Genomic DNA, 288,358 nt, shown 5'->3' on the forward strand with positions numbered 1-288,358 from the left:
TGTTCTGTTAGACAAGTAACTCTTTATCCACATTATAGCAGGGGGTGTAAAGCCATTACACAAGTTTTTCCAGCAGCAGACTTCGATTGATAATGTTAAAGCTGCACTGAAGTCTAACAAGATAGCCCCCACAATCATTTTATCATACATTTCTCTCAGCCAATCATCAGTTATTTGTGTAAGTGCTGTGCTTGTTGAGTGTCCTCCCCTATAAGCATGCTGAAATTCTGTTGTCAATTTGGTTACTGTGAAATAGCATCTGGTCAAATACAATTATTCCAGAAGTTTACTATGGGTTGGTAACAGGCTGATTGGTCGGCTATTTGGGCCGGTGTAACCGAAGTGAAATGGCTAGCTAGTTAGCAGTGGTGCGTGCTAATAGCGTTTCAATCGGTGACGTCACTCACTCTGAGAACTTGAAGCAGTTGTTCCCCTTGTCTGCAAGGGCTTTTGTGGAGCGAGGGGTAACGATGCTTCAATGGTGCTTGATGTCGATGTGTGCAGAGAGTCCCTGGTTCAAGCCCAGGTAGGGGCGAGGAGAGGGACGGAAGCTAAACTGTTACACCAGTAAAGGGGGCTTTACTATTCTTGGGTAGCGGAATGACTTTAGCTTCCCTCCAGGCCTGAGGGCACACACTCTCTAGTAAGCTTAAATTGAATATGTGGCAAATAGGAGTGGCATTATTGTCTGCTATTATCCTCAGTAATTTTCCATCCAGATTGTCAGACCCCAGTGGCTTGTCATTGTTGATAGACAACAATAATTTTTTCACCTTTTCCACACTGATTTTACAGAATTCAAAAGTGCACTTCTTGTCTTTCATAATTTGGTCCGATATACTTGGATGTGTAGTGTCAGCGTTTGTTGCTGGCATGTCATCCTTAAGTTTGCTTATCTTACCAATGAAAAGTCATTAAAGTAGTTTGCAATATCAGTGGGCTTTGTGATGAATGAGCCATCTCATTCAATTATTGAAGCCGAGTTGGCTTTTTCCCCAAAAATGTAATTTAAGGTGCCCCAAAGCTTTTTACTATCATTCTTTATGTCATTTAACTTTGTTTCATAGTGTAGTTTATTTTTATTAAGTTTAGTCACATGATTTCTTAATTTGCAGTACGTTTGCCAATTAGTTGGACTTAATTGCCTACCTTTTGCCCCATCCCTCTCAACCATACAATTTTTCAATTCCTCATCAATCCAAGGGGATTTAACAGTTTTTACAGTCATTTTCTTAATGGGTGTATGCTTATTAGTAACTGAAATATGTAGTTTCATAAATGCAAATATTCTTTACATCATCAACATATGAATCACTACAAAACTTATTGTATGACCTCATACACTATATTAAGCCCAGCCTTTGGATACTGCTTTAAAGCAAATATCTGCAGCGTTAGTAAAGATGTGATCAAGATGTGAACAGCAATCTTCAAGTCTTTCCACATATTCTCAATGGGATTCAAGTCCACTCACAGACTTTTACATTCTTGTTCTTAAGCCATTTCAGCGTCGCTTTGGCTGTATGCTTGGGGTCATTGTCCTGTTGGAGCGTAAATATTTATGGGTATTGTGTGTAGATGGGTGAGAAAAATACATTTTGAATTCAGGCTGTAGCACAACAAAATATGGAATAAGTCCAGGGGTATGCATGGTTAGTTTTAGCAGAATGTACACAAACCATGAGCAAAACCTTTTCAATAATAACATTACTGTCTCTTCTGACTGACCCAGCATGGGTGTGATGCTTCAACCGGTGGCCATGGCAACCCACAGAGGTCAGAGAGGTCAGCAGGCCAACACAGGAGCGGTAGCAGTGACTATGACAAGTACAGCGACTACAGCGAAGACAAGTATAACTATTATGACGAGGAGGAGATGTGGCAGGTGAAAGACTCTACTTCTCCCAGCCAAGGCCTGGGCAGGGTACACAAGGACCAGATGAAGAGAGGTGGCATGAAGGTCATGTAGAAACAACAACAGTGTATGTATGGACTGTATGGATTTCGTGTTGAAGGGTCTTGTCAAATGGTATTCAAGTTTGTCGAGGTTAACAGTCTAGTGGCTATAGTAGTGTAAAGTGTGTGTCCATTTTGGATTTTCATATCGCATATCACATATCATCAAATGTGTTTTTTATTTTATTTTATAAATGTTTTACAAAGATCTACGTATTACAGTAGATCCTATTGTTCTGACTTTTAATGGTTGTTGTGGTCAGTGGTGGGGGGGGGGCAAGATGATGAGGAGTGGGAGTTAGGGGGCGGGGCAACATGCTCAACAAGAAGCAGATGCAGCAGATGAAAGGCAACAAAAACTGGGGGCGTGGTCATGGGAGAGGAGGGGCCAAGCAGGCCAGGAAGGGGATGAAGCATGTAAGGAACAAATATGGCGTCCTAAAATGGCTTCATAAGCTTTTTTACAATTAATCTTTCCTTGATTTCTTGCATCCTTTCTCCTCACCTCCTAGAATGTCAGAGGGGAGGAACCTTGGATCTTCTCCAATGCAGTTTGAGAAAGTGATGAGGAGAGAAGATGAGAAGAATCTAGGAAGGATTAATTGAGATAGAACGCTAGAATGTACCTCGGTTTAGAGTTCAGACCAATCCATTTTGTCAGTTTGGTGACCTTTCCAATAGGAGAAATTAAGGGCCCTCCTGGTGGTTTTCAGAAGAAACGTCAGGGAAAAGATTCCCTTTGGTTGTCTTATCCAATAGGAGGGACAGAGGAAGGGTCCTGGGGGTTTTCAGGAGAAGCATCCCATCATGACCAATGAGTTCATCAACTAATACACATTGGAGCACAACAGGAGATACATCTGTAAATACTTCCTGGAGGGACGATGCATTAAGGTAAGACAAGTCAAGTCAGCACCTCTGCGATGAATGTAACAACAGAAATGTAAAAAAACAGAAATGTAGATTACACTACCTAAAGGTCTACAAGTAAAATGCATTATGATGCACTCATAATTCAATAAGCCTTGTCACAAGTATCTATGGACTGCTTATATTGTGTTAGTATCATGACAGTGCAGATTAAACCAATTCACTTTTAATGCTGTTATTTTGATTTGCTTTTAAAAACAGTCTTGTATTCTATCTCTCACACCTCATACTCACCCTCAAACTGTCTTTTCTGTTTCCTCAGGAGGACCCGTGTAAGTTCAAACTCGAGCTGGTTACACTAGACAAGAAGAAGGAGCTGTGTATGTGTAAATTATACCTCCAAGGATACTGCAGTAAAGGGTACAATTGCATCTACATGTACAATATCCTTCAACATGGATCACCAACAAATATTCTGGATTTGTCTATGGGTGGAATGAACCTGGGTTGGGGTCAATTCCATTTCATTAAGTTAATTCATGAAGTAAACATAAGCAATGGATTGGAATTCTACTTCCAATTTACTTCCTGAAATTACTGGATTGAAATGGACCCAAACCCTGGAATGAACACATTCCTCTTGAGGGTTTACACTTATCTGATCATGATGAAATGAGATTCATTTGTTGACTTCCCTCATGTCTTTAGTCATGATGACTCAAGGGGTCAGTAGATGGCCATCAGATATATGGACTAGGTTAAAGATGGAAACAAATGTCTTTATAAGCCACTGTGTAATATGTGTGTTATAGTATGTGAGATAAGTAGGTGATGTCCTTCATAGATATGCAATGTAGCATGTGTAATAATATTAGAATAAGAAAAACTTTGTCTACACAATGTGGAAATTTGTCTTTGGGTTCAGCACATAAAAACAGACAATTGTAATACACATACTCCTGCATACGTGTCCTTGTCCTTGACTTGTGGGTGTATGTGAATATCCCTGGACGTTCTTTCAAGTGTTATCAGGGAGACAACTGTACATTCTCCTACGATCCTTTGATAAGGTAAGAAAAAGTTGATCAGAAACTTCACAAACTGGAATAATCTCGGTCTAAACGTTCTGCATCTATATGTAGTGGATGTGCCTGGATAGAAACCGTGACATAACAGCAACATCAGTAGTCAGTAGTCTAAACAGTAGTTAACAAGTCACTAGGTCTCTACCCACAGCCACAAAGTGAAAGTATTTATTTTGCATCAGATTGTTTGGTTCATTATGGGCTGGTTTCACAGACGGGGCTGAGATTAAGCCAGGAGTAGGCCTTATTAGGACATTTAAGTAGCTTTTATAAACGTGGCTTAAATTTGGTTTAGTCGGAGACTATGGAGTCCTAGAGATTACTCCTAACCACAAGTACTCGTCTGGCTGGCCTCTTGTCTTCATTTAGATATTCCAAATAGTCCATGCTCCCTCACAAACAGCATTAAACAGAAATTAAACCTGCCTCTTTGAAGGATTCATTTCAGCTACAATTTAGTCTGATCCTCCCTCTTGCAATCGGCTTTGTTTAGAACAGGCTAAGTCTACGACTATTTTAAGATAACTCAAAGCGATTTGCACAGACTTAAGACAGTTCAAACAGGAATTTTAGTCTGGGACTAGGCTTAAGCCTTGTCTGTGAAACCAGCCCTTTGTGTCCTATGAATCGTCTTCAGATCATTAACGCGGAGGAAGAGATTGCCTATGAAGATGAGATGGCATTGGAGGACTTGAGGAAACAGGGGATTGCCCCGCTGCCTAAACCCCCTCCTGGGGTGGGGCCACTGCCCACACCGGACCCTGGTGGTCCTGGGTCTGGAGGTCCTAACCCTGGTCCTTGCCCTGGACCCTCCAGCCCACAGGAGGGGTGAAGCAGTGGGGTGAATTCTGGGGGTAAGAAGATCCCTCTCTGCTTGAGATTGTGGTTATGCCTACGGTGAACTTAGCTCACAAGATGGCTCAAAGGTAACTACTTTTACCTGACGGGCTTATGTATTCTTCAATATAATGGAAACGTTTCTGTTAGCTATAAATAACATAACGATTTATGATTCTATATAATATAGCACGTTATATTGTATATCATATTATACATACAGTGAAGGAAAAAAGTATTTGATCCCCTGCTGATTTTGTATGTTTGCCCACTGACAAAGAAATTATCAGTTTATAATTTTAATGGTAGGTTTATTTTAACAGTGAGAGACAGAATAACAACAAAAAAGTCCAGAAAAACACATGTCAAAAATGTTATAAATTTATTTGCATTTTAATGAGGGAAATAAGTATTTGACCTCTCTGCAAAACATTACTTAGTACTTGGTGGCAAAACCCTTGTTGGCAATCACAGAGGTCAGATGTTTCTTGTAGTTGGCCACCAGGTTTGCACACATCTCAGGAGGGATTTTGTCCCACTCCTCTTTGCAGATCTTCTCCAAGTCATTAAGGTTTTGAGGCTGATGTTTGGCAACTCGAACCTTCATCTCCCTCCACAGATTTTCTATGGGATTATGGTCTGGAGACTGGCTAGGCCACTACAGGACTTTAATGCGCTTCTTCTTGAGCCACTCCTTTGTTGTCTTGGCTGTGTGTTTTGGGTCATTGTCATGCTGGAATACCCACCCACGACCCATTTTCAATGCCCTGGCTTAGGGAAGGAGGTTCTCACCCAAGATTTAACGGTACATGGCCCCGTCCATTGTCCCTTTGATGCGGTGAAGTTGTCCTGTCCCCTTAGCAGAAAAAGACACCCAAAGCATAATGTTTCCACCTCCATGTTTGACGGTGGGGATGGTGTTCTTGGGGTCATAGGCAGCATTCCTCCTCCTCCAAACACGCCGAGTTGAGTTGATGCCAAAGAGCTCTATTTTGGTCTCATCTGACCACAACACTGATCACCCAGTTGTCCTCGGAATCATTCAGATGTTCATTGGCAAACTTCAGACGGGCATGTACAGTGGGGCAAAAAAGTATTTAGTCAGCCACCAATTGTGCAAGTTCTCCCACTTAAAAAGATGAGAGAGGCCTGTAATTTTCATCATAGGTACACTTCAACTATGACAGACAAAAAAAATCCAGAAAATCACATTGTAGGATTTTTTATGAATTTATTTGCAAATAATGGTGGAAAATAAGTATTTGGTCACCTACAAACAAGCAAGATTTCTGGCTCTCACAGACCTGTAACTTCTTCTTTAAGAGGCTCCTCTGTCCTCCACTCGTTACCTGTATTAATGGCACCCGTTTGAACTTGTTATCAGTATAAAATACACCTGTCCACAACCTCAAACTGTCACACTCCAAACTCCACTATTGCCAAGACCCAAAGAGCTGTCAAAGGACACCAGGAACAAAATTGTAGACCTGCACCAGGCTGGGAAGACTGAATCTGCAATAGGTAAGCAGCTTGGTTTGAAGAAATCAACTGTGGGAGCAATTATTAGGAAATGGAAGACATACAAGATCACTGATAATCTCTCTCGATCTGGGGCTCCGCGCAAGATCTCACCCCGTGGGGTCAAAATGATCACAAGAACAGTGAGCAAAAATCCCAGAACCACACGGGGGGACCTAGTGAATGACCTGCAGAGAGCTGGGACCAAAGTAACAAAGCCTACCATCAGTAACACACTACGCCGCCAGGGACTCAAATCCTGCTGTGCCAGACGTGTCCCCCTGCTGAAGCCAGTACGTGTCCAGGCCAGTCTGAAGTTTGCTAGAGAGCATTTGGATGATCCAGAAGAAGATTGGGAGAATGTCATATGGTCAGATGAAACCAAAATATAACTTTTTGGTAAAAACTCAACTCGTCGTGTTTGGAGGACAAAGAATGCTGAGTTGCATCCAAAGAACACCATACCTACTGTGAAGCATGAGGGTGGAAAAATCATGCTTTGGGGCTGTTTTTCTGCAAAGGGACCAGGACGTGTGTGAAAACCTTGTGAAGACTTGTGAAAACGTTTGACCTCTGTCATTGCCAACAAAGGGTATTTAACAAAGTATTGAGATAAACTTTTGTTATTGACCAAATACTTATTTTCCACCATAACCATAATACATTCATTAAAAATCCTACAATGTGATTTTCTGGATTTTTTTCTTGTCATTTTGTCTGTCATAGTTGAAGTGTACCTATGATGAATTACAGGCCTCTCTCATCTTTTTAAGTGGGAGAACTTGCACAATTGGTGGCTGACTAAATACTTTTTTGCCCCACTGTATATGTGTTTTCTTGAGCAGGGGGACCTCGCGGGCACTGCAGGATTTCAGTCCTTCATGGCATAGTGTGTTACCAATTGTTTTCTTGGTGACCATGGTCCCAGCTGCCTTGAGATCATTGACAAGATCCTCCCGTGTAGTTCTGGGCTGATTCCTCAACGTTCTCATGATCATTGCAACTCTACGAGGTGAGGTCTTGCATGGAGCCCCAGGCCGAGGGAGATTGACAGTTCTTTTGTGTTTCTTCCATTTGTGAATAATCGCACCAACTGTTGTCACTTTCTCACCAAGCTGCTTGGCGATGGTCTTGTAGCCCATTCCAGCCTTGTGAAGGTCTACAATCTTGTCCCTGACATCCTTGGAGAGCTCTTTGGTCTTGTCCATGGTGGAGAGTTTGGAATCTGATTGATTGCTTCTGTGGACGGGTGTCTTTTATACAGGTAACAAACTGAGATTAGGAGCACTCCCTTTAAGATTGTGCTCCTAATCTCAGGTCGTTACCTGTATAAAAGACACCTGGGAGCCAGAAATCTTTCTGATTGAGAGGGGGTCAAATACTTATTTCCCTCATTAAAATGCAAATCAATGTATAACATTTTTGACATTCGTTTTTCTGGATTGTTTTGTTGTTATTCTGTTATTCTGACTGATCAATTCTTTGTCAATGGGCAAACCTACAAAATCAGCAGGGGATCAAATACCTTTTTCTCTCACTGTATACTGTATTTTTGGCTACATTCTACATAATCCCATTTAAATGTATGTATTTTATTAAATCACCGGAATTAATAATGCATATTTTTTGCATTGCAGTGGGACCAACTTCAATTCCCAGTCCAGGGGACAGTTTCAAGGTGAGGAGTTCGGTGGAGGGGGTCCCAATGACAACATGCAGCAGAGTGGACCCAACGGCACACCCCCTGTCCTCCCTACGGGGTCTCCCCCTGGCTCCATGGGGGGTCTCTCTCCTCCCTATCCATTCTACACTGAGCCACCAATGCAGGAACAGCAGAGCCCCCCTGGACAGTAACACCAACCACCCTATGGGTTCCCATGCCACCACCTCCAGGTATCAACTAGCTTGTTCCCAATGCCATCACCTCCGGCCCCCTCTGGCTGAGTGAACTGTTCTGGTCCCTCCGGCCCCCTCTAGCTGAGTGAACTGTTCCGGGGTCTCCGGCCCCCTTTTAGCTGAGTGAACTGCTCTGGGGTCTCCGGCCCCCTCTAGCTGAGTGAACTGTTCTGGGGTCTCCGGACCCCTCTAGCTGAGTGAACTGCTCTGGTCCCTCCGGCCCCCTCTAGCTGAGTGAACTGTTCTGGTCCCTCTGGCCCCCTCTAGCTGAGTGAACTGTTCTGGGGTCTCCGGCCCCGTCTAGCTGAGTGTGAACTGTTCTTGGGCTCCTGCCCCCTCTAGCTGAGTGAACTGTTCTGGGGGTCTCTGGCCCCCTCTAGCTGAGTGAACCTTTCTGGTCCCTCCGGCCCCCTCTAGCTGAGTGAACTGTTCTGGTCCCTCCAGCCCCCTCTAGCTGAGTGAACTGTTCTGGGGTTTCCGGCCCCCTCTAGCTGAGTGAACTGCTCTGGGGTCTCCGGCCCCCTCTAGCTGGGTGAACGGTTCTGGGGACTCCGGCCCCCTCTAGCTGAGTGAACCGCTCTGGGGTCTCCGGCCCCCTCTGGCTGAGTGAACTGTTCCGGTCCCTCCGGCCACCTCTAGCTGAGTGAACTGTTCTGGTCCCTCCGGCCCACTCTAGCTGAGTGAACTGTTCTGGGGTCTCCGGCCCCCTCTAGCTGAGTGAACTGCTCTGGGGTCTCCGGCCCCCTCTAGCTGAGTGAACTGCTCTGGTTTCTCCGGCCCCCTCTGGCTGAGTGAACTGCTCTGGGGTCTCCGGCCCCCTCTAGCTGAGTGAACTGCTATGGGGTCTCCGGACCCCCTCTGACTGAGTGAACTGTTCCGGTCCCTCCGGGCCCCCTCTAGCTGAGTGAACTGTTCTGGGGTCTCCGGCCCCCTCTAGCTGAGTGAACTGCTCTGGGGTCTCCGGCCCCCTCTGGCTGAGTGAACTGCTCTGGTTGCTCCGGCCCCCTCTAGCTGAGTGAACTGTTCTGGTCCCTCCGGCCCCCTCTAGCTGAGTGAACTGCTCTGGGGTCTCCGGCCCCCTCTGGCTGAGTGAACTGCTCTGGTTGCTCCGGCCCCCTCTAGCTGAGTGAACTGTTCTGGTCCCTCCGGCCCCCTCTAGCAGTTCACTCAGCTGAGCTGAGTGAAGAGCCATGTGCTTGATGTGCTGATGTATCAGCTGACGTTTCCCACTTCTCATTTTGAACGTGTGAGAAAAGACTGCCAGCAGATCTTACCAAACACCACAAAAAAGCAATCCGCTGCAGCAATGTCAAACTGGGAGAACATTTCTTGATTAAAGAAAAAGAGAAAACCACAGTTTTAATTTCAAATTTATCAACAGATAAATATAAAAGCTTGAACATGAGCTTAAACATCAAACATATAGACAGTAGTTTATCTAATACAGCATCCTAATGTGTGATATAGGTGAAACGACATAGAAATACAAAACTAAACCATCACAGTTAAAACACATCCCAACATGTAAAGTGTTTACCTCTGCTAATATGATTAGATAACTAAATCAGGTGCAGAGGAGACGGTGAATGTGTACAGTATTTGCCATGCAAGTGAAAGGAAGGAGTGACATTAAAATATAAGGTGTATTTCTAACAAATCAACCAATCAAAGATCAATGTAGCATGATTGAGATAGACCTAAGCCATCATAGTGAGCACAGTAAAGTGTTTTAGCCTTTTAGTCGGGTAACAGAGCACTGCACAAACTGGCTTTCAAAAGCTATACTTAATTTCGGGCTCTATTCAATCTGCGAAAGTTCAGCCTTCCCGCATTACGGCCCGTTTATACTAGCAAGTAGCATCGCGCAGTGGAAAACCGGAAGCCATTAACTTTCAATGGAATGAAGTGGAATGGGCGGGAGGACCGCTGAGTGATGCGAGCATGGGCGAGGGAGCTGAAGTTTGGGAAAGACAAACTTATTCAAATCCTCTGCGAAATCGCAACACGAGTGACCAATCAAAGCTCCCCATTAGCTTCCACTCCTACTGGATTGGCTGACAATGGCTGTTGATACGTACCACTACATAGCTTGCTTGCAAGCTTGTTAGAACGCACTGGAGTGCGATGGTAGCGTGGCTAGGCAAGTGACGCTTGTGTAGTATAAATCCTCTGTTAGTTGAAACTGCATTCATGGTAAACACTGCATATATTGACTTAATCAGAAATGACCTTTACACTTCTATGGTGCAAACTGTAACGCTTCAGCGACACAGACTGAATGAGCCCTAGTTAGAGCGATGCTGAGACACTTATCTAATTTCATCACCATCACACAAAGGCCCCTCTGAACCTCCGAAGACCGTTTATATATATATGTGTGCCACTTATCTTGTTATACCCATCACATGCTTAATTTGGGATTGCACATTCATAAACTCTTCAACTCTTTCATAAGCGCACAACCTGTCAGTCTAAAAAGACAAACTACCTTCAGAAAGTATTCACACACCTTGACTTTCTGTTGTGTTACAAAGTCAGATTAAAATGGTTTGTCCTTTTTTGGTCAACGATATGCACACAACAATCTGTAATTCCAAAGTGGAAGAAACATTTTATAATTTATTTTTATGGAAATAAAACTAATATATCTTGATTAGAGAAGATAAGATAAGTATTCAACCATATGAGTCAATACATGTTAGAATCACCTTTGGCAGCGATTACAGCTGTGAGTCTTTTGGGGTAAATCTCAGAGTTTTGCACACCTGGGTTGTACAATATTTTCCCATTATTCTTTAAAAAATTCTTCAAGCTCAGTCAAGTTCGTTGTTGATCATTGCTAGACAGCCAAGTATTGCCATAGATGTTCAAGCTGATTTAAGTCATAACTAGGCCACTCAGGAACATTCAATGTTGTCTTGGTAAGCAACTCCAGTGTATATTTGGCCTTGTGTTTTAGGTTATTGTCTTGCTGTCTGTTGGAACGCAGACTGAACCAGGTTTTCCTCTAGTGTTTTGACTGTGCTTCCTGTATTCAGGAACAAAAAAATCATGTATTTCACGCATTTTTTGCAGTATTACTTGAATGCATTATTGCAAACAGGATATTTGTTTTTCTTCTGTACGAGCTTCCTTCTTTTCTCTATCATGCAGGTTAGTTAGTATTGTGGTGTGACTACAATGTTGTTGATCCATCCTCAGTTTCCTCCTATCACAGCCATTTAACTCTGTAACTGTTTTAAAGTCACCATTGTCCTCATAGTGAAATATTTAAGTGGTTTTCTTCCTCTCCTGCAACTGAGTTAGGAAGGATGCCTGCATCTTTGTAGTGACTGGGTGTATTGATACACCATCCAAAGTGTAATTAATAACTTCACCATGCTCAAAGGGATATTACATGTCTGCTTTTATTTTTACCCATCTACCAATTGGTGCCCTTCTTTGCAAGGCATTGGAAAACCTCCCTGGTCTTTGTGGTTGAATCGGAGTTTGAAATTCACTGCTCGACTGAGGGACCTTACAGGTAATTGTATGTGTGGGATACAGAGATGAGGTTGTCATTCAAAAATCATGTTCAACACTTATTACACACAGAGTGAGTCCATGCAACTTATTATGTGACTTGTTAGGCACATTTGTACTCCTGAACTTATTTAGGCTTGCCATAACAAAGGGGTATAATACTTATTGATGCAAGACACTTCAGCTTTCCATTTTTAATTCATTTGTAAAAATGTATTAAACTAAATTCCACTGTGACATTATGGGGTATTGTGTATCGATAAGTGACACAATCTAAATTTGATCTATTTTAAATTCAGGCAACACAATTTGGGAAAAGATCAAGGGGTGTGAATACTTTCTGAAGGCATTGTATCTCACAGCCAAACACATCTCATTTGTTCGTCAATTACATCATTCCATGTAAGGAACGTTTTGGATTAAATTGGGTTTACTCCTATTATCAGATAACACAGATAACACAGATTCACTGTCTGAGAAAGAAACATTGGGGTTTACAGGGCTATGGGTCTCTTACAACTGATTAATGGACCATTTCTCAAGGATACAATCCCAGATTGTAGCTCTCGTTATATACCAGTACCACTCATCCCTCAGCTGTATATCCCAGACAAATGAATCCCAGATTGTAGCTCTCGTTATATACCAGTACCACTCATCCCTCAGCTGTATATCCCAGACAAATGAATCCCAGATTGTAGCTCTCGTTATATACCAGTACCACTCATCCCTCAGCTGTATATCCCAGACAAATGAATCCCAGATTGTAGCTCTCGTTATATACCAGTACCACTCATCCCTCAGCTGTATATCCCAGACAAATGAATCCCAGATTGTAGCTCTCGTTATATACCAGTACCACTCATCCCTCAGCTGTATATCCCAGACAAATGAATCCCAGATTGTAGCTCTCGTTATATACCAGTACCACTCATCCCTCAGCTGTATATCCCAGACAAATGAATCCCAGATTGTAGCTCTCGTTATATACCAGTACCACTCATCCCTCAGCTGTATATCCCAGACAAATGAATCCCAGATTGTAACTTTAAATGGTAGTATTCTAGACTGTTCAGTCAGATCGGTTCTTATTCCTTACAGTACATTCCAACATGTTGACTTCAAAACAAGTTGTACCCATAAGTCTTATAGAGCTAGTAGTCTGTGCATGATGGAGTAGAGTGAAGCACATTCCCTACCTTGCTATTTATAGGGTACTAGTCAACACTGTTTCTCTGCCATGGGGAGGGGCCTTTAGTAATGGGTGTAGGTACAGTAGGTATGCAATGCCCTGTGCCTCTAGTAATGGAATTGGTGTAGTTAGGTAGGTGTAGTTTACTCCGATCTTGGAAATTCATCCTAGCCTGGATTCAAACTGAATTGTCCAGTTTCACTATTGTAAAATTGAAATGAAACAATAGTGAAATGGAACAATTTAGATCCAGGCTATATTCACCCGGCCACAAAGAGTAAACCATCTTATAAGGTTCAGTACTAGCCTGGTCCCAGATCTGTTTATATTGCTCTAGCCTGGTCCTAGATCTGTTTATATTGCTCTAGCCTGGTCCCAGATCTGTTTATATTGCTCTAGCCTGGTCCCAGATCTGTTTATATTGCTCTAGCCTGGTCCCAGATCTGTTTGTGCTGTAAAGCCAACTCCTATTTGGTCACTGTCATGTTTGGCTTTATAATCACTACATTGAGAATCCATAAAAAATGGTTTACTGACATTGAAAACCTTTTTGAACGAGGCTTGTGATTGATCATCTGCATATTTCAGCAATAGTTACTTGCCAAAACAGCTTTTGACACTTGATTCTCATAGAATATAGCCTATATTGCACTTTTTCTTTATACATTTCTAGTAGTTTCCACAGATTGTGTATTTTTACACACACCCCACCATTTTAAATGTCAACCAAACTGTTCTAACTAGCATCTAATGCATGGCCCTATACCATTACATTATATTACAATGTAACTACAATTTTGTTACTACAGTTATTGCTGTTTAGTTACATAGGCAATTTAAAGGTACAATGTTAGCTTTTCTACTCATCTCTGCCCCTAGTTCATATGATAGGATACATTTAAAACATTTTGTTGGAAAATACCATGATTTGTGAAATGTTCCAGACTATCATCGTATTCATGGTTCTTCTCAGCTTAATTGCGACAAGTAGAATGCGTTATTGAGCTAAAAATTATTGTTAGTATATCTGTTTAAGCTATCTATCCACTATCTCCACGGCCTAACTCAGAGTACATTCAATACTGTCAGTCTGAAAACACCACACTTTGTGAAATGTGGCAAACGAAGTGTAAATGATATTCTCTAGCTACAGTTGATGATGTCATGGTGTTGATGATGTCAAGGGGTTGCTGGGTGGTGGATGATGTGTGTTTCCTCTTTACTGTATAAAGCACTTTGAGGGCCTGGAAAAGCATAAACTTATACAGTGCATTCCGAAAGAATTCAGACGCCTAGTTTTGTTTGTTCCTCATCAAGCTACACACAATACCCTATAATGACAAAGCATTTTTGCAAATGTATTAACAATAAAACTGAAATATCACATTTACACAAGTATTCAGACCTTTTACACAGAACTTTGTTGAAGAACCTTCGGCAGTGATTACAGTCTCAAGTCTTCTTGGGTATGATGTTACAAGCTTGGCACACCTGTATTTGGAGAGTTTCTCCTGTTCTTCTCTGCAGATCCTCTCGAGCTCTGTCATGTTGAATGGGAAGTGTCGCTGCACAGCTTTTTCCTGATCTCTCCAGAGATGTTTGATCGGGTTCAAGTTCGGGCTCTGGCTGGGTCAATCAGGGACATTCAGAGACTTGACAGTCCCGAAGCCACTCCTCTGCTTTGTCTTGGCTGTGTGCTTAGGGTCGTTGTCCTGTTGGATGGAGAACCTTCGCCCCAGTCTGAGGTCTTGAGCGGTCTGGAGAAGGTTTTCATCAAGAATCTCTCTGTACTTTGCTCTGTTCATCTTTCCCTCAATCCTAACTAATATCCCAGTCCCTGCCGCTGAAAAACATCTGTACAGCATGATGCTGCCACCCCCATGCTTCACTGTAGGGACGGTGCCAGGTTTCGTCCAGACGTGACGCTTGGCATTCAGGCCAGAGTGTTCAATCTTGATTTCATCAGACCAGAGAATCTTGTTTCTCATGGTCAGAGTCTTTAGGTGCCTTTTGGCAAACTGTCATACCCCTTTTACTGAAGAGTGGCTTCCGTCTGGCCACTCTACCGTAAATGCCTGATTGGAGTGCTGCAGAGATGTTTGTCCTTCTGGAAGGTTCTCCCATCTCCACAAAGGAACTCTAGAGCTCTGTCAGAGTGACTATCGGGTACTTGGTCACCTCCCTGACCAAGGCCCTTCTCCCCCAATTGCTCAGTTTGGCCAGGTGGCCGGCTCTTGGAAGGGTCTTGGTGCTTCCAAACTTCTTCCATTTAAGAATGATGGAGGCCACTGTGTACCTGGGGACCTTCAATGCTGCAGAAATATTTTGGTACCCTTCCCCAGATCTGTGCCTCAACACAATCCTGTCTCGGAGCTCTACGGACAATTCCTTCGACCTCATGGCTTGGTTTTTGTTCTGATATGTTCTGTCAACTGTGGGACCTTATATAGACAGGTGTGGGCCTTCCCAAATCATGTCCAATCAATTTAATTTACCACAGCTGGACGCCAATAAAGTTGTAGAAACATCTAAAGGATGATCAATGGAAACAGGATGCACCTGAGCTCAATTTTGAGTCTCATAGCAAAGGGTCTGAATAATTATGTAAATAAGGTATTTCTGTTTTTTGTTTTTAATACATTTGAAAACATTTCTAAAAACTTGTTTTTGCTTTGTCATTATGGGGTATTGTGTGTAGATTGCTGAAGATTTTATTTAATCAATTTTGGAATAAGGCTGTAAATGCAACAAAACGTGGAAAAAGTCAAGAGGTCAGAATACTTTCCCAATGCACTGTATAATCAATGAAACATTTCATAGAGCTCTTTTGCTTGCTTATCAGCATTTCTTCATGACAGGGACAATTTCCATGTGTGACAAAAAATATATCTCTGTTTGTGGTGAATGGAAGGTCTACACACAGAAATATAATTTTGACTTGAATGGGAATGTCTGCTCCTGTAATTGTATTTCTGTGGGCCTTCATAGGACTTGCTTGGCTGGTTGCCCATATAGCTATCTATCGAAAGGAGAGGGAGATGTGTGAGATATTAAAGAGATATTTGTGAGCAGGAAACAGTACAGAATTAAAAAGACACAATCTTTCACACTCCAGAAAATCCACGTCTCACGATACTTGATAATATACAAATGGACTAATTTACTAAACATAACATGCTGTATCTTTGCCCTGGAAACTAAAGGAAAGACGCTGAAATATAGCATCAACTCGGACATCAGTGCTTTAAAAAAAAACATATAGATATTCTTACATTAGACTTCAAAAACTCGAACCAACCATTTCACAAAGCCCCAATTTAATACAATATGGCTATAATATGTATAAAAATAAATGTTCACTACTATTAAAACAGAGCCCTGAGGGTTTGTTGTCCCATTGCCACATCCTGTCCAAGGACGTCTATCTCCTTGGGTGTATTCAGTGACGTGAAACACTCAGAACATTGCAGATAGAAATAGAATGTTTAGAGCTAACGCATCATGTCCGTTCTGCACAATATATTTCTATCTGAATGTTCTGGAGCATTACAGCATCCTGAACAGGCCAGTTGTTTCTTTAACAGTTCAATTTTGTTTATTTCCGTTGGCAGGGAGTGTTGTATTAATTTGACATCAAACGAAAGAAAACAGACAAACAGGAATGTAATCCTTGGGTTTGTTCAATAAGAAACACTCATTTCCAATTTCCGTTGCACTGAATTAGGATCTTAATGAATCTGACCCGAGCGAGCGACACCAACCTCCACCTCAGATTTCTGCCTGTTAGTTCCCTCGATCCCCAGTCTCCCACGCACAAAAAAAAGTCTCCCTCCAAAAAATCCAGAGACCATTTATTTCTCTTCCAGATATGGAAGATTGAAGGGCCCTTATTCCTGATTGGCTGGCTGGGTCATTGGATCCTCCATTGACCCAATCCCCACACCCTGTGCTCTCATTGTCTTCTCTTTCCCTCAGTGGTTCTTTTCCACCCAATCCCAGCTCTCGTCAGCTCTGTCCTTCCTGTTTTTCTCGGCCTCGATGATCTCCCGGTAGCGCCGGCGGAAGAAACCCATCTGGGAGAGGGGAATGAGAAGAGGGGGAGAGAAGAGGATGAGAAGGAGAGGGGAATGAGAAGGAGAGGGGAATGAGAGGAGGATGAGAAGGAGAGGGGAATGAGAAGAGGAGGAGAGAAGAGGATGAGAAGGAGAGGGGAATGAGAAGAGGGGGAGAGAAGAGGATGAGAAGGAGAGGGGAATGAGAAGAGGAGGAGAGAAGAGGATGAGAAGGAGAGGGGAATGAGAAGAGGAGGAGAGAAGAGGATGAGAAGGAGAGGGGGAGAGAAGAAAAACACTTGCTGTTAGCTCCAGTTCAGTGGTTAATGAGGTGAACCTACGACCAGATGTTTGACCTGTTAAGATTTATAGTCTATAACCTCTGCTCATATGGGCCTCAATGGTCAACAGTTGCTTAAATCTCAGGTGCAATGGTTAGTGAGTGAGATGGACCTTTGACCCCTGTCAGCTGTTCTTAGGGTCAGTGGCTTCATATATATTTTTTAAATGTATTATATAGGACAGTGAGACTGAGGGTTTGCTAGCAGTGGGTCAGATTCGAACCCTCGCTTGGACTGGTGCATGTATTCCTGAGGCAGTAACTTAGACCACTAGATCATCCAGGAAACGCAGTCAGGTGTTCTAAGGGCCAATGGGAAGGAGCAGTGGTCAGTGAGATGGACCTACGGCTAGATGTTTGACCTGTTAAGATTTACTAGCCTCTATTATACTGGCCATCAGGCAGAAACCACCAGGTTAGAGCCAAGTGGAATGAAGGTTTCCCTGGCTGGAGAAGCTGCTCTGGGCTCTGCTTATGTGGAATGAAGGTTTCTCTGGCTGGAGAAGCTGCTCTGGGCTCTGCTTATGTGGAATGAAGGTTTCCCTGGCTGGAGAAGCTGTTGAGGCCCTTTGTTCCATTAGGAGCTCAAAGTGAGCTTCCAGGCTCTGCTCTTGTGGTGACACTAGTAGGGCTGTCTTTGTTGTCCGCCAAGTTTAAAATGTTGTTTTATGTAGTTTCTACTATTCTAAATGTTTTATTTGATGATGAAGTGATGGTTGTGTGGTATTGTCATGGTATTGTGGTATTGTCACGGTTGCGTGGTATTGTCACGGTTGCGTGGTATTGTCACGGTTGCGTGGTATTGTCATGGTTGCATGGTATTGTCATGATTACATGGTATTGTCATGGTTGCATGGCATTGTCATGGTATGCTGTCTAGTTGTTGTTGCTCAAAGCCCCTCAAGGATAAATCGCGTAAAATAATGTGTTTATTGAATGTAATTTAAAAAGGAATGGGAAGAATACACTGGCTACACATAGCCTCTGTTCTTACTATGTGCCTTAGTGGTCAACAGACTGAAGAATATAATTTGCCCTTTCCAGAAACATTCACCAGTTGAAAAGCAAAAGGATAAATGATACCACAAGGGGATCACCAACACCACCTGTGGTGTTTTGGAACGCCTTAAGCGATCCTGCTACTTATTTTTCTTCAAAAAACATTGACCAGTCTTGAACTGGATTCTGCACTCCATGACAATACACTGAGCGTACAAAACATTAGGAACAGCTGCTCTTTCCATGACAGACTGACCAGGTGAAAGCTATGATCCCTTATTGATGTCACTTGTTAAATCCACTTCAGTCAGTGTAGATGAAGGGGGGGAGACAGGTTAAATAAGGATTTTGAAGCCTTGAGACATGGATTGTGTATGTGTGCCATCCAGCGGGTGAATGGGCAAGGCAAAATATTGAAGTGCCTTTGAACCGGGTACGGTGGTAGGCACCTTTGAACCGGGTACGGTAGTAGGCACCTTTGAACCGGGTATGGTAGTAGGCAACCTTTGAACCGGGTACGGTAGTAGGCAACCTTTGAACCGGGTACGGTAGTAGGCAACCTTTGAACCGGGTACGGTAGTAGGCAACCTTTGAACCGGGTACGGTAGTAGGCAACCTTTGAACCGGGTACGGTAGTAGGCGCCTTTGAACCGGGTACGGTAGTAGGCAACCTTTGAACCGGGTACGGTAGTAGGCGCCTTTGAACCGGGTACGGTAGTAGGCAACCTTTGAACCGGGTATGGTAGTAGGCGCCTTTGAACCGGGTACGGTAGTAGGCAACCTTTGAACCGGGTATGGTAGTAGGCGCCTTTGAACCAGGTACGGTAGTAGGCGCCAGGCGCACCAGTGTGTCAATAACTGCAATGCAGCTGGGCTTTTCATGCTCAACAGTTTCCTGTGTGTATCAAGAATGGTCCACTACCCAAAGAACATCCAGTCAACTTGACACAACTGTGGGAAGCATTGTGCAAACATCCCTGTGGAATGCTTTTGACACCTTGTAGAGTCCTGGCCCCGACAAATTTTAGTTGTTCCGAACTCAATAGTAGGAAGGTGTTCCTACGGTTCTGTACACTCAGTGTATAGTTTGTATAAGGAAAATATAGAAATTCCGTAAACATCAGCTAGATAGACAGATGAATAGATAGACATCAACAGATCCATGGTGTGTATCTAAACAGTGTTTTCTTACAGTAGCGTCATCTCTAAGGGTCAGCTCAGCAAAAAGACAACAAAAGAGATGTCTCTCTCTCTTTCTGATTCAGACAGGTTGTGTCCCAAATGGCACACTATTCCCAACATTGTGCACTACTTGTGATTAGAGCCCTCAGAGTCCTGGTAAAAAGTAACACACTATATATGGAATAGGGTGCCATTTGAGACACAGCCTGTTTTTTTCCCCACAGGAATTTCATCAAAGAGGAAATAGTGGACATGTGCATCTCTTGTACGTGGGGTTTACTTTGGCAGAGTGCAAGGACTTGGAGAAGGGAGGGCTGGTGTTACAAACACACACAGTATATTCCAGGAGCAACATTTCAGGGTTTAGTCGTGCTATTCCCAGTGGGAGGAGCAAACGTCTGGTCTGTATAGAGAAGTAAAGGGGTCTGGTCTGTATAGAGAAGTAAAGGGGTCTGGTCTGTATAGAGAAGTAAAAGGGTCTGGTCTGTATAGAGAAGTAAAGGGGTCTGGTCTGTATAGAGAAGTAAAGGGGTCTGGTCTGTATAGAGAAGTAAAGGGGTCTGGTCTGTATAGAGAAGTAAAAGGGTCTGGTCTGTATAGAGAAGTAAAAGGGTCTGGTCTGTATAGAGAAGTAAAAGGGTCTGGTCTGTATAGAGAAGTAAAGGGGTCTGGTCTGTATAGAGAAGTAAAAGGGTCTGGTCTGTATAGAGAAGTAAAAGGGTCTGGTCTGTATAGAGAAGTAAAGGGGTCTGGTCTGTATAGAGAAGTAAAGGGGTCTGGTCTGTATAGAGAAGTAAAGGGGTCTGGTCTGTATAGAGAAGTAAAAGGGTCTGGTCTGTATAGAGAAGTAAAGGGGTCTGGTCTGTATAGAGAAGTAAAAGGGTCTGGTCTGTATAGAGAAGTAAAGGGGTCTGGTCTGTATAGAGAAGTAAAAGAAGTAAAAGGGTCTGGTCTGTATAGAGAGGTAAAGGGGTCTGGTCTGTATAGAGAAGTAAAAGGGTCTGGTCTGTATAGAGAAGTAAAGGGGTCTGGTCTGTATAGAGAAGTAAAAGGGTCTGGTCTGTATAGAGAAGTAAAGGGGTCTGGTCTGTATAGAGAGGTAAAGGGGTCTGGTCTGTATAGAGAGGTAAAGGGGTCTGGTCTGTATAGAGAAGTAAAAGGGTCTGGTCTGTATAGAGAAGTAAAAGGGTCTGGTCTGTATAGAGAAGTAAAGGGGTCTGGTCTGTATAGAGAAGTAAAAGGGTCTGGTCTGTATAGAGAAGTAAAGGGGTCTGGTCTGTATAGAGAGGTAAAGGGGTCTGGTCTGTATAGAGAGGTAAAGGGGTCTGGTCTGTATAGAGAAGTAAAAGGGTCTGGTCTGTATAGAGAAGTAAAGGGGTCTGGTCTGTATAGAGAGGTAAAGGGGTCTGGTCTGTATAGAGAAGTAAAGGGGTCTGGTCTGTATAGAGAAGTAAAGGGGTCTGGTCTGTATAGAGAAGTAAAAGGGTCTGGTCTGTATAGAGAAGTAAAGGGGTCTGGTCTGTATAGAGAAGTAAAGGGGTCTGGTCTGTATAGAGAAGTAAAGGGGTCTGGTCTGTATAGAGAAGTAAAGGGGTCTGGTCTGTATAGAGAAGTAAAAGGGTCTGGTCTGTATAGAGAAGTAAAAGGGTCTGGTCTGTATAGAGAAGTAAAAGGGTCTGGTCTGTATAGAGAAGTAAAAGGGTCTGGTCTGTATAGAGAAGTAAAAGGGTCTGGTCTAGACATCAATTGGGGGCCATTTCCCCTCCAATATCTTTCTTTCATGTGTGTGGTATGGTGTGTGTGGTATGGTGTGTGTGGTATGCATGGTCAGTGTACATTTTTGTGACGTACATGTTGTTCCTTGTGTGGTTGTTAAAGACTATCCAAGAGCACCTTCCCTATGACTGACTGACTGACTGACTGACTGACTGACTGACTGACTCTCTAATCCAAGAGAAGCAGAATGTCACAACTGGACCGTGTGAACCAATCCCTGGGACCTGGAAAATGTAGCACTGATAAATGCGTGATGGTTGAAGTGTGTCCATTGTGACTGCTGATGATAAATTAGTCATACTTTATTCACGAGTGCTGTGTTTCTTTAGAACTGTAGCACTGTCACAGACTAAACAATAGGTTCAGAGATGCTCAATATAAATTGCCCAATGTGACTAGTTGTTTACAAGTTAATGTGTTAGCTTGGGGCAAACACGTTCCTCTGACAATACGCCAAACGTCATTAGACGATCGTGGTGTCATTACACATTACCACAAAACTGTTCTGAGAATATGAAATATAGATATTCATGTCACTGAGGGAGAGAGGGTAATGTATAAGGTTTACATTATGTCAAGATATGTTATTGTTAGCCATCAGGGATCCTCTGGGAGGAGAAGAGACACAGTCTGGTACCAGTCACCATGACAGCTTTGAGTTGGGGAGGAGTGAGCACTTTAGGGTGAGAGGTCAGGTCAGATGAAGTGAGGAAGAACAGATATCACTAAGGTTCTGTCTAGCAACAGAGACCCATTGGTTGTTCAGATGTGTAGGAGGAGACTTAGCAGAGGAGAAGGGTTAAATATCAGCTGGTGTAAATATGTTTTTTTGTCAGGTCAGCTGTTCGACCCTCTGGTCTAACGAAGAGTTAGAGGGGAGGTGTTCTAGGTTATAGTCTAATGACCAGTTACAGTAGAGTGGAGGTGTTCTAGGTTATAGTCTAATGACCAGTTACAGTAGAGTGGAGGTGTTCTAGCTTATAGTGTAATGACCAGTTAGAGTAGAGGGGAGGTGTTCTAGGTTATAGTCTAATGACCAGTTACAGTAGAGGGGAGGTGTTCTAGGTTATAGTCAATGACCAGTTACAGTAGAGGGGAGGTGTTCTAGGTTATAGTCTAATGACCAGTGACAGTAGAGGGGAGGTGTTCTAGGTTATAGTCTAATGACCAGTTACAGTAGAGGGGAGGTGTTCTAGGTTATAGTTTAATGACCAGTTACAGTAGAGGGGAGGTGTTCTAGCTTATAGTCTAATGACCAGTTAGAGTAGAGGGGAGGTGTTCTAGGTTATAGTCTAATGACCAGTTACAGTAGAGGGGAGGTGTTCTAGGTTATAGTCAATGACCAGTTACAGTAGAGGGGAGGTGTTCTAGGTTATAGTCTAATGACCAGTGACAGTAGAGGGGAGGTGTTCTAGGTTATAGTCTAATGACCAGTTACAGTAGAGGGGAGGTGTTCTAGGTTATAGTCTAATGACCAGTCAGAGGGGAGGTGTTCTAGGTTATAGTCTAATGACCAGTTAGAGGGGAGGTGTTCTAGGTTATAGTCTAACCACCAGTTAGATGGGAGGTGTTCTAGGTTATAGTCTAATGACCAGTCAGAGGGGAGGTGTTCTAGGTTATAGTCTAACCACCAGTTAGAGGGGAGGTGTTCTAGGTTATAGTCTAATGACCAGTCAGAGGGGAGGTGTTCTAGGTTATAGTCTAATGACCAGTCAGAGAGGAGGTGTTCTTGGTTATAGTCTAATGACCAGTCAGAGGGGAGGTGTTCTAGGTTATAGTCTAATGACAATTTACAGTAGAGGGGAGATGTTCTTGGTTATAGTCTAATGACCAGTTACAGTAGAGGGGAGGTGTTCTAGGTTATAGTCTAATGACCAGTTACAGTAGAGGGGAGGTGTTCTAGGTTATAGTCTAATGACCAGTCAGAGGGGAGGTGTTCTAGGTTATAGTCTAACCACCAGTTAGATGGGAGGTGTTCTAGGTTATAGTCTAATGACCAGTCAGAGGGGAGGTGTTCTAGGTTATAGTCTAATGACCAGTCAGAGGGGAGGTGTTCTAGGTTATAGTCTAATGACCAGTCAGAGAGGAGGTGTTCTAGGTTATAGTCTAATGACCAGTCAGAGGGGAGGTGTTCTAGGTTATAGTCTAATGACCAGTCAGAGAGGAGGTGTTCTAGGTTATAGTCTAATGACCAGTCAGAGGGGAGGTGTTCTAGGTTATAGTCTAACCACCAGTTAGATGGGAGGTGTTCTAGGTTATAGTCTAATGACCAGTCAGAGGGGAGGTGTTCTAGGTTATAGTCTAATGACCAGTCAGAGGGGAGGTGTTCTAGGTTATAGTCTAATGACCAGTCAGAGAGGAGGTGTTCTTGGTTATAGTCTAATGACCAGTCAGAGGGGAGGTGTTCTAGGTTATAGTCTAATGACCAGTCAGAGGGGAGGTGATCTTGGTTATAGTCTAATGACCAGTCAGAGGGGAGGTGATCTTGGTTATAGTCTAATGACCAGTCAGAGGGGAGGTGTTCTTGGTTATAGTCTAATGACCAGTCAGAGGGGAGGTGATCTTGGTTATAGTCTAATGACCAGTCAGAGGGGAGGTGTTCTAGGTTATAGTCAATGACCAGTCAGAGGGGAGGTGTTCTTGGTTATAGTCTAATGACCAGTCAGAGGGGAGGTGATCTTGGTTATAGTCTAATGACCAGTCAGAGGGGAGGTGTTCTAGGTTATAGTCTAATGACAATTTACAGTAGAGGGGAGATGTTCTAGGTTATAGTCTAATGACCAGTTACAGTAGAGGGGAGGTGTTCTAGGTTATAGTCTAATGACCAGTTAGAGGGGAGGTGTTCTAGGTTATAGTTCTAATGACCAGTTACAGTAGAGGGGAGGTGTTCTAGGTTATAGTCTAATGACCAGTTAGAGGGGAGGTGTTCTAGGTTATAGTCTAATGACCAGTTACAGTAGAGGGGAGGTGTTCTAGGTTATAGTCTAATGACCAGTTACAGTAGAGGGGATGTGTTCTAGGTTATAGTCTAATGACCAGTTAGAGGGGAGGTGATCTAGGTTATAGTCTAATGACCAGTTAGGGGGAGGTGTTCTAGGTTATAGTCTAATGACCCGTTACAGTAGAGGGGAGATGTTCTAGGTTATAGTCTAACGACCAGTCAAAGGGGAGGTGTTCTAGGTTATAGTCTAACGACCGGTTAGAGGGGAGGTGTTCTAGGTTATAGTCTAATGACCCGTTACAGTAGAGGGGAGGTGTTCTTGGTTATAGTCTAATGACCCGTTACAGTAGAGGGGAGATGTTCTAGGTTATAGTCTAACGACCGGTTAGAGGGGAGGTGTTCTAGGTTATTGTCTAATGACCAGTTACAGTAGAGGGGATGTGTTCTAGGTTATAGTCTAATGACCAGTCAGAGGGGAGGTGTTCTAGGTTATAGTCTAATGACCAGTCAGAGGGGAGGTGTTCTTGGTTATAGTCTAATGACCAGTCAGAGAGGAGGTGTTCTTGGTTATAGTCTAATGACCAGTCAGAGGGGAGGTGTTCTTGGTTATAGTCTAATGACCAGTCAGAGGGGAGGTGTTCTTGGTTATAGTCTAATGACCAGTCAGAGGGGAGGTGATCTTGGTTATAGTCTAATGACCAGTCAGAGGGGAGGTGTTCTTGGTTATAGTCTAATGACCAGTCAGAGGGGAGGTGATCTTGGTTATAGTCAATGACCAGTCAGAGAGGAGGTGTTCTAGGTTATAGTCAATGACCAGTCAGAGGGGAGGTGTTCTAGGTTATAGTCAATGACCAGTCAGAGAGGAGGTGTTCTTGGTTATAGTCTAATGACCAGTCAGAGGGGAGGTGATCTTGGTTATAGTCAATGACCAGTCAGAGAGGAGGTGTTCTAGGTTATAGTCAATGACCAGTCAGAGGGGAGGTGTTCTAGGTTATAGTCAATGACCAGTCAGAGAGGAGGTGTTCTTGGTTATAGTCTAATGACCAGTCAGAGGGGAGGTGTTCTAGGTTATAGTCTAATGACCAGTCAGAGAGGAGGTGTTCTTGGTTATAGTCTAATGACCAGTCAGAGGGGAGGTGTTCTAGGTTAAAGTCAATGACCAGTCAGAGGGGAGGTGTTCTTGGTTATAGTCTAATGACCAGTCAGAGGGGAGGTGATCTTGGTTATAGTCTAATGACCAGTCAGAGGGGAGGTGTTCTTGGTTATAGTCTAATGACCAGTCAGAGGGGAGGTGATCTTGGTTATAGTCTAATGACCAGTCAGAGGGGAGGTGTTCTTGGTTATAGTCTAATGACCAGTTAGAGGGGAGGTGTTCTAGGTTATAGTCTAATGACCAGTTACAGTAGAGGGGAGATGTTCTAGGTTATAGTCTAATGACCAGTTACAGTAGAGGGGAGGTGTTCTAGGTTATAGTCTAATGACCAGTTACAGTAGAGGGGATGTGTTCTAGGTTATAGTCTACTGACCAGTTAGAGGGGAGGTGTTCTTGGTTATAGTCTAATGACCAGTTACAGTAGAGGGGAGGTGTTCTAGGTTATAGTCTAATGACCAGTTACAGTAGAGGGGATGTGTTCTAGGTTATAGTCTAATGACCAGTTAGAGGGGAGGTGATCTAGGTTATAGTCTAATGTCCAGTTAGGGGGAGGTGTTCTAGGTTATAGTCTAATGACCCGTTACAGTAGAGGGGAGATGTTCTAGGTTATAGTCTAACGACCAGTCAAAGGGGAGGTGTTCTAGGTTATAGTCTAACGACCGGTTAGACGGGAGGTGTTCTAGGTTATAGTCTAACGACCGGTTAGAGGAGAGGTGTTCTAGGCTAAGTGCTAAGCTAAGTGCTACCAACAATATGAGGAACAAAAACATGGACCTCCCAATAACAAGGAAATTACATGGTATAGTCCACACTATTTGCTGTGTGTGTGTGTGTGTGTGTGTGTGTGTGTGTGTGTGTGTGTGGTGTGTGTGTGAGACAGAGAGAGTGTGTGTGTGTGTGTGTGTGTGCGTGTTACCTTCCAGAGCAGCACAGCCAGCAGTAGGAAGATGAGTATTCCCACCAGCAGGCTGATGGCAATGATCCAACCAACAACATATCCTCTTGGCTCCTGGCTGTGGAGCGCCTCGAACACCAGCTGAAACACAATGGCACTACAGTCAAACGTAGCCTCAAACACAGAAACACCTAGAGACACACAGCCGAGAAACGGCACCTTGCCTCGTGGCTGTGGTGCACCTGGAACACCAGCTAAAAGAACAAGATTACAGTCAAACACAAATATTTATACCAACACATTTAACAGTCTATATTTCTGAGATATCAATCAAATGTATTTCTAAAGCCCCTTTTACATCAGCCGATGTCACAAAGTGCTATACAGAAACCCAGGTTCCATAGCTGCTGAAATGTATAGTTCTTTCATTGTACATGTGAACACATTTCAAAACACGAATTAAATCAATCCAACTATTGCAACATCATTCTAATCTTATATGGTCACAGATAATATTGACAGTGTAAATGAAATGGCCTACCTCCCTACTCTTCTCTTTGCCCACACTGTACATAGATTTTTATTTTCTATTGTGTTATTGACTGTACATTTGTTTATATGTAACTCTGTTGTTGTTTTTGTCGCACTGCTTTGCTTTATCTTGGCCAGGTCGCAGTTGTAAATGAGAACTTGATCTCAACTGGCCTACCTGGTTAAATAAAGGATAAATATTTTTTTTAAATAAAAGATAAGCTAAGTGCTGTAAGATAAGCTAAGTACTGTACTCTAAGATAAGCTAAGTACTGTAAGTACTATAAGTACTGTAATATAAGCTAAGTACTGTCAGATAAGCAAAGTACTGTCAGATAAGCAAAGTACTGTCAGATAAGCAAAGTACTGTCAGATAAGCAAAGTACTGTCAGATAAGCAAAGTACTGTAAGTAATTAAGATAAGCTAAGTACTGTAAGCTAAGCTAAGTAAGGGGTGGCAGGTAGCCTAGTGGTTAAAGCTTTAGACTAGTAACCGAAAGGTTGGTGGATCGAATCCCGAGCTGACATGGTAAAAATATGTGATTCTGCCCCTGAACAAGGCAGTTAACCCACTGTTCTTAGGCCATCATTGTAAATAAGAATTTGTTCTTAACTGACTTGCCTAGTTAAATAAAGGTAAAATAAAAATGTTTAGGTACTGTAAGTACTTTCAATTCTGATGCAGGTCTGTCTGGGTTTGTGACAGATCTGGGTTCAAATACTATTTGAAATATTAAAACATAAATACTTGATCTGTGCTTGATTGGCTCAATAGAAGAGTCCCAAAACTGCAAAGCCTGCCCATCTGACAGTTTAGGCAGGCTAGAGCAAACTCTCACAGTATTGAAGAAACAGCTCAAATATTATTATTTGTACTCAGGTCTGTGGGTCTGGGTTGTAGGTCAGGGTCTGGGCTGTGGGTCTGTGTTGTAGGTCAGGGTCTGGGCTGTGGATCTGGGTTGTAGGTCAGGGTCTGGGTTGTAGGTCAGGGTCTGGGCTGTGGGTCTGGGATGTAGGTCTGGGTTGTAGGTCAGGGTCTTGGCTGTGGGGCTGGGTTGTAGGTCAGGGTCTGGGCTGTGGGGCTGGGTTGTAGGTCAGGGTCTGGGCTGTGGGGCTGGGTTGTAGGTCAGGGTTGTAGGTCAGGGTCTTGGCTGTGGGTCTGGGTTGTAGGTCAGGGTCTGGGCTGTGGGGCTGGGTTGTAGGTCAGGGTCTGGGCTGTGGGGCTGGGTTGTAGGTCAGGGTCTGGGCTGTGGGTCTGGGTTGTGGGTCTGGGTTGTAGGTCAGGGTCTGGGCTGTGGGGCTGGGTTGTAGGTCAGGGTCTGGGCTGTGGGGCTGGGTTGTAGGTCAGGGTCTGGGCTGTGGGGCTGGGTTGTAGGTCAGGGTCTGGGCTGTGGGTCTGGGTTGTGGGTCTGGGTTGTAGGTCAGGGTCTGGGCTGTGGGTCTGGGTTGTAGGTCAGGGTCTAAGACATCAGGCACCCACAATAACACAGCATTCCAATATGGTGCATAGCAAAAAGGAATATGGAAGAATTACACCTCTTCAAACTGTAACATGTTTAGTTAAGAGTATGTGCGTGTGTGCATTGGAAGCATACAGTATGTTACATTCTGATCCGTTGTCTGACTGACTCCAGCTCAGTTTGTGCTGATGTTTACGGGTACTAAAACGTAAGGAACCATTTCAATGGAGTCAATGAGCTCATAACTCATAGAGTAGATCATTTTTATTCTCCTATCCTTTACCTCATTTACCGGGGCCTTTTTGCATGACACGGAGGATAAACTATATCTCATCAGCAGTTGATAAGTAGCAGGCTGGGAATTGAAAGAGACTCGTCACAAACCAAGGCTCACCGCACACCGAGGGACCACAACGTTTTCTCTAGGGACTTCAGAGCTGCTGAGGGACCAGGGCTACTGAATTCACTAAAATCTCTAATGGTTTGTGGTAGTGAACTGACCAGACGCTCAGGGGCGTGGGAGGTGTTGCTGTGGAAAATTAAAGTGGTTACTAAGTGCTGGGAGAGCAGTTGTGAATGGACACATTCACAGTATCGTCTGATTTAGCGGCTGAAGCTAGCCAAGCTCTTCTTGTGGCCTGGGGGTCGAGCAGCGAGCTGGGGGCCTAGAGGTCAGGAGACGCAGCAGTCGGTGGGGCCTAAGTCAGGAGATGGAGCTGCGAGCTAGGGTCTGGAGGTCATCACCGTAATCAGCTGAGAGCATCGAGGATAAGGGGATGCAGAGTGCTCATTACTTCATTCCACTGCTCCACAGGCACATCTAATCACTCCACACAGAGGCTTGCCCTGTGTGTGTGTGTGTGTGTGTGTGATACCCTGCTGTCTCTGAGGAGACCTTGTCCTTGAGGACCACAGCTGAGGACCCCCAAATACAACCCTGCCTCACCCCCATGACATCCAGGTTGATTTGGCATCCTGCCTCCAGCTGCTCCCCAGGCTTCAATTTCCACTAGATTCAGCTTCTAGATTCACCCCTCAGGGCTTGCCGAGGAACATCACAGCAATAAGCTGGCTGTTAGAATGTCTCACAGACATCATGATGTGTCTACTGCATGCCGAACCTGACCCAACACACTGATTGACTCATATATTCAGCGCTTTGCAGGAGTAAATCTATCAAGAGTGATATACTTACTGAAGTGTCTTCTGATAGCCCCTGCGGTACCTCTATGGCCCTCCCGTCCACTCTCACATTACCCCTAGTCACGAACTGGATCAGCGATGAGCTGTCCTGTAGGTAGGTATGTGTGTGTGTGAGAGAGAGAGAGAGAGAGAGGGGGGGGGGGATTCATACTTCCTTCAGATCCATACTGTAATAAACATTATTAGCCTAAGTAAAACATAAAAATATACTAACCATGTAACAACCAGGTAACAACGCAACCGTTCAAAAGTTTGGGGTCACTTAGAGATTTCCTTGTTTTCCATGAGAACATACATGCAATTAGTTGCAAAATGAATAGGAAATATAGTCAAGACGTTGACAAGGTTATAAATAATGTTTTTTAATCAAAATAATAATTGTGTCCTTCAAACTTTGCTATCGTCAAAGAATCCTCCATTTGCAACAATTACAGCCTTGCAGACCTTTGGCATTCTAGTTTTTAATTTGTTGAGGTAATCTGAAGAGATTTCACCCCATGCTTCCTGAAGCACCTCCCACAAGTTGGATTGGCTTGATGGGCACTTCTTACATACCATACAGTCAAGCTGCTCCCACAACAGCTCAATAGGGTGAGATCCGGTGACTGTGGTGGCCACTCCATTATAGACAGAATACCAGCTGACTGCTTCTTCCCTGAACAGGAAATTGGCTCCAATTTCCGTCCACAGGGTATGGTGTTGCAAAATGGAGTGATAGTCTTCCTTCTTCAAGATCCCTTTTACCCTGTACAAGTCTCCTACTTTACCACCAACAAAGCACCCCAGACCATCACATTGCCTCCACCATGATTGACAGATGGCGTCAAGCACTCCTCCAGCATCTTCATTTCTTCTGGGTCTCACAAATGTTCATCTTTGTGATCCGAACAACTCAAACTTAGATTTGTTTGTCCATAATATTTTTTTCCCCAATCTTCCTCTGTCCAGTCTCGGTGTCCTTTTGCCCATCTTAATCTTTTATTTTTATTGGCCAGTCTGAATATGGCTTTTTCTTTGCAACTCTTCCTAGAAGGCCAGCATCCAGGAGTCGCCTCTTCACTGTTGACAATGAGATTGGTGTTTTGCGGGTACTATTTAATGAAGCTGCCAGTTGAGGACTTGTGAGGTGTCGGTTTCTTAAACTAGACACTAATGTACTTGTCCTCTTGTTCAGTTGTGCTAACATAATTGCAAAAGGGTTTTATAATGATCAATTGGCCTTTTAAAATGATCAACTTGGATTAGCTAACACAACGTGCCATTGGAACACAGAAGTGCTGATAATGGGCAAACTTTTGAACGGTAGTGTATCTAACAACTATGTAATAACTAATATCCATGTACTTACCCTCTTCAGTATCTCTGTGTTTAGTAGAAGTTTCACATGTATACTGACAACTTCCTCTTTGGACTGGGAGCCCAGAGTACATGAGATGGTTAAACATGCTCTCCCTGGCCGGTCACAGTCCTGTGTGTGAGAGAGTGAGAGTGAGAGTGAGAGAGAGAGAGAAGAGAAAGGAGAGAGAAGAGAAAGGAGAGAGAGAGAGAGAGAGAGAGAAGAGAAAGAAGAGAGAGAGAAGGAAGAGAAAGAAGAGAGAGAGAGTAAAAGAGAGAGAGAGAGAAAGAGAGAGAGAGAGAAAAAAGAGAGGAGGAAAGACAGAGAGAGATGAACAGATGCTACACAACACACACATGATACATCACCAAGGGAAACACTTTCAGTGAACCTTAAAGTCCACTGATTGGGACAGTCCAGGTGTGTGTGTGTTCATGGGTGTGTGCGTGCATGTACACGCCTCTCTCTCTCTGTGCCTGTGCTGTGTGTGTTCATGGGTGTGTGAGTGTATAGACCCTCTCTCTCTCTGTGCCTGTGCTGTGTGTGTTCATGGGTGTGTGAGTGTATAGACCCTCTCTCTCTCTGTGCCTGTGCTGTGTGTGTTCATGGGTGTGTGAGTGTATAGACCCTCTCTCTCTCTGTGCCTGTGCTGTGTGTGTTCATGGGTGTGTGAGTGTATATACCCTCTCTCTCTCTGTGCCTGTGCTGTGTGTGTTCATGGGTGTGTGAGTGTATAGACCCTCTCTCTCTCTCTGTGCCTGTGCTGTGTGTGTTCATGGGTGTGTGAGTGTATATACCCTCTCTCTCTCTGTGCCTGTGCTGTGTGTGTTCATGGGTGTGTGAGTGTATAGACCCTCTCTCTCTCTGTGTTTATTCACCAGGACCCTGCGTCCAGACTTGGTGAAGAAGGCAAAGATGGTGTGGAAGATACTCTCTCTGTCCTGGGAGATGGAACAGGGCTGGGGGTTCCTATGAGGGGTGCAGTTCCCTTGCCCCTCCGCCACCTGGGGAGACAGAGGAAGATGAGAAAGGGCAGGGAGGATGGGAAGAGGTGGATGGGAGGAGGAGGATGGGAGTTGGAAAACTAAATATCTCAGGAATGTTCAACACATTCTACAGGTGAGTAGAGGACTCTCCTGAGAGAGACCAATAATTTTACTTTTAAGACCCACTCAGAATTTTTTACGTTTTACAATGAGTTTTTTTACTTGTTTTAAGCAGGGGCACAACTTTCACTCGGGACAACACGTCGCCCCTATATTCTGAAATTGCATTTTTGTCCCTCACAGTTTTATTATTGGAATGTGATACAAAACGAGGCAGACGCCTCCGAGCCATCGGGTAGGATGTTTAGAGTGTTTATATATACACAGTACCAGTCAAAAGTTTGAACACACCTACTCATTCAAGGGTTTTTCTTTATTTACTATTTTCTACATTGTAGAATAATAGTGAAGACACCAAAACTATGACATGACACATTTGAAATCATGTAGTAACCAAAAATGTGTTAAACAATACATATTTTATATATGACAACAACAAATATTTTATATTTGAGATTCATCATCTTTGTTGCTTCAATCCACAGCCTGAGAAAGTTAGGGCTGCGTTCCAAATTGTACACTATTCCCTATATTGGGCACTACTTTTGCCTGTGTGTGTGAGAGAGAGAGAGACCAAGAGAAAGAGAGCGAGAGAGAGTGTGTGAGAGAGAACGATAGTTGACCCTCATAACAACTGCACCCTGCTATTAGCTGATTTATGGAACATTAAAAAGATGATTTCTCACATCATTGTGTAACCCACCACTTGGTACCAGGTTGTTACCAATTACTGTTTAACTCCTTTATATCCATTGTTAACAGAATCCAAGTGAATACCATACAAATAGGGAACAGGCTGCCATTTGGGATACAGACTTTTTCTGTGTTAACACTGACTGTAGTCTCCCTGTCCAATAGGGTAAGGAGAGGTCATTTCACACTGAGGTTCTCTTTTTCTTCTTATAGTAGGTCAGAGTAACAGACAAGATAAACACAGAGACTGGTAAGTATAATCTGAAAGGAGCTAGGGGAAAAAAGTGTTACCTTTTAGTTGTTGTTTTACACCGTTATTAACACATGTTAGGATGACATTAACACATGTTAGGATGACATTAACACATGTTAGGATGACATTAACACATGTTAGTGACGACATTAACACATGTTAGGACGACATTAACACATGTTAGTGACGACATTAACACATGTTAGTGACGACATTAACACATGTTAGGATGACATTAACACATGTTAGGATGACATTAACACATGTTAGGATGACATTAACACATGTTAGGATGACATTAACACATGTTAGTGACGACATTAACACATGTTAGGATGACATTAACACATGTTAGTGACGACATTAACACATGTTAGGATGACATTAACACATGTTAGGATGTCATTAACACATGTTAGTGACGACATTAACACATGTTAGGATGACATTAACACATGTTAGGATGACATTAACACATGTTAGTGACGACATTAACACATGTTAGGATGACATTAACACATGTTAGTGACGACATTAACACATGTTAGGATGACATTAACACATGTTAGTGACGACATTAACACATGTTAGGATGACATTAACACATGTTAGTGACGACATTAACACATGTTAGGATGACATTAACACATGTTAGTGACGACATTAACACATGTTAGGATGACATTAACACATGTTAGGATGACATTAACACATGTTAGTGACGACATTAACACATGTTAGGATGACATTAACACATGTTAGTGACGACATTAACACATGTTAGGATGACATTAACACATGTTAGGATGACATTAACACATGTTAGTGACGACATTAACACATGTTAGGATGACATTAACACATGTTAGTGACGACATTAACACATGTTAGGATGACATTAACACATGTTAGGATGTCATTAACACATGTTAGTGACGACATTAACACATGTTAGGATGACATTAACACATGTTAGGATGACATTAACACATGTTAGGATGACATTAACACATGTTAGGATGACATTAACACATGTTAGTGACAACATTAACACATGTTAGGATGACATTAACACATGTTAGTGACGACATTAACACATGTTAGGATGACATTAACACATGTTAGTGACGACATTAACACATGTTAGGATGACATTAACACATGTTAGTGACGACATTAACACATGTTAGGATGACATTAACACATGTTAGTGACGACATTAACACATGTTAGGATGACATTAACACATGTTAGGATGACATTAACACATGTTAGTGACGACATTAACACATGTTAGGATGACATTAACACATGTTAGTGACGACATTAACACATGTTAGGATGACATTAACACATGTTAGGATGACATTAACACATGTTAGTGACGACATTAACACATGTTAGGATGACATTAACACATGTTAGGATGACATTAACACATGTTAGGATGACATTAACACATGTTAGTGACGACATTAACACATGTTAGGATGACATTAACACATGTTAGTGACGACATTAACACATGTTAGTGACGACATTAACACATGTTAGGATGTCATTAACACATTTAGTGACGACATTAACACATGTTAGGATGACATTAACACATGTTAGGATGACATTAACACATGTTAGGATGACATTAACACATGTTAGTGACGACATTAACACATGTTAGTGACGACATTAACACATGTTAGTGACGACATTAACACATGTTAGTGACGACATTAACTCATGTTAGGATGACATTAACACATGTTAGGATGACATTAATACATGTTAGGATGACATTAACACATGTTAGTGACGACATTAACACATGTTAGTGACGACATTAACACATGTTAGGATGACATTAATACATGTTAGGATGACATTAATACATGTTAGGATGACATTAACACATGTTAGGATGACATTAACACATGTTAGGATGACATTAACACACGTTAGGATGACATTAATACACGTTAGGATGACATTAATACATGTTAGGATTACATTAACACATATTAGGATGCATGTAAGATCATGACTGGAATTCAAGGAAATTGCAATATGGAAATATTTCCCCCACATTTTTTTAATGCCGGCTCATGTTTATCATGTGTGTTCATCTTGTCTGTTACTCTGACCTACTACAGAAGAAGAAAACCTCAGTGTGAAATGACCTCTCCTTACCATATTGGACAGGGAGACTACAGTCAGACAGTGTTAACACAGAAAAGTCTGTATCCCAAATGGCACCCTATTCCCTGTTTAGTGCACTCCTTTTGACCAGGGCCCCAGTTTCATATCTCAGTGACTTCAGATCTACGTTGGGGATGTTATAGAATAGTAGCAAGCTCCGCAGGTGCCCCATTCCCCCATTCCCTCAGTCGTTCCGTGTAAAGCTCTCTGATCCCTCCAAGTAATTCCAGATGTTGGGATGCAGGGTGGGATACGGTCCGACGTCCCTACAGTCTCTGCTCCAATCCTCCCATTCAAACAGTCAACACAATTCTAAGGTTGAGCTCCCCCTGATCTACCTATATGAAAGGAGCGGTGCAGGGGTTATGAAAACAAAGCACCCACTGGGGGTACCTAAATGAGCAACTGTTGTTGTGAAACTAAATGGTCGCCCAGCCAGTAGTAGCTGTATCAACACTTCTTTCCCATTTATCAAAAAAAAATCATCAAATAGTGCCTCGCACTGTTCTAACGGGTCCTGTGTTCCATGAGCAGAGACATAGATAAACAAGAAGGCCATTTTAACAGTATTAAAGTGTTTGCCAACGTGGATCCACAGCACTCAGCTATGAAGGAAAACAAGAGCGATATACTTCAGTTGGATAAAGGCAACAAAGAATGTGGATGTGTGTAGGTGGATAAACCCCTAAACAACGCCAGAGGTACTGACGTTTGGGCGAATGGGTGGATAGTGTGGATAGACTGCTGTGCTATCTTTGGTCTCCCCTCAGAGCCTGGTTCGTGTCTAGATATCTTCCTTCTAGGATGTTTTTCCTGTCTCTTTGAGGTCTAGGCCGGGTTAATGTAAAAGCACCTGATGATAACTGCTGATGTAAAAAGGATCTTATAAATTCATCTGATTGTTTGAATTTGATGTATAAACTGCTGTTGGAAGGTTCCCACCTGTGTGTCCATGATGTGGAACATGTCGGCCCCATTGCCAGCCAGTCGGTTTGGGATCCTGATGTCCACTATGGAGCCAGGTAACCTGCTGGGGCCGTTGTTGATCACCTGGAAGACGATGAAAGAGGTGGAGAGAAATATTAGGGAGAGAAAGATGGTGAAGGGTAGAGAGAAATAGAAGGTCAGGGGTAAGAGAGGTAGAGGATTGAGGTAAGAGAGGATGTGGGGGGGTGGAAAGAAAGAAAGGTGGATGAGAAACAGGGATAGAGAGAGAATAGAGTGAGAGAGTAGTGTGAGAGAGAGAAAGAGGGAGAGTAGTGAGAGAGAGTAGTGTGAGAGAGCGAAAGAGAGGGCAAGAGAGAGAGAGTAGTGAGAGAGAGCGATAGAGAGAGAGCGATAGAGAGATATGTTTACAAGGAGCCAAAATAATATGCTGCATGTTTTGACGAGGTAGATGAGGTAGAGCTACTGGTACAGCCATATCAATATAATTGACTTGAATGGGGATTCCCTGATGTACAGGTGTCACCAATACCTGAAAGGTGAAGTTTAAAGGCTGGAAGTTACACTCCATGTCCTCCAGCTGGATGAAGCGAGAGGCAACGATGGAGTTCCCATACAGAAAGGATGTTGGAGTCACTAAACTGTAGACGGATAGAAAGTGATATGGTATTGCGCAGCCCCAACAGATTCATGCCAAGATCATTATTTACGGATATCAAATCAAATGTACAGTGCCTTGCGAAAGTATTCAGCCCCCTTGAACTTTGCGACCTTTTGCCACATTTCAGGCTTCAAACATAAAGATATAAAACTGTATTTTTTTGTGAAGAATCAACAACAAGTGGGACACAATCATGAAGTGGAACGACATTTATTGGATATTTCAAACTTTTTTAACAAATCAAAAACTGAAAAATTGGGCGTGCAAAATTATTCAGCCCCTTTACTTTCAGTGCAGCAAACTCTCTCCAGAAGTTCAGTGAGGATCTCTGAATGATCCAATGTTGACCTAAATGACTAATGATGATAAATACAATCCACCTGTGTGTAATCAAGTCTCCGTATAAATGCACCTGCACTGTGATAGTCTCAGAGGTCCGTTAAAAGCGCAGAGAGCATCATGAAGAACAAGGAACACACCAGGCAGGTCCGAGATACTGTTGTGAAGAAGTTTAAAGCCGGATTTGGATACAAAAAGATTTCCCAAGCTTTAAACATCCCAAGGAGCACTGTGCAAGCGATAATATTGAAATGGAAGGAGTATCAGACCACTGCAAATCTACCAAGACCTGGCCGTCCCTCTAAACTTTCAGCTCATACAAGGAGAAGACTGATCAGAGATGCAGCCAAGAGGCCCATGATCACTCTGGATGAACTTCAGAGATCTACAGCTGAGGTGGGAGACTCTGTCCATAGGACAACAATCAGTCGTATATTGCACAAATCTGGCCTTTATGGAAGAGTGGCAAGAAGAAAGCCATTTCTTAAAGATATCCATAAAAAGTGTTGTTTAAAGTGGCAGCATCATGGTTTGGGCCTGCTTTTCTTCAGCAGGGACAGGGAAGATGGTTAAAATTGATGGGAAGATGGATGGAGCCAAATACAGGACCATTCTGGAAGAAAACCTGATGGAGTCTGCAAAAGACCTGAGACTGGGACGGAGATTTGTCTTCCAACAAGACAATGATTCAAAACATAAAGCAAAATCTACAATGGAATGGTTCAAAAATAAACATATCCAGGTGTTAGAATGGCCAAGTCAAAGTCCAGACCTGAATCCAATCGAGAATCTGTGGAAAGAACTGAAAACTGCTGTTCACAAATGCTCTCCATCCAACCTCACTGAGCTCGAGCTGTTTTGCAAGGAGGAATGGGAAAAAATGTCAGTCTCTCGATGTGCAAAACTGATAGCGACTTACAGCTGTAATCGCAGCAAAAGGTGGCGCTACAAAGTATTAACTTAAGGGGGCTGAATAATTTTGCACGCCCAATTTTTCCGTTTTTGATTTATCCAATAAATGTCGTTCCACTTCATGATTGTGTCCCACTTGTTGTTGATTCTTCACAAAAAAATACAGTTTTATATCTTTATGTTTGAAGCCTGAAATGTGGCAAAAGGTCGCAAAGTTCAAGGGGGCCGAATACTTTCGCAAGGCACTGTATAACATGTTTTTGTAGGTCTGTATGTTTTATAGATCAATTTACTGTTAGAGAGAGACTGATTAAAGACTGGTGTGTCCCCAGATGTTTTCTTCAAGTCCTGTGGTAGAGGAAAGCTGTCATGTTCTGTGAGAATAGTAGCCTGACGACTCACACTAATTTCTTCCACTGCTCTATCAATCGCTACATACTTTAGTCTAAGCCATCATTGAAGTTGTTTTTGGTGAGTAGGGGCACGAGGGGCATGGTACAAAACAAAGTCATCAGCGAATCGATTGTCTCTAACTAATCAATTAGAGTATCAAAGCCAATGACGAAGGAAAGATCTAGGATCTGATAAAACACCTCAGCTACAGCTCTACTCTGCTGTCTGATAATGCTGTCTGATGTCTGATAATGTAGCTCAGCTCTGTCTGGTGTCTTTCATCTTTCAAGAGGCTTAGAGAGACCAGGCGGGGGAGAGACCAGGCAGGGCGAGTCCAAGCAGGGCGAGACCAGGCAGGGCGAGTCCAAGCAGGGAGAGACCAGGCAAGGAGAGACCAAGCAGGGGGAGACCAAGCAGGGGGAGACCAAGCAGGGAGAGACCAGGCAGGGAGAGACCAGGCAGGGAGAGACCAGGCAGGGAGAGACCAGGCAGGGAGAGACCAGGCAGACTCATAAACTACCAGAGACACTGAGCGTTAGTTTTGACTTTCATCTTAATGCGACAGTTTGTATTAATCATGATACAGCTCAAATAAAAAGAGACTGTCTATTAGCTTGATTCTAGCCAACCATCTTAGCATCCTGTCCATGCTGATGGATAATGTATATTTGAATAATACATGTTGTTGTCTAGTGACTTCATCTGATAGCATACGTTCAGAGACTTTACCAATACATTATGGGGATTGGGTGTGTTTGGCCTAACTCTAGGAAATGGTTTACAGCATGTCTACAGTACGTGTGTATTACAGCATGTCTACAGTACGTGTGTATTACAGCATGTCTATAGTAAGTGTGTATTACAGCATGTCTACAGTAAGTGTGTATTACAGCATGTCTACAGTAAGTGTGTATTACAGCATGTCTACAGTATGTGTGTATTACAGCATGTCTACAGTACGTGTGTATTACAGCATGTCTACAGTACGTGTGTATTACAGCATGTCTACAGTACGTGTGTATTACAGCATGTCTACAGTACGTGTGTATTACAGCATGTCTACAGTACGTGTGTATTACAGCATGTCTACAGTACGTGTGTATTACAGCATGTCTACAGTACGTGTGTATTGCAGACAAAGTAAAGATGTTTTATCCTCTTACCCAGTGATAGCTGTGTCCACCTCATGGACCAGTGGGATAGACAGATCCAACTTGTTGTCCAACAGCCTATGCTCAGGGTTGGCACTACAATGAGAAAACAATAGGAGGCAATTAACAAATATTAACTATGCCAATTTACAGAAGAGTGATTTAAGTACGAAGCTTTGTCTTCTCTACAGCAAAATGAAAGTGAAAGTTCAATCTTAAATTCTTCTGTCTAAAGAAAAAGGTCTTCATAATTTTTCCACTGCTAACTTCCATACAAATCTGGCTGCTTGGAATTATTCCCCTCTCCCAATCATGTGACAGGAGACCCCTCCCAGCAGTCTAATGTGACGTCAGACCTCTCCCAGCAGTCTAATGTGACGGCAGGCCCCCCCCCAGCAGTCTAATGTGACGGCAGACCCCTCCCAGCAGTCTAATGTGACGGCAGACCCCTCCCAGCAGTCTAATGTGACGGCAGACCCCTCCCAGCAGTCTAATGTGACGGCAGACCCCTCTCAGCAGTCTAATGTGATGGCAGACCACTGCCAGCAGTCTGTGATAGCAGACCCCTCCCAGCAGTCTAATACCCCGACTACACCGCTCGTGTCACGTACGCGACATTTAGAAATCTATATTATTCAATTATTGCACCCACACTGCTCGTGCGCACCAACGAGCGTCTGATTTGCCCAGGGCTAAAATAGAAGTCAGTTCTATTTGTGACCCAGATCGCGCTGCAAGTCCTGCCTCTCCCATATCCTCATTGGTTTATAGAAGCAGGTACCCACGTGTCATCTCCTCATTGGTTATACCCATGTGGGTGATTGAACGACGAACTGTGTTGTCGGTCATCGTGGTAATGCTATGAAAGTTTAGACGCCAATCACCATATAAGTTCAAAGAAGAAAAGGCCTGGAAGGAGGAGAGATGACTAGAAACGATTCGGTTGACCGTTTTATGTGTGGATTAATTGTCGGAGTAGAGGACCTTGTGCATTTCAGGTAAAATAACAACTCAATGTTTATATCCAAGGACAAATTAGCTAGCAACAGCAAGCTAACTAAATAGGGCAAATTAGGTAGCAAGTGAAAGCTAGCTAGCTAAATTGCCATAAGTGTTTAATGCTTTTCGACCGGTCCCCAAATTAATGTAATTGATTCAGAGTTTGTTTTGATATTTTAACCTGCATGTCGTGATCACGTTTGGTGTCAGGGGACAAAATACATTTATGCACGATGGCACACGCGCAGCCGGTTTGGGTTCCGTGTAATGTGACGGCGGCCCCCTCCCAGTCGTGTGTGACGGCGGCCCCCTCCCAGTCGTGTGTGACGGCGGCCCCCTCCCAGTCGTGTGTGACGGCGGCCCCCTCCCAGTCGTGTGTGACGGCGGCCCCCTCCCAGTCGTGTGTGACGGCGGCCCCCTCCCAGTCTTGTGTGACGGCGGCCCCCTCCCAGTCTTATGTGACAACCGCCCCCTCCCAGTCTTGTGTGACAGAAGTTGTAGCCTACTGCCTGGCTGCCAAACTAACTGCTTTCTGCTCAGTGGCAAACATACAAGACATGCACTTCCAGTAGTTAGACAATGATGTCAGTTGTGTACATACAGTGTGTAGGTCCAAGGCAAATGCAATTACACACGATAATGTGAGCAAACAGAATCGACTTCCACCCGACTGAGTACCTGACATGATTAGAAAGGGTACCAATCAAACCTGTAATTGTGTCTGTGTGGAGGACTTTTAATCGGAGTACCTGACATGATTAGCAACGCGTACAAATTAAAGGTAGATATTTTACCAGTCTATGTAGTGTGTATACATCTTCTCATTACCAACAAATGGTCTGGGTTTAGGCTTACCTTGCACTAAAACATTCCCTTGTATTACATTGATAACGTCACAACGTACCTTTTTGCATGAACTAAAAACTGCAATGTCTCATTTTCCCCTGAAAGCCGACTTGTGTCGAAGATCACTGCAAGATGATACTGAGGAAAGACAAGGAAAGAGGAGGAGTGTTGGGGAAAGCTTTTTAGTTAAATAACATGATGTACATAAAGTAGCCGTCAAAATCATTTGTTTGCTTTTCAGGCTCTCCAGGGTATATTGGCAGTCAGTCAGTCAGGCAAGCAGGCAGTCAGTGCGTACTGTACTGTAGGCTACTCCATCCTGTTTTCCTATATACAGTCTATTCACATCATGGCCCATTAACTGCAGTCAATACCAGAAGGGTATAGTACACCATCCTGTTGCATTTGAGGTTATAACTAGATTCTACATGGTTGGTATGGAAAGACAGTTATGTCTGAACTACACACTGACTGTAAAACATTTATATGTAAATATTCTGTGATCATGTTTAAGACAGTTGCCTTAATCTGTGCTCTTGATAAAGTAAATGTTATGCATGGATAACGATGAAAACTAGACATTGAATGGTATGGTTGGTATTAGAAGACTTGAGTGTAAAACACATAGGAACACAAGATATTTCCATGACAGACTGACCAGGTGAATCCAGGTGAAACTATGACCCCTTATTAATGTCACCTGTTAAATCCACTTCAATCAGTGTAGATGAAGGGGAGGAGACAGGTTAAAGAAGGATTTTTAAGCCAATTGAGACATGGATTGTGTATAGCAGATCCTTTGTTCAGACCACCACCCAGGACAGTGGATCTAATTCCAGAAGCCGACAACATCGCCGCAGAAGAGGCAGACGGTGTGGCTTCCTGGTCAGGCTCCGTTGGCGTGCACACCGCCCACCGCTTCTGAGTATACTACTCGCCAATGTCCAGTCTCTTGACAACAAGGTAGACGAATTATAGCAAGGGTTGCTTTCCAGAGAGACATCAGAGACTGTAGAACTCTCTGTTTCACGGAAACATGGCTCTCTCGGGATACATTGTAGGATTCGGGTCAGCCATCGGGCTTCTTCATGTGTCGCGCCAACAGAGATAAACACCTCTCTGGGAAGAAGGGCGGGGGTGTATGCTTCATGAGTACCAACTCATGGTGTACTCACAACAACATACAGGAACTCAAGTCCTTCTGCTCACCCGACCTAAAATTATTTACAATCAAATGCCGGCCATATTATCTCCAAGATCATTTTTGTCAGTTATTTTCACAGCTGTGTGTATACCCCCTCAAGCAGACACCACGACGGCCCTCAAAGAACTTCACTGGACACTGGACTATGTAAACTGGAAATATATCCTGAGGCTGCATGTACTGTAGCTGGGAACAAAGCTACATAAATTCTATCAGCATATTGATTGCAGCACTAACACGGGCAATATTTATTTATTTAATTTGTATTTATTCTTTCTTTAACTAGGCACTTCAGTTAAGAACAAATTCTTATTTACAATGATGGCCTAGGAACAGCAGGTTAACTGCCTTGTACACTCAATCACTGCTACTCTAACTTCTGCGATGCATACACGGCCCTCCCTCGCCCTCCCTTTGGCAAATCCGACCACGACTCCATCTTGCTCCTACCGTCTTCTAGGCAGAAACTCAAACAGGATGTACCCGTGACTAGAACCATTCAACGCTGGTTTGACCAATCGGAATCTACACTTCAAGATTGTTTTGATCACATGGACTGGGAAACATTCCGAGCAGCCTCAGAGAATAACATCAATCTATACGCTGACTCCGTGAGTAAGTTTAAAATGAAGTGCATTGGAGATGTGACTATTAAAACCTACCCTAACCAGAAACTGTGGATGGATGGCGGAATTCGCGCAAAACTGAAAGTGCGAACCACCGCATTTAACCATGGAAAGAGGACTGGGAATATGGCCGAAAATAAACAGTGTAGTTTTTCCCTCTGCAAGGCAATCAAACAAGCTAAATGTCAGTATAGGGACAAAGTGGAGTCGCATTCCAACGGCTCAGACACGAGACATATGTGGCAGGGTCTACAGGAAATCAAGAACTATAAAAAGAAAACCAGCCACGATAAGGACACCGACATCTACTTCCAGACAAACTGAACACCTTCGTTGCCCGCTTTGAGGATAAAACAGTGCCACCACGGCGGGCTGCAAACAAGGACTGCACCCCCCCCCCTCTCTCCTTCTCCGTGGATGTGAGTTAGACATTTAAACTTGTTAACCCTTGCCAGGCTGCTAGCCCAGACGGCATCCCTAGCCGCATCCTCAGAGCATACGCATACCAGCTGGCTGGTGTGTTTACGGACATATTCAATCGCTCCCTATCCCAATCCGCTGTCCCCAAAGGCTTCAAGATGGCCACCATTGTTCCTGTACCCAAGAAGGTAAAGATAACTGAACTAAATGACTACCGCCCTGTAGCACTCACTTCTGTGATCATGAAGTGCTTTGAGAGACTAGTCAAGGATCATATCACCTCCACCGCCACCAGGTGGTGAAGGTAGGAAACAACATCTCCACTTCGCTGACCCTCAACGCTGGGGCCCCACAAGGGTGAGTTCTCAACCCCCTCCTGTACTCCCTGTTCACCCATGACTGCGTGGCCATGCACGCCTCCAACTCAATCATCAAGTTTGCAGAAGACACAACAGCAGTGGGCTTGATTACCATCAATGACGAGAGAGCCTACAGGGGGGAGGTGAGGACACTCGGAGTGTGGTGTCTGGAAAACAACCTATCACTCAACGTCAACAAAACAAAGGAGATGATCGTGGACTTCAGGAAACAGCAGAGCGAGCACCCCCCTATCCACATCGAAGGGACAGTAGTGGAGAAGATTGAACGTTTTAAGTACCTCGGTGTACACATTACGGACAAACTGAACCTCAGGAGGCTGAAGAAATTTGGCTTGTCACCTAAAACCCTGACAAATTTTTACAGATGCACAAACTACCTGCTCTCCAAGACACCTACAGCACTACACACCTACATGTCACAGGAAGGCCAAAAATATCATTAAGGACAACAACCATCTGAGTCACTGCCTGTTCACCCCGCCACCATCCAGAAGGCGAGTTCAGTACAGGTGCATCAAAGATGAGACCGAGAGACTGAAAAACAGATTCTATCTCAAGGCCATCAGACTGCTGAACAGCAATCACTAACTCAGAGAGGCTGCTGCCTACATAGAGACTCATATCACTGAACACTGTAATAAATGGATCACTAGTCACTTTAAACAATGCCACTTTAATAATGTTAACATATCTCACATTACTCATCTCATATGTATATACTGTACATTATACCATCTATTGCACCATGCCTATGCCGCTCATCCATATATTTACATGTACATACAGTATTCTCATTCACCCCTTTAGATCTGTGTGTATAAGGCAGTTGTTGGGGAATTGTTAGATTACTTGTTAGATATTACTGCACTGTCGGAACTAAAAGCACAAGCATTTCAATAAACTCGCATTAACATCTGCTAAGCATGTGATCAATAAAATGTGATTTGATGTGTGCCATTCAGAGGGTGAATAAGCAAGACAAAATATTTAAGTGCCTTTGAACGGGATATGGTAGTAGGTGCAACAAGCACTGGTTTGAGAGTGCCAAGAACTACAACGCTGCTGGGTTTTTCACACTCAAATGTTTCCTGTGTGTACCAAGAATGCTCCACCACCCAAAGGACATCCAGCCAACTTAACACAACTGTTGGAAATATTGGAGTCAACATGGGCCAGCATCCCTGTGGAGCGCTTTCGACACCTTGTAGAGTCCATGTCCCGAAGAGTTGAGGCTGTTCTGGGCAAAAGGGGGTGTGACTCAATGTAAAGAAGGTGTTCCTTATGTTTTGTCAACTCAGTGTTAATGTAGAAACAACAAAACATGTAATATATTTATAAGGATTCTGCCATGACCAGTAGGAGCCATACCGTAGTCAGATACTTAGAAACATTCTGCCATGACCGGTAGGAGCCATACCGTAGTCAGATATTTAGAAACATTCTGCCATGACCAGTAGGAGCCATACCGTAGTCAGATACTTAGAAACATTCTGCCATGACCGGTAGGAGCCATACCGTAGTCAGATATTTAGAAACATTCTGCCATGACCAGTAGGAGCCATACCGTAGTCAGATACTTAGAAACATTCTGCCATGACCGGTAGGAGCCATACCGTAGTCAGATATTTAGAAACATTCTGCCATGACCGGTAGGAGCCATACCGTAGTCAGATATTTAGAAACATTCTGCCATGACCGGTAGGAGCCATACCGTAGTCAGATATTTAGAAACATTCTGCCATGACCGTTAGGAGCCATACCGTAGTCAGATATTTAGAAACATTCTGCCATGACCAGTAGGAGCCATACCGTAGTCAGATACTTAGAAACATTCTGCCATGACCGTTAGGAGCCATACCTTAGTTAGATATTTAGAAACATTCTGCCATGACCGGTAGGAGCCGTACCGTAGTCAGATATTTAGAAACATTCTGCCATGACCGGTAGGAGCCGTACCGTAGTCAGATATTTAGAAACATTCTGCCATGACCGGTAGGAGCCGTACCGTAGTCAGATATTTAGAAACATTCTGCCATGACCGGTAGGAGCCATACCGTAGTCAGATATTTAGAAACATTCTGCCATGACCGTTAGGAGCCATACCTTAGTTAGATATTTAGAAACATTCTGCCATGACCGGTAGGAGCCATACCGTAGTCAGATATTTAGAAACATTCTGCCATGACCGGTAGGAGCCATACCGTAGTCAGATATTTAGAAACATTCTGCCATGACCGGTAGGAGCCATACCGTAGTCAGATATTTAGAAACATTCTGCCATGACCGGTAGGAGCCATACCGTAGTCAGATATTTAGAAACATTCTGCCATGACCGGTAGGAGCCATACCGTAGTCAGATATTTAGAAACATTCTGCCATGACCAGTAGGAGCCATACCGTAGTCAGATACTTAGAAACATTCTGCCATGACCGTTAGGAGCCATACCTTAGTTAGATATTTAGAAACATTCTGCCATGACCGTTAGGAGCCATACCTTAGTCAGATATTTAGAAACATTCTGCCATGACCGGTAGGAGCCGTACCTTAGTCAGATATTTAGACACATTCTGCCATGACCGGTAGGAGCCATACCGTAGTCAGATATTTAGAAACATTCTGCCATGACCAGTAGGAGCCATACCGTAGTCAGATACTTAGAAACATTCTGCCATGACCGGTAGGAGCCGTACCTTAGTCAGATATTTAGACACATTCTGCCATGACCGGTAGGAGCCATACCGTAGTCAGATATTTAGAAACATTCTGCCATGACCAGTAGGAGCCATACCGTAGTCAGATATTTAGAAACATTCTGCCATGACCAGTAGGAGCCATACCGTAGTCAGATATTTAGACACATTCTGCCATGACCGGTAGGAGCCATACCGTAGTCAGATATTTAGAAACATTCTGCCATGACCAGTAGGAGCCATACCGTAGTCAGATATTTAGAAACATTCTGCCATGACCAGTAGGAGCCATACCGTAGTCAGATACTTAGAAACATTCTGCCATGACCGGTAGGAGCCATACCGTAGTCAGATATTTAGAAACATTCTGCCATGACCAGTAGGAGCCATACCGTAGTCAGATATTTAGAAACATTCTGCCATGACCGGTAGGAGCCATACCGTAGTCAGATATTTAGAAACATTCTGCCATGACCGGTAGGAGCCATACCGTAGTCAGATATTTAGAAACATTCTGCCATGACCGGTAGGAGCCATACCGTAGTCAGATATTTAGAAACATTCTGCCATGACCGGTAGGAGCCATACCGTAGTCAGATATTTAGAAACATTCTGCCATGACCGGTAGGAGCCATACCGTAGTCAGATATTTAGAAACATTCTGCCATGACCGGTAGGAGCCATACCGTAGTCAGATATTTAGAAACATTCTGCCATGACCGGTAGGAGCCGTACCGTAGTCAGATATTTAGAAACATTCTGCCATGACCGGTAGGAGCCGTACCGTAGTCAGATATTTAGAAACATTCTGCCATGACCGGTAGGAGCCATACCGTAGTCAGATATTTAGAAACATTCTGCCATGACCGTTAGGAGCCATACCTTAGTTAGATATTTAGAAACATTCTGCCATGACCGGTAGGAGCCATACCGTAGTCAAATATTTAGAAACATTCTGCCATGACCGGTAGGAGCCATACCGTAGTCAGATATTTAGAAACATTCTGCCATGACCGGTAGGAGCCATACCGTAGTCAGATATTTAGAAACATTCTGCCATGACCGTTAGGAGCCATACCTTAGTCAGATATTTAGAAACATTCTGCCATGACCGGTAGGAGCCGTACCTTAGTCAGATATTTAGACACATTCTGCCATGACCGTTAGGAGCCGTACCTTAGTCTTTGCTCTCATGAAGGGAAACCCCACGCTGCATTGGAGGAAGTCTAAATCAACAAGACCACAGGAAATACCCTTCTCTTCCTTGAATAGAGAAACAAACATGGAGGAAGGGACGGGGGAGAGAGAGAGACAGAGGGACGGGGGAGAGAGAGAGAGAGAACCATGGTGGAAGCAGTGAGAGGGGATCCAAGAGAAATTTAACAATGAACATTGTTGATAGAGTATGGCATCACAATACAGTTGTATACAGTTTACTGACTAGAGATGAGTTAAGGAAAGTGTCATATTTACTTCATGATGACCCAGTTTAAATCTTGTTCACAACGCAGGTACTACTACTAATAATAATAATAATAGTAATAACACTACATGTATTCTATATAGCGCTTTTCATTACAAGTAGAATCTCAAAGACACAAAAAAACAAAAACAACAATTGAACAAAACCAATGTACAGTAGGGAGGGATGTGGCAGTTCTTGGGCGATGGTCTTTAGATGATGGAATAATATACAATGACTTCCATGAATCAGAAAGGAAAACACTACAGTACAAAAATATAAAAAAAGATCTCTCTGTAGGACAGGACAGTAATAGGGAGGACAACCTCTATGTCCAGTGAACACACTCTGTGTCCCAAATGGTGTGTGTAAACACTAACCCTGAGAGGAGGAAGAAACCAAACAGTTTGAGTTCACTAAGGGGCTGCTGTTTCTGTGTGTGTGTGTGTACAGGGCGGGACAATGTGTGTGTGTGTGCGGGGAGGGGTGATGTGTGTGTGTGTGTGTGTGGGGGGGGGGGGGATACGTGTGTGTGTGTGGAGACATTACATATACAGTTGAAGTTGGAAGCTTTCATACACTTAGGCTGTAGTCATTAAAACCCGTTTTTCAACCAGTCCACAAATGTCTTGATAACAAACTATAGTTTTGGCAAGTCGGTTAGGACATCGACTTTGTGCATGACACAAGTAATTTTTCCAACAATTGCTTACAGACAGATTATTTCACTTATAATTCACTGTATCACAATTCCAGTGGGTCAGAAGTTTACATACACTAAGTTGACTGTGCCTTTAAACAGCTTTAGAAGCTTCTGATAGGCTAATTGACATCATTTGATTCAATTGGAGATTCAAGGCCTACCTGCAATTCAAGGCCTACGTTCAAACTCAGTGCCTCTTCGCTTGGCATCATGGGAAAATCAGAATAAATCAGCCAAGACCTCAGAAAAAAAATTGTAGACCTCCACAAGTCTGGTTCATCCTTGGGAGCAATTTTGAAACGCCTGAAGGTACCACGTTCATCTGTACAAACAATAGTATTGTCATGACGTTGCCCTCTTTGGGTACAGCGAGCACTATCCCCCACTCTCTGCTCCTACAACCAGACTGCTGTGGTCAGAGAGAGGTCGTAAATTCCTGAGGAGAAAATCTCCTCATGGCCACACAGAGTTAATTTTCATAGAGAACAAAGGAATGTCTTCCACCTCACAGAACTTGAGGTCCGAACAACATGCATGTTCTGGAGAAAGTATAAAAGATCGGTGAGGAATCCAGCTACAAACTGGTCCGTTTGTTACATTTTAGTGAGGCTCTTGGGAGACGGTGCGGCCACATTACCATAACGCTGTTTATATAATAGCCTCAGATATGAGGTTTACATTGAATTGTTGTACAAGATGAATGAGTGAAGATGATACTGTTTGTAAAATTGTGTAATGTGATTTTGGACTGTTTAATGAAGGAACCTCCAATTCCCTTTTGAGTTTAACTAAATCAGAGGACCGCCCATGAGCCCAGTTAGGGTCGGACATCCTGGGACAGGCCCTTACTTTGTTTGTTTGTGTGTGCACTTCTGTGATTGTTTAGTTAGTTAATAAATACATGTTTTAAGACAATTGATGAATGGATGACTGATAGTGAAGACTGTGTTCGTGCAGATAACCAACAATTTACAACGTTTGGAATGAGACTAACGTGAGGTAAAATAAATCATTCATTAATCAGAAGACGATTGATCAGATATGGAAATATCTGAAATGTTATATTAGGAAATTATAACTTTGCAATCTGAATATTTTCCTTGGTGCCCCGACTTCCTAGTTAATTACATGATTAATCAGTTTGATCGTGTAATACTAATTACAGAGGATAAAAACTAAGTCTTCAATTTAATGATAGTAAAGCACGGAGGCCTACAAACCTGACAGTTACACCAGCTCTGTCAGGAGGAATGGGACAAAATTCACCCAACTTATTGTGGGAAGCTTGTGGAAGGCTACCCGAAACATTTGACCCAAGTTAAACAATTTAAAGGCAATGCTTCCAAATACTAATTGAATGTATGTAAACTTCTGACCCACTGGGAATATGATGAAAGAAATCATTCTCTACTATTATTCTGACATTTTCCATTCTTAAAATAACTTGGTGATCCTAACTGACCTAAGACAGGGAATTTTTACTAGGATTAATAGTCAGGAATTGTGAAAAATTGAGTTAATGTATTTGGTTAAGATGTATGTAAACTTCCGACTTCAACTGTATATATTGTGACATTTCACTGGTCATCCCCAAAGCCAACTCTTCCATTGGCCGCCTTTCCTTCCAGTTTTCTGCTGCCAATGACTGGAACGAATTGCAAAAATCACTGAAGCTGGAGACTCATATCTCCCTCTCTAACTTTAAGCATCAGCTGTCAGAGCAGCTTACCGATCACTGTGCCTGTACACAGCCCATCTGTAAATAGCCCACCCACCTACCTCATCCACGTATTATTACTTTTCCTCTTGCTCCTTTGCACCCCAGTATCTCTACTTGCACATCATCATCTGCACATCTATCACTCCAGTGTTAATGCTAAGTTATAATTATTTTGCCTCTACGGCCTATTTACTGCCTTACGTCCATACTCTTCTACATTTGCACTCACTGTACATAGATTTTTCTATTGTGTTATAGACTGTACGTTTGTTGCACTGCTTTGCTTCTTCTTGTCCAGGTCGCAGTTGTAAATTAGAACTTTTTCTCAACTGGACTTCCTGGTTGAATAAAGGTTAACTAAATAAATAAATAAATACACATTGTATGTCCGTGTCTGGGGGGGGGGGGGGGGCATGTGTGTGTGGGGGGGGGGGGGTGTGAGACGTGATGTGTGGGTGGGGGGTGAGACATGATGTGTGTGTAGGTGGGGGGGTGAGACATGATGTGTGTGTGGGTGGGGGGGTGAGACATGATGTGTGTGTGGGTGGGGGGGTGAGACATGATGTGTGTGTGGGTGGGGGGGTGAGACATGATGTGTGGGTGGGTGGGGGGTGAGACATGATGTGTGTGTGGGTGGGGGGTGAGACATGATGTGTGTGTGGGTGGGGGGTGAGACATGATGTGTGTGGGTGGGGGGGTGAGACATGATGTGTGTGGGTGGGTGAGACATGATGTGTGTGGGTGGGGGGTGAGACATGATGTGTGTGGGTGGGGGGGTGAGACATGATGTGTGTGTGGGTGGGGGGGTGAGACATGATGTGTGTGGGTGGGGGGGTGAGACATGGTGGGTGGGGGGTGAGACATGGTGGGTGGGGGGGTGAGACATGATGTGTGTGGGTGTGAGACATGATGTGTGTGGGTGTGAGACATGGTGGGTGGGGGGGTGAGACATGGTGTGTGTGGGTGGGGGGGTGAGACATGGTGTGTGTGTGCGGGGGGTGAGACATGATGTGTGTGCGGGGGGGTGAGACATGATGTGTGTGTGTGGGGGGTGAGACATGATGTGTGTGTGTGTGGGGTGTGAGACATGATGTGTGTGTGTGGGTGGTGAGACATGATGTGTGTGTGTGGGGGGTGAGACATGATGTGTGTGTGTGGGGGGTGAGACAGTGTGTGTGTGGGGGGTGAGACATAGTGTGCGGGTGGGGGGTGTGACATGATGTGTGTGGGTGGGGGGTGAGACATGATGTGTGTGGGTGGGGGGTGAGACATGATGTGTGTGGGTGGAGGGTGAGACATGATGTGTGTGTGTGGGGGATGAGACATGATGTGTGTGTGTGGGGGGTGAGACAGTGTGTGTGTGGGGGGTGAGACATAGTGTGCGGGTGGGGGGTGAGACATAGTGTGCGGGTGGGGGGTGAGACATGATGTGTGTGGGTGGGGGGTGAGACATGATGTGTGTGGGTGGAGGGTGAGACATGATGTGTGTGGTTGGGGGGTGAGACATGATGTGTGTGTGGGTTAGGGGTGAGACATGATGTGTGGGGGCGGGGACATGATGTGTGTGTGTGGGGGGGGGGGGGGGGTGAGACATGATGTGTGTGTGTGGGGGGGGGGTCGAGACATGATGTGTGTGTGTGGGGGGTGAGACATGATGTGTGTGTGTGGGGGGGGGGTGAGACATGATGTGTGTATGGGGGGGTGGAGACATGATGTGTGTATGGGGGGGTGGAGACATGATGTGTGTGTGGGGGGGATGGAGACATGATGTGTGTGGGGGGGGTGGAGACATGATGTGTGTGCGGGGGGGATGAGACATGATGTGTGTGCGGGGGGGTGGAGACATTATGTGTGTATGGGGGGGTGGAGACGTGTGTGTGTGTGGGGGGGTGAGACATGATGTGTGTGGGTGGGGGGTGAGACATGATGTGTGTGGGTGGGAGGTGAGACATGATGTGTGTGTGTGGGGGGTCAGACATGATGTGCGTGTGTGGGGGGTGAGACATGATGTGTGTGGGTGGGGCTGAGACATGATGTGTGTGTGTGGGGTGTGAGACATGATGTGTGTGTGGGGGGGTGAGACATGATGTGTGTGTGTGGGGGGTGAGACAGTGTGTGTGTGGGGGGTGAGACATAGTGTGTGGGTGGGGGGTGAGACATGATGTGTGTGGGTGGGGGGTGAGACATGATGTGTGTGGGTGGGGGGTGAGACATGATGTGTGTGGGTGGGGGGGTGAGACATGGTGGGTGGGGGGTGAGACATGATGTGTGTGGGTGTGAGACATGATGTGTGTGGGTGTGAGACATGGTGGGTGGGGGGGTGAGACATGGTGTGTGTGGGTGGGGGGGTGAGACATGATGTGTGTGGGTGGGGGGTGAGACATGATGTGTGTGGGGGGTGAGACAGTGTGTGTGGGGGAGTGGAGACGTGTGTGTGCGGGGGGGTGGAGACATTATGTGTGTATGGGGGGGTGGAGACGTGTGTGTGTGTGGGGGGGTGAGACATGATGTGTGTGGATGGGGGGTGAGACATGATGTGTGTGGATGGGGGGTGAGACATGATGTGTGTGGGTGGGGGGGTGAGACATGATGTGTGTGGGTGGGGGGTGAGACATGATGTGTGTGGGTGGGGGGTGAGACATGATGTGTGTGGGTGGGGGGTGAGACATGATGTGTGTGGGTGGAGGGTGAGACATGATGTGTGTGGGTGGGGGGTGAGACATGATGTGCGTGTGGGTGGGGGGTGAGACATAATGTGTGGGGGGGGGACATGATGTGTGTGTGGGGGGGGGGGGGGGGTGAGACATGATGTGTGTGTGTGGGGGGGGGGGGGTCGAGACATGATGTGTGTGTGTGGGGGGGGGGGGGGGGGGGTCGAGACATGATGTGTGTGTGTGGGGGTGAGACATGATGTGTGTGGGGGGGGGGGGGGTGAGACATGATGTGTGTGTGTGGGGGGGGGGGGGGGGGTCGAGACATGATGTGTGTATGGGGGGGTGGAGACATGATGTGTGTATGGGGGGGTGGAGACATGATATGTGTGTGGGGGGGGTGGAGACATGATGTGTGTGGGGGGGGTGGAGACACGATGTGTGTGCGGGGGGGTGAGACATGATGTGTGTGCGGGGGGGTGAGACATGATGTGTGTATGGGGGGGGTGAGACATGATGTCTGCACCATCTTACACAGCTCTCTGGTCTTGACCATTGTGGAGAGTGGGAGTCTGTTTGACTGAGTGTGTGGACAGGTGTCTTTTATACAGGCAAAGAGTTCAAACAGGTGCAGTTAATACAGGTAATGAGTGGAGAACAGGAGGGGTTCTTAAAGAAAAACGAACAGGTCTGTGAGAGCCTGAATTCTTACTGGTTGGTTGGTGATCAAATACTTATGTCATGCAATAAAATGCAAATTAATTGCTTAAAAATCATACAATGTGATTTTCTGGATTTTGCCACCAGAGCATTCAATCGGGAGTGACCTGGTTACAGTATTCAATCGGGAGTGACCTGGTTACAGTATTCAATAGGGAGTGACCTGGTTACAGTATTCAATAGGGAGTGACCTGGTTACAGTATTCATTAGGTAGTGACCTGGTTACAGTATTCAATAGGGAGTGACCTGGTTACGGGGGGGGGGGGGGGGGGGTGAGACGAGATGTGTGTATGGGGGGGTGGAGACATGATGTGTGTATGGGGGGGTGGAGACATGATGTGTGTATGGGGGGGTGGAGACATGATATGTGTGTGGGGGGGATGGAGACATGATGTGTGTGGGGGGGGTGGAGACATGATGTGTGTGCGGGGGGGATGAGACATGATGTGTGTGCGGGGGGGTGGAGACATTATGTGTGTATGGGGGGGTGGAGACGTGTGTGTGTGTGGGGGGGTGAGACATGATGTGTGTGGGTGGGGGGTGAGACATGATGTGTGTGGGTGGGAGGTGAGACATGATGTGTGTGTGTGGGGGGTCAGACATGATGTGTGTGTGTGGGGGGTGAGACATGATGTGTGTGTGTGGGGCTGAGACATAATGTGTGTGTGTGGGGTGTGAGACATGATGTGTGTGTGGGGGGGGTGAGACATGATGTGTGTGTGTGGGGGGTGAGACAGTGTGTGTGTGGGGGGTGAGACATAGTGTGTGGGTGGGGGGTGAGACATGATGTGTGTGGGTGGGGGGTGAGACATGATGTGTGTGGGTGGGGGGGTGAGACATGGTGGGTGGGGGGTGAGACATGATGTGTGTGGGTGTGAGACATGATGTGTGTGGGTGTGAGACATGGTGGGTGGGGGGGTGAGACATGGTGTGTGTGGGTGGGGGGGTGAGACATGATGTGTGTGGGTGGGGGGTGAGACATGATGTGTGTGGGGGGTGAGACAGTGTGTGTGGGGGAGTGGAGACGTGTGTGTGCGGGGGGGTGGAGACATTATGTGTGTATGGGGCGGTGGAGACGTGTGTGTGTGTGGGGGGGTGAGACATGATGTGTGTGGATGGGGGGTGAGACATGATGTGTGTGGATGGGGGGTGAGACATGATGTGTGTGGGTGGGGGGGTGAGACATGATGTGTGTGGGTGGGGGGTGAGACATGATGTGTGTGTGTGGGGGGTGAGACATGATGTGTGTGTGTGGGGCTGAGACATAATGTGTGTGTGTGGGGTGTGAGACATGATGTGTGTGTGGGAGGGGTGAGACATGATGTGTGTGTGTGGGGGGTGAGACAGTGTGTGTGTGGGGGGTGAGACATAGTGTGTGGGTGGGGGGTGAGACATGATGTGTGTGGGTGGGGGGTGAGACATGATGTGTGTGGGTGGGGGGGTGAGACATGGTGGGTGGGGGTTGAGACATGATGTGTGTGGGTGTGAGACATGATGTGTGTGGGTGTGAGACATGGTGGGTGGGGGGGTGAGACATGGTGTGTGTGGGTGGGGGGGTGAGACATGATGTGTGTGGGTGGGGGGTGAGACATGATGTGTGTGGGGGGTGAGACAGTGTGTGTGGGGGAGTGGAGACGTGTGTGTGCGGGGGGGTGGAGACATAGTGTGTGGGTGGGGGGTGAGACATGATGTGTGTGGGTGGGGGGTGAGACATGATGTGTGTGTGGGGTGTGAGACATGATGTGTGTGTGGGGGGGGTGAGACATGATGTGTGTGTGTGGGGGGTGAGACAGTGTGTGTGTGGGGGGTGAGACATAGTGTGTGGGTGGGGGGTGAGACATGATGTGTGTGGATGGGGGGTGAGACATGATGTGTGTGGATGGGGGGTGAGACATGATGTGTGTGGATGGGGGGTGAGACATGATGTCTGCACCATCTTACACAGCTCTCTGGTCTTGACCATTGTGGAGAGTGGGAGTCTGTTTGACTGAGTGTGTGGACAGGTGTCTTTTATACAGGCAAAGAGTTCAAACAGGTGCAGTTAATACAGGTAATGATTGGAGAACAGGAGGGGTTCTTAAAGAAAAACGAACAGGTCTGTGAGAGCCGGAATTCTTACTGGTTGGTTGGTGATCAAATACTTATGTCATGCAATAAAATGCAAATTAATTGCTTAAAAATCATACAATGTGATTTTCTGGATTTTGCCACCACAGCATTCAATCGGGAGTGACCTGGTTACAGTATTCAATAGGGAGTGACCTGGTTACAGTATTCAATAGGGAACTACAGTGATATCTAATGTCATGTGGATTTTACCTAGACTCGTAACTCCTGGATATGCTGCATATTTACCAGGGAGATTAAAGATACTATATGCTGCATATTACCTCTCCCTCTGCTCACATAATTATGAGGGAAAACAAATACATACAACTATCACTATTACAAATTCTCCTCCTCCTCGTCCTCCTCGTCTTGCCATAGCACCTACCAACCATTACCAGTCATTAGGATTTCCCTGCTCTGCTGACACATTGACGAGGAAACAGAAAATCACTCCACACACCTATCGTCCTGCCTCCCCTCCTCCTTCGACACCCTGCTCTCCTTACTCAGCAGTTCCACAGCTCCAGGTCCGGGTGGGGTGGGGGTTAGGGTGGGGCTGTGCCCTTAGTATGTACATATTCAGTGAGCATAGCCTTGCTATTGAGAGAGGCCACCATAGGCAGACCTGGCTCTCAAGAGAAGACAGGAAACTGAGCTGCACTTCCTATCAAATGTTTGACCACATTAGAGACATATTTTCTACAGATCACACAGAACCACAAAGAATTTGAAAACAAATCCAACATTGATAAATTCCTATATATGTTAGGCGAAATACCACAATGTGCAATCAGAGCAGCAAGATGTGTGGCCCGTTGCTATGACAAAAGGGCACCCAGAGGAGCACAAACAACACCGTAAATACAACCTATATTTATCTGTTTATTTCACTTGCTTTGGCAATGTAAACATATGTTTCCCATGCCAATAAGGCACTTTGAATTGATTTCAGAGGGGGGGGGGGGGGGGGTCAGCCTGATTCCCCATCACCCACCTGGCAGGGCCTTGAGAGAGCAGATCAGAGCAGAGCTTTCCTTTCTCTGTGGGGAGACTAGGGAATAGAGGACTAATGTCTGTTTGTTCATCGCTCTCTCTCAATCTTTCACTGGTGTTTTCCCCCCATGTCTTTCTCATTACTGTATCCCCAAACCACACATATCCCTGAGTCGCTTCTATTTTCAGTTTGCTGCAGCTAGCGACTGGAACGAGCTGCAACAAACACTCAAACTGGACAGTTTTATCTCTTCATTCAAAGATTCAATCATGGACACTCTTACTGACAGTTGTGGCTGCTTTGCGTGATATATTGTTGTCTCTAACTTCTGCCCTTTGTGCTGTTGTCTATGCCATGTTTTGTGCTGCTACCATGTTGTGTTGCTACCATGTTGTGTTGCTACCATGTTGTGTTGCTACCATGTTGTCATGTCTCTGTTAATGTAATGTTGTGGTGTCTCTCTTGTCGCGATGTGTCTTTTGTCCTATATTTTTATTTGATTTTAAATGTTTAATCCCAGGCCCCGTCCCCGCAGGAGGTCTTTTGCCTTTTGGTAGGCCGTCATTGTAAATAAGAATTTGTTCTCAACTGACTTGCCTAGTTAAATAAAGATTAAATAAATAAATGTTTAAAATTCATGCCAAAAACTCTAATTGGCTAAGGATTGAGTGTTTTTCTTCTGTGTCTTCAGTTCAGTTAAAAAACTTTCTGTATTTAGACTTTGATATGAGCTTGCCACAGCAGGACTTGGCAGAAATGGTTCTCTAAATCACAACATTGCTCTGGTTACATGTCCTCAAACTAGTACCACACCAGCCTGGTCCCACACAATGTTTATAGCCAGAACCTCTGCTATAGGCGTTTGTTTAATTCTTACTTGACCACAACAGCCTGTAGCAGAGGTTCTGACCATCACAAACCCCGGACCTGTCATGATGAACATAAGATTCCAAAACACAAACCCTGTGCTCCCACAAAAAAGTACAAATAAGGCCACCACCCACCTCCACCTCATAACCCAGGCTCCTGTGCGTCTGTGTGTGGCAGTGTGACAACAGACCTACATTCAAATACTATTTGAAAAAATGTATAATACTTCCGCTGGGCCTAATTGTGCTTGCCTGGTGCAATGGAACCAAGAGTATAGTCATAAAAGTGCCAACCCCACTCTGAGGAGTGAGATGAGCTTCTGAAACTAATTCACCTCCCTGGTTTTCAGATGGCTCTGGTTGCAAGAACAACAGAGAGATAACCAGACCACCACTCTTAAAATCGGGGGGAACGGGAGTTCACACTCACAGGCACACACAGAGTGAGAAAGAGCCTCAGAGGAGGAGCGGGAGCTGACCCTAACAGAACCTTAGCAGAGCAGAGAGAGGTCACATAAACACCTCTGAATTCTACCAGCAGGCAGAAGCAATTACAAAAGTCAATAGCTGTGTTTGAATACTCATACTAACCATACTATTTGTGATGTGAATTGAGTATATAGTATAATTATTGGTCATAGTATGTATGTCGTTAGTAACCCATAAGTTCCCGGTTGTCGTACTAAATTAGCCAAAATATGAAGTATACACTGTTTCCGTTATTTAGGGCAATTCTTCAGGAAATGGGCGTGGTTTCACATCATTTTCAGATTTGAAGAAAATGGCGGAAAATATGCACCCGAAGTACAACGAGAGCAGATACAAATTCATTGCTTTAACTAATTATGACAAACATGGAGAAAATGTTGAGCAATGTTTGAAATTATGTTGGCTGACAATTTATTAGCTACGCTGTCCTTACGAACCACATCGCATTTCATTACAGCAGTATGTACCGGTATGTTGTTAGCTAGCTACCTAACGTTAGTTGGCTACGTATACATCAAACTTGCCAGTATATTAACTATAGGCTATCTAACTACCCAATGTTAATTGACTTGATTATTTCCATCATTATTAGCTTAGCTAAATGGTATAGTTGTTTGGTGTTCTCAATGGACATTTGGGTGCTTTCGTAAATTCGCTCTGGCTATCTATTCCGATTTCAGAGGACTCTATTCTGCGCTCTGGTACACTCCGATGAATGAATTCACGAGCGCTCAACACCCGTTGAATATGGCCGGTGTCAGTAAACGTCGGCAAAAAAAACGTAATTAAATTGTTGCCAGCAGCACAGTTACAGTCACCAACTCTCTGGATAACATGAAAAGTGCTAACAGCTCTAGGGTGAGTAAAATTGTAAGAGTGGTCTCATTTGTGTCTGGAAGTAGCTAGCAAGCTAGCCAACGTTAGCTTGGGTGCTTGACTGCCGTTGTAAGGTCAGAACGCTCAAATCAACCCTACTCCTCGGCCCGAGCGTCCAGTGTGCGCTCCGATAGCGAAACGCTCTGAATTTACAAACGGACAATCTGAAAATGCTCTGAATTCACAAGTGCACTCTGGCACTTCAGAATGAATTTAACAACACACACAAAGTCGTAAAATGTCTACCTAGTAATTTGTTATGCTAACTAGCTAGCAAGAATTTGCATAGCAACAGTATCAACTTCCAGTAGACAGACGGAGAGCTAGTATGCTTAACTGAAAGGATATTGTTCATTTACAGTATTCTAAAATTAACAAAAAGTGTATAGTATGTAGTAAATACTCATTCATCTCTGCACCTTTTTTCAATTTTCTTCTAAAAATAACATACCCAAATCGAACTGCCTGTAGCTCAGGCAAGGATATGCATATTCTTGGCACCATTTGAAAGGAAACTTTGAAGTTTGTGGAAATGTGAAATTAATGTAGGAGAATATAACACAATAGATCTGGTAAAAGATAATACAAAAAAGAAAAAAAACCTTTATTTTGTATGTTTTTTGTACCATAATCTTTGATGAGAGAAAGGCCATCATTTATTATTTGAGCCCAGGTGCAATTTAGATATTGGCCACTAGATGCCACTAGACTAGTTTTAGACTGATCCAATGAATTTCTGTTCAAATTTTGGATCAAGATTGCACAGATTTGCCTAATTTGCTTATTAACAACTTTTCATGTTCAACATTTTGCACTCTCCTCAAACAATAGCATGGTATTCTTTCACTGTAATAGCTACTGTGAATTGGACGGTGCAGTTAGATTAACAATAATTTAAGCTTTCCGTCAATATCAGATATATCCGTGGAAATTTTCTTCCTACTTACAACTTCATGCTGATCGCATTAGCCTACGTTAGCTCAACCGTCCCATGGATGGGACACCGATCCCGAAGAAGTTTAAGAAGCTGCTAGGTTGAGAGACTTTTTGTTTAAGAAGCTGATAGTTAGAGAGATCAGCGGGACCAGGAAGTCACAGACAGGAAGGGAACATTATTAAAAGAGGACACAGGAGTTTCTCACAGCCAGACCTGCGTTCAAATATTATTTAAAATATTTAAAATACTTTGCCTTGAGTGCCAGGTGTTGTGGGGTTTGCACTTTATGGACTGTTCCATTGGCTCCATTGCAACAGGCAAGCTTAATCAAGTAAAGCTAATATACATTATATATTATAAAGTATTTGAGATCAGTTCAAAGGTATTTAAACCCAGGTCAGGAGGAGTCTCACACACAGCAACAGCCTTGGTCTGACGACTGTAGGAAACATAAACTGTGTTGGAATACCCATACTAGCATACTGTATTCTACACAATTAAACAGACTACCTCAACCTATTAGCTTCCCAGACAAAGAAAGAGTATGTTACAGGAGGTAAACCAATACTAAACCTGAAGTTAATAGTTCATTCAATTAGCCAGGTGAAACGAAAACCCTTAAAATATTATTTTTGCAATATTTTAGGTCAAATATTATTGTGCTTATTAGATTGAATTTATATTCAATGTCCATTCATCTCCCTCCCTCCTGCCCTCCCTCTTTCCTAAGCTTTGACTGACATGGCATCTCTCCCCGGTATGATTAGGTCTGTTCTGCTGGCCTTACAAAAACTGAGGCTGTGTCCCCATTCTCCACTCACCTTTCATTCACATGCACACTTCCCTTCCATACATGTGCACACTACCCTTTCATACAGTTTCACACTCCCCATCATGGAATTAAAAGTAATTGGATTGGTGTAGAGAAAGCATTGGCTAGAGAAACATGGCATCTTACTCAGGTCTGACTAGGTCTGTCTGCTGTTATCCTATGTAACAACAATTGTCAGAGAGCAGACAGACAGACAGCACACTAACTTAACCTCTAGCCTAGAGCCAACGCCCTCCCCCTCTTCTGGGAAACACATTTACAGTTACAGTTTCGGGGAAAAAGTCTGGGCTTAAATGTGGAGGTTCACAATCAGATATATGGTGGATATAAGGTGAATGCTGGAAAATACTGTCTCAAATACATTTCACGTCATAACGTATAAGCTGTGTTTGAATACTCACTAACCATACTATTACCGCACTAACCATACTATTTGTGATATAAATTGAGTATATAGTATGCTTATTGGTCATAGTATGGATATACAGTGGGGCAAAAAAGTATTTAGTCAGCCACCAATTGTGCAAGTTCTCCCACTTAAAAAGATGAGGCCTGTAAGTTTCATCATAGGTACACTTCAACTATGACAGACAAAATGAGAAAAAAAATCCAGAAAATCACATTGTAGGATTTTTTATGAATTTATTTGCAAATTATGGTGGAAAATAAGTATTTGGTCAATAACAAAAGTTTATCTCAATACTTTGTTATATACCCTTTGTTGGCAATGACAAAGGTCAAACGTTTTCTGTAAGTCTTCACAAGGTTTTCACACACTGTTGTTGGTATTTTGGCCCATTCCTCCATGCAGATCTCCTCTAGAGCAGTGATGTTTTGGGGCTGTTGCTGGGCAACACAGACTTTCAACTCCCTCCAAAGATTTTCTATGGGGTTGAGATCTGGAGACTGGCTAGGCCACTCCAGGACCTTGAAATGCTTCTTACGAAGCCACTCCTTCGTTGCCCGGGCGGTGTGTTTGGGATCATTGTCATGCTGAAAGACCCAGCCACGTTTCATCTTCAATGCCCTTGCTGATGGAAGGAGGTTTTCAATCAAAATCTCACGATACATGGCCCCATTCATTCTTTCCTTTACACGGATCAGTCCTGGTCCCTTTGCAGAAAAACAGCCCCAAAGCAGGTTTCCACCCCCATGCTTCACAGTAGGTATGGTGTTCTTTGGAGGACAAAGAATGCTGAGTTGCATCCAAACACGACAAGTTGAGTTTTTACCAAAAAGTTATATTTTGGTTTCATCTGACCATATGACATTCTCCCAATCTTCTTCTGGATCATCCAAATGCTCTCTAGCAAACTTCAGATGGGCCTGGACATGTACTGGCTTAAGCAAGGGAACGTTGTGATCATTTTGACCCCACGGGGTGAGATCTTGCGTGGAGCCCCAGATCGAGAGAGAGTATCAGTGGTCTTGTATGTTTTCCATTTCCTAATAATTGCTCCCACAGTTGATTTCTTCAAACCAAGCTGCTTCCCTATTGCAGATTCAGTCTTCCCAGCCTGGTGCAGGTCTACAATTTGGTTTCTGGTGTCCTTTGACAGCTCTTTGGTCTTGGCCATAGTGGAGTTTGGAGTGTGACTGTTTGAGGTTGTGGACAGGCGTCTTTTATACTGATAACAAGTTCAAACAGGTGCCATTAATACAGGTAACGAGTGGAGGACAGAGGAGCCTCTTAAAGAAGAAGTTACAGGTCTGTGAGAGCCAGAAATCTTGCTTGTTTGTAGGTGACCAAATACTTATTTTCCCCCATATTTTGCAAATAAATTAATTAAAAATCCTACAATGTGATTTTCTGGAAAAAAAATGCTCATGTTGTCTGTCATAGTTGAAGTGTAGCTATGATGAAAATTACAGGCCTCTCTCATCTTTTTAAGTGAGATAACTTGCACAATTGGTGGCTGACTAAATACGTTTTTTGCCCCACTGTAGTTAGCATGCCAAAAGTTTCTGGATGTTGTACTACATTTGCCAAAAGTACACAAGCAGTGGACATTAGTTCCGTGCTTTTAGGGCCCATAACGCAATTCTTCCAAAAATGGGCATGGCTTCACATCATTTTCAGATTTGGAGAAAATGGCAGACACAAATTCATTGCTTTAACTAATTATGACAAATGTGAAGAAAATGTTGAGCAATGTAATAAAGTAGTGACTTTTCAAATAAGTTACCTTACACGTTATATTGGCTGACAATTTGTTAGCCACACAATCCGTACGAACCACATAGCATATCATTACAGCAGTATGTACCAGTTTGTATGTTAGCTAGCTACCTAACATTAGTTGGCTACGAATATATCAAGCTTGCCAGTATAGAACCTATATGCTATCAAAACCAACGCTTATTGACTTGATCATTCCTGTCATTCTTAGTCATTCTTAGCTTCTTAGCATTGTCAGTAAACATGGGCAAAAAAACATAATTCAATTGTTGCCAGCAGCACAGTTACATTCAACAACGCTCTGGATAACCAGCTCTGCTAGGGTTGGTAAAATGGTCAGAGTGAGGTGTTCTCTCATTTGTGTCTGGAAGAAGCTAGCAAGTTAGACAACGTCATCTTGTGTGCTTGAATGTCGTTGTAAGGTCAGAATGCTTGAATCAACCCTAATCTCCTGCCAGAGTGTCCAGTTTGCGCTCTCAACGCTCCGAGAGCGAAACGCTGAGCACAGAGCGCAGTCTAAGAGCACTCCGGAACTCCAAATTGAATTTAAGAACACATCCAAAGTCGTATAATGTCTAGCTAGTAATTTGTTATGCTAACAAGCAGGCAAGAGGTTGCATAACAGCATCAACTTCCGGAAGACAGGCAAAGCACTAGGACGCTCAGCTGATAGGATACCGTTTTTTACAATATACTAATATCAACTAATAGTATGTAGTATATACTCATTAAGTATGTATTATATGTTATGTTTGTATGGGTGTTGTTGAAACATAGCCTCAGCGAATGGTGTTGTTGAAACATAGCCTCAGCGAATGGTGTTGTTGAAACATAGCCTCAGCGAATGGTGTTGTTGAAACATAGCCTCAGCGAATGGTGTTGTTGAAACATAGTCTCAGCGAATGGTGTTGTTGAAACATAGCCTCAGCAAATGGTGCTGTTGAAACATAGCCTCAGCAAATGGTGTTGTTGAAACATAGCCTCAGCAAATGGTGTTGTTGAAACATAGCCTCAGCAAATGGTGTTGTTGAAACATAGCCTCAGCAAATGGTGTTGTTGAAACATAGCCTCAGCAAATGGTGTTGTTGAAACATAGCCTCAGCAAATGGTGTTGTTGAAACATAGCCTCAGCAAATGGTGTTGTTGAAACATAGCCTCAGCGAATGGTGTTGTTGAAACATAGCCTCAGCAAATGGTGTTGAATGAGGAGTATTTTAGTTAGGTCTTGTGCTCTTGTTAGAGTTGTATAATTCTGGAAACTTAGCCAAAATTCTGAGATTTTAAAGAATTTTCAGTTGTGGGATACCCAGTTGTAGGGTTCCCTTTCTGGTTATTCCCTCCTGATTGCTGGAATCTTCCATTTCCTACAGTAACCATTGATCAACTGTTAATTCAACTTTCCCAAAATGTATTAATTTCAAAACATCACCGTAACAACCCCTAACCAAAGAAACACTAGACATGAGTCCTAAAATGTAAACAACCGACATTTCAACATGTGAACAAACATACACAACAATAGTCATGAAGAGACAGCAGAATGAAAAGACAGAACAACCAATCAATGTATGAAACCTTTCACACAACAGCCCCCACTTACAACAATAGAACAACAACCAACCTTCTGCCAGTAGTTGATATAGAAGACATCTCTGGAGAAGTTGAAGTAGATGTTGGTGTCGTAGGCATCGTCCCCTGCGTTGGAGATGGTCACGTTCAGAGAGACATTCCTCACTCCTCCTAGGGCCAGATGGGACCGCACGTGGAGCCTAGACGCAGGAATGGAATAATTACTTCTATTTGATAGGGACAGAATCAGTTAAAAGATTGTGAGACGTTCCGTACGTTCCTCACTCTTGCCAAGGCTAGAGGGAGGCGGATATGGAGCCTGGTAGAGAATAGTATGGTCATTCAGAAGAAGCTTTCTTTCTTTTCTAAAGGTATTACTCTCAGTTATAAGTCATTATGAGACCTACAATGGAGTTCTGAGAGATTTTCACTCCACACACAAGCAAAGGACACTAGTAATATATAACTAAGCTGTTATACTAGTAGTAATACCAGTGAACCACTGAATTACAACAGCTATTGGTTTCCAAAGGTCCACACTGCCAATGATTCATACAACAAGAGTAAAAGGACCTCCCTCACTAAATATGGAGAAAGCATGGATGGCGTCCAATGACAACAAGAGCCAATGAGCACACATCATAGTTCCACTGACCACACCCACACCTCAGTGTGTACAGCATGACCTCAGTCTCCTTTCATAGTGGAGTGGTGAGCAGAGGCCAGAAGAGAACGCGTGCTAGCACACACACACAATCTTGTACAACTAAACTTGTGGGGACACACAATTCAGTCCCATTAAAAAATACTATTTTTCCTAACCCTTATCCTAACCCGTAACCTAACTTTAACTCGAAAACCTAACCTTAACCCTAAATCTAACCCTAGCTCCTAACCCTAATTCTAACCATAACCCTAAACCCCCTAGAAATAGCATTTGACTTTGTGGGGACCAACAAAATATCCCCAGTTGATCACATTTTTGTTAATTTACTACTTGTGGCTGACTTCTGGTCCTGACAAGTATAGTTAAACACGTCCAAAACATACACTCAAATAGATATAAACCAAGTGAGTGGTCAAACAGAAGAACAGAGTGTGAGTGTGTTTTTTTACCCAGAAAGCAGTAGTTTCCCATGGAGTCTCAGGTCAGCAGCACAGTCATCAGACAGGCAGTTCCTCTCGAACCATGTCTAGAAGAGGAAACATGACAGAGAGTAATCGAAAAATAACAAAATTAAGAAAACACGGTGGCAACACCAGGTGGTAACCGAAACCACCTCATAACGATAATCTGAGGTTATTTCTTTAAGGTCATTTCTAGACATTCCTCTGCTAACACAGAGGAAGAAGATACTTTGCTTTCAGGTACCAGTGTTAGAGGGTCGATTCCTAAAACATTTCTAAAACATAAAGGACATTGATCGGAACTAAATATACTGTATGTTTCAGTCCCTGTTAGAAAATAATTTACTGTCAACTCTGATTGACTATCAGTAGAGAGTACTTCAGGGGGTAAATCAAACCAGGACTCAAACCTGGATCCAGCGACTGTCAACCACACACCTTAGCCGTTACACCAAAACTCTTAGCAGGATTGCAAGGTGTTGTCACTATAGTATGTTGTGTGAGAACATTTCAACCTACTTATAGGCGACACAACAGCTGTAGCCTGTGACCTCATTCAACCTAAATATAGGCAAAACAGCTGTAGCCTGTTACCTCATTCGACCTATATATACAGTTGAAGTCGGAAGTTTACATACATTTAAGTTGGAGTCATTGAAACTCGTTTTTCAACCACTCCACAAATTTCTTATTAACAAACAAAAGTCTTGGCAAGTAGGTTAGGACATCTACTTTGTGCATGACACAAGTAATTTTTCCAACAATTGCTTACAGACAGATAACATATCACAATTCCAGTTGGTCAGAAGTTTACATACACTAAGTTGACTGTGCCTTTAAACAGCTTGGAAAATTCCAGAAAATTATGTCATGGCTTTAGAAGCTTCTGATAGGCTAATGGACATCATTTGAGTCAATTGGAGATGTACCTGTGGATATATGTCAAGGCCTACCTTCAAACTCAGTGCCTCTTTGCTTGACATCATGGGAAAATCAAAAGAAATCAGGCAAGACCTCAGGGGGGGGGGGGGGGGGGTGCGCACATTTGGCCCAACATCGTCCGGGTTTGGCTGGTGTAGGCCATCATTGTAAATAAGAATTTGTTCTTAACTGACTTGCCTAGTTAAATGAAGGTTAAATAAAAAATGTAAAATACAATAAAACTTAGCTATAGGCACCACAATAGCTCCTGAACAGCTAATCAAAGAACTACCCAGGCCCCTCTTTACGCTGCTGCTACTCTTTGTTTATTATCTATGCATAGTCCCTTTAACTCTACCTGCATGTACATATTACTTCAATTACATCATCTAACCGGTGCCCCCACACACTGACTCTGTACCAGTACCCCCTGTATATAGCCTCACTTGTTATTTTACTGCTGCTGTTTAATTCTGTTACTTTTATTTTCAATTTTTTACTGATCTATTTTTTTAATTAACACTTATTTTTTTTATTAACTTCTTATAGCATTGTTGGTTAAGGGCTTGTAAGTAAGCATTTCACTGTAAGGTAACACCTGTTGTATTCGGCGCATGTGACAAATAACATTTGATTTCAACCTAGAAATAGGCAACAACAGCTGTAGCCTGTTACCTCATTCAACCTAGATATATGCAACACAACAGCTGTAGCCTGTTACCTCATTCAACCTATATATATGCAACACAACAGCTGTAGCCTGTTACCTCATTCAACCTAGATATATGCAACACAACAGCTGTAGCCTGTTACCTCATTCAACCTAGATATATGCAACACAACAGCTGTAGCCTGTTACCTCATTCAACCTATATATATGCAACACAACAGCTGTAGCCTGTTACCTCATTCAACCTAGATATATGCAACACAACAGCTGTAGCCTGTTACCTCATTCAACCTAGATATATGCAACACAACAGCTGTAGCCTGTTACCTCATTCAACCTAGATATATGCAACACAACAGCTGTAGCCTGTTACCTCATTCAACCTAGATATATGCAACACAACAGCTGTAGCCTGTTACCTCATTCAACCTAGATATATGCAACACAACAGCTGTAGCCTGTTACCTCATTCAACCTAGATATATGCAACACAACAGCTGTAGCCTGTTACCTCATTCAACCTATATATAGGCACCACAACAGCTGTATCCTGTTACCTCATTCAACCTAGATATATGCAACACAACAGCTGTAGCCTGTTACCTCATTCAACCTATATATAGGCACCACAACAGCTGTAGCCTGTTACCTCATTCAACCTAGATATATGCAACACAACAGCTGTAGCCTGTTACCTCATTCAACCTAGATATATGCAACACAACAGCTGTAGCCTGTTACCTCATTCAACCTAGATATATGCAACACAACAGCTGTAGCCTGTTACCTCATTCAACCTATATATAGGCACCACAACAGCTGTATCCTGTTACCTCATTCAACCTAGATATATGCAACACAACAGCTGTAGCCTGTTACCTCATTCAACCTAGATATATGCAACACAACAGCTGTAGCCTGTTACCTCATTCAACCTATATATAGGCACCACAACAGCTGTAGCCTGTTACCTCATTCAACCTATATATATGCAACACAACAGCTGTAGCCTGTTACCTCATTCAACCTATATATAGGCACCACAACAGCTGTATCCTGTTACCTCATTCAACCTATATATATGCAACACAACAGCTGTAGCCTGTTACCTCATTCAACCTAGATATATGCAACACAACAGCTGTAGCCTGTTACCTCATTCAACCTAGATATATGCAACACAACAGCTGTAGCCTGTTACCTCATTCAACCTAGATATATGCAACACAACAGCTGTAGCCTGTTACCTCATTCAACCTAGATATATGCAACACAACAGCTGTAGCCTGTTACCTCATTCAACCTAGATATATGCAACACAACAGCTGTAGCCTGTTACCTCATTCAACCTAGATATATGCAACACAACAGCTGTAGCCTGTTACCTCATTCAACCTAGATATATGCAACACAACAGCTGTAGCCTGTTACCTCATTCAACCTAGATATATGCAACACAACAGCTGTAGCCTGTTACCTCATTCAACCTATATATAGGCACCACAACAGCTGTATCCTGTTACCTCATTCAACCTAGATATATGCAACACAACAGCTGTAGCCTGTTACCTCATTCAACCTATATATAGGCACCACAACAGCTGTAGCCTGTTACCTCATTCAACCTAGATATATGCAACACAACAGCTGTAGCCTGTTACCTCATTCAACCTAGATATATGCAACACAACAGCTGTAGCCTGTTACCTCATTCAACCTATATATAGGCACCACAACAGCTGTAGCCTGTTACCTCATTCAACCTATATATATGCAACACAACAGCTGTAGCCTGTTACCTCATTCTTTGCTGCCATCTTGTCTCCTTTCCTCCAGCGCAGTACAGGTGTAAGAGCAGGCAGGTCTTTGTCCAGGTGACCGTTCACCACATGCTTCCCCAGGGTGTAGGCCACCTCAAAGGTGATGGCTGTGAATACGTCTTTCACGTCCTTCTGTAGAGACACAAAGAGAAACCAAATGGCAGTTCAAGCACAATGTCATTTCGGAACCCAGAACCAAATCTTGAATGCTCAGATTGTTATGAGAAAGAGCCAGTGTTTAAGACCACCTAAAGCGAGACCGATTCAATACCAAGTATACACCTCACTATATAACAAAATATGTGTACAATACCATTCAAAAGTTTGTGGTCACTTAGAAATGTTCTTGTTTTTGTAAGAAAAGCACATTTTCTGTCCATTAAAAATAACATCAAATTGATCAGAAATACATTGTTAATGTTGTAAATGACTATTGTAGCTGGAAACGGCAGATTTTTTATGGAATATCTACATAGGCATACAGAGGCCCATTAACAGCAACCATCACTCCTGCGTTCCAACGGCACGTTGTGTTAGCTAATCCAAGTTCATCATTTTAAAAGGCTAACTGATCATTAGAAAACCCTTTTGCAATTATGTTAGCACAGTTGAAAACTGCTGTTCTGATTAAAGAAGCAATAAAACTGGCCTTCTTTAGACTAGTTGAGTATCTGGAGCATCAGCGTTTTTGGGTTCGATTACAGGCTCAAAATGGCTAGAAACAAAGAACGTTCTTCTGAAACTCGTCAGTCTATTCTTGTTCTGAGAAATGAAGGCTATTCCATGCGAGAAATTGCCAAGAAACTGAAGATCTCGTACAACGCTGTAATACCTTCTTAGAACAGGGCAAACTGGCTCTAACCAGAATAGAAAGAGGAGTGGGTGCACAACTGAGCAAGAGGACAAGTCCATTAGAGTGTCTAGTTTAAGAAACAGACACTTCACAAGTCCTCAACTGGCAGCTTCAAGAAAAGGTTAAGACGGGCAAAAGAACACAGCCACTGGACAGAGGAACTCTGCCTAGAAGGCCAGTATCCCAGAGTTGCGTCTTCACTGTTGACGTTGAGACTGGTATTTTGCAGGTACTATTTAATGAAGCTGCCAGTTGAGGACTTGTATTCACAATTTATTTTATTTTGAATTTAATACATATGGTGTGAAATTGACACCATAGATTTGGGATGAATTGGACCGCAGAGTGAAGGAAAAGCAGCCAACAAGTGCTCAGCATATGTGGGAACTCCTTCAAAAAGGAAAAGCATTCCAGATGAAGCTGGTTAAGAGAATGCCAAGAGTGTGCAAATCTGTCATCAAGGCAAAGGGTGGCTACTATGAAGAATCTCTAATATAGAATATATATACAAATATATATTTGTTTAAAACTTTTTTGGTTTGTTATTTAATAGTTTTGATGTCTTCACTATTATTATACAATGTAGAAAATAGTACAAATAAAGAAAAACCCTGGAATGATCAGGTGTGTCCAAACTTTTGACTGGCACTGAATATATCCGAAGAATGAAATAAAACACAAAGCTGTTTGACATAGAAACACCAGATTTATCTGTAAAAAAAAACGTTATTAAATATGAATAACATTCCACCCATGAGGCCAAAGAGGGCAATTTTGTTCCTTGACTGCAGGAAAGGGTTGTTTTAAATGATCATTATCTGGTGAGTGGAACTGTGTTTTTGTGATAATAATGCATTCTTTTTTTATTTTTGCTCAATCTGATTGGGTGGGCAGGACCTGGCTCCCCAGTTGGTGGGCCTGTGTCCACCAGGCAAACTCATCCCTACACCCCTAACGCAAACAGCACATGACTGAATTGCACATCACAAATAGCCTACTAACCAAGACTTCAAACTAAGTTTTTTCAATACCTGGTTTGCACACCCATTGTTGCCTAGTTAGCATTTACTGGTAGATATCATAAATAGAAACATCTTTCCTACCTAACGGCTACCGATGTCATTCTGTGAGCTGATCCATGCCAAAACCAGTTGAGAGCTGCATACTCTTCCTGCCTGCAGACGATATTCTGCCAAAACTAGGCTGTGTGTGCTGCGCGCATAATCATATATTGCACATGTTTTGTGATTGTGTAGTCCACTTTGTGCATAACTTCACTATTGTACTACATAAATGGTATATCTCTACTACACTACTTTGCATCAGTGGGGATTAAGAAGTGACAGTTGCTGTCCTTTGAGCAGCACAAACCTGTCACACACTAAAGTCCCCGGTCCAAATGGTTCGCCACTGCGCACACATTTCTACAATAGATATAAATACTGTTAAGATATTAATGTTTTGAGAAAAGAGTATATATTTGGCCTGGCTAAGCAGTGTTATGTGCTCGTTGAATGAAAGCTGATAATTCTGAGTTTTTTACTCCGCTGTTCTCGGGAAGAAATTACAAGTCCTTCCTGTCCGAGTCAAGACCGAGTACAAATGTATCAGACACGAGACCGAGACACTCAAAATGCTGAGTACTACAACCCTGGAAAGAACCCTGATGTTGACATCAGATAAAGTCCTCTCTAGGTGCTATCAATCTGAACTTGACTGGTAATAAAATGCCCTTCAGAAGTGGATATGGGCTTCAGAAGACCATGCCAACCCCATCTTTACTGCCTCCGATATTTTCTCCACTCATTGTCCTTTCAGCTAAACGCAGCTCGGTTTGGATTGGCTCAGTAGGGTGAAGAGGGTAAATGTAATACATGTACTAAACAACTGGCATTGCATTGGCATGTACTGTACTCTATCCTTTCCACTGTGAGACCATATGACCTGAGAGAACCATAGAGAAAGTGTTTCTTTTGGCACGGGACTTGGAAACAACGAAAAGCAAAAAAACATAAGCTCTGAATATGATCAAACCCCACGTCCTCATTACAGAATACTGTTGGAAAAAGGACATGGGAAAATCACGTCTTTCTCTCTTTTCGTTTATTCTTTCCTGTCCATTAAACTTCACTCACTCAACCTTTAAAGAGCTAGAGACTCTGATGGTGAGGGGTTTGGCTCCATGTTACTGTCTGGTACCACTGACCGACCGGAGTGTCTCTCTTTGCCCGTACTAGTGTCTGCCAGCTTGGAACCAAACCCCTCATGAGGGCTTCACGGTCTTTCGAACCAAACCCCTCATGAGGGCTTCATGGTATTTTCTTCTCCGGTGGTCTCTTTCTCTCGCTCTCTCTTTCCCAGTGGTTGTGCTCTCTCTCCCTCTCTCTTTCCCAGTGGTTGTGCTCTCTCTCCCTCTCTCTTTCCCAGTGGTTGTGCTCTCTCTCCCTCTCTCTTTCCCAGTGGTTGTGCTCTCTCTCCCTCTCTCTTTCCCAGTGGTTGTGCTCTCTCTCCCTCTCTCTTTCCCAGTGGTTGTGCTCTCTCTCCCTCTCTCTTTCCCAGTGGTTGTGCTCTCTCTCCCTCTCTCTTTCCCAGTGGTTGTGCTCTCTCTCCCTCTCTCTTTCCCAGTGGTTGTGCTCTCTCTCTCCCTCTCTCTTTCCCAGTGGTTGTGCTCTCTCTCTCCCTCTCTCTTTCCCAGTGGTTGTGCTCTCTCTCCCTCTCTATTTCCCAGTGGTTGTGCTCTCTCTCCCTCTCCCTTTCCCAGTGGTTGTGCTCTCTCTCCCTCTCTCTTTCCCAGTGGTTGTGCTCTCTCTCCCTCTCTCTTTCCCAGTGGTTGTGCTCTCTCTCCCTCTCTCTTTCCCAGTGGTTGTGCTCTCTCTCCCTCTCTCTTTCTCAGTGGTTGTGCTCTCTCTCTCCCTCTCTCTTTCCCAGTGGTTGTGCTCTCTCTCTCCCTCTCTCTTTCCCAGTGGTTGTGCTCTCTCTCCCTCTCTATTTCCCAGTGGTTGTGCTCTCTCTCCCTCTCCCTTTCCCAGTGGTTGTGCTCTCTCTCCCTCTCTCTTTCCCAGTGGTTGTGCTCTCTCTCCCTCTCTCTTTCCCAGTGGTTGTGCTCTCTCTCTCCCTCTCTCTTTCCCAGTGGTTGTGCTCTCTCTCCCTCTCTCTTTCCCAGTGGTTGTGCTCTCTCTCCCTCTCCCTTTCCCAGTGGTTGTGCTCGCTCTCCCTCTCTCTTTCCCAGTGGTTGTGCTCTCTCTCCCTCTATTTTTTTTTTATTGTTTCGTTTTCCACCATCCATCAATCCACCCATCTCCTTCCTCTTTCAGGCCATATAGAAGACCTGAAGTTCTGTCTGGTTGGATTAACACATCAGCCCACACACACTTAAACACTCACACATTTAAACAATCACACACTGACATCCTCTGTGAAGGAGCAGCTGTCTGCTACCTAGCAAAGTGAGAGAGTTATGGCAGGAAAGAGGAAAAGTGTGGATGTGGGCAGGACATGAATCATCAGAAACAGGCCCGGTTACAGGGCTGATTCCCCCATTGGGAGGGAGAAAATACTGCAGGCCGCCCCTATGATCATCAAGACCCAAATTAGAAACTTGACTAAAAGTTTTATTGAATTATCCTCTTAGTACTATAGCTTACTTTGTCAAGTTTTTGGTAACGCACATGTAAAAATACCAATATATGGAATCTTCTAAATGCTTTATCTGCTTTACTGTTGGTCACTGAATAAGTTATGAAGTCATTGTACTATATGATTGAAGTAGTTTTTTGTGAAATGTCACATTAAGCACAACACAAATATAACTGAATATAATTTGATGGGTTTGGTTCCCAACCTTCCCATTTACAAAACAGTAACAAGGCTCAGTACCATGGACGGACTATAGAAATATAATCTCATGTTAGCCGTGTTCAGCATGCCCAACGAGTGCACTGTCCAGGGGCTTTTCCTGCTCTAGTCATTCTATTTCCATGGGATGAGCACTGCTGACTGTTGACCACTGACCTACCATCCATCATTGAACTATCTCAGAGACAGAGGCTATGACATCGTGGGAGATGGAGACAGAGGCTGTGATATCGTGGGAGATGGAGACAGAGGCTGTGATATTGTGGGAGATGGAGACAGAGGCTGTAATATTGTGGGAGATGGAGACAGAGGCTGTGTTATTGTGGGAGATAGAGACAGAGGCTGTGATATTGTGGGAGATGGAGACAGAGGCTGTAATATTGTGGGAGATGGAGACAGAGGCTGTGTTAGTGTGGGAGATGGAGACAGAGGCTGTGATATTGTGGGAGATGGAGACAGAGGCTGTAATATTGTGGTAGATGGAGACAGAGGCTGTGATATTGTGGGAGATGGAGACAGAGGCTGTGATATCGTGGGAGATGGAGACAGAGGCTGTGTTATTGTGGGAGATGGAGACAGAGGCTGTGATATCGTGGGAGATGGAGACAGAGGCTGTGATATTGTGGGAGATGGACAGTCTGTGTCTCAAATGACACCCTATTCCTTATAGTGCACTACTTTTTTACCAGAGCCCTATTGAACCCTATTGAGCCCTAGCCAACAGTAGTGCACTATAAAGGGAATAGGGTGACATTTGGGACACAGGCACTGCCTGGTCCCAGGGAAGGAACAGAACAATGCGTGGCTGGACTCTGAGAATGAGTGAAACTTTCATTATATCGTGCTTCTACATCTGCAATGCTTGCTGTTTGGGGTTTTAGGCTGGGTTTCTGTACAGCACTTTGAGATATCAGCTGATGTACGAAGGGCTATATAAATACATTTGATTTGATTTGATCCCCCTTTATGTAAGGAAACAGTGGAGGTCATTGGTAAGCCCTGCTTGGCCCAAGTTTTTATTAGGCAGTTATTAATGTTCCCTATACCACCTGCCTCCCAAGCCCCAGTCTCACCCACAGCCCTAGTTCTAGGCTCCTACCTCACCCCGACCACCCCAGCCTCCTACCACCACACTTCATCCCAGGCTCCTCCTCCTAGGGTAGTCCACTTCTTCAGCCCCAGCCCACCCCCACATCTCTCCCCAGCTCCTGCCCACCACCACACCCCTCCCAGGCTCCTACCACAGCCCGAGCCCACCCCCCACACCTCTCCCAGGCTCCTACCACAGCCCCAGCCCACCCCACACACCCCTCCTAGGCTCCTACCGCAGCCCCAGCCCACCCCACACACCCCTCCCAGGCTCCTACCGCAGTCCCAGCCCACCCCACACACCCCTCCCAGGCTCCTACCGCAGCCCCAGCCCACCCCACACACCCATCCCAGGCTCCTACCGCAGCCCCAGCCCACCCCACACACCCCTCCCAGGCTCCTACCCCATCACAGCGCTGCTGTTAACTACTGTATTTATAGAACACAGGAGTTCCTGAGCTCCAACTGAGACAGAGGCTGACTGGGTGTTAATGGCCTGGTGCTTTTAATTATCTGAATGGAATGGACCCACACAACAACTGGTCCTTACATGCAGTTACCTGGCACGCACGCATGCATGCACGAGCACACGCAACAACTGCACAACACACACACGAGTAACAAACACCGGTCACAGCGTCACACTCACAAATGAGAGACAACATGGCAGCAGATGACTCTCTACACTCAAAAGCTGTCATTCTATGAACCAACGCTCGCCTCAGGGACGCTTTGTTTCATTCAAATGTACCTTTTCAAATAGGATGGAACACAAGCACGCCTAAGATGGGGTGGGAGAGGATGACTGCTGTTTCATGGACTCTTAATCAACCATGCCATTTGGATTGTTTTTTCACATTTTTTGTAACTTATTTTGTACATAATGTTGCTGCTACTGTCTCTTATGACTGAATAGAGATTCTGGAAATCAGAACAGTGATTATTCACCTTGAACTAGACAAATAATTTATCTTTAATGAGTCGGACGAGAGAGATGTACTCCAGACACCCGAACAGGCTCTCATCCCCGTCATTCAAAGGAGAAAGAGACGGAAACGATATTGTGTAAAAAGAGATTGGTGTGCCTTGGATCTGCCGACGAGTGGCTAATCTGCCCTTGGCATCCGTACAACTGGCCAACATACAATCACTTGAAAATAAATTGGACAAGCTAAAAGCACGTATATCCTATCAACGGGACATGAAAACTGTAATGTCTTATGTTTCACAGAGTAGTGGCTGTACGACGACATGAATAACATACAGCTGGTAGGTTATACATTGCATCGGCAGGATAGAACAGCAGCCTCTGGTAAGACATGGGGCGGCGGTCAATGCATATTTGTAAACAATAGCTGGTGCACGATATCTAAGGAATCCTCAAGGTTTTGCGCGCCTGAGGTAGAGTATCTCATGATAACCTGTAGACCACACTATCTACCTAGAGAGTTTTCATCTGTATTTTTCGTAGCTGTCCACAGACCAATGATGGCACTAAGACCTCACTCAGTGAGCTGTATACCTCCATAAGCAAACAGGAAAACACTAATCCATAGGTGGTGTTCTTTAATGTAGGCAAATTCAAATCTGTTTTCCCTCATTTCTACCAGCATGTTAAATGTGCAACCAGAGGAGAAAAAAACTCTCGACCACCTTTACTCCAAACACAGAGACGCGTACAAAGCTGTCCCTCGCCCTCCATTTGGCAAGTATGACCATAATTATATCCTCCTGATTCCTGCTTATCAGCAAAAATGAAAGTAGGAGGCACCAGTGACTCAGTCAATAAACAAGTGGTCAGACGAAGCAGATGCTAAGCTACAGGACTGTTTAACTAGCACAGACTGGAATATGTTCCGGTATTCTTCTGATGCCATTGAGGAGTACACCACATCAGTCACTGGCTTCATCAATAAGTGCATCGATGACGTCGTCCCTACAGTAACTGTACGTACATACCCCAACCAGAAGCCATGGATTACAGGCAACATACACACTGAGCTAAAGGGTAGAGCTGCCGCTTTCAAGGCGCGGACTATAACCCGGAAGCTTATAAGAAATCCCGCTATGCCCTCCGACAAACCATCAAACAGGCAAAGCGTCAATACAGGACGAAGATAGGATCATACTGCTCCGACGCTCGTTAGATGTGGCAGGGCTTGCAAACTATTACAGAATACAAAGGGAAGCACAGCCGCGAGCTGCCCAGTGACACAAGCCTACCAGACGAGCTAAATTACTTCTATGCTCGCTTCGAGGCAAGTAACAATGAAACATGCATGAGAGCACCAGCGGTTCCGGACAAATGTGTGATCACCTTCTCCGCAGCCGATGTGAGTAAGACCTTTAAACAGGTCAACATTCACAAGGCCACAGGGCCAGACGGATTACCAGGACGTGTACTCTAAGCATGTGCTGACCAACTGGCAAGTGTCTAAACTGACATTTTCAACCTCACCCTGTCTGAGTCTGTAATACCTACATGTTTCAAGCAGACCACTGCAGTCCCTGTGCCCAAGAACACTAAGGTAACTTTCCTAAAAAACTACCGACCAGGAGTACTCACATCTGTAGGTATAAAGTGCTTTGAAAGGCTGGTCATGGCTCACATCAACACCATTATCCCAGAAACCATAGACCCAATCTAATTTGCATACTGCCCCAACGGATCCACAGATGACACAATCTCTATTGCACTCCACACTGCCCATTCACACCTGAAAAAAAGGAACACCTATGTGAGAATCATATTCATTGACTACAACTCAGTGTTCAACACCATAGTGCCCTCAAAGCTCATCACTAAGCTAAGGACCCTGGAACTAAGCACCTCCCTCTGCAACTGGATCCTGGACTTCCTGACGGGCTGCCCCCAGGTTGGAAGTGTAGGTAACAACATATCCGCCACGCTGATCCTTAACACGGGGCACCTCAGGGGTGCGTGCTCAGTCCCCTCCTGTACTCCCTTTTCACTCATGAATGCACGGCCTGGCATGACTCCAACACCATCATTAAGTTTGCCGATGACACAACAGTGATGGGCCTGATCACCGAAAACAATGAGACAGCCTATAGGGAGATCAGAGACCTGGCCGTGTGGTGCCAGGACAACAACTTCTCCCTCAACGTGATCACGACTAAGGAGATGATTGTGGACTACAGGAAAAGGAGGACCGAGCACGCCCCCATTCTCATCGTCAGGGCTGTAGTGGAGCAGGTTGAGAGCTTCAAGTTCCTTGGTGTCCACATCACCAATAAACTAACATGGGCCAAGCACACCAACACAGTCGTGAAGAGGGCACAACAAAACCTATTCCACCTCAGGAGACTGAAAAGGCAACTGCTCGGCTTCCGACCACAAGGCACTACAGAGGGTAGTGCATATGGCCCAGTACATCACTGGGGCCAAGGGAGAGTGACAGCCCGAGAGAGAGAGTGTGAGAGAGCGGGAGAGAGAGAGCAAGAGAGATAGCGTGAGAGAGAGGGCGATATTGAGCGTAAGAGAGAGAACTGGGAGAGAGAGAGGGAGAGAAAGAAAGAGCGGCAGTTAGAGAGACCACCGGAAAATAAGGGATAATAGTGTGGCAGTGGTGGAGGATGAGGAGGAGATGTTACTCTTCTCACAATGGCTCTACTTCTAACCTACAAGTGAAGCAGGTTTTTATCATGACATCTCAATACTTTTACATTAATTGTTACCATTCAACATCAGCCACAGAACATTTCTTTGTTGGAATGTGAGTATTTTTATCTTGAGCTCCAGCCTTGGCATAGATCCTCAGTCTACACTTCTACTTCAGTAGACTGAGGAGAGGATAGTCTACTCTGGTGTTGGGAGAAGAAACGCACCCCAGGTTTACGCACCAACTTGAACCCCGTAATAAATCAAGGACAGGTTCTAATTCCTGATGCATGGCTCTTGTTTTCACCAAACACATCACACCGACTGATGGACAGAGGATTTTACACTGGATAGATGCCATACCAAAACAAACAAACACAAACACACACGTTGAAATGTTGTGCCAATCCTTTTTATGTTAGAATCAGATACAATGAGCCTCTGAAAAATTTATATGTCTACTAAAAGACCAGTACGGTATATCCAGCGCTGATCTTTATAGCCGTTAGGATTTAATGTACCTACATGACATTTATCTTTATAACTGTTAGGATTTAATGTACCACATGACATTTATCTTTATAACTGTTAGGATTTAATGTACCACATGACATTTATCTTTAAAGACATTAGGATTTAATGTACCACATGACATTTATCTTTATAACTGTTAGGATTTAATGTACCACGTGGCATTTATCTTTATAACTGTTAGGATTTAATGTACCTACATGACATTTATCTTTATAGACGTTAGGATTTAATGTACCACATGACATTTATCTTCATAGACGTTAGGATTTAATGTACCACATGACATTTATCTTTATAGACGTTAGGATTTAATGTACCACATGACATTTATCTGCATAGACGTTAGGATTTAATGTACCACATGACATTTATCTTTATAACTGTTAGGATTTAATGTACCACATGACATTTATCTTTATAACTGTTAGGATTTAATGTACCACATGACATTTATCTTTATAACTGTTAGGATTTAATGTACCACATTACATTTATCTTTATAACTGTTAGGATTTAATATACCACATGACATTCATCTTTATAACTGTTAGGATTTAATGTACCACATGACATTTATCTTTGTAACTGTTAGGATTTAATGTACCACATGACATTTATCTTTATAACTGTTAGGATTTAATGTACCACATGACATTTATCTTCATAGACGTTAGGATTTAATGTACCTACATGATATTTATCTTTATAGCTGTTAGGATTTAATGTACCTACATGACATTTATCTTTATAACTGTTAGGATTTAATGTACCTACATGACATTTATCTTCATAGACGTTAGGATTTAATGTACCACATGACATTTATCTTTATAGCTGTTGGGTTTTAATGTACACATGACATTTATCTTCATAGACGTTAGGATTTAATGTACCGCATGACATTTATCTTTATAGCCGTTAGGATTTAATGTACCACATGACATTTATCTTTATAGCTGTTGGGTTTTAATGTACCACATGACATGTATCTTCATATACGTTAGGATTTAATGTACCACATGACATTTATCTTTATAACTGTTAGGATTTAATGTACCACATGACATGTATCTTTATAACTGTTAGGATTTAATGTACCACCTGACATTTATCTTTATAGACGTTGGGTTTTAATGATACCCTATTGCCTACAAATGTCACAAACACATTTGAACTCTTAATCTATGAGTATGGAGTATGTTCGCTTTCATGTCATCATTATCATCTAAAAGATAACCTGTCATGTACAGTAACATGTACAGTAATATTAGCCATGATGTACGTAGAGTAATTAGCCATTACTGTCATGTAGGTACATTAAAACCTAACAGCTATAAAGATAAATGTCAAACAATACTCCCAGATGGGAACAACTGCTCCAATCAGCCCCGGGGTGTATTTATCAAGCGTTTTAGAGTAGGAGTGCTGATCTTGGATCAGGTCCCTGCTGTCCATGTGAACATATTCATTGTTATCTAAAAAGGTAAATACATGTTTAGATGCAGGTTCTGAAGTTCACATGCTTACATACATCACCTTTATGCTTATGGGCATAAGAGAATAGGATCGGGAATGGTTTAATTGCTTTCTGAAACAATGGCCGTGTGTGTGTTACAGTAAACCTTAATGAGCTCGGTCACATCATGTAGAAGGTATTCAGGATCCGAGACAGTTAAAGCCCAGCTGGGATTCATAAAGGCACACACACACACATACACACATACACATACACACAGGTTTTCTGCTTCAAACACACTAAAACCATCACTACTACTTCTACATTCTGTCAACAAATGAAGAGCTTGTGGATTTCCATGCTAATGTAGATGTCTAACTACAAGGTTGTAATGGGAGTGAAAACATTCAACAAACAATGAACTTTCAGAACAAACCAACTATAAAGAAATGCCTGAACACAGCTGTACATCTTCACCCATACACACACGGGCACACAAACACAAACACACGGGCACACACACACACACCACGCACACCGCACAGTCACAGCCACACCACACAGTCACATCACGCACACACACCACGCATGTTTTAAGTCACTACATAAAACGTCTGATTGCACTTTGGGAAGTGAAGTCAGACTATTTCCTCTAATGTACCTATGGTGCTGGAAGGAACGGCTGCAGTTTTACGGGCTCGTAACCAACTGGGCTATTTTGTGTGTTTTTCACATTGTTTGTAACGTATTTGTACATAATGTTGCTGCTACTGTCTCTTATGACTGAAAAGAGCTTCTGGATATCAGAACAGTGATTACTCACCTCCAACTGGACAGAGGTTTTCTTTAAAGAGTCCGACCAGGCCCAAATCCTTGTCATTTGCGAGATCGGGGTACCTTGTGAGAATTCGTTGGCGAGTGGGTAACCATACCATCCATTTTATTGGCCAACATGCCTTCACTGGAGAAAAAACTGGATGATCTCCGTTCATGATTAACCTACAAACTGGACATGGTGGTGGGGTTGTGTGTCTATTTGTCAATAACAGCTGGTCAGCAATGTCTAATATTACTCGCCTGAGGTAGAGTGCCTCGTGATAAGCTGTAGACTACACTATCTACCAAGAGAGTTCTCATCTATATTTTTATAGCCATCTATTTACCATGACAAACCGATGCTGGCACTAAGACCGCACTCAAAGAGCTGTATAAGGCCATAAGCAAACAAGAAAATGCTCATCCAGAAGTGGCACTCCTAGTGGCCGGGGACTTTAATGCAGGCAAACTTAAATCGGTTTTACCTCATTTATACCAGCATGTCACATGTGCAACCACAGGAAAAATAACTCTAGACCAACTTTACTCCACACACAGAGACAGATACAAAGCTCTCCCTCCATTTGGCAAATCTGACCATAATTCTATGCTCCTGATTCCTGCTTACAAGCAAAAACTAAAGCAGGAAGTACCAGTAACTCGCTCAATACGGAAGTGGTCAGAAGACGAGGATGCTACACTACAGGACTGTTTAACTAGCACAGACTGGAATATGCTCCAGGATTCATCCAATGGAATTGAAAGGGTATACCACCTCAGTCACCGGCTTCATCAATAAGTCACATTTTATTTGTCACATGCCGAATACAACAGGTTCACCTTACAGTGAAATGCTTCCAAGACAAGCCCTTAACCAACAATGCTTTAAGAAGTTTAGAAAAAAAGTGATAAGTAAAAAATAGATAAGTAGAAAATAGAAAATAAAAGTAACAAATAATTAAACAGCAGCAGTAAAATAACAAGCGAGGCTATATACAGGGGGTACTGGTACGTGTAGTAATATGTACATGTAGGTAGAGTTAAAGTGACTATGCATAGATTATAAACAGAGAGCAGCAGCAGCGTAAATGAGGGTCTGTGTAGAACTACGATTAGGGGTAGAAGCTATTAAGAAGCCTTTTGGACCTAGACTTGGCACTCTGGCACCGCTTGCCGTGCGGTAGCAGAGAGAACAGTCTATGACTAGGGTGGCTGGAGTCTTTGACAATTATTAGGGCCTTCCTCTGACACCGCCTGGTATAGAGGTCCTGGATGGCAGGGAGCTTGGCCCAAGTGATGTCCCGTCGATGAGAATGGGGGTGTGCTCAGTCCTCCTTTTCCTGTAGTCCACAATCATCTCCTTTGTCTTGATCACGTTGAGGGAGAGGTTGTCTTGGGACCACATGGCCAGGTCTCTGATCTCCCTATAGGCGGTCTCATCATTGTCGGTGATCAGGCCTACCACTGTTGTGTCATTGGCAAACTTGATGATGGTGTTGGAGTCGTGCCTGGCCATGCAGTCATGAGTGAAAAGGGAGTATAGGAGGGGACTGAGCATGCACCACTAAGCACACACCTCCCTGTGTTAATAATCAAGCAAAGGGTGTCTTGTTCCCTACCCTTACCACCTGGGGGGCGGCCCGTCAGGAAGTCCGGGATCCAGTTGCAGAGGGAGGTGTTTAGTCCCAGGGTCCTTAGCTTAGTGATGAGCTTTGAGGGCACTATGGTGTTGAATGCTGAGCTGAAGTCCATTAACAACATTCTCACATAGGTGTTCCTTCTGTCCAGGCGGGAAAGGGCAGTGTGGAGTGTGATTGAGATTCCATCATCTGTGGATCTGTTGGAGCGGTATGCAAATTGGAGTGGGTCTAAGTCTTCTGGGATAATGGTGTTGATGTGAGCAAATACCAGCCTTTCAAAGCACTTCATGGCTACAGATGTAGTCATTTAGGCAGGTTACCTTCTGCTTGAAACATGTAGGTATTACAGACTCAGTCAGGAAGAGGTTGAAAATGTCAGTTTAGACACTTGCCAGTTGGTCAGTGTATGCTCGCAGTACATGTCCTGGTAATCTGTCTGACCCCGCGGCCTTGTGAATGTTGACCTGTTTAAAGGTCTTGCTCACATCGGCTACAGAGAGCGTGATCACACAGTCGTAACAGCTTAACTTAAAGGAAGACTCCCTGATATCTGTTTCTCTCCATCACTGACCATAGCTGTAGCAGTCTGAGGCTGGAACTAGGAAGGACATCCTACGCCTCTGCAATTATTTTCTGAGTATACTGCTCAGTATGTGAAGTTAATACACATATATAACCCAGTTACTAGGGTTTAGGTCAAACTTGTCCAGGAGGTTTTGGTGTTTATGTTGACCAACGCATTTTAACATTATAAAGCATTATACATGTAGGCTTTAAAAAATAAGTGTAACCTAATTCTATATCAAATGGTAGCTATTGACGTTCTTTGTTGCAGTTTTAAATGTACAACTAGAGAGTTTGAAGACTTCCTGAAGGTTGAAGACTTCCTGTCTTTGAGAGATCAACTTCCTGTGTCATCTTGACAATGACTATTCGAAACTTAAAAAGAAAGCTTTTGATTTCCACTTCTCTGCATCTGATTGGACAAATACATTAGTTTTACAGACCAAAGCACTTTGTAAAAAAAACAAAATATGATTTCAAATTACAGCATATACTGTAACAAATGTGTAATTATCTCCTGCACGTTTTCTAAACCTGGTTGGGTGGCTGCAGATCACCACATTATCCATACATATGGCAAACAAAGAACTTCTGATACCATATCAAAGGGAGTACCAGATAGCAGTGGATAGGGAAAAGCAGATATGTTGGGTATTGTTTTAACATGTATCCAGCCTGGCTCAGCCCTGTCTGACTGAGCTCTCGCCCATTCTGGTGACTGACTGAAGAGCGCTCCAGATGCTTCCTGTAGCCTGCAGTTGATTTGGTCAAAAGCCTGTTAAGGACACTTTTACTGGGACATTCATTGTTATTCTTGAATCCATTATTTTGGAACATTTGAACAACAGTCACTTAGCACTGTGTTTTGTTCGCAGATAGATATAAATCTTTCAAAATGACTGTATAATGGGGCCAGCGCAGTGGCTGTAGTGCATTCCAGACCTGAGTTATTTGTGGGTTTGCTTTAGCTTGCCTAGAGTGCCAGGTGGGAATATTTTGCAATTTTGGGACATTTCTTCCATTCCATTGAAACAATCAAACACAGATAAATATTTAAAATCTCTTAAAATACTATTTGAACCCAGGTCTGCTGTGCCGTACATTAAATAGATCTCTGATGTGTGCATGTTTTCTATTTCCCATAGGCCAGACTCCGTCTACATACAGGAAACACAGTATTGTGATAGCAGGAGTATGCGCTTCTGGCAACAACCAGGGTGAGTTGCCAGGATCGGAGCCAGGGTGAGAAGCCATGGTGAGGAGCCAAGGTGAGGAGCCAGGCTAAGTAGTCAAGGTAGATAAGAAGTAGAGCTGGGGTCTGAGCCAGGGTGAGTAGCCAGGGTAGATAAGAAGTAGAGCTGGGGTCTGAGCCAGGGTAAGTAGTCAAGGTAGATAAGAAGTAGAGCTGGGATCTGAACCAGGGTAGATAAGAAGTAGAGCTGGGGTCTGAACCAGGGTGAGTAGCCAGGGTAGATAAGAAGTAGAGCTGGGGTCTGAGCCAGGGTAAGTAGTCAAGGTAGATAAGAAGTAGAGCTGGGATCTGAACCAGGGTAGATAAGAAGTAGAGCTGTGGTCTGAACCAGGGTAGATAAGAAGTAGAGCTGTGGTCTGAACCAGGGTAGATAAGAAGTAGAGCTGGGGTCTGAACCAGGGTGAGTAGCCAGGGTAGATAAGAAGTAGAGCTGGGGTCTGAACCAGGGTGAGTAGCCAGGGTAGATAAGAAGTAGAGCTGGGATCTGAACCAGGGTAGATAAGAAGTAGAGCTGTGGTCTGAACCAGGGTAGATAAGAAGTAGAGCTGGGGTCTGAACCAGGGTGAGTAGCCAGGGTAGATAAGAAGTAGAGCTGGGGTCTGAACCAGGGTGAGTAGTCAGGGTAGATAAGAAGTAGAGCTGGGGTCTGAACCAGGGTAAGTAGTCAGGGTAGATAAGAAGTAGAGCTGGGATCTGAACCAGGGTAGATAAGAAGTAGAGCTGTGGTCTGAACCAGGGTAGATAAGAAGTAGAGCTGGGGTCTGAACCAGGGTGAGTAGCCAGGGTAGATAAGAAGTAGAGCTGGGGTCTGAACCAGGGTGAGTAGCCAGGGTAGATAAGAAGTAGAGCTGGGATCTGAACCAGGGTAGATAAGAAGTAGAGCTGTGGTCTGAACCAGGGTAGATAAGAAGTAGAGCTGGGGTCTGAACCAGGGTGAGTAGCCAGGGTAGATAAGAAGTAGAGCTGGGGTCTGAACCAGGGTGAGTAGTCAGGGTAGATAAGAAGTAGAGCTGGGGTCTGAACCAGGGTAAGTAGTCAGGGTAGATAAGAAGTAGAGCTGGGGTCGGAGCCAGGGTGATAGCTAGGGGAGATAAGAAGTAGAGCCAGGGTGTGGAGACAGGGTAGATAAAAGTAGAGCTGGGGTGTGGAGCCAAGGTAAGTAGCCAGGGTAGATAAGTAGAGCCAAGGTCAGATCCAGGGTGATAGCCAGGGTAGATAAGAAGTAGAGCCAGGGTCGGAGCCAGGGAAGATAAGCAGAGCCAAGCTCAGAGCCAGGGTGATAGCCAGGGTAGATAAGAAGTAGAGCCAGGGTCGGAGCCAGGATTCTATATCTACAGCCATTGATGGATAAACCTTCTAACTTTAGTGTTCTATTGTCCCAAAAGACTACAAACCCAACTATGTAAAATAATTCGTTTGTGCATACCATTTCTATGATCTAGATTAGAACACAACACAGTTCTGTACATGATCCCTGTTCAGTTTAAGATTTCATCTACTTCCCCAGATCAGATTAAAAAAATGTATGTCTCTGCGTGCAGCTTGAAGGAAGTTACTAACTAGAGATAGCGCAATTGCTAACTAGTGTAGGCGCAACAACTGAAAGTGTATGGTACATGCTAGCATGCTAGAAGATATACTATATATAGAGAACTATGTGGACACCCCTTCAAATTAGTGGATTCTGCAATTTTAGCCACACCCGTTGCTGACAGGTGTATCAATTCCAGCACACAGCCATGCAATCTCCATAAAAACATTGGTAGTAGAATGGCCTTACTGAAAAGCTTAGTGACTTTCAAAGTGGCACTGTCATAGGATACCACCTTTCCAACAAGTCAGTCAAATTTCTGGCCTTCTAGAGCTGCCCCAGTCAACTGTACATGTTGTTATTGTGAAGTGGAAACATCTTGGAGCAACAACGGCTCAGTCGTGAAGTGGTAGACTACACAAACTCGGAACGGGACCACTGAGTGCTGAAGCGTGTAAAAATGGTCTGTCCTCAATTGCAACACTCACTACCGAGTTCTAAAGTGTCTCTGGAAGCAACGTCAGCACAATAACTGTTCGTCGGGAGCTTCATGAAATGGGTTTCCTTGGCCGAGCAGCCGCACACAAGCCTAAGATCACCATGCGCAATGCCAAGCGTCGGCTGGAGTGGTGTAAAGCTCGACACCATTGGAAACGTGTTCTCTGGAGTGATGAATCACGCTTTAACATCTGGCAGTCAGATGATGAATCTGGGTTTGGCGGACGCCAGGATAACGCTACCTGTCCCAATGCATAGTGCCAAAGCTTGGTGGTGGAGGAATAATGGTCAGGGGCTGTTTGTTTCATGGTTCGAGGCCCCTTAGTTCCAGTGAAGGGAAATTTTAACGCTACAGCATACAATTAAATTCTAGATGATTCTGTGTGTCCAACAGTTTGGGGAAGGCCCTTTCCTGCTTCAGCATGACAATTCCCAGTGCGCAAAGTGAGGTCCATACAGAAATAGTTTTCCGAGATCGGTGTGAAAGAGCTTGACTGGCCTGCACAGAGCCCTGACCTCAACCCCATTGAAAACCTTTGGGATGAATTGGAACACCAAGTGTGAACCAGGCCTAATCGCCCAACATCAGTGCCCAACCTCACTAATGCTCTCGTGGCTGAATGGAAGCAAGTCCCTGCAGCAATGTTCCAAAATCTAGTGGAAAGCCTTCCCAGAAGAGTGGAGGCTGTTATAGCAGCAAAGGGGGGGACCAACTCTGTATTAATGCCCATGGTTTTGGAATAAGATGTTCGACGAGCAGGCGTCCACATACTTTTGTTCATGTAGTGTACCACAGACTTAGTCTTGCGAAACTACCTCTAACTTCATTCCTACTGGACACACAGACATGAAAATGGTATCCACAAGTTACTCTGACTCGGGGGAAGTAGACAAAGGGTCTCATTGCCAAATTCCTAAACTATCCCTTTAATGTATTATTTGATGTGTCACCTTACAAAATAAATCAGACTGTGACTGAGATTAGAATGTCCCAGTCAATGCTGTCAAACCCACATGAGAAGTCCTTAACATTAGTATGCTAAAATCTAGTGCTGTAATATTGCCTAATCAGCTCAATACTTGCAGACAGTGCATTTTTATCAAAGGCTTTATTCCAAGAACAGGATTCATTCCATGTTTCCAGTGTATTTATTACAGTATCCTACGCTCCTCTGCTCTGACTACGTCCCACAGGGGACCCGGTTTCTTATAGAAACCCTGGTCAAACGTAATGCACTATATAGGGAATAGGGTGCCCTATGAGAGACAGCCTCTATGGGTTGTAATAGTTTTCCATCCTATGCTTTATAAATAGACTGGTGTTGCCTTGTTTTAACAGAAACCAGCTGGATGCTATTTTCTTCCTCCTGCCCTGTCCATTCACTGTATCAGCTTTCTCTCTGTGTGTGTGTGTGTGTGTGTGTGTGTGTGTGTGTGTGTGTGTGTGTGTGTGTGTGTGTGTGTGTGTGTTATATTCCCTTTCTTGGCCCGCGGTAAATGAAATCAGTGGAATGGCATCGAGGGAATTGAAAATGTCTTACTGCTGCAGAACTGAATAAGGAGGCCAACAAAGCATGCAGTGTGGTAGTGGTGGTACCGTGTGGATCTGGCTCTGTCTAGGAACGTGCCAGTGGCATGGCTGATGTTCTCAGCCTCATAGTGTGTGGTAGGCAGGGGTGTCTCTGGCAGTAGGTCTCTCAGTGTATTAATATTGCTCAGGTACAGAAGTGGAGGGAGCACTTCATTTGTCCATGGATACAGTATAGTGGAGTGGTGTAATGTGATGACGTAGTAGCTAAACTAAACTGTGTTCCACTCATTAAGACTTTACATGACGTCCCATTCTGGAATCTACCAGGCTCTTTAGTGAACGTCATGTAGCTCCTCCATGGAAAGCTTTATTAGGCAGACCACACTACTTCTCAAACCGTCTCTGTGATCACAACATGTGGTGGGTTTACAGCATCGGCAATCCATCCTCATATGCATATTTATGCTTCAACAAGCCCATCTCACAGCCCTGTGGTGGTATGAATACAGGGCCACTGACATTTGCGGTCATTAAAGAGTGGTATAGCTAGCTAGCGTAGTAGGCTATTAGGTCCATTACAGTCTTTATTTTATTTATTTTCACCTTTATTTTACCAGGTAGGCCAATTGAGAACAAGTTCTCATTTACAACTGTAACCTGGCCAAGATAAAGCAAAGCAGTGCGACAAAGACACTCATTAAGACACAAAGCTCAATCCCAGCCCCCTAACAGTTGTCTAGGAACTCCTCTTGGTGCCCCACATTCCTGGCCTAATGTTCACTCTCTCTGCCCTATATGTCCCCAGTATATCCCATAATAACTTTGCCTTGGCTGGCAATATTAAATATCTTCTAGCAGTGTCCAGGCTCTACTTTATTTATAAGCCCATCAATCTATTATGATGGTTGGACCTTGGCGCTTCTTCTGGTGGAAACTTGGGCATCTGTCTGTCAACACTAAAATAAAGTGAAGACGCCATAGTGACGCAGAAAGGCGACCTCCAGCCTGACAACTGGTGGAGATGGGGGTAGAATAGTTTAAGAATGTATTCCAATCACGCTGCGCCTTGGTCTCCTCGTTATGACGAACGTGACAATAACAACCAGGTTCAGTATAATATCCAGGTTCAGTATAATATCCAGGTTCAGTATAATATCCAGGTTCAGTATAATATCCAAGTTCAGTATAATATCCAGGTTCAGTATAATATCCAGGTTCAGTATAATGTCCAGGTTCAGTATAATATCCAGGTTCAGTATAATATCCAGGTTCAGTATAATATCCAGGTTCAGTATAATATCCAGGTTCAGTATAATGTCCAGGTTCAGTATAATATCCAGGTTCAGTATAATATCCAGGTTCAGTATAATATCCAGGTTCAGTATAATATCCAGATGCAAAAAGTAGATGAACACTGATCTAAACCTGCAAGCTATTTCATGATACATGTTCAAGGTTAACTGATATACAGTAAGCTGAGAGATGATGTGCCAATTGCACGAAAATTAATGTGAGAATGTGACACTTGAAAATTAAGGGTGGAGAAAATTCAGCTCTTGAAATCAGTCACTTACTCACACGCAAACACCACTCCTGCTCCTTTCAACCACCCAAATCATTCACACACACACACACACACACACAACTCCTGGTCCTTTCAAACATCCATATCATTCACCATTAGAATATCCCCGTTGTCCGTCTCTAGAATGTGAGGTATGATTGTAGTAAGAAGTGTGTCATTTATTTTAGCTCAAATAACCAAACAAAGTTCCTCTGGAACTCTGGCATGCCTTTGCACAGCCGTTCCCCCGCCACCCAAAACATCAATATGAAACACATTATATGATTTCACTATCAATGAACTGGCGTTCCATAATGTCTTGTGATTTACTGAGTGAGTGATCATTCCTGGTGTTTTTCTCTGATATACGTAGGGTTGTGTAATCTTTGTTAGTCCATGTGTTCACTGTGTGTAAGGATTTCAAGTCTAAGTCCATTACATGTTAGATGAAAATGTTGACTAAAGATGAATTGATCAAGTGTTTAATCAAAATCAGATCCATCTGTGTAAACTAATCTGTTTCTCTCTCTGATAAGCAGTTTTTCCACATACAAATCTGCTATCTTCATTTGATCACTGTTGTTGCATATCATTTTCTGTGAAAAATGGATCAACGCCTCCAAAAATGTTCTTCCATTATAATCCACATAATAATTTATACACCTAACGTATAGAACTATACACACCCAACGTATAGAACTGTATACAACTAATGTATAGAACTATACACACCTAACGTATAGAACTATACACACCTAACGTATAGAATTATACACACCTAATGTATAGAACTATACACACCTAACGTATAGAATTATACACACCTAATGTATAGAACTATACACACCTAACGTATAGAATTATACACACCTAATGTATAGAACTATACACACCTAATGTATAGAACTATACACACCTAACGTATAGAACTATACACACCTAACGTATAGAATTGTATACAACTAATGTATAGAACTATACACACCTAATGTATATAACTAATGTAGAGAACTGTAGAGAACTGTATAGAACTAATGTAGAGAACTGTATAGAACTAATGTAGAGAACTGTATACAACTAATGTAGAGAACTGTATACAACTAATGTAGAGAACTGTATACAACTAATGTAGAGAACTGTATACAACTAATGTAGAGAACTGTATACAACTAATGTATATAACTAATGTAGAGAACTGTATACAACTAATGTAGAGAACTGTATACAACTAATGTAGATAACTGTATACAACTAATGTAGAGAACTGTATACAACTAATGTAGAGAACTAATGTAGAGAACTGTATACAACTAATGTAGAGAACTGTATACAACTAATGTAGAGAACTGTATACAACTAATGTAGAGAACTGTATACAACTAATGTAGAGAACTGTATACAACTAATGTAGAGAACTGTATACAACTAATGTAGAGAACTGTATACAACTAATGTAGAGAACTGTACAGAAGTAATGTAGAGAACTGTATACAACTAATGTAGAGAACTGTATAGAACTAATGTAGAGAACTGTATAGAACTAATGTAGAGAACTGTATAGAACTAATGTAGAGAACTGTATAGAACTAATGTAGAGAACTGTATACAACTAATGTAGAGAACTGTATACAACTAATGTAGAGAACTGTATACAACTAATGTAGAGAACTGTACAGAAGTAATGTAGAGAACTGTGTGTGAAAAAGGTGCTAAGAAAATCTAATAAATGTAATTACCTAAAAAAGAAAGATAAACACCAGAGGTTATATTATTATAATATTGGAAGTTATTTTGAATACTAGTTCCTTGACTAGAAAGAATGTGTCACGATCGTCTGAATGAATGGACCAAGGCGCAGCGTACTTAGAGTTCCACATGTTTCATAAATATGAAACTCACCAAAAACAATACAGAAGAAAACAAAACGTGACGTTCTGGGCTGCTCACAGGCAGCTACACAAAAACAAGATCCCACAAACAACAGGTGGGAAAAGGCTGCCTAAATATGATCCCCAATCAGAGACAACGATAGACAGCTGCCTCTGATTGGGAACCATACCAGGCCAACAAAGAAATTGAAAACATAGATTGCCCACCCTAGTCACACCCTGACTTAACCAAATAGAGAATTAAAAGGATCTCTAAGATCAGGGGGTGACAGAATGCTATTACCAACAGGTTTGAAAGTGTCATTTTGGCCCCACACTTTGAACCCTATTTAACTCCACAAAGCAGACCAAGTGTTCCTCTGATCTCTGGTTAATCAAACTATTTTACATTGCCAATGCTTTTTAACAAATTCCCTCATAAGAGCAAATTCAATGATATTCTATGCTCTTCTATTCTATTCTACTACACAGATAAATTCTATGGTGACGTGGTTCTGGCCTGATCCCACCTAGTACATTACAGTACACCGAGACAGAGAGATGCCAGTTAGTTACGTATGTGGCACGTACCAGATCGCTAATCTACAGTACACTACTGCACACCCAGAAACAGAGGCTAAGTCCCAAATGGCACCCTATTCCCTTTATAGTGCATTTACGCCCCATAGGACTCTGGTCAAAAGTAGTGCACTATAAAGGGAATAGGGTGCCATTTGGGATGCCAACAATAGAGATATTGCTGTATAGAAGATGTTGAACACGTTTACATTGGGAATTAACATTACAATACTTCACATTGCTGATCTACTGTGTGTATACCTACAATTGTCACAGTTGAAGCTAACAGTTTATGCTGCTGTCTGGTCACAGTTTTCAATAAGGAGAAACAACCATAAGTGTCTAATTATCAATTAATACTGTATATAGACATCTAGGAGTTCCACAAACTCCACTGGAACGACTGGATGTTTAAGGCTCCATAATGGTGTTATGATGTGTTGTTCAAAGTCTCTCACATTATGTAGTGAGGTATACTCAGCCCAGGGCAGGGTAGCAGACCTGGGTTCTAACACTATGGGCTGTATGGCAGGGTAGCAGACCTGGGTTCTAACACTATGGGCTGTATGGCAGGGTAGCAGACCTGGGTTCTAACACTATGGGCTGTATGGCAGGGTAGCAGACCTGGGTTCTAACACTATGGGTCAGAGAGAGTGCGAGAAGCATAGAATGGTATTGAGTTCAGTCAGGCTCAGCCTCCCAGGGAGAAATTAGCCTGGGGTCCACTGTAGAGAATGGCAGTGAAATGCACATTCTCCGTGTGGGGTGGGACCTCTGGTCCCCATTAGCAGGAGGTGAGACATACATGGACGCCCTCAGGCCTCAGGACATACTGTAGGTCCACTCTAAGGCTGCCTCTGAATCAGCAGGTTACGATACAGTAACTTACTATTTATGTGACTGTCTACAGTTCCTACTCCAGACAAGAAGCTTGTCTGCACATTATTAAGATGCATGAAAATTGCAGTAATTAAAACCTAGTTTCAGTCAGAGCTCTAGGCTATCTGACGATAGTGACAACGGTCTACTACGGTGACCGAAGGCTTGGAAATTAAATAACAGAAATGTGCATGGCTCAACCAGTGAGTGTGCGGAGGGTTCAGTTTCCAGTTTAAGACACATATCTTCCTGCACCTTAGCTACTTATCTATGTGGTCTGTGAAGCTACTCTACCACCTACTGTTTCTATCCATTTGGAGATGATAGCAGAAAGTTAACAGTGTTGTTTTAACTATTATGATTGCCTGTATGTCACATTTGACCCAGCAAGGTGCAGGATAAAACCACTCAACCAGACAACTGTTGAACTTTCACACGCATGCACACACACCTATAGCCAATATACACTGCTCAAAAAAATAAAGGGAACACTAAAATAACACATCCTAGATCTGAATGAATGAAATATTCTTATTAAATACTTTTTTCTTTACATAGTTGAATGTGCTGACAACAAAATCACACAACAATTATCAATGGAAATCAAATTTATCAACCCATGGAGGTCTGGATTTGGAGTCACACTCAAAATTAAAGTGGAAAACCACACTACAGGCTGATCCAACTTTGATGTAATGTCCTTAAAACAAGTCAAAATGAGGCTCAGTAGTGTGTGTGGCCTCTACGTGCCTGTATGACCTCCCTACAACGCCTGGGCATGCTCCTGATGAGGTGGCGGATGGTCTCCTGAGGGATCTCATCCCAGACCTGGACTAAAGCATTCGCCAACTCCTGGACAGTCTGTGGTGCAACGTGGCGTTGGTGGATGGAGCGAGACATGATGTCCCAGATGTGCTCAATTGGATTCAGGTCTGGGGAACGGGCGGGCCAGTCCATAGCATCAATGCCTTCTTCTTGCAGGAACTGCTGACACACTCCAGCCACATGAGGTCTAGCATTGTCTTGCATTAGGAGGAACCAAGGGCCAACCGCACCAGCATATGGTCTCACAAGGGGTCTGAGGATCTCATCTCGGTACCTAATGGCAGTCAGGCTACCTCTGGCGAGCTGTGCGGCCCCCCAAAGAAATGCCACCCTACACCATGACTGACCCACCGCCAAACCGGTCATGCTGGAGGATGTTGCAGGCAGCAGAACGTTCTCCACAGCGTCTCCAGACTCACGTCTGTCACGTGCTCAGTGTGAACCTGCTTTCATCTGTGAAGAGCACAGGGCTCCAGTGGCGAATTTGCCAATCTTGGTGTTCTCTGGCAAATGCCAAACGTCCTGCGCGGTGTTGGGCTGTAAGCACAACCCCCACCTGTGGACGTCGGGCCCTCATACCACCCTCATGGAGTCTGTTTCTGACCGTTTGAGCTGGCACATGAACATTTGTGGCCTGCTGGAGGTCATTTTGCAGGGCTCTGGCAGTGCTCCTCCTGCTCCTCCTTGCACAAAGGCGGAGGTAGCGGTCCTGCTGCTGGGTTGTTGCCCTCCTGCGGCCTCCTCCACGTCTCCTGATGTACTGGCCTGTCTCCTGGTAGCGCCTCCATGCTCTGGACACTACGCTGACAGACACAGCAAACCTTCTTGCCACAGCTCGCATTGATGTGCCATCCTGGATGAGCTGCACTACCTGAGCCACTTGTGTGGGTTGTAGACTCCGTCTCATGCTACCACTAGAGTGAAAGCACCGCCAGCATTCAAAAGTGACCAAAACATCAGCCAGGAAGCATAGGAACTGAGAAGTGGTCTGTGGTCACCACCTGCAGAACCACTCCTTTATTGGGGGTGTCTTGCTAATTGCCTATAATTTCCAACTGTTGTCTATTCCATTTGCACAACAGCATGTGAAATTTATTGTCAATCAGTGTTGCTTCCTAAGTGGACAGTTTGATTTCACAGAAGTGTGATTGACTTGGAGTTACATTGTGTTGTTTAAGTGTTCCCTTTATTTTTTTGAGCAGTGTATATTATAGCCAATGTTCCCTCTAAGCTGCGCACTGCTCCCTTCGGACTGCCATGCAGAAGAAATATCAGTCCTCACAGAGAAGCACGAGACTGAACTTCACTCAACTTTCTAGAGTTTTCCCCTTGAGTTAACACTATCAATGTTTCCCTCCACTGTGGGAATTGTGCTCGAATCAAAACAATATTAGCCACCTTCAAGGTATCATACTGAAAAAAAAACTGTGCAAGAGATTTTCTTGTGGAGTGCATCGGAGTAGGATTTTATTGCATTGACAGCCATGACTCAGCCCCATACTCTTAACCAATCAGAGCTGCAGTAGGCCAATATGCAAATAGACCATTCCCATATATGGATCTGTGCCATTCACTTTGAACTGGACTGTTTACAGTATGAGGGGTCACGAATAGATCTGCTTGAGATCAAAGCGAGAGCTGCATGTAGCCACCTGTGCAAATTTGTTCATGTTCTTTGCAAATTAGTTATTAGCACAGTTATAGCTCATTTCTAGACAACAATGGGGGAGTGGTTGCTTCCTACAAGAGCACTTCTAGCCATCTTTGAAAAGCGAGTCAGGTAAAGAGCTTTTTTATGTTTTAAAGAGGCAGTGTTGTATTTTGAAACAGTCTTCAATAAGCTAAGTAGCCAACAGGCAGAGGGTAGCATAATTTGACTGATTAATTGTATTTTGTGGTTTCTTGCATCAAACAACACATTTTCAGTCACCTCCTTGTCTGAAGGTGAAGTGGATAAACAGGTTCATGTCAAGACCTGCATGTTTTTTTCTAAAGTCTCATGGAATGTAGGCCTACATTGAACACCACACATTGCTGCTACTGTAGGCTGAATGATAGAATGTCATGGAATGCATTCCTCTCCATTGTTATTGACTGTAGGCCACTCTGGTAGGACTACATTATGATCAAACATCCACAGTAGAATACTTGGCCCCTGTTATAACTGGAACTTAAAGTGGGTTCAGCCTCAGTTTGTGTTGAAAGTTGCACAGCAGACCTGAAATTTGCTCAGTGCTGAAAAAAAAAATGAGGGAACAATGATTATAGCCAACATGATTCACCTTTGTTTTGTTTGCCTTGCCTACAATTTCAACATTGTTTTGAGCCTGTCAAAACTATTAAGACTGAACGGAAGTTGCCACCAGAGATGCTATGGAGATTGAACGTCGCTTCAGAACATCAAAACAAACAGAAAGAAAACAGCTTGACAATCACTGCTTGAATAACCCAGTTGCCATGAGAAAGAGTTCAGTGGAGGACATGGACACAATAGCTCCAACTAAACCAGCTAACTGGGACAAATAGGGCAACATCAGGGCACATGACATCTTAACGACATCATATCTAGTTGTAAACATGTTTTATGGATGAGAAGTCGTCATACAGTATACTATCACCTTAGCCTGGTGGCACACAACACAGTCTGGTGTGTGAGACTACAACCCACTGGTCTCTGTTGGTCAACCAGAAGATGTCTTCTTGACGTTAAACAAACTTCCTTATACAACCAGTATACAACCTGACCGTGACTTTACGACAAAAAAACTGATAATCATTGCAACCAGCTTTGACCGCTGGGGACACTCTGCTCTGAGGAAAAGGGACCTATCTTATGTGATCTCTATAGGAATTGAACCCACAACCTTGGCATTGCCAACCACAGACCCACATTTGTATTTATTTGTTTTATTTCACCTTTATTTAACCAGATAGGCCAGTTGAGAACAAGTTCTCATTTACAACTGCGACCTGGCCAAGATAAAGCAAAGCAGTGCAACAAACTTAAATGACTTCTAGGGACTCACCTTAACATATGCAGTGTACTGTTGGCAATCCTCTCTGTTGATGTCCAGACTGAGCTCGTTGCTCATTAAGCTGATCTGGGCTCCGTTCTGAATAAAGTACACTCTGGAAGACTGGCTCCTCTGCCTCTTATCCACATCAGCTGTCAGGTTATACAACAACTCTGGGGAGAGAGGAGAGAGACCAGCTGTCAGGTTATACAACAACTCTGGGGAGAGAGGAGAGAGACCACAACTTTCGTGACTCGTCTACTTGGTTGGAAAATGTTTGTATGCTTTTGTAAGCGGGGCGCTGTCCTCAGATAATTGCATGGTATGCTTTCGCCGTAAAGCCTTTTAGGAATCTGACAAAGCGGCTGGATTAACAAGAAGTTTTTCTTTTAACCAATGTATAACACTTGTATTTTCATGAATGCTTATTATTACTATTTCTGTATTTTGAATTTGGCGCACTGCAATTTCACCGGATGTTGTCGAGGTGGGTCGTTAGCGGCACGCCTGCGCCAAAGAGGTTTTAAGGAGTTTGCTAGAGGATTTTTTTGACAATTAATTTTTTAAAATTGTTTATCTACTTCAAACAACACAAAAACCAAACATTATCCAAGATGATCAACATACATGGAGTACACAAAACATTATCCAAGATGATCAACATACACGGAGTACACAAAACATTATCCAAGATGATCAACATACACGGAGTACACAAAACATTATCCAAGATGATCAACATACACAGAGTACACAAAACATTATCCAAGATGATCAACAAACACGGAGTACACAAAACATTATCCAAGATGATCAACAAACACGGAGTATACAAAACATTATCCAAGATGATAAACATACACGGAGTACACAAAACATTATCCAAGATGATCAACATACACAGAGTACACAAAACATTATCCAAGATGATCAACATACACGGAGTACACAAAACATTATCCAATATGATCAACATACACTCAGTATACAAAACATTGTGAACATTATGCTTCAGACACCTTGTAGAGTCCATGCCCCGATTAATTAAGGCAGTTCTGAGAGCAAAGGGGGGTGCAACTCAATATTAGGAAGGTGTTGCTAATGTCTGGTATACTCAGTACATGTCCTCCAAATGCTTTCAAACATCTCTGTTTATAATATACCATATCTAAAGGGACATAGTTCTGTTTCTTCTTCCGTTTGGTATGGAAGGGGAATATAGGCTTTTTAATTGATAGCTATAAATTTTTTTGCAGCAATTAGACTTAGATTACAAAACTTTCTCTGCTACTGATCAACAATATTTTCATTTCCGAACAGACATAATTTTTTTGAAATCCGTGGAATGAATCATCGTCACGCACGAGCAAACACACACACGCGTGCGCGCACACACATACACAGTCTGCAGTAAGTGCCTCAGAGTGGTGAAATGCTGTAAAACAGTTGGAGGGACAGCAGCATACACCCCAGTCACAACCAAAAGGGTACTGTGTGTGTGTGTGTGTGTGTGTGTGTGTGTGTGTGTGTGTGTGTGTGTGTGTGTGTGTGTGTGTGTGTGTGTGTGTGTGTGTGTGTGTGTGTGTGTGTGTGTGTGTGTGTGTGTGACATTGATTCATTCCACGTGTGCACGCTTATGTGTGTACGGGAGCACCTTCCATGAGCTCACCCTGCCAGGCGGAAAGGAGGGGCATTGAGTGTTCATTACCGGCCCAGGCGACGTTACCAAACTATACCAGCAGGCTACTTCCCTGTCCTGGGGGGGATCAAGCATGACCAAACCCACAGACACAACCAGGACCACAAACACAACACACCTAAACCAAATATTTTTTATAACTACCCCAAGATAAACCACAGCCTGTAATTTCCAATGGGAGCAAATGATTCATAATGGGCAGAAAAAATCAAAGAGGTGGGCAGAGCCAAGCAGGAGCTAGCGAGATCCTATAGGCACATTTTAGCATGTATTTGCATATTTCCGCTACGGAACGCCTACTCTGAAGTGTGCGTGTGCAATAACTCAATTTGCTATTGCACTCTTTCTAAACAAGGCATTTTTTTTACTTTGCAAAGGGGAAAGTCTACAAAACTTAGTCTACTCTGTTGTAAGAGATTGTAGTTTTGGGAACAAAAAACTGTACGGAGATCAATTGTTTCATCGATGACAAAATTAGCCGAATGCCGGACAAAATCCATCTCTCTCCATTTTCTCCCACCAGGCTTCCTCTCATCACCATATTTGGTAGTGAGTGGAAATGCCAAACGGATGCCTCAGATTTATATATTGAAAAAAATGTAAACACAACATGCTACAAATTTCAAAGATTTTACTGAGTTACAGTTCATATTAGGAAATCAGTCAATTGGAATGAATGAATTAGCCCCTAATCTATGGCTGGGAATACAAATATGCATCTGTTGGTCACAAATACACTATATATACAAAAGTATGTGGACACCCCTTCAAATTGTCTATTTCAGCCACATTGTGTAAAATCGAGCACACAGATATAAAATCTCCATAGACACACATTGACAGTAGAATGGCCTTACTGAAAAGCTCAGTGACTTTCAACGTGGCATCATAATAGGATGCCACCAATCCAACTAGTCAGAGCTGCCCCGGTCAACTGTAAGTGCTGTTATTGTGAAGTGGAAACATCTAGGAGAAACAACGGCTCAGCCGCGAAAGTGGTAGGCCACACAAGCTCACAGAACAAGACTGCAGAGTGGTGAAACATGTAAAAATTGCCTGTCCTCTGTTGCAATACTCACTACCAAATTCCAAACTGACCCTGGAAGCCACGTCAGCACAATAACTGTTTGTCGGGAGATTCATGAAATGGGTTTCCATGGCCAACAAGCCTAAGATCACCATGCGCAATGCCAAGCATCGGCTGGAGTGGTGTAAAGCTCCCACCATTGGACTCTGGAGCAGTGGAAACGCATTCTCTGGAGTGATGAATCATGCTTGACCATCTGGCAGTCTGACGGACTCATCTGGGTTTGGCGGATGCCAGGAGAACGCTACCTGCCCCAATGCATAGTGCCAAATGTAAAGTTTGGTGGAGGAGAAATAGTGGACTGGGGCTGTTTTTCATGGTTCGGACTAGGCCCCTTAGTTCCAGTGAAAATAAATCTTAACGCTACATCATACAATGGCGTTGAATTTGAACGCTGACTGCGAGCCAGGCCTAATCGCCGAACCTCACTAATGCCCTTGTGGCTGAATGGAAGCAAGTCTCTGCAGCAATATTCCAACATCTAGTGGAAAGTCTTCCCAGAAGAGTGGAGGCTGTTACAGCAGCAAAAGGGGGACCAACTCCATTTTAATGCCCATGATTTTGGATTGAGATGTTCGACGAGCAGGTGTCCACATACTTTTGGTCATGTAGTGCACCTTAAAAACAAAAAGGTAGGGGCGTGGATCAGAAAACCAGCCAGTATCTGGTATGACCAACATTTGCCTCATCCAGCGCGACACATCTCCTTCGCACCGAGTTGATCAGGCTGTTGATTGTGGCCTGTGGAATGTTGTCCCACTCCTCTTCAATGTGAAGTTGCTGGATATTGGTGGGAACTGGAACACGGTGTAGCACTCGTTGATCCAGAGCATCCCAAACATGGTCAATGGGTGACTGGTGAGAATGCAGAGCATCCCAAACATGGTCAATGGGTGACTGGTGAGAATGCAGAGCATCCCAGACACGGTCAATGGGTGAAAGGTGAGAATGCAGAGCATCCCAAACATGGTCAATGGGTGACTGGTGAGAATGCAGAGCATCCCAAACATGGTCAATGGGTGACTGGTGAGAATCCAGGCCCTGGAAGAACTGGGACATTTTCAGCTTCCAATAATTGTGTACAGATCCTTGTAACATAGGGGCCGTGCATTATCATGCTGAAACATGAGGTGATGGCGGCGGATGGATGGCACGACAATGGGCTTCAATCTCATCTCAATACATCTGTGAATTAAAATTGCCATCGATAAAATGTGATTGTGTTCGTTGTCCGTAGCTTATTCCTGCCCATACCATAACCCCACCACCATATGGCACTCTGTTCACAATGTTGACATCAGCAAACTTCTCGCCCACATACACATGGTCTGAGTAAATTTTCTAGCAACAGCTATGGTGGACATTCCTGCAGTCAGCATGCCAATTGCACACTCCTTCAAAACTTCAGACATCTGTGGCATTGTGTTGTGTGACGAAACTGCACATTTTAGAGTGGCCTTTTATTGTCCCTAACACAAGGTTCACCTGTGTAATGATCATGCTGTTTAATTCAGCTTTTTGATATGCCAAACCTTCAGGTTGAGAGAAATAAGCTTTTTTGTGTGTATGGAACATTTCTGAGATGTTTTATTTCTGCTCATGAAACATGGGACCAACACTTTACAAGGTTGTGTTTATATTTTTGCTCAATGTACATCCAGTAAAACTGGCTCATTGTTCTATCTGTGCCTGAACAGTCAACCAGGACCACGCCATAACAGTCAACCAGGACCACGCCATAACAGTCAACCAGGACCACACCATAACAGTCAACCAGGACCACGCCATAACAGTCAACCAGGACCACGCCATAACAGTCAACCAGGACCACGCCATAACAGTCAACCAGGACCACGCCATAACAGTCAACCAGGACCACACCATAACAGTCAACCAGGACCACACCATAACAGTCAACCAGGACCACACCATAACAGTCAACCAGGACCACACCATAACAGTCAACCAGGACCACACCATAACAGTCAACCAGGACCACACCTTAACAGTCAACCAGGACCACGCCATAACAGTTAACCAGGACCACGCCATAACAGTTAACCAGGACCACACCATAACAGTTAACCAGGACCACACCATAACAGTTAACCAGGACCACGCTAAAACAGTCAACCAGGACCACTCCATAACAGTCAACCAGGACCACACCATAACAGTTAACCAGGACCACACCATAACAGTCAACCAGGACCACACCATAACAGTCAACCAGGACCACACCATAACAGTTAACCAGGACCACACCATAACAGTCAACCAGGACCACGCCATAACAGTCAACCAGGACCACACCATAACAGTCAACCAGGACCACACCATAACAGTCAACCAGGACCACACCATAACAGTCAACCAGGACCACACCATAACAGTCAACCAGGACCTCACCATAACAGTCAACCAGGACCACACCATAACAGTCAACCAGGACCACGCCATAACAGTCAACCAGGACCACACCATAACAGTCAACCAGAACCACACCATAACAGTCAACCAGGACCTCACCATAACAGTCAACCAGGACCACACCATAACAGTCAACCAGGACCACGCCATAACAGTTAACCAGGACCACACCATAACAGTCAACCAGGAACACGCTAGAACAGTCAACCAGGAACGCGCTAGAACAGTCAACCAGGATCACGCCAGAACACAGATGTGTGTAGTTGTATTAGTACTCACCTATCTGTCCTGGCAGGTGTTTTCCTCTGAAGAGCAGGCAGACTCTTGCTTTGAAACAGTTGAGGTGTTGTGGTCCCTCGTGACACTGAGGCACAGAGATGTTGATGGAGACAGGCAGGTAGATAGACACGTCCACAGTGATCACCGGCCGGGACCTAAACACCAAACATAACATGGTGTCAATGGACCTACAACCAATACAATATAACAGTGTCAATGGACCTACAACCAATACAATATAACATAGTGTCAATGGACCTACAACCAATACAATACAACATAGTGTCAATGGACCTACAACCAATACAACATGGTGTCAATGGACCTACAACCAATACAATACAACATAGTGTCAATGGACCTACAACCAATACAACATGGTGTCAATGGACCTACAACCAACACAATACAACATAGTGTCAATGGACCTACAACCAATACAATACAACATAGTGTCAATGGACCTACAACCAATACAACATGGTGTCAATGGACCTACAACCAACACAATACAACATAGTGTCAATGGACCTACAACCAATACAATACAACATAGTGTCAATGGACCTACAACCAATACAATATAACATAGTGTCAATGGACCTACAACCAACACAATATAACATAGTGTCAATGGACCTACAACCAACACAATATAACATAGTGTCAATGGACCTACAACCAATACAATACAACATAGTGTCAATGGACCTACAACCAATATAACATGGTGTCAATGGACCTACAACCAACACAATATAACATAGTGTCAATGGACCTACAACCAATACAATACAACATAGTGTCAATGGACCTACAACCAATACAACATGGTGTCAATGGACCTACAACCAACACAATACAACATAGTGTCAATGGACCTACAACCAATACAATACAACATAGTGTCAATGGACCTACAACCAATATAACATGGTGTCAATGGACCTACAACCAATGTAACATAGTGTCAATGGACCTACAACCAATATAACATAGTGTCAATGGACCTACAACCAACACAATATAACATAGTGTCAATGGACCTACAACCAATACAATATAACATGGTGTCAATGGACCTACAACCAACACAATATAACATGGTGTCAATGGACCTACAACCAATACAACATGGTGTCAATGGACCTACAACCAATACAATACAACATAGTGTCAATGGACCTACAACCAACACAATATAACATAGTGTCAATGGACCTACAACCAACACAATACAACATAGTGTCAATGGACCTACAACCAATACAATATAACATAGTGTCAATGGACCTACAACCAACACAATATAACATAGTGTCAATGGACCTACAACCAACACAATATAACATAGTGTCAATGGACCTACAACCAACACAATATAACATAGTGTCAATGGACCTACAACCAATACAATATAACATGGTGTCAATGGACCTACAACCAACACAATATAACATGGTGTCAATGGACCTACAACCAATACAACATGGTGTCAATGGACCTACAACCAATACAATATAACATAGTGTCAATGGACCTACAACCAACACAATACAACATGGTGTCAATGGACCTACAACCAATACAACATGGTGTCAATGGACCTACAACCAACACAATACAACATAGTGTCAATGGACCTACAACCAATACAATACAACATAGTGTCAATGGACCTACAACCAACACAATATAACATGGTGTCAATGGACCTACAACCAATACAACATGGTGTCAATGGACCTACAACCAACACAATACAACATAGTGTCAATGGACCTACAATCAATACAATATAACATAGTGTCAATGGACCTACAACCAACACAATACAACATGGTGTCAATGGACCTACAACCAACACAATACAACATGGTGTCAATGGACCTACAACCAACACAATATAACATGGTGTCAATGGACCTACAACCAATACAACATGGTGTCAATGGACCTACAACCAACACAATACAACATAGTGTCAATGGACCTACAATCAATACAATATAACATAGTGTCAATGGACCTACAACCAACACAATACAACATGGTGTCAATGGACCTACAACCAACACAATATAACATAGTGTCAATGGACCTACAACCAACACAATATAACATAGTGTCAATGGACCTACAACCAACACAATATAACATAGTGTCAATGGACCTACAACCAACACAATACAACATGGTGTCAATGGACCTACAACCAATACAATACAACATAGTGTCAATGGACCTACAACCAATACAACATGGTGTCAATGGACCTACAACCAATACAACATGGTGTCAATGGACCTACAACCAATACAACATGGTGTCAATGGACCTACAACCAATACAACATGGTGTCAATGGACCTACAACCAATACAACATGGTGTCAATGGACCTACAACCAACACAATATAACATGGTGTCAATGGACCTACAATGTTCCACTGTATGTGTTTAAACTACTATGTTCCACTGTATGTGTTTATACTACTGTATGTGTTTATACTACTATGTTCCACTGTATGTGTTTATACTACTATGTTCCATTGTATGTGTTTAAACTACTATGTTCCACTGTATGTGTTTATACTACTATGTTCCACTGTATGTGTTTATACTACTATGTTCCACTGTATGTGTTTATACTACTGTATGTGTTTATACTACTATGTTCCACTGTATGTGTTTATACTACTATGTTCCACTGTATGTGTTTAAACTACTATGTAGTCCAGTAAAACTGGACCTACAACCAATACAATACAACATGGTGTCAATGGACCTACAACCAATACAATACAACATGGTGTCAATGGACCTACAACCAATACAATATAACATAGTGTCAATGGACCTACAACCAATACAACATAGTGTCAATGGACCTACAACCAACACAATATAACATAGTGTCAATGGACCTACAACCAACACAATACAACATAGTGTCAATGGACCTACAACCAATACAATACAACATAGTGTCAATGGACCTACAACCAACACAATATAACATAGTGTCAATGGACCTACAACCAATACAATATAACATAGTGTCAATGGACCTACAACCAATACAATATAACATAGTGTCAATGGACCTACAACCAATACAATATAACATAGTGTCAATGGACCTACAACCAACACAATATAACATAGTGTCAATGGACCTACAACCAACACAATACAACATGGTGTCAATGGACCTACAACCAATACAACATGGTGTCAATGGACCTACAACCAACACAATATAACATAGTGTCAATGGACCTACAACCAACACAATATAACATAGTGTCAATGGACCTACAACCAACACAATACAACATGGTGTCAATGGACCTACAACCAATACAACATGGTGTCAATGGACCTACAACCAATACAACATGGTGTCAATGGACCTACAACCAACACAATACAACATAGTGTCAATGGACCTACAACCAATACAATACAACATGGTGTCAATGGACCTACAACCAATACAACATGGTGTCAATGGACCTACAACCAACACAATATAACATAGTGTCAATGGACCTACAACCAACACAATATAACATAGTGTCAATGGACCTACAACCAACACAATACAACATGGTGTCAATGGACCTACAACCAATACAACATGGTGTCAATGGACCTACAACCAATACAACATGGTGTCAATGGACCTACAACCAACACAATACAACATAGTGTCAATGGACCTACAACCAATACAATACAACATAGTGTCAATGGACCTACAACCAACACAATATAACATAGTGTCAATGGACCTACAACCAATACAATATAACATAGTGTCAATGGACCTACAACCAATACAATATAACATAGTGTCAATGGACCTACAACCAACACAATATAACATAGTGTCAATGGACCTACAACCAACACAATATAACATAGTGTCAATGGACCTACAACCAACACAATACAACATGGTGTCAATGGACCTACAACCAATACAACATGGTGTCAATGGACCTACAACCAACACAATATAACATAGTGTCAATGGACCTACAACCAACACAATATAACATAGTGTCAATGGACCTACAACCAACACAATACAACATGGTGTCAATGGACCTACAACCAATACAACATGGTGTCAATGGACCTACAACCAATACAACATGGTGTCAATGGACCTACAACCAACACAATACAACATAGTGTCAATGGACCTACAACCAATACAATACAACATGGTGTCAATGGACCTACAACCAATACAACATGGTGTCAATGGACCTACAACCAACACAATACAACATAGTGTCAATGGACCTACAACCAACACAATACAACATGGTGTCAATGGACCTACAACCAACACAATAAAACATGGTGTCAATGGACCTACAACCAACACAATACAACATGGTGTCAATGGACCTACAACCAATACAACATGGTGTCAATGGACCTACAACCAATACAACATGGTGTCAATGGACCTACAACCAACACAATACAACATAGTGTCAATGGACCTACAACCAACACAATATAACATAGTGTCAATGGACCTACAACCAACACAATACAACATGGTGTCAATGGACCTACAACCAACACAATATAACATAGTGTCAATGGACCTACAACCAACACAATATAACATAGTGTCAATGGACCTACAACCAATACAATACAACATGGTGTCAATGGACCTACAACCAACACAATACAACATGGTGTCAATGGACCTACAACCAACACAATACAACATGGTGTCAATGGACCTACAACCAACACAATATAACATGGTGTCAATGGACCTACAACCAATACAACATGGTGTCAATGGACCTACAACCAATACAATACAACATGGTGTCAATGGACCTACAACCAACACAATACAACATGGTGTCAATGGACCTACAACCAACACAATATAACATGGTGTCAATGGACCTACAATCAATACAATATAACATAGTGTCAATGGACCTACAACCAATACAACATGGTGTCAATGGACCTACAACCAATACAATACAACATAGTGTCAATGGACCTACAACCAACACAATACAACATGGTGTCAATGGACCTACAACCAACACAATACAACATAGTGTCAATGGACCTACAACCAACACAATACAACATGGTGTCAATGGACCTACAACCAACACAATATAACATGGTGTCAATGGACCTACAACCAATACAACATGGTGTCAATGGACCTACAACCAACACAATACAACATAGTGTCAATGGACCTACAACCAACACAATATAACATGGTGTCAATGGACCTACAACCAATACAACATGGTGTCAATGGACCTACAACCAACACAATACAACATAGTGTCAATGGACCTACAACCAATACAATACAACATAGTGTCAATGGACCTACAACCAATACAACATGGTGTCAATGGACCTACAACCAACACAATACAACATAGTGTCAATGGACCTACAACCAACACAATACAACATAGTGTCAATGGACCTACAACCAACACAATATAACATAGTGTCAATGGACCTACAACCAACACAATACAACATGGTGTCAATGGACCTACAACCAACACAATACAACATGGTGTCAATGGACCTACAACCAATTCAATATAACATAGTGTCAATGGACCTACAACCAACACAATACAACATGGTGTCAATGGACCTACAACCAACACAATATAACATGGTGTCAATGGACCTACAACCAATACAACATGGTGTCAATGGACCTACAACCAACACAATACAACATAGTGTCAATGGACCTACAACCAATACAATACAACATAGTGTCAATGGACCTACAACCAACACAATATAACATAGTGTCAATGGACCTACAACCAACACAATATAACATGGTGTCAATGGACCTACAACCAACACAATACAACATGGTGTCAATGGACCTACAACCAACACAATACAACATGGTGTCAATGGACCTACAACCAACACAATATAACATGGTGTCAATGGACCTACAACCAATACAGCATGGTGTCAATGGACCTACAACCAACACAATACAACATAGTGTCAATGGACCTACAACCAATACAATATAACATGGTGTCAATGGACCTACAATCAATACAATACAACATAGTGTCAATGGACCTACAACCAATACAATATAACATAGTGTCAATGGACCTACAACCAACACAATACAACATAGTGTCAATGGACCTACAACCAATACAATATAACATAGTGTCAATGGACCTACAACCAACACAATACAACATGGTGTCAATGGACCTACAACCAACACAATACAACATGGTGTCAATGGACCTACAACCAACACAATACAACATAGTGTCAATGGACCTACAACCAATACAACATGGTGTCAATGGACCTACAACCAACACAATATAACATGGTGTCAATGGACCTACAATGTTCCACTGTATGTGTTTAAACTACTATGTTCCACTGTATGTGTTTATACTACTATGTTCCACTGTATGTGTTTATACTACTATGTTCCACTGTATGTGTTTAAACTACTATGTTCCACGGTATGTGTTTATACTACTGTATGTGTTTATACTACTATGTTCCACTGTATGTGTTTATACTACTATGTTCCATTGTATGTGTTTAAACTACTATGTTCCACTGTATGTGTTTATACTACTATGTTCCACTGTATGTGTTTATACTACTGTATGTGTTTATACTACTATGTTCCACTGTATGTGTTTATACTACTATGTTCCACTGTATGTGTTTAAACTACTATGTTCCACTGTATGTGTTTATACTACTGTATGTGTTTATACTACTATGTTCCACTGTATGTGTTTATACTACTATGTTCCACTGTATGTGTTTATACTACTATGTTCCACTGTATGTGTTTAAACTACTATGTTCCACTGTATGTGTTTATACTACTGTATGTGTTTATACTACTATGTTCCACTGTATGTGTTTATACTACTATGTTCCAATGTATGTGTTTATACTACTGTGTTCCACTGTTTCGTTCCAGTTCTCTGCTGCCTGTGACTGGAACGAATTGCAAAAATCGCTGAAGTTGGAGACTTTTATCTCCCTCACCAACTTCAAACATCTGCTATCTGAGCAGCTAACCGATCGCTGCAGCTGTACATAGTCTATCGGTAAATAGCCCACCCAATTTTACCTACCTCTTCCCCATACTGTTTATATTTATTTACTTTTCTGCTCTTTTGCACACCAATATCTCTACCTGTACATGACCATCTGATCATTTATCACTCCAGTGTTAATCTGCAAAATTGTAATTATTCGCCTACCTCCTCATGCCTTTTGCACACAATGTATATAGACTACTGTGTTATTGACTTGTTAATTGTTTACTCCATGTGTAACTTGTCTGTTCACACTGCTATGCTTTATCTTGGCCAGGTCGCAGTTGCAAATTAGAACTTGTTCTCAACTAGCCTACCTGGTTAAATATAGGTGAAATAAAAAAATAACAAATAAAAAATGTGTTTATATTACTATGTTCCAATATCTACACTAGCATAGTCCCAATTACAATTGAGCAACGTATTGGGCCTGCATTCAAAGTGGTATGCTGGTATGGACATTGGAACAAAGCCTGACTTACAACCACTTACCTCAATAACACCACGCTATCAGCCATAAAAGCACCAATGGTAATATCTGCAATGAAAGAACAAAAAAATTGACCAATTGACTCAAATTATGTCAATTAGCCTGTCAGAAGCTTCTAAAGCCATGACATCATTTTCCGGAATTTTACAAGCTGTTTAAAGGCACAGTCAACTTAGTGTATGTAAACTTCTGACCCACTGGAACTGTGATACAGTGAATTATAAGTGAAATAATCTGTATAAAAAATTGTTGGAAAAATGACTTGTTTCATGCACAAAGTAGATGTCCTAACCAACTTGCCAAGTATAGTTTGTTAACAAGAAATTTGTGGTGGTTGAAAAATGAGTTTTAATGATTCCAACTTAAATGTATGTAAACTTCCGACTTCAACTGTATATAATAACGACATGAAGTTGAGACGTAGGTCCTGGGTGTTTTATTAGCCCTACACCTAGTGTTGTTGGCTATGTTGAGATGTAGGTCCTAGGTGTTTCATTAGCCCTACACCTAGTGTTGGCTATGTTGAGACGTAGGTCCTAGGTGTTTCATTAGCCCTACACCTAGTGTTAGCTATGTTGAGATGTAGGCCTGAGGTGTTTCATTAGCCCTACACCTAGTGTTGGCTATGTTGAGATGTAGGTCCTAGGTGTTTCATTAGCCCTACACCTAGTGTTGGCTATGTTGAGATGTAGGTCCTAGGTGTTTCATTAGCCCTACACCTAGTGTTGGCTATGTTGAGATGTAGGTCCTAGGTGTTTCATTAGCCCTACACCTAGTGTTGGCTATGTTGAGATGTAGGTCCTGGGTGTTTCATTAGCCCTACACCTAGTGTTGGCTATGTTGAGATGTAGGCCCGAGGTGTTTCATTAGCCCTACACCTAGTGTTGGCTATGTTGAGACGTAGGTCCTAGGTGTTTCATTAGCCCTACACCTAGTGTTGGCTATGTTGAGATGTAGGTCCTAGGTGTTTCATTAGCCCTACACCTAGTGTTGGCTATGTTGCATCATGTCTGTATTGTACTGTATAGTATGACCCTACCTGGATATCCATTGCTGTCCATGTCCACATTGCCAGAGATTGATTGGCCGAACATCTGGAGGGCGGGGTTAATGCTCTGTCCAGACACTCTCTGCAATGAATGATATAAAACGTGAGATAGAACATATACATACATGCAAGCACACACACTGACCTGATGACCAAACACTGCGAACACATTACTGTAGCAGTAGGGATCAGAGTCATACCGTCTAAGCACCAGTCTGCTACCACTACTATAACAGACCACTGTCTGCTACCACTACTATAACAGACCACTGTCTGCTACCACTACTATAACAGACCACTGTCTGCTACCACTACTATAACAGACCACTGTCTGCTACCACTACTATAACAGACCACTGTCTGCTACCACTACTATAACAGACCACTGTCTGCTACCACTACTATAACAGACCACTGTCTACTACCACTACTATAACAGACTGAATAAGGCTAGGGTTGGAGAAGACTATTACATTTCACCTGACACTGTATCTCTGTATCTTTCAGTAGATAAAGCTGATGTACTGCTGATGGACCCTACTCCCTATGTAGTGCACTACTTTGACCTGGGACATATTGGCTAAGTAATGCCATTTGGGACTCACACTGTATAATGTTTAATGGGGCTAATATCCATTGTGGGGATCCTTTGTTCGGCATTTCCTTTGTTCTGCACTCCTGTGTTTGTGTGAGTGTGTCTTGACATTAGATGAGTACTTTGTACCGGACTACAGGTTAATGAAAACACACTCCTGTGTGCGTACGTGCGTGGGTGTGTGTGTAAAATCTCCTCCCAGGATAACATTACCACCCGGGTCATTATAACACATTGGTCAGAGGTTGCTTCCCAAATGGAACCCTATTCCCTATTCAGTGCACATAGGGCTCTGTTGAAGAGTAGTGCACTATAGGGAATAGGGTGTAATTTTGGATACTGCTGCTGTGTCAACATAGATGTAGCTGTGATCTTATCTTTATTGCTAACACAATACGGTGTGTTTGTGCGCGCTCACTAAACTAGAAATGAAAAACAGATGATGATGCACCCAAGGTGTTGATTACTTGTTGTGTCTAACCATTGAAAGTGTCTTTACCATAGAATATTTGGTGACGATTCCTGTGGCATCACCATGGTAAATGTAAACCGCTCCACCGTAGTCATCTTCTTTGGGTGCTCCTATGGCCACATCTAGAGAGAAGGAGAGAGAGAGAGCGGCAGAGAGAGAGAGAGCGGCAGAGAGAGAGAGAGCGGCAGAGAGAGAGAAAGCGGCAGAGAGAGAGAGGCAGAGAGAGAGAGAGAGGCAGAGAGAGAGAGAGGCAGAGAGAGAGAGAGAGAGAGGCAGAGAGAGAGAGAGAGATGCAGCGAGAGAGAGAGAGAAAGAGAGAGAGAGGCAGAGAGAGAGAGGCAGAGAGAGAGGCAGAGAGAGAGAGAGCGAGAGGCAGAGAGAGAGGCAGAGAGAGAGAGGCAGAGAGAGAGAGAGAGAGGCAGAGAGAGAGCGATGCAGCGAGAGAGAGAGAGAGATATGCAGCGAGAGAGAGAGAGAGAGATGCAGCGAGAGAGAGAGAGAGAGAGGCAGAGAGAGAGAGAGAGAGAGGCAGAGAGAGAGGCAGAGAAAGAGAGAGAGAGAGAGGGAGGCAGAGAGAGAGAGAGAGAGAGGGAGGCAGAGAGAGAGAGGCAGGGAGAGAGAGAGAGGCAGGGAGAGAGAGAGGCAGAGAGAGAGAGAGAGGCAGAGAGAGAGAGCACATTAAATGTTTTGTCCTAGCACTACACAGCTGATTCAAATAATCAAAGCTTGATGATGAGTTGGTTATTTGAATCAGCTGTGTAGTGCTAGGGTAAAAACCAAAACATGCACCCAGGGGGGGCCCCAAGACTGAGTTTGGGAAACCCTGTCTTAAAAGACAAGTGTTGTCAGTGCCCATAAACCCCAATATGATACCTCTGTGAGAGTGGAAACAGAACCATAAAGCTGAAGGCAAAATTATCATACTTCGACTGCATCCCACACGTCACCCATAGATAGGGCTCTGGTCAAAAGTTGTGCACTATGCAAGGAATAGGGTGCCATTTGGGACGAAGACTACGTCCCCTTATCCTCCCTGGCAACAAAACCTGGAAATTGCCTTTTAAAAACAAAAACAGTTTTTCAGTGATATTGTTATAGCATGCCTCAGCGAAAAGTGAATGTTTTAAAACTGAATCATATCATGGATAAGGAAGTCTTCAAGGTTTATAATGTGATTTAGCAACATACATGTAGTCTACTAAGTACCTCATCATATTTATTTCACATGGTCAAATATTTTTTTTAAAAGCTGAAAGAAATTCTGAAAGAAATTTAAACATACTGAATGTAATTGTTGGGTATAAAGTTATTGTATGGCTTATCTTTAACTTTTGTAGTGAATTCGTCTTATCTAAAAAGCTGTAATCATATCGAGTGGAAATTGGCTACAGATTTTGATGCGGACATTCAAAAATCAGCATAAAAACAATATGCACATTTTCCCATCAGAGTTGTTTCCATCAAATTGACATAGTGCACTTAAAATAACTTTTGCGGTTAAATTCCCATGTACCAAATAAAAAAGCACAAGTTAATTAAACAGGTTTCCATCGCATTTCAAACTCTACTGATGGTTTTGTCTCAAAAAAGGATGTGTTATATAGCGAATGTGCCCACTCTGGTATTGGCACGTGTGCTCTAGCCAGCAGCTCGGGTATAGTCTACCTGAAGAGATTATTATGAACTAAAAAAGCAAGATTATGTCAAACGGCAGCTAAGCATCGATCATCATGTCACCAGAATAAGACCCTCAATATTTATTGGAAAAGAGCATCAAGATCGTCACCTTGCACTTTCACCACCCTGTGAAGTTCATCAGAACATATTTCATCTGTAGCCTAATAAACTGTATGCTTTCCTGAGTTGAAGTGGGAGGAACACACAACATGTGTGTTGCAACTCCAAGTTTCATTTGATATGACGATTATTATATCAATATTTGCGCATAAAAGTGTTCACACCGCCATTTCTCGCATAATTAATTTTAGAGACACAAAAAGATCCCACCTTGTCTAGTGTATTTTGTTTTGTCAACATTTGGAAAGTTCACTGACCGATTTGCTGTTTCCATCTGGCCTATCGTGCAATTTTTTATCCAACATGTACTTTACTTGGGTAAAAAGTTAGGTACACACCAGGATACAGAGTACATTTTTCAACTCCAGCCCTCAAACAACACTGCTAGTCGGTACGTCAGTGTTCTAACAGTAGATTCCTCATCAGATAAAGGGAGACTGTGTTACTGCTCTCCAGTCTATCACTAGATTCCTCATCAGATAAAGGGAGACAGTGTTACTGCCCTCCAGTCTATCACTAGATTCCTCATCAGATAAAGGGAGACAGTGTTACTGCCCTCCAGTCTATCACTAGATTCCTCATCAGATAAAGGGAGACTGTGTTACTGCCCTCCAGTCTATCACTAGATTCCTCATCAGATAAAGGGAGACAGTGTTACTGCCCTCCAGTCTATCACTAGATTCCTCATCAGATAAAGGGAGACAGTGTTACTGCTCTCCAGTCTATCCAGTATAACAGTAGATTCCTCATCACATAAAGGGAGACAGTGTTACTTCCCTCCAGTCTATCACTAGATTCCTCATCAGATAAAGGGAGACAGTGTGACTGCTCTCCAGTCTATCACTAGATTCCTCATCAGATAAAGGTAGACAGTGTTACTGCTCTCCAGTCTATCCAGTATAACAGTAGATTCCTCATCAGATAAAGGGAGACAGTGTTACTGCTCTCCAGTCTAACAGTAGATTCCTCATCAGATAATGAGAGACAGTGTTACTGCCCTCCAGTCTATCACTAGATTCCTCATCAGATAAAGGGAGACTGTGTTACTGCCCTCCAGTCTATCACTAGATTCCTCATCAGATAATGAGAGACAGTGTTACTGCCCTCCAGTCTATCACTAGATTCCTCATCAGATAAAGGGAGACTGTGTTACTGCTCTGCAGTCTATCAGACGATTCCTCATCAGATAATGAGAGACAGTGTTACTGCTCTCCAGTCTAACAGTAGATTCCTCATCAGATAATGGTGTTAATGTTCTCCAGGCTATCCAGTCCTGGCCTTAATTCAATCACAAACATTTAGACTATTCCAGTATGAAACACACACCAAGAAAAATCTCTAGACTATTCCAGTGAGTGCCAGGAAAATAGGCTGGGTGTGTGTACGTTATATCTGGGGTTGTGTACGCTATATCTGGGGGTGTGTATGCTATATCTGGGGGTGTGTACGTTATATCTGGGGGTGTGTATGTTATATCTGTGGGTGTGTACGTTATATCTGGGGGTGTGTACGTTATATCTGGGGGTGTGTACGCTATATCTGGGGGGGTGTACGCTATATCTGGGTGTGTGTACGCTATATCTGGGGGGTGTACGTTATATCTGGGGGTGTGTACGCTATATCTGGGAATGTGTGTGTGTGTGTGTGTGCTATATCTGGGGGTGTGTGCTATATCTGGGTGTGTGTGTGCTATATCTTGGTCTGTGTGTGTGCTATATCTGGGTGTGTGTGCTATATCTGGGTGTGTGTGCTATATCTGTGTGTGTGTGTGTACTATATCTGGGTGTGTGTGTGTGTGCTATATCTGTGTGTGTGTGTGTGTGTGTGCTATATCTGTGTGTGTGTGTGCTATATCCGTGTGTGTGTGTGCTATTTCTGTGGGTGTGTGTGCTATATCTGGGTGTGTGTGTGCTATATCTGGGGGTGTGTGTGCTATATCTGGGTGTGTGTGTGCTATATCTGGGTGTGTGTGTGTGTGTGTGCTATATCTGAGTGTGTGTGCTATATCTGAGTGTGTGTGCTATATCTGGGTGTGTGCTATATCTTGGTCTGTGTGTGTGCTATATCTGGGTGTGTGTGTTATATCTGGGTGTATGTGCTATATCTGGGTGTGTGTGTGTGCTATATCTGTGTGTTTGTGTGTGTGCTATATCTGTGTGTGTGTGTGTTCTATATCTGTGTGTGTGTGTGTGAGCGCTATATCTGTGTGTGTGTGTGTGTGCTATATCTGTGTGTGCGTGTGTGTGTGCTATATCTGTGTGTGTGTGCTATATCTGGGTGTGTGTGTGTGCTATATCTGGGTGTGTGTGCTATATCTGGGTGTGTGTGTGTGTGTGCTATATCTGTGTGTGTGTGCTATATCTGTGTGTGTGTGTGTGTGTGTGCTATATCTGTGTGTGTGTGTGTGCTATATCTGGGTGTGTGTGTGCTATATCTGGATGTGTGTGTGCTATATCTGGATGTGTGTGTGCTATATATGGTTGTGTGTGTGCTATATCTGGATGTGTGTGTGCTATATCTGGATGTGTGTGTGCTATATCTGTGTGTGTGTGTGCTATATCTGGATGTGTGTGTGCTATATCTGGATGTGTGTGTGCTATATATGGATGTGTGTGTGCTATATATGGGTGTGTGTGTGCTATATATGGGTGTGTGTGTGTGCTATATATGGGTGTGTGTGTGCTATTACTGGGTGTGTGTGTGCTATAACTGGGTGTGTGTACATACACATGCGTTAAAGGGGGGTTGTGCTTCCCTCTCCATAAGATATTCCAAACAGAACGTCTCTGAGAGAAAAGCTTTTGGACTTTTCTAGCATAATATTGTGGAACAAAAACTGTATGACTAGCTATATCACATTCCAGAAACATTGTCGACTAGACCACTTCTCATGAAAATAATTTAATATTCATGAGTGTGTCATCGAGAAGTTTGGTATTTGTGCAACAATGGTGGGGGTTGGAGGAGTGGACACATTTTCATAAGCATACATTCTATACTTGACAACACAGTGAGTTAGTTGAGAGACACTTACCTTGGTACCCATCGTCATCAATGTCTCCGATTGCAGTGATGCACTCTCCAAAGTGTGCACTGTAGGCATTATCACCATTTAAGAGTCCTACTTCCTCCATCACACCCTGCAATTAGAGTCAGACAGGGGTACGGTTAGGACGTTACACTGGGGAACGGTTATTACGTGAATCAACCCATAACTAAAGGGGAATGGTTATGACATGACACAACCCTTTACTTTAAAGGGCAATGGTTATTATAATATTTATTTATTCATTTAACTAGGCAAGTCAGTTAAGAACAAATTCTTATTTACAATGATGGCCTACACCGGTGAAACCCGGACGATGCTGGGCCAATTGTGCGCCGCCCTATGGGACTCCCAATCATGGACGGTTGTGATACAGCCTGGATTCGAACCAGGGTATCAGTAGTGACGCCTCTAGCGCTGAGATGCAGTGCCTTAGACTACTGCACCACTCGGGAGCCTAACTGAAATACATCCATATTTTTCACTAAAAACTCAAATTACCAAACTCACCGTAAGAACCTCAAAGACTAGCTAGTTACAATATCCTAATGATAACTCACCGTAAGTACCTCAAAGACTAGCTAGTTACAATATCCTAATGATAACTCACCGTAAGTACCTCAAAGACTAGCTAGTTACAATATCCTAATGATAACTCACCGTAAGTACCTCAAAGACTAGCTAGTTACAATATCCTAATGATAACTCACCGTAAGTACCTCAAAGACTAGGTAGTTACAATATCCTAATGATAACTCACCGTAAGAACCTCAAAGACTAGCTAGTTACAACATCCTAATGATAACTCACCGTAAGAACCTCCAAGACTAGCTAGTTACAACATCCTAATGATAACTCACCGTAAGAACCTCCAAGACTAGCTAGTTACAACATCCTAATGATACCTCACCGTAAGAACCTCCAAGACTAGCTAGTTACAACATCCTAATGATAACTCACCGTAAGAACCTCCAAGACTAGCTAGTTACAACATCCTAATGATAACTCACCGTAAGAACCTCCAAGACTAGCTAGTTACAACGTCCTAATGATAACTCACCGTAAGAACCTCCAAGACTAGCTAGTTACAACATCCTAATGATAACTCACCGTAAGAACCTCCAAGACTAGCTAGTTACAACATCCTAATGATAACTCACCGTAAGAACCTCCAAGACTAGCTAGTTACAACATCCTAATGATAACTCACCGTAAGAACCTCCAAGACTAGTTAGTTACAACATCCTAATGATAACTCACCGTAAGAACCTCCAAGACTAGTTAGTTACAACATCCTAATGATAACTCACCGTAAGAACCTCCAAGACTAGCTAGTTACAACATCCCAATGTTAACTCTCCGTAAGAACCTCCAAGACTAGCTAGTTACAACATCCTAATGATAACTCACCGTAAGAACCTCCAAGACTAGCTAGTTACAACATCCTAATGATAACTCACCGTAAGAACCTCCAAGACTAGCTAGTTACACCATCCTAATGATAACTCACCGTAAGAACCTCCAAGACTAGCTAGTTACAACATCCTAATGATAACTCACCGTAAGAACCTCCAAGACTAGCTAGTTACAACATCCTAATGATAACTCACCGTAAGAACCTCCAAGACTAGCTAGTTACAACATCCTAATGATAACTCACCGTAAGAACCTCCAAGACTAGCTAGTTACAACATCCTAATGATAACTCATCGTAAGAACCTCCAAGACTAGCTAGTTACAACATCCTAATGATAACTCACCATAAGAACCTCCAAGACTAGCTAGTTACAACATCCTAATGATAACTCACCGTAAGAACCTCCAAGACTAGTTAGTTACAACATCCTAATGATAACTCACCGTAAGAACCTCCAAGACTAGTTAGTTACAACATCCTAATGATAACTCACCGTAAGAACCTCCAAGACTAGCTAGTTACAACATCCCAATGATAACTCTCCGTAAGAACCTCCAAGACTAGCTAGTTACAACATCCTAATGATAACTCACCGTAAGAACCTCCAAGACTAGCTAGTTACAACATCCTAATGATAACTCACCGTAAGAACCTCCAAGACTAGCTAGTTACAACATCCTAATGATACCTCACAAATAGAACAGGACCAAACACAGACAAAGTTAAGCAATCCCCACTTTTAAAGCAAATATTTGTCTTTAAGTTCGTAGCATTTGGTTAACCAGCTGGTCTGACATGGACAGATGAACAATCTATGGAGGTCATATAAACTCTTGCTGCACGCTATAGGCAGCCATGTTTACATACGGAGGGCTCGACACAGGTTGACTGGAGGACTAGAATATACTGTTCATTGCACTTTCTCAAATTTTTCAGAAATCACATTTACAGAATTCCTAGCTGTAAGATTCCCTCCCTGGTCATTCCCTTCTGAATATCCTACAACTTCTGAACAACATGGGCCATTTCAGAAAGTTCATAATATTTTCGAACCCTATTCCCGTTCAAGCCAGATCTCAATCTTCCCACTCACATTGCCTTTGCTGAGGTAGACAGAGACCTGTCCCTCGTCCCGTAGCGTGCTGTGCATGGGCGCTCCAACCAGCAGGTCCGACAGGCCGTCCCTGTTCAGGTCAACTCCACATAATGAGGAGCCAAAGTAAGAGCCCATCTGGAAAATAAACAAGCACAGCCACACAGACAGACAGCATTGGGTCAGACATCACATCAGTGAAAATACATGACTTTGTGTTAATCTTTTATATAATGTATAAAGCTATAGACAAACCCAGCACTGGTTAGTGGTTTCTTAGACAAACCCAGCACTGGTTAGTGGTTTCTTAGACAAACCCAGCACTGGTTAGTGGTTTCTTAGACAAACCCAGCACTGGTTAGTGGTTTCTTAGACAAACCCAGCACTGGTCAGATCACATAGTCAAGGACCGCTTTTCAACTAAAAATTAGTAATGGTGTTGATCTAGTATAATGTTGTATCTGTCATGTGAATTACGTGTGTATTTATTAGCCACAACTGAAGTTCCCACTGGGAAAAATATTCTCCTCTCCTCTCCTCTCCTCTCCTCTCCTCTCTTCTCCTCTCTTCTCTTCTCCTCTCCTCTCCTCTCCTATATTCATTGCCTAGGAGGTCTGCTTTTCTGCATGCCATCAAGATATACATGCACTTTAGTTTCATCATCCTCTCCCTCCACAATCTGACTAGATTTATTTTCCCTTTCATATCTTGACCAACATTAACAGAATATTTACAAAATGTATCTTTATCTACCAAGATATACTTGTTATTTACGCTTAAAACCATGTGAATTGCCCTCCCTAGCTGTGTGGTTCCTGGCCAGACGAGGGCTGTGTCCCAAATGGCATGTCTTTCCCTATATAGTGTACTACTTTTGACCAAAGCCCATGGGCTGTTGTTTGGAATGCAGCCCACAGCCTCCTTCCCTCCCATTAGCTAACCACTGCTGCTCTCTAAACATTACATAGACAGCATAAACAGTGTGGTTCTCCTGAGAAAACAAAGAACTAGCAGCCTGTCATGTTTCAGCGACACCGGCTGAACTAGCAGCCTGCCATGCTTCATCTACACCTGCTATGAACTAGCATCCTGCCATGCTTAATCTACACCTGCTATGAACTAGCAGCCGACCATGCTTCTTCTACAACAGCTTTGAACTAGCAGCCTGCCATGCTATGAACTAGCAGCCTACCATGCTTCTTCTACAACAGCTTTGAACTAGCAGCCTGCCATGCTTCATCTACACCAGCTGTGAACTAGCAGCCTGCCATGCTTCAGCTACACCTGCTATGAACTAGCAACCTGCCATGCTTCATCTACACCTGCTATGAACTAGCAGCCTGCCATGCCTCATCTACACCAGCTATGAACTAGCAGCCTGCCATGCTTCATTTACACCAGCTATGAACTAGCAGCCTGCCATGCTTCATCTACACCAGCTATGAACTAGCAACCTGCCATGCTTCATCTACACCAGTTATGAACTAGCAGCCTGCCATGCTTCATCTACACCAGCTATGTGTACTCTACAACACATGGGGCCTGGTTTCCCAGACCCAGATTAACATTAGAGACTCTCCATTGAGCATGCTTTTTAGAACAAGACAAGGCATGTGTCCATTATAACTCAGGTGTAGCACTATGTTATTTCTGATAACAAAGAATGCTAACAGATGCTTGAAGTGAACGGTAGTTCTTTGTTGCTCAGTTGGTAAAGCATGGTGCTTGTAATGCCAAGGTAGTGGGTTAGATTCCCGGGACCACCCATCTGTAAAATTTATGATGCATGACTAAGTCACTTTGGGTAAAAGTGTCTGCTAAATGGCATATATTAAGAGTGATTACTACCGACACACTGGTAAATAAACAAAAATATGTCACTTATGTAGTAATGGTTAAAAAGCATAGTAGCTAACTGTGAACCTTCAGACACATACCATTGTCCCCGAGGCTTGAAAGATCTTCACCAAAGACACTCCATTGATTCTGAAAATGTAAACCTGGAGGGAAAGGAGTCAACAGCTTTAAAATACTGGTACGTTTCAGGTACACAGTACAAGTATGTACGTTAGAGGTACACATTACAGGTATGTACATTACAGGTACTCATTACAGGTATGTATGTTACAGGTACACAGGACAGGTATGTACATTACAGGTACTCTGTACAGGTATGTATGTTACAGGTACACAGGACAGGTATGTACCACACCAATGCAATAACACAACAAAGGTATAACATTCCAGTACATACTTTCCCCCCTCCACTGTGTTGTGGAGCTCCTGCAGCCACATCTATGATGTTAGGAGAGGAGAAGTGTCCAGTAGTCACGGCATAGCCTGTAAAGTGTTGGTCAAACCGACAGTTAAAGTCGGTCAAACAGACAGACAGAGTTGGTCAAATGTGATAATTCACTGTTGTTCTTTGGTAGTATATGCCATGTTACTGTAAAGCCTTACATGTCAAACGGTTGATGTAAAAAAAAAAGCTGTATATGAATGTGATTGATTGAGTAAACTAATCAAAGACAGGATACATACCTAGATAACTGTATCTGTGTGAGTCAATGTCTTCTTTGTTGGGGTTGTAGAAGGTGTTGGAGGTCAGGTTGTAGACCTTAACTGTTCCTGTCCAGTAGTATGATCCTGGAGCTCCCATCACCACCAGCTCCTGATATGACCACAAACACACCATATTGACTCCCTGTCTCTCACAAAGTCGACCCAACGAAGTCACAATACATCAGAAAGAGAGACAGAGAGTAGACTGTTCAGCAATTAACTTAAGTGAAAATACTGGATCACACTTTAATGGATTGGCAAGACTTCATATTTGTATTTGTATTTATTATGGATCCTCTTCCTGGGGTCCAGCAAAATTATGTCAGTTTATACCATTTTAAAACATTACAATAAATTCACATATTTCACAACACACCGTGTGGCCTCAGGCCCCTACTCCACCACTACCACATATCTACAGTACTAAATCCATGTGTATGTATAGCGTGTGTGTGTGTGTGTGTGTGTGTGTGTGTGTGTGTGTGTGTGTGTGTGTGTGTGTGTGTGTGTGTGTGTGTGTGTGTGTGTGTGTGTGTGTGTGTGTGTGTGCCAATGTTTGTGTTGCTTCACAGACCCCGCTGGTCCATAACGTGTTTTTTTGTATCTGTTTTTTAAATCTAATTTTACTGCTTGCGTCAGTTACTTGATGTGGAATAGAGTTCCATGTAATCATGGCTCTATGTAGTACTGTGTGCCTCCCATAGTCAGTTCTGAACTTGGGGACTGTGAAGAGACCTCGGAGCTGTGTTCCAGTAGTTTAGACAGACAGCTCGGTGCATTCAACATTTCAATACCTATTACAAATAAAAGTAGTAGTTTCAGCCAGGAGAGATTGACATGCATATTATTAATATTAGCTCTCTGTGCACATCCAAGGGCCAGCCGTGCTACTCTGTTCTGAACCAATTTGCAATAAGTCCTTTTTTGTGGCCCTTGACCACACAACTGAACAGTTGTCAAGGTATGACAAAACTAGGGACTGTAGGACCTGCCTTGTTGATAGTGTTGTTAAGAAGGCAGAGCAGCGCTTTATTATGGACAGACTTCTCCCCATCTTAGCTACTACTGCATCAATATATTTTGACCATGACAGTTTACAATCTAGTGTTACTCCAAGCAGTTTAGTCATCTCAACTTGTTCAATTTACACATTATTTATTACAAGATATAGTTGAGGTTTAGGTTTTAGTGAGTGTTTTGTTCCAAATACATTGTTTTTAGTTTTAGAAATACTGCAGCTCTTTGTTGAGTGTTGACTCATTTCAGTCACTGTAGTGTTGAGTCATTCACATACATAGAAACTCTGGCTTTACTCAAATGTCGTTAGTAAAAAAAAATAAAAGCCTGGGGAATTCCTGATTCTAACTGGATTATATTTGATAGACTTCCATTAAAGAACACCCTCTGTGTTCTGTTAGACAAGTAACTCTTTATCGACATTACAGGCGTAAAGCCATAACACATCCATTTTTCCAGCAGCAGACTATGATCGATAATGTCAAAAGCTGCACTGAAGTCAAACAAGACAGCCCCCAAAATCATTTTATCAGCATTTTGTGTAAGTGCTGTGCTTGTTGAATGTCCTTCTCTAAAAGCATGCTGAAATTCTGTTGCACTTGTCAAATACACTTTTTTCCAGACGTTTACTAAGGGTTGGTAACAGACTGATTGGTCAGCTATTTGAGCCAATAAAGGGGGCTTTACTATTCTTGGGTAGCGGAATGACTTTAGCTTTCCTCCAGGCCTGAGGGAACACACTCTCTTGTAGGCTTAAATTGAAGATGTGGCAAATAGGAGTGTTTAGTTTTAGTTTAGTTTATTAATTCAACCATTTTAAAAAACAAGCACACATAAAACTTGAAAAAAACATACATGCACATTAATAAAATCATTGAGGATAACACACAATAAAGTCTGGGACTTATTTCCATTGTGGCAATATTGTCTGCTATTATCCTCAGTAATTTTCCATCTAGATTGTCAGACCCTGGTGGCTTGTCATTGTTGATAGATAACAATAATGTTTTTCACCTCTTCCACACTGACTTTACAGAATTCAAAAGTAATTATTGTCTTTCATATTTGGTCCGATATACTTGGATGTCGTGTCAGTGTTTGTACATGGCATGTCATCCCTAAGTTTGCTTATCTTGCAAATGACAAAGTCATTGAAGTAGCTTGCAATATCAGTGGGCTTTGTGATGAATGAGCCATCTGATTCAATAAATGAAGGAGCCTAGTTGCCTTTTTTCCCCCAAAATGTATATTTAAGGTGCCCCAAAGCTTTTTACTATCATTCTTTATATAATTTATCTTTGTTTCATAGTGTAGTTTCTTTTTCTTTAGTTTAGTCACATGATTTATACATTTGCAGTACGTTTGCCAATCAGTTGGGCTGCCAGACTTGATTGCCATACCTTTTGGCTCATCCCTCTCAACCATACCATTTTTTAATTCCTCATCAATCCAAGGGGATTGAACAGTTTTGACAGTAATTTTCTTAATGGGTTCGTGCTTATTGGTAACAGGAATAAGTGGTTTCATAAATGCATCAAGTGCAGCGTCTGGTTGCTCCTCATTTAAATCACTCCAACAAAGTACAGACTCAGTACAAAGAGCATGGATGTATCACAAATGGCCCCCTATTCCCTATATAGTGCACCAATTTTGACCAGAGAGCTATGGGCCCTGGTCAGTAGCGACTATATATGGAATATGGAGTCATTTGGGATGCAGCCCATGTGGTCAAGTGTTAAACCATGTGAGCCTAACCACACTCCAGGTTAGGAGATGTTAACAAGCTACTGTAACTTAGTAACTCACTGCAAGCATGTGAGCCTAACCACACTCCAGGTTAGGAGATGTTAACAAGCTACTGTAACTTAGTAACTCACTGCAAGCATGTGAGCCTAACCACACTCCAGGTTAGGAGATGTTAACAAGCTACTGTAACTTAGTAACTCACTGCAAGCATGTGAGCCTAACCACACTCCAGGTTAGGAGATGTTAACAAGCTACTGTAACTTAGTAACTCACTGCAAGCATGTGAGCCTAACCACACTCCAGGTTAGGAGATGTTAACAAGCTACTGTAACTTAGTAACTCACTGCGAGCATGTGAGCCTAACCACACTCCAGGTTAGGAGATGTTAACAAGCTAGTGTAACTTAGTAACTCACTGCAACCATGTGAGCCTAACCACACTCCAGGTTAGGAGATGTTAACAAGCTAGTGTAACTTAGTAACTCACTGCAACCATGTGAGCCTAACCACACTCCAGGTTAGGAGATGTTAACAAGCTACTGTAACTTAGTAACTCACTGCAACCATGTGAGCCTAACCACACTCCAGGTTAGGAGATGTTAACAAGCTAGTGTAACTTAGTAACTCACTGCAAGCATGTGAGCCTAACCACACTCCAGGTTAGGAGATGTTAACAAGCTACTGTAACTTAGTAACTCACTGCAAGCATGTGAGCCTAACCACACTCCAGGTTAGAAGATGTTAACAAGCTACTGTAACTTAGTAACTCACTGCAACCATGTGAGCCTAACCACACTCCAGGTTAGAAGATGTTAACAAGCTACTGTAACTTAGTAACTCACTGCAAGCATGTGAGCCTAACCACACTCCAGGTTAGGAGATGTTAACAAGCTACTGTAACTTAGTAACTCACTGCAAGCATGTGAGCCTAACCACACTCCAGGTTAGGAGATGTTAACAAGCTACTGTAACTTAGTAACTCACTGCAAGCATGTGAGCCTAACCACACTCCAGGTTAGGAGATGTTAACAAGCTACTGTAACTTAGTAACTCACTGCAAGCATGTGAGCCTAACCACACTCCAGGTTAGGAGATGTTAACAAGCTACTGTAACTTAGTAACTCACTGCAACCATGTGAGCCTAACCACACTCCAGGTTAGGAGATGTTAACAAGCTACTGTAACTTAGTAACTCACTGCAAGCATGTGAGCCTAACCACACTCCAGGTTAGGAGATGTTAACAAGCTACTGTAACTTAGTAACTCACTGCAAGCATGTGAGCCTAACCACACTCCAGGTTAGGAGATGTTAACAAGCTACTGTAACTTAGTAACTCACTGCAACCATGTGAGCCTAACCACACTCCAGGTTAGGAGATGTTAACAAGCTAGTGTAACTTAGTAACTCACTGCAAGCATGTGAGCCTAACCACACTCCAGGTTAGGAGATGTTAACAAGCTACTGTAACTTAGTAACTCACTGCAAGCATGTGAGCCTAACCACACTCCAGGTTAGGAGATGTTAACAAGCTACTGTAACTTAGTAACTCACTGCAAGCATGTGAGCCTAACCACACTCCAGGTTAGGAGATGTTAACAAGCTAGTGTAACTTAGTAACTCACTGCAAGCATGTGAGCCTAACCACACTCCAGGTTAGGAGATGTTAACAAGCTACTGTAACTTAGTAACTCACTGCAACCATGTGAGCCTAACCACACTCCAGGTTAGGAGATGTTAACAAGCTACTGTAACTTAGTAACTCACTGCAACCATGTGAGCCTAACCACACTCCAGGTTAGGAGATGTTAACAAGCTACTGTAACTTAGTAACTCACTGCAACCATGTGAGCCTAACCACACTCCAGGTTAGGAGATGTTAACAAGCTACTGTAACTTAGTAACTCACTGCAAGCATGTGAGCCTAACCACACTCCAGGTTAGGAGATGTTAACAAGCTACTGTAACTTAGTAACTCACTGCAAGCATGTGAGCCTAACCACACTCCAGGTTAGGAGATGTTAACAAGCTACTGTAACTTAGTAACTCACTGCAACCATGTGAGCCTAACCACACTCCAGGTTAGGAGATGTTAACAAGCTAGTGTAACTTAGTAACTCACTGCAAGCATGTGAGCCTAACCACACTCCAGGTTAGGAGATGTTAACAAGCTAGTGTAACTTAGTAACTCACTGCAAGCATGTGAGCCTAACCACACTCCAGGTTAGGAGATGTTAACAAGCTAGTGTAACTTAGTAACTCACTGCAAGCATGTGAGCCTAACCACACTCCAGGTTAGGAGATGTTAACAAGCTAGTGTAACTTAGTAACTCACTGCAAGCATGTGAGCCTAACCACACTCCAGGTTAGGAGATGTTAACAAGCTACTGTAACTTAGTAACTCACTGCAAGCATGTGAGCCTAACCACACTCCAGGTTAGGAGATGTTAACAAGCTCGTGTAACTTAGTAACTCACTGCAACCATGTGAGCCTAACCACACTCCAGGTTAGGAGATGTTAACAAGCTAGTGTAACTTAGTAACTCACTGCAACCATGTGAGCCTAACCACACTCCAGGTTAGGAGATGTTAACAAGCTACTGTAACTTAGTAACTCACTGCAAGCATGTGAGCCTAACCACACTCCAGGTCAGGAGATGTTAACAAGCTAGTGTAACTTAGTAACTCACTGCAAGCATGTGAGCCTAACCACACTCCAGGTTAGGAGATGTTAACAAGCTAGTGTAACTTAGTAACTCACTGCAACCATGTGAGCCTAACCACACTCCAGGTTAGGAGATGTTAACAAGCTCGTGTAACTTAGTAACTCACTGAAAGCATGTGAGCCTAACCACACTCCAGGTTAGGAGATGTTAACAAGCTAGTGTAACTTAGTAACTCACTGCAAGCATGTGAGCCTAACCACACTCCAGGTTAGGAGATGTTAACAAGCTACTGTAACTTAGTAACTCACTGCAAGCATGTGAGCCTAACCACACTCCAGGTTAGGAGATGTTAACAAGCTACTGTAACTTAGTAACTCACTGCAAGCATGTGAGCCTAACCACACTCCAGGTCAGGAGATGTTAACAAGCTAGTGTAACTTAGTAACTCACTGCAAGCATGTGAGCCTAACCACACTCCAGGTTAGGAGATGTTAACAAGCTATTGTAACTTAGTAACTCACTGCAACCATGTGAGCCTAACCACACTCCAGGTTAGGAGATGTTAACAAGCTAGTGTAACTTAGTAACTCACTGCAACCATGTGAGCCTAACCACACTCCAGGTTAGGAGATGTTAACAAGCTACTGTAACTTAGTAACTCACTGCAACCATGTGAGCCTAACCACACTCCAGGTTAGGAGATGTTAACAAGCTAGTGTAACTTAGTAACTCACTGCAAGCATGTGAGCCTAACCACACTCCAGGTTAGGAGATGTTAACAAGCTACTGTAACTTAGTAACTCACTGCAAGCATGTGAGCCTAACCACACTCCAGGTTAGGAGATGTTAACAAGCTTGTGTAACTTAGTAACTCACTGCAACCATGTGAGCCTAACCACACTCCAGGTTAGGAGATGTTAACAAGCTAGTGTAACTTAGTAACTCACTGCAACCATGTGAGCCTAACCACACTCCAGGTTAGGAGATGTTAACAAGCTACTGTAACTTAGTAACTCACTGCAAGCATGTGAGCCTAACCACACTCCAGGTTAGGAGATGTTAACAAGCTAGTGTAACTTAGTAACTCACTGCAAGCATGTGAGTCTAACCACACTCCAGGTTAGGAGATGTTAACAAGCTAGTGTAACTTAGTAACTCACTGCAACCATGTGAGCCTAACCACACTCCAGGTTAGGAGATGTTAACAAGCTCGTGTAACTTAGTAACTCACTGCAAGCATGTGAGCCTAACCACACTCCAGGTTAGGAGATGTTAACAAGCTACTGTAACTTAGTAACTCACTGCAAGCATGTGAGCCTAACCACACTCCAGGTTAGAAGATGTTAACAAGCTACTGTAACTTAGTAACTCACTGCAAGCATGTGAGCCTAACCACACTCCAGGTTAGGAGATGTTAACAAGCTACTGTAACTTAGTAACTCACTGCAACCATGTGAGCCTAACCACACTCCAGGTTAGGAGATGTTAACAAGCTACTGTAACTTAGTAACTCACTGCAAGCATGTGAGCCTAACCACACTCCAGGTTAGGAGATGTTAACAAGCTAGTGTAACTTAGTAACTCACTGCAAGCATGTGAGCCTAACCACACTCCAGGTTAGGAGATGTTAACAAGCTAGTGTAACTTAGTAACTCACTGCAACCATGTGAGCCTAACCACACTCCAGGTCTGGTGTGTGTGCGTCTGTTGTGTGTGTTGTGTCCGATGTGCGTCTGGTGTGCGTCTGGTGTAAGTCTGGTGTGTGTGTGGTGTGTGTCTGTGGTGTGCGGGTGTGTGTGTGTGTGTGTGTGTGTTGTGTGTGTATGTGTGTGTGTGTGTGTGTGTGTGTGTGTGTGTGTGTGTGTGTGTGTCTGGTGTGCGTGTCTGGTGTGCATCTGGTGTGTCCGTTTTGTGTCCGGTGTGCGTCTGGTGTGTGTCTGGTGTGTGTGTGTGTGTGTGTATGTGTGTGTGTGTGTGTGTGTGTGTGTGTGTGTGTCTGTCTGGTGTGTGTGTGTGTCTGGTGTGTGTGTGTGTGTGGTATGCATCTGGTGTGTGTGTGTGTGTCTGGTGTGTGATGTTTGTCTGGTGTGTGTGCGTCTGGTGTGTGTGGTGTGCGTGTGTGTGTGCGCGCGTCTGTCTGGTGTGTGTGTGTCTGGTGTGTGTGTGTGTGTGTGGTGTGCATCTGGTGTGTGTTGGGTGTGCGTCTAGTGTGCGTGTGTGTGTGTGTGTGTGCGCGTCTGTCTGGTGTGTGTGTCTGATGTGTGGAGTGTGCCTGGTGTGTGTGTGTGCATCTGGTGTGTGTGTGTGTGTGTGTGTGTGTGTGTGTGTGTGTGTGTGTGTGTGTGTGTGTGTGTGTGTGTGTGTGTGTGTGTGTGTGTGTGTGTGTGTGTGTGCGTCTGGTGTGTGTGGAATGCGTCTGGTGTGTGTCTGGTAGGTGCCTGGTGTGTGTCTGGTATGCGTCTGGTGTAGGTGTGTCTGGTGTGTGATGTTTGTCTGGTGTGTGTGCGTGTCTGGTGTGTGTGTGTGTGTGTGTGTGTGTGTGCATCTGGTGTGCGTGTGTGTGTCTGTCTGGTGTGTGTGTCTGGTGTGTGGAGTGTGCATCTGGTGTGTGTGTGTGTGCATCTGGTGTGTGTGTGTGTGCGTCTGGTGTGTGTCTGGTGTGTGTGGTATGCGTCTGGTGTGTGTCTGGTATGCGTCTAGTGTGTGTCTGTTGTGTGTTTGTGTCTGGTGTGTGTGGTATGCATCTGGTGTGTGTCTGGTATGCGTCTGGTGTGTGTCTGTTGTGTGTGTGGTGTGTGTTTGTGTCTGGTGTGTGTGTGTGCGTCTGGTGTGTGTGTGTCTGGTGTGTGTGTGTGGTGTGTCCGGTGTGCGTCTGTTGTGTGATGTGCGTCTGGTGTGTGTGTGGTGTGCGTCTTGTGTTGTGTGTCTGGTGTGTGTGTGGTGTGCGTCTGGTGTGGTGTGTGTCTGGTGTGTGTGTGTGTGTATGTGTGCGCACATCTGTCTAGTGTGTGTGTGGGTGTGCGCGTGTGCGGTGTGTGTGTGTCTGGTGTGTGTGTGTGCACGTGCATCTGTCTGGTGTGTGTGTGAATGGTGTGTGGTGTGTGTCTGGTGTGTGTGTGTGTCTGGTGTGCATCTGGTGGGTGTTTGTGTCTGTTGTGTGTTTGCGTCTGATGTGTGTCTGGTGTACGCCTGGCGTGTGTGTGTCCGGTGTGCGTCTGGTGTGTGTCTGTTGTGTGTCTGTTGTGTGGTGTGCGTCTGGCGTGCGGTGTGTGTCTGGTGTATGTGTGTGCGCGCGTCTGTCTGTTGTGTGTGTGTGTGTGGGTGGGTGTGTTTGTGGGTGCGCATCTGGTGTGTGTGTGTCTGGTATCCGGCTTTAAACTTCTTCACAACAGTATCTCGGACCCGCCTGGTGTGTTCCTTGTTCTTCATGATGCTCTCTGCGCTTTTAACGGACCTCTGAGACTATCACAGTGCAGGTGCATTTATACGGAGACTTGATTACACACAGGTGGATTGTATTTATCATCGTTAGTCATTTAGGTCAACATTGGATCATTCAGAGATCCTCACTGAACTTCTGGAGAGAGTTTGCTGAACTGAAAGTAAAGGGGCTGAATAATTTTGCACTCCCAATTTTTCAGTTTTTGATTTGTTAAAAAAGTTTGAAATATCCAAGAAATGTCGTTCCACTTCATGATTGTGTCCCACTTGTTGTTGATTCTTCACAAAAAAATACAGTTTTATATCTTTATGTTTGAAGCCTGAAATGTGGCAAAATGTCGCAAAGTTCAAGGGGGCCGAATACTTTCGCAAGGCACTGTACATATTCTTTATCCCCTTACACTGTGTATAAGACAGTAGTTTTGGAATTGTTAGTTAGATTACTTGTTGGTTATTACTGCATTGTCGGAACTAGAAGCACAAGCATTTCGCTACACTCGCATTAACATCTGCTAACCATGTGTATGTGACAAATACAATTTGATTTGATTTGATTTGATGTGATGTGTTTTCTCTACCATTAAAAGGTATCCCAGACTGAAAGAGCAGCCTGAGATAACAGCAACACAAACAGAGCAGTACCACATGTATTAGAGGAAGAGAAGAGATGAACATGGAGAATGCACTGCCACTGACCTCAGTAAAAACGCCTGCTATCCCCGCTTGGCACGAGCCGTGCTCTTCCCCATACTTCTGCTTATAGTCTGCAAAGAAAAAACAAACCACAAATGACTTTGCTGTGTACCTGAGCCAGCATTTATACTCCACTTCTCCCTGCATTCCATATGGAGCTAGTCAAAGTCTTCAGCGCAGGCCAAGTCAAAATCTGGAAACTGGGGGAAGAAAGTTGGTTACGTCCCACATGGCACCTTATTCCGTGTATAGTGCACTACTTTTGACCAGGGCCGTATGGGATCGCCATGGGCCATGATCAAAAGTAGTGCACTATATAGGGGATAGGGTTCCAATTGGAATGCATTAAAACTGCAGAGTCTGCCTCTACGGGGTGGGGGGGCACTCTGGCTCTACGGGGGAGGGGAGCACTCTGCCTCTACGGGGGAGGGGAGCACTCTGCCTCTACGGGGGAGGGGAGGAGAACTCTGCCTCTTGGGGTGGGGAGGAGAACTCTGCCTCTTGGGGTGGGGAGGTGAACTCTGCCTCTTGAGGTGGAGAGGAGAACTCTGCCTCTTGGGGTGGGGGGGGGGTCTCTGCCTCTTGCGGGGGGAGAACTCTGCCTCTTGGGGGGGAGGAGAACTCTGCCTCTTGAGGGGGAGGAGAACTCTGCCTCTTGGGGGGGGGGAGAACTCTGCCTCTTGGTGGGGAGGAGAACTCTGCCTCTTGGGGGGAGGAGAACTCTGCCTCTTGGGGGGAGGAGAACTCTGCCTCTTGGGGGGAGGAGAACTCTGCCTCTTGGGGGGGAAGAGAACTCTGCCTCTTGGGGGGAGGAGAACTCTGCCTCTTGGGGGGAGGAGAACTCTGTCTCTTGGGGGGGAGGAGAACTCTGTCTCTTGGGGGGAGGAGAACTCTGCCTCTTGGGGGGGAGGAGAACTCTGCCTCTTGGGGGGGAGGAGAACTCTGCCTCTTGGGGGGAGGAGAACTCTGTCTCTTGGGGGGAGGAGAACTCTGTCTCTTGGGGGGAGGAGAGCACTCTGCCTCTATGGGGTGGGGAGGGGAGCACTCTGCCTCTATGGGGTGGGGAGGGGAGCACTCTGCCTCTATGGGGTGGGGAGGGGAGCACTCTGCCTCTATGGGGTGGGGAGGGGAGCACTCGGCCTCTTGGGGGGAGGAGAACTCTGCCTCTTGGGGGGAGGAGAACTCTGCCTCTATGGGGTGGGGAGGGGAGCACTCTGCCTCTATGGGGTGGGGAGGGGAGCACTCTGCCTCTATGGGGTGGGGAGGGGAGCACTCAGCCTCTATGGGGGAGTGGAGCATTCTACCGCTATGGGGAGGGGAGCACTCTGCCTCCACGGGGGTGGGGGGGAACTCTGCCTCCACGGGGGGGGGGGGGGGGGGGGGGGGGGGACTCTGCCTCCACGGGGGGGAGCACTCTTCCTCCATGGGGTGGAGCACTCTGCCTCCACAGGTGGGGAGGAGAACTCTGCCTCTTGGGGGGAGGAGAACTCTGCCTCTTGGGGGGAGGAGAACTCTGCCTCTATGGGATGGGGAGGAGAACTCTGCCTCTTGGGGGGGAGGAGAACTCTGCCTCTTGGGGGGGAGGAGAACTCTGCCTCTTGGGGGGAGGAGAACTCTGCCTCTTGGGGGGGAGGAGAACTCTGCCTCTTGGGGGGGAGGAGAACTCTGCCTCTTGGGGGGGAGGAGAACTCTGCTTCTTGGGGGGGGAGGGGAGAACTCTGCCTCTTGGGGGGGAGGAGAACTCTGCCTCTTGGGGGGAGGAGAACTCTGCCTCTTGGGGGGGAGGAGAACTCTGCCTCTTGGGGTGGGGAGGAGAACTCTGCCTCTTGGTGGGGGGGAACTCTGCCTCTTGTGGGGGTGAGGAGTACTCTGCTTTTGGGTGGGGGAGGGAATTCTGCCTTTTGGGGGGGGGGGGGGATCTGCCTCTTGGGGGGGGGAGAACTCTGCCTCTTGGGGGGGGGGGGGGGGGGGGGGGGGAGAACTCTGACCCTATGGGGGCGGGGGCACTCTGACCCTATGGGGGCGGGGGCACTCTGACCCTATGGGGGCGGGGGAACTCTGACCCTATGCGGGCGGGGGCACTCTGACCCTATGCGGGCGGGGGCACTCTGACCCTATGCGGGCGGGGGCACTCTGGTATTGGCACGTGTGCTCTAGCCAACAGCTCGGGTATAGTCTACCTGATGAGATTATTATGGACAGAAAAAGCAAGATTATGTCAAACGGCAGCTAAGCATCGATCATCATGTCACCAGAATAAGACCCTCAATATTTATTGGAAAAGAGAATCAAGATCGTCACCTTGCACTTTCACCACCCTGTGAAGTTCATCAGAACATATTTCATCTGTAGCCTAATAAACTGTATGCTTTCCTGAGTTGTAGTGGCATGACCTTACAATTTCATTCACTTGACTTCAAGTTTACTTCAATATTATGTTTATTATATCAATATTTGCACATTAAAGCGCCCAATGTTTCTTGCATAATTAATTTTACAGATACAAAAAGATCCCACCTTGTCTAGCTTATTTTGTTTGACGACATTTGGAAAGTTCACAGAAAAATGTTCTGTTTCCATTAGTCCTGTCGTCATGACAATTTTTATCCGACATGTACTTTACTCGTATAAAAAGTTTGGATGGAAACCTGGTTAGTGTGTGGAATATTTTATCCTTTAGCAGCATAGCGAAGTGTGTTTGTGTCCTTGGAATCTCCAGGTGTTGGGTCCTGCAAGACTGAGCTCATATTTCTCTCTTGAGTTGGTTTGAGAGAGAACATTTCAAGGCTCTTACGGTGCCTGATAGCCGTGTGTGTGTGTGTGTGTGTGTGTGTGTGTGTGTGTGTGTGTGTGCGCGCGTGCAAGTCTATAACTCATTGTGAGACCCGGGAGAGAACGTGTGTCATGATAAAATCCCTGCACTGTCTAACCCGGGGCCGAGGGTATACACAGCATGTACACAGACGGATTAGGATGTACACACACAGCTTAAACACACAAGGCCTCTCCCCCTCATCCTCCTTATAAACTCAGTAAACTTCAGTCTGTATCTCTGTCTATATGTTGTGTACATTGTGAGCTGAAGGAAGAATTCCATTGAAAGTTACTGTGCAGTAACCATGACATTAATGTCTGTTTGTATGAAGCCATTCATGCACAATGCCTTCAGAAAGTATTCACACGCCTTGACTTTTTTGTGTTACAAAGTGGGATTGAAATGGATATAATTATATTTTTTTGTCAATGACCTACACAAAATAATCTGTAATGTCAAAGCGGAAGAAAATATTCTAACATTTGTAAAAATTAAAAATAAAAAATTGAAAAAGAAATACGAAAAATAAAAAACTAATATATATTGATCATATAAGTATTCAACCAACTGAGCCAATACATGTTAGAATCACCTTTGGCAGCAATTGCAGCTGTGAGTCTTTCTGCGTAAGTCTCTAAGAGCTTTACACACCTGGACAATATTATTTGCACTTTATCCTTTTAAAAATTCTTCAAGCTCTGTCAAGGTGGTTGTTGATCATTGCTAGACAGCCATTTTCAAGTCTTGACATAGATTTTCATGTATATTTAAGTAAAAACTGTAACTAGGCCCCTCATGAACATTCAACATCATCTTGGTTAGCAACTCCAGTGCATATTTGGCCTTGTGATTTAGGTTATCGTCCTCCTGAAAGGTAAATTTGTCTCCAGTGTCTGTTGGAAAGCAGACTGAATCAGATTTTCCTCTAGGATTTCGCATGTGCTTAGCTCTATTCTGTTTATTTTTATCATAAACTCTAGTCCTTGCAAATGACAAGCATACCAATAACATGATGCAGCCATCAAAATATGTAGAGTGGTACTCAGTAGCGTGTTGTATTGGGTTTGCAACAAACATAGGTAGATTTCTTTGCCACATTTTTTTTTTCAGTTTTAGATTCATGCCTTATTGTAAACCAGGTGCACGTTTTGGAATATTTTTGTTCTGTACAAGCATATTCAATGTCTGCTTTTTTCATGTATCCCCGTCCACCAATAGGTGGCCTAATTTATTTTGTATTTTTTTATTGAATATTAAAAATATAATCTAACTGCAGTGAAGACACTCAACATTACATTCAGCAATCTATCAGACTCCCATCGAGAGTGACCCACAGGAGCAACCAGGGTCAAGCGCCCGCCCAAGGACACGTTGACAGATCTCACACCAAGTGAAATCGGAGACCGAACCAGCGATGTATCGGCCAAAGCTCCCAACTACAAGGCCCCCAACCATCCAAGATCCCCCCCAACAGTTCCCCGAGAGCTGCCCCTCCACCATTCGAGACGAATGTAATGATCTAAGTTTGATGTAAGTTTGTCATTCAAAGTAACTTAAAAAAAAAAAAAATTGAAGTTTACATACACTAAGTTGACTGTACCTTTAAACAGCTTGGAAAATTTCAGAAAATGAAGCTAGAAGCTTCTGATAGGCTAATTGCCATCATTTGAGTCAATTGGAGGTGTACCTGTAGATGTATTTCAAGGCCTACCTTCAAACTCAGTGCCTCTTTGCTTGCTGACATCATGGGAAAATCAAAAGATCAGCCAAGACCTCAGAAAAACAAATGTAGACCTCCAAAAGTCTGGTTCATCCTCGGGAACAATTTACAAAGGCCTGAAGGTACCACGTTCATTTGTACAAACAATAGTACGCAAGTATAAACACCATGGGACCACACAGCCGTCATACCGCTCAGGAAGGAGATGCGTTCTGTCTCCTGGAGATGAACATACTTTGGTGCGAAAAGTGCAAATCAATCCCAGAACAGCAGCAAACAACCTTGTGAAGATGCTGGAAGAAAAAGGTACAAAAGTATCTATATCCACAGTAAAACAAGTCCTATATCCACTGCTCCAAAACCGTCATAAAAAAGCCAGACTACGATTTGCAACTGCACATGGGGACAAAGATCATACTTTTTGGAGAAATGTCCTCTGGTCTGATGAAACAAAAATAGAACTGTTTGGCCATAATGACCATCGTTATGTTTGGAAGAAAAAGGGGGAGGCTTGCAAGCCGAAGAACACCATCCCAACCGTGAAGCACGGGGGTGGCAGCATCATGTTGTGGGGGTGCTTTGCTTCTTCACAAAATAGATGGCATCATGAGGGAGGAAAATTATGTGGACATATTGAAGTAACATCTCAAGACATCAGTCAGGAAGTTACAGCTTGATCGCAAATGGGTCTTCCAAATGGACAATGACCCCAAGCATACTTCCAAAGTTGTGGCAAAATGTCTTAAGGACAATAAAGTCAAGTTATTGGAGTGGCCATCACAAAGCCCTGATCTCAACCCTATAGAACCTTTGTGGGCAGAACTGAAAAAGTGTGTGTGAGCAAGGAGGCCTACAAACCTGACTCAGTTACACCAGCTGTCAGGAGGAATGGGTCAAAATTCAACCAATTTATTGTGGGAAGCTTGTGGATGGCTACCCAAAACATTAGACCCAAGTTAAACAATTTAAAGGCAATGCTACCAAATACGAATTGAGTGTATGTAAACTTCTGACCCACTGGGAATGTGATAAATAAATAAATAAATAAATCATTCTCTCTCCTATTATTCTGACATTTAACATTCTACAAATAAAGTGGTGATCCTAACTGACCTAAGATAGGGCATTTTTACTAGGATTAAATGTCAGGAATTGTGAAAAACTTAGTATAAATGTATTTGGCTAAGGTGTATGTAAACCCCCGACTTCAACTGTCTGTCTCTCAACTATGCTGTGATGTTTAACATATAGTTTGAATCTATCTAATGAATAGAATCCACAGATTGCGAGTTTAAGATAAATACTTTTACTAAGAAGTTAGTATATTAGTAATTGACTGACCAGGTCTCTCCAGATCTCCCAACAATGCTATTTCTAAGGTCAATTTTAGATCAATGTTATGCATTTTCAGCCATTCCTGAACCTGAGACCAGAAGCAGGCTACCTGAAGGCAATACCAAAAGAAATGGTCTATTGATTCTGTATCCTTACAACAAAATCTGCAGAGCTTCGATGATTTTATGCCCCAAATATTCAACATTTTGTTGGTGGAAAGAATTCCGTAAAATAAATTTAGCTGAAAAGCACGAAGTCTTGAATCTTGCGTCGTTTTATATATCAACTCATACACCCTGTGCCATGGAATCGGAACATCAAAAATCTCTTCCCAGGAGCCCTTCTTTGCGAGGCGTTGGAAAACCTCCCTGGTCTTTATGGTTGAATTGATTTTGAAATTAACTCCTCGACTGAGGTACCGTACAGATAATTGTATCTATGTGTGGGGTACAATTGAACTCATTTTAAATTCAAGCTGTAACACAACAAACTGTAGAAAAAGTTCAAAGGGTGTAAATACTTCCTGAAGACACTGTGTATAGTTTACTAATCCTGAAGTGTAAAGCTGTGTTTCTCAACCTTGGGTACTAGTTCCCGCCAGAGTAAGTGGCCTATAAAGGGGGTACTCATGAGAAAATAGACCTATTGATCAGTCGTTCATGAGGGGGTACTTCAGGCAGAGCAAAATGTAATTAGGGGTACAGTAACCAAAAAAGATTGAGAACCATTGAGGACATTACCGTACCTTCACATCAGGGGATGAGGGCTGGGGTCCTACCCTGTAGAGGTGGTTTGTGTGTGTGTGTGTGTGTGTGTGTGTGTGTGTGTGTGTGTGTGTACGACTGTACCTTCGTAGCAGGGGATGAGGGCTTGGGTCCGGCCCTGTAGCGTAGGAGGGATGATGGAACAGTAACCATGGGGAAGGATGAGCTCAGAGTCATAGAAGACATTCTTCCAACGGTGGGCACAGGCCTGCATCAGACACAAGAGAGGCACAGGCCTGCATCAGACACAAGAGAGGCACAGGCCTGCATCAGACACAAGAGAGGCACAGGCCTGCATCAGACACAAGAGAGGCACAGGCCTGCATCAGACACAAGAGAGGCACAGGCCTGCATCAGACACAAGAGAGGCACAGGCCTGCATCAGACACAAGAGAGGCACAGGCCTGCATCAGACACAAGAGAGGCACAGGCCTGCATCAGACACAAGAGAGGCACAGGCCTGCAGCAGACACAAGAGAGGCACAGGCCTGCATCAGACACAAGAGAGGCACAGGCCTGCATCAGACACAAGAGAGGCACAGGCCTGCATCAGACACAAGAGAGGCACAGGCCTGCACAGACACAAGAGAGGCACAGGCCTGCATCAGACACAAGAGAGGCACAGTCAGAACACAAAGACAGACGTGACGTCTCACTCAGGTGTGACTGGATCTGCTGGCCTACTCTGAGATAACAGAGAGCAGAAAGGTGGACAGGCGGCAGGACAGACAGACAAGATGACAGATGTACGCAGCACGCACGCACACACACGCACACACACGTACACCCACTCATCATACCCCCACACACTTTAACCAAGCTGCTAAATTAACGCACACACACACACACACACACACATACACCCACTCCATCATACCCCCACACACCTTAACCAAGCTGCTAAATTAACTGTTCTAAGAGAAGAGAAGGCATTAAGCCACAGCCAACTGTGACCATAACGGCCCTGGTCTCATTAGTCTGTGGTGTGACTATCCGGACATCAGATTAAGAAAAACCCCTGCTTCATAATAACATCCTGAGTTCCTAACAGTTCTCATAACATGTTCATCATAACATCCTGGGTTCCTTCCTAGTATTCGTGTGCATCCACAGGCAGGGTTATTTCTTTACACATGTCAATTTCAGCACAGTTCCAGCAACTGCAGTGGATGCACAACCAGGCCAGCTCAGTTCAGCTTGGTTCGGCTCAGGTCAGTAGTGTGAAATGTTCCTGAACTGAGTTCTAACAGTTCTCTAGTTTAATAACGGAGTTCTAACAGTCCTCTAGTGTAATAACTGAGTTATAACAGTCCTCTAGTGTAATAACGGAGCTATAACAGTCCTCTAGTGTAATAACGGAGTTATAACAGTCCTCTAGTGTAATAACGGAGTTCTAACAGTCCTCTAGTGTAATAACGGAGTTATAACAGTCCTCTAGTGTAATAACGGAGCTATAACAGTTCTCTAGTTTAATAACGGAGTTCTAACAGTCCTCTAGTGTAATAACTGAGTTATAACAGTCCTCTAGTGTAATAACGGAGCTATAACAGTCCTCTAGTGTAATAACGGAGTTATAACAGTCCTCTAGTGTAATAACGGAGTTCTAACAGTCCTCTAGTGTAATAACGGAGTTATAACAGTCCTCTAGTGTAATAACTGAGGCCGAAACACCCACTGATTCGAAGGCACACTACTGAGGATGTGTCCCAAAATTGACATCTTAACCCAGTCTAAGAAATAAACCTCCCATTCCACTCTGTCAACATCACGGCAAATCTCATGTGAGTGCATTCCATCTATTGGCACAATGGACAGTTTTTAACATCTCGTCCCGTGTTTTATGATTCTAGTGTAATAATGGAGTTATAACAGTCCTCTAGTGTAATAACTGAGTTCTAACAGTCCTCTGGTTTAATAACGGAGTTCTAACAGTCCTCTAGTGTACTAACTGAGTTCTAACAGTCCTCTACTGTAATAACTGAGTTCTAACAGTCCTCTAGTGTAATAACGGAGTTCTAACAGTCCTCTAGTGTAATAACGGAGTTCTAACAGTCCTCTAGTGTAATAACGGAGTTCTAACAGTCCTCTAGTGTACTAACTGAGTTCTAACAGTCCTCTACTGTAATAACTGAGTTCTAACAGTCCTATAGTGTACTAACTGAGTTCTAACAGTCCTCTACTGTAATAACGGAGTTCTAACAGTCCTCTACTGTAATAACAGAGTTCTAACAGTCCTCTACTGTATTAACAGAGTTCTAACAGTCCTCTACTGTAATAACTGAGTCTTAACAGTCCTCTACTGCAATGCTCCTCTGGGCTATGAACACAAAGAGGTCATGACTCTCCAGAGTGCAGCAGCCCAGTGTGGAACCAACTCACAGAGGTAAATAGACAAGCACTGTAAATCACAATCAAGAGAATCCCCAAAATAAGAGAACTCAACTGACATTCAAAACTTTATAGTGCATTTTTTAAACAACTCCATTTTTGGGATACAAAGGTAAACAGCACACAGTAAAATCCCCCGGTCCAAGAAAGTTGTTTTCTTCATTCATATTTTAGGCTCCCGAGTGGTGCAGCGGTCTAAGGCACTGCATCTCACTACAGACACCCTGGTTTGATTCCAGGCTGTATCACAACCGTGATTGGGAGTCCCATAGGGCGGTGCACAATTGGCCCAGCGTTGTCTGGGTTTGGCCGGTGTAGGCCGTCATAGTAAATAAGAATTTCTGACTTGCCTAGTTAAATAAAGGTTAAATAAATAAATAGTCCATTGACAATATTCCTCAAAGAATCATTTAGCCTCCTGTGTTTTGGATAAACATTCCAAAACTAAGTGTGTGTTGTAAGGAAATAGGAAACTATGGCAGTGGTCTCCAAGCTTCTTTGCACAAATAATGCCACAGAAATGTGGTCAGACTTCAGACTCTGTGCCAAATGGCACCCTATTCCCAGACAGTTACGTTCTTGACGCTTTTCCCCACCCTCCCACCTCACATTTCTTTCTTACTCATATACTGTTGAAAAAGTCCAGTCCAGTCTGTTACACAGCCATTTGAAGCAGGTTGTGGACACAGAGAGGGACTTCAGATGACTGTCTGGCAGAAGGATGGCTGTGTTGAGAAAGATTGATGTGTTTTAGAGCTGAGCAGTCGGACCTACAGTACAGCGCTAGCAGAGCAGCCTGGCCTGCAGCGCTAGCAGAGCAGCCTGGCCTACAGCGCTAGCAGAGCAGCCTGGCCTACAGCGCTAACAGAGCAGCCTGGCCTACAGCGCTAGCAGAGCAGCCTGGCCTACAGCGCTAGCAGAGCATCCTGGCCTACAGCGCTAACAGAGCAGCCTGGCCTATAACGCTAGCAGAGCAGCCTGGCCTATAACGCTAGCAGAGCAGCCTGGCCTACAGCGCTAGCAGAGCAGCCTGGCCTACAGCGCTAGCAGAGCAGCCTGGCCTACAGCGCTAGCAGAGCAGCCTGGCCTATAACGCTAGCAGAGCAGCCTGGCCTACAGCGCTAGCAGAGCAGCCTGGCCTACAGCGCTAGCAGAGCAGCCTGGCCTACAGCGCTAGCAGAGCAGCCTGGCCTATAACGCTAGCAGAGCAGCCTGGCCTACAGCGCTAGCAGAGCAGCCTGGCTTACAACGCTAGCAGAGCAGCCTGGCCTACAATGCTAGCAGAGCAGCCTGGCCTACAACGCTAGCAGAGCAGCCTGGCCTACAACGCTAGCAGAGCAGCCTGGCCTACAACGCTAACAGAGCAGCCTGGCCTACAGCGCTAGCAGAGCAGCCTGGCCTACAGCGCTAACAGAGCAGCCTGGCCTACAGCTCTAACAGAGCAACCTGGCCTACAGCTCTAACAGAGCAACCTGGCCTACAGCTCTAACAGAGCAGCCTGGCCTACAGCGCTAACAGAGCAGCCTGGCCTACAGCTCTAACAGAGCAACCTGGCCTACAGCTCTAACAGAGCAACCTGGCCTACAGCTCTAACAGAGCAGCCTGGCCTACAGTGCTAACAGAGCAGCCTGGCCTACAGCTCTAGCAGTACTATTGATGTTCCAACAAGCTACTAAACCATATTCAGTACTAGAACACAAGCAGTATGCCTACTCACTACAAAGTACCAGTATATTATACAAGTACTAAACTTTAGTTTGCCCATAATGTTAAGGTTTTATTTTTTTACCAGGATCAGAGACCAAATTATGGAGCTGTTCCATTGTCACACATGCTGCTGTCCTGTCTGAGAGCTGATTGGTTTAGGTATTCCGTTAAAGACAGCTTATTGGTTAAACTTTAGGCCTCTTTCAGCAACACACAGATGAAATAACTGTAGTTCAGGGGCTATAAGCATCTCAGAGTAGGCAGATTCCACGTGCCAATGTAATCTTATTCATTGTGATCGAAAATACAAAACAGATCCTAGATCAGCACTTGATTGTTTGTTACATACAGTACAGAGCCACATCTGCCAAGCAGCCGGTCCTTGCAGAGAAACTTGAGTCACTGAGTCCATTCAGATGAGATAAAAACAAACGTCAGCAGGGATCTACAGGGGCCCCATGCATGGACACATGGCTCCGGAACATCACTATCTTTCTGTTATCACCAAACCTGATGGACAGTTTAAAACAACTACTGGGACAAACTGCCACTTGATTTGCTATAAAATCTAAATGTTTTTGTATCACTTTATTTGATGAGTCCGTTTACAGATGGTCTACTACTATCAACAACATATAAAGTGCAACTCTGTTGATAAGCAACAACTTGATCGTGGTAGGGTCAAGGTAAGAGTTAGAGGCCAGGTTAATAGTTGAACATCTATAAACCACCTGTAAGGGAAAACAGCATGTTAAATACTTAGAGGTTCTTTCAAGGTGATTGATGCATAATAACCATTGGAAGTGGTATGAACATTATGCCAATATACTCCCTCAGATAATGGAAGTAATAAAATGGGGAATGACCATGGCAAAAACAGGCTTCAGGGCAATGCAATGTCCCCCAGGGCCAGAGAGGCTTCATGGCCATGGAATGTCCACCCGGGCCAGAGACAGGCTTGAAGGCACTGTAACGTACCCCAGGGCCAGGCTTCATGGCCATGGAATGTCCACCCGGGCCAGAGACAGGCTTGAAGGCACTGTAATGTACCCCAGGGCCAGGCTTCAGGGACATGGAATGTCCCCCAGGGCCAGAAGCAGGCTTCATGGAACTGTAATGTCCCCCAGGGCCAGAGACAGGATTCAAGGCCATGGAATGTCCCCCAGAGGCAGGGTTCAGGGCCATGGGATGTCCCCAGAGGCAGGCTTCAGGGCCATGGGATGTCCCCCAGAGGCAGGCTTCAGGGCCATGGAATGTCCCCCAGAGGCAGGCTTCAGGGCCATGGAATGTCCCCCAGGGCCAGAGGCAGGCATCAGGGCCATGGAATGTCCCCCAGGCAGGCATCAGGGCCATGGAATGTCCCCCTTGGCCAGAGGCAGGCATCAGGGCCATGGAATGTCCCCCAGGCAGGCATCAGGGCCATGGAATGTCCCCAGGGCCAGAGGCAGGCATCAGGGCCATGGAAGGTCCAACAGGGCCAGAGGCAGGCATCAGGGCCATGGAATGTCCAACAGGGCCAGAGGCAGGCATCAGGGCCATGGAATGTCCCCCAGGCAGGCATCAGGGCCATGGAATGTCCAACAGGGCCAGAGGCAGGCATCAGGGCCATGGAATGTCCAACAGGGCCAGAGGCAAGCTTCAGGGCCATGGAATGTCCAACAGGGCCAGGGGCAGGCATTAGGGCCAAAGAGAGAAAAAACACTTCAAAAAGTAAGGTTAGAAGACCACCACCGTGGAGGGGCCAGGGACTGAAGCCTAAACATACCCAGCCAGCTGCCCTCTGATTTTTTACAATTGTTTTATTATTGCACCTTTATTTAACCAGGTAGGCCAGTTGAGATCAAGTTCTCATTTACAACTGCAACCTGGCCAAGATAAAGCAAAGCAGTGCGACACAAACAACAACACAGAGTTACACATGGAATAAACAAACATACAGTCAATAACACAATAGAAAAAGTCTATATACAGTGTGTGCAAATGAGGTAAGATTAGGGAGGTAAGGCAATAAATAGGCCGTACTGGCAAAGTAATTACAATTGAGCAATTAAACACTAGTGATAGATGTGCAGAAGATGAATGTGCACATTCAATGAAGTAGAGATACTGAGGTCCAAAGGAGCAAAAAAAATAACAATATGGGGATGAGGTAGGTGGATGGGCTATTTACAGGTGCAGTGATATGCGAGTAGGTCTGACAGCTGGTGCTTAAAGCTAGTGAGGGAGATATGAGTCTCCAGCTTCAGTGATTTTTGCAATTCATTCCAGACATTGGTAGCAGAGAACTGGAAGGCGGCCAAAGGAGGAGTTGGCTTTGGGGGTGACCAGTGAAATATACCTGCTGGAGCGCATGTTATGGGTGGGTGCTGCTATGGTGACCAGTGAGCTGAGATAAGGCGGGGCTTCACCTAGTAAAGACTTATAGATGACCTGGAGCCAGTGTGTTTGGCGACGAATATGAAACGAGGACCAGCCAACGAGAGCATACAGGTCGCAGTGGTGGGTGGTATATGGGGCTTTGATGACAAAATGGATTGCACTGTGATGCACTGCATCCAATTTGCTGAGTAGAGTGTTGGAGGATATTTTGTAAATGACATCGCCGATGTCAAGGATCGGTAGGATAGTCAGATTTACGAGGGTATGTTTGGCAGCATGAGTGAAGGATGCTTTGTTGGGAAATAGGAAACCGATTCTAGATTTAATTTTGGATTGGAGATGCTAATTGTGAGTCTGGAAGGAGAGTTTACAGTCTAACCAGACACCTAGGCATTTGTAGTTGTCCACATATTCTAAGTCAGAACCGTCCAGAGTAGTGATGCTGGACTGGCGGGCAGGTGTGGCAGCGATCGGTTGAAGAGCATGCATTTAGTTTTACTAGCATTTAAGAGCAGATGGAGGCCACGGAAGGAGAGTTGTATGGCATTGAAGCTCGTCTTGAGGTTAGTTAACACAATGTCCAAAGAAGGGCCAGAAGTATACAGAATGCTGCTGTCTGAGTAGAGGTGGATCAGAGAATCACCAGCAGCAAGAGCGACATCACTGATGTATACAGAGAAAAGAGTCGGCCCGAGAATTGAACCCTGTGGCCCCCCTATAGAGACTGCCAGAGGTCCGGACAACAGGCCCTCCGATTTGACACACTGAACTCTGTCTGAGAAGTAGTTGATGAACCAGGCGAGACAGTCATTTGAGAAACCAAGGCTGTTGAGTCTACCGATAAGAATGTGGTGATTGACAGAGTAGAAAGCCTTGGCCAGGTCGATGAATACGGCTACACAGTATTGTCTTTTATCGATGGCGGTTATGATATCGTTTAGAACCTTGAGCGTGGCCGAGGTGCACCCATGACCAGCTCGGAAACCAGATTGCACAGCGGAGAAGGTACGATGGGATTCAAAATGGTCGGTGATCTGTTTGTTAACTAAGGCAGGGTAGGATAGATACATTGGGGCAAAAAAGTATTTAGTCAGCCACCAATTGTGCAAGTTCTCCCACTTAAAAAGATGAGAGAGGCCTGTAATTTTCATCATAGGTACACTTCAACTATGACAGACAAAATGAGAAACAAAAATCCAGAAAATCACATTGTAGGATTTTTAATTAATTTATTTGCAAATTATGGTGGAAAGTAAATATTTGGTCACCTACAAACAAGCAAGATTTCTGGCTCTCACAGACCTGTAACTTCTTCTTTAAGAGTCTTAAGCTATTGAGACGCCTCTTGGACCTAGACTTGGCGCTCCGGTACCGCTTGCCATGCGGTAGCAGAGAGAACAGTCTATGACTAGGGTGGCTGAAGTCATTGACGATCTTTAGGGCCTTCCTCTGACACTGCCTGGTATAGAAGTCCTGGATGGCAGGAAGCTTTGCCCCAGTGATGTACTGGGCCGTACACACTACCTCGTAGTGCCTTGCGGTCGGAGGCCGAGCAGTTGCCATACCAGGCAGTGATGCAACCAGTCAAGATGCTCTCGATGGTGCAGCTGTAGAACCTTTTGAGGATCTGAGGACCCCTGCCAAATCTTTTCAGTCTCGTGCCCTCCTCACGACTGTGTTGGTGTGTTTGGACCATGATAGTTTGTTGGTGATGTGGACACCAAGGAACTTGAAGCTCTCAACCTGCTCCACTACAGCCCCGTCGATGGGAATGGGGGCGTGGTCGGTCCTCCTTTTCCTGTAATCCACAATCATCTCTTTTGTCTTGATCATGTTGAGGGAGAGGTTGTTGTCCTGGCACCACACGGCCAGGTCTCTGATCTCCTCTCGGTGAAACACCTACCTACTGTTGTGTCATCAGCAAACTTAATGATGGTGTTGGAGTCGTGCTTGGCCATGCAGTCATGAGTGAACAGGGAGTACAGGAGGGGACTGAGCACTCACCCCTGAGGGGCCCCTGTGTTCAAATCAAATCAAATGTATTTATATAGCCCTTCGTACATCAGCTGATATTTTAAAGTGCTATACAGAAACCCAGCCTAAAATCCCAAACAGCAAGCAATGCAGGTGGTGAAGCACGGTGGCTAGGAAAAACTCCCTAGAAAGGCCAGAACCTAGGAAGAAACCTAGAGCGGAACCAGGCTATGAGGGGTGGCCAGTCCTCTTCTGGCTGTGCCGGGTGGAGATTATAACAGAACATGGCCAAGATGTTCAAATGTTCATAAATGACCAGCATGGTCAAATAATAGGTCTGGGACGGGTAGCACGTCCGGTGAACAGGTCAGTATTCCATAGCCGCAGGCTGTGTTGAGGATCAGCATGACGTATGTGTTGTTACCTACCCATACCACCTGAGAGCGGCCCTTCAGGAAGTCCAGGATCCAGTTGCAGAGGGGCATGTTTAGTTCCAAGGTCCTTAGCTTAATGATGAGCTTTGAGGGCACTATGGTGTTGAGCTGAGCTGCAGTCAATGATTAGCATTTTCACAAAGGTGTTCCTTTTGTCCAGGTAGGACAGGGCAGTGTGGAGTGGAGTGCAATAGAGATTGCATCATCTGTGGATCTGTTGGTGCGGTATGCAAATTGGAGTGAAATTGGCTACAGACGTGAGTGCTACGGGTCCAATGTAAGGGAATGTGCAAGTATAGACTTCTGGACACACAGATGAAACGGATGATTCAAACAGATGTACAGGGCTGTACTGTGACCTTTGAACTCACCAGTATTTTGCCATTGGGTTTGTCCTGCCGGGCGAGGCTGACCCCCATCCACTCATCATCCCTGTCTCCCTGGCATGTCTTCCCACAAGACTCCCGGGGCTTATTCCCTGCAGGAGCGGGACAGAAGTGTTAACAATGACTGTTATATGGCGTTACAAAGAGGATGACTTTCCCATTCTCCAGGAGCCAACAGATGGAAGGGTTACCTAGAGACAGTCTCTAATACAGTTCTAAATACTAGTTGAAGTTGATCTTTGATCTTTTGTAGATGTAGCGGAAGTGGTTTGGTGAACTTTGTTCCCATGATCAGTGATCTTGCTTGAGATCTGAGGACTGTTAGCTGCCCTTAGATAATGCCTTGGCTTTAGCTCATCCATTGAACAAAGACTTAAGGCATAGGGACAACCTAGGTTCAACCCTGGTTTAAGTGAGGTTTACTGTTGAACAGTCTGACAATTTCAGGCCATGGACTGAATACCCGACAGCCTTTTATCAGTGTTGACAAGCCCATGTAGTGTGTGTGTGTCAAATTAAAATAAAATGTTATTTGTCACATGCGACGAATACAACAGGTGTAGGTAGACCTTAGTGAAATGCTTACTTTACAAGCCCTTAACCAACAATGCAGTTTTAAGAAAATAGAGTTAAGAAAATATTAACTAAACAAACTAAAGTAAACAAAAATAGAACAAAAAAGTAACACAATAAAATAACAATACTGAGGCCATATACGACAAAACCTTTTCCCCCTCAGGAGATTTAGCATGGGTCCTCGGATCCTCAAAAGGTTCTACAGGTGCATCACTGCCTGGTATGGCAACTGCAAGGCACTACAGAGGGTAGTGTGAATGGCCCAGTACACCACTGGGCCCAAGCTTCCTGCCATCCAAGACCTCTATACCAGGTGGTGTCAGAGGAAGGCCCTAAAGATTGTCAGACTCCAGCCACCCTAGTCATCGACTGTTCTCCCTGCTACCGCACGGCAAGCAGTACCGCAGGGCCAAGTCTAGATCCAAGAGGCTTTTAAACAGCTTCTACTCCCAAGCCATGACATCTGAACATCTAATCAAATGTCTACCCAGACTATTTGCATTGCCCCTCCCCTCTTTTACACCACTGCTACTCTGTTGTTATCATCTATGCATAGTCACTTTAATAACTCTACCTTCATGTATATATTACCTCAACTAACCGGTGCCCCCACACATCGACTCTGTACCAGAACCCTGTATATCACATATGTCAGAGTCAAGGCCCGCGGGCCACATCCGGCCCGCAAGAAGGTTTTTTACGGCCCCTGGGATGATCTTGATTTATTATTAGAACCGGCCCGCAGCAAGCCGGCAGCCCGCAGATCTTTTACACGCACCAATACTACATTTCCCACAATGCAAAGGTGACGCACCGAGCAGTAGGCTGCTTCATTTCAATATTTATTGGCACAGCAGTCGTCAGCATCACAGTAAAATTAACTTTCAGATACCCATCAAAAATGGCAAAACGGAAGGTGGATACTGAGAACCGGGGGTTTCAAACAAGGTGGGAGTCGGAGTATATGTTCACGAAGGTAGCTGGAAAACCTGTGTGTCTTCTGTGTGGAGAAAGTGTGGCGGTACTGAAAGAGTATAATCTGAGACGACATTATGAAACGAAACACGCGGACAAAAACAAGAATATGGACATGGAACAAAGGCTACAAAAGGCAGAGGAATTAAAACGAGGCCTCAAATCTCGACAGGCTCTGTTCAAAAAAGCCAAATCACAAGGCCAGGCTGCTGTCAAGGCCAGTTTTATTTTGGCAGAAGAGATCGCTAAATCAGCCCGGCCATTTACGGAGGGGGATTTCATCAAAAACTGCATGATTAAAGTTTGTGACGAAGTTTGCCCAGAAAAAAGGCAACTCTTTTTAAATGTGAGTCTGAGCAGAAACACCATTGCCGAGAGAGTAGACCAGTTGTCCATCAATCTAAAAGAGCAGCTTGTGAAAAAGGGAAAAGATTTTATTGCATATTCCTTGGCTGTGGATGAGAGCACCGACATTTCTGACATTGCCCAGTTGTCAATTTTCATCCGCGGAGTGGACTCCAACCTAAGCGTGACAGAGGAGTTTTTGGCTTTACGTCCTATGCATGGCACAACTACGGGGCATGATTTGTATGAAGAGGTGTCAAGATGTGTAAATGAGATGGAGCTGCCTTGGGAAAAACTCGTGGGTTTGACAACCGACGGAGCACCTGCGATGTGTGGACACAGGAGCGGACTGGTGGCGAAGATACGGGAAAAGATGCAAGAGGAAAACGCGACAGGTGAGCTGACAGCTTATCATTGTATCATACACCAGGAAGCGTTGTGCGGTAAAGCCTTGAAAATGGAGCATGTAATGAGCATCATCACGCGCACAGTTAACTTTATCAGAGCCAAAGGTTTGAATCACCGCCAGTTCAAGGCATTTCTGACGGAGTTAGAAACGGAGCATGGTGATTTGCCTTATCACACAGAGGTGCGATGGCTAAGCCAGGGAAAGGTGCTTCAAAGATGTTTCGAGCTTCGTGAGGAGATTTGTCTGTTCTTGGACAGCAAAGGGAAAGACACAACACAACTCCGAGACGAAATGTTTCTGTGTGAAATGGCTTTTCTGTGTGACATTACGAGTCATCTGAATGCAATAAACTTGCAGCTGCAGGGTCGGGATCGTGTCATCTCTGATATGTACAGTACAGTGAAGGCATTTAAAACCAAACTGACTCTGTGGGAGACGCAGATGCGGAAAGAAAATTTGAGCCACTTTCCCAGCTGCCAGACCATGAAAGAGAAGCTCTCTACCAGTGCGTTCCCGAGCACACAGTTGGCTGATAAAATAGGTATGCTTGCCGCTGACTTTCGACGCCGATTTGCTGACTTTGAAGCACAAAAAAGCAGGTTGGAACTGCTCGGTAACCCATTTGCTGTTGACGTGGAAAGCTCACCACCAAACCTCCAAATGGAGTTGATTGACCTCCAATGCAATGATGCACTGAGGGCAAAATATGCGGCAGTGGGTGCTGCGGAGTTCGCCCGTTTCCTCCCCGGCACAATGCCCCAGCTGCGCATCCAGGCTGCTCAAACGTTGTCTATGTTTGGCAGCACATACCTGTGTGAACAACTGTTTTCTTTGATGAACCTGAACAAAACATCACACAGAAGTCGACTTACTGCTGAACACCTCCACTCAATTCTGAGGATTTCTTCAGCTCAGAGCCTTACCCCGAACATTGATGAACTTGTGGAAAAGATGGGACACCACCAAGTATCACCCTCAACCTCAAACAAGTGAACATTACTGTGCAATCACATATTTAGAGTTTTTACTCAGTTCAAGTTTAAAAGTTAAAATTTAATATTTGTTTTCACTGCATGTTACTTCTCCTTAAACAAAGTGTTGTTTTTGATTAATAGATTTTTGCACTTTATTTTTTTGTATTTCAATCCAATTATATTTTAAAAATATTTCAGTTGAGTGGATGATAGAAAATTGCTATTATTGTTTTTTCTTTGAAGTAAATTTAGCCCACTTTTGCTAAAATAGAAAATATAGTCTACTGATGGTGCCTTGAATACCGGTTTCTTTCATTTAATGTTCATGTTATGGGGATATTTATATAAAGGAAATTTGTCTTTTGTGTCTGTTGAAAATTAAAGATTACTGACAGAGCCATAAGAAAATATTGCTTTATTTATCTGATCATATTGTAATATATTTGTTAGGTTTTCAGTAGGTTCAATTAGGTTCACTAGACTATATGCGTCATTTAAAAAATTTTCAATGAACATTCGAACAGTCCGGCCCTCGTCTTGTAGCTGATTTTTTTATTTGGCCCTCCGTCCATTTGACTTTGACACCCCTGCTGTATATAGTCTCGCTGTTGTTATTTTTACTGCTGCTCTTTAACTACTTGTTACTTTTATTTCTTATTCGTATTTGTTTTTTTTAACTGCATTGCTGGTTAAGCTTGTAAGTAAGCATTTCACTGTAAGGTTTACACCTGTTGTATTCAGGGGCATGTGACTAATACAATTCGATTTTGATTTGAAATAGCACCCATAGTGCATTACTTTTAACCAGTATGTAGGGAATAGGGTGCCATTCGAGACAGAGCAGTTAGGTCATCCCATCCTGTTTAATCATTACAGAGTGTGTAGCAGGCCTCTAGGCCAAAGGAACTCCCCAATTATTTCACTTTTGCTAACAGATAAAAGTGGCTTAGAAAATGAAACATCCCTTTAAAGGTGAGGAGCTATAATTTGACTGGTTTCTAGGCCTCTAATTGCATTGGATGTCACCTTTAAGCAATTCTTAAATCTTAATGAAGATCAAAAAGACCCAAGGAATGTCTGAGAAAGGAGTAAGACTGTCTCCATCCCAAATGGCAAAGTCAACTACATTTGTCCAAGGCCCATAAGGACATAGGGGGCCATTTGCAACGCAGCCTAAGACATAAAAACACGAGTTGCCAAGAATGCACTAACCTGGCAAATAAAGTGGATTAGGATCTGTTGGGTGAATTCAAAGGCATCACAAAAGGAATTGTGCAATCAAGGCGCTGCTTTACAGAGTCTGAATCTAACGAATAAATGTAGAAAAAAGCAGTGGGGATCTCTCTCTCTCTCATCATGGGTACCAACAACCCTTAAACGGTTCAGTTCCTCTGCCTCCCGTCTCAGATGACAGGCTGTGTCTCTAATGGCACCCTTAGCCCTATAGTGCACTACTTTTGACAAGGCACCATAAGGCTCTGTTGAAAAGTAGTGCACTAGGGCTATATAGGAAAGAGGTTGCCATTAGAGACGCGCACACGTTTACTAGAGCAATTAGTGTAAATAAATATAGTTATAACTGAGGCTACTTCCAGAGTTCATCGCTAATATTTTCTCTGAGACAACCTGGGGCTGAACTCCCTCTGTCTGGCGTGATTCATAGTAGCCCTCTCTCCCTCTTGGTGTGTGTGTGCATGTGTATGAGAGAGAGGGAGAGACACAGAGAGACAGAGACCAGAGAGACTAGAGAGACAGAGGGGGAGACACAGATAGACTAGAGAGACAGAGGGGGAGACACAGAGAGACAGAGAGGGAGACACAGAGAGACCAGAGACAGAGAGGGGGAGAGACAGAGAGACCAGAGAGACACAGAGAGACTAGAGAGACAGAGGGGGAGACACAGAGAGACCAGAGAGACAGAGGGGGAGACACAGAACGACCAGAGAGACAGAGGGGGAGACACAGAGGGTGAGACACAGAGAGACCAGAGAGATAGAGGGGGAGACACAGAGTGGTAGACACAGAGAGACCAGAGAGACAGAGGGGGGGACACAGAGAGACAGAGGGGGAGACACAGAGGGGGAGACACAGAGGGACCAGAGAGACAGAGGGGGAGACACAGAGAGACAGAGGGGGAGACACAGAGGGGGAGACAAAGAGAGATCAGAGAGACAGAGGGGGAGACACAGAGACAGAGGGGGAGACACAGAGGGGGAGACACAGAGAGACCAGAGAGACAGAGGGGGAGACATAGAGAGACCAGAGAGACAGAGGGGGAGACACAGAGAGACCAGATAGATAGAGGGGGAGACACAGAGTGGGAGACACAGAGAGACCAGAGAGACAGAGGGGGAGACACATAGAGACCAGAGAGACAGAGGGGGAGACACAGAGAGACCAGCGAGACAGAGGGGGAGACACAGAGAGACTAGAGAGACAGAGGGGGAGACACAGAGAGACCAGAGAGACAGAGGGGGAGACACAGAGAGACCAGAGGGACAGAGGGGGAGACACAGAGAGACCAGAGAGACAGAGGGGGAGAGACAGAGAGACTAGAGAGACAGAGGGGGAGACACAGAGAGACCAGAGAGACAGAGGGGGAGACACAGAACGACCAGAGAGACAGAGGGGGAGACACAGAGGGTGAGACACAGAGAGACCAGAGAGACAGAGGGGGAGACACAGAGAGACCAGAGAGATAGAGGGGGAGACACAGAGGGGGAGACACAGAGGGACCAGAGAGGCAGAGGGGGAGACACAGAGAGACAGAGGGGGAGACACAGAGGGGGAGACACAGAGAAACCAGAGAGACAGAGGGGGAGACACAGAGAGACCAGAGAGATAGAGGGGGAGACACAGTGGGAGACACAGAGAGACCAGAGAGACAGAGGGGGGGACACAGAGAGACAGAGGGGGAGACACAGAGGGGGAGACACAGAGGGACCAGAGAGACAGAAGGGGAGACACATAGAGACAGAGGGGGAGACACAGAGAGACCAGAGAGACAGAGGGGGAGACACAGAGAGACCAGAGAGACAGAGGGGGAGAAACAGAGAGACCAGAGAGACAGAGGGGGAGATACAGAGAGACCAGAGAGACCGAGGGGGAGACATAGAGAGACCAGAGAGACAGAGGGGGAGACACAGAGAGACCAGAGAGACAGAGGGGGAGACACAGAGGGGGAGACAAAGAGAGATCAGAGAGACCGAGGGGGAGAAACAGAGAGACCAGAGAGACAGAGGGGGAGATAAAGAGAGACCAGAGAGACCGAGTGGGAGACACAGAGAGACCAGAGAGACAGAGGGGGAGACACAGAGAGACCAGAGAGACAGAGGGGGAGAAACAGAGAGACCAGAGAGACAGAGGGGGAGATACAGAGAGACCAGAGAGACCGAGGGGGAGACATAGAGAGACCAGAGAGACAGAGGGGGAGACACAGAGAGACCAGAGAGACAGAGGGGGAGACACAGAGGGGGAGACAAAGAGAGATCAGAGAGACAGAGGGGGAGACACAGAGACAGAGGGGGAGACACAGAGGGGGAGACACAGAGAGACCAGAGAGACAGAGGGGGAGACATAGAGAGACCAGAGAGACAGAGGGGGAGACACAGAGAGACCAGATAGATAGAGGGGGAGACACAGAGTGGGAGACACAGAGAGACCAGAGAGACAGAGGGGGAGACACAGAGAGACCAGAGAGACAGAGGGGGAGACACAGAGGGGGAGACACAGAGAGACCAGAGAGACAGAGGGGGAGACACAGAGACAGAGGGGGAGACACAGAGGGGGAGACACAGAGAGACCAGAGAGACAGAGGGGGAGACACAGAGGGGGAGACATAGAGAGACCAGAGAGACAGAGGGGGAGACACAGAGGGGGAGACACAGAGAGACCAGAGAGACCGAGGGGGAGAAACAGAGAGACCAGAGAGACAGAGGGGGAGATAAAGAGAGACCAGAGAGACCGAGTGGGAGACACAGAGAGACCAGAGAGATAGAGGGGGAGACACAGAGAGACCAGAGAGACAGAGGGGGAGACACAGAGAGACCAGAGAGACAGAGGGGGAGACACAGAGACAGAGGGGGAGACACAGAGGGGGAGACACAGAGAGACCAGAGAGACAGAGGGGGAGACACAGAGGGGGAGACATAGAGAGACCAGAGAGACAGAGGGGGAGACACAGAGGGGGAGACACAGAGAGACCAGAGAGACCGAGGGGGAGAAACAGAGAGACCAGAGAGACAGAGGGGGAGATAAAGAGAGACCAGAGAGACCGAGTGGGAGACACAGAGAGACTAGAGAGATAGAGGGGGAGACACAGAGAGACCAGAGAGACAGAGGGGGAGACACAGAGAGACCAGAGAGACAGAGGGGGAGACACAGAGAGACCAGAGAGACAGAGGGGGAGACACAGAGAGACCAGAGAGACAGATGGGGAGACACAGAGAGACCAGAGAGACAGATGGGGAGACACAGAGAGACCAGAGAGACAGAGGGGGAGACACAGAACGACCAGAGAGACAGAGGGGGAGACACAAAGGGTGAGACACAGAGAGACCAGAGAGACAGAGGGGGAGACACAGAGAGACCAGAGAGATAGAGGGGGAGACACAGAGTGGTAGACACAGAGAGACCAGAGAGACAGAGGGGGGGACACAGAGGGGGAGACACAGAGGGACCAGAGAGACAGAGGGGGAGACACAGAGAGACAGAGGGGGAGACACAGAGGGGGAGACACAGAGAGACCAGAGAGACAGAGGGGGAGACACAGAGAGACCAGAGAGATAGAGGGGGAGACACAGTGGGAGACACAGAGAGACCAGAGAGACAGAGGGGGGGACACAGAGAGACAGAGGGGGAGACACAGAGGGGGAGACACAGAGGGACCAGAGAGACAGAGGGGGAGACACAGAGAGACAGAGGGGGAGACACAGAGGGGGAGACACAGAGAGACCAGAGAGACAGAGGGGGAGAAACAGAGAGACCAGAGAGACAGAGGGGGAGATACAGAGAGACCAGAGAGACCGAGGGGGAGACATAGAGAGACCAGAGAGACAGAGGGGGAGACACAGAGAGACCAGAGAGACAGAGGGGGAGACACAGAGGGGGAGACACAGAGAGATCAGAGAGACAGAGGGGGAGACACAGAGACAGAGGGGGAGACACAGAGGGGGAGACACAGAGAGACCAGAGAGACAGAGGGGGAGACATAGAGAGACCAGAGAGACAGAGGGGGAGACACAGAGAGACCAGATAGATAGAGGGGGAGACACAGAGTGGGAGACACAGAGAGACCAGAGAGACAGAGGGGGAGACACAGAGGGGGAGACACAGAGAGACCAGAGAGACAGAGGGGGAGACACAGAGACAGAGGGGGAGACACAGAGGGGGAGACACAGAGAGACCAGAGAGACAGAGGGGGAGACACAGAGGGGGAGGGGGAGACACAGAGGGGGAGACACAGAGAGACCAGAGAGACAGAGGGGGAGACACAGAGAGACCAGAGAGACAGAGGGGGAGACACAGAGGGGGAGACACAGAGAGACCAGAGAGACAGAGGGGGAGACACAGAGACAGAGGGGGAGACACAGAGGGGGAGACACAGAGAGACCAGAGAGACAGAGGGGGAGACACAGAGGGGGAGACATAGAGAGACCAGAGAGACAGAGGGGGAGACACAGAGGGGGAGACACAGAGAGACCAGAGAGACCGAGGGGGAGAAACAGAGAGACCAGAGAGACAGAGGGGGAGATAAAGAGAGACCAGAGAGACCGAGGGGGAGACACAGAAAGACCAGAGAGATAAAGGGGGAGACACAGAGAGACCAGAGAGACAGAGGGGGAGACACAGAGAGACCAGAGAGACAGAGGGGGAGACACAGAGAGACCAGAGAGACAGAGGGGGAGACACAGAGAGACCAGAGAGACAGAGGGGGAGACATAGAGGGGGAGACACAGAGAGACCAGAGGGGGAGAGGGGGGGACACAGAGAGACAGAGGGGGAGACACAGAGGGGGAGACACTGCAACAAGGCCCCAAGTTTGTCCTGACACTTTGTTTTAATAACGTATAAGACATACGTTATTAAACAAAGTGTCAGGACAAACTTGGGTGACAGTGAGGAGTAAGTAGGGTTTCTATTAAACCAACATAAACCTTCTCTCTCGACCACAAGAAAAGGAACTGCAGGAAATGTCTTTGGCTCAAACTTTCTGGCACCTCGACAATATTATGTTAAATGGGGCATGAAGTACGTGAAACAGCTTTTTCCTGCAATCTATAGCCAAAATCACTATGCATAAAATTCTATGTAAAAAAGCATGGAAGATTGTTAAACAAGCAACACTAACTTGCTTGGTAGCTAGTTATAAGGTTGGGAGATAGATTCCCTATCTAGCTGGCAAGCTTAAAACTACTTCATAATATTGCTGGTCCAGTCAGTGTTCCCCCTTCACAAAATACAGCAGACAGATGTTTTTATAAATAATTATGATCAAATTTGGGTTTAGAAATTAAGTTTAGTAATTAATTGAAAAATCTGAAATCTGAAAAATTATAAAACAAGACAAATCTGAGGGGGCACATGCCTTTGTGTCCTACTGGCATGATGCCTGGTCCTAGGGTTAGTATAATGTGTGGTTGTTCAGTGGTTCTCCATAAGGCTCTGGTCCTAGGGTGAGTATAATGTGTGGTTGTTCAGTGGTTCTCCGTAAGGCTCTGGTCCTAGGGTGAGTATAATGTGTGGTTGTTCAGTGGTTCTCCGTAAGGCTCTGGTCCTAGGGTGAGTATAATGTGTGGTTGTTCAGTGGTTCTCCGTAAGGCTCTGGTCCTAGGGTGAGTATAATGTGTGGTTGTTCAGTGGTTCTCCGTAAGGCTCTGGTCCTAGGGTGAGTATAATGTGTGGTTGTTCAGTGGTTCTCCGTAAGGCTCTGGTCCTAGGGTGAGTATAATGTGTGGTTGTTCAGTGGTTCTCCGTAAGGCTCTGGTCCCTGGTGACTGTGTGTTTCATGGTTGAGTACGGACCTCGGCCCAGGTTCATCTCCGTGCAGCGTCTCTCTGGGTTGCTGTGGACACGGCACTTGAACACGGCTCCCGGGGTGTGAAGTGAGCTGCTGTAGGAAGAGTTGGCCTTGGGGGCCCCTACCAGAACCCTGTAGACAGAAAGAAACATAGTGTAAACTTTACACATCCGGTCACAGCAGTCAGTCACATAATTAAGAAGAAGAAGAGTTGGCCTTGGGCCCCTACCAACACCCCGTAGACAGAGACAACGGGCCCCTACCAACACCCCGTAGACAGAGACAACGGGCCCCTACCAACACCCCATAGACAGAGACAACGGGCGCCCACCAGCACCCCGTAGACAGAGACAACGGGCCCCTACCAGCACCCCGTAGACAGAGACAAGGGCCCCTACCAGCACCCCGTAGACAGAGACAACGGGCCCCTACCAGCACCCCGTAGACAGAGACAATGGGCCCCTACCAGCACCTCGTAGACAGAGACAAGTGGAAGGGACACAGTTATTATTAAAGAACACCACAGTGTCAAACAGTCATGATGTCACACAGTGAAGAAGGAAAAGCATTTCGCTACACCCGCAATAACATCTGCTAAATATGTGTATGTGACCAATAACATCTGTTAAATACGTGTCTGTGACCAATAACATCTGTTAAATATGTGTATGTGACCAATAACATCTGTTAAATATGTGTCTGTGACCAATAACATCTGTTAAATATGTGCATGTGACCAATAACATCTGTTAAATATGTGTCTGTGACCAATAACATCTGTTAAATATGTGCATGTGACCAATAACATCTGCTAAATATGTGCATGTGACCAATAACATCTGTTAAATATGTGTCTGTGACCAATAACATCTGCTAAATATGTGCATGTGACCAATAACATCTGTTAAATATGTGTCTGTGACCAATAACATCTGTTAAATATGTGTCTGTGACCAATAACATCTGTTAAATATGTGCATGTGACCAATAACATCTGCTAAATATGTGCATGTGACCAATAACATCTGTTAAATATGTGCATGTGACCAATAACATCTGTTAAATATGTGCATGTGACCAATAACATCTGTTAAATATGTGCATGTGACCAATAACATCTGTTAAATATGTGCATGTGACCAATAACATCTGTTAAATATGTGCATGTGACCAATAACATCTGTTAAATATGTGTCTGTGACCAATAACATCTGTTAAATATGTGCATGTGACCAATAACATCTGCTAAATATGTGCATGTGACCAATAACATCTGTTAAATATGTGTCTGTGACCAATAACATCTGTTAAATATGTGTCTGTGACCAATAACATCTGTTAAATATGTGCATGTGACCAATAACATCTGTTAAATACGTGTCTGTGACCAATAACATCTGTTAAATATGTGCATGTGACCAATAACATCTGTTAAATATGTGTCTGTGACCAATAACATCTGTTAAATATGTGTCTGTGACCAATAACATCTGCTAAATATGTGCATGTGACCAATAACATCTGCTAAATATGTGTATGTGACCAATAACATCTGCTTTGATGAGAAGAGCAAGTGAAAACCACCTTGAAGGATGGGAGTCACCCGGCATCAAGGACAAGTGTCAACAACACACATCCTGTCTCAATGAAGTGGCATAATGGCATCTCATAATCGTCTTCATCAGGCCCACTGTAGCACAGAGTAATTCCCACATGTTCAATACAAGTATCATAGCCTATATTCAGGCTGGAACCGGGGTAAAACACAATTCACAATTCCACCCCTGGATGGACACTCAGTGTACAAAACATTAGGAACACCTCTTTCCATTCAATAGACTGACCAGGTGAATCCAGGTGAAAACTATGATCCCTTATTAATATCACCTGTTAAATCCACTTCAACTCAATATTAGGAAGGTGTTCCTAATGTTTGGTACACTCAGTGCATAAGGCATCAGCAGACGGGACTCATGACAATGAAGACAATGGTGGGTGTTGTGACATCTATGGGACATGATCACTTAACCTTAGGCTGGAATCTGGGACAGGTCAGCTAGGCTGCTACATGCTGGAACCTGGGACAGGTCAGCTAGGCTGCTACATGTTGGAATCTGGGACAGGTCAACTAGGCTGCTACATGTTGGAATCTGGGACAGGTCAGCTAGGCTGCTGCATGCTGGAATCTGGGACAGGTCAGCTAGGCTGCTACATGTTGGAATCTGGGACAGGTCAACTAGGCTGCTACATGCTGGAATCTGGGACAGGTCAGCTAGGCTGCTGCATGCTGGAATCTGGGACAGGTCAGCTAGGCTGCTACATGCTGGAACCTGGGACAGGTCAGCTAGGCTGCTACATGTTGGAATCTGTGACAGGTCAACTAGGCTGCTACATGCTGGAATCTGGGACAGGTCAGCTAGGCTGCTGCATGCTGGAATCTGGGACAAGTCAACTAGGCTGCTGCATGCTGGAATCTGGAACAGGTCAACTAGGCTGCTACATGCTGGAATCTGGGACAGGTCAGCTAGGCTGCTGCATGCTGGAATCTGGGACAAGTCAACTAGGCTGCTGCATGCTGGAATCTGGGACAGGTCAACTAGGCTGCTGCATGCTGGAATCTGGGACAGGTCAACTATGCTGCTGCATGCTGGAATCTGGGACAGGTCAACTAGGCTGCTGCATGCTGGAATCTGGGACAGGTCAACTAGGCTGCTACATGCTGGAATCTGGGACAGGTCAACTAGGCTGCTGCATGCTGGAATCTGGGACAGGTCAGCTAGGCTGCTACATGCTGGAATCTGGGACAGGTCAGCTAGGCTGCTACATGCTGGAATCGAGGACAGGTCAGCTAGGCTTCTACATGCTGGAATATGGGACAGGTCAGCTAGGCTGCTACATGCTGGAATATGGGACAGGTCAGCTAGGCTGCTACATGCTGGAATTTGGGACAGGTCAGCTAGGCTGCTACAGAACAACGGTCCAAAAGAAACCAAACAACACTGCACATCAATCGAACTGTTGACATAATTAAGACAATATTGTCGCCGTCATATAAATCAACTGTTTTTCTAAAGAAGAGAAAGGCTTTTACGCACAGTCAAATGAGACAGTCTATTGATTTCGAATATTTTACTTATTTACTTTGTGATTTTGTAGGCGACAGCTCACATCATTTGGCTATTCTTCAACATATGCAAGCAGGTTACACAGCGTGCCCAAAAGTGAATAGCCGAAATACACTCCATAAGAATTGCGCAACAACCAAACCCTGCCATTAATGGTCAAGCAAGGGAGGATACATAAGTGCATAAACAGTCGGGACTGTAATTGCTATAAGATAAGTAATGGCCTTGATAGGCCTCTCGATAGCTTGAGACTCACCAGCGCGTATTGTCGTGATAGTGCTCCAGAACAGAGTATCCAAAGAAACTCGAGTCAGGTCCACGGAACACAACAGCATGTTTTAAGTCAATGTTGTAGGAGTGAACTACAGAAACAGACAAATACACGCAGAGAACATCCAAAAGGCTCCTCTTCTGATTCAGAACATGACCCATCCTTTGGCGCATCCTTGAGAGGAACAACACTATGGGAGAAGTATATAAAACAAAACAAAGCCCTTCAAGGTTTCAGTGCTACAGAAAAAGTTACAAAAACCAACAGTTCTGAGTACTTTCTGAAGTCTAGCACTATGAACACGGAAAAAACGACAGGGGTAGTGGATCGAGAATAAAAAATAACGGTCCGTTGAAAAGTGACGATCTCGTCAGCTGCTCTGCAGACTGTGAATCTGAAGAACTGGTGTCTGTCTCCAGCACGGAGTTGCTTGCGGTGGTGATAAGTGCGGTCATGGCAGAAGGCGAATTTATCAATGGGTTCGCGGCTCAAGCGTCACATTTCACCAAATAACCCGCCTCGCGCTTCCAACTTTTACGAACGACGATGCCCTCTGTCGTTTGGTATGGGGAGCGAGTCAAGGGCCAAAGACGAATGGCCTGTTGATGGCCAATCCAATTTGTTATTGGCTGCTGACGTTTGATATGTGTCTTCATTACTTGTTCAACGCTTCCTTGTAAATTGAAATCTGCAATAAAATACTAATGCTTGGTTCAGTTTCCCTGGCCATTCCCTGCTAAAACGTTAGCATTTGGGAAACCATGGTTTGCTGTCACACCTTGTCCATAAAATGCTTATCGGGTAAGGAAACCAATATGTATTGTAACGACCCTGGGTTTATACGCGCGGATATCGACTCTGCCGCTCGAGCATGCTTTTGCGGCACAGTCGATAGCGCGCTCGACTTCGGGCTAGAAGGTCGAGGGTTCGAGACCTGCTCCCTGCCTGTTTCATTACATTGGTGTCAGAAGTGATCGGACCTTGCATCCACGAAAGTGCGTGTGCTTGTCTGGTGAGCGCATTCCAATAAGACGTGGAGTCGCTAGCTAGCGCGAGGATGCGCTCTTTGAAAGGAGGGAGTAGTGTAACGACCCTGGCTTTATAAACGAGGATATCGACTCTGCTGCTGGAGCATGCTTTTGCTGCACAGTTGATAGCGCGCTGGAGTTCGGGCTAGAAGGTCGAGGGTTCGAGATCTGCTCCCTGCTGTTTCATTACAGTATTTTGAACTTTGGGTAAATCTATCCCTTTAACAAGGACCTAATTCCTTGAGTTAAATGAAATGTAACAGTCAACATAGATTACTGCTATTGTGCTATTCTGCCAAAGTAATTACTGAGTAAAAAGGCTCTTATTAAATCTTACCCATTTCTAATACAGATGTTACTCATTTCCAAACCTGAAAATGTGTTATGAAACAGATTTCCCTCATTTCCTCTGTCAGTTTGCAAAACAGTTCTATTAATACTTATATGCTTCCTGAAGTGAAATGTCCTGTTTTGATTAGAGCTGGTGTTATTCTGTTCCCTCCGTACAGTTAGAAAACACCCAGGTGATCACTTCATCATCCTCAGAAGCTTTCATCTTGTCATACAGATCAAAAAGGTGGAAACACCTCTTTCTGAAACACCCCAATAGGTGACCACCCAGGACAAATTTACAAAATGTCCTACCGAAATACAGCATCTCTTACTGAAATATATCTGGTCATACAAAATTATGAAAGTCATACTTGAATATAGCACATGTACATACTGTAAACAGCATACATATGGTATATTCACTGAGTGGAAAAAACATTAAGAACACCTTCCTAATCATATGGAGTCCACCCCCTTTTGCCCTCAGAAAAGCCTCAATTCGTCAGGGCATGGACTCAACAAGGTGTCGAAAGCGTTCCACATGCTAGTCCATGTTGACTCCAATGCTTCCCAGTTGTGTCAAGTTGGCTGGATGTCCTTTGGGAGGATCATTCTTGATACACATGGGAAAATGTTGAGCGTTAAAAACCCAGCAGCATTGCAGTTCTTGACACAAAGCGGTGAGCCTGGCTCCTACTACCATACCCCATTCAAAGGCAGTTAAGTATTTTATCTTGCCCATTCACCCTCTAAATGGGAACACATACACAATCCATGTCTCAATTGTCTCAAGGTGTAAAAAATATTTCTTAACCGGTCTCCTCCCCTTCATCGTCTCTATGGCAGTCTCTATGGAGATCTGAGGGGGTGCCACAGGGTTCAATTCTTGGGCCGACTCTTCTCTGTATACATCAATGATGTCGCTCTTGCTGCTGGTGAGTCTCTGATCCACATCTACACAGATGACACCATTCTGTATACTTCTGGCCCTTCTTTGGACACGGTGTTAACAACCCTCCAGACAAGTTTCAATGTCATACAACTCTCATTCCGTGTCCCCCAACTGCTCTTAAATGCAAGTAAAAAATAAATGCATGTAACAGTCAACCGATCACTGCCTGCACCTGCCATTCCTCCTTTGGCCGGGTCTCCTTCCAGTTCTCTGCTGCCAATGACTGGAACGAACTACAAAAAATCTTTGAAACTGGAAACACATCTCCCTCACTAGTTTTAAGCACCAGCTGTCAGAGCAGCTCACACATTACTGCACCTGTACATAGCCCATCTATAATTTAGCCCAAACAACTACCTCTTCCCCTACTGTTTTTATTTATTTTGCTCCTTTGCACCCCATTATTTCTACTTTGCACATTCTTCCACTGCAAATCTACCATTCCAGTGCTTTACTTGCTATATTGTATTTACTTTGCCACCATGGCCTTTTTTTGCCTTTACCTCCCTTATCTCACCTCATTTGCTCACATTGTATATATACTTATTTTTCTACTGTATTATTGACTGTACGTTTGTTTTACTCCATGTGTAACTCTGTGTTGTTGTTTGTGTCGAACTGCTTTGCTTTATCTTGGCAAGGTCGCAATATTTTGTAAATGAAAACTTGTTCTCAACTTGCCTACCTGGTTAAATAAAGGGGCAATAAAACATGTCAAAAAATAAATCTACACTGACTGAAGTGGATTTAACAAGTGACATCAATAAGGGATCATAGCTTTCACCTGGACTCACCTGGTCAGTCTGTCATGGAAAGAGCAGGTGATCCTAATGTTATATACATTCAGTTTACACCATTTACAATATTCACATTTCAACAAAGTGAATAATGAGCAGAGGAAGACAGAACATCTGAGTAAATAAAATTGTATTAGCTCGTCTCAAAATGTATTAGCATTGTGCCCTATAGTACAGATTCACTTTGTGTATTTACACTTTACATTATGCTGATTTTATTTTGTCTTCACAAAATATAAAGTAGAAAAGCTGTGGGAAACTAACAAGCCAGGGTGTCTAAGTGGTACAGTTCAGGGACAGGAAGAGACAGTTCAGGGACAGGAAGGTACAGTCAAAGGGTCATCTCATCCATATAAATAGAAAGTAGATTCATATTTAGAATCCCTAGAAATAGTCTACATATTCTATTTCTACGATTCCATCACACAGTCATAAGGAGGAAGTGACCCACAGTAGAAATACAACCAAAACTCTACTGATACAAACAACCTAAAACCATAGATCAACTGAAAAAAAACACAACCAAAGAATCAACTCGAAATCACAATCAACCCAATGATCAACAAAAACTTATTGCACAAGCCATCCGTAAAATAGATATATAATTAACCCAGGAAAAAAAAGAAATAGAAATAGAAAAAGATTTGATTTGAAATATTTTATAATTCATTATTTAAAATTCGTAATTTCATTGTGTGAAATTAGATTGGAAGAAATAGCAACTAGGATGATCCTTACATGGTCTATTTTCTACTTCCCTCGTACCATATCCACACACACACACACACACACACACACACACACACACACACACACACACACACACACACACACACACACACACACACACACACACACACACACACACACACACACACACACACACACACACACACGAGAAGCAAAAGAAAGGACAGAAAAGTAGAAGGGCTAGATCTGGTCCACAGTGATGCAGCAGTCTGCAGTCCTTCAGCAGCAGTTAAGTCCATCTCCATCCTTAAAGTACCAGCACCATCCTGATACCTGACCCTCATCGTAGCCAGGGCTGAAACAACAGGGAGAAGAAAGATACAGGATTACATTAACTGCACAAACAGTAATATAAACTCAGTAAAAAAAGAAAACGGTCCTCTTTCAGGACCCTGTCTTTTAAAGATATGTAAAAATCCAAATAACTTCACAGATCTTCATTGTAAAGGGTTTAAACACTGTTTCCCATGCTTGTTCAATAAACCATAAACAATTAATGAACATATACCTGTGGAACGGTCATTAAGACACTAACAGCTTACAGACGGTAGGCAATTAAGGTCACAGTTATGAAAACTTAGGACACTAAAGAGGCCTTTCTACTGACTCTGAAAAACACCAAAAGAAAGCTGCCCAGGGTCCCTGCTCATCTGCGTGAACGTGCCTTAGGCATGCTGCAAGGAGGCATGAGGACTGCAGATGTGGTTTTGTCTCACCAGGGGTGATGGTTGGATTTGCGTTTATCGTCGAAGGAATGAGCGTTACAGAGGCCTGTACTCTGGAGCGGGACCGATTTGGAGGTGGAGGGTCCGTCATGGTCTGGGGCGGTGTGTCACAGCATCATCGGACTGAGCTTATTGTTATTGCAGGCAATCTCAACGCTGTGCGTTACAGGGAAGGCATCCTCGTCCCTCATGTGTTACCCTTCCTGCAGGCTCATCCTGACATGACCCTCCAGCATGACAATGCCACCAGCAATACTGCTCATTCTGTGTGTGACTTCCTGCAAGACAGGAATGTCAGTGTTCTGCCTTGTCCAGCGAAGAGCCTGGATCTCAATCCCATTGAGTACATCTGTGACCTGTTGGATTGGAGGGTGAAGGCTAGGGCCATTCTCCCCCATAAATGTCCAGGAACTTGCAGGTGCCTTGGTGGAAGAGTGGGGTAACATCTCACAGCAATAACTGGCAAATCTGGTGCAGTCCATGGGGAGGAGATGCACTGCAGTACTTAATGCAGCTAGTGGCCACACCAGATACTGACTGTTACTTTTGATTTTGACCCCCATTTGTTCAGGGACACATTATTCAATTTCTGTTAGTCACATGTCTGTGGAACTTCTTCAGTTTATGTATCTTATGTTCATAAACATATGTACACATTAAGGTTGCTGAAAATAAACTCAGTTGACAGTGAGAGGACGTTTCATTTTTTGATGAGTTTACTACTTTGACTGGTAAGTTGCTTAAAGAACAGAAGAACAAATATCAACCCCCATCTGACCTAAAACACCGTTTTGACTGCACTAAAGCCAGATCTAATATATTGTATGCTTGTACACAGTGCTTACCAATATACCTCAATACTGTAACAGACAAGAGATAAGACATGTCTTCCCCCTCCACGTTCCCATTGCTGTAACTGATACTGTAGTCAGAACAAAGTGCTCTACATGGTTATTGTTGTTTAAGATGCTGATGATCTGGAAGAGATGATCAATATACACTGCATTCGGAAAGTATTCAGACCCCTTCCCTTTTCCACATTTTGTTAAATTACAGCGTTATTCTAAAAGTGATGAAATACATTTTTTCCTCATCAATCTACAAACACTACCCCATAATGACAAAAGCAAAACCAAAAAAACAGATACCTTATGTAAGTATTCAGACCCTTTACTATGAGACTCGAAATTGAGCTCAGGTGCATCCTGTTTCCATTGATCATCCTTGAGATGTTTCTACAACTTGATTGGAATCCACCTGTGGTAAATTCAATTGATTGGACATGATTTGGAAAGACACACACCTGTCTATATAAGGTCCCACAGTTGACAGTGCATGTCAGGGCAAAAACCAAGCCATGAGGCCGAAGGAATTGTCCGTAGAGCTCAACGACAGGACTGTGTCGAGTAACAGATCTGGGGAAAGGTACCAAAACATTTCTGCAGCATTGAAGGTCCTCAAGAACACAGCAGCATTCATCCTTCTTAAATGGAAGAAGTTAGTAACCAACAAGTCTCTTCCTAGAGCTGGATGCCCGACCAAACTGAGCAATCGGGGGAGAAGGGCCTTGGTCAGGGAGGTGACCAAGAACCCAATGGACACTCTGACAGAGCTCCAAAGTTCCTCTGTGGAGATGGGAGAACATTCCAGAAGGACAACCACCTCTGCAGCACTCCACCAATCAGGACATTCTGGTAGTGGCCAGACAGAAGCCACTCCTTAGTAAAAGGCACATGACAGCCTGTTGGAGTTTGCCAAAAAGCACCTAAAGACTCTCAGACCATAAGAAACAAGATTCTCTGGTCTGATGAAAGCAAGATTGAACTCTATGGCCTGAATGACAAGCGTCTGGAGGAAACCTGGCACCATCCCTATGGTGAAGCATGGTGATGGCAGCATCATGCTGTGGGGATAATTTTCAGTGGCAGGGACTGGGAGACTAGTCAGGATCGAGGGAAAGATGAACGGAGCATTGTACAGAGAGATCCTTCATGAAAACCTGCTCCAGAGTGCTCAGGACTAAATTCAAAGAGTTCAATCTTGCTTTTCAATGTAAATACATTTAAACTGGGTCAAAGGTTCACCTACTAACAGGACAACAACCTTAAGCACACAGCCAAGACAAGGAGTGGTTTTGGGACAAGTCTGAGTGTCCCAGCTAGAGCCCAGACTTGAACCCAATCTAACATTTCTGGAGAGACCTGAAAATAGCTGTGCAGCAACACTCCCCATCCAACCTGACAGAGCTTGAGAGGATCTGCAGAGAAAAAAGTAAGAAAATCCTCACATACAGGTGTGCCAAGCTTGTAGCGTAATACCCAAGAAGACTCTACGCCGTAATCGCTGACAAAGGTGCTTCAACAAAGTACTGAGTAAAGGGTCTGAAAACTTATGCAAATTTGATATCAGTTTATTTTTATAAAATGTAAAAAATTCTACAAACTGTTTTTGCTTTGTCATTATGGGGTATTGTGTGTAAATTGATGAGGAACGAAAACAATTTAAATACATTTTATAATAAGGCTGAAACATAACAAAATGTGGAAAAAGTTAAGGGGTCTGAATACTTTCCGAATGCACTATAGGCCAAGGTAAAGTCTGTAAGCAATTGCTGACAAAGCACGGACTGTGTGTGAGACTGTGTGTGGTTACATATGGCTCATCGTTAGTAGCTTTACAACAAGGAAGAACAGTTGCTTACAATTGCTTTTGTATCCTCCTTCTCCAGAACCTGCTGAGCTTGGTCTGGTGGGAACTTGAGCATGGAGGTTATGACTTTAGCCATCGTCTGTGGGAGGGAAGAGAAAACACAGAAATTACTTAGCCATATGACAAAGAAAAGTAGGATACATTCAAATAGGCTGTTTTTTTTAAACCTTTTTTTCATTTGAAAAAACCTTAAACTTCAACTTCAAGGTGGGGCTGTGGATGTTAATGATATATGTTGGGAAACTGATGACAGTTTCACAACTGCATTTTTGGAGGCAGTGCTCTCAATGGCATGGTGTTACGTTCACCAGTTTGTGTTGTTGTGGGTTTGTACGCATATTTCAAGAAGTGGCTTCCTGGATTCCTAAAGCACCCGATTGATCGGCCCCATCACTGATTGGAGCTCTGACCCCTCCCTCTCGTCAGGGGATACAGCTGTCTCTTCAATTACAAACTCCTTCTCCAGCTTGATAAAAGCCAGTGTTCCTTTGTCAGAAGAGAGCTTCTTTTTATGTCCTGTGTTGGTCAGTGAAAGTTTTGTTGATATTATTATTTTGTAGCCGCTCCTTCAGAGGTATGTGTATGACAATAGGACGTTCATTTTTCACTTATTCTGTTTCATTGGTTCCCATGGTGGAAGGACCTTGGGAATGTTTAAGCAAGAGGCCTGCGGGCATACATAACCCGTAGTATTTAATCTGTCTATGCACACTAGGTAAGACCTGGGCGGACCAACCCTGTATTTTGGTTAGCGCGCCAGGCGGTGCAAAAGGTATAGGTAATTAGTGGGAAGGCAGGTAAGGTAGGAGAGGGGATTCCTTAACTAACTTTCTTTGATTTGGTTCCGTCCAGCCCCTTTTCCCCACATTACCGTGTTAAGGAATAATAAATTCCCTGTAAACTGTATTTGTCGTCCATCCCCGCACCTACGATCACACAACTTTTTCACTCCACGGGGAGTTGGGGGGTTGCGTTCCCTCCTCCGAGAGGCGTATGTAACATATGGGTATCCCGCCACATGGTTCCAATGTTTTTCAGTGTCAATTCTTGGCATCCGGGTTTGGATCATGGCAGTGAACCTAGTACTAAATATCCTGGTTTGTCCAGCCATTCTCCCAGCCCAGATCCAACCTTGATGCTCAGTGAACCACTGTCTAGCCATTCACGAACGTCAGATCCCCGACTGCAACCCACGACAATCCAACATTGACACTCAGTTAACCCTTAACCAGCCATTCACCCAGCACAGATTGTCCACAACACCCCATACTGAACCAACTTGGGAGTCTAACTCTGTGACCCTCTTCACGATCATATCCAAAATGGAAGTTCAGTGAACCCAAGTCCAGCCATTCACCACCTCAGATCCCTCACTGCAGCCCATAAGACTCTGGGAACCCCTGCCCTCAACACCACCATCAGCTAGCTACCCAATCAAATAAGCCTGCTCACAGAGCAATTAACCCATTATCTTCATCCTAATCAACTCCAGGTCTATATGCTAGAGTTAGCAGCATGCGTTAGCTATCCCATAAATACTGGGCCTAATCATAAACAGTGCTGCTGTTTGAGGAAAGCAGGGCAACAACCACCGAAAGATCTCTTTGTGTGCTAGAGGAGCTAAACAAGGCCAGCAAGTCTTTAAAATGGCAGCGTGCATCACGTGAATAGTATATGTCTCGGGCCAGGCCTCCTTCAGGACATCCTTCCATTCACAGGGTGGCCATAATGCTATGGCTATGACATACAGCTTACTGAGGACCTAGAGGGTAACCCTACTAGCTTTATGTGAGTGTCTGATACACCGCTGACTTTAGGACCGGGTCAACTAGCACTGTTAATTCCCATGCAGAATCATTCATTAGGCCCTGTGCTAAACGAAAACAGAAACACACAATTACTTTTGTATAGGTCTAACTGGGTGATTGCTCTGTGGGAACGGTGACATTTATTGGCCTCTCTCCATCCAGCCTCCTTTCCCTCCATCCCGCCTCCTTCTCATCCCTCCTTTCCCTCCATTTTCTATCGCCTCCTTCTCATCCCACCTTTCCCTCCATTTTCTACCACCTCTTTCTCTTCTCACCTTTTCATTGAGGGTAAGCAACTAGATACATGGCAACGTATCCTGAGCTGAAAAAAAGGGAAGTGTGATACCGGTTGTTATATTTCAAGAAACTGGGATTATGAGCTCATATGACCCATTTCAGGAAACTAGGCATGTGTTGCGGATCACTACATTCAAATAGCTCGTGTGAAGTAAACTTTTTTTTTAATTATCAAAATGCATTTTGGAACATGTGAACTTTGATGTGCCTTAATATCAAACTTGTATGCCATCTAAATATGAATAAAATTGTTACAATTATGAGCCTAGTTGGTTTAGCCACAGAAAAAGACAACTACCTTCCCGCTAGCCATGATTGGCTGAGATAATGAGTGGGCTGGACATGCCGAGAGAGGAGTTGGTTTTGGTCTGCCATGTAGCACGCTTCTGGCTATTTAAGCTGGTCAGTATGAGTAGGTAATCCTGTCTAACGTGGCTTTTTATTTTTATATATGTTGCTTAGTAGAACTGCATAACTGTTGCTCTCCACTTTCTGGAGGACCAAGTTTTGAATTCAGTGGAATTAGAGTACGATAGCTAAGGAGGTGGAGAAAACACCTGTCTCCGGGTTACATCTTCAAACTAAGATCAACCATGGCATCCGTGACAGGGAGAAACATCCAACAATGATGTATATGGGTAAGACAGCTAGCTACATTTTCAGATATTACACGTTTCTAAATTTGACAGTCGTTTTCAATTCAAGTTAAAGTGTAATGTTAGCTAGCTAATGTTAGCTGGGTGGCTCGCTAGCTTATAGGTTACATGCATTATCTTATTTGTATCTCAGAGCCATTTGCTTGGCTAGTTATAGCCTAATGTTAGCTAGCTAACATTGAACCTTGTTGGTTAGCTACCTGCAGAATCATGCACGGTAGTAACATAATGAGTTGGGATTATGGTTAATTATTTACCTAGCTAGCTAGCTAGCTACATGTTTCAACAAAAGACTCCATTAAGCAAATAACCATTTTGGGTGCATTCGTAAATTAAACTTGATTTCAGAGCGCAGAATAACTGATGAATTTATGAATGCTCAACACCTGTTGAATATGGCCGGTGTCAATAAACATCTGCAAAAAAGGGATTTCAAATTGCTGTCAACAGCACAGTTAGTCACCAATGCTCTGGATAACACGAAAACAGCCTAACCAGCTCTGCTAGGGTGAGTAAAATGGTCAGAGTGGGGTGTGTAACAAGCTAGCCAATTACTTCCCCATTGTTCATCAACTGTAGTGTATGATATCATTTTGTAGCTCTGTCTCTGCTTTTATCCAATGTAAAGAACATAATAAAAATGTTGCTACATAAGACTGAATCAAGGCGGTGGGTCACATACGTGCATTGTCAATGTTCCCTTATCAGAAAAGGTTACTTTAATCCCCTAAAGTCGATTGACACGCCAGTGCATGAAATCTAATTGGCATAATAATAAAAAATCAGTCAGTTTCAGCAAGAGATGTTTTTTTTTGCATTTGGATGCATCTCAATCCACCCCATCTGCTGATGTAACACTTCTGCATCTGTGGTGAAAGGTGAAGGAGCGGTGTTTGTCAGACCATGAGACATCCCAAAATCAATATTCTCAAACGACTGTAGCGCCCGAACAGTTTGACCTACTAACTATTATGACCACTTTATGGAAAGGGGAGACTCCATCCTGGATGGTGCAACAGTCAAAAGCACTGCACCGGAGTGCTGAGGCGCCACTACAATGTGACCGTCTGTTTGTAGCGTCCGAACCATTTGGGCTACAAATGTGACCCCACTGTGGAAAGGGGAGATTAAGACCCCCACCAATGTCACAGGACTCATCTGAAAGAAACCAGGACCAGTTTTAAAAAATGAATGGAAGTAGTTTTGTGCATATCCAAAAAAGGGTTTAATATGTGTAAAAAAAATATTTACTGAGCTTTCTTATATCGCATAGATATAGGACAAACACTTCAAAACCTTGTTTCTTAGCAGTTATTTTTTGACCGTCTTTTTTCACATTTATGAATGTGTTTCTCTGAGCTAATGTGTTTCTCTAATCTATATTTTAACAAATCATTGTTATAAATGTTTTTGAAACTCTAAGGGGTTCTAAAAATCAAAATGAAATTGCTAAATGATCCATAGAATAATCTTAAAACAATTCAATGTCAGCTTAGGACCCCCCCCACATCACCCTAATGGCTTAGACTTTTAAGAATGAATGCTAAAGGTGCATATTGATTAAATGACCTTGGTTTCCCGCCCCATCATGTACTCAAACAGGACCTTCCTCAGGTACTCAAACTCTGTGAGTTCTGAGAAGGACTCAGCACTGTAATGGCCAGGATCTGGAACACACAAAACAAAGGACAGGTTAATGTAGGATAACATAACACATCAGCTAATAGACACTGACATTTGACAATGTGACTAATTCACATCTATGATGGAGAAGTATTGAATGTTAATTTCTCAACTTCAAGAGCTCATTAATAACCTTTTCTATTCATACACACACACACACACACACACACAATTATAAATATATACACACACACAATCTTATGTGTGTATATATAAATAAATAAAATAAATAGCGTGTGTATCTATGTAATGATGTGTGTGTCTATATAATGGTGTGTGTGTGTGTGTCTCATGGTGTGTCTGTTGAAGTTGAAGTCGGAAGTTTACATACACCAAATACATTTAAACTCAGTTTTTCACAATTCCTGACATTTAATCAGAGTAAAAATCTTAGGTCAGTTAGGATCACCACTTTATTTTATGAATGTAAAAATGTAGAATAATAGTAGAGAATGATTTATTTCAGATTGTGTTTCTTTCATCACATTCCCAGTGGGTCAGAAGTTTACATACACTCAATTAGTATTTGGTAGCGTTGCCTTTAAATTGGGTCAAACATAGCCTTCCACAAGCTGCCCACAATAAGTTGGTTGAATTTTGGCCCATTCCTCCTGACAGAGCTGGTGTAACTAGGTCAGGTTTGTAGGCCTCCTTGCTCGCACACGCTTTTTCAGTTCTGCCCACCAATTTTCTATGGGATTGAGGTCAGGGCTTTCAAATCTTCTTACATCAGCTGATATCTCAAAGTTCTGTACAGAAACCCAGCCTAAAACCCCAAACAGCAAACCATGCAGGTGTAGAAGCACGGTGGCTAGGAAAAACTCCCTAGAAAGGCCAAACCCTAGGAAGAAACCTAGAGAGGAACCAGGCTATGAGGGGTGGCCAGTCCTCTTCTGGCTGTGCCGGGTGGAGATTATAATGTGATGGCCACTCCAATACCTTGACTTTGTTGTCCTTAAGCTATTTTGCCACAACTTTGGAAGTATGCTTGGGGTCACTGTCCATTTGAAAGACCCATTTGCGACCAAGCATTAACTGATGTCTTGAGATGTTGCTTTCATATATCCACATAATTTTCCTTCCTCATGAGGCCATCTATTTTGTGAAGTGCACCCGTCCCTCCTGCAGCAAAGCACCTCCACAACATGATGCTGCCACCTCAGTGCTTCCCAGTTGGGATGGTCTTCTTCTGCTTGCAAGCCTCCCCCTTTTCCTCCAAACATAATAATGGTCATTAAGGCCAAACAGTTCTATTTTTGTTTCATCAGACCAGAGGATATTTCTCCAAAAAGTACGATCTTTGTCCCCATGTGCAGTTGCAAACCGTAGTCTGGATCTTTTATGGCAGTTTTGGAGCAGTGGCTTCTTCCTTGCTGAGCGGCCTTTCAGGTTATGTCCATATAGGACTTGTTTTACTGTGGACTTTTGTACCGGTTTCCTCCAGCATCTTCACAAGGTCCTTTGTTGTTGTTCTGGGATTGATTTGTACTTTTCGCACAAAAGTATGTTCAACTCTAGGAGACAGAACGCATCTCCTTCCTGAGCGGTATGATGGCTGCGTGGTCCCATGGTGTTTATACTTGTGTACTATTGTTTGTACAGATGAACGTGGTACGTTCAGGAGTTTGTAAATTGCTCCCAAGGATGAACCAGACTTGTGGTCTACAATTTCTTTTCCCGAGGTCTTGGCTGATTTCTTTTGATTTTCCCATGATGTCAAGCAAAGAGGCACTGAGTTTGAAGGTAGGTCTTGAAATACATCCCCAGGTACACCTCCAATTGACTCAAATTATGTCAATTAGCCTATCAGAAGCTTTTAAAGTCATGACATAATTTTCTGCAACAACGTCGCTGGACCAGACTGGACTGGCAAATCCCATTGAGCACGTCTGGGACCTGTTGGATCGGAGGGTGAGGGCGAGAGCCATTCCACCCAGAAATGTCCAGGAACTTGCAGGTGCCTTGGTGGAAGAGTGGGGTAACATCTCACAGCAAGAACTGGCAAATCTGGTGCAGTCCATTAGGAGGAGATGCACTGCAGTACTTAATGCAGCTGGTGGCCACACCAGACACTGACTGTTGCTTTTGATTATTATTACATTTCTGTTAGTCACATGTCTGTGGAACTTGTTCAGTTTATGTCGGTTGTTGAATCTTGTTACATTCATACAAATATTTACACATGTTAAGTTTGCTGAAAATAAACGCAGTTGACAGTGAGAGGATGTTTCTTTTTTTTGCGTAGTTTACTTTGTATCCCTCATTTACTCAAGTGTTTCCTTTATGTTGGCAGTTACATGTAGTTCTCAGTTCTAAACGTGTATTCCATTATTCATCGGCTCTATGTAAACGCCACTTCTAAATTTGGCACGGAGTCATCTAATGTTCCACCCTGATTCTGTCGGCCATACTGTTTAGCTGACATGACATTATGTTTCAATTAGCAACAGTTCTGAACATAGAAACCCTGACAGCAGTGAACAGGGGTAGGTTCAAACCACCAAAACTAGAAAGAATGGCGCATGGCCCTACATGAGCACTTGTACACTACAATTCCAACCAGGCCTGTTCAGATGCATTGCTCCATCATCCCTGTACCTAGGGAGACAGAGTTATGTCTCAATTACCACGGTGTGAAATCCCAACCGGTCACACTTCAAAATAGCAATCATGTTAGTTCTTCTCCATCCTCTTCAAGGGAAACACTGTCAGGTTTGACGTGGGTGAAGGATTAACTCCACATAGTCTATACCTTATTGCTTTTCTATTTCATTTAGGTCTGCTATTTTCTGACTTGTGAGTCTAATTCTTAGTAGTTTGTTTCTTGTTGTGATTCTATGCGACTTGTTCTTATTTTGTATGTAACTTGGAGCTGTGGAAAGAAGTTCCTCTGATTTGTTTTGATGATTACATTTCTTGTCCTTCCAAAGTCCATTCCATGGAGATGTTTAGGCCAGTGAAGGGGTTGCAACTTAAAAACACCCTCCCATTTCTCTGGAATAGCCATTTACATTTTAGTCATTTAACAGATGCTCTTATCCAGAGCGACTGACATTAGTGCATTCATCAGATACACGATGACACTGTAGGCCCCTGGCTGTGCCAGCAGAGAAGAGCAGCTTGATGTTGAAAGGAAAAGGGTTAGGAAAGCTGGGAAGATGAAGGGGTGATGAAGAGAAAGAGAAGAGGTAGAGGCCAAACTAGTCTTTGATCATCAGGCGTGGAGAAATGGCCTGGCTAATAAATGCTTTCAGCTTTATGTCCTCCTGACCTCCAGGCCCCGGACCCCAGGAAGAGTAGCCCAGATGAACCCACAGTAGAGTAACACTCACACTGGGGCATGAGGACCCACACTACACAACACAGCAGAAAGCACCTCTACCTGGAACCACTACTCATTGGCCTCTTGACCAGGAGCCATTACAGTGGTTTAAACACCATCTGTGCTGGCTTGGAAATGTTTTCACATTGTCCTTTCCAACCACTATGTTGGAGCACAGCTCAGCTCAGCAGTGTTATTAGAGGTCCACAGTGGTCAAGACAGCAGAAGCCACATTGAGATGGTGTTAATATATACTGAGGCTGTCAACAGTGGTGTGAGTCAGATCACTGGGCCAGCAGGCTTCTCTTCAGCTGGAGTAGACAAGCTATGGAGTACAGCTGGGTGATATGGACCAAAGTCCATGTCACAATCAATTAACAGAATTATCACCATAACGATCAATTGAATGATACGTTGATAACAATGTGCATCAGTTACTTTTTATTGTGCTGCTGCTAATGTTGTAGCTATCAATTGTCCCGTTAGCAATAGTCCATATTAGCAGACTTAAATTTTAAACTTCACATTCCTCTAGTAAAGGCAATTTATTGTTATTATCAGTAAAATGTCCTCGATATATGGTCAGTTTGGTCGGTATCGATCATTTTCAGTTTATCGTTCCAGCTCTAATATGAAGTAATGGGGTATGCATAAGGGGGAAAGGTTAGGATGTGACCTGGCTGAGAGGGTTGTTCAGACACCCAGAGGGTTGTTCAGACACCAAGAGGGTTGTTCAGACACCAAGAGGGTTGTTCAGACACCTAGGCAAAAAACAGCGGACTACTAAAGTCTTGGGTTGGAGAGAGTGTTAGAAATTGAGTGGTGTAACTTCAGGCCAGGGGGGCAGTGAGCTGTGCTGCATTAGAGGTTTTCACATTGGAAACAAGACTGCAGCCTGCAAAAGTCATTATGTCCTGGGATGAATTTTCACCCCTACCTCCTCACCCCCCTTTCCCATCCGACAGACGATTCTCTTTATTACGCCAGCAGGGAAAGTCCATAAGAGGTTAGAATTTAGTTTGACAGTCCTCCCCCTCTACCCTGTCCTCCATGCAGAGAAGATATAATTTATAATAGGGTTGAGGTTGATATGATTGAGACACTACTGTGGGGGCTTCATCTTAGTGATGTTAAACTAACAGCAGCAATGTCCTATCACACTAAATGGCTGACTGAATATCCTTACTCATTTTCCATGAGGTCCTTTTGAGCTAAGAAGATGATTGAAAAGTTTATATTTTTCAGAAAACATCTTACAGGGGAAGGTAACATTACTTTTTGAATGTATGTTTATATTTAAAGTAGTATAGATGTTTAATATAGATGAATATAGAGGTTTACATTACCTTTGAACGTGGTACCCAGATGAGTCACCACTGAGTTTTTGTGGAATAATTTCATCTTGTCCTCCAGTGAGTGGATCTAGGAGAGAGAGAGTGCAGTAGAAAAACATATGACTCCCAATGAATGGATCAAGGAGCGAGAGAGAGAGAACACCACTACTACTGAACCAACCTGATAACACCACTACTACTGAACCAAGCTGTACTAGACTAACCTGATAACACCACCACTACTACTGAACCAACCTGATAACACCACTACCACTGAACCAAGCTGTACTAGACTAACCTGATAACACCACCATTACTGAACCAAGCTGTACTGGACTAACCTGATAACACCACCACTACTACTGAACCAACCTGATAACACCACTACTACTGAACCAAGCTGTACTAGACTAACCTGATAACACCACCACTACTGAACCGAGCTGTACTGGACTAACCTGATAACAACACCACCACTACTGAACCAAGCTGTACTGGACTAACCTGATAACAACACCACCACTATTGAACCAAGCTGTACTGGACTAACCTGATAACACCACCATTACTGAACCAAGCTGTACTGGACTAACCTGATAACACCACCACTACTGAACCAAGCTGTACTGGACTAACCTGATAACACCACCATTACTGAACCAAGCTGTACTGGACTAACCTGATAACACCACCACTACTGAACCAAGCTGTACTGGACTAACCTAATAACACCACCACTATTGAACCAAGCCGTACTGGACTAACCTGATAACACCACCACTACTGAACCAACCTGATAACAACACCACCACTACTGAACCAAGCTGTACTGGACTAACCTGATAACAACACCACCATTACTGAACCAAGCCGTACTGGACTAACCTGATAACACCACCACTACTACTGAACCAACCTGATAACAACACCACCACTACTGAACCAAGCTGTACTGGACTAACCTGATAACAACACCACCACTACTGAACCAAGCTGTACTGGACTAACCTGATAACACCACCACCACTACTGAACCAAGCTGTACTGGACTAACCTGATAACACCACCATTACTGAACCAAGCTGTACTGGACTAATCTGATAACACCACCACTACTGAACCAAGCTGATAACACCACCACTACTGAACCAACCTGTACTGCACTAATCTGATAACACCACCACTACTGAACCAACCTGATAACACAACCACTACTACTGAACCAAGCTGATAACACCACCACTACTGAACCAAGCTGCACTGGACTAACCTGATAAGTAGGTTAGACTACTGCAATGCTCTACTTTCCGGCTACCCGGATAAAGCACTAAATAAACTTCAGTTAGTGCTAAATACGGCTGCTAGAATCCTGACTAGAACCAAAAAATTTGATCATATTACTCCAGTGCTAGCCTCTCTACACTGGCTTCCTGTCAAAGCAAGGGCTGATTTCAAGGTTTTACTGCTAACCTACAAAGCATTACATGGGCTTGCTCCTACCTATCTCTCTGATTTGGTCCTGCCGTACATACCTACACGTACGCTACGGTCACAAGACGCAGGCCTCCTAATTGTCCCTAGAATTTCTAAGCAAACAGCTGGAGGCAGGGCTTTCTCCTATAGAGCTCCATTTTTATGGAACGGTCTGCCTACCCATGTCAGAGACGCAAACTCGGTCTCAACCTTCAAGTCTCTACTGAAGACTCATCTCTTCAGTGGGTCATATGATTGAGTGTAGTCTGGCCCAGGAGTGGGAAGGTGAACGGAAAGGCTCTGGAGCAACGAACCGCCCTTGCTGTCTCTGCCTGGCCGGTTCCCCTCTTTCCACTGGGATTCTCTGCCTCTAACCCTATTACAGGGGCTGAGTCACTGGCTTACTGGGGCTCTCTCATGCCGTCCCTGGAGGGGGTGCGTCACCTGAGTGGGTTGATTCACTGATGTGGTCATCCTGTCTGGGTTGGCGCCCCCCCCTTGGGTTGCGCCGTGGCGGAGGTCTTTGTGGGCTATACTCAGCCTTGTCTCAGGATGGTAAGTTGGTGGTTGAAGATATACCTCTAGTGGTGTGGGGGCTGTGCTTTGGCAAAGTGGGTGGGGTTATATCCTTCCTGTTTGGCCCTGTCCGGGGGTGTCCTCGGATGGGGCCACAGTGTCTCCTGACCCATCCTGTCTCAGCCTCCAGTATTTATGCTGCAGTAGTTTATGTGTCGGGGGGCTAGGGTCAGTTTGTTATATCTGGAGTACTTCTCCTGTCCTATTCGGTGTCCTGTGCGAATCTAAGTGTGCGTTCTCTAATTCTCTCCTTCTCTCTTTCTTTCTCTCTCTCGGAGGACCTGAGCCCTAGGACCATGCCCCAGGACTACCTGACATGATGACTCCTTGCTGTCCCCAGTCCACCTGGCCGTGCTGCTGCTCCAGTTTCAACTGTTCTGCCTTATTCGACCATGCTGGTCATTTATGAACATTTGAACATCTTGGCCATGTTCTGTTATAATCTCCACCCGGCACAGCCAGAAGAGGACTGGCCACCCCACATAGCCTGGTTCCTCTAGGTTTCTTCCTAGGTTTTGGCCTTTCTAGGGAGTTTTTCCTAGCGACCGTGCTTCTACACCTGCATTGCTTGCTGTTTGGGGTTTTAGGCTGGGTTTCTGTACAGCACTTTGAGATATCAGCTGATGTACGAAGGGCTATATAAATACATTTGATTTGATTTGATAACACCACCACTACTGAACCAAGCTGATAACACCACCACTACTGAACCAAGCTGTACTGGACTTACCTGATAACACCACCATTACTGAACCAAGCTGTACTGGACTAACCTGATAACACCACCACAATTGCTGGAACCACAATGGAAAGGTCAATGTGAAAAGAACACGTCCAAGCCAGCAGAGTATGGTTCGGCTTGGTACCGTACTGTGATCACCCCTTAACACTCACCCTGTCGACAAAGTGCTGTTCCTTCAGCCTGGCTTCACTCAGCAGGGTGGTCTTCTCAGCTAGCTGGGCCTGCAGCTCCTCCACATCCATCTGAAACAACACAATCATCAATAACAGACATGAGTAACAAATCATTGCAGACATTTAGGTCTGGTTTTAGACCTTCCTCCTAAACGAATGGGGAAATGGTTTTTGAATCGTTTCAGAGCTCCCTTGAAAAGATATTCCAATCTCAAATGGGTTTCACCCGGACAATGTATCAATAAAGTACATGTGACTTGACTAGGAGAATTGTGTGAGTAAATCATGGATATATAGTGCAATACTTATTGGAAACAGACGCACGCACACACACACAGGCTCACACACACACAGGCGCACACACACACACACACACAGACGGGCGCACAGACACACACACACACACACGGGCGCACACACACGGGCGCACACACACACACACACAGGCGCACACGGGCGCACACACACACACACACACGGGCGCACACACACACACACACGGGCGCACACACACACAGACGGGCGCACACACACACAGACGGGCGCACACACACACAGACGGGCGCACACACACACAGACGGGCGCACACACACACAGACGGGCGCACACACACACAGACGGGCGCACACACACACAGACGGGCGCACACACACACAGACGGGCGCACACACACACAGACGGGCGTACACACACACAGGCGCACACGCACACACAGACAGGCGCACACGCACACACAGACAGGCGCACATGCACACACAGACAGGCGCACATGCACACACAGACAGGCGCACACGCACACACAGACACCGACACAGGCGCAAAGACAGACGCACACCCACACCCACAGACAGCCACACACAGACACCCCCACACAGAGACAGACAGAGACACACACAGTAGAAGATTGGTGAAACAAACTGTTCATCTCTGTTAGAACTGGAACTTATAAAGGACCTGAGAGTAGGCCTATGTCGACTGGCTTAACTTTCCACACTGAATCGGTAATCTTTCCTCCGTCAGACACATGGGTGTTTCAAATAAAGGTCCACAGAGAGGTTGGGTCAACACAGTTGCAGTTGGTGTGGAGGTGTGTCTGTCTGTCAGTGTGTGTGTCCTTTGTGAGGGGGGCGAGCAGGAAACTGTATTACTGTATTGCTTCAACAGAAACCCATTGTAAATGTCAGCTATCCAATCCAAGCCGACTAAAAAACACTGTATTGAAACACAGGGTCCAGTCTATATAGAGAAAATGGTGCCATGTGGGACTCGTACCATTAGTTTCTAGCATCTGCGCAGTCGGTGTGCGTGTCCCAAATACCATCCTATTCCCTTTATAGTGCACTACTTTTGGCCAGAGATCTATGGGTTCTGGTCCAAAGTAGTGCACTAAATAGGGAATAGGGAGTCATTTGGGACACACAGTCGGTGGGAAAATACCACAGATATGGCATCCTCTTGACATCCTGTCTGCGGGGGTAAATTAAATACAGTCTGTGTAAACCGGTTAACCTGTAGTGATGGGGGTGGCGATATCCTCAAAGTTAAAATAGGCAGGCCAATAACCAGAAGGTTGCCGGTTTGAATCTGGCAGGAATGAGCCAAGCAACCAGTGGGCGGTGGTAGTTAACCCTCAAACTGCTCTGCGGCTAATGCTACTGTATTTTGCTAGCTGTGCTGCTAGCTTCACCCTGTAAACATGGATGAACTGAGATACTGTACCTCTCCACTGGCGCTGTGGGTCCTTGCCTGCAGGTCCTCCAGCCTTTTCTGTACCTGACACACTCTGTTCCCCATCTCCTCCTCTCGACTCTTGACGGGAAGAAAAAGGAAAATCACAGCTAGTCATTTCCTACAGTGTTTCATCTCTTACAAAATACTCAAAACGGCATTAGTTTCCAAAAACATCCCCTTTCTCTTCTTTTTGTCAATATTTTTTTTATAAAGTTCTTTGTCTGCACATTTTATTTGTTGTTTATTTTGTCACAAATAATTCAGCTAAAAGCCTGTCAGTGTGGATCAGTATAGTCTGATATCACAGTATTGTCAGTCCGTGTTACTCTACTTCAGGCCTCCCTACTTTAATTATGTCTGGTGATGAGTGGGAGAAGGCAGCTTTTACTTTAGTTTACTTAGCTGAGCAAAGCCCATCCTCAACAACCTATTTTTCCTGATGAAATCTAAGTGGAAAAAAACTACTATTACAAATGACTTTTAGTTGACGGAAATGTGAAGAGCTGAGAATTCCACGTGACTAATGGACATTTGATTTGCCATGGAGCTCCTTTTCATCTGTTTTGTCCAATCAGAAGCACGCAGAATATTTCAAGCAATCCTCTCACTGGCAGAATGGACATCTTTCAGTGGTGCGGTCTGACTGAGCTGATCTGCCCGGCTCTCCCACACAGCTCCCAGGCGGTCTCTTCAGTCACTCGTCAATCTTTTGAACTGATGTGAAGCCAGGACATTGGACTTGTAGCTAACCTCAACTAGAAACAATGTTTCTGCTCTCTTCATTTCATTTAGGGTATTTTTGCCTTGATTACATCAGAAGCTCTACTTCCCCATGTGTGCAGTTATTCATTCATCTGTGTTGCCACTACCATGCCGTGGTCTGCAAATGAAAGACAAATGCTATTTGTTGAACATTAGGACTACAGTAAAATATTTTTGTAAAGCTCAAACTCTCTGCTTTTTAAGGAAACCACTTATTTACCCCCCTTGACAGTTAAGATGGGGAGAAAATCAGAGCTGTAAATTGTTTAACCTGTAGCCAAGTCTTTATGGTTAATTATGGCTGGCATTGGTAACAATATCAATGTTGCCAGCTTTACGAGGGCATAGCTGGACAAGGCCATGTGAATGACTTAAAACTAGGCTAAAATTGTCCAGTTTTAGTCGACTGATAATAACTAAAACTAACAAAGGATGACAAAATGTGACGAAGACTAAAAAGTATTTAAGGCTAAATCTAAAATAGCTGCCAAAATGAAGACTGCTAGAGACTGACAGGAGGGAGGTGGTTCCATGTCAGTAATAGTTTCATGAGGATGGGTGGAGTACATGTACTTTTCCTTTAAAGTTCAAAGCTGAAAAATATGTCAGGAACTGATAGGAGTTTCCATATGATAGTGCGGACTAGTGTTTTCACGATACTTGTATCACAATACTCTGAGAATCATGGCATGGAAATAAAACAGGAAGCGAACAGATTATTCTGAGGAAAACCGTACTAATGTTGGGCCAGTAACTCCTACTTGTAATCTACTTCCTAAAAGCAAACCAGTTAGTCTGTGTATAATGATTAATGTCAATAGTCTAATCTAACCATATACGTTAAATTGCAACGGTCTACGTAGCTACACAGTAATAGCTGTAGTAATAAAGTTCAAGTTACATAGGAACTACAATATAATTACATTGTGTTATTGATTCGTACTGTACCTGGAGGACCTGCTCATATCGTTGGACCGTTCTGTTTAAGTCATCATCTTTCTGGGCGATCACCTTCTGGAGCTGATTGGTCTCCTCCCGATGGCTGTCCATAAGCTCCACCTCCACGCTCTGGGCCTTCCCTGGTTGGTGGAGAAGAGAGGAGGAGTGAGGAAAGAGGAGGAGTATGAGGAGGAGTGCTGATATAGGATCAGCTTGGCCTTTTAGATCAGATGAAATTGTATTAGTTACATGTGCCGAATACAACAGGTTTGATAATTTGATCTAACCTTACAGTGAAACGCTTACTTACAAGCCCCTAAAAGTCAGTGCAGTTAAAAAAAAATACAGATAAGAATAAGCGATAAAAGTAACAAGTAATTATAGAGAAGCAGTAAAAAAACAAAACAATATATATACAGTTGGGAGAACAAGTATTTGATAACCTGCAAAATCGGCAGTGTTTCCTACTTACAAAGCATGTAAAGGTCTGTCATTTTTATCATAGGTACACTTCAACTGTGAGAGACAGAATCTAAAACAAAAATCCAGAAAATCACATTGTATGATTTTTGAGTAATTAATTAGCATTTTATTGCATGACATAAGTATTTGATCACCTACCAACCAGTAAGAATTCCGGCTCTCACAGACCTGTTAGTTTTTCTTTAGGAAGCCCTCCTGCTCTCCACTCATTACCTGTATTAACTGCACCTGTTTGAACTCTTTACCTGTATAAAAGACACCTGTCCACACACTAAATCAAGACTCCAACCTCTCCACAATGGCCAAGAACAGAGAGCTGTGTAAGGACATCACGGATAAAATTGTAGACCTGCACAAGGCTGGGATGGGCTACAGGACAATAGGCAAGCAGCTTGGTGAGAAGGCAACAACTGTTGGCGCAATTATTAGAAAATGGAAGAAGTTCAAGATGACGGTCAATCACCCTCAGTCTGGGGCTCCATGCAAGATCTCACCTCATGGGGCATCAAGGTGAGGGATCAGCCCAAAACTACACGGCAGGACCTGGTCAATGACCTGAAGAGAGCTGGGACCACAGTCTCAAAGAAAACCATTAGTAACACACTACGCCGTCGTGGATTAAAATCCTGCAGTGCACGCAAGGTCCCCCTGCTCATGCCAGCGCATGTCCAGGCCCGTCTAAAGTTTGCCAATGGCCATCTGGATGATCCAGAGGAGGAATGGGAGAAGGTCATGTGGTCTGATGAGACAAAAATAGAGCTTTTTGGTCTAAACTCCACTCGCCGTGTTTGGAGGAGGAAGAAGGATGAGTACAACCAAGAACACCATCCCAACCGTGAAGCATGGAGGTGGAAACATAGTTCTTTGGGGATGCTTTTCTGCAAAGGGGACAGGACATCTGCACCGTATTGAGGGGAGGATGGATGGGGCCAGGTATCGCGAGATCTTGGCCAACAACCTCCTTCCCTCAGTAAGAGCATTGAAGATGGGTCGTGGCTGGGTCTTCCAGCATGACAACAACCCGAAACACACAGCCAGGGTAACTAAGGAGTGGCTCCGTAAGAAGCATCTCAAGGTCCTGGAGTGGCCTAGCCAGTCTCCAGACCTGAACCCAATAGAAAATCTTTGGATGGAGCTGAAAGTCCGTTTTGCCCAGCGACAGCCCCGAAACCTGAAGGATCTGAAGGAGTGGGCCAAAATCACTGCTGCAGTGTGTGCAAACCTGGTCAAGAACTACAGGAAACGTATGATCTCTGTAATTGCAAACAAAGGTTTCTGTACCAAATATTAAGTTCTGCTTTACTGATGTATCAAATACTTATGTCATGCAATAAAATGCAAATTAATTACTTAAAAATCATAATTGGATTTTTGTTTTAGATTCTGTCTCTCATAGTTGAAGTGTACCTCTACATGCTTTGTAAGTAGGGAAACTTGCAAAATCGGCAGTGTATCAAATACTTGTTCTCCCCACTGTATATATACACAGGGGGGTGCCGGTACAGAGTCAATGTGCGGGGGAACCGGTTAGTTAAGGTTGTATGTACATGTAGGTAGAGTTAATTAAAGTGACTATGCATAGATGACAACAGAGAGTGGCAGTGGGCAATGCAAAGTCTGGGTAGCCATTTGATTAGATGTTCAGTAGTCTTATGGCTTGGGGGATAGAATAAGCTGTTTAGAAGCCTCTTGGACCGAGACTTGGCATTCCAGTACCGCTTGCCGTGTGGTAGCAGGGAGAACAGTCGATGACTAGGGTGGCTGGAGTGTGACAATCTTTAGGGCCTTCCTCTGACACCGCCTGGTATAGAAGTCCTGGATGACAGGAAGCTTGGCCCCAGTGAAGTACTGGGCCGTACGCACTACCCTCTGTAGTACCTTGCGGTCGGAGGCCGAGCAGTTGCCAGACCAGGCAGTGATGCAACAAGTCAGGATGCTCTCGATGGTGCAGCTGTAAAACCTTTTGAGGATCTGAGGACCCATGCCAAATCCTTTCAGTCTCCTGAGGGGGAATAGGTTTTGTCGTGCCCTCTTCACGACAGTCTTGGTGTGCTTGGACCAAGACAGTCGTGTAGACCATGTTAGTTTGTTGGACACAAAGGAACTTGAAGCTCTCAACCTGCTCCACTGCAGCCCCGTCAATGAGAAGGTGCTCAATCCTCTCGGTCCTCTTTTTCCTGTAGTCCACAATCATCTCCTTTGTCTTGATCACGTTGAGGGAGAGGTTGTTGTCCTGGAACCACACGGCCAGGTCTCTGACCTCATCCCAGTCTCATTGTTATCGATGATCAGGCCTACCGCTGTTGTGTCAACAGCAAATTTAATGATGGTGTGGTAGTCGTGCCTGGCCGTGCAGTCGTGGGTGAACAGGGAGCACAGGAGGGGGCTGAGCATGCACCCCTGAGTGGCCCCTGTGTTGAGGATCAGCGTGGCGGATGTGTTGTTACCTACCCATACCACCTGGGGGCAGCCCGTCAGGAGGTCCAGTTGCAGACGGAGGTGTTTCGTCCCAGGATCCTTAGCTTATTGATGAGCTTTGAGGGCACTATGATGTTGAATGCTGAGCTGTAGTAAATGAGTAGCATTCTCACGTAGGTGTTCCTTTTGTCCAGGTGGGAAAGGGCAGTGTGGAGTGCAATAGAGACTGCATCATCTGTGGATCTGTTGGGGCGGAATGCAAATTGGCATGGGTTTCGGGTTTCTAGGAGTCATTTAGGCAGGTTACCTTAGTGTTCTTGGGCACAGGCACTATGGTGGTCTGCTTAAATCATGTTGGTATTACAGACACGGACAGGGAGAAGTTGAAAATGTCAGTGAAGACACTTGCTAGTTGGTTAGCGCATGCTCGCAGTACACGTCCTGGTAATCCTTCTGGCCCTGCGGCCTTGTGAATTACTCACATCGGCTGTGGAGAGCGTGATCACGCAGTCTTCCGGTACAGCTGGTGTTCTCATGCCCGCTTAAGTGTTATTTGCCTCGAAGTGAGCGCAGAAGTAGTTTAGCTCGTCCGGTAGGCTCATGTCACTGGGTAGCTCTCGGCTGTGCTTCCCTTTGTCGTCTAATGGTTTGCAGGCCATGCCATATCCGATGACCGTCAGAGCCGGTGTTGTACGATTCAATCTTAGTCCTGTATTGATGCTAGCCTGTTTGATGGTTTGTCGGAGGGCATAGCAGATTTCTTATAAGCTTCCGGGTTAGAGTCCTGCTCCTTGAAAGCGGCAGCTCTAGCCTTTAGCTTAGTGTGGATACTGCCTGTTATCCATGGCTCCTGGTTGGGGTATGTACGTACTGTCTGAGTGGGGACGACGTCATCGGTGCAGTTTTTGATGAAGCCAATGACAGATGAGGTGTACTCCTTAATGCCACTGGAGGAATCCCGGAACATATTCCAGCCTGTGCCTGGAAAATAGTCCTGTAGCTTAGCATCTGCTACATCTGACCACATTTTTTGATCATACTGAAAAGGATGAAATGGACAAGAGGGACCTGATGCGCAATCAGATTTAACACTCCTACTCTGATGCGGTTTTTGAATATGGGCCCAGAATCTAAGCACGAAGTAGACCTTGAAATTCACATATTCCAAACCAGTCACTCACTTCCGCTATTGGAATGCAGTGTGAATGACTGGACTACAGTGAAAACATATGGTGATTCATTCAGAAAGATAATGTTTCTTAACCTCTATTTCCCCCCTACCGTTCTGTCTGAAAAGTCACTCATCTTTCTAATTAATTTAATCTAGAAAAAAAATATTCAAATGAATCCTACAAGGACACCAACACCAATTACACTTTCATGTATGTGGATTTGACTAAATTCCACACATTCATGACAAATGATAAAACAATTAAGAATTTGTATTGGTGAAGTTTGAGAGTACTGTTAGACTATAAACTAACAACTTAAAACCATTTGTTACACAAAACAAATGTACTTTTGAAACAATGATTTAATATTGTATATTCATTTCTAAGTGTTTTGGGCAGTGACAGTCAATGGTAATAGTAACATAAGTAGCTAGAAGCATAAACCCCCAAAAACTTGCTGAGGCGCTGACTAATAGAAAGTGAACTGTAGAAAAAGAAAGCTATGACTTTATTAATCTGAAGTTTCAATGGGAATACAGTGTCTCATCATTCAACGGCATTCCCTCTCACCAATGGTCTCCTTCACTGCAGCAGTCAGCTCCTGTTCTTTCAAAGCCATCTGTGTGTTGAACTCCCTCATCAGCTGCTTCAGGGACGAGTTGTGCTTCATCTCCAGATCTTCAACCTCAAGCCTGTTCAATGGGGAGAATAACATAAAATACAGTATGGATGGAGAGAAAACACAGAGGAAGTATCACAAAGACCGAATTTGAAAGTAAAAACAGGAATAATGGAAAGGGAAATAAACATAATTATTTTCTGAACTCAACTGACAAAGGGCTTTCTCAACAATTGTATTTGTTTGTTTGACTAAGGCAGAACATTAGGTCAAACTTACATGAGTTTCTTCTCGTTCTCTTGGGTCAACTCTTTCTTCACATACTCCAGGTATTGCTGGTGTTCCTTCTTCAGGGTTCGCAGGTATTTCTGTAGATTCTGCTTCTCCTGCACCGCCTCCGTAAGCTTATTCTGCATGGACAACAGAGATTCAGCATCCCCATCTTCCTGCGTCAGAGAGTGGTTCTCCCTCTCTTTGTCTGCTGTAAGACTCTTGGTTTGCTCTGCAGTGCAATGCGCCACAACCTCCACTGCATTCTGACCCTGTGTTTCTAAGCGGACTAATTCTGTATTTTGCTGTTCAATCAGTGCAGTCTTCTCAAGCAGATCTTCCTTGAGGCGGCTGATTTCAGCCAGAAGGTTGACCTTCTCCTCCTCCACTTCCTTGAGCTTCATCTCAAACTCAAGCCTTGAGACGGTCTCGTCTGCTTTGGTCTCCTCCTGGTTCAAAACATCTCTCCGATACGACAATAACTTTTCCTCGTACATGTTCTTTGAGCTCTCTTTCGCAAGTCTCTTGTCATTCCGAAGCTGCTCAAGGTGCTTTTCTTGTTCTTCCTTACACTTGGCTAGGGCTTTCTCCTGGTTTAAAATGTCTCTCTGGAGCAACGATAGCTTTTCCTCGTACATGTCCTTCAAACTCTGTAAAGAGCTCTCTTTTTCCAGTCTCTCATCATTATGAATTTGCTCAATGTGTTTCTCCTGTTCTTCCTTCATCTTGGCCATGGCTTCCTCAAGGGATTTTCCTTTCTCCTCCAGGGTTTCCACCCCCTGCTTTTTTGTCGCTTTGTCTACCTTGGCCTCCTCCAACTGTGTCCGAAGGGCTTTGACAGTCTTTTCCTTCTCCTCGAGTTGTGAGGTCAACTGTTTCTGAATCTGGCTTATTTTCTGCTCAGCTTTCTTCTTCAGCTCGGCCACTTTCCCAGCAATGTCTTTTGACAACTTCTCGTCAGCCACCTTCAGACTCTCATCTTTAGTCTCGAGAATCTCAGCCTTCGTCTTGTCAAAGACTTCCCTCTGCCGTTCCAGCTCTTTTTTCAAAGTTTGGTTCTCTCTCTCCATGGACTGCAATTTCTCCTCTGTTGCCTGGACTAGATTTCCATTCGGGATTCTGAACTGCGCCTGAGTCTGTTGTAGATGCTCTGTGAGCTCTCGTTTCTCATGCTCCCTGATACTGTGCTGCTGCTTCAGGTCAGCAGTTAGCTGCTCGCTCTCCTTTGTCTTGAGGACCAACTGCTCCTCCAGCTCACTGAGTCGGCTGTTACAGCTCTCCACTTCCAAAGAAAGGGCACTGACTTTCTGCTCCTTTTCACTCAAGACTTGGTCCATCTCTGACTTGCTAATGGACTGATTGTCAATGCTGGCTATCAGCCTCTGTAAGGCCTCGTCCTTCTCAGAGATCTGTTTCTCCATATCATCAAGTATGGCCTGCAGAGACTTGACAGTATTGTGGTTCTGAGAGAACTTGGACACTGCTTTCCTCTTGAACTCTGTGAGGTTGTTCTTGAAGGCGTCGGCTTGCTCCACTGCAAATTTCTTCTCTTTCTCTAGTCTGTCAATGGTCTCCGCCATTTGGCAAACAAGCCTCTCTCTCTCCTCCTTGTGCTGCTGATCAAGCAGTGATATCGCTTCATCCTTTCCCGTAAGGCTACCTGCGAACTGGGTCTTCAAGTCATTTATGATACTCTCCAAGTTGCTGATATACACCAAATGTGTTTTGACATTCTCTGAGATTGTTTGGTTTTCCTTACTGAGCTGTTCGATGCAAATGACTTTTTCTGAGAGAGCTTGAGAGTGATTTTCAGCCTCCCTCTGTAGAGACTCCCTCTCAGCAGTTAAGGCTTTGATATCATCTTTGTGTAGATTTAGTTGAACAGTCATCTGCTCTAGTGAACTGCATAGGTTCTTCTTCCCCTCTGTACTCTGCTGGAGTTGTTTCTCCAAAGTGCATACCCTGTCAACCTTTGTAAGGATAACGTTTTTAAGATGTGCTATCTTCTTCTGATTACCCATAACTCGGTCTTTCAGCTCGCTCACTCTGCTCTCGACCCGTTCAGAGAGCTCCTTTGTACCATCTTCGATGCTGGCCTCAATGTCACGGCAGTAACGCATTAATTCCTTGCTGATCCCAGCGAACTGCTTCTGCATTTTGTTTTCCTTGACTTCTAGTTGAAGAGAATGTTGTTCAAGTCTCCTCTGAACTGCCTCCCCTTCCTTACCCTTAGATGCCTCAAGAGCTTGAAGCTGCTTCTCAGTGTCTACAAACCTCTCAGACAGAGACTTGAGCTTCTCTCTTGCCTTATTCTCAGTCTTGTTCAGCTGATCATGGAAGGAGTTCCTCTCATTAAGAGCAGTGTTCAGATTCCTCTCGACCACCTCCATTTGCTTTTTGAACATTGCCTCAGCTTGAGATAAACTCTCCAGCTTGACTGCGGCTTCCTTCAGTTCGGCCTGCAGTTTCTGCACAGTGGTCTGTCTCATCACCAACTCTTCCTTCAAGTCCTTCACTTCCTGCACAACTTGCTCTTTTTCTTCCATGGTGGTTCCAAGCTGCTGGTTGACCTCCTCCACTTCCTGTATCTTCTCCTGTAGTATTTGTTTGTGTTTCTCCTGCATTTCTTCTTCCTGTTGTCCCATCTTTTCCTGCCAATGATTCTCAAGCTTTTCCTTCTCTTGCTTATGGACTTCACACATCTTCTCTAGTTCTTCCTTGTGATTGGATTCAAGCTGGTACATAGCACTGCTCAGGCCTTCTGAACTTGTCTGAGACTCTAGGATGTTTTCTTTAAGTTTTTGTTCTTTCTGCTGTAGCTCTGATTCCTTCTTTGACAGTTGCTTTTTCAAAGATTCATCTTGCTCCTGAAGCTTCTTCTTAAATGTATCCTGCATCTCTTTGGTCTTAGTTTTACAATTCTCCATCTTTGTCTCCTGTGATTTCCACTTGGCCGCCATGTCTTTCTTAATGTTGTCCACCTTCTTCTCATGAGCAGCCTTCTGGTATTCCAGGTGTTTCTTTAATCGTTTTTCTTCCTCTTGCTTAGAGTTCAGTTTGTCAGTGTAAGATTTATCCTGTTCAGAGAGCACCTTCTTAGCCTGCTGCAACTGCTTCTCTAGCACTTCAAGCTCCTGTATCTTTTGTTGAAGAGCGTCCTCTTTCTGCTGGCAGTCACTTTGAGTTGTTTCCAGTTTATGCACAAAATCTTTTAATTGACTCCTGCACTCTGAGAGCTCATCTCTAATCTTACTGAGTTGGGCATTAGATTTCTCAAGGCCATTCTTTTCTGATTGGGCCTGCTTTAAACTCTTTCTAAGCTCCTCCAATTCCTTAACCTTCGCATTCCTGTCTTGAAGCACCATCTTGGACTCTTCTTTCAGGCTTTTCTCACAGACAAGTTGAGCCTCAAGCTCTTTCTCTTTCTCCTTCAGCACTATCGTCAACTTGTTGAGTTCGTCTTTTAGCATCTTCTCCATTCCTCCCAGGGACTGCTCATGCTGCAGCTTGATCTCCTCAATAGCTGTACTGTGCTTGGTCAGCACCTCCTGTAGCCTCTGCTCCAACTCCTGCCTGGCTGACCCACCAGCGTTTTCAACTGCATCCAGTCTCTCCTCGAGAACCTGTTTGATCCTCAACAACTCCTGGAGCTCAAAGGAAAGGGCTTCCAGCTGAGTCTGTTTCACATCCAGCTTCTCCACTGTCTTCTGGTTCATGTCCTCGTCATGGGCTTGTAACTGGACCGCTTTCTCCTTCAAGATGGTCTCCACTTCAGCTCTGTGTTTTGCCCTGAGCTCCTCCATAGCAGCATTGTGTTGGGCTAAGGCCTCCTGATGCAGCTCTAGCTTGTGCTTCTCCATCTCCTCGCAGTGGTTCTCCTCTAGTGCAGTCACCTCGTCCTTGTGTTTCATCCTTAGCTCCTCCATCAGAGTAGAGAGATCATCTGTTGATGGAACTGATCCAGGTTGGGAGTACTTTTCCAGAGAGCTCTCGAGTTCCAGTATTCTCTGTAATTAGATGTGCAGTATTTATTGTATGTTTGCCATAGAATCAACCAACAATGTAAAGCTTGTAGATACAGTAGAGTATATAATTAGCTGTAGAATCAACAATGTGTAGCATTTTTGGAGATAGAGTAGCTAAACGTTCAAGAGGAGAACTCACAGTTCTGGCGGTCTCCAGCTCCAGCCCTATCTCATTAGCCTTGGTCTCCGACTCGGTCTCTATGGCAGCCTTCTGCAGCTCTGGGTCTTCCAGGGCCAGAGCTGACTGCTGCTCCTTATCCTTGGCAGCCTGGGTCAGTTCCTCTTTGCACTGCTCCTACACAAAACACACACAATTGAAGTTTAAAGGTTTAATTTGCCATATATAATAAATACATTGGAAATCTTACACAGAACTCTCACAATAAAACAGAACTAGAAACAACAAGTAGAAACATGCACAAAATATAGAATAACTGTTTCAACTGGTGGTACTAACTTTTTCAGTTGATGGCACCAGCACATGATTTGGTCAGACCAATTTTTTGTGGTTGCGCACCGATAGTGACAATCAGTTTGAATGAGCTTTTTACCAATCTAACTACATAACAACACAATGGTACTAATTTATTTGAATGGTAAATCTCTATTAATAAACTGGGTAAATCAAGATGTAGCCTAGGCCTATTCACAATACAGGTGAAAAACAATACATTTCCCTTCCAATTGGGACATATTTTATTGTACTGATCAACAACATTTGCATAAAAGAAGAAGTCTCTTGTTTCATAAAAGTGCATGCTGTCTCTAAGACCTACTGACTTCATTCACACACAGTGAGAAAGACAGAAGAGACGTGAGACCAGGGAGACGAAGTGAATGAATCAAGTTCTCTTTTGGAATAACTATGGTTTTTGGTTGCAATCAGCATATTTTGCATTATGGGTAGTGCATTGCTGTAAGCTAGCAAGGAAAGTTACCCTACAAAGCTGGAAGCTACCGGTATTTTCTTGCAGTGTTCTAGCCTGTAATGGACATCGTTTTGCAAACAGTAAAAACAAGACCAGGACAATACCAGTATCGCAATGTTTTTTCCAAGGCAGAAATGAAAACAAAGCAGATCAAACTCTTTGGTGCTTTAAAAAAATGTCAAATAGTGTGTGATATAGCTTGGAAAATAAATACATGTGACTCTGGATGACAGCATAATGATATTTGTTTCCAACATTAGGGCTGCTTTCCTAAACAAGTTAAAAATCCGCTTTGTGTTTTGTTCGCTTTCAACTATACTAATGAATAATGAGAACTTGTTCTCAACTAGCCTACCTGGTTAAATAAAGGTGGAATAAAAAATATTGCGATACTGGTATTGTTCCTACCCTAGTAATTAACAGTTGCAACATTTCTACCTGTCGTGTTGCATTATTCAAGTGTGTTAACTTATACGCAGCATGAGTGGGGCTCTAACATGATGCAGCCTAGACTCCCAGTGAGTGCAGTGGTTCCTCAGGACAGGCTAGAGCCAGCAGTGAGTGAGTGGAGCAGGCACGGAACTCTCGTGCTATAAGGATTGCGGCTGCGCTGATAGACATTATCCTCTCTCAATGACAGAAGTACCGAAAGTACCTCAAATTTGAGTACCGAACCATTTTTCATGTTCTGGTATCAAAAAAGTACAGAAGTTTCAGAATACCATGCAAAACTAAACTATCGTGACCAGCTAAATCATTGTCACTGGCACCCTAGCGACCAATAAAAAAATTGGTGTGGCTCGGTCATGTCAAAGGGTCACAAATAAGGATGTTCTGGACGCAGACTCGAACCCTGATTTAAACGTACAGCTCAAACACTTTGTGCAATAGTAGAACGGAGTTTGTTTTGCTGTATATATATATATATATATATATATATAACAACTTGAAAGTGGAGAGGGCGATATGAACTTACCACAGCCTGGTTGATTCGAGCGCTGAGCTCCTGTTCTTTACTTGCCAGTGCTTCACTATGTGCATTGTCTATCTCTGCTATCTTCTCCTCTGAGGATTTCTACAACACACAATGTAGCACAACAGTAGTCCTTCATATGACTGCAATGTAGGAGTCATAGAGGTAGGTAGTCGGTAAGAGCATCGCTCTAGCAACATCATGGGTCCCCAAAAACACTCCCAAAGGGATCCTCTGAATATCATGCTGATATGTAGTAGTAAATCAGATCAGTATTTATCATTTGTCATTTGCTAAAGTGTTTGTGCTGAAGAGATTATATGCCTTCATGCCTTAGGAACCCCTTCGTTGACACGGCATTATACTGATCTGCTTTGAATTTCTAGCCTGGGTGCTACTTGGCCCATGCTAACTCTACAGGGAAACATTAGTCTTTGTTTGAGTAGGGGCTAGGGAATCCCATGGCATGAGCAGAAACAGTTCTTTGTGTGCAGAAAATGTAACTTTACCTGGAGAATATCCAGAATGCATGAGAACGTTAATGTCCTTGTCAAATGTATGTTCGGTCATTTTTGATTTATGGTTACCGCAATGTGTATGAATCATATTGTTATCCACAGAGGTGAATCTATTCAATCTAAATGTGTATGAATCATATTGTTATCCACAGAGGTGAATCTATTCAATCTAAATGTGTATGAATCATATTGTTATCCACAGAGGTGAATCTATTCAATCTAAATGTGTATGAATCATATTGTTATCCACAGAGGTGAATCTATTCAATCTAAATGTGTATGAATCATATTGTTACCCACAGAGGTGAATCTATTCAATCTAAATGTGTATGAATCATATTGTTATCCACAGAGGTGAATCTATTCAATCTAAATGTGTATGAATCATATTGTTATCCACAGAGGTGAATCTATTCAATCTAAATGTGTATGAATCATATTGTTATCCACAGAGGTGAATCTATTCAATCTAAATGTGTATGAATCATATTGTTATCCACAGAGGTGAATCTATTCAATCTAAATGTGTATGAATCATATTGTTATCCACAGAGGTGAATCTATTCAATCTAAATGTGCGGTGATGCATGATGATACATACAGTGGGACAACCAAGAACATGGCAATCTGTATCCTGATACCTGACAAAAAGCCAGAGGAATGAGAAAATCTGGGGAAATAATTGTTCTTCCACATTGAAGTTTAGGAGCAGAGTTGATTCAGGAAAAGTTGTTGTCAGAGAGGGAGTTACAAAAACCGGTCAAAATGGAAACTAAAACGCTTTGTGCACACTATGGTAATTAAAATGATTTTCAAGTCCAAATACCCAAGTAAAAAAGAAGCTGTATGTGGTTTCCATAGTTTAAGTCTTGAAGGTGAAATGGAGTGTAACAGGACAAGTGTAACAGGACAAGTGTAACAGGACAAGTGTAACAGGACATCATAACAAACCGGAGCAGTAAATGGTTATAAAAGAGGCAAACCTGAAATAAATCATCAACATTTAAATAAACTAGCTAACAGGCAATATGAAACAAACTGGCGCGATACAATTTATGCAGAGGTGGTTTTTATTGTTTGATTACAATATAACTCATTGAATAATGGTTTTCCTCTGTTCTAAAGAGCTCTTGGTCAGGGTTGTGGTCAATTCCATTTAATTCAGGAAGTACACTGAAATTCCAAATCTATTCTATGCTTTTAATAAGGACATTGGGAATTAGTTAACTTTGTGAATTGACTACTGAAATGGAATTGACACAACCCTGCTCTTGGTACTGGGTGAGTAGTGATCGTTTACTCCATAAGTTCTGAAGGAGTATTCCATTAGTATTTAGATGTACAGTAGATGTACCTCACCTTCAAAATGGTGACCACCTCCTGCTTGACCCTGGTGAGCTCCTGCTGCAGACCCCTCCTCTCCTCCTCCCCAGCCCTCTCCACCTCCTTCACCCGCTCCTGTAGCTGGAGCTGCAGCAGCCTCCGCGCCTCCTCAGCCCTCCGGCCCACGGCCAGAGCCTTCTCCAGCTCCTCAAACGCTGGGGGAAGGAGGTGCAAACACACATCCTCAGTTAGATACTAGACATGCACACTGTTATAGAGGAAGAGGAGACGAGGAGGAGATCCACTGACCAGCTTTCTCAGACTTCTCCTTCTGCTCCTGCAGTTCTGCTGTCTGGATGGCGGCCATCTTGCTTCTGGAGCGGAGCTGGGCGATCTCCTCCTCCTTCATCTCCAGAGTCTCATGCATCTGACGCTTCGTCTCTGCAATCACCATACCCTGAAGGTAGAGCCAGGATTAGATTGAATTTGACTTTCGGTGTTATAATAATAGGTGCTGTATATCAACCAGATGTGATCTCAGAGGATAGCACATTCATGAAAACACTTATTTCCAAAGTGGAAGCATTCATTCAGTTTTGATCTGTTATGATTGTGTGCTTCCAATCAGACAGGTATCATTTGTAACCAAAACAAGGAAGCAGACAGGACACAAAGGACTTTTTTGGATGTGCGTCAAACACTCTCCTTACATTGTTGGCATGAATGTATCTAAATAACTTAAGATGTCTGCCAGTAATCCACTGATTGCTGTTGTCTCCTACGTACTGTGTCTTAATCAAACCCCAGGCCCCTAAATTGTTCTGACTGTTACGCTCTGCCTCTAACTCTAACCCACATTCCTCAGTGACCTCACAAACGACCGTCTCTACTCCAGCAGAGCTGGGGGTCAAACACACACACATCTCTCCTGCAGAGGTAGAGGTTAAGGGTCATGCGCAATAAACGTGAATGGAGTGTCTCTGACGTCTCTGCGCTCAGTGGCAGAGCACAAGCATGTCTACATTTCACGGATTCACACTAAGCATCACTGCAGGAGTGAGAAAGACATTTCAGGGGCAGACAAAGTTAGGAGCAGAGCAGTCGAGGCTGGTAGAGGGTGGATGGGGTGATGGTAATGGTTTCCATGTGTTATAACATTCCATTACAATGTGTCTGTCCTCCAATTTAAAGCGCCACTAGCCTCCAACTGACTCAGACGCTTAAAAAAAAAAACTTCAATCAAGATATATGACCAACCTTATAAAATGAACAGTTCACTTTTATTCAAATATTTTTTTAAGTTTGATAGCTGGCTTAGCTATATCCAGAATCTCCTGACTAGCATTTTCAACACCCTGGGACAAGGTAGGTCGATCGATCCCTTTAAGAACTTCTCTTCTTCCCTCACCTTGTCCTGCTCCAGCTGTTCTAGAAGGTTCTCAGCACCACGCAGCTGAGTGGTGTGCAGCTCCTGTAGGGTAGACAAACAAAAAGAGATCCATCAAAAATAGTTTAATGTGCAAGGTATCAAAGCAACCATAAGGACTGAGACGGAAGGAGAGAGCTGTTAATAAATATGTTAACGGGAGAGAACGATGGGAAGCAGCATAGATTGTAGGTGCTCTTTGGGTAAGGATTAATGGACATCTTTGACAGTAAAACATCTATTCATCTGGAAGTTATCAAAGGAACAGGAGAACCACTGTAGTTAAAGAACAGGAGAACCACTGTAGTTAAAGAACAGGAGAACCACTGTAGTAGTTAAGGAACAGGAGAACCACTGTAGTTAAGGAACAGGAGAACCACTGTAGTTAAGGAACAGGAGAACCACTGTAGTTAAGGAACAGGAGAACCACTGTAGTTAAGGAACAGGAGAACCACTGTAGTTAAGGAACAGGAGAACCACTGTAGTTAAGGAACAGGAGAACCACTGTAGTTAAGGAACAGGAGAACCACTGTAGTTAAGGAACAGGAGAACCACTGTAGTTAAGGAACAGGAGAACCACTGTAGTTAAGGAACAGGAGATCCACTGTAGTTAAGGAACAGGAGATCCACTGTAGTTAAGGTCAGGGAACTGTACTGAATAACACTGCCCTGAATTTAGACAACCAACTACCCCTCATAACCATTAAGCAGGGGTACAAGCATCAGATATCAGACAAATGGATGAACCCTTCGTACAACATTTTGTTTAAAGCATCAGGACCGTGCGCAAGTTATTGCACAGGTTACCCTTGCAAGAGGTTATGAACCTCAAGGCTCTTTCCTGGTAGCCTGGTCCAATATGACTTTGTGTTGTATAGCCAACTCTTATGGTCATTGGCCCTACTGCATGAACAGCTCTGGGACCAGGCTACTTTCCTGGTTAGATAAAGGTTAAATAAAATCAAGGAAGGACCAAGATAGGTTCCAAAGTGTTTGCGCATGGCAGGCAGGCAGAGAGCTCATCAGACACCAATGCAGCACCACGCCGCTCCCTAGTCTCCCTTCACCACCCATGAGGCCCGGCCACCACAGCCACAAGGCGGTCGCTAACAGGGGCTGCATACGAGGCCAACTACCACACAGACCTAAATTACAGACAAGGTTAGGTTGGTTTAGCAGCAGTGGCGTGTAGCTCTCTGACATTATCGTGTGAGAACATACAATAAGACAAATAGGAAACAGACATCAGCACCATAGAAATACCAGATCCCGAAGGTCAAAGGGTGGCCTGGGAGACAGCTTCTGTCTGTCTGTGTGTGTGTCTTCTCTGTACCCCTCACATAAAATGATCTTTAAGGTCCCTCAGTCAAGCAGCACATTTCCAACACAGAATCATCCACAAAGACCAGGTAGGTTTTCCAATGCCTCACAAAGGGCACCTATTGGTAGATGGGTAAAAAAACAAAACAAAACGTAGACATGTAATATCCCTTTGAGTATAGTGAAGTTATTAACTACACGTTGGATGGTGTATCAATACAACCAGTCACTACAAAAATACAGGCATCCTTCATAACTCAGTTACCAGGGAGAAAAGAAACCGCTCAGGGATTTTACCACAAGGCCAATGGTGAGTTTAAAACAGAGTTGAATGGCTGTGATAGGAGAACACTGAGGATGGATCAACAATATTGTAGTTACTCCACAATACTAACCTAAATGACAGAATAACAACCAGGCACTAAAGTAATACTGCAAAAGATGCATCCGGAATACAAAGTGTTATGTTTGAGCCAAATCCAACACATTACATCACAGGACTCTGGTCAAAAAGTAGTGCACTATATAGGGAAAACGGTGCCATTTGGGACGCACACTGTTCTAGAGACAGTTTGTGTGTGTACAGCATGTGTGCATGTGTCAGAGATATGTAGTGATCCCACAGACCAGGCACATCATCACTAAACCATGAAGACTCCTATGGATGATGTGTCAGAGATATGTAGTGATCCCACAGACCAGGTACATCATCACTAAACCATGAAGACTCCTATGGATGATGTGTGAGATATGTAGTGATCCCACAGACCAGGTACATCATCACTAAACCATGAAGACTCCTATGGATGATGTGTGAGAGATATGTAGTGATCCCACAGACCAGGTACATCATCACTAAACCATGAAGACTCCTATGGATGATGTGTCAGAGATATGTAGTGATCCCACAGACCAGTTACATCATCACTAAACCATGAAGACTCCTATGGATGATGTGTGAGAGATATGTAGTGATCCCACTGACCAGGTACATCATCACTAAACCATGAAGACTCCTATGGATGATGTGTCAGAGATATGTAGTGATCCCACAGACCAGGTACATCATCACTAAACCATGAAGACTCCTATGGATGATGTGTGAGATATGTAGTGATCCCACAGACCAGGTACATCATCACTAAACCATGAAGACTCCTATGGATGATGTGTCAGAGATATGTAGTGATCCCACAGACCAGGCACATCATCACTAAACCATGAAGACTCCTATGGATGATGTGTGAGAGATATGTAGTGATCCCACAGACCAGGCACATCATCACTAAACCATGAAGACTCCTATGGATGATGTGTCAGAGATATGTAGTGATCCCACAGACCAGGCACATCATCACTAAACCATGAAGACTCCTATGGATGATGTGGAACAGTGCACATGGTGTTACCCTTCAGGCAATACAACAGTGTTGGATTCTGGGTATCAGACACTCAGTAGACTATCTCATCTTCAGACCCATGTATTAAAGTACCTTCATAACTACAGCGCACTAAAGTGCAGACGGGTAAATTCTGTGGTGGCTATATGTGGAATGGTCCTCTAAAATTGGGGGAAGCATAGACTATCTTTCCAGAAAAAGTTGATCAGAAGATGGATGTGATGGTTAAACCTAGTGGCTCACTGTAATGGCTGGAACGCAGGTTAAACCTAGTGGCTCACTGTAATGGCTGGAACGCAGGTTAAACCTAGTGGCTCACTAATGGCTGGAACGCAGGTTAAACCTAGTGGCTCACTAATGGCTGGAACGCAGGTTAAACCTAGTGGCTCACTGTAATGGCTGGAACGCAGGTTAAACCTAGTGGCTCACTAATGGCTGGAATGCAGGTTAAACCTAGTGGCTCACTGTAATGGCTGGAACGCATGTTAAACCTAGTGGCTCACTAATGGCTGGAATGCAGGTTAAACCTAGTGGCTCACTGTAATGGCTGGAACGCAGGTTAAACCTAGTGGCTCACTGTAATGGCTGGAACGCAGGTTAAACCTAGTGGCTCACTGTAATGGCTGGAATGCAATAATGCTAATTTATGATCGCACAACTTTCATTTTCATGTTTCATTTCATGAAGTACTATCATAGTACATCCTCTCCATTTCTCCCTCCACTGACATTGGTTAACACACCTTGTTTTTCTCCAGCTCCTGTAGTCTCTCTTGCAAAGTGTCGTTCTCGCTGGTCAACTGGGTGTTGCGCTCCTTGTATGTCCTCAGCAGCTCCTTACACTTCTGGAGCAGATTTTCCTGGCGTGTCACCCTCTTCTGCAGTACCTCAATGCTTTTAGATGGGTCAGCGCTGCCCCCTGCTGTTTAGAGCAGGTAAAGCGGGCCAGTCAGAAAAGGGAGGACTAACTATGACAGAGGCGCTAACGATTGGTATTGTTGTTGTTGTGGTTTTATAAACTCGATAAATGACAAATGGCTCTGTGACAAACATTTCAACAATATATTACTCGGACCTGGGTCCAAATAGTATTTGAAATCCAAAAACGTTGAGTGTTTGGTTGAGCCTGCCAATAGTACCAGATGGGCAGGGTTGGCTCCTTGGGAACTAATCGATTGGTTCCATTGCAGCAGACATTATTAGAACCTAGGTCTGCTACTGTCCATCATTATAATCATCATTAGGACTATGGTTCTGTACTGTATAGCACCTGTGTCTGTGGAGGGGCTCTGTGGGGCAGACCCGGAGTCATCTTCAGTCTGGAGAGGGTGTTCAACCTCAGGGGCCACAGCTCCACCAGGGACCCCCTTCAGATGCTTCTTCATCAGGGCCACCTGGCAGAGAAGGGGGGGGGCAGTTGAAACACAGAGCAACCCAGGCTAGTGACCACACATTATTCAACAGTCAACATTATACTGACAGTGTTTAACATAACATTTTTGTGTTTCAATGTGTGTATTTTATTTCATATCAACTGTAGAAATGAGATGAGCTCCAAAAGTATTGGGACAGTGACATGTTTTGTTTGTTTTGGCTCTGTACTCCAGCACTTTGAAATAATACAATGAGGTTATTTAAGGGTATTTTCATCCATATCGTGTGAACCGTTTAGAAATTACAGCACTTTCTGTACATGCTTTTTCCCCCTAAAATGGAGAGAGTATTGGGATAAATTCACGTGTATTAAAGTATTCAAAAGTTTAGTAGGTCTCAGTTGTCTCGATCCTTCAAAATCCTCCTCCCCTTCATCTACACTGACAAATGGATTTAACAAATTACACCAATAAGGGTTTCACCTGGATTCACCTGGTCAGTCTGTGATGGAAGGAGCAGCTGTTGTTCATGTTTGGTAGAGTTTGTGTATATGAACACCCACCTGTGTCTGAAGCACAGTAATCATCTGGTCCTTCTCCTCCAGGGCAGCATCAAACTCCTCCTGAATGTGCTTTTTCGTCTGCTGGTCCACCTGCAACTCCTGGGGAGGAACAAGTCATACTCAAGGTTCACAGCACTCAGAGAATCGTGTTTCTATACTTTCTACATACTGTATAGGGAACAGTGCTTCTAGTGAGATATTTTGTGATTGACTGAATGGCCGTCGTACTGCTCACTGAACCACTGATCTACAATAACACCTTACTTCCCAAACAACTACTCATTATGTGATCAAGATAAGTAGTTATGTGCATTACCTTGCTCACACTGATGGCCTTGTCAAACACTATCACGGTTCAGAGCCAGAGATGACTAGTGTTGCTTATCAAACACTATCACGGTTCAGAGCCAGAGAAGACTAGTGTTGCTTATCAAACACTATCACGGTTCAGAGCCAGAGAAGACTAGTGTTGCTTATCAAACACCATCAAGGAGCCAGAGAAGACTAGTGTTGCTTATCAAACACTATCATGGTTCAGAGAAGACTAGTGTTACTTATCAAACACTATCAAGGAGCCAGAGAAGACTAGTGTTGCTTATCAAACACTATCATGGTTCAGAGAAGACTAGTGTTACTTATCAAACACTATCATGGAGCCAGAGAAGACTAGTGTTGCTTATCAAACACTATCATGGTTCAGAGAAGACTAGTGTTACTTATCAAACACTATCATGGTTCAGAGAAGACTAGTGTTGCTTATCAAACACTATCATGGAGCCAGAGAAGACTAGTGTTGCTTATAAAACACTATCATGGTTCAGAGAAGACTAGTGCTGCTTATCAAACACCATCATGGTTCAGAACCAGAGAGGACTAGTGTTGCTTATCAAACACCATCATGGTTTAGAGCCAGAGAAGACTAGTGTTGCTAAACTTCCTACATGTAGGACACACTACACCATTTCAACCAGGGCAGGGTTTATTTTCTACAAATGCAGGTTTGAGTCTCAGTAAATTACATCCTGAACACATCACACAAGTCACCTACAATGCCTTATCTTGTTCTGATAATGAAAGTATGCCGTTAGCTGACCTCCTGCTCCATCCTCTTTAATTGTCTTAGCTGACCTTCTCCATATTCTCTTTCCTTGACTTAGCTGACCTCCTGCTCCATCCTCTTTCCTTGTCTTAGCTGACCTCCTCCATGTTATCTTTCCTTGTCTTAGCTGACCTCCTGCTCCATATTATTTCCTTGACTTAGCTGACCTCCTTCTCCATATTCTCTTTCCTTGACTTAGCTGACCTCCTTCTCCATATTCTCTTTCCTTGTCTTAGCTGACCTCCTGCTCCATATTCTCTTTCCTTGTCTTAGCTGACCTCCTTCTCCATATTCTCTTTCCTTGTCTTAGCTGACCTTCTCCATATTCTCTTTCCGTGTCTTAGCTGACCTCCTGCTCCATATTCTCTTTCCTTGACTTAGCTGACCTGCTCCATATTCTCTTTCCTTGACTTAGCTGACCTCCTGCTCCATATTCTCTTTCCTTGACTTAGCTGACCTCCTGCTCCATATTCTCTTTCCTTGACTTAGCTGACCTCCTCCATATTCTCTTTCCTTGACTTAGCTGACCTCCTGCTCCATATTCTCTTTCCTTGACTTAGCTGACCTCCTGCTCCATATTCTCTTTCCTTGACTTAGCTGACCTCCTGCTCCATATTCTCTTTCCTTGACTTAGCTGACCTCCTGCTCCATATTATATTTCCTTGACTTAGCTGACCTCCTTCTCCATATTCTCTTTCCTTGTCTTAGCTGACCTCCTTCTCCATATTCTCTTTCCTTGTCTTAGATGACCTCCTTCTCCATATTCTCTTTCCGTGTCTTAGCTGACCTGCTCCATATTCTCTTTCCTTGTCTTAGCTGACCTCCTGCTCCATATTCTCTTTCCTTGACTTAGCTGACCTGCTCCATATTCTCTTTCCTTGACTTAGCTGACCTCCTCCATATTCTCTTTCCTTGACTTAGCTGACCTCCTGCTCCATCCTCTTTCCTTGAATTAGCTGACCTCCTGCTCCATCCTCTTTCCTTGACTTAGCTGACCTCCTGCTCAATATTCTCTTTCCTTGACTTAGCTGACCTCCTGCTCCATATTCTCTTTCCTTGACTTAGCTGACCTCCTGCTCCATATTCTCTTTCCTTGACTTAGCTGACCTCCTGCTCCATATTCTCTTTCCTTGACTTAGCTGACCTCCTGCTCCATATTCTCTTTCCTTGACTTAGCTGACCTCCTGCTCCATATTCTCTTTCCTTGTCTTAGCTGACCTCCTGCTCCATATTCTCTTTCCTTGACTTAGCTGACCTGCTCCATATTCTCTTTCCTTGTCTTAGCTGACCTGCTCCATATTCTCTTTCCTTGTCTTAGCTGACCTGCTCCATATTCTCTTTCCTTGTCTTAGCTGACCTCCTGCTCCATATTCTCTTTCCTTGACTTAGCTGACCTCCTGCTCCATATTATATTTCCTTGTCTTAGCTGACCTCCTGCTCCATATTCTCTTTCCTTGTCTTAGCTGACCTCCTGCTCCATATTCTCTTTCCTTGTCTTAGCTGACCTCCTGCTCCATATTCTCTTTCCTTGTCTTAGCTGACCTCCTGCTCCATATTCTCTTTCCTTGTCTTAGCTGACCTCCTGCTCCGGTCTTCCTTTAGCTCATCCCGCTTTTTTTTGTCATGACCGATAAAGAATTCAGGAGTTCCAACTCTACTGCTGTGACTCAGGGGTGGTCTGCGTCTTAAAAGCTTTTGAGTTCAATCAGAGAGAGTAACGGGTAATAACAGAGTGCTTTTGGACTAAAATAAGACCCCATAAACAGTACTTTGATAGAGTTCAACATTTTACAGGTTTTTATCAGAGAGAGAGATGCTGGTCCTACTCGTACCTCTCTCAACTCCCCTATCCTACAGAGGGCTTTGTCTTGACTCTGGCTTAGAATGGTCTGAGGAGAAAAGCAGAACATCAGTGTAGTTAATGAGAAGCATTTAGTGAGTGTGGATAGAAGTGTTTTCCATCCTCCAATAGTACACAGCATGTCTATATGTAATCTGGTATTGAGGCAGTTTAGGAAAATTACCTGGCTTTTCTCTTTCTCTCTCTGTACCGTTCTGTAGGTAGTGACCAACTGGGCGGGGGAGTGAACACAGAGAAAGACAGAGAGACAAACAGAAAAAGAGAAATCGATGGAATGATAAAGACAATGGTTAGAAAGGTAAATCAAACATGGACATGTATGCATAGCAGGCCCAGTCCCTACTCATCTGAATTAGAGGCCGACTATATGAGAGAGACGACTGATCATAGTGACTGGTACATCAGAGGTGTATTATAGACATACAGCATCCTAACTTCCTGCTCTAGATCATAGTCACTCATTACTTGCTGAAACAGTAATCACCTATTGATTGCATAGTTATTACACTTTGATTTCTTTTGAGACTCATTTCTACAAGCCACCTCAGCGCATTTGAACCCCCACCTCAGAGCATTTGAACCCCCACCTCAGAGCATTTGAACCCCCACCTCAGAGCATTTGAACCCCCACCTCAGAGCATTTGAACCCCCACCTCAGAGTATTTCCCTCTGTAGTTCCCCAGGCTCTTCTCCACCCTGTGTAGCCGATGGATCAGCTGTTCTCTAGACAGGGCAGACAGGACCTCAGGGCTACCATATGACTCCTCTGCCTCGCTCTCAATGTCTGATGGAGGGTCGTAGGCTGGGGTGGGAGGGTTGGCAGAGGGGGAGGCCAGGGCCTCATTCTCCCCCATGGGGGTGAGGGAGTTGAGAGAGGGGCTGCGGTTCAAGCCCTCTTTGGGCGGGGAACGGAAGAGGCCCTCGGCCCGGCTGGCACCGCGGAGGAGGAGAGACTCCACAGAGGGGACACGGAGCTTCTGGGTAAACGACTGGGACTCCTCTCTCTGTGTGGAGAAGGACAGGACAGTGGAGTGTATTACTTAATTCATTTCCATGATAGCCAACTACACTGAACTGAAATGCATGTACATAGCCTTTGCTAGAGACTAGAGGTCGACCTCTACTAGAGACATGGGATAAGAATGAGGGTTAAAGAACAAAGCCACTCCTTCTGTTAAACTATCTACATCCAGATGTTTATCAGAATGCATCTTCTATTACCCCTGCAGATGATTCACTGTCATAGCAACTTTATAACAACCTTCATTCTTAGTTGCTTTACCTGTTCTGAAATTAGGACATAACAGCCACATTTAAAGGATAAGGTAAAAAGGATGAACAAGCTAGAGGAAGATGTTAGGAGGATGGGTATGAACTTGCCTGAGGAGAAGCCCTCCCATCTCCATTGAGGCTTCCTCTGGGGGATCCTGCAGTGCCTCTCTATGGCAGGAGAGAAAGAGGTTAGAACAAACGTAACCATGGGTTAGTCAGGGGTGTCTCTGAAGTGGCACTCTATAACATAGATAGTGAACTACTTGGACCAGGCCCAAACAGCCTATTCCCTATAAAAGTGCACTACTTTTGAATATGGACCCTGTTGAAAGAGTAGTGCACTATATAGGGGTACCTGGACCTGTTAGTCTTCCATATGTCCCACACCCAGCCAGCCCTGGTACCTGGACCTGTTAGTCTTCCATATGTCCCACACCCAGCCAGCACTGTAGTGCTACGCCCTGATGACTCTGTACAGGGTCAAGCAATATTAGCCCTGATGACTCTGTACAGGGTCAAGCAATATTAGCCCTGATGACTCTGTACAGGGTCAAGCAATATTAGCCCTGATGACTCTGTACAGGGTCAAGCAATATTAGCCCTGATGACTCTGTACAGGGTCAAGCAATATTAGCAGGGCCATCTAATATACATGGCTCTGAACATCAGTATTGCTAGGACAGGAACAATGCAAGGCACTGTAGTTGGGTACCCTCATGGAAACTTGGGAGAAAACAGCGGGGTTAAACTACAACATAGAAGGCATCTCTCTACTGTAGTTTACAGGTATAGTAACAGAACAGAGAGGGGTTCAAATAGAACTACAAGTGATAGCCATTAGAAACTACAATGGGTAGCCATTTTTCTGCTCAGCAGCCATAACAAACAAACAAACAAACAGTCAAACTCAATTAGGAGCCAGCAGCTGAAGATGAAGGACAAAGGCTTGGCATTGCTGTACATGTGTCACTGCAGCAGGATGCTATTGTAGGCTAGCTGGAGCGTAGTATTGTGACCGTTATCTGGGTGGGCTGGATGGTTCAGACCATTTGTTAACTGGTTAACACTTTCCTCTTCCTGTTCACTCTCCTCCTTCCCATTGGTCTTTTGGAAACAGACATATTGCACAGTCAGAAGTAATCTCACACACCTATCTAAGCATGTCTGATATTGATCATACTAGATAATTTTATTTTAAAGGTCAAATTACAGTATCTATGGAACCAAGAAAATGAAATAGTCTACTTTAGATAACGCTTCATAGAATGACCTGAAAATATTGAATCACTACACAGCAGCAACCCCAGTTCACAAAGTGGTAACCTATATATGAGAGGCAGCTTTTTGTGACACAGATGAGAAAGGACACACTTCACAATGTGTTTGGTCTGCTGTAAGGCTACAAAGCTGGGTCTGCTTTGACTACAATAAAACAGGCATTTGCCTTTGGGCCAGAGTTCAGGCCTAGTGTGTTTTGTAGGTCATACCACTGACCGTGCCTCACAGGCACACAAAGAAAAGACAGAGTGGTGGAACACAGGCTAGCCCTGAATCAGTTATGTACAGTGCCTTGCGAAAGTATTCGGCCCCCTTGAACTTTGCGACCTTTTGCCACATTTCAGGCTTCAAACATAAAGATATAAAACTGTATTTTTTTGTGAAGAATCAACAACAAGTGGGACACAATCATGAAGTGGAACGACATTTATTGGATATTTCAAACTTTTTTAACAAATCAAAAACTGAAAAATTGGGCGTGCAAAATTATTCAGCCCCTTTACTTTCAGTGCAGCAAAGTCTCTCCAGAAGTTCAGTGAGGATCTCTGAATGATCCAATGTTGACCTAAATGACTAATGATGATAAATACAATCCACCTGTGTGTAATCAAGTCTCCGTATAAATGCACCTGCACTGTGATAGTCTCAGAGGTCCGTTAAAAGCGCAGAGAGCATCATGAAGAACAAGGAACACACCAGGCAGGTCCGAGATACTGTTGTGAAGAAGTTTAAAGCCGGATTTGGATACAAAAAGATTTCCCAAGCTTTAAACATCCCAAGGAGCACTGTGCAAGCGATAATATTGAAATGGAAGAGTATCAGACCACTGCAAATCTACCAAGACCTGGCCGTCCCTCTAAACTTTCAGCTCATACAAGGAGAAGACTGATCAGAGATGCAGCCAAGAGGCCCATGATCACTCTGGATGAACTGCAGAGATCTACAGCTGAGGTGGGAGACTCTGTCCATAGGACAACAATCAGTCGTATATTGCACAAATCTGGCCTTTATGGAAGAGTGGCAAGAAGAAAGCCATTTCTTAAAGATATCCATAAAAAGTGTTGTTTAAAGTTTGCCACAAGCCACCTGGGAGACACACCAAACATGTGGAAGAAGGTGCTCTGGTCAGATGAAACCAAAATTGAACTTTTTGGCAACAATGCAAAACGTTATGTTTGGCGTAAAAGCAACACAGCTCATCACACTGAACACACCATCCCCACTGTCAAACATGGTGGTGGCAGCATCATGGTCTGGGCCTGCTTTTCTTCAGCAGGGACAGGGAAGATGGTTAAAATTGATGGGAAGATGGATGGAGCCAAATACAGGACCATTCTGGAAGAAAACCTGATGGAGTCTGCAAAAGACCTGAGACTGGGACGGAGATTTGTCTTCCAACAAGACAATGATCCAAAACATAAAGCAAAATCTACAATGGAATGGTTCAAAAATAAACATATCCAGGTGTTAGAATGGCCAAGTCAAAGTCCAGACCTGAATCCAATCGAGAATCTGTGGAAAGAACTGAAAACTGCTGTTCACAAATGCTCTCCATCCAACCTCACTGAGCTCGAGCTGTTTTGCAAAGAGGAATGGGAAAAAATGTCAGTCTCTCGATGTGCAAAACTGATAGAGATATACCCCAAGCGACTTACAGCTGTAATCGCAGCAAAGGGTGGCGCTACAAAGTATTAACTTAAGGGGGCTGAATCATTTTGCACGCCCAATTTTTCTGTTTTTGATTTGTTAAAAAAGTTTGAAATATCCAATAAATGTCGTTCCACTTCATGATTGTGTCCCACTTGTTGTTGATTCTTCACAAAAAAATACAGTTTTATATCTTTATGTTTGAAGCCTGAAATGTGGCAAAAGGTCGCAAAGTTCAAGGGGGCCGAATACTTTCGCAAGGCACTGTATGGCCTAACGTCATGCTGTACTGGTGTCATTCTACAACACATCCCCATTGCCACAACATCTACAAACACAGCCAGTGGTTAACATGGACAGGTTAGTATGCCACTATTGTGTTACACGATCCCGTCTAGGATCCTGGCTAGGTTAGGTCATGTGTGCTAGACAAGGCACAGTCCGATGCAGGAAGTGAGCTGTGGATCATTCTGGGAAGATGTTCCCTTCACTCAGTCCTCTTTTCCAGGTCTGACAGGACATGTGAAGGCAGTAATGGAGGAAACTAGGTGGAGCTGTTGCTTAGCCTACAACTAACCGATTGTCTCAGATCTAAGAAGGGACGTAAACAAGGGCAAGATAACATCTTCCTGGAATGAAACAGAATCACTATGGTAAATAGTACTGGACATCTGGTTGTGAAGACTGAAGGATGCAGTCTCGTACAGTCTGTCATGGTGTGTAAGTGACAGCAATCAGCCATTCGTCCAGTTTGCTCCCTACTCCTTCCCCATCAATAATGGAAGATCTGAGGGGGCTGGATAGGTAAAAGCAGGGTAGAGGTGGAGCTCTGTAGTGGTATAAGCAGGGTAGTGGTGGAGCTCTGTAGTGGTATAAGCAGGGTAGTGGTGGAGCAGGATGTGGTCTCTGTAGTGGTATAAGCAGGGTAGTGGTGGAGCAGGATGTGGTCTCTGTAGTGGTATAAGCAGGGTAGTGGTGGAGCAGGATGTGGTCTCTGTAGTGGTATAAGCAGGGTAGAGGTGGAGCTCTGTAGTGGTATAAGCAGGGTAGTGGTGGAGCTCTGTAGTGGTATAAGCAGGGTAGTGGTGGAGCAGGATGTGGTCTCTGTAGTGGTATAAGCAGGGTAGTGGTGGAGCAGGATGTGGTCTCTGTAGTGGTATAAGCAGGGTAGTGGTGGAGCAGGATGTGGTCTCTGTAGTGGTATAAGCAGGGTAGTGGTGGAGCAGGATGTGGTCTCTGTAGTGGTATAAGCAGGGTAGTGGTGGAGCAGGATGTGGTCTCTGTAGTGGTATAAGCAGGGTAGAGGTGGAGCTCTGTAGTGGTATAAGCAGGGTAGAGGTGGAGCTCTGTAGTGGTATAAGCAGGGTAGTGGTGGAGCTCTGTAGTGGTATAAGCAGGGTAGTGGTGGAGCTCTGTAGTGGTATAAGCAGGGTAGTGGTGGAGCAGGATGTGGTCTCTGTAGTGGTATAAGCAGGGTAGTGGTGGAGCAGGATGTGGTCTCTGTAGTGGTATAAGCAGGGTAGTGGTGGAGCAGGATGTGGTCTCTGTAGTGGTATAAGCAGGGTAGAGGTGGAGCTCTGTAGTGGTATAAGCAGGGTAGTGGTGGAGCTCTGTAGTGGTATAAGCAGGGTAGTGGTGGAGCTCTGTAGTGGTATAAGCAGGGTAGTGGTGGAGCTCTGTAGTGGTATAAGCAGGGTAGTGGTGGAGCAGGATGTGGTCTCTGTAGTGGTATAAGCAGGGTAGAGGTGGAGCTCTGTAGTGGTATAAGCAGGGTAGTGGTGGAGCTCTGTAGTGGTATAAGCAGGGTAGTGGTGGAGCTCTGTAGTGGTATAAGCAGGGTAGTGGTGGAGCTCTGTAGTGGTATAAGCAGGGTAGTGGTGGAGCTCTGTAGTGGTATAAGCAGGGTAGTGGTGGAGCTCTGTAGTGGTATAAGCAGGGTAGTGGTGGAGCTCTGTAGTGGTATAAGCAGGGTAGTGGTGGAGCTCTGTAGTGGTATAAGCAGGGTAGAGGTGGAGCTCTGTAGTGGTATAAGCAGGGTAGAGGTGGAGCTCTGTAGTGGTATAAGCAGGGTAGTGGTGGAGCTCTGTAGTGGTATAAGCAGGGTAGTGGTGGAGCTCTGTAGTGGTATAAGCAGGGTAGTGGTGGAGCTCTGTAGTGGTATAAGCAGGGTAGTGGTGGAGCTCTGTAGTGGTATAAGCAGGGTAGAGGTGGAGCTCTGTAGTGGTATAAGCAGGGTAGAGGTGGAGCTCTGTAGTGGTATAAGCAGGGTAGTGGTGGAGCTCTGTAGTGGTATAAGCAGGGTAGTGGTGGAGCTCTGTAGTGGTATAAGCAGGGTAGTGGTGGAGCTCTGTAGTGGTATAAGCAGGGTAGAGGTGGAGCTCTGTAGTGGTATAAGCAGGGTAGAGGTGGAGCTCTGTAGTGGTATAAGCAGGGTAGAGGTGGAGCTCTGTAGTGGTATAAGCAGGGTAGAGGTGGAGCTCTGTAGTGGTATAAGCAGGGTAGAGGTGGAGCTCTGTAGTGGTATAAGCAGGGTAGAGGTGGAGCTCTGTAGTGGTATAAGCAGGGTAGAGGTGGAGCTCTGTAGTGGTATAAGCAGGGTAGTGGTGGAGCTCTGTAGTGGTATAAGCAGGGTAGTGGTGGAGCTCTGTAGTGGTATAAGCAGGGTAGTGGTGGAGCAGGATGTGGTCTCTGTAGTGGTATAAGCAGGGTAGTGGTGGAGCAGGATGTGGTCTCTGTAGTGGTATAAGCAGGGTAGTGGTGGAGCAGGATGTGGTCTCTGTAGTGGTATAAGCAGGGTAGTGGTGGAGCAGGATGTGGTCTCTGTAGTGGTATAAGCAGGGTAGTGGTGGAGCAGGATGTGGTCTCTGTAGTGGTATAAGCAGGGTAGTGGTGGAGCAGGATGTGGTCTCTGTAGTGGTATAAGCAGGGTAGTGGTGGAGCAGGATGTGGTCTCTGTAGTGGTATAAGCAGGGTAGTGGTGGGGTGGAGCAGGATGTGGTCTCTGTAGTGGTATAAGCAGGGTAGTGGTGGAGCTCTGTAGTGGTATAAGCAGGGTAGAGGTGGAGCTCTGTAGTGGTATAAGCAGGGTAGTGGTGGAGCTCTGTAGTGGTATAAGCAGGGTAGAGGTGGAGCTCTGTAGTGGTATAAGCAGGGTAGTGGTGGAGCAGGATGTGGTCTCTGTAGTGGTATAAGCAGGGTAGTGGTGGAGCAGGATGTGGTCTCTGTAGTGGTATAAGCAGGGTAGTGGTGGAGCAGGATGTGGTCTCTGTAGTGGTATAAGCAGGGTAGAGGTGGAGCAGGATGTGGTGTCTGTAGTGGTATAAGCAGGGTAGTGGTGGAGCAGGATGTGGTCTCTGTAGTGGTATAAGCAGGGTAGTGGTGGAGCAGGATGTGGTCTCTGTAGTGGTAAAAGCAGGGTAGAGGTGGAGCTCTGTAGTGGTATAAGCAGGGTAGAGGTGGAGCTCTGTAGTGGTATAAGCAGGGTAGAGGTGGAGCTCTGTAGTGGTATAAGCAGGGTAGAGGTGGAGCTCTGTAGTGGTATAAGCAGGGTAGAGGTGGAGCTCTGTAGTGGTATAAGCAGGGTAGAGGTGGAGCTCTGTAGTGGTATAAGCAGGGTAGAGGTGGAGCTCTGTAGTGGTATAAGCAGGGTAGAGGTGGAGCTCTGTAGTGGTATAAGCAGGGTAGAGGTGGAGCTCTGTAGTGGTATAAGCAGGGTAGTGGTGGAGCAGGATGTGGTCTCTGTAGTGGTATAAGCAGGGTAGTGGTGGAGCAGGATGTGGTCTCTGTAGTGGTATAAGCAGGGTAGTGGTGGAGCAGGATGTGGTCTCTGTAGTGGTATAAGCAGGGTAGTGGTGGAGCAGGATGTGGTCTCTGTAGTGGTATAAGCAGGGTAGTGGTGGAGCAGGATGTGGTCTCTGTAGTGGTATAAGCAGGGTAGTGGTGGAGCAGGATGTGGTCTCTGTAGTGGTATAAGCAGGGTAGTGGTGGAGCAGGATGTGGTCTCTGTAGTGGTATAAGCAGGGTAGTGGTGGAGCAGGATGTGGTCTCTGTAGTGGTATAAGCAGGGTAGTGGTGGAGCAGGATGTGGTCTCTGTAGTGGTATAAGCAGGGTAGTGGTGGAGCAGGATGTGGTCTCTGTAGTGGTATAAGCAGGGTAGTGGTGGAGCAGGATGTGGTCTCTGTAGTGGTATAAGCAGGGTAGTGGTGGAGCAGGATGTGGTCTCTGTAGTGGTATAAGCAGGGTAGTGGTGGAGCAGGATGTGGTCTCTGTAGTGGTATAAGCAGGGTAGTGGTGGAGCAGGATGTGGTCTCTGTAGTGGTATAAGCAGGGTAGTGGTGGAGCAGGATGTGGTCTCTGTAGTGGTATAAGCAGGGTAGTGGTGGAGCAGGATGTGGTGTCTGTAGTGGTATAAGCAGGGTAGAGGTGGAGCAGGATGTGGTCTCTGTAGTGGTATAAGCAGGGTAGAGGTGGAGCAGGATGTGGTCTCTGTAGTGGTATAAGCAGGGTAGTGGTGGAGCAGGATGTGGTGTCTGTAGTGGTATAAGCAGGGTAGTGGTGGAGTAGGAAGTGGTCTCTGTAGTGGTATAAGCAGGGTAGAGGTGGCGCAGGATGTGGTGTCTGTAGTAGTACAGTCTCTCAGGCCAGAGCAGATAAGTAAGGGCTATCTCTAGCAGATTACTACGAGTACTGGTCTAGTGGTACTGTGTCAACAGCTAACTATCCAGCCTAACTTGGCTTCCAAACCCCAGGTGATGGAATGTCAAGGACATATGCAGTCAAACACAATAAGAAACTTGGTTAATAGGATGGCTGCTAGCCTAGAGGGCTCCAAGAGGGCTAACATGGAAAGGTTAGTATGCCACTATTGTGTTACACTGAACAGCTCTTTGCAGTGTGAGAAACAAATACATTTATAAAAAGGTACGTTTACTTCCAGTTAAGGGTTTTATCAACACACAGTCACAAACAGGTTATATTTATGGGCTAATATTAGGAAATAATTCATACTTAACATTGCTCAAAGCAGCAACACATCTGAGTCAGTACCTTAATTTAAACAATTTGCCTATTATTTGCAATATCTGTTGGTTGTACTCTACACTTATAGTCAGGTAATGTTTGATGAAAGATGACATGGTTCAATGGTGACAGTAGTGTAGGCCACATGTTAATTCTAAAGCAGTGTGATGACAACCTAGAGAAGGATTAGGCCCATCTCTAAACGCAGATAATGTGCAAATCCTCCAGATAGACGAGGCTCGCCAGCACAACCTGCTCTGTTTTTCAAAAGCAATCTAGCCTACAGCCTAGTCAAGTTATCAAGGTGGGGTCAAACTAGCTTGTAGCCTAGTCTAGTTGCCTGTAGCCTAGTCAAGTTAGCAGGGTAGGGTCAAACTAGCTTGTAGCCTAGTCTAGTTACCAGGATGGGCTCAAACTAGCCTGTAGCCTAGTCTAGTTACCAGGGTGGGGTCAAACAAGCTTGTAGCCTTGTCTAGTTACCAGGGTGGGCTCAAACTAGCCTGTAGCCTAGTCTAGTTACCAGGGTGGGGTCAAACAAGCTTGTAGCCTAGTCTAGTTACCAGGGTGGGGTCAAACAAGCTTGTAGCCTAGTCTAGTTACCAGGGTGGGGTCAAACTAGCTTGTAGCCTAGTCTAGTTACAAGGGTGGGGTCAAACTAGCCTACAGCCTAGTCTAGTTACCAGGGTGGGGTCAAACTAGCTTGTAGCCTAGTCTAGTTACAAGGGTGGGGTCAAACTAGCCTACAGCCTAGTCTAGTTACCAGGGTGGGGTCAAACTAGCTTGTAGCCTAGTCTAGTTACAAGGGTGGGGTCAAACTAGCCTACAGCCTAGTCTAGTTACCAGGGTGGGGTCAAACTAGCTTGTAGCCTAGTCTAGTTACAAGGGTGGGGTCAAACTAGCCTACAGCCTAGTCTAGTTACCAGGGTGGGGTCAATTTAGCCTCTCTGGAGAGACCTAAAAATAGCTGTGCAGTGAAGCTCCCCATCCAAACTGGCAGAGCTTGAGAGGATCTGCAGAAAAGAATGGGAGAAACTCCCCAAATACAGGTGTGCCAAGCTTGTAGAGTCATACTCAAGAAGACTCGAGGCTCTAACCGCTGCCAAAGTTGCTTCAACAAAGTACTGGATAAAGGGTCTGAATACTTATGTAAACGTGATGAGGTTAAAAAATATATATTAGAATACATTTGCAATAATTTCTAAAAACCTGTTTTAATTTGTCATTATGGGGTATTGTGCATAGTTTGATGAGGAAAAAAAAAAGATTTAATACATTTTATAATAAGGCTGTAACATAACAAAATGTGGAAAAAGTCAAGGGGTCTGAATTAGAGGTCGACTGATTATGATTTTTCAACGCCGATACCGATTAAATCGGCCGATTTCATTTTATTTGTAATAATGACAATTACAACAATACTGAATGAACACTTATTTTAACTTAATATAATACATCAATAAAATCAATTTAGCTTCAAATAAATAATGAAACATGCTAAATTTGGTTTAAATAATGCAAAAACAAAGTGTTGGAGAAGAAAGTAAAAGTGCAATATGTGTAATGTAAGAAAGCTAACGTTTCAGTTCCTTGCTCAGAACATGAGAACATATGAAAGCTGGTGGTTCCTTTTAACATGAGTCTTCAATATTTCCAGGTAAGAAGTTTTAGGTTGTAGTTATTATAGGAATTATAGGACTATTTCCCTCTAAACCATTTGTATTTAATTAATCGTTGACTATTGGATGTTCTTACAGTCACTTTAGTATTGCCAGTGTAACCGTATAGCTTCCGTCCCTCTCCTCGCTCCTCCCTGGGCTCGAACCAGCAACACAACGACAACAGCCACCATATCGAAGCAGCGTTACCCATGCAGAGCAAGGGAAACAACCACTCCAAGGCTCGGAGCGAGTGAGTGACGTTTGAAACGCTAATAGCTTTCTTACATGGCAAATATTGCATGTTTACTTTCTTCTCCAACACTTTGTTTTTGCATTATTTAAACCAAATTTAACATGTTTCATTATTTATTTGAAGCTAAATTGATTTTATTGATGTATTATATTAAGTTAAAATAAGTGTTCATTCAGTATTGTTGTAATTGTCATTTTACAAATAAAATAAAATAAAATAAAAATCGTTATCGGCGTTTTTTGGTCCTCCAATAATCGGTATCGGCGTTGAAAAATCGTAATCGGTCGACCTCTAGTCCTAACCGACTTCCCAAAACTAGTTTGTTATCAAGAAATTTGTGGAGTGGTTGAAAAACTAGTTTTAATGACTCCAACCTAAGTGTATGTAAACTTCCGACTTCAACTGTATTAATAATTATATAGTTAATATAAGTAGACATGCAATCATTATTGACTGTAGCGCATCTAAAGCAACCACAAGCTACCGGTGGCTGAAAACACAATCATCACTTCAAGGGCGGTGCATTTAAAAAATAATTCCTTCATCCCTCCCTCACCCTGCAAGTGTCCACTTAATTTGAGGGCTGAGGGGATTGGGTGTCTTTTAATGCTGCAGTCCAAACACTTAAAAAAGACACACCCTATCCCCTCAGCCCTCAAATTAAGTGGACACTTCTGATGACGTACCATGACGCCTGACAAGTATACACTTAAGGGGCTAGGGAGGAAGGAATCATTTTTAAATGGACCACCTTGGCCGGAAATTCAGCACTCATTCATTCCGCGATGATAGTGTTTTCAGCCACCAGTAGCTTGTGGGTGCTTTATATGCGCTGCAGTCAATTATGATTGCATGTCTACTTACATTAAATATATAATTATTAATATAAGCCTACTGTATAATAGCTAGCTAAATAGCATTAGTCTGCCTAACTGGAACTTATGAAGAAGAAAACGAATAATTATACAATTTCCAAAAGCTAAACAAACAAAAACATCATTACTTTTATGAGATGTGTTTGTGCCTTCATGTACATTAGTAGCATAATTTCGAACTTATTTACATTCGTTTTTACTTACACTTGTATGTTGAGGTTTAAATTTTTGGCTAATTTTCTTACCGGCTGTACAATCGTCACGAAATGAATTATGGGGAGATTCAGGCCCGAAGTGAACATAATTGCAAACTCGATTAAAAACGAGGGGAGGAGGGCTTACTTTCCCTTGCTTGGCTAATAATTTGGACCACCCCCCAAGATGGCGACGGGGATTCTCCCAAGTGCATAAGGTGAGGGTAAGTCTAAGTGTTTGGACTGCAACAAGGTCCTTATGCTTCCAAAACCGTACAGCAAGCAACGGCGTGTTAATGTTCCGATTGAAAGTCGGAGCGCTTAAAAAAGATGCTACACATAGGATGTATTTTTTATTTTTGCACTGTAATTTCAGAAAGTGTCCATAATATCTGGCGCTAATAGTAGAATGATAGTGTTTCGCAGTATTACATACTTACCCGCCAGTGTTGTGATTGGCTTTAATATTCACCTATTGATTTCTCCCGCCAGAGTGGCATCTTTCATCACTGGAAAAGCTGTTCTGACTTTGGTTGTCATCTAGTGGAAATCACTGCCATTTCCTGGTTGCTAAAATGCTACCCTGTTCGCTCAATTTCAGGTTATGTGAGAACATGCACTGAATGGTGTAGGGAATCATTGCACAATATCTAAAGCGCTGTGAAATATTTTAAATAACTAAAAATATAAGCTATTGAAAATATATTTAATGGTACAATGATTCCCAACCATTTTCAATGCTTGTATTCTCACAAACCGAAATTGAGCAAACAGTGTAGAATTTTTGCAACCAGGAAGTGACAGACCAATTTTCACTAGATAACCCAGCCAGAAAGACAGAACAGCTATCCCAGTTTGTCAACAGATGCTGCTCCGGTGGGAGAAAACAATTGGCAATCACAACACTGGCGGGTAAGTAATACTGTGAAACACTATCATTCCACTATTACTGCAGATATGGACATTTTCTGAAATTACAATGCAGAATGTTTATAAAATTCCCTCGTCCAATGTCAATGACTTATGTATAATGGAACTGAGAGTCATGATTAAGGCCAAGGACTAGTAGGAACTAACTAGCTAACATTACAGTACTAGTTAAGTGTCTCAGTCAATTAATTATGTAAAGATGCCCTGGCTGGCACAGACAACAACAATTGATTTGATTATATTTATGTAAAACAAGAACTATTGTTTTAGTGTTTCTAACATGACACTAGCTAGTATAGATTAGTTTAATTAGCCAACTAATATATACATCAATGATGTCGCTCTTGCTGCTGGTGATTCTCTGATCCACCTCTACACATACGACAGCATTTCTGTATACTTCTGGCCCTTCTTTGGACACTGTGTTAACTAACCTCCAGGCGAGCTTCAATGCCATTCAACTCTCCTTCCATGGCCTCCAACTGCTCTTAAATGCTAGTAAAACTAAATGCATGCTCTTCAACCGATCGCTGCCTGCACCTGCCCGCCCGCCCGTCCAGCATCACTACTCTGGACGGTTCTAGGTGTCTGGCTAGACTGACCTAGGTGTCTGGCTAGACTGTAAACTCTCCTTCCAGACTCACATTAAGCATCTCCAATCCAAAATTAAATCTAGAATTGGCTTCCTATTTCGTAACAAAGCATCCTTCACTCATGCTGCCAAACATACCCTCGTAAAACTGACCATCCTGCCGATCCTTGACTTCGGCGATGTCAATTACAAAATAGCCTACAACACTCTACTCTGCAAATTGGATGCAGTCAATCACAGTGCCATCCGTCTTGTCACCAAAGCCCCATATACTACCCACCACTGCAACCTGTATGCTCTCATTGGCTGGCCCTCGCTTCAAATTCGTCGCCAAACGCATTGGCTCCAGGTCATCTATAAGTCTTTGCTAAGGTAAAGCCCAGCCTTATCTCAACTCACTGGTCACCATAGCAGCACCCACCCATAGCACACGCTCCAGCAGGTATATTTCACTGGTCACCCCCAAAGCCAATTCCTCTTTGGCAGCCTTTCCTTCCAGTTCTCTGTTGCCAACGACTGGAACGAATTGCAAAAATCACTAAAGCTGGAGACTCCCATCTCCCACACTAGCTTTAAGCACCAGCTGTCAGAGCAGCTCACAGATCACTGCACCTGTACATAACCCATCTGTAATTAGCCCATCCAACTTGCACCCCAGTATCTCTACTTGCACAATCATCTTCTGCACATCTATCACTCCAGTGTTAAATTGCTAAATTGTAAATATTTCGCCACTATGGCCCATTTACTGCCTTACCTCCCTTATCTTACCTCATTTGCACACACTGTATTTAGACTTTTTCTATAGTATTATTGACTGTATGTTTGTTTATTCCATGTGTAACTCTGTTGTTGTATGTGTCGAACTGCTTTGCTTTATCTTAGCCAGGTCGCAGTTGTAAATGAGAACAAGTTCTCATTCACAACTAGCCTACCAGGTTAAATAAAGGTTAAATAAATAAAACTAACTTGAGACTTTAGTTCTGAGCTGCTCAGACTATCGATTATAAGCAGTAACTAACTAGACATTAGTTTCGTTTTACAGAATAGTACTAGTAGCAGGGAGATCCTAGCTAGACATGAGTGCGGTTATACATGTTGTGTTTAACCGAAAACAATAAGGTAGCAAGCAAGCCTAGACTTAGGTTCTAGTTATCTAGCTAGCTTCGCAAATCAAAATAATGTATTCTCTGCTAACTAACGTTAGCTAGCTTGCTAACGCTGTAGCTCGACCAGCTGAGCCTGACAACTAGCTAACGTTAGCTGAACCAACCTGCTGGGCCTGTTGCGGTGACTGCGCATTCCTTTGCGCCGATTGCTCCTCGTTCATCTTTTGCTTTAGTTTCATAAACATATTATCACCCAGATTCTGTACTTCCAAGTGAAATATATTGTTTTAAAATGTAATTCCTGCATCCAGCATTCTTACTGGTCGCTAGTCTTTCATATCTTGCAGGTGACTAGAGCGCATGTGCAGCCGGCGTGGAGCAAAATTAGCAACCGAGTGGCCATCACAGATACATTCATTATTATTTTAATTGTTAATATTGTAAATGTATCACTTAATAATCTCCAAAGTACGCTTTTGGCAATATGTACATTGTTACATTATGCCGTTAAAGCAAATTTTATTGAATTGATAGAACAACATGCCAGATATTTCCCCGGATGTATAAATGTGAAGCATCCGGTTTGCTTTCCAACCACTACTCACTACCAAATAAAGTGATGAAAGGAGACCCAGGGTTTCTCCCAGCTTCAGTGGGAGAAGCTGGAGCTAGATTGAGTTTGGCCAACATTCTGCACATTTTCTCATCGATAAGACATTTGATCTCCGTACAGTTTTGTTTTTTGTTTACAAAACTAGAATCTACAAAAAATAGAATGGACTGTGTTTTGTACACTTTACCCTTTGCCAAAGTATAAATAAATTGCGTTGTTTAGGACTTTATAGAGTAGGCGTTACCTAACATATGCAAATAAATGTTAGAATGCGCCAATAGGATCTCACTATCTGTGCTTGGTTCTGCCCCCTCCTTGCCTCTTCTGCCCGCTATGATTAATTTGCTCACATTGGAAACGAAAGGCTCTGGTCTATCTTGAGTTAGTTACAGTTGTTGCTGCTTTTGTTACAGTATTGACTTGCCTAGTTAAATGAAGGTCAAATTTTAAAAACAAAGGGCAAGAAGGTAGAGACAAAACACCAGTCTCAACGTCAACAGTGAAGAGGCTACTCTGGGATGCTGGCCTTCTGAAGCAGAGTTCCTCTGTCCAGTGTCTGTGTTCTTTTGCCCATCTTAATATTGTATTTTTATTGGCCAGACTGAGATGTCTTTTTCTTTGCAACTCTGCCTAGAAGGCCAGCATCCCAGAGTCGCCTCTTCACTGTTGACGTTGAGACTGGTGTTTTGCGGGTACTATTTAATGAAGCTACCAGTTGAGGACTTGTAGGGCATCTGTTTCTCAAACTAGACACGCTAATGTACTTGTCCTCTTGCTCAGTTGTGCACCAGAGACTCCTAGGGAGTAGTACACAGCATTGTATGAGATCTTGAGTTTTTTGGCAATTTCTCACATGGCATGGGCATCATTTCTCAGAACAAGAATAGACTGACGAGTTTCAGAAGAAAGTGCTTTGTTTCTGGCCATTTTGAGCCTGTAATCGAACCCACAAATGTTGATGCTCCAGATACTCAACTAGTCTAAAGAAGGCCAGTTTTATTGCTTTAATCAGAACAACAGTTTTCAGCTGCATTAAAATCATTTAAAAATGATTTTCTAATGATCAATCAGCTTTTTAAAATTATAAACTTGGATTAGCTAACATAACGTGCCATTGGAACACAGGAGTGATGGTTGCTGATAATGGGCCTCTGTACGCTTATGTAGATATTCAGTAAAAAAAAAAAAATGCTGTTTCCAGCAACAATAATAATTTACAACATTAACGATGTCTACACTGTATTTCGGATCAATTGGATGTTGTTTTAATGGACAAAACATTTGCTTTTCTTTAAAAAACAAGGACCCCACACTTTTGAACGGTAGTGCATTTCCAGTTTGTGACTCTGTTATTGGGATCTCCATCCATATATATTTCGAAATTGTTTGTAAAAATATATATTTGTAACACTGTCATGTTGCACTGAGCCTTGCTGTTAGAAAACCACATCAGTGTCCAACTTTCGGGTGTCACAGATGCACCTCCCTGACTTCACTCCTCAACTTTCGTCTGTAAGTTTTTATTTGATTAAAAAAATTAGTTGGTTGCTTTGATTACCATTCAAACGAGCCCAATATTAAGCTATGGCAAGCACAGTGGGACAAATTATGCACATTATGGGTTTGAGGGTGTTCGGCACTTCTTAGTTCGAAGAAACGACTAGCAACGTTTAAAATGTCCAAACTATTATTTTGTGAGCTAACAAATTTGACTCTAGCAATTCAGTTTTCAGTTTAATAGATACTGTTAAAATGTAAGGAACTAACTTTTAAATCAACTTCCAGTGTGTATCTTTGGTGTGAAGATGCAGTGTAGGTTAAGAACAGAAGGCACTGTAAACCACTAGATCCATTATGGGTTGACAACTACAGTAACATGTCCATGTACCCTCACATAATTTTAAAATGCTACAATTTAGCCCCATTACAAATCCAAGTCTAATCTGAGTCTTGTGAGAAAATACAACAATAATTATTGTCATCAACTATATCCCAATCAAAATATTTATTCTTACTGATAGTAGCCTGAAGAGTAGCCTGAAGATGATTAGATACATGGGGAATGTTCCACAGGTCAATAATATCAAAATAAGAAAGGCGGCAAGTATTTTTAAAATACAGGCTGAATTTTTTTTTTAGAGTCGCTAACCAAGCGTTAGCACATTGAATAACATCTTTCTAAGTAGTTTCTAATTTGAGTTATTTTGTTGTTACAGCTTGCCTTGTGTTACTTTGTTTACTGTCCTGTATTGTAGTCTACCATTACCTGTATACTGTCCTGTATTGTAGTCTACCATTACCTGTTTACTGTCCTGTATTGTAGTCTACCATTACCTGTATACTGTCCTGTATTGTAGTCTACCATTACCTGTATACTGTCCTGTATTGTAGTCTACCATTACCTGGTTACTGTCCTGTTGTAACGGTTCTCTTGTTGTGAAGTAGAGGCGGACCAAAAAGCAGCGTGGTTGTTATTCATTGTACTTTAATAACGAAACTGTACATGAAAAACTAACAAAACAACAAACGTGCAAAAACCTAAAACAGTCCTATCTGGTGCAAACACAGAGACCGGAACAATCACCCACAAACACAGTGAAACCCAGGCTACCTAAGTATGATTCTCAATCAGAGACAACTAATGACACCTGCCTCTGATTGAGAACCATACTAGGCCGAAACATAGAAATACCCCAAAACATAGAAAAACAAACATAGACTGCCCACCCAACTCACGCCCTGACCATGCTAAATAAATACAAAACAAAGGAAATAAAGGTCAGAACGTGACAGTACCCCCCCCCCCCCCCCCCCAAAGGTGCGGACTCCGGCCGCAAAACCTTAACCTATAGGGGAGGGTCTGGGTGGGCGTCTGTCCGCGGTGGCGGCTCTGGTGCTGGACGTGGCCCCCACTTCACCATAGTCTTAGTCTGAGTTATTGTCCGCTTCCGTGGCCTCCTAACCATGGCGACCCTTCTCAATGGACAGAGGGGCGGCAGCTCGGGACAGAGGGGCGACAGCTTGGGACAGAGGGGCTCTGGCGCCTATGGGCTGAGGGGCTCTGGCGCCTCTGGGCTGAGGGGCGGCACTGGCGGCCCCTGGGCTGACTGGCGGCCTCTGGGCTGACTGGCGGCACTGGCGGCCCCTGCTGACTGGCGGCACTGGCGGCCCCTGGCTGACTGGCGGCACTGGCGGCCCCTGGCTGACTGGTAGCTCAGATGGCGCTGGGCAGACGGGAAGCTCCGGCGACGCTGGAGAGGAAGGCTCTGGCAGCGCTGGACTGAGTAGCTCTGGTGCCTCTGGAATGAGGGGCGGGAGCTCTGGTAGCTCCGAACAGGCAGGAGACTCCGGCTGCGCTGGAGAGGAGGAAGGCTCTGGCAGCGCTGGAGAGGCGGGAGACTCCGACAGCGCTGGAGAGGAGGAAGGCTCCGGCAGCGCTGGACAGGCGGGAGCCCCTGTAAGGATGAACCGGAGAGACAGCCTGGTGCGGGGGGCTGCCACCGGAGCGCTGGTGCGTGGAGGTGGTGACGGATAGACCGGACCGTGCAGGCCCACTGGAGCTCTTGAGCACCAAGCCTGCCCAACCTTACCCGGTTGAATGGTCCCGGTCGCCCTGCCAGTGCGGCGTGGTGGAATAACCCGCACTGGACTATGCAGGCGAACCGGGGACACCGTGCGCAAGCCATGTAAGCCGGCCCAAGGCGACGCACTGGAGACCAGATGCGTAGAGCCGGCTTCATGGCACTTGGCTCGATGCCCACTCTAGCCCGGCCGATACGCGGAGCTGGAATGTACCGCACCGGGCTATGCACCCGCACTGGGGACACCGTGCACTTCGCAGCATAACACGGTGCCTGCCCGGTCTCTCCAGCCCCCCGGTAAGCACAGGAAGTTGGTGCAGGTCTCCTACCTGGCTTCGCCACACTTCCTGTGTGCCCCCCCCAAGAAATTTTTGGGGCTGACTCTCAGGCTTCCTACCGCGCCGCCGTGCTTGCTTCTCCAACTCCATTCTTCTATACCCTTCTTCGCATTGCTCCAGCGAATCCCAGGCGGGCTCCGGCACTCCTCCTGGGTCGACCGCCCACCTGTCTGTTTCCTCCCAAGTAGTATAGTCCAGACATTGCTGCCTCTCCTGCTGTTGCCCGTTACCACGCCGCTTGGTCCTGTTGTGGTGGGTGATTCTGTAACGGTTCTCTTGTTGTGAAGTAGAGGCAGACCAAAAAGCAGCTTGGTTGTTATTCATTGTACTTTAATAACGAAACTGTACATGAAAAACTAACAAAACAACAAACGTGCGAAAACCTAAAACAGTCCTATCTGGTGCAAATACAGAGACAGGAACAATCACCCACAAACACACAGTGAAACCCAGGCTACCTAAGTATGATTCTCAATCAGAGACAACTAATGACACCTGCCTCTGATTGAGAACCATACTAGGCCGAAACATAGAAATACCCCAAAACATAGAAAAACAAACATAGACTGCCCACCCAACTCACGCCCTGACCATACTAAATAAATACAAAACAAAGGAAATAAAGGTCAGAACGTGACACCTGTATTGTAGTCTACCATTACCTGGTTACTGTCCTGTATTGTAGTCTACCATTACCTGGTTACTGTCCTGTATTGTAGTCTACCATTACCTGGTTACTGTCCTGTATTGTAGTCTACCATTAACTGTCTGTTTTTGAATGGTATCAATAAAACCTAATATCTCATTAAAATGCTACAGTAGTACTGTACTGTTGAGGGGAGCTTGCAGGAAGCATTTTTCTGTACCGTTTACACCTGCTGTATCTTGAGCATGTGTAGCTATAAGGGCTGCTGTGCAACAAAGAAAATGAACACCCTGCAGTTCAACTCACCTTTCTTGTACTAAACATACTTACTATGACTGTGAGATGTGGTTGTCATACCTAGGTAGTTAAAGATTAATGTACTAACTGTAAAATGCTTTGAATGAGAGCATCTGCTAAATAACTGAATTGTAATGTAAGTGCTGTTAACTGCAAGGAGGAAGGCTGGAGGAGGGTCCTGATATTGGACATTACAGTCTTGTTGAAACACATGTAGACCAACTATAATGTTGTCTCTCCACAGTTGGATTTTGAGACATGTTCATCCTCGGTCGGTAGGACCCATCAAATTATATGTCATTTCACTACAGAGTAGTAAGAATGGCTGCCCAGGTGACATCTTTGGCCAGACTCCCAGAACCTGTTCCAATGAGATGGTCTCCTGGGGTAATATTCTTCTGTCCTACTGCTACAACACATGCATGAGCACACACACACCATACACACTCCCCTGACATCCATTAGTGTTTGTTCAGCATGGTAGTGCTGTTTCTGTTTTGTGTTGTTGTGACAGGTTCCATCTCTCCTTTGTGCTGTTATTTTATTGTGACAGGTTCCATCTCTCCTTTGTGCTGGTGTTATTTTATTGTGACAGGTTCCATCTCTCCTTTGTGCTGTTATTACTTTGTGACAGGTTCCATCTCTCCTTTGTGCTGGTGTTATTTTATTGTGACAGGTTCCATCTCTCCTTTGTGCTGGTGTTATTTTATTGTGACAGGTTCCATCTCTCCTTTGTGCTGGTGTTATTTTATTGTGACAGGTTCCATCTCTCCTTTGTGCTGTTATTACTTTGTGACAGGTTCCATCTCTCCTTTGTGCTGGTGTTATTTTATTGTGACAGGTTCCATCTCTCCTTTGTGCTGGTGTTATTTTATTGTCACAGGTTCCATCTCTCCTTTGTGCTGTTATTACTTTGTGACAGGTTCCATCTCTCCTTTGTGCTGGTGTTATTTTACTGTGACAGGTTCCATCTCTCCTTTGTGCTGGTGTTATTTTATTGTGACAGGTTCCATCTCTCCTTTGACCTGGTGTTATTTTATTGTGACAGGTTCCATCTCTCCTTTGTGCTGGTGTTATTTTGTGACAGGTTCCATCTCTCCTTTGTGCTGTTATTACTTTGTGAAAGGTTCCATCTCTCCTTTGTGCTGTTATTACTTTGTGACAGGTTCCATCTCTCCTTTGTGCTGTTATTACTTTGTGACAGGTTCCATCTCTCCTTTGACCTGGTGTTATTTTATTGTGACAGGTTCCATCTCTCCTTTGTGCTGGTGTTATTTTATTGTGACAGGTTCCATCTCTCCTTTGTGCTGGTGTTATTTTATTGTGACAGGTTCCATCTCTCCTTTGTGCTGGTGTTATTTTATTGTGACAGGTTCCATTTCTCCTTTGTGGTGTTATTTTATTGTGACAGGTTCCATCTCTCCTTTGTGCTGTTGCTGTTTTATTTCCTCACCTACATCAGTCAGCAGCAAGCTACTCAGGTACTGGCTGAAAGTATTTCTTAGCATGGCAGCATACCAAAACAACTAAAAGTTGGGTTACCATGAAAAAATTACTTGAGTGACAGTCATGGAGTTAGTGGATTCCCTGTTAGCTGATGCCTAGTCTTCCTGGGGTCAAACTGTAAAGCTCTCCTCAAAGTTGGCTATAAAAGGCCTTTGTTACTGGTGTCCTCCTCCCTGTTAACAGGGAACGTCGTTAGTCAGTTGGTGATGCTTATGACACACACAGACAGAGGAGGTAAAACTCCTAATGTCCCATCCCATCCACTTTCACTCTGCTGATTGACTCAGGGCATGCAGGCTCTTCCACAGCCGCTGTGTGTAGTGGGTGAACCTGGCAAAGTGCCGACGGGCAAATGGGGGTCTCCATCATACTGGCATTACCCACCCATCGCTCTTTTCATCCTCAACCCCAGGTTCTCTCTCTTTCACACACTCCTGTAGCATTACCCAGCCATCTCTCTTCCCATCCTCCTCTCCTTCACCCGCGGCCCACGCACACCTAGCCCAGGCGCGAAGCCCTAGACGAGTTGTGAGAGGCATTAGAGGGTGAAATGGGCGAAAATGTAAATTATAGTTGTGATATTTTCTTTCCACTGGGGATTGAGTTACAGGGTGTCTTCTTTCTCGCTACCTCTCTGCCACCCCATCACTCTCCCTCTCTGTTACTCCCTGTATCTTTCCATCTTTGCCCCACACCTCTCTACATCTCCCTCCCTCTCCCAGCCTCTCTCTCTCTCTCTCTGTCACAACAGTGCTGAGCCTGTCAATAATTCTTCCCAGAATCGTATTTGTGTGTCTGCAGCATTTTGGTCTATTTCCACTGGGACAGAGATTCAGGAGACATAGCCATCTTTCTCACCCCACCCTTCTTTCCCCCTCCATATAAAAAGTGAGTTTTCATAACACTTCTATAGATCAGCAACTAACAGTGAGTCTATTTTCAGACAGTGGAAACACTGCGTCAGCCTTTAATCACATTGAAGGAAGATAAAATGATGAAGAGAAAAGAAAGCAAAGAGTTTAGTGCTGAGAGATGAGGCTGTAGGTTATTCACTTCCTCCTCTTCAAGACCATAGAGGGGTTGCAGTTTCATCACCTACCAACCACTCTAGGTGCCATTTTGGAAGACCAGAGTCAGTCTGGTGGAAGACCTACAATCGTCAACATGGCTGGCTGCATTTTACTAACACCGGAAATATCATTATTTTCCAACAAAAACATTATTTCATTTTTTAAGGACCCAGAAAACGGAGGCAGGGAGAACCTATTCAACTAAGTAAATATATTTTGAAAATGCTGATAACTATACACTGTGAGCTCCAAAAGTATTAGGACAATGAAATGGTTGTTTTTGCTCTGTACTCCAGCACTTTGACATAATACAATGTTAAAGTGCAGACTGTCAGATATTTTGAGGGTATTTTCATCTATATTAGGTGAACCGTTTAGAAATTACAACGCTTTTTGTACATAGTCCTCCAATTTTAGTGGATCAAAAGTATTGGGACAAATTCACTTGTGTATTAAACTAGTCAAACGTTGAATATTTGGTCCCATATTCCTAGCACACAATGATTACATGACACTTGTCTACTAACTTGTTGGATGCGTTAGCTGTTTGTTTTGGTTGTGTTTCAGATTATTTTGTGCTCAATAGAAACAAATGCTAAATAATGTATTGCATCAACTAGAATATGTTTCTAAAAATGTATACATTCATGTAGATGCTACCACGATTACGAATAGTCCTGAATGTATCGTGAATAATGAGTGGAAAGTTGCAGACACAAAGATCATATGCCCAAGACATGCTAACCTCTCAGCATTACAATTGTATTTTTATTTTTTTATTGAACCTTTATTTAACTAGGCAAGTCAGTTAAGAACAAATTCTTATTTACAATGATGGCCTAGGAGCAGTGGGTTAACTGCCTTGTTCCGGGGTAGAACAACAGATTTTGACCTTGCCAGTGTCAAGACTTCTAACGAAATGGTCCCTCTGCTTGTTCGTGCGGAGTTCGGCGGTCGACGTCACCGGCCTTCTAGCCATCATCGTTCCACTTTTATTTTCCATTTTTCATTTTGTCTTTGTCTTACACACCTGGTTTCAATTCCCCAATTACTTGTTCGTTATTTAACCCTCTGTTCCCCCATGTTTGTTTGTGAGTAATTGTTTATTGTATTGCTGTCCGTATTTTGTGGCCTTGTATTTATACAACGTGTATTGTGATATATTTGAGTAAAATTGCTTTCATTACTGCTGTCCTGCGCCTGACTCATCTCACAAGCTACACACAGGCACTTTACAGCCAGCTCTAGGATTCGATCCACCAACCTTTCGGTTACTGGCCCAATGCTCTAACCACTAGGCTAAAACACAAACTAGAAAACACAATTTAAAGGTAATTATGATGCAACTATGATGGTGATATGATATGGATTACAATTATGAATATTAAGGCTATACGCGCTACATGTTACACACATAGACACTCAAACATGCAAATTGGCAGAGTTATTATTTATTTGGACATCACACATTATAGTCTTACTCTTATACAGACATCATACACACTCATATCATATCCAATATCATACACATCAACATATTCAGATTTGTTACACACATAATTTGTCTCAATTTTCTAACATCTGTGGCATTGGCTCACAGGCAAACAGGCAAGGGAATAAAACAAATATTGCTAGAACCTATTTCTTGAATTCTAAATATCAGACATTTGAAAGCTCTAGTTTTGACCTTCATAATACCTCTGATGGCAGTAACTTTACAAGCACTGATTATGGTTAATTTAGCCTGAGAATAGTATCTAGTTATGGTAAGGGCTGAAATAAGTATAGCTAGTTATAATTGTAACGGTTTGGCAGATGATAAAAAAAGAAGATCAGTCTTTACATGGCTAAAAGAAAAGGAATATAACATATGCTTTTTACAGGAAACTCACTCTACATCCTTAGATGACGTTGTGTGGAAAAAGGAATGGGGTGGTGAAATAATTTTCTGTCATGGACAAAGGAACTCAAAGGATGTGATGATATTAATTAACAAAAATGTCGATCTGAATGTGCAAATAATCAGGAATGATTCGCAAGGAAGGTGGATCCTTTTGAATATGAAAGTGGACAAAAAAGAGATTTCTCTCATTAATCTATATGGTCCAAATCAGGATGATCCATGCTTCTTCAAAAACATTTATACCAATTTATTGAACTTACAGGCAACAAATGATCTAGTTAGTCATTATGGTAGGAGACTATAACACAGTCTTAAGACCTCAATGGACCATAAAGGAAATCACTATATGAACTATCATCACCGTGCCCTTAAGGAAATCACAAATATTTTGGACACATTAGAAATAGTGGATATTTAGAGACTAAACAAACACGACCTAGTGAGATATACATGTAGGAGACTTAATGAAGCTAGTCGTCTTGACTACATTCTTTGTCTCTTTCTCTCTTGCATCAAAGGCTTAAAAAGTTTTAATAGTAGACAGAATGCGATCGGATCATCATCTAATTGGCATTCACATAAATCTGATAGATTTTCCATGTGGACGGGGATTTTGGAATTTAATCAAAGTTCACTGGAGGACAACTTATTTTTAACTAAGACAAAATAATTTATAACTGAATTTTTTCTGTATAATATTAGGTTCAGCAAATCCCCTTATTGTTTGGGATACCTTTAAATGTACCTTCAGGGGTCATTCAATTCAATATTCATCAATAATAAAAAAGCAGTTTCTGGCTAAAGAGACTAACAAGGGAAATATAGTAACTAATAGTACAGGTAGATACAGTGCCTTGCGAAAGTATTCGGCCCCCTTGAACTTTGCGACCTTTTGCCACATTTCAGGCTTCAAACATAAAGATATAAAACTGTATTTTTTTTGTGAAGAATCAACAACAAGTGGGACACAATCATGAAGTGGAACGACATTTATTGGATATTTCAAACTTTTTTAACAAATCAAAAACTGAAAAATTGGGCGTGCAAAATTATTCAGCCCCTTTACTTTCAGTGCAGCCAAACTCTCTCCAGAAGTTCAGTGAGGATCTCTGAATGATCCAATGTTGACCTAAATGACTAATGATGATAAATACAATCCACCTGTGTGTAATCAAGTCTCCGTATAAATGCACCTGCACTGTGATAGTCTCAGAGGTCCGTTAAAAGCGCAGAGAGCATCATGAAGAACAAGGAAGACACCAGGCAGGTCCGAGATACTGTTGTGAAGAAGTTTAAAGCCGGATTTGGATACAAAAAGATTTCCCAAGCTTTAAACATCCCAAGGAGCACTGTGCAAGCGATAATATTGAAATGGAAGAGTATCAGACCACTGCAAATTTACCAAGACCTGGCCGTCCCTCTAAACTTTCAGCTCATACAAGGAGAAGACTGATCAGAGATGCAGCCAAGAGGCCCATGATCACTCTGGATGAACTGCAGAGATCTACAGCTGAGGTGGGAGACTCTGTCCATAGGACAACAATCAGTCGTATATTGCACAAATCTGGCCTTTATGGAAGAGTGGCAAGAAGAAAGCCATTTCTTAAAGATATCCATAAAAAGTGTTGTTTAAAGTTTGCCACAAGCCACCTGGGAGACACACCAAACATGTGGAAGAAGGTGCTCTGGTCAGATGAAACCAAAATTGAACTTTTTGGCAACAATGCAAAACGTTATGTTTGGCGTAAAAGCAACACAGCTCATCACACTGAACACACCATCCCCACTGTCAAACATGGTGGTGGCAGCATCATGGTTTGGGCCTGCTTTTCTTCAGCAGGGACAGGGAAGATGGTTAAAATTGATGGGAAGATGGATGGAGCCAAATACAGGACCATTCTGGAAGAAAACCTGATGGAGTCTGCAAAAGACCTGAGACTGGGACGGAGATTTGTCTTCCAACAAGACAATGATCCAAAACATAAAGCAAAATCTACAATGGAATGGTTCAAAAATAAACATATCCAGGTGTTAGAATGGCCAAGTCAAAGTCCAGACCTGAATCCAATTGAGAATCTGTGGAAAGAACTGAAAACTGCTGTTCACAAATGCTCTCTATCCAACCTCACTGAGCTCGAGCTGTTTTGCAAGGAGGAATGGGAAAAAATGTCAGTCTCTCGATGTGCAAAACTGATAGAGACATACCCCAAGCGACTTACAGCTGTAATCGCAGCAAAAGGTGGCGCTACAAAGTATTAACTTAAGGGGGCTGAATAATTTTGCACGGCCAATTTTTCAGTTTTTGATTTGTTAAAAAAGTTTGAAATATCCAATAAATGTCGTTCCACTTCATGATTGTGTCCCACTTGTTGTTGATTCTTTACAAAAAAATACAGTTTTATATCTTTATGTTTGAAGCCTGAAATGTGGCAAAAGGTCGCAAAGTTCAAGGGGGCCGAATACTTTCGCAAGGCACTGTAGCAATAAAAACAATACTACAGATATACAAAATAAGTTAGAGGAAAAACAAAAAGAACCCGAGGAACTTATTCAAGAACAATCTAATGTAATCTACAAAAATAAAGCAAACTGGATGGAATATGAAGAAAAATGCACAAAATTATTCTGAATCTCCAATACAGGAACGCTAACAAAAATATTTTGCAGAAAATCATTACTGAAGACGGAGTCATCTATGATTCTCCGAAATATATTTTAAAAGAGGAAGCTAATTATTTTAGGCAGATGTTCTCTTTTCCGTCTCATCCTCTCCCACTGAATGAAGATTGCGGTAAGGAATTCTTTCCAAATAATATCAAAATGGGAAATTAACAAATGGACAGAAAGATCCGAGTGAAGGCCAAATTACAGAGGAATAACTTTGAGGCAATTAAATCCTTTCAGGCTGGAAAAAACCCAGGGCTTGATGGCATACCGGTAGAGGTATATCAAGTATTTTTTGATATACTTAAAGCTCCATTGTTAGATTGTTTTAACTACTCCTATAGAAATAGTACTCAGCAGGAAGGTCTGATTTCTCTATTATTAAAACAAGACCCAGATGGCAAATATAAAGACCCAGTCTATCTAAAAAACTGGAGGTCCCTCACACTTCAATGTTGTGATGCAAAAATACTAGCAAAATGCATAGCGCTCAGAACTTAAAGGGTTTTACCAGGTATTGTTCTTCCTGATCATTCAGGTTTTTACATGGACGATACATTGGAGATAATATACAAATAGACAAGTACTAGAAATTAGCGGATTTTGAAAAGGCATTTGATAAAGTAATTTATTTTTAATTTATTTTACTTTTATTTAATCATATTTAATCATTTGCAACTGCGACCTGGCCAAGATAAAGCATAGCAGTGTGAACAGACAACAACACAGAGTTACACATGGAGTAAACAATAAACAAGTCAATAACATAGTATAAAAAAAATCTATATACATTGTGTGCAAAAGGTATGAGGAGGTAGGCAATAAATAGGCCATAGGAGTGAATAATTACAATTTAGCAGATTAACACTGGAGATGATTAATGATCAGATGAACATGTGCAGGTAGAGATACTGGTGTGCAAAAGAGCAGAAAAGTAAATAAAATAAAAACAGTATGGGGATGAGGTAGGTAAATTGGGTGGGCTATATACCGATGGACTATGTACAGCTGCAGCGATCGGTTAGCTGCTCAGATAGCAGATGTTTGAAGTTGGTGAGGGAGATAAAAGTCTCCAACTTCAGCGATTTTTGCAATTCGTTCCAGTCGCAGGCAGCAGAGAACTGGAAAGGCGGCCAAATTAGGTTTTGGCTTTAGGGATGATCAGTGAGATGCACCTGCTGGAGCGCGTGCTACGGGTGCGTATTGCCATCGTGACCATTGAACTGAGACAAGGCGGAGCTTTACCTAGCATAGACTTGTAGATGACCTGGAGCCAGTGGGTCTGGCGACGAACATGTAGCGATGGCCAGCTGACTAGAGCATACAGGTCGCAGTGGTGGGTGGTATAAGGTGCTTTAGTAACAAAACGGATGGCACTGTGATAAACTGCATCCAGTTTGCTGAGTATTGGAAGCTATTTTGTAGATGACATCGTCGAAGTCGAGGATCGGTAGGATAGTCAGTTTTACTAGGGTAAGTTTTGCGGCGTGAGTGAAGGAGGCTTTGTTGCGAAATAGAAAGCCGACTCTAGATTTGATTTTGGATTGGAGATGTTTGATATGAGTCTGGAAGGAGAGTTTACAGTCTAGCCAGACACCTAGGTACTTATAGATGTCCACATATTCTAGGTCGGAACCATCCAGGGTGGTGATGCTAGTCGGGCGTGCGGGTGCAGGCAGTGAACGGTTGAAAAGCATGCATTTGGTTTTACTAGCGTTTAAGAGCAGTTGGAGGCCACGGAAGGAGTGTTGTATGGCATTGAAGCTCGTTTGGAGGTTAGATAGCACAGTGTCCAAGGAAGGGCCAGAAGTATACAGAATGGTGTCGTCTGCGTAGAGGTGGATCAGGGAATCTGGATTTTATTTATAAATGCCTGGATTTTTTCAATTTCGGTAATGCTCTTATAAAATGGGTAAAAATAATGTATAGCAATCCCAGGTGTAAAATGGTAAATAACGGCTACTTCTCAGAGAGTTTTGAATTGTCAAGAGGAGTTAAATAAAGGTGTCCGCTGTCACCATATCTATTCGTTATGGCCATCGAAATACTAGCTATTAAAATCAGATCCAATAACATTAGAGGATTAGAAATCCAAGGCATAAAAACAGAAGTGTCCATGTATGCTGATGACTCAAGTTTTATATTAAGTCTGCAAGCTAGATCCCTGCAATGTCTCATTAAAGATCTAGATAACTTTTCTGTACTCTCTGGACTAAAACCTAATTATGATAAGTGTAGAATATTACATATTGGATCCTTAAAAAATACAACTTTTACATTACCCTGCAGCTTACCTATAAAATGGGCTGATGGTGAAGTAGACATACTCGGTATTCATATCACAAAACATATAAATAAGCTCTCCACAATGAATTTCAATAGAAAACTTGTAAAAATAGACAAGATCCTGCAACCATGGAGAGGTCTATTTATGGAAAAATTGCCCTGATTAACTCCTTAGTTATATCTCAGTTTACTCTCTTACTTATGGCGCTGCCTACTACTGATGATTAGTTTTTCAAATCATATGAACAATTTTTTTTTAGCTTTATCTGGATGCTAAACCAGACAAAATAAAACGAGCCTGTCTATAAAATGAATATGAATTGGGTGGGTAGAGATTATTAAATATAAAAGCACTAAACCTCTCTCTAAAATCTTCACTCAATCAAAAGTTTTATTTGAACCCTAAATGGTCCTCAAGTAGATTAATAAGAAAAGCTGTTTAAAAATTGCCTTTTTGTCTTTGTGCAGATTGCCATGTCTCATTTTCTATTAATTGAAAATGAGACTTTGAAAAAAGTATCTGTCTTTATCAAACAAGCATTGCAGAGTTGGCTACAATTTCAATTTCATCCCCCTGAAAAGATAGAACAAATAGTACAACAAATATTATGGCTGAACTCAAATGTGCTGGTTGATAAAATACCTGTATTTATTGGAAAGATGTTTGAAAAGGTTATTTTGTTCTTAAATGATATTGTAAATTGTAATGGTAGAGTTGTTCTTCATGGAGTTATCAGAATTGTACGTGAAGGTCTGCTCAATCCATGAGTACAACCAATTGATTACAGCATTGCCCCAAAAATGGAGGAGGCGGGTGGCAGCGGGAGGAGGTAGGGTACTGGTCTGTCTGCCCAATATAAAGGATCAAAACTAGGAAAGTATACCAGTTTAATTTGAGGACCAGGATGTTGACAACTGTGCCACACAGATTGAAAAATAGTTGGGAAGAGATTTTTGATGTACCGATTTCATGGTACAGGGTGTATGAGTTGATATATAAAACAATGCAAGATTCAAGACTTCATGCTTTTCAGCTAAAATTATTATATAGAATTCTTGCTACCAACAAAATGTTGAATATTTGGGGCATAAAATCGATCATCATCTTCAACACGCAATCTGTAGATTCTATTCGATAGATTGAAATTGTATGTTAAACATCATAGCATAGTTGAAAGATAGAAACACGAAGTAGGTGGCCAGCAGAGATAGATGGGATGGGCTGAGGGAAGCTGAGGGTTGGGATGGGATGGGCTGAGGGAAGCTGAGGGTTGGGATGTGGAATTGGAGACAAGTGGGAGTGGAGTTGCTGTGTGAGAGAGAGAATGATGGTCAAAAGATAAAGTCAAAATAAGACATAATACAAGTACATTTGAATGACACTAAGTGGCAGTGTTTTTACAACTAATGCCGGTTTTTACACATGCATATACACACACTCTCATTCAAATAAACACATACAAGAACACACACATACATGTAATAGTGCCAGACATGCACACACACATTCTCTTGGTTGTTGGTGCATTGGGGGGGGGTTCTTGGGGGTGGGGAATGGAATTCATTGTTTTTTTTCCCCGGGGGGGGGGGGGGGGTCTCGAATGGTTGAGGGACAGCTATTGGGGAACTGTGGGGGGATCTTGGAGGGTTCGGGTCTCACAAGATTGTGATCATGAAAAAGGAAGTTATGGCATATATTTTATATCACTATCATGCACACGCACCCTCACACATAAGGATGCCTCTGTTGCAGAAAGACTGATACATGTTTGATAGTGTCTTGATGCTGTAGTGTTTGTCCTTCATGTTCTAATACTTCAATGTTACCCCTTCCTTGTGTTTATTGTAATTTAATAAAAAATAAAAAATAAATGCATTTGTAGTTTGGTAGGTAGCTAGCTCAATCAATCAAATTTACTTATAAAGCCCTTTTTACAGCCAATGTCACAAAGTGTTATACAGAAACCCAGCCTAAAATGCCAAACAGCAAGCAATGCAGATGTAGAAGCACGGTGGCTAGGAAAAACTCCCTAGAAAGGCAGGAACCTAGGTAGAAACCTAGTGAGGAACAAGGCTCTGAGCGGTGACTGTGACGGGTGGAGATTATAACAGTACTTGGTCAAGATGTTCAAATGTTCATAGATGACCAGCAGGGTCAAATAATAATAATAATAATCACAGTGGTTGTAGAGGGTGCAACAGGTCAGCACCTCAAGTAAATGTCAGTTGGCTTTTCATAGCCGAGCATTCAGAGTTCTAGACAGCAGGTGCGGTAGAGAGAGAGAGTTGAAAACAGCAGGTCAGGGACATGGTAGCACGTCCGGTGAACAGGTCAAGGTTCTGTAACCACAGGCAGAACAGATGAAACTGGAGCAGCAGCACGACCAGGTGGACTGGGGACAGCAAGGAGTCATCAGGCCAGGTAGTCCTGAGGCATGGTCCTAGGGCTCAGGTCCTCCTGGAGGGGAGGGAGAGAGAGCGAATTAGAGGGAGCATACTTAAATTCACACAGGACACTGGATAAGACAGGAAGGAGTATTACACCTGATAATAACAGACTGACCCTAGCCCCCACGACATAAACTATTGCAGAGGCGGTGACAGGAGGGGCCGGAGACAATGTGGCTCCATCTGACGATACCCCCGGACAGGGCCAACCAAGATGGCGTTAAGATGTTAAGATGGCGCCGAAGAACATGACTTATGTTTTACATTCTCCCTACCAATTGTGCTATTTTTGATTTTTTTTTTATTGCGTTTTGTGTAGCTTATTTTTTTTACTTATTGTGTACATGATGTTGCTGCTACTGTCTCTTATGACCGAAAATAACTTCTGGACAAAAGAACAGCTCTTACTCACCGCGGACTGGAAGAAACCTTTTCCTTGAACGAGTTCGACGAGAAGGATATACTGCTTTCACTGGAACAGGCCCAGATCCACACCTTTTGCATGAAGAAAAGGGGCCGCAGATTGGGCAGCCTTCTGAGAATCCGTAGGCGAGCGAGTAAACTCCCACTGCCATCCATTCTTCTTGCTAACGTGCAATCATTGGAAAATAAAATTGATCTACGAATAAGATTATCATACCAACAGGACATTAAAAACTGTAATATCTTATGTTTCACCAAGACGTGGCTGAACGACGATTCGGATAATATAGAGCTAGTGGGATTTTCCATGCAACGGCAAAACGAAGATGCTACTTCTGGCAAGAACAGGGGTGGGGGTGTGTGTCTATTTGTCAATAATAGCTGATGTGCGACGTCTAATATTTAAGAAGTCTCGAGGTATTGCTCGCCTGAGGTAGAATACCTTATGATAAGCTGTAGACCACACTATCTACCAAGAGAGTTCTCATCTATATTATTTGTAGCCGTCTATTTACCACCACAGAACGAAGCTGGCACTAAAACCGCTCTCAACCAACTCTATAAGGCCATAAGCAAAGAAGAAAATGCTCACCCAGAAGCGGCACTCATAGTGGCCGGGGACGTTAATGCAGGCAAACTTAAATCAGTTTTACCAAATTTTTACCAAATGTGCAACCAGAGGAGAAAAAATACCTTTACTCGACACGCAGAGATGCATAAAAAGCTCTCCTCCGCCCTCCATTTGGCAAATCTGACCATAATTATATCCTCCTGATTCCTGCTTACAAGCAAAAACTAAAGCAGGAAGTACCAGAGACTCACTCAATACGGAAGTGGTCAGATGATGCGGATGCTACACTACAGGACTGTTTTGCTAGCACAGACTGGAATATGTTCCAGGATTCATCCAATGGCATTGAGGTGTACACCACCTTAGTCATCGGCTTCATCAATAAGCGCATCGACGACGTCATCCCCACAGTAACATAGTACAGTGCAGTACAGTACATAGCCCAACCAGAAGCCATGGATTACAGGCAGCATCCGCCCTGATCTAAAGGCTAGAACTGCCGCTTTCAAGGAGCGGGAGACTAATCCGGATCCTTATAAGAAATCCAGCTATGCCCTCTGACGAACCATCAAACAGGCAAAGCATCAATACAGGACTAAGATTGAATCCTACTTTTATTTTTTATTTAACCAGGTAGGTAGGCCAGTTGAGAACAAGTTCTCATTTACAGCTGCAACCTGGCCAAGATAAAGAAAAGCAGTGCGACACAAACATTAACACAGAGTTACACATGGGATAAATAAACATACAGTCAATAACAACAAGAGGCTCCCACGCTGAGGTCTGTCCAACGCTGGTCCGACCAAACTGACTCCACACTCCAAGACTGCTTCCATCACGTGGACTGGGACATGTTTCGTATTGCGTCAGATAACAATATTGACGAATACGCTGATTCGGTGTGCGAGTTCATTAGAATGTGCGTTGAAGATGTTGTTCCCATAGCAACAATTAAAACATTCCTTAACCAGAAACCGTGGATTGATGGCAGCATTCGCGTGAAACTGAAAGCACGAACCACTGCTTTTAATCAGGGCAAGGTGACTGGTAACATGACCGAATACAAACAGTGCAGCTATTCCCTCCGCAAGGCTATCAAACAAGCTAAGCGTCAGAGTACAGAGACAAAGTAGAATCTCAATTCAACGGCTCAGACACAAGAGGCATGTGGCAGGGTCTACAGTCGATCACGGACTACAAGAAGAAATCCAGCCCAGTCACGGACCAGGATGTCCTGCTCCCAGGCAGACTAAATAACTTTTTTGCCCGCTTTGAGGACAATACAGTGCCACTGACACGGCCTGCAACGAAAACATGCGGTCTCTCCTTCACTGCAGCCGAGGTGAGTAAGACATTTAAACGTGTTAACCCTCGCAAGGCTGCAGGCCCAGACGGCATCCCCAGCCGCGCCCTCAGAGCATGCGCAGACCAGCTGGCCGGTGTGTTTACGGACATATTCAATCAATCCCTATACAAGTCTGCTGTTCCCACATGCTTCAAGAGGGCCACCATTGTTCCTGTTCCCAAGAAAGCTAAGGTAACTGAGCTAAACGACTACCGCCCCGTAGCACTCACTTCCGTCATCATGAAGTGCTTTGAGAGACTAGTCAAGGACCATATCACCTCCACCCTACCCGACACCCTAGACCCACTCCAATTTGCTTACCGCACAAATAGGTCCACAGACGATGCAATCTCAACCACACTGCACACTGCCCTAACCCATCTGGACAAGAGGAATACCTATGTGAGAATGCTGTTCATCGACTACAGCTCGGCATTCAACACCATAGTACCCTCCAAGCTCGTCATCAAGCTCGAGACCCTGGGTCTCGACCTCGCCCTGTGCAACTGGGTACTGGACTTCCTGACGGGCCGCCCCCAGGTGGTGAGGGTAGGCAACAACATCTCCACCCCGCTGATCCTCAACACTGGGCACCCACAAGGGTGCGTTCTGAGCCCTCTCCTGTACTCCCTGTTCACCCACGACTGCGTGGCCACGCACGCCTCCAACTCAATCATCAAGTTTGCGGACGACACAACAGTGGTAGGCTTGATTACCAACAACGACGAGACGGCCTACAGGGAGGAGGTGAGGGCCCTCGGAGTGTGGTGTCAGGAAAATAACCTCACACTCAACGTCAACAAAACTAAGGAGATGATTGTGGACTTCAGGAAACAGCAGAGGGAACACCCCCCTATCCACATCGATGGAACAGTAGTGGAGAGGGTAGCAAGTTTTAAGTTCCTCAGCATACACATCACAGAAAAACTGAATTGTTCCACTCACACAGACAGCATCGTGAAGAAGGCGCAGCAGTGCCTCTTCAACCTCAGGAGGCTGAAGAAATTTGGTTTGTCGCCAAAAGCACTCACAAACTTCTACAGATGCACAATCGAGAGCATCCTGGCGGGCTGTATCACCGCCTGGTACGGCAACTGCTCCGCCCACAACCGTAAGGCTCTCCAGAGGGTAGTGAGGTCTGCACAACGCATCACCGGGGGCAAACTACCTGCCCTCCAGGACACCTACACCACCCGATGTTACAGGAAGGCCATAAAGATCATCAAGGACATCAACCACCCGAGCCACTGCCTGTTCACCCCGCTATCATCCAGAAGGCGAGGTCAGTACAGGTGCATCAAAGCTGGGACCGAGAGACTGAAAAACAGCTTCTATCTCAAGGCCATCAGACTGTTAAACAGCCACCACTAACATTGAGTGGCTGCTGCCAACACACTGACACTGACACTGACACTGACTCTGACTCAACTCCAGCCACTTTAATAATGGGAATTGATGGGAAATGATGTAAATATATCACTAGCCACTTTAAACAATGCTACCTTATATAATGTTACTTACCCTACATTATTCATCTCATATGCATACGTATATACTGTACTCTATATCATCGACTGCATCCTTATGTAATACATGTATCACTAGCCACTTTAACTATGCCACTTTGTTTACATACTCACCTCATCTATATACTGTACTCGATACCATCTACTGTATCCTGCCTATGCTGCTCTGTACCATCACTCATTCATATATCCTTATGTACATATTCTTTATCCCCTTACACTGTGTATAAGACAGTAGTTTTGGAATTGTTAGTTAGATTACTTGTTGGTTATTACTGCATTGTCGGAACTAGAAGCACAAGCATTTCGCTACACTCGCATTAACATCTGCTAACCATGTGTATGTGACAAATAACATTTGATTTGATTTGATTTGATAACACAATAGAAAAAAATGTATGCAGTAGTGTGTGCAAATGAAGTAAGGAGGTAAAGCAATAAATAGGCCATAGTGACAAAGTAATTACAATTAGCAATTTACACTGGAGGGATGTATGTGCAGATGAGGATGTGCAAGTAGAAATACTGGTGTGCAAAAGAGCAGAAAAACAAAAAAATATTGGGATGAGGTAGGTAGTTGGTTGAATGGGCTATTTACAGATGGGCTGTACAGCTTCAGCGATCGGTATAAGCTGCTCTGACAATTGACACTTAAAGTTCGTGAGGGCGATATTAGTCTTCAACTTCAGTGAAAGAAGGCCAAAAGAGGTGTTGGCTTTGGGGATGACCAGTGAAATATACCTGCTGGAGCACATGCTATGGTGCTATGTGAGCTGAGAAAATGCGGAGCTTTAACTAGCAAAGACTTATAGATGACCCGTCAGTAAATTTGGCAACGAATATGTAGCGAGGACCAGACAACGAGAGCATACAGGTTGCAGTGGTGGGTAGTATGTGGGGCTTTGGTGACAGAACTGATGTTTTGTTATGTTTTTACTACACCGGCTCTGGTACTGGTCGGATGTGGCAGGGCTTGAAAACGATTACGGACTACAAAGGGAAACCCAGACGCAAGCTTCCCAGTGACGCAAGCCTACCAGATGAGCTAAATGCCTTTTATGCTCGCTTCGAGGCAAGCAACACTGATGCATGCACGAGCGCACCAGCTGTTCTGGATGACTGTATGATAACGCTCTCGGTGGCCGATGTGAACAAAACCTTTAAACAGGTCAACATTCACAAAGCTGTTGTGCCAGACTGATTTCCAGGACGTGTACTCAGCATGCGCGGACCAACTGTCAAGTGTTTTCACTGATATTTTCAACACCTCCCTGACCGAGTCTGTTATACCTATATGTTTCAAGCAGACCATCATACTCCCTGTGCCCAAGGAAGTGAAGGTAACCTGCCTAAATGATGATTACCACCCCGTGGCATTCACATCGGTAGGCATGAAGTGCTTTGAAAGGCTGATCAATGCACACATAATCACTCTAGACCCAGTCCAATTCGCATACCGCCCCAACAGATCCACAGATGACGCAATCTCAATCGCACTCCACACTGCTCTTTCTCACCTGGACAAAAGGAACACCTGTGTGAGAATGCTATTCATTGACTACAGCTCACCGTTCAACTCCATAGTGCCCTCGAAGATCATCACTAAGCTAAGGACCCTGGTCCTAAACACATCCCTCTGCAACTGGATCCTGGACTTCCTGATGGGTAGCCCCTAGGTGGTAAAAGTAGGCAACAACATTCTGATCCTTAACATTGGGGCCCCTCAGGGGTGTGTACTTAGTCCCCTCCTGTACTCCCTGTTCACCTAAGACTGCATGGCCAAACATGACTCCAACACATCATTAAGTTAACAACGATAGGGAGGAGGTCAGAGACCTGGCTGTGTGATACCAGCACAACCTCTCCCTCAACACCCCCCCTGGGCTACAGGAAAAGGCGGGTCGAACAGGCCCCCATTAACATCAGCGTGCTGCAGTGGAGCGGGTCGAGAGTTTGAAGTTCCTTGGTGTCCACATCACCAAAGAACTATCATGGTCCAAACATACACGACAAAGGAGACTGAAAAGATTTGCATTAGGTCCCCAGATCCTCAAAAGCTTCTACAGCTGCACCATCGAGAGCATTCTGATCAGTTGCATCACCGCCTGGTATGGTAACTGCTCTGCATCTGACCGTAAGGCGCTACATAGGGTAGTGCGAACGGCCCAGTACATCACTGGTGCCAAGCTTCCTGCCATCCAGGACCTATATAATAGGCGATGTCAGAGGAAAGCCCATAAAATTGGCAGAGACTCCAGTCAGACTGTCTTCTCTGCTACCGCACGGCAAGTGGTACCAGAGCGTCAAGTCTAGGACCAAAAGGCTCCTCGACCCCCCCCCCCCCCCCTTTGTACACTGCTACTACTCACTGTTTATTATCTATGCATAGTCACTTCACCCCTACCTACTGTACATGTACAAAATACCTCAACTAACCTGTACCCCTTCACCCTGACTCGGTACCGGTGGCCCCTGTATATAGCCTCGTTATTCTTATTGTGTTAATTTTATAATTATTTTTTACTTCAGTCTACTTGGTAAATATTTTCTTAACTCTTCTTGAACTGCACTGTTGGTTAAGGGCTTGTAAGTAAGCATTTCATGGTAAGGTCCACACTTGTTGTATTCGGCACATGTGACAAATACAATTTGATTTGATTTGAACCAAGGCACAGAACCACACACCACTAGAGGGATATCCGCAAACCACCAACCGGCCAGGCAGAGACAGAAAGGGCTGTTAGTCGCTCCAGTGCTTTTCTGTTCACCTTTGCACCCCTGGGCCAGACTACACTCAATCATAGAACCCTACTGAAGAGATGAATCTTCAATAAAGACTTAAAGGTTGAGACCGAGTCTGCGTCTCTCACATGGGTAGGCAGACCATTCCATAAAAATGGAACTCTATAGGAGGAAGCCCTGCCTCCAGCTGTTTGCTTAGAAATTCTATGGACAATAAGCGTATGTGTAGGTATGTACGGCAGGACCAAATCGGAAAGATGGGTAGGAGCAAGCCCATGTAATGTTTTGTAGGTTAGCAGTAAAACCTTGAAATCAGCCCTTGCCTTAACAGGAAGCCAGTGTAGCGAGGCTAGTGCTGGAGTAATATGATACATTTTTGTTGGTTCTAGTCAGGATTCTAGCAGCCGTGTTTAGCACTAACTTAAGTTTATTTAGTGCTTTATCTGGGTAGCCGGAAAGTAGAGCATTGCAGTAGTCGAACATAGAAGTAACAAAAGCATGGATTAATTTTTCTGCATCATTTTTGGACCGAAAGCTTCAGATTTTTGCAATGTTACGAAGATGGAAAAAAGCTGTCCTTGAAATGTTCGTCAAAAGAGAGATCAGGGTCCAGAGTAACGTAGAGGTCCTTCACAGTATTATTTGAGACAACTGTTTAACCTCCAAGATGAATTGTCAGATCCAACAGAAGATCTCTTTGTTTCTTGGGACCCAGAATAGCATCTCTGTTTTGTCTGTTTAAAAGTAAAATATTTGCCATCATCCGCTTCTTTATGTCTGAAACACAGGCTAACAACCATGCAAGAGGGTGAAAGATTCAGCACTTCCAGCTGACAGATAAGGGAGAGAGTATGCTACTCTTGATAGGGCAGGTACATTTGTGGGAGGACAGGAAAATATTCTCCAGTTTCAGTCCCTAGAGGGGAAAACTGAGGACAGAGAACTATATCAACACAATATTCAGTGCTGTCTAATGTGAGTATTATGCAGCTGGTTTCTTTCTTTTCTGTCCTCGGATACAAAGAGCTATGAAACCCTGTCCGCAGATGAAGAGGTCCCAATGAATGTCCCAACAGAACAAGGGATTACATGTGTAACTATGGTAGCACATTTTGTGAAAAAAATACAATTTAAAAGTCACACAATGTATAAACCTGTAACAGCTGGAGCAGGCCAACCCTGCTGGGTGTGCACTAAGACACCTGATTCAATAAATCAAACATAATTAGTTAATAATCAAGTGTGCTATTGCTGGACTGGAACAGAAGTCTGCTCACCCAGTAGATCAGCGTGGTATTGACACTTTTTTTTGTTTACCTGAAATTATGCTTGGCTAAGATTAAGATGGCTAACCTTTACATATGAGTTAGCTTACGCTTTGAAATTATATGCAATAAAGTGTTTCTTATTTGAAGTGAAGTATTTAAACTGAATTGTTAAATTAAAATGTATTCAAGATGAACTAGTGCTAATGTTGATTAATCACAGATCACAATCCTGCAATAAAGAGGGAGAAGGAATCTCTAATTTGTCTGTGTTCCTGTGTTGTATTCTCAAATGAGCATGGCCTTTTTGTTCAGTTGTAAGCTTCCAATTAGGTTTATTTGATTGTCACTATTTCTCAGAATATCAGCCATGTGAACCCATGTTACAGCTAATGATAATGGCATGCAACAGCAATGTAGCCATGGGCCTACAGCAGGGATTCCTGGACAAACATACCTGATTCAACTAATTGAGGGCCTGATGATTAGTTGACAAGTTGAATCAGGTGTTTGTCTGGGGCCACAATAAAAATGTGTACTGTTGGCGATACTCGAGGACCGGAGTTGGGAACCACTGGCCTACAGTATGATGGCATTAGCCGTATGGGCATTTTCAATGCACCGCTTGTCATTGTGCATCTGAAGCAGAGAATACGTTAACTTACACAATGTTTACATATCCAGTCCACATGGGTTTCTTGATTGATGTCAGCTGGTGAACCTACAGTACATAAACAAATGAAAAGGACACCTGATGTTAGAATACCACTTCTTCAGGTCACCTATACCATCAGGGCTCTTGATTGATTGGTTGTGTTAAATTCATTTACGTGTTTAAGTGTCATATAAAGATTACATTTATTGTTGGGGTGGAACAACCAATAGACAACACAGCAGGCTGTCCTATCCCAATGAGGCCTTTGTCCTATGCTGTAATTTCCATACATTTCCCTCCCTCTTATGAATAAAGTTTTCAACAAATTATCATTGGTTTTTTTTGGACAATAATGTCTTCCTCCAGGCTAGAGGGTCATCATATTGTACAATTTGTGTATCCTTTCCATAGGCCTGGATTAGATGGTTTCATTCAAGACAAGGTCCTTTTTATTGATTTGTTTGACCGTGTCAGCAGAGTAGACTACCCCGTGATTTTGCGTATTAAAAAATATTTTGCTATTGTCTCTGGTCATAAAGTAGTAGAGTAGTAGAATTGCAAGAAATGTGTTTCTTAAAGGCCACATTTTCCCTGTGCAAAGGAAAGAAAAGAAACGTCTCTGACATAGCCTAAAGACATATGCCACTACGCCTCAGCCATGCACAGTGATTAGATTGAGTTATATTAATAGCCAAATAAATTATGACTGTCCAATCCACTCATCACATTAGGAACAGTAGGCATACATTAGTCTGTAAATTCGATGATAGATGCATGCAACCCTTTATTATACAGGTGAATTTTTATGGTGAAGAAATAGCTTACCAAAACTTGAAACTCACGGCACGGCTATGAGGGAGACGCATGCTAATAGTTAGACTACAAGCTATTTAGCTAATATTGGCTAACTTAGTGCTGTTGTTAACACCAGGTTAGCATAACAGCTAACAGCTAAACTAAACTCGATCAGACTTACCAGTGATGAAATAAGGGGAGCAGACAATGTACTGACAGTTGTCTGGGTTCAGCTCTTGACGGAGGAGACCCTGTACTGACAGCTGTCTGGGTTCAGGTCTTGACAGAGCAGACCCTGTGCTGACAGCTGTCTGGGTTCAGGTCTTGACAGAGCAGACCCTCTGCTGACAGCTGTCTGGGTTCAGGTCTTGACAGAGCAGACCCTGTGCTGACAGCTGTCTGGGTTCAGGTCTTGACAGAGCAGACCCTGTGCTGACAGCTGTCTGGGTTCAGGTCTTGACAGAGCAGACCCTGTGCTGACAGCTGTCTGGGTTCAGGTCTTGACAGAGCAGACCCTGTACTGACAGCTGTCTGGGTTCAGGTCTTGACAGAGCAGACCCTGTGCTGACAGCTGTCTGGGTTCAGGTCTTGACAGAGCAGACCCTGTACTGACAGCTGTTTGAGTTCAGGTCTTGACAGAGCAGACCCTGTACTGACAGCTGTCTGGGTTCAGGTCTTGACAGAGCAGACCCTGTGCTGACAGCTGTCTGGGTTCAGGTCTTGACAGAGCAGACCCTGTACTGACAGCTGTTTGAGTTCAGGTCTTGACAGAGCAGACCCTGTACTGACAGCTGTTTGAGTTCAGGTCTTGACGGGCACAATGGTTTATTCGCTTCTCAAAGAGTTCTTGGGTATTGTGTCCTTGGTGTTTCATGACTGCATGGTAATTTGTAAAATAAATAAATTCCTGTTGTCCTCCTGACTTGTTAGAGCAACCAAATACTGCACAGAAAATGACCATTGTGATGAATCAACTAAAAAAAGAAACGTCCTCTCACTGTCAACTGAGTTTATATTTAGGAAACTTAAGATGCAACAACTGAGACAAACTGAACAAGTTCCACAGACATGTGACATAACAGAAATGGAATAATCAGTCCCTGAACAAAGGGGGGGGGGGGAGAACCAGCTGCATTAAGTACTGCAGTGCATCTCCTCCTCATGAACTGCACCAGATTTGCCAGGTCTTGCTGTGGGGTGTTACCCCACTATTCCACTACGGCACCTGCAAGTTCCCGGACATTTCTGGGGGGAATGGCCCTATCCCTCACCCTCCGATCCAACAGGTCCCAGACGTGCTCAATGGGATTGAGATCCAGGCTCTTCGTTGGCCATGGCAGAACACTGACATTCCTGTCTTGCAGGAAATCACGCACAGAACGAGCAGTATGGCTGGTGGCATTGTCATGCTGGAGGGTCATGACAGGATGAGCCTGCAGGAAGGGTACCACATTAGGGAGGAGGATGTCTTTCCTGTAACGCATAGCGTTGAGATTGTCTGCAATAACAACAAGCTCTGTCCGATGATGCTGTGACACACCGTCCCAGACCATGACGGACCCTCCACCTCCAAATCAATTCCTCTCCAGGGTACAGGCCTCGGTGTAACGCTCATTCCTTCGACGATAAACGCAAATCCGACCATCACCCCTGGTGAGACAAAACCGCGACTCATCAGTGAAGAGCACTTTTTACCAGTCCTGTCTGGTCCAGCGACGGTGGGTTTGTGTCCATAGGAAATATTGTTGCCGGTGATGTCTGGTGAGGACCTGCCTTACAACAGGCCTACAAGCCCTCAGTCCATCCTCTCTCAGCCTATTGCGGACAGTCTGAGCACTGATGGAAGGATTGTGCATTCTTGGTGTAACTCTGGCAGTTGTTGTTGCCATCCTGTACCTGTCCTGCAAGTGTGATGTTCAGATGTACCGATCCTGTGCAGGTGTTGTTAAACGTGGTCTGCCACTGCAAGGATGATCAGCTGCCCGTCCTGTCTCCCTGTAGCGCTGTCTTAGGCGCCTCACAGTACGGACATTGCAATTTATTGCCCTGGCCACATCTGCAGTCCTCATGCCTCCTTGCAGCATGTCTCACGCAGATGAGCAGGGACCCTGAGCATCTTTCTTTTAGGCACTGAAACTAGGCACTCCACTGTTTTGTCGGAGGAATTGATGTGGTGGTTTTCTAAAATGGCTGCCAGGAGACGTAAGTACGTTACCTGACAACACTATGTCAACATACATTGAAAAGTTCCTGACCATTCCCCATGATCTTATAGGCTGGAGGTGTGGTAGAGTATAATGTTGAAAAGAATGGTAGCAAACACACCACTGTCCTTCCTATCACTTTTTCCCTGACCTCCTCTTCACCTAAGTAACAGACTGTAACCCACACCATCTGAGAACCTAAACGATCAATGAGAGCTTACCTCATATGCATTTTTCTTACCTGGCCTCTGCAGTGATAACAATACGTCATGACGATCAGACAACAGAGAGTGTGTATCACACACACTCCACATAACAGTATCTAGTCTTGAAGCATCGTCACCTTCCTGAACTGTTCTAGTTATTTAGTAGGGCAAGAAATACTACTACCCATTCTTCCTGAGCAAGCTGGCCCTTTTCCCAATACCCATTCCTCCTGAGCAAGCTGGCCCTTATCCCAATACCCACTCCTCCTGAGCAAGCTGGCCCTTTTCCCAATATCCATTCCTCCTGAGCAAGCTGGCCCTTTTCCCAATATCCATTCCTCCTGAGCAAGCTGGCCCTTTTCCCAATACCCACTCCTCCTGAGCAAGCTGGCCCTTCTCCCAATATCCATTCCTCCTGAGCAAGCTGGCCCTTTTCCCAATATCCATTCCTCCTGAGCAAGCTGGCCCTTTTCCCAATATCCATTCCTCCTGAGCAAGCTGGCCCTTTTCCCAATATCCATTCTTCCTGAGCAAGCTGGCCCTTATCCCAATTCCCATTTTACCACCCACCATAAAAATCTATCTAATGTAATGACCACCTATATACAGACAGAACAATGCACCGAGGGAGGATGATTGATGGGTAGGTACAGTAGATACTTGTTGAAGGGAGGATGATGAATGGGTAGGTACAGCAGATACTTGTTGAAGGGAGGATGATTGATGGGTAGGAACAGTAGATACTTGTTGAAGGGAGGATGATTGATGGCTAGGTACAGTAGATACTTGTTGAGGGGAGGATGATGAATGGATAGGTACAGTAGATACTTTTTGAAGGGAGGATGATGAATGGGTAGGTACAGTAGATACTTTTTGAAGGGAGGATGATGAATGGGTAGGTACAGTAGATACTTGTTGAAGGGAGGATGGTTGAAGAAGATAAAAGCTGAGTGACATCTTGAAAACACTGCTCAAATGGACCTGTGCTCTTGACTTTGGCTTATCTGTTTAGCTCATAATAATGCAGCAAAGACTTTGGCTTATCTGTTTAGCTCCTAATAATGCAGCAAAGACTTTGGCCTTTCTGTTTAGCTCCTAATAATGCAGCAAAGACTTTGGCCTTTTTGTTTAGCTCCTAATAATGCAGCAAAGACTTTGGCCTTTCTGTTTAGCTTCTAATAATGCAGCAACGACTTTGGCTTATCTGTTTAGCTCCTAATAATGCAGCAAAGACTTTGGCCTTTCTGTTTAGCTCCTAATAATGCAGCAACGACTTTGGCTTATCTGTTTAGCTCCTAATAATGCAGCAAAGACTTTGCCCTATCTGTTTAGCTCCTAATAATTCAGCAAAGACTTTGGCTTATCTGTTTAGCTCCTAATAATTAGCACTATAGATACAGGGATTAAGCTTTCATGACCTCTTGCTTGACTTGATGACAGTAGTGTGTTCTTATTGGAACCAAACCATGATCCGGAACAGAAAAAAACGACATAAACCAAAAGTGCATTCAATTATTACTGGAATAGTATTTTATGCAAGTGAATATTCCTGAAACATAAGTGGTCTTTTATATACTGTGACAGCTGACCCATGCTCTGGTTGAGGCTATTTAACTCTCACTATAACAGAAGGAATATTCCTGGATCTGCATAGGAATATGGTTCAGGGCCCCAAGCAACCTTGAGTTATTCACAGTTGACACACACACACACACACACACACACACAATAACATTAGCATAGTACAAATATATTTCATTGACCCAGTACCAATTCATATGCATAATAAACTGCATAGATGAGAGAAACCAGGATAGTGTCCCAAATGGCACCCTATTCCCTGTATACTGCACTAGAGTGCACTACTTTTGTAATAGCGAACTATATAGGGAATAGGCTGCCCTTTGCGACGCATCCCAAGGCAGAGGAGATGCTACAGCTTGCTTGACTATGTCATACATGGCTTTATCAATCTGGTGAGAGGTGAAAATAAATAGATGTTACCCAATCCTCTTGTTATGACAAACAAGTTACCTAATCGGATCGGGCCAATGCCCTTGTAATGAAATAAACACAGAAAAACACTGAACTGGTGTTAAAATAACACTTTGGAAAGTGTTAAAGGTGTAACTCTGTTGCAGTGTTCCCCATTAGTTGTGGTGTTTGCATAGCTCTACTGTAGAATAATACCCAACACCTACATTGTAAATCATAACACTCGATTTAGAGTAAAGTGGACTCACTTTGCATAGTGCTGACACTGTTACACTTTCTCAGTGTAAGAAATTAACAGCTGTAGGGTTACAGTAAATCATTTGTGGGTGTTGTTTTAACACTGTATGGTGTAAAACCTAATTTGCATATTTCCCATGGTATCTATTCTTTTGAGTATATTGTAGTGGTAAACTTACAAAGGCATAAATATCACCCCCCCAAAAAATGACAACAAAAAAAACAAAAAGAAATGACAGCAAATGCATCCAACACACGTGTAGAGTCACAAGCTTGATGCAATCATAGAGTGCTTGGAATATGGGACCAAATACTCAACTTTTGGTACACATAAGTTTTGGTCTCCCAAAACGGAGGGACTATGTGCAAAAAGTGCTTCTACATTTCTAAAGGTTTCACCCGATATGGATGAAAAAATCCACACTTCATCGTATCATTTCACATCCAAAGTGCAGGATTTGTCACTGTCCCAATACTTTTGGAGCTCACTGTACATAGACATTGAACTGCATGTTTTATGTAGTCATTGTGTGCTAGGTATATAGGAGAGGGACAGCGTTTTGTTAGTTTTTTTCTACTGCTGATTGCCGCTTTAACTCCTGAATCAATACTAGAAACGTTACACTTAAAAATCAACACAGGCCAATTTGCTGTGAAAGTTATCCAATCCCCTTGTTATGACAAGGATTACTGACAGGGAAAGGGGAAACCAGAGTCAGAGAGTGAAGGGGGGATGGGAGGAGAGGGGAGAAAGAGGGGGAGAGGGGGAGAGAGAGCAGAGGGGGGAGAGAGGGAAAGAGAGAAAGAGAAAGAGGGAGGGCGGAGAAAGAGGGAGATAGATAGAGGGAGAGAAAGGAAGGCCAAGTCAGGGGAGAAAGAGAGAGCGGGAGTGATGGGGAGAGAGGGAAAGAGAGAGAGTGGAGAAAGCAAGAAAGATACAGAGAGATAGGGCGAAATCCGGAGGGGAGGAATAATGGATGGACAACGGCACAATCATTATCTTGCATCGGTTTTGGTACGGCGGAAACATTGAGCCCACAGTTCTGGTCTTTTGTCACTGCCAGCGAGAGTGCTGCTTACATAATGAATGACATTATAAATTGAATATGACGAGAAACAACCAGAGACAGGCTGGTAGTGACAGCAGTATAGCAGCAGCACATTCACAACAGGAACATGAACATTGGTGGCTGCAGTTTAAAAATCAACACGTAGAAGAGAGCAGCACGCTGTTTAGCTGCTAAGATATTGATGATGTTCATTGTGTAGTTGGGAGCCTGTAGTCACAGAGTCCTACTGTAGGACTGCTGATCTAGGATCAGTTTAGCATTTTAGGTCATAATGAGTAAATGTATATGAATAGGGGGACCTGATCCTAGATCCGCACTTCTAATCTGGGATGCTTTGTGAATACAGGCCCACAAGCAATTGTGCACCTCTATCAATACATTAACCATACATGCACATACTTACTGTATATGTGAACCCTGCAGGAATGGACCCATGACCTTGTCGTTACTGGTACCATGTTGTTTCCAATTGGACTACACAGGACACAACAGGACCACAAAGGACCACACGGGACCACATAGCACAGCAAGAGGAGCATGATAATCAACAATGGTCGCATGTCACGAGCCGTGGAAGCCAGCGGCCTTCCAGAAAGCAGTCTACACTCCCAACAAGAGGCTGGTTACAAACAGCGAATAGTTTCGCCGCCCTGGAGCCTGATCTTCCTGCACCTTCGTCTCTGGGGGTGCCTGTGTCTGTGGCCGCAGTGCCTACAACTACGAAGTCAACATTGACAACCTTCCGTCCCTGCTCTGGATTGAGTGGGGCTTCTCCATCTGTTGGAGGCCTGCACCAGGCGCCGGGAGCAACGGGCTCAAGTTATCCTGCCTATCGCTCAGCCATAAAGGGTTCTCTGAATCCTGAGAAGAGTGGGAGTGGGCGGATTTCCTCGTCCTTCTCGCCAGCCGTGATTTTGGGCAGCTCCATGGTAAGAAATGTTACCGTTCCTGGTGCAAAAACAATGTCCTATCCCTGAATTCGAGTAAATGGCATTACTAAGCTGCTCCCGAATTTACTAAATCAGGACATGGGGATCGATTCTATTGTAGTCCATGTGGCTTTTAATTACATTATGAAGGGCAGCTCTGAACAGTTGAAACTGGATTTTAAAGAGCTGATTGACTCTCTGCTAAACACTAATAAAATACCCATCATATCTGGCCCTGTGCCCTCTCTGAATCGTGGCATTGAAAGGTTTAGCAAGAGTTTTTTCTTCGCAACTGGCTACTATTATTGCAGCTCAATGGGAGAAACTTTGGTTGACAATTTTGATACCTTTTGGGAAACAAAACACGTTTTATAAGGAGGATGGGATCCAACCAAATCATTTGGGTTCCTGTATCCTTTCACAGCATTATAAGGCTGCATTGAGACAATGACTTATCAATGGCCCAAGCCCAGCTCAGTTAATCCCTACCATTGTGTTGCTGAGTTGTCATAATGCTTCAGCAAATGTACATTATCAATGACCCAAGCCCAGCTCAGTTAATCCCTACCATAGTGACACTGAGTTGTCATAATGCTTCAGCTAATGTACATTATCAATGACCCAAGCCCAGCTCAGTTAATCCCTACCATCGTGACACTGAGTTGTCATAATGCTTCAGCAAATGTACATTACACCAGGGGCGTTGGTAGACACAATATAAGTAAGCTAATATATGTCCCTTTCACTGCCCTGAATGCCTCTACTGATCCTACAGCTATTGTATGCAGTAATCATGTGCCTATGAACCAGATTTATACTGTTAGCACTAAGCCGGTGTGCCCCAGTAGGAAGTCCACTGTGAACAGCTCACCCTGCACTAACATAAATAGCATGAGCATAGCTAAGCATCCCAGTAAAGCAATGAAAAAAAGTAAGCATCCAGGAAGAAAAGTGCTCAAAATAGCCCATGTAACATACAGTTGAAGTCGGAAGTTTCCATACACGTTAGCCAAATACATTTAAACTCAGATTTTCACAATTCCTGACATTTAATCCCAGTAAAATTTCCCTGTTTTAGGTCAGGTAGGATCACCACTTTATTTTAAGAATGTGAAATGTCAGAATAATAGCAGAGAGAATGATTTATTTCAGCTTTTATTTCTTTCATCACATTCCCAGTGGGTCAGCAGTTTACATACACTCAATTAGTATTTGGTAGCATTGCCTTTAAATTGTTTAACTTGGGTCAAACAAGCTTTCTACAATAAGTTGGGTGAATTTTAGCCCATTCCTCCTGACAGAGCTGGTGTAACTGAGTCAGGTTTGTAGGCCTCCTTGCTCGCACACGCTTTTTCAGTTCTGCCCACACATTTTCTATGAGATTGAGGTCAGGGCTTTGTGATGGTGACTCCAATACCTTGACTTTGTTGTCCTTAAGCCATTTTGCCACAACTTTGGAAGTATGCTTGGGGTCATTGTCCATTTGGAAGACCCATTTGCGACCAAGCTTTAACTTCCTGACTAATGTCTTGAGATGTTGGTCCCATGGTGTTTATACTTGCGTACTATTGTTTGTACAGATGAACGTGGTACCTTCAGGTGTTTGTAAATTGCTGCCAAGGATGAACCAGACTTGTGGAGGTCTACAATTGTTTTTCTGAGGTCTTGGCTGATTTCTTTTGATTTTCCCATGATGTCAAGCAAAGAGGCACTGAGTTTGAAGGTAGGACTTGAAATACATCCACAGGTACACCTCCAATTGACTCAAATTATGTCAATTAGCAGAAGCTTCTAAAGCCATGATATAATTTTCTGGAATTTTGCAAGCTGTTTAAAGGCACAGTCAACTTGGTGTATGTAAACTTCTGACACACTGGAATTGTGATACAGTGAACTATAAGTGAAATAATCTGTCTGTAAACAATTGTTGGAAAAATGTGTTGTTTCATGCACAAAGTAGATGTCCTAACCGAGTTGCTAAACAAGAAATTTGTGGAGTGGTTTAAAAACAAGTTTTAATGACTCCAACCTAAGTGTATGTAAACGTCCGACTTCAACAGTACGACTTAAGAAACAAAGTTAATTAAATCAATAATTTGCTAGTAACAGATGACATCCATTTTCTCTGAAACTCACTTAGTGAATACCTTTGATGATACAGTGGTAGAAATACAAAGTTATAACATTTACATAAATGGCGCTAATGGTGGAGGTTTTGCTGTTTATATTCAGAAACACATTCCTGTAATGCTTAGAGAGGATCTCATGTTAAATACTGTTGAAGTAATATGGCTACAGGTTCATCTGCCTTACCCAAAGCCCATTCTTGTGGGAAGCTGCCATAGACCACTAAGTGCTAACAGTCAGTATCTGGATAACATGTGTGAAATGCTTGATAATGTATGTGATATCAACAGAGAGGTGTATTTTATGTGTGATTTGAATATTGACTGGCTTTCATCAAGCTACCCACTCAGGGTAGCCTAGTGGTTAGAGTGTTGGACTACTAACCGAAAGGTTGCAAGTTGTAAATTCCCAACCTGACAAGGTACAAATCTGTTGTTCTGCCCCTGAAGAGGCAGTTAACCCACTGTTCCTAGGCCATCATTGAAAATAATAATTTGTTCTTAACTGACTTGCCTAGTTAAATAAAGGTAAACATTTGTTTTTAAAAGCTTCAAACTGTAACCAGTGCTTGCAACCTGGTTCAGGTGATCAGTCAACCTACCAGGGTAGTTGCAACAGGAATGAAATCATCAACATGTATTGATCAAATAGTTACTAATGCTGCAGAAATTTGCTTGAAAGCAGTATCCAGATTCATCGCATGTTGTGATCACAATATAGTAGCCATATCTAGAAAAAAATAAAGTCCAAAGGCTGGGCCTAAAATAGTATATAAGAGGTCATACAATACGTTTTTTAGTGATTCTTATGTTGCTGTAAAGATAATTTGTTGATCCGTGGTGTGTAATGGGGAGCACTTGACACATTTATGAAATTGCTTATTCCAGTTACCAATAAGCATGCACCCATTAAGAAAATGACTGTCAATCATGGTCTGCTGCTGGAAAAAAAACATGTGTTATGGCTTTACAACCCCTGCTATATTGTGGATAAAGAGTTACCTGTCTAACAGAGGGTGTTCTTTAATGGAAGCCTCTCCAACATAATCCGGGTAGAATCAGGAATTCCCCAGGTCAGTTGCCTAGGCACCTTACTTTTTTCAAACTTTATTAATGACATGCCACTGGCTTTGAGTAAAGCCAGTGTGTCTATGTATGTGGATGACTCAACACTAAACAAATCAGCTACTGCAGTGACTGAAATAACTGCAACACTTAACAAAGAGCTGCAGTAAGTTTCAGTGGGCCACAAGTTAGTCCTAAATATTTCTACAACTATAAGTATTGTATTTGGGACATATCATTCACCAACCCTAAACCACAACTATATCTTGTAATAAATCATGTGTAAATTGAGCATGTTGAGGTGACTAAACTGCTTTGAGTAACCCTGGATTGGATACTGTGTCATGACTCTCCTGTGAGAATCCAAAGATCAGGTTACAATGGGTCAACATCTACCAGACCCCTCTCACCCGCAGAGGGAAGGAGGGATTGATGTGGGGGTTTTATGACAGCTCATGCCAATCGTAAATTGTATGCAGCAGGCGACTCTTTTTGGTCTTCAGTAGTGGTGATCTCTTTGTTACAGAGAGGTTTTGCCACCCAAAAGTGAACATTGGGACAATATTTTTAACATCCGAATGTGGGGAATGATGAGAGATGGAATATGGGAAATGAATATCTATTTTGCGATATAAAAAACATGAGCTGGCGCACACCCATAATAATAGTTTGTGTGGAGGAGCTGACTAACAGCAAATATACTATAAGCTATCAAAATAAAGAAAGTTGCACACTCCATGTGTAATTGGGTAAATACTCTGTCTATTTTGTGATGTCATATATTTTTTAAATAAAAGTGATATAACGAAAATATTGTAATGTGAAGAGCTTTCACAAAATGTATGTCAGGTTTACATCCTTTATGTTGTGTAGGATCAAGGATGAAGAAAATATTTGTGTTAAGAAAAGATAAGAATGTGATTTTAGTTAAGAGATCATAGTTTTGATGATACTTTGCCCAGTAAGTAGCCACGCCCGAGGGAGCTCAGAGAGTGTATCAACATGACGGAAACGTCCCCTTTTTACCAGAGTGTATAATGATCAGAATGATGAGAATTAACATACAGTATCAGACCATTCAATGTGATGACGTTGAATCAATGTGGAAAACTGATTGGAATTGAAAAAAGTCCAACTTAAACCTAAATCCAATGATGTGGCAACCTTTTTGGTTGATTTCACTTTGAATTCACGTCAGCTGACAAGTCAACCAAATGTAAATCATAACTTGACGTTGATCTGATGTCTGTGCCCAGTGGGCACTGCCACGTAGGTACATGCATGCACGTTCGCAGGCAGGCAGGCAGGCAGGCAGGCAGGCAGGCAGACAGACAGACAGACAGACAGACAGACAGACAGACAGAGGCATGTGCATGCATTGAGCGCATCTTCATGAATCACAAAGCCATAGCACAGGTGATTGAAATATTATACATATACTGTGTGTCCAAAGCAGCATGTCATCATACACTGTGTACAAAACATTAGGAATACCTTAATAATATTGAGTTGAACCCCTTTTGCCCCCAGAACAACCTCAATTTGTCAAGGAATGGACTATACAAGGTGTCGAAAGCTTTCCACAGGGGTGCTAGCCCATCTTGACTCCAATGACAAGTTGGCTGGATGTCTTTTGAGTGGACCATTCTTGATACACATCATTAACTGTTGAGCATGAAAAATGCCGCAGCATTGCAGCTCTTGACACAAACCAGTGTGATTGGCACCTACTACCATACCCCGTTCAAAGGCACTTAAATCTTCACCCTCTGAAAAGCACATACACAATCCAATCCATGTCAATCCATGTCACAATCCACATACACAATCCAAATCCAAGGCTTAAAAATCCTTCTTTAACCTGTCTCATCCCGTTAATCTACACTAACTGAAGTGGATTCAATAAGGGATCATAGCTTTCACCTGGATTCACCTGGTCGGTCTATGTCATGGAAAGAGCATTCTTCTTGTTCTTAATGTTTTGTTTTGTCCACTCGGTGTAAATGCAAAGGTCCACCATTATAGTAAACTGTAGACATTTAAATCATTATCAATGCTTATGATTGACTTTTGAACATAATTCTAATCCCCTCATTGTTTGTCAAATTCAGGTAGAGATTTGGAGAAGTGCTACTACAGGTAAGAGGAGATCACTTTAGTTTGTGGCTTTTAAGTTTATCTTGCATTTTCATCATAGTCAGTTACTCACATAGAGTTGCTCTTTAGGTGGTCCTTTACAACAACGCACCAACATGAAAACAGAGTCAATAACACCTGAGGAAAGAACCAAGGGGAGTGACAGATAAAGGGAAGATAATCAAGGAGGCGATGGAGTCCAGGTGAGTGTTATGAGGCGCAGGTGAGCGAGAAGATGGTGACAGGTGTGCGGGATAATCAGCAGAGGCCGGACAGGGAGTATACGTGACAATTTTATCGATTACAAGCAAGTAGTTTAAAACCTCTTCATCCTACCCCCTCCTTTTTTGAAAATTCTGTTAAAAATCGCGCAACTTTTCAGCGTCCTGCTACTCATGCCAGGAATATAGTATATGCATATGATTAGTATGTGTGGATAGAAAACACTCTGAAGTTTATAAAACTGGTTAAATCACGGCTGTGACTATAACAGAGCGTGTGTTTCATTGAAAAACGCAAGAAAAACTGCTCTCTGAAAGCAAAAAATAATTTCCATAAGTCACTTCCACCAGTTGTTAAAGGAGAACAGAATTTAATGGGAATTTGCCTGCACCATCTACAAATTCCGCACGATGGCGCCATTGTACTAATTTTCAATCGAATTAATTGTTGGAAAATCCATCTGTCTGACCCCAAGTTCTCCAGTCTTCACCCGGATGCAGTTTAGCGAGAGATCAGATTGCATTGTTGTTGAAGTGAGGACCTATTGAAGAGACATCGCCCTGTAATCGTTTTGATAGATTATAAACGTTTACTAATACCTAAAGTTGGATTACAAAAGGATTTCGAAGTGTTTTGTGAAAGTTTATCGTCGACTTTTTTAATTTTAAAAAATTACGCAGCGTTTAAAAACGATGATTTTTTCTGAATGACAAAGATCCCATACAAAGCTATTTTGGGTATATATGGACCGATTTAAACGAAAAAAAGACCCAATAGTGATGTTTATGGGGCATATAGGAGTGCCAAGAAAGAAGCTCGTCTAAGGTAATGAATGTTTTATATTTTATTTCTGCGTTTTGGGTAGCGCCGTCTATCGCAAAATCTGTTGTTTACGTGTCGAGCTGGCATTTTGGGGGGTGCATGCTATCAGATAATAGCTTCTGATGCTTTCGCCGAAAAGCATTTTAAAAATCTGACTTGCTGGCTAGGTTCACAACGAGTGTAGCTTTAATTTAATACCCTGCTTGTGAATTTTGATCAAGGTTTGAGTTTTAACGAGTACATTTAGCATTTAGCGTAGCGCATTTGCATTTCCAGGTGCCTACTTGGGACATATGCGTCTCAAGTAGGGGCAAGAAGTTTTAATGACCAGAAAAAAATATATCAAGTTTACTCATCCAGAGCTAAGCTTTAGAAATGTTGCTAATTATCCATAGGATATCGTGTTTTTGTCATTTTAGGAAACTATCGCTTTAACTGCCACCACCTTGTTTTACCATAGAGATGGTGCCAGAATTCCTCCAGACGTGAAGCTTGGCATTTAGGCCAAAGATTTCAATCTTGATTTCATCAGACCAGAGAATCATGTTTCTCATGGTCTGAGAGTCTTTAGGTGCCTTTTGGCAAACTCCAAGCGGGCTGTCTTGTGCCTTTTACTGAGGATTGGCTTCAGTCTGGCCACTCTACCATAAAGGCCTGATTGGTGGAGTGCTGCAGAGATGGTTGTCCTTCTGGAAGATTCTCCCATCTCCACAGAGGAACTCTGGAGCTCTGTCAGAGTGACCATCTGGTTCTTGGTCACCTCTCTGACCAAGGCCCTTCTCCCCAGATTGCTTAGTTTATCCTGGCGGCTAGCTTCAAGAAGAGTCTCGGTGGTTCCAAACTTCTTCCATTTAAGAATGATGGAGGCCACTGTGTTCTTGGGGACCTGCAATGCTGCAGACATTTTTTTAGATACGTTTTTGAGCTAACTACAGTATATACGTTAAGTAGACACTACATACTTTTGGTTAAGTAGTTATCAGTTTTGAGCAGTTTGATTAAGTGATAGTTAATTGTATTTGGTTCTGCTGTACATGTACGCTGCGGTCACAAGACACAGGACCACTTATTGTCCCTAGAATTTCTAAGCAAACAGCTGGACGCAGGGTTTTCTCCAATTGTGCTAAATTTTTTTGGAATGGTCTGCCTATCGATGTGAGAGATGCAGACTCGGTCTCAACCTTTTAAGTCTTCATTGAAGACTCATCTTTTCAGTAGGTCCTATGATTGAGTGTAGTCTGGCCCAGGGGTGCGAAGGTGAACAGCAAGGCACTGGAGTGACGAACCACACTTGCTGTCTCTGCCTGGCTGGCTCCCCTCTCCCCACTGGGATTTTCTGCCTCTGACCCTACTACGGGGGCTGAGTCACTGGCTTACTAGTGCTCTTCCATGCTGGCCCTAGGAGGGGTGCATCAGGTCATGCCAGTCTTTTTTTGCTATACTCAACTTGAGTGAATTGAGTCACTGATGTGATCTTCCTGTCCAGTTTTGCATCCCCTCGGGCTCATGCGGTGGAGGAGATCTTTGTGGGCTGGGCTATACTCATCCTTGTCTCAGTAAGTTGGTGGTCTGTTGATATCCCTCTAGTGGTGTGGTGACTGTGCTTTGGCAAAGTGGGTAGGGTTTTATCCTGCCTGGTTGGCCCTGTCCAGGTCGGACAGCGCCACAGTGTCCACCGACCCCCCTTGTCTCAGTCCCCAGTGTCTATGCTGCAAGAGTCTATGTGCAGGGGGCCTAGCAGTCTATCCTATCTGGTGAAATTATCCTTTCTTATCTGCTTTTTTCTGTTTCTCTCTCTCTCCCCTCCTGGAAGACCTGTCTTAGGACCATGTCTCAGGACTACCTGATGACTCCTGGCTGTCGCGGTCCCCAGTCCACCTGGTTGTTCTGTTGATCCAGTTTCTGCTGGTCTAACTGTGGCTATGGAACCCTGACCTGTTCACCGGACATGCTACCTTGTCCCGGACCTGCTGTAGTTGAGCCTCTCTCTCCCTCTCCCTCTTCCTCGCTCTCTCTCTCTCTTTCCCTATTTCTCTACCGCATCTGCTGTCTCGACCTCGGAATGCTGGGCTATGAAAAGCCAACTGACATTTACTCCTGAGGTGCTGACCTGTTGCACCCTCTATGACCACTGTGATTATTATTTGACCCTGCTGATCATCTATGAATGTTTGAACATCTTGACGAACGATCTGGCCTTAATGGCGAGGTACTCTTATAATATTGTCTTAATATTTTACAAATGTTCCATCCTGAGAAAAAATCACTTTTCTCCCGGATAACACCGTATTTCCCGCCAAATCCGGAAGTGTCATTCAAAAGCATTACATAGCATTAAAACCCATAGCTGTAGCTAGCTGTATGCACTCTTGCATAAATACATAAAACTAGCTTTGGTAGGCCAATCTTTTTGAGTGTGACCTGTATTACTGTACTGTATTGTCTTAGTATTATATGGACTGGAATTACACACACCATTCTAGACATGATAAAGCAGGAGAGAACAAGCGATTCTGGTGCAGCACATCCGGCCTACAAAGTTACAAGTATAGGCAAGTGAATTTTATTTTAATTTTGAAATATAATAGAGCCGATATGCATAATTAGTAGGCTGACGCAACCCTACATACGTTTCATAATATTTAACCTAATGTTATTAGCCTTCCTCCTCTCTCTATTGTTGCATTATTCCTTCCTTGCTTTCAACAGTTAAAGGAAATACGTTCATTATCTTCATCATTCTAATGACGTCCTTGAATAATATATTATTAGAATTAGATGCAGAAGGCTTTCACTTTTCTTCACAAAGACTGAATGGTTAATTATGGGTCTGAATAAATAACTGCTATAGCCTACATCACGAGTTCGCTTTTCTGTCTAACTAGTTCTATTGGCTGCTATATGTAACATTCAGCAAAAAATAACTTGTGTCCCTCTTCAAATAGTCAATTGGTATTTATAAGATATTCAAAAAAAAATGTATGACCAGCAAGTTCTTCTAGTCTAGCTTTTCCTGCATGGGACACCAAGATCTAAGACACATTTTTTAAGGAGAGAGGCCAGCGGAGCACAGGTGCTTGCATATTGAGCAAGAGACAGAGGCTTCAAGTTAGAAGCTTATTATGCATAACCAGTGTCGACTCGTCATTCAGGGCCGGTGGGGGTTTTGAGCCCCACCTGTTTTGCATGTTATTTGGGCATTAATACGTGTGACATATCAGTTTGCAAACAATGTAAAGAAATATTAATAAATCATTGAGTTAATAAAGCCGCATACAAACTTGGTCTCTTTCTTCCTTTTTTGAGTAAGGAAGCCTAGCTCAGTGCTTTCTGTGGTCGTGGGGCAGCCAGCAGAAATGACGGTCCAGATGTTCTCTAGTGAACATTACCAGTGGCTCTGAGTTCTGTCACTCATCACCACAAAATCTATGGGTAGAGCTAAAAAAAAATGTTTATCCCCTTGGGTGCTGCAATAGATTTACATTACAATTGCCCATCCAAGAAGGCTCAAAGTCATTGGCCACAGATAAAATTGTGTCAAATCGCGGTATAGCTACAGTAACTTTGATTGGACTGATCATGTCAACATTATACTTTCAAAATCTTAGCTAGCAAGCTAGCAGTTATCAACATGAATCAAGTCGACAATCTACTGGCAAATCCTTTTCAAACCTTGTGATATGAAGAGAAATAATGGAGAGAAATTATAGATAAAACGTATCGGTGCTCATCGCCGATTGAACACAAACATTACACAACAAGTTGAAAATCGCAAATTCAACAATGAGTAGTTTGGAAGGAATCAGTGGCTAACTGCATGCATTGCAAAACAATCCTACCCTGCTATTCAGTGGAGTGGGTGTGTGATCCAAGTCTGGGTTTAAGGGTCTCTTTTCCAAGTTTAAAAGGATAAACATTCAGCATTGGTCATGCTGTCAATCCAGCATGACTTCTGCCGCGCTCAAATCAACTGGAAACTCGGAACTGGGAAATCTCAACCTTGTTTTTTCCAAGTTCCCAGTTGTCTTGAAAGCACCATAAATCCAATGTAAATGGTCCAGATGGCAATTTGATTACTTGTTCAGCAGTCTTATGACTTGGGGGTAGAAGCTGTTAAGGAGCCTTTGGACCTAGACTTGGCATTCCGGCACTGCTTGCCGTGCTAGGAGTCTTTGACAATTTGTGGGGCATTCCTCTGAAACCGCCTAGTATATAGGTCCTGGATGACAGGAAGCTTGGCCCCATTGATGTACTGAGTCGTACACACTACCCTAGCGCCTTATGGTCAGATGCCGAGCAGTTACCATACCAGGCGGTGATGCAACTGATTAGGATGCTTTTAATGGTGCAGCTGTAGAACTTTTTGAGGATCTGGGGACCCATGCCAAATCTTCTCAGTCTCCTGAGAGGGAAAAGTCATTGTTGTGCCCTTTTCACGACTGTCTTGTTGTGTTTGGTCTAGAGTGTTTTTCATCTGGTTGCACATGTGACATGCTGGTAGACATTAAGTAAAGCGGATTTAAGTTTGCCGGTCTTTATATTACAGTAGCATAGGCTATGCTGCAGCAAACATAGGCCTACCTGTCACAAGACAAAAAGTTCCCATGATGAGATGATATGTAGGTCTACATACATGGCGAACTGCGTCCCATACTGAGATGGGCTGTGTGTGCCCACGCTGGGGGTAGATTCATCCTCCAGAGGCCGTAGAAAAGCCAGATTTAGACATCACATATCACTTAGCAGGTCCATTTCACGCCATGCTGTTCATATAATGTATTATAATTGACCGGTTTCTTGCAGTTATTTATCCTGGGAAAAGGGAGTGGTTTTGGCCGGTAAATCCCGGTATATCTCATTATCCCACCATTGAACCCTAGTTCCTGCCTTTCTAGGAATTTTTACTAGCTACATATGCATTGCTTGCTGTCTGGGGTTGTAGACTTAGTTTCTGTATAAGCACTTTGTGACATCTGCTGTTTTGATTTGATATTATTAACAAGTGACATGAAAATCCTATCAAAAGTAAAGTGGATTTAATTTTTTGGGTGGGGTTGTGATGGTGTGGTCTTGCATTGTAATTGTGTTTGTTGTAGCTATAAAGTATTCACCCACCTTGGCATTTTTCTTATTTTGTTGCCTTAGAACCTGAATTAAAATAGATTTTTGTGGGGGGTTGTAATCATGTAATTTTCACAACATGCCTACCACTTAGATATAAAATATTTTTTATTGTGAAACAAACAAGAAATAAGACAACAAAAAAAAACTGAAAACTTGAGCGTGCATAACCATTCACCCCCCAAAGTCAATACTTTGTAGAGCCACCTTTTGCAGCAATTACAGCTGCAAGTCTCTTGGGGTATGTCTCTATAAGCTTGGCACATCTAGCCACTGCGACTTTTTCCCATTCTTCAAGGCAAAACTGCTCCATCTCCGTCAAGATGGATGGGTTCCGCTGGTGTACAGCAATCTTTAAGTCATACCACAGATTCTCAATTGGATTGAGGTCTGCGCTTTGACTAGGCCATTCCAAGACATTTAAATGTTTCCCCTTACCACTCAAGGGTTGCTTTAGCATTATGCTGAGGTTCATTGTCCTGCTGGAAGGTGAACCTCTGTCCCAGTGTCAAATCTCTGGAAGACTGAAACAGGTTTCCCTTAAGAATTTCCCTGTATTTAGCGCCATCCATCATTCCTTCAATTCTGACCAGTTTCCCAGTCCCTACCGATGAAAAACATCCTCACAGCATGATGCTGCCGCCACCATGCTTCACTGTGGGGATGTTGTTCTTGGGATGATGAGAGGTGTTGTGTTTGTGCCAGACATAGCATTTTCCTTGATGGCCAAAAAGCTCAATTTTAGTCTCATCTGGCCAGAGTACCTTCTTCCATATGTTTGGGGAGTCTCCCACATGCCTTTTAGCAAACACCAAACATGTTTTCTTATTTATTTCTTCAAGCAATGTTTTTTTTTCTGGCCACTCTTCCGTAATGCCCAGCTCTGTGGAATGTATGGCTTAAAGTGGTCCTATGGACAGATGCTCCAATCTCCGCTGTCGAGCTTTGCAGCTCCTTCGGGGTTATCTTTGGTCTCTTTGTTGCCTTTTTGATTAATGCCCGACTTGCCTGGCCTTGTGTTTTGGTGGTGGTGCTCTCTTGGCAGGTCTGTTGTGGTGCCATATGTTTTCTATTTTTTTAATAATGGATTTAATGGCTGTTCAAAGTTTCTGATATATTTTTAGAACCCAACCCTGATCTGTACTTCTCCACAACCTTATCCCAGAATTGTTTAGAGAGCTCTTTGGTATTCATGGTGTCTCTTGCTTGGTGGTGCCTCTTGCTTAGTGGTGTTGCAGACTCTGGGGCCTTTCAGAGCAGGTGTATATATACTGAGATCATGTGACACTTAAATAATGTCCACCTGTGTGCAATCTAACTAATAATGTGTCTTCTGATGGTAATTGTTTGCACCAGATTGTCGTGTCTTTGGCTATGCCGGATTAAGTGATATGACATGCTATTCTATAATTTTTCTTTATCTGTAATTAATATTACCTGATTGAACTAATCATGTAAATGTAACTAACTAGAAAGTCGGGGCACCACAAAATAATGTTTATAGAGCTGTTATCTTCCGAATAAACTCTTAAAGACCTGGTAATCTTTTACCTCAATAGCAGTCAAAATTTAATCATAACCTTATTCAGTCTCATCTGAAAGTTAACTAACAAGTAGAATCAGCAATATAAAATTTGGTTTAATTATTTATTCACTAAATATCTAAATAATCACACAGAATTACATCTACACAGAATGGATCATACATGGATTACAAATGGCGTCGTAAAGGAAAACGTCCCTAGTGGACGGAACAGATATGATGGCTGGTTACACAAAGAAAGGGGGTTGGGTTTTGAATGAAAGAGTGGGAAGACTGAGGAACCAAAATATTTTGTGTCTCTATCGGGCCATAGGCATCTATGCTATCGTAAATACAGTATCTTATGCATTCTAAATAACCGCCCATTTGAAAAAGAAAAATGCAATAAATATTTAGATTGGTCGTATATAGAAGGACGGGTTGTCCAGCTTGGATCTCTTGTCCTCAGAAGAATGTCTAGTGCTGAACTGGATCGTGGTAGATGGATACTCTGTCCGTCTTCTCCTAGCCCACGTTTACAGTTGCTGCGGCTAACTCAATCGGCTAGGAGGTATCACTTCTTTAGTGAATAAGAGTTCAAAGTTCATACCAAGTTGCCATACTTTAAGCTCATGCTATATTCTGGCTGGTATAGTCGAAACTCATCCTTTCGGAGTGTTGATCGTCATCTTCATGTTGAAATTCGATGCTAATTTCGTTAGGTTCTTGTCGTTCAACCAGAACTCACGCTGAGGTTGGCTTAGGTGATCTTGTTCTTTTAATGCAAGGACCGCAAGTCCTCACGTCCTTGGAACAGAAAGTTGAATTTTCGTCAACAGGTTTATATTGTGGTGAAAGAAGGGCGTGTTTCATAGTTACAACCAATGTCTGTTCACTTGGGCGGGGCCTCTGAGTGAGCAGAGTTTACTCTATGACAACCAATTCTCTCATTTAGAAGCTAAAAGTACATTTAATATTTTCACAGATAGTTTCATATTTAAACATTTAAATTGCACAACAATTCCATGTGAATCTGATAACTATAATGTGTAGACTTTCCAAGATACAGTTTATGTCATATTATTATTAGTAATACAACTGGTTGGATTACTGAAATATGGTTCCGTTTCCCACCTTTTGATGTTACCAGACGCTCTATGTTACAAAGGCTTTACAAGTGTCAACTCTATAAAGTAGAGAGAGAGAAAAGGGGAAAGGTATTCATGGGGGTCTTAGCCCTCCCCCAACAGGGGAGGTTTAGAATTTTTTTTGAATTTTAAAAAACAAGTAACACGTTACGTGTTTCATTTCACTTCACCAATGTTGACTATTTTGTGTATGTCCATTACATGAAATACAAATAAAAATCTATTTAAATTACCGGTTGTAATTCAACAAAATAGGAAAAATGCCAAGGGGAAGAATTGCAAGGCTCTGTATGTGTAGCTAAACAATAATTCAGCTGCTCACTTAACACCCTGTATGCACTCCTGCATATGTGTGTGTGTGTATTTGTGTGTGTGTGTGTGTGTTGTACCTGTCATAGCGAGGATTAAAGATGCTGTGTCAGTACATGTAGCTGGAAAATAATTCAGCTGCTGATTAAACTCTGCTGTACGGTGATCTCTTGATTTACAGAGATGCAATGTCAGTCAGTTTGTTGGGAGACAGACCAGAACCCTATATTTGGATCTCATTTGAAGTGTGAGACAGACAAGCTGATGTACTGACGTGTTTTCCCCCACCACAATAACGATCCCTGTAGACATGATAGCAAAACTATTGAGAACACAAATGAATGTTTCCTCCCTTCTCCCTAAGACACGTCTGTCTGACAGTCACAGATACTTAAAGATGAAGAGTCACCAAGGGAAATTAACGCTGATGATGCTGGATGACAGATTATTGCTGGAGTTGAATTAGGAAGAGGGAGGAAGAGGCACACGGGATGAAAGAAAAACATCAGGGTATTCTGTCGATGTTTACATTAAAAACACGCAAACCAATCAACAGCGGCAATATTGACTGAGCTGGCAGACATATTGAGTCAAGATAATATTGAGCATCCAAAGTTGCCCTCCACGAAAAAAACATTATCTTTGTCTTCGATTGAGGCCTAGCCCGGTCACTTGTAAAATATGATTCCAGAAATATAATGTTGACTAAACTGTCACATACAGTACTCCACTACTACACAACCCTCCAATACACTACAACACTACCCTCCACAACACCACTACCCTCCACAACACCACAACCCTCCACTGCTCCACAACCCTCCACTACCCTCCACTACCACTGCTATCTTTACACCACTACCCTCCACCACTACCCTCCACTACCACTGCTATCTTTACACCACTACCCTCCACCACTACCCTCCACTACCACTGCAATCATTACACCACAACCCTCCACCACTACCCTCCACTACCACTGCAATCATTACACCACTACCCTCCACTACACCACTACACCACTACCCTCCACCACTACCACTGCAATCATTACACCACTACCAACCACCACTACCCTCCACTACCACTGCTATCTTTACACCACAACCCTCCACCACTACCCTCCACTACCACTGCTATCTTTACACCACTACCCTCCACCACTACCCTCCACTACCACTGCAATCAGTACACCACTACCCTCCACTACGCCACTACCCTCCACTACACCACTACCTTCCACGACACCACTACCCTCCACTACACCATTACCCTCCGCTATACCTATACCCTTCACTACACCATTACCCTCCACTACACCACTACCCTCCACTATACCATTACCCTCCACTACACCACTACCCTCCACTACACCACTACCCTCCACTACACCACTACCCTCCACTACACCACTACCCTCCACTACACCACTACCCTCCACTATACCATTACCCTCCACTACTACACCACTACCCTCCACTACACCACTACCCTCCACTATACCATTACCCTCCACTACTACCCTCCACTACACCACCACCCTCCACTACACCAATACTCCACTACCCTCCACTACACCATTACCCTCCACTACACCACTACCATCCACTACCCTCCACTACACCATTACCCTCCACTACACCATTACCCTCCACTACACTCCTACTCTACTACCCTCCACTACCCTCCACTACACCATTACCCTCCACTACACCACCACCCTCCACTACACCACTACCCTCCACTACACCACTACCCTCCACACTTCTACCCTCCACCACACCATTACCCTCCACTTCTACCCTCCACACTTCTACCCTCCACTACACCACTACCTTCCACTACCCTACACACCTCCACCACAACACCACCTTCCACTACACCACTACCCTCCACTACACCACTACCCTCCACTACACCACAACACACCATATTTCTACATTCCACTACGTCACTACCCTCCACTACACCATTACCCTCCACTACACCACTACCATCCACTACCCTCCACTACACCATTACCCTCAAATCAAATCAAATCAAATTTATTTATATAGCCCTTCGTACATCAGCTGATATCTCAAAGTGCTGTACAGAAACCCAGCCTAAAACCCCAAACAGCAAGCAATGCAGGTGTAGAAGCACGGTGGCTAGGAAAAACTCCCTAGAAAGGCCAAAACCTAGGAAGAAACCTAGAGAGGAACCAGGCCTCCACTACACCATTACCCTCCACTACACTCCTACTCTACTACCCTCCACTACCCTCCACTACACCATTACCCTCCACTACACTCCTACTCTACTACCCTCCACTACCCTCCACTACACCATTACCCTCCACGGCACCATTACCCTCCACTTCACCACCACCCTCCACTACACCAATACTCCACTACCCTCCACTACACCATTACCCTCCACTACACCACTACCATCCACTACCCTTCAATACACCATTACCCTCCACTACACCAATACCCTCCACTACACTCCTACTCTACTACCCTCCACTACACCATTACCCTCCACTACACCACTACCCTCCACTACACCACTACCCTCCACTACACCACAGCCCTCCATATTTCTACATTCCACTACGTCACTACCCTCCACTACACCACTACCCTCCACTACAACACTACCCTCCACTACAACATCACCCTCCACAACACCACCACCCTCCACTACACCACCACCCTCCACTACACCACCCTCCACTACAACACTACCCTCCACTACTCCACTAGCCTCCACCACCCCACTATCCTCCACCACCCTCCACTACCCTCCACTATCCTCCACTACTCTCCACTACACCACTAGCCTCCACTACACCACTACCCTAAACTACTCCACTACCCTCCACTACTACCTTCCACTACACCACTACCCTCCACTACACCACTACCCTAAACTACTCCACTACCCTCCACTACACCACTACCATCCACTACCCTTCACAACACCACTACCCTCCACAACACCACTGCCCTCCACTGCTCCACAACCCTCCACTACCCTCCACTACCACTGCTATCTTTACACCACTACCCTCCACCACTACCCTCCACTACCAGTGCTATCTTTACACCACTACCCTCCACCACTACCCTCCACTACCACTGCAATCAGTACACCACTACCCTCCACTACGCCACTACCCTCCACTACACCACTACCTTCCACGACACCACTACCCTCCACTACACCATTACCCTCCGCTATACCTATACCCTTCACTACACCATTACCCTCCACTACACCACTACCCTCCACTACACCATTACCCTCCACTACACCATTACCCTCCACTACACTCCTACTCTACTACCCTCCACTACCCTCCACTACACCATTACCCTCCACTACACTCCTACTCTACTACCCTCCACTACCCTCCACTACACCATTACCCTCCACGGCACCATTACCCTCCACTTCACCACCACCCTCCACTACACCAATACTCCACTACCCTCGACTACACCATTACCCTCCACTACACCACTACCATCCACTACCCTTCACTACACCATTACCCTCCACTACACCAATACCCTCCACTACACTCCTACTCTACTACCCTCCACTACACCATTACCCTCCACTCCACCACCACCCTCCACTACACCAATACTCCACTACCCTCCACTACACCATTACCCTCCACTACACCACTACCATCCACTACCCTTCACTACACCATTACCCTCCACTACACCAATACCCTCCACTACACTCCTACTCTACTACCCTCCACTACACCATTACCCTCCACTCCACCACTACCCTCCACTACACCACTACCCACCACAACCCTCGGCTACCCTCCACTACACCATTACCCTCCACTACACTCCTACTCTACTACCCTCCACTACACCATTACCCTCCACTACACCACTACCCTCCACTACACCACTACCCTCCACTACACCACAGCCCTCCATATTTCTACATTCCACTACGTCACTACCCTCCACTACACCACTACCCTCCACTACAACACTACCCTCCACTACAACATCACCCTCCACAACACCACCACCCTCCACTACACCACCACCCTCCACTACACCACCCTCCACTACAACACTACCCTCCACTACTCCACTAGCCTCCACCACCCCACTATCCTCCACCACCCTCCACTACCCTCCACTATCCTCCACTACTCTCCACTACACCACTAGCCTCCACTACACCACTACCCTAAACTACTCCACTACCCTCCACTACTACCTTCCACTACACCACTACCCTCCACTACACCACTACCCTAAACTACTCCACTACCCTCCACTACACCACTACCATCCACTACCCTTCACAACACCACTACCCTCCACAACACCACAACCCTCCACTGCTCCACAACCCTCCACTACCCTCCACTACCACTGCTATCTTTACACCACTACCCTCCACCACTACCCTCCACTACCAGTGCTATCTTTACACCACTACCCTCCACCACTACCCTCCACTACCACTGCAATCAGTACACCACTACCCTCCACTACGCCACTACCCTCCACTACACCACTACCTTCCACGACACCACTACCCTCCACTACACCATTACCCTCCGCTATACCTATACCCTTCACTACACCATTACCCTCCACTACACCACTACCCTCCACTACACCATTACCCTCCACTACACCATTACCCTCCACTACACTCCTACTCTACTACCCTCCACTACCCTCCACTACACCATTACCCTCCACTACACTCCTACTCTACTACCCTCCACTACCCTCCACTACACCATTACCCTCCACGGCACCATTACCCTCCACTTCACCACCACCCTCCACTACACCAATACTCCACTACCCTCCACTACACCATTACCCTCCACTACACCACTACCATCCACTACCCTTCACTACACCATTACCCTCCACTACACCAATACCCTCCACTACACTCCTACTCTACTACCCTCCACTACACCATTACCCTCCACTCCACCACCACCCTCCACTACACCAATACTCCACTACCCTCCACTACACCATTACCCTCCACTACACCACTACCATCCACTACCCTTCACTACACCATTACCCTCCACTACACCAATACCCTCCACTACACTCCTACTCTACTACCCTCCACTACACCATTACCCTCCACTCCACCACTACCCTCCACTACACCACTACCCACCACAACCCTCGGCTACCCTCCACTACACCATTACCCTCCACTACACTCCTACTCTACTACCCTCCACTACACCATTACCCTCCACTACACCACTACCCTCCACACTTCTACCCTCCACCACACCATTACCCTCCACTTCAACCCTCCACACTTCTACCCTCCACTACACCACTACCTTCCACTACCCTACACACCTCCACCACAACACCACCTTCCACTACACCACTACCCTCCACTACACCACTACCCTCCACTACACCACAACCCTCCATATTTCTACATTCCACTACGTCACTACCCTCCACTACACCACTACCCTCCACTACAACACTACCCTCCACTACAACATCACCCTCCACAACACCACCACCCTCCACTACACCACCACCCTCCACTACACCACCCTCCACTACAACACTACCCTCCACTACTCCACTAGCCTCCACCACCCCACTATCCTCCACCACCCTCCACTACCCTCCACTATCCTCCACTACTCTCCACTACACCACTAGCCTCCACTACACCACTACCCTAAACTACTCCACTACCCTCCACTACTACCTTCCACTACACCACTACCCTCCACTACACCACTACCCTAAACTACTCCACTACCCTCCACTACACCACAACCCTCCATATTTCTACATTCCACTACGTCACTACCCTCCACTACACCACTACCCTCCACTACAACACCACCCTCCACTACAACACTACCCTCCACTACAACATCACCCTCCACAACACCACCACCCTCCACTACACCACCACCCTCCACTACACCACAACCCTCCATATTTCTACATTCCACTACACCACTACCCTCCACTACTCCACTACCCTCCACCACCCCACTATCCTCCACCACGCTCCACCACTCCACTATCCTCCACTACTCTCCACTACACCACTAGCCTCCACTACACCACTACCCTAAACTACTCCACTACCCTCCACTACTACCTTCCACTACACCACTACCCTCCACTACACCACTACCCTAAACTACTCCACTACACCAATCCCCCCACTATACCAATTTCCTTCACTTCACCAATACCCTCCACTACACCACTGCCCTCCAATACCCTCCACTGCACCAATACCCTCCACTACACAACTACCCTCCACTACACCACTACACCACTACCCTCCAATACCCTCCACTACACAACTACCCTCCAATACCCTCCACTACACAACTACCCTCCAATACCCTCCACTACACAACTACCCTCCAATACCCTCCACTACACCATTACACCACTACCCTCCACTACACCACTACCCTCCACTACACCACTACCCTCCAATACCCTCCACTACACAACTACCCTCCAATACCCTCCACTACACAACTACCCTCCAATACCCTCCACTACACCACTACCCTCCAATACCCTCCACCACACCACTACCCTCCACTACACCACTAATACCCTCCACTACACCACTACCCTCTACTACCCTCCACCACTCCACTACCCTCCATCAATCCACTACACCACTACTACACCACTACCCTCCACTTCACCACTACCCTCCACTACACCTCCACTGCACAACTACCCTCCTCTACCCTCCACCACCACAGCCCTCCATTAAACCACAGCCCTCCACCACACCACTACCCTAAGCTACTCCACTACACCTCTACCGTCCACTACACCTCTACCCTCCACCCCTCCACTACCCTGCTACCCTCCTCTACACCACAACCCACCACTCCCCAACCACAACCATTCGCTACCCTCCACTACACCGCTACCCTCCACCACAACTACACCACTTCCCTCTACAACCCTCCACCACTCCACTACCCTCCACAACTCCACTCCCCTCCACTGCACAACTCCCCTCCTCTATCCTCCACCACTCCAATACCCTCCTCTACACCACTCCACTACCCTTCACCACTCCACTCCCCTCCACAACTCCCCTCCACCACTCCACTACCCTCCTCTACACCACAGCCCTCCACCACTACCCTAAAATATACCACTACACCTCTACCCTCCACCACCCTGCTACCCTCCTCTACACCACTACCCTCCACTACAACAACCACCCTCCAACACTCCACTACCCTCCACTGGGCATAATGTGCCTTTTAAAAAGGCACCTCTCAGATATTCATGGGAATCGCATTCACGCTGTGTATTTCGGCCTCAATGATAAAGTGCTGAATACCGGCTCTGTCTGGGATGCTGGAAATGGAAGGACTTTCTGTGTGTGTGTGTGTGTGTGTGTGTGTGTGTGCGTGCGTGCGTGCGTGCGTGCGTGTGTGCGTGCGTGCGTGCCTAGTGCTGTCCAGCAACACACAGGGATAGACAGTGGGGAGGAGTGGTTACAGAGACTAGTGATATTACAGAGACTAGTGATATTACAGAGACTAGTGATATTACAGAGACTAGTGATATTACAGAGACTAGTGAAATTACAGAGACTAGTGATATTACAGAGACTAGTGAAATTACAGAGAGTAGGGCTACCGACGTTAAAGCTAATCTGAAGATGGTGCTAGCTAAGGCTAAAACTGGCAAGTGTAGAGAGTATAGGGATATTGTTATCCATGTCAGCACCAACGATGTTAGGATTAAACAGTCAGAGGTCACCAAGCGCAACAGCTTCAGCGTGTAAATCAGCTAGAAAGATGTCGGCATTGAGTAATTTTCTCTGGCCACGTCCCAGTTAGGGGGAGTGATGAGCTCTACAGCAGAGTCTCAAAACTCAATCGCTGGTTGAAAACTGTTTTCTGCCACTCCCAAAAGATAGAATTTGTAGATTATTGACCCTCTTTCTGGGACTCACCCACAAACAGGACCAAGCCTGGCCTGCTGAGGAGTGACGGACTCCATCCTAGCTGGAGGCGTGCTCTCATCTACGAACATAGACCAAATCAAATCAAATCAAATCAAATGTATTTATATAGCCCTTCGTACATCAGCTGATATCTCAAAGTGCTGTACAGAAACCAAGCCTAAAACCCCAAACAGCAAGCAATGCAGGTGTAGAAGCACGGTGGCTAGGAAAAACTACCTAGAAAGGCCAAAACCTAGGAAGAAACCTAGAGAGGAACCAGGCTATGTGGGGTGGCCAGTCTTCTTCTGGCTGTGCCGGGTGGAGATTATAACAGAACATAGACAGGGCTCTAACTCCCCTAGTTCCACATTGAGATTGGGTGCAGGCCGGGAATCAGGCTGTTAGCCAGCCTGCCAGCTTAGTGGAGTCTACCACTAGCACAGTCAGTGTAGTCAGCTCAGTTATCCCCATTGAGACTGTGTCTGTGCCTCGGTCTAGGTTGGGCAAAACTTTACATGGCTATGTTCACCTTAGCAAAAACACACATAAACACACATATCACCCATGTCACACCCTGACCTAACCAAAAAAAGAAAGAAAACAAAGAATACTAAGGTCAGGGTGTGACAGTACCCCCCCCCCACAAAGGTGCGGGCTCCGGCCGCAAAACCTAATCTAAAGGGGAGGGTCCGGGTGGGCCTCTTTCTCGGCGGCGGCTCGGGTGCTGGACGTGGACCCCACTCCACCATAGTCTTAGTCCGCTTTTGTGGCCTCCTAGGAACGGCGACCCTCGCCGGCAACCCTACTAAAGGGCCCCACTGGACTGAGGGGCAGCTCAGGACTGAAGGGCAGCTCAGGCCTGAGGGGCAGCTCAGGACTGAGGGGAAGCTCAGGACTGAGGGGAAGCTCAGGACTGAGGGGTAGCTCAGGACTGAAGGGTAGCTCCTGGCTGGCTGACGGCTCTGGCGGCTCCTGGCTGGCTGACGACAGACTCTGGCGGCTCCTGGCTGGCTGACAGCAGACTCTGGTGGCTCCTGGCTGGCTGATGGCAGACTCTGGCGGCTCAGGACAGACGGGCGACTCTGGCGGCTCAAGACAGACGGGCGACTCTGGCGGCTCAGGACAGACGGGCGACTCTGGCGGCTCAGGACAGACGGGCGACTCTGGCGGCTCAGGACAGACGGGCGACTCTGGCGGCTCAGGACAGACGGGTGACTCTGGCGGCTCAGGACAGACGGGCGACTCTGGCGGCTCAGGACAGACGGGCGACTCTGGCGGCTCAGGACAGACGGGCGACTCTGGCGGCTCAGGACAGACGGGCGACTCTGGCGGCTCAGGACAGACGGGAGACTCTGGCGGCTCAGGACAGACGGTAGACTCTGGCGGCTCAGGACAGACGGTAGACTCTGGCGGCTCAGGACAGACGGTAGACTCTGGCGGCTCAGGACAGACGGTAGACTCTGGCGGCTCAGGACAGACGGGAGACTCTGGCGGCTCAGGACAGACGGGAGACTCTGGCGGCTCAGGACAGACGGGAGACTCTGGCGGCTCAGGACAGACGGGAGACTCTGGCGGCTCAGGACAGACGGGAGACTCTGGCGGCTCAGGACAGACGGGAGACTCTGGCGGCTCAGGACAGACGGGAGACTCTGGCGGCTCAGGACAGACGGGAGACTCTGGCGGCTCAGGACAGACGAGGTGCACTGTAGGCCTGGTGCGTGGTGCCGGCACTGGTGGTACTGGGCCGAGGACACGCACCTCAGGGCAAGTGCGGGGAGGAGGAACAGGGAGAACTGGGCTCTGGCGACGCACATGAAGCACGGTGCAGGGGGCTGCCACCGGAGGGCTGGTGCGTGGAGATGGCACCAGATAGACCGGACAGAGAAGGCGCACTGGAGATCTGGAGCACCGAGCCTGCCCAACCTTACCTGGTTGAATGCTCCCCGTAGCCAGGCCAGTGCGGCGAGGTGGAATAGCCCGTACTGGGCTGTGCAGGCGAACCGGGGACACCATGCGTAAGGCTGGTGCCATGTATGCCGGGTGCTGGACGTGGACCCCACTCCACCATAGTCTTAGTCCGCTTTTGTGGCCTCCTAGGAACGGCGACCCTCGCCGGCAACCCTACTAAAGGGCCCCACTGGACTGAGGGGCAGCTCAGGACTGAAGGGCAGCTCAGGCCTGAGGGGCAGCTCAGGACTGAGGGGAAGCTCAGGACTGAGGGGAAGCTCAGGACTGAGGGGTAGCTCAGGACTGAAGGGTAGCGCCTGGCTGGCTGACGGCTCTGGCGGCTCCTGGCTGGCTGACGACAGACTCTGGCGACTCCTGGCTGGCTGACGACAGACTCTGGTGGCTCCTGGCTGGCTGATGGCAGACTCTGGCGGCTCAGGACAGACGGGCGACTCTGGCGGCTCAGGACAGACGGGCGACTCTGGCGGCTCAGGACAGACGGGCGACTCTGGCGGCTCAGGACAGACGGGCGACTCTGGCGGCTCAGGACAGACGGGAGACTCTGGCGGCTCAGGACAGACGGGAGACTCTGGCGGCTCAGGACAGACGGGAGACTCTGGCGGCTCAGGACAGACGGGAGACTCTGGCGGCTCAGGACAGACGGGAGACTCTGGCGGCTCAGGACAGACGGGAGACTCTGGCGGCTCAGGACAGACGGGAGACTCTGGCGGCTCAGGACAGACGAGGTGCACTGTAGGCCTGGTGCGTGGTGCCGGCACTGGTGGTACTCGGCCGAGGACACGCACCTCAGGGCAAGTGCGGGGAGGAGGAACAGGGAGAACTGGGCTCTGGCGACGCACATGAAGCACGGTGCAGGGGGCTGCCACCGGAGGGCTGGTGCGTGGAGATGGCACCAGATAGACCGGACAGAGAAGGCGCACTGGAGATCTGGAGCACCGAGCCTGCCCAACCTTACCTGGTTGAATGCTCCCCGTAGCCAGGCCAGTGCGGCGAGGTGGAATAGCCCGTACTGGGCTGTGCAGGCGAACCGGGGACACCATGCGTAAGGCTGGTGCCATGTATGCCGGCCCGAGGAGACGCACTGGAGACCAGATGCGTAGAGCCGGCTTCATGGCACCTGGCTCGATGCCCACTCTAGCCCGGCCGATACGAGGAGCTGGAATGTACCGCACCGGGCTATGCACACGCACCGGGGACACCGTGCGCTCCACCGCATAACACGGTGCCTGCCCGGTACAACACCCTCTCTCTCCACGGTAAGCACGGGGAGCTGGCGCAGGTCTCCTACCTGACTTCACCACACTCCCATGTGCCCTCCCCCAAGAAATGTTTGGGGATGCCACTCGGGCTTTCAGCCGCGCCGCCGTGCTGCCTCCTCATACCGATGCTTCTCTGCTTTCGCTGCCTCCAGCTCTGCTTTGGGACGGCGATATTCCCCTGGCTGTGCCTAGGGTCCTTTGCCGTCCAGAATCTCCTCCCAAGTCCAGAAGTCCTCTGATTGCTGCTGCTGTCCATTACCACGCTGCTTGGTCCATTGTTGGTGGGTTATTCTGTCACGATCGTCGTATGGAGTAGACCAATGCGCAGCGTGGTTAGAATACATTCTTCTTTATTAATGAAGAACACGAAGAACACTTAAACAAAATGAATAAGACGAACGTGACCGCTATATAAACAATGTGCTAACGTGCAACATAACATAGACAATAACCCACGAAATACCCCAAAAAAGATGGCTGCCTAAATATGGTTCCCAATCAGAGACAACGATAAACACCTGCCTCTAATTGAGAACCAATCTAGGAAACCATAGACCAACAACCACCTAGATGAAAACAACCCCATAAATCTACAAAAACCCCTAGACAGTCCAAACACCCCAGAATAAGACAAAAACAAAAATATCACCCATGTTACACCCTGACCTAACCAAAATAATAAAGAAAACAAAGAATATTAAGGTCAGGGCATGACAGGCTCATCTTAGGTGTCAAATCATAGCCTATTCATCTCTGCTCAAAAAAGTATGTATACAATTACAAGAGAAGATTGTGAGAGAAATCTCCCAATTGAAGGAAAGACATAAGAAACAAGGGGATGGGGACACTAATTCAGTTGACTGCAGCGAAAGGGGGGCTCGATACGCTTCTTTCTTACTTATAAAGCTGGGAAACTTCTTGCATTGCAACTTAAAAAGGATGCAGCTGAACGATGTATTCCAAATATCAGATCTGTGCAGAGCAAAGTTACTTCTTGTCCCAAAGAAAGAAAGAAAACATTTGCTGGGTACTAAGAGACCCTATTATCACATCCTGACTATAGAGAGTCCTTATTTTCTATGGTAGAGTTGGTCAGGGCGTGACTGGGGGGTTAATCTAGCTTATTATTTCTATGTGGGGTTCTAGGTTTGTTTTTCTATGTTGGTGATTGTGTATGATTCCCAATTAGAGGCAGCTGGTAATCGTTGTCTCTAATTGGGGATCATATTTAAGTAGCTGAGTTTCCCACCTGTGTTTATGGGTTATTGGTTTGAGTTAGTGCACGTAGAATCTCTGTAGTCACGGTTCGTTGTTAGTTTATAGTTTATTTGTTTTTGTCTTTGCTTAGCTTCACTTTCTATGAAATAATGTGGAACTCAACATCCGCTGCGCCTTGGTCCGACATTTATTCTAGCGATCGTGACACCTATATAAGAATCCTAAAGGTGTTTCTTCTCTGGAGGACTTTCTCACACATTTGAAGCTGCCAGAGTCACGTGAAGATAAGGAAATGATAGATACCCTCATTACTGACTCAGAGATAGAAGCAGTCATCAGAAGCATGCAAAATGACAAGTGTCCGAGTCCCAATGGGTTCCCCTGTGAGTTCTATAAAACTTTCAGTAAAGAATTAATACCGCTGATCTGAGGTGTTCTTCATGAGGTTATGGAGCGCAATAAATACCCAGATACTTGGCGTGAAGCAACCGTCACCCTGTTAAAGAAGCCAAGTAAGGACCCACTAGACTGTGGTTCCCATAGACCAGTAAGTTTATTAAATTGTGACTCTAAAATCCTTTCTAAGACTTAAACAAAACTATTTGAAGAGGTAGTAACAAAATGTACAAGTTCAGATCGAACTGGGTTAATTAAAGGATGTCACTCAACATTGAATATAAGACAAGTTCTGAATATTATCAATTACTCTAAGACCCAACTCAAACAAACAGTTATACTATCTCTCGATGCTGAAAAGGCATTTGACCGCGTCGACTGGGTCTTTCTTTTAGCAACTGTTCGTTTTTACTCTGTTTATTTAGAACCCAACGGACAACTAAGAAAAGCTCAAGCCAAGTTTATTCACCCAAAGGATCAGACAGCTGAACAGACAAAAACATATTTACACAAGCAGTCAAACCTTTCTCCTATACTGAGTCTCCTCCTTACACATCTGGACAGCCAATACATCTCTGTTGGTTGACAGAACCTTAGTGATGCCTGTTCTTCTAACTTAATCTGACCTGACCTCAGCCCTAATTCCTCACTCCTCCCCAACTCACGGCTGTCCTGTTGACTTGTCTCCTTTCCATAGGTTACCTGATGTCTAACAATAATATGTTCTGACAGAATGTAAATGTTCTGAATTCCCCCTTAGTGACTTGATTAAAGATATTTCAAGTGTTTAAGTCAGAACCCATCACAACATTAAAAGTTTGGTTTTGGGGAGCACTTTTTGAAATGGATAGAGTTGACATATTCAAATCCAAAATCATCTGTTAGAACAAATGGGAATATGTCGCATTCCTTTTCACTACAACAAGGAAATCGTTCAGAAGGTTGTCTCTCACCACTGTTATTTGCCCTTAGTATAGATCCTCTGGCGGAAGCTATTCGAAGTGCCATAAACATTCATGGTCTACAGGTGGGGCAAAATGAACACAAGATATCTCTATATGCAGACGATGTCATCCTGTACATAAGAGGCAGAGACAATGATTCCAAATATATTCAAATGAATAGGTGAATATGGTGCTACAGAAGGCTATAAAATTAACGTTGGTTAAACTATTGCAATGATGACATTTGGTGATTCACCCTCAAGTATCAAAGACAACTACATGTTAATATTGTTAGACTATGGGAAACTATATGTTTTGAAATACTCCAGTGATTAGTAAAATCACTGAAGAACTAGACCGTTGGATGCCCCTCCCTATATCTCTAGCATTTCTGGTTGCTTCAGTGAAAATTCATGTATTACCAAGACTGCTTTATCTGTTTTCAACGCTTCCTGTTAAAATCCCTGCTAAATCCTTTACTCGTCTAAATGCAGCAATAGACACATTTTTATGGCAAAATAGGACTTGTATTAGTTATAAAAAACTACAGCTGTTCAAAGAATTGGGTGGGCTTCGCATCCCAAACCTTAGTAAATCATATTGCTGGGTGGCGCAACTTAATCACATAGCCTCATGGATTCAACAACGAAGGATTTGTCATGGCTTGAAATTGAGAGTCAATATTGTGATATGCCTTTACATTGTCTTCTCTATATAGCAGACCCTATTTATAGTGACAGGGTTAAACAAAAACAATCATTACTCTTCCATTGAAGACATGGATGGAGGTTCAACACCAATATAAACTGAGCAATGACATGTCTAGACACTGGCCTATATTCCACAACCCAGCCTTTCTTCCTGCTACTATGTGTGTTATGTCCGTCGTTAGATGAATGAGACCAAAGCGCAGCGTGGAAAGTGTTCATGATATTTAATACTGAACTCCGACAAAACAACAAAATACAAAACCGAACGTAAAATTCTGCAGGGCTAGACAGCAACTATGCAAAAAACAAGATCCCACAATCTAAGGTGGGAAAAAGGGCTGCCTAAGTATGATCCCCAATCAGAGACAACGATAGACAGCTGCCTCTGATTGGGAACCATACACGGCCAACAAAGAAATAGAAAAACTAGAATGCCCACCCAAATCACACCCCGACCTAACCAAATAGAGACATAAAAAGGCTCTCTAAGGTCAGGGCGTGACAATGTCCCAATGATTTAGGGAATGGGAAGAGAGAGGGCTTTGGAGAGTCTCTCAACTATTCAAAAGCTACATTTTTTTTATAATTTCAAGAAATCCAGGAGGACTTAATTATATCCCAGACACATTTTTATAGGTACCTTCAAGTAAGGCAATTCATGGTTAAAAAAGGGATTGTTACAAACAATGTCTGAGCCAATTACGCCTATTGACAAGATGATTGAATTACTTTATCAAGGGGAAAACATTGGAACCGTTTCCAATTTGTATTTAATATCCTTAACACGCAAATATTGTCTTTAGATAATTTTAAGAACTCATGGCAGGTTGAATTACATGTGCAGATATCAGGGGAGAGTTATAACACTATATAAAGCCCTTACATGTAACTGAACAAGGGAGTTTCAATTCAAAGTACTACATTGAGCCCTGATAAACATAATAAAATGAAAAAATGAATATCCGCCACGTTGGAGGCAATGTGGTCAAATAGGTACTTTATCACATATACCTTGGCAATCCAGACTTTTTGGTCTGAAGTTCTCCATGTTAAACAGGACATCACAGCTATTATTATTCAACCAGACCCATGTCATCTCCTCCTAGGTATTGTTCCTGTGGATACACTTCACTCCTCTCCACTTAAATTGTTAGATTATCTTTTAGCAGCAGCAAGGAAATGTGTAACTAAATGCTAGAAAATGAACATGTACCCTCCAAAGATATGTGGTTAGGTCTGTTCGGGGAACTTGCTGACATGGGGAGAATTACAGTACAAGTAAAAAGCTACTCATTGCAGTAGGTGTGTCCAAACTGTTGACTGGTACTGTACATCAATCTTGCATTATAGACAGTATAGTTATGAAGGTGTCTGGTCAGAGATCCTGACATATATTATAAGCATTGGCTGTCAGAGCAGCTTACCGATCACTGCAGCTGTACACAGCCCATCTGTAAATAGTCCATCCAACCAACTACCTACTTCATCCTCATATTTGTTTTTGTTTTTCTGCTCTTTTGCACACCAGTATTTCTACTTGCACATCCTCATCTGCACAACTTTCACTCCAGTGTTAATTGCTAAATTGTAATTACTTCGCCACTATGGCCTATTTATTGCCTTACCTCCTTACTTCATTTGCACACACTGTATACAGATTGTTCTATGGTGTTATTGACTGTACGTTTGCTTATCCCATGTGTAACTCTGTTGTTGTTTTTATCACACTGCTTTGCTTTATCTTGGCCAGGTCGCAGTTGTAAATGAGAACTTGTTCTCAACTGGCCTACCTGGTTAAATAAAGGTGAAAAATAAGCGACACAGACTGTACAATATTAGGAGGTAATATATATACAGTATGTATAATCTCATAGGCTACATTAGGCTACAAAATACAATTTCCAGTGGCACAAGATGAAGCTATAGGCTACTCACAGTGATGGCCGATGCTCTCGTCATGACAATAGCCTATCTCAACATGAGCTACTTTGTAAAACAGTGCTGCTGTTATGGACAAATTGGGACCTGTTGAGAATATTGTTTTTATATTGGTTCTACAGACAGATTAGTCTTCTCTTTTCAGCAGTAGGCATTTGGTTTCCAAACTGTATGTTTTTTCCGTAATTGTACTTTTAGATCTGCAATAGGCAAACCGACAGCAGCAACCAACCATAGAAATATAATCAATATATGGCAATTCCAATTCAAGTCAGGAATGGCATCCACTGCTAGTGTACCCATAAGATTAACAGTCAAATTGTCAGGGTAAGAGGTTGCAAAACCCTGCTATATATTACACTGACTTGCCTAGTTAAATATAGGTTAAATGAAAAAAAATATATATATATATACATACACTACCTTTCAAAAGTTTTGGTCACTTAGAAATGTCCTTGTTTTTGAAAGAAAACCGAAATATTGTCCCGTAAATAACATCAAATTGATCAGAAATACAGTGTAGACATTGTTAATGTTGTAAATTACTACTGTTGCTGGAAACGGCAGATTTTTAAAGGAATATCTACATAGGCATAGAGGCCCATTATCAGCAACCATCACTCCTGTGTTCCAATGGCACGTTATGTTAGCTAATACAAGTTTATAATTTTAAAAGGCCAGTTGATCATTAGGAAACTATTTTGTTATTATGTTAGAACAGCTGAAAACTATTGTTTTGATTAAAGAAGCAATAAAACTGTCCTTCTTTAGACTAGTTGAATATCTGGAGCATCAGCATTTGTGGTTTCGATTACAGGTTCAAAATGGCCAGAAACAAAGCACTTTTATTATTTTACCTTTAACTAGGCAAGTCAGTTAATTAAGAACAAATTCTTATTTTCAATGACGGCCTAGGAACAGCGGGTTAACTGTCTTGTTCAGGGGCAGAACGACAGATTTGTACCTTGTCAGCTCGGGGATTCGATCTTGCAACCTTTCGGTTACTAGTCCAACGCTCTCACCACTAGGCTACACTGCCACTCCACTTTCTTCTGAAACTCATCAGTCTATTCTTGTTCTGAGAAATTAAGGCAAGAAATTGCCAAGAGACTGAAGATCTGGTACAACGTTGTGTACGCCTATGTAGATATTTCTTTAAAAATAACCCTTCACAGAACAGCGCAAACTGCCCCTAACCAGAATAGAAAGAGTGGGAGGCCCCGTTGACCAACTGAGCAAGAGGACAAGTACATTAGAGTGTTTAGTTTGAGAAACAGATACCGCACAAGTCCTCAACTGGCAGCTTCATTAAATAGTACACACAAAATACGGGTCTGAACGTCAACAATGAAGAGACGACTCCAGGATGCTGGCCTTCTAGGCAGAGTTCCTCTGTCCAGTGTCTGTGTTCTTTTTCCCATCTTAATCTATTATTTTTATTGGCCAGTCTGAGATATGGCTTTTTCTTTGCAACTCTGCCTAGAAGGCCACCATCCCAGAGTTGCCTCTTCACTGTTGATGTTGAGAATGGTGTTCTGCAGGTACTATTTGAAGAAGCATCTTGGGTCTGAGATGCAATGTCACAAGAAGGAGGTTACTCTACTTAAATAATTCAAAAGTTACATTTTAACTTCATTCACGAGGAGTCTATTTCTTCTGAGCCTAGGCCTATATAAAACAAGTTAACGGGCCGAGGTAGGCTATGAGGCTTAGCAGCATTTTTCACAATACAAAAATATATGGCCTAATAGACGTGGGAATTTCTTTTATTAGGCCTACTTACAATTGCAATTGGCCAAAAATGCATATATAATAGCATCCTACATAAAATAATAATTTAAATAAAAAAAGGCGATGTCTGTGTCTGAGTGTATGTAGCCTATCCAGAGTCTCGGGCCTGCTCCTGTAATAACAGAACCAACAGAAAATACTGTCAGCTTGAGATCTAAATATCCCTGGATAAGCACTCACAATAATGTTAGTATATACAGTCATATAGGCCACTAAGTTACTTGCTCAATGGGAAAAGTTGCATTTCCCCCCTCAGGCAGTCCCCGATTGACTTATGTGAAATTAGGTTCCTGTCGTGAATCAGACTGTATTTTGTTATTTGTTTTACATGGGGTCTATATGCACACTGCTTCAGACTGTAGAGTGATATAATTGCGCCCGAGGGGGTGGCTTTTTACGGGCTTCTAACCAACTGTGCTATTTTGTTAGTTTTTTTGCATTTTGTACATAATGTTGCTGCTACCGTCTCTTATGACCGAAAAGAGCTTCTGGATATCAGAACAGCGATTACTTACTTTGAACTGGACGAAGATTTTTTCTTTAATGAGTCAGGCGCGAAGGATATACTACTTTGTTGAGACCAGGCCTAAAGTCCACGTCATCCGTGTGAAGAAAAGATTGAGAAAAAGTGGGAGGAGGGCGGGGTGCCCTGTGAGAATTCACTGGCCAGTAGGTAAACCACCATTACCCTCCATATTATCCTATATACTATCCTACCAACGGGACGTTAAAAACTGTAATATCTTATGTTTCACCGAGACGTGGCTGAACGACGACGTGGATAATATAGAGTTGGCTGGGTTTTCGGCAGTACAGTACCTTATGATAAGCTATAGACCACACTATCCACCAAAAGAGTTCTCATCTATGATATTCGTAGCCGTCTATTTACCACCACGAACCGATGCTGGCACTAAGACTGCACTCAACGATCTGTATAAGGCCATAAGCAAACAAGAAAATGCTCATCCAGAAGCGCCGCTCCTAGTGGCCGGGGACTTTAATGCAGGCAAACTTAAATCCATTTTACTTAATCTTGATACTACCCATCCGGGGTCCGAGAGCATAATCAGCAAATTACACTAATTAGCATAACACAACGGACATAAACATTACTAGAAAATATTCCTATTCATGAAATCACAAGTGAAATATATTGAAACACAGGTTAGTCTTTTGTTAATCACCCTGTCATCTCAGATTTTGAAAATATGCTTTACAGCTAAAGCAAGACAAGCATTTGTGTAAGTTTATCGATAGCCTAGCATAGCATTATGACTAGCTAGCAGCAGGCAACCTGGTCACAAAAATCAGAAAAGCAATCAAATTCAATCGTTTACCTTTAATGAGCTTCGGATGTTTTCACTCAAGAGACTCCCAGTTAGATAGCAAATGTTCCTTTTTTCCAAAAATATTATTTTTGTAGTCGAAATAGCTCTGTTTGTTCTTCACGTTTGGCTGAGAAAT

The 288,358-nt window shown here is 44.0% G+C and overlaps 2 protein-coding genes across 2 annotated transcripts; both read right to left on the reverse strand.

Annotated features, from left to right (window-relative positions):
- Positions 1-16,494: 16,494 nt before the first annotated feature.
- Positions 16,495-161,866, reverse strand: LOC139381458 (integrin alpha-9-like). Its single transcript, XM_071125006.1, has 28 exons — positions 161,485-161,866; positions 158,108-158,235; positions 147,792-147,898; positions 138,623-138,746; positions 131,908-131,975; positions 122,324-122,453; positions 122,037-122,122; positions 121,720-121,782; positions 119,783-119,920; positions 117,261-117,366; positions 112,457-112,551; positions 111,354-111,444; positions 110,317-110,362; positions 102,675-102,829; positions 97,192-97,352; positions 69,189-69,341; positions 65,787-65,863; positions 64,723-64,870; positions 47,736-47,822; positions 41,297-41,376; positions 39,406-39,489; positions 36,470-36,578; positions 35,935-36,042; positions 31,623-31,748; positions 30,757-30,876; positions 29,401-29,496; positions 26,236-26,355; positions 16,495-16,949 (listed from the first exon to the last, which is right to left on the reverse strand). The coding sequence occupies exons 1-28, from the start codon at positions 161,670-161,672 to the stop codon at positions 16,848-16,850; spliced, it is 3,096 nt and encodes a 1,031-aa protein (XP_070981107.1). The 5' UTR covers positions 161,673-161,866; the 3' UTR covers positions 16,495-16,847.
- Positions 161,867-165,475: 3,609 nt separating this feature from the next.
- On the reverse strand, positions 165,476-221,269 carry LOC139381406 (golgin subfamily A member 4-like). Its single transcript, XM_071124907.1, has 22 exons — positions 221,054-221,269; positions 207,442-207,501; positions 206,715-207,065; positions 206,225-206,272; positions 206,033-206,089; positions 203,102-203,200; positions 202,436-202,559; positions 201,909-202,087; positions 198,429-198,491; positions 197,330-197,477; positions 197,057-197,235; positions 195,183-195,281; positions 193,417-193,572; positions 189,262-193,259; positions 188,934-189,055; positions 184,300-184,430; positions 182,578-182,667; positions 180,837-180,926; positions 177,906-177,981; positions 173,124-173,221; positions 168,786-168,872; positions 165,476-165,654 (listed from the first exon to the last, which is right to left on the reverse strand). Exons 1-22 carry the CDS (start codon positions 221,132-221,134, stop codon positions 165,640-165,642), a joined length of 6,351 nt encoding a protein of 2,116 aa, XP_070981008.1. The 5' UTR covers positions 221,135-221,269; the 3' UTR covers positions 165,476-165,639.
- Between the last annotated feature and the right edge of the window lie 67,089 nt (positions 221,270-288,358).

The sequence above is a fragment of the Oncorhynchus clarkii genome, chromosome 23 (assembly GCF_045791955.1).
Source record: "Oncorhynchus clarkii lewisi isolate Uvic-CL-2024 chromosome 23, UVic_Ocla_1.0, whole genome shotgun sequence".
NCBI lineage: Eukaryota > Metazoa > Chordata > Actinopteri > Salmoniformes > Salmonidae > Oncorhynchus > Oncorhynchus clarkii.

What these genes read in the sequence shown, in the direction of transcription:
- LOC139381458 (XM_071125006.1), bottom strand. Translation starts at nt 161,672, where the DNA reads ATGCGCCAAAGGATGGGTCATGTTCTGAATCAGAAGAGGAGCCTTTTG. An exon ending in AGATGGCAGCAAAGAATGAG is followed by an intron (nt 65,864 to 69,188) that starts GTAACAGGCTAC and finishes TTCCTCTTCTAG; the next exon opens with ACATGGTTCGAGAGGAACTG. An exon ending in ATATCAACTACTGGCAGAAG is followed by an intron (nt 47,823 to 64,722) that starts GTTGGTTGTTGT and finishes TCTCTATTCAAG; the next exon opens with GAAGAGAAGGGTATTTCCTG.
- LOC139381406 (XM_071124907.1), bottom strand. Translation starts at nt 221,134, where the DNA reads ATGTTTATGAAACTAAAGCAAAAGATGAACGAGGAGCAATCGGCGCAA. An exon ending in CTCGAATCAACCAGGCTGTG is followed by an intron (nt 193,573 to 195,182) that starts GTAAGTTCATAT and finishes TGTTTTGTGTAG; the next exon opens with GAGCAGTGCAAAGAGGAACT. An exon ending in GATATGAGCAGGTCCTCCAG is followed by an intron (nt 182,668 to 184,299) that starts GTACAGTACGAA and finishes CTTCCCGTCAAG; the next exon opens with AGTCGAGAGGAGGAGATGGG.